Raw genomic sequence first — 273,156 nt, forward strand, 5'->3', positions numbered from 1 at the left:
AGATTCTTTATGAAGCTTCAAAAACTGCGTCGAATGTCACCAACCGCGAGAAAATCGGTTCATTCATTCTAAAGTTATCGCGATTTGAAAATTTAAAAAATAGTGTTTTATCAAGCGTCTATGAAATTTTTGAGCTAGAAACACCATTTTCAACCGGTTTTTCCCGGTCAACCGTTTTCAAAAATTTTTTTTTATTTACCGCCCAAATTTTCTTATAACGAAGAAGTTACTACAAAGACAAATACAGAATTTTACCTATAGCCAAGAGAAGAGATAATAAAAACAATCTCTTGCATCGCGGTTGCCGTTTATGATCATGTTGTTGGAAACATCCATTTTGCTTTAAAATTCCATGGTTCGATAATAAAAATCAGCATGTAGGAAACTTACTTTCAATGTATTCGAAAATTGTCTTCGCCATTTTTGCTTAAAAAAATGTATTCATGTTTCATTAAATTCAGCGTAGAGAGTTCATTGAAATAACACTCAAAGGTTTTGAATTCGAAGTTTGACAATGCAATGTTCTACCACGTCTATATTTTAATGCTTTTTTATTAGTATAAGAATGCATACGGTTATTTGAGATAAAACTTGAGGTATTGTTGTTTAAAAGTTGTCGGAAAAATATTATTGTCAATAGATTTGTGAGAGGAAAGCCATTTTTTTTCAATGAATTCTTTTTGTATTTATTAATTTTTCATCAAAATTTACAATAGTTATATTTCAACTTATTTTATTCATTGTTAAATTTTTTCTATGAAAGGAAATCGAGAAAAACTTGGTTTTTCTTTTTGGTTGTTGTTATTCATAAATTCTATTTTTTATATTTATTGAAATTCTTTTAAAAAAGAAACTTTTTGATATTCAATTTCTATACAAAGTATAGTTAAGTAGATTCTTTTAAATTATTCTGTAAAAGTTTATTTCTTTTCTGTTTCTTGTAAAAAGCCCTGTTATTCTTAGGTATATAATTTTGTATAAACGATAATGTATTTTGATTTCAGTTCCAGTTCCATAACATTTACTTTTTTAGTGTCCACCATCACCATGTGTGGTACTATAATAAATCGATCAAGAAAAAATTAAAAATCAAAAGAATAAAATTTTATAGAAAAGGAGCAGCGTCTAGAAAGTATAACGGTTTTCATTTAAGTGGGGAAAGCTTTTCGCTATAGCCCCGGGGCTTACATTTCGTAAAAATATTTTATCCATTTTCTAGAATGTATTTGATGGTATCTACCATCGTAAATGATGGGCATAAGGGTTGCAACTGGCAAAAGCGTTGCAATAAGGACATAATTTTTTATGAACAAATACATCCTACAAAATAAAATAGTAAATGAGTTGGGTCACTATAAGAAAGGTTGATTTCAGATCGGCTGGATTTTGCATATTCCTTTTCTATTGAAAGAATGTAAGAATAAAGTAAAGAGAGCGGTTACGTTAGCTGCGTTTGTTGGTTGGCTTGATACTCAGCCCAAAGTATGATCTTATAATAAGATTCGCTTCTCCTTTGCTACATGTGTCAAAAATGTCATATATAATTGCATTTATCTCATACTGAGTGCGGTAAATTGTCTAAATTTAAACAGCGTGTGCATGAGGCTTTTAATTACTTATATTTAAAGTTTTGTAGATTTCTTAAGATTTCGTCACTCTTAGATGACCATACAGAACTTATTTTCCTATATAATACATACTATATAATTTGTGCCTAAAAACTTAAAAATTGCGAAAAGTAAAGAAATAAAGAAATAGCATTTAGTTTCCGGCGCATACATCAAATTTAATCTTATGATGCGACTAATAATATTAATTTATTTAAGGTGGCTTTTTGAATCAGGATTCTTTGAAGAAATGATGACGGCGTAGTTATAAAGATAATTGTACTTTAATAAATAAACTTGATGTATTATACTCGGTTTACAATATTCACACTTCAGTATTACCGCAGGACACTAAAACACTTTGATATTATTATATACTTTGATTACAATAGGATTACTTTTTGATAAATTTGGATTAACAAATATAATTTTAACGACTTACCTATTATCTTCAAGTGTTCAAAAGGCGAAGTAAGGACTGGTTGGGTTAGAAATCTCTACGTTGTTGAAATGGAATAAATAATTTTGGTTGAGTATGACGTATAGCTTACAGGAAATCGTAATTTTGCTTTTGTTTGTAAACAAACATACATTAATTAGAAATGTAGTTTATTAATAATGTATTTTAATAATAATGTCAATTGAATAAATGGATCATAATTGAATTCCCGTTGAAGATTGGATGCGTTGGTAAGTTCATTGCACTGCCTAGCCCATGTTTAATCCTCACAAAAAACCATACATTGGCGGATGTTTTGGTTTTTGGTATTTTCTTAAATTATTTCATAAAATAATTGCTTTCTCCTGAATACAACGTGAAACGAAAATAATAAATACATACTTTTCGCAACCATTTCAACTACTCAAACTATATTGTATCCAGAAGTAGGTTTCAGAACTACAAACTCAAACAATTATGGGTTCTGAAATCAATTTACAAGACATTATGAATGTCCTTCAAAATGTTCAAACACAAATTGATACTAAAATTAATAAATTAAATGAGAATATAAATGAAAAATTTGACAATATGAATAAAGACTTGAGAACCTTTAAAACACAAGTGGATAAACAAAACAAAAGAATTGATCAACTTGAACGTGAGATTAGACGAAACAATATCATAGTACATGGAATTGACGAATCAGAAAATAACTATTTTCAATTAGAAAACGTAGTTAAGGATATAATAACCAAAAAATTGAAAATATATTGTGTTAACACAGAATTTAGTTTCATTAGAAGAATAGGCGTCAAAAATGATTCTAAATGTAAAAATAAATTAAATGAAAATAAATTAAATAATATAAATGTTGTAAGCCGGTGAACTTAGGCTTTACAACACAAAGAAAACAAGTAAAAACAAACAATTGACTGAGTTAATTGTTGAAATACCATGCAAAGTCAGTGTTGATTTCTTTATCACATTACACATACAAACATGTGACACATACATAACTGATAATCAAGTATAGTACATATTATAAAATTTCCGCCTAATTGGCGCCCTCACGGGTAAACAGTGATGTTTACGAAAAAATGTTTCAAACAAAAGTTGTTTAATTTTTGATAAGAAACATTTTTTACATTTAAACTTTTGTTCTATCTCTAACGGTTTACAAGATGGGTCCTACGGACCCAAGACCAATTGACCTATGATGCTCATTTACGAACTTGACCTCACTTTTTACGTCCTGAGTACGCTGTAAGAATTTCCGCTCGATATCTTTTTTCGTTTTTGAGTTATCGTGTCCACAGACGGACGGACGGACAGGCGGACAACCGGAAATGGATTAATTAGGTGATTTTATGAACACCTATGACAAAATTTTTTTCCTAGCATCATTATTTTTAAGCGTTACAAACTTGGGACTAAACTTAATATACTATGTATATTTCATATATACATGGTATAAAAATCATGGTTTTAAGAACTAAAAAACTTCTAAGGGATACAAATTCTTTCATAACCGAACATTATCCAAAGAAAGTACTCGAGAAACGAAAAGAGTTATGAGAGATAATGATTAAAAAACGGGAAGAAGGCCACGTTGCCATCATCAAATACTAGATTTACGGATAATAATATTTAAAAATCTATAACTTTACATATTTTTTATATAATTTTCACGTTTGTTCCCACCTAGCTTCTAAACTACTAATTATAATTTAACAAATGAGGTTAAAAGCGCCTTGATCGCCCGGTGGTTACAAGCTATGTGACGTCATTTTAAATTTAATATGGTGTCCCCTACAGGGCATAAGATTATGATCGAAAAACTAATTTTGATTTAATGATAGCGTGTTTGGTACAAATGCAAGGACGTAATTTGCACTTTTCAAAAATAATATTATACTTAACTATCGAAATAATATATACTTAACTATCGAAATTCATCGAGCCGTTTAAAAGATACGAGATAATAATGAAAATAACAACTGAAACATACATACATACAAACAAGATACGCTAGAGAAACATAAACACTCCTCGCCAGTCGAGTAAAAATATATATAAAACTAGCTGTGAACTACCCGCTTTGCTGGGCAACATCCCCACTTGCACCCCTCCCTCCACATTTCCTTGCGTGGGATAACAGTTTTGTAATGTACACGTCATGCTCTTTTATTTGATACCCCACTTAGGAATATTTGTAAATATTCGATAATTCCTTCCCACTTTCTCGCTACACCTTTCTACCCTCCGAAGGTTAAAAGTAGATAAAAACAATAGATCTTTGAAGCTGGTTGTATATCGTGTCAATATTTGAGCTTAATCGATGCACAACTTTTTTAGTTTTTGAAGCATATCCCTTTCAACCCCTATTTCAACCCCTTACTCTACTATAATATGGATGTATTATACATAAAAACCTTCCTCTTGAATCACTCTATCTATTAAAAAAAACCGCATCAAAATCCGTTGCGTAGTTTCAAAGACTTATCGTACATAGGGACATAGGGACATAGGGACAGAAAAAGCGACTTTGTTTTATAATATGTAGTGATATTCACATTAACTCCAGGATCACAATATACTATATGAGCGAAAGCTGCTACTAGATTAACGGACAAAAATCTTTGAAAGTCTATAACTTCTCCATTTTTTAATCAATTTAATTTCTATTTTTACGTTTTGTTGTAGTATTCAGTTAAATTTTACCATTTGAGGGGCAGTTACTTTGAAAGTAGATGGTTCTATTTGACACACTTTGTACATCGACAGCTTTTAATAGGATATAGATATAAATGAATGAATAAGAAATACCATAAAAGTGAGGATCATATAAGCAAATGTATTCCAACAATATCATTCTTTTATCATAGATTCAAAGAGAAAGAGTGAGAGAGAGATAATATATTTAGATACACTTGGATTAATTTTATAATTTATATTTTATACAATAATAATAATGAAAATGAAATGTCTCTTTTAATTAGAGAGGATAATGAATTATTGTTACACAGCTTATAATGATTAAATGATAATGAAAAAGATATTTTATTTACTGGGTGGGTGTCTTATTCGATAAAACTATTTTTCATTTAAGGTCTTGTACTTTTACATATTAGCATTACTTAAGGTAGTACCAGCATGGTATTTGCAGTTTCTATGTTAAAGCAATGGTACAATTTTTTTTTCGACAGAATTTAACGAAAAATTAAATTTAAGAATTTAATAATGCTTACTATTAATTCCCAAAGTTTCAGAAATTTTGACCGTTTAAAATGGGAAATAATTATGACAACGTCCCAATTTCGATCAATTTACGTCAAAATTAATATCTTGAAAGTGAAAATTAATTTCTAAATTTTTTTTTTAGAATTGTATTGTATAAACATTTTTTTCTACTTTTTCTTCAATATATAATAATATCATAAAAAATAGTTGGAGAGACCGGACATTTTACATGCTTTAAATGGGACATGACCCTCAAAATCGCGAACTTTGTCTTTAAATATCTCGCGATCTAAACGGTCAAAAATTATGAAATTTTAGGAATTCATAAATAAAGCTATTATAAACCCGAGAAAAAAAATTCGGCCAAATCTGTCGAAAAGTGATTTCATGCTGGTACTACCTTAAATTCTTCGATGAATCATTTAACGATCATTATTTAATATCGAAAGTAATTGATGATTAAAATATGTTTATTTTAATCATATACATATTGAAGAACAATAATTGGCAGAGCTTGTTGGAAACTTTGCAAGTTTGCATGTATCATAAAGATCTTACTTTTATCCAGTATATAACCTTGACGCCTGAAAGTACGCGGAAGTTTGCGTCCAATCCGGTAGTTGTGATTTTTTGCATACTTGTTTATGATGTTGGTCCAATGAATAATTCAAGTTTGTGACCTCGAGAACCGAACACAACTTTGTCAAAAAAACCGTGAAAATTTCGGATTTTTTCAGATTTTGACGATCTTAACCCTAGATGATTAGTTTTTCATATTAACTTTTCAAGATGTTTTGAAAGTAGGCTAAATTTGCTACAATATGAGACTAAAATTTTCTCTGTAAACCCAATAGTATTCGAGAAAATAAATGAGTTTCAGAGTCTTATAAAGCTAATAATTTTTTCGAATTTCACAATTTCTTGCAATATTTTGTCTTTTTAAATAAATTTTGAATGGAAATTTCGATTTTTCTTTCCGATTTACGAGAGTTCACCAAAACAGGATCAAAATCCCTTCAGAACGATAGAATATTGCAAGAAATGGCGAAGTTCGAAAAAATGATATATTTTGAAAGGCATTAAATTGTAAAATAGTCATAACTGATTGAGTATATCAGAAAAGGTGGCCATGATTTGTTTGACATTTACTGTTTTAAAGTTTTACAGAAATCCTTATTTTATGGTTCAAAAAGATGATCATTTTGCTCCATCTGTGATTATTATTTTGAACCATAGATTAAAGATTTCTGTAAAAATTTGAAATAGTAAATGTCAGATTAAATTTATTTTTTTAAATTTTTTTTTTAATACCTATATCTTTATAATTTATAGTTCATGTGTTATTCTGATGTATGAGCTCTATTGCTGTACAATTTCATTAAAGATCATTGGCTAGTTTTTGCGTGAAAGCGTAACAAACAAACAAACATCCTTACTTTCACATTTGTAATATATAGAGATAGGGATTTTGCATGCTTGAAAATTTAACTCTTAGGGTAGAAAAAAGCGGATGAAAGTTATTGAATACACTAATATAGGTGTTCCTTGGACATTCCTCGACAAATATCGTTGACTGGATTTAATTTTCAAAAAAATGAGGACTCCGCACCTTAAAAAACTGAAACCAACGAAATTGCGGGGATAAGTGATGGCAAATGAAGTAAAATTCTATAACGCAATAGTATTTTAAAAAATACTTTCAAACAATTTTCTAAAACAAGCACAGCTAAATATTTGTATTTCAAACAGAATGGGATTGAATTTAAAAATATAAATTCATTGAAACTAAATCACTGAAGTTAAATAAATAAAGTCATTACTTTAAGTTTAAAGTCATACATTTTATTGATGGAAAATAAAATTGTACTTCGTTGGAATATATAATCGTCTAAATATAGCGAATCCATGAATTAAAATAATTTTTCTTTGCGTTTGCTTTAAATAGAGGATTTGGTTATTATGATCACAATATGTCTAGTCTATATGTGATTGTGTTAACATGAAGATTGTTGCTACTAACGTACAGAAAGTTTGAAATAAATTTTCTGGCCATTTTTATAATATATACCATATTTTTTGGTATACATACAAGCAATGATAGTGCAGTTGGTTAAGCAGTAGACTTAGGACACTAACATCAATTATAATCCATATGTCGCTGATTCAAATCCGACTCGAAGAAATATAATTTCTTTTTAAATATTACCAGGTACATTTTTTTTTAAATAAAAGGGTTATTTACCTGTTCATGTAGTTGTGACAATCACATAAGTATTTTGCAATAATATTTATAAGTGGTAGAACCAATCAAAAAAAGATTGTTTAAAACCAATCAAAAAATGTTGCATTTCGAAACAACAATGTTTGAAATTTGTTAGACAGTATATTACTTTCATACAAATAACTCATGCGCTTGTTTCAACTTCACCATTCAACCCTTTACGGTAGTTGTATCACCATCGTAGCACCATTCGCCATTTTTTATCTCCAGCCAGCGAGGCAGCTGTGTTAACTCCTAGTCTGTCGTAAGTGTTTAGACGAACTCGTACGATCCAACAATAACTTATCGCTCCGTACATATCCAACGTGTCTGCTATTAATCCACCAAATACCTTTAACTAAAGATATCTAAAAACAATGAGTGTCTACCTAAGTGTCCTCGTATTTTATTATTCTAGATATAAGACCTACTTTTATAAATTAGAGAAATTCCATACCAAAAGTATTAAAGTATTATCAAATATTGTTTTTATTACTATGCTATTATTAATACATATACCTACTTTTCATTAAAATAAACCTATAGTCTTTATTTAATTGGAGGGTAACTCATATTAAATACGTTTCTATATCCATAAGTATGTTCTTATATTATAAATTATTTATACGGCCAAGCGAATGGATGGCAATTTCAGAGGTGTTAATCGGTACCAATATGTCCTCCACCGTTAAACTATTCCACGTTCTCAAAGCAGAGCGTTTTGGTCCCTAGATAATCTCAAAGATGTAACATCTCCCTCAAGATTTAAATGATTTCAGAACGACTAGAACAGGTTTTAATGGACAGTTTTGTTGTAGGATACCATGTTAAGGTTAGCGTAGTAAAAATGGAAAAAAATCTCGCTACGTTCTCAGAAAAGAAGATGCCTGAAAGAAAAACTTCTAAGGTTTCAATGTTTCAATTACATACATTCTAAAACGGTGTTACTTTGAGTGAACTGTAACGATTTCTTGAAAAATACTTATCGGAAATGTTTCTAGGAACAAAAGTACCATGTTCTCACCTCGATATTTGTTTAAATTCTCATAAAAGAAAGCAAATAGTATTAAGGAACAACAGTGTTATAAACTCAAACAATTTCGAATGTGATATTTATACGCCAATAAAAGTATACGCTTTTTTTGGTCAAGTTCGCACTAAATTGCCGATTTCAAAAAATGATTTAGTATCACTTTCTCAGTAGAAAACCACAAAATATTGACATATTCCAATGGAGCTTCCGGCCCTATTTTGAAAAATAGTTTTTAGTCTATATCTGTAATTTTAACGTTGTTTAGTTTTATATTGAAAGAATGTAATTTTAATTTCCCACCCAAGCATTTGTAAGATATCAGATGTAAGATTTCATCTTTTCCTTCAGTTGCCGGTTCTCGTACCATAAGTATGAGAACTATTCCCATAAACCATCAATACAAACAATAATAAAATCCAGCATTTTAAATTTTTATTGTTTTTTCCCTATTGGATTGTTTAGCCGTAAACAAGAAATGCACATACTTGTTTGTACATTTTCAATTGTAATTATGTGTAATTTACAATAAAATATAAAGTTATTATTTAATTGTGGATAAGAAATATGTATAAAACGTTTGTAATTTTACATCTGCAAAACATATGTTAAATGAATGTTTGTTTGAATTAATAGTATTATCCATACTAATATTATAAATGCGAAAGTAACTCTGTCTGTCTGTCTGTCTGTCTGTTACTCTTTCACGCCTAAACGGCTGAACGGATTTTGATGAAATTTGGTATGGTGATAGATGATAACCTAGAAATGGTCATAGGCTATAAATAATCACGCCATCGTGGGGGTAGGCAGTAGGCAGATAACTAAATTGAGTTAGTGATTTTTAGTCGTTTTTGTTAGGACTTTTGCTCTTTCACGTCCAAACGGCTGAACAGATTTTGATGAAATTTAGTAAGGTAATAGATGGTTACCTAAAAACGGATATAAGATCAAAATGATCACGTCATCGTACTTAGGGGGTAGGAAGTAGGCAGAAAACTGAATTGAGTTAGTGATTTTTTTATGGTTTTTGCTGGGAGTTTTGCTCTATCATGCCTAAACGGCTGAATGGATTTTGATGAAATTTAGTTAGGTGATAGATAGTAACCTAGAAAAGGATATGGAATATGGGGGGAGGGGTGAAAGTGGGAATGTTGCCCAGCAAAGCGGGTAGTTCACAGCTAGTTCTACATATATGTATAATGTTACTTATTATATGTATATATTTATGAGAAATTACATTATTTATATGTATTATATATGATTATGCGATACTTCTGGTTTAATAAATTACACAGTTTTATAATATAATCACATACTTTGTGTTTCCACAGTAAAATTCATATTACTTTTATCAAAATTTAAACTTTCATTAATGTAAATCAAAATTGAATAAAAATGCTCGTATTATGTCGTGCACAAGTATTAAATATTATCAATAAATTAACTATAGATCCCACGGCAGTTATTAATATAATTAAGTTTTAATTTTTCAATTTATTTGCAAGAATCAAGCATAAAAAGTTACACTATTTGTATTATTCAAGGTGTCTCAAAAATACCGAAACGCAGAAAAAATAATGAAAAGACTATGGCGTTCTAAGACAAAAAGTCTTTTTTATCTGATTCTACTAAACGAGTTTTGGTTTAATTTTGGTTTTTGAGGCGCTGCAAAAAAAATTTCATTTCAAAATTTTGAGAAATAGTAACCTTTGGCACTTGTAACCTTTTCTATTAGGCTCTTATAGTTATTTGATAAGGCAGTCATCTGGTAGTCAAAATCTAGCCCGTTTCGAAAAAAAAGGAATGGCTAAAATACTTCTCAAAGGGGTATTATGTACGCTAATCAAGGATTTTATCATTCCATATGTTTCCAGAGGGAAAAAAATGTGGCCATTTTTAACGTTTTTTTCGAGTTTATTTTTTTATCCGACCAGGCATCTGACCGGGCAAAACCGGGTACGTGAGCCTGAACAGGCACATACAGCATATGAACGTGATATTCTTTTAATATTTTATAAAAATAATGTATAAAAGAACAAATAATCAACCCTATCAGGTGCCCCAAATCATTTCTACCATTGCAATGGTGTTTAAATTATAATGAATTTTTCCATACAATCCCAGTTTTTGGAATAGCCCTGATCCTATTGAGTCCCGATTATTGAGATTACTGTATATAAAATTTTAAGAATTTTTTGCCTCACATTTTTGCCGCTCCGGTCGTTACCCGGCTAGCCCACCTTCGATGGAAGCCTGTACGATTAGTCTGGTAAGGTTGGTATTTATGATATGCTCGATTTTGGTACAAATCCTTTCTGTAGACAAGCGGCCTTATGATTGGGAATAATAAAGTTAATGTACTGTGTTAGGCGTTGTATATATGTGTATTACGTACTTTTGTGAATAGTTGTACTACATGTAGCCATTTCGATTACAAAAAGCTATCTAGAGATAGCTAGTAAAACGTTATAGTTAATAATCTAATAAACATTTCCACTATCTTCATATTTTATTAAAATTTCTAGTAGTACATTATACTTGTTCAAAAACTAGGTACGAAAGATTATACTCGTGTGTTGAAAAGCAGGTTTTAAACTACCGTTATTCTATACAAAATGTCTCAACTTATTAGTTGTTACAGTTGTTAAAAAAAACTTTTTTTGTTCTGTTTCTGTGGTAACAAATACCTGAGGCATTGAAACATTTCTGTTTACATTGACTTAAAATGGTCATTTGAACACTGTGTGAATTTCAGCTTTTATACTTTAACGTGAGAGAGCTCGGGTACTGCGCCCTTGATTACCTGCTACCTACCGAAGGAACCGTTAGTCAAGGTTTGTAGCCTCCAAAGATTGGTCCCTACATCAGTGAGAATACGCAAAAAAAATTTCAGCTTTTATACTTTAACGTATGTCTGGCAGGCGCTGGCTCTTACTCTAATACACGTGACACATACATAACTGATAATCAAGTATAGTACATATTATAAAATTTCCGCCTAATTGGCGCCCTCACGGGTAAACAGTTCTATCTCTAACGGTTTACAAGATGGGTCCTACGGACCCAAGACCCAATTGACCTATGGTGCTCATTTACGAACTTGACCTCACTTTTTGCGTCCTGAGTACGCTGTAAAAATTTTAGCTCGATATCTTTTTTCGTTTTTGAGTTATCGTGTCCACAGACGGACGGACGGACGGACAACCGGAAATGGACTAATTAGGTGATTTAATGAACACCTATGACAAATTTTTTTTCCTAGCATCATTATTTTTAAGGGTTACAAACTTGGGACTAAACTTAATATACTATGTATATTTCATATATACATGGTATAAAAATAGAAAGGATGTTTCCAAGGCAGGACATGATTGTGACGTACAGGTCTTGAGTTAAAAAGTTTAGTAACATAGTATTTTAGTACTAAACATTCTTTCTCATACATGTAGTGCATCATTATTTTTACCACAGATTTTAAACCTTATATTAGCGAAGTTCTTCATATCTGCTTTTAAGTGAAGTAGCCATTTTAATCAACGATAGTTTAAAAATGCGATAAATTCTTTAAACGATTTTTATTAAATGAAAAACAATGCAGGTATCAAAATTATCATTCCCCAAATTTGACATGTCTGACTACGTATTTAAACAAAGAAAATGAAGTTTCGCGGATTGTGTCACATTGTACAATCAATATATAAATATAAATAACTGGAGCTATAATTATAACACCAGGTATAGATATTATGATACTAAAATTTGCAAGTTCTGTAGTAGGTTGAGTATGCGGGTGGCTTTGACTATGAAGTAGGTAAGTTAACAATAGTTAAAATATTAATATTATATCTGATTATATTACATTTTATTTACAATGTGTTTATAATATAATGTTTAATATTATCAATTGTATAATATCAGTTCGTTATTTGTTACACGGCAAAACAAAGTTGCATTTTGGTCGTTTATAACGTTTCATTTAAGTTTGAACATGGATGAAGCGTCAGTTGACAATTTCACAATATTACCAGGTCAAATAAAGTAAAAAAATATAAGTGAACGTACAAAAATCCCCACCCGGCTGAAATTTGGTAGGATTGTTCAAACTACCATCATAAATAAAATCTAAAAAATCCACATCGATCCGAGACGTGAAAAAAATTACACGGTGTCAATGGTCACAAAAACGGATTTGCGTGATTTTCAGCAAAACGGTAAGTTTTATCATAAAATTAGCGAAAATTGTAGATCAGATAATTTCATATAAAAATATCTCCATACTTTTTTGCCTAAGAGCCACCGTTTCTGAGATATAACTATTCAAAAAATTTAAGACTTTTATGGTTTTCTCATGGATGGCGTTGTCAGAGCTAGACCAAAATGAAACAGGACCACACGGGAAGCACCAGCTTTCAAATAGATAATGAATCATTGAAATCGGTTGACGTGATATTGAGTAATTCGTCCTCCTGTCGTGCATAATGAATGCAAATTTAAGTCTTTTATGGTTTTTCATGGATGTCGTTGTCAGATCTAGACCAAAATGAAATGTGACCACACGGGAAGCACCAGCTTTCAAATAGATAAAGAAAATCATAAAATCATCAAAATCGGTTCACCGAGTCAAAAGTTCTAAGGTAACAAACATAAAAAAAAAACAAAAAAAAACAGTCGAATTGAGAACCTCCTTTTTTTGGTTTGAAGTCGGTTAATAAATGAATAAATTTTTTAAATTATGAAGTGTTTTAAATAATAAATTTCTTTGTGGAACAATCAATATATATTGATTAAAAAAAAATATATGTATATAATTTATGTTAACAAATAAAATGTTGACCACTCAAAGTTTCTTGAAAACAACAACATATTTTATTTTTATTTATTATTTATCTATCGCCTTTTAAACAATATTTTTATTAAATAAACAGATCCAATACTTAAAATTTGATTGAGGCAAACCGATGCGGCTTGCGGCATATGAATAGATGAAATGTGGTATAAAAGGACTTGTCTATATGTAATTGTATAGTATAGTTATACAAAATCTTTATTTGTTGTAAGAAATAATCTTTTCAAAAGGGTTTTGGTAACAACTTATATTTAACAATCACACTTGAGGGATAATTTCATTCGAATGAATGTGCTATTTGTTGTGTGCGTAGTCATGGTAGGGACAATAAAATCGATGCCAGCGCTTCCAGTGAAAAATTTTCGCGTTAAAGGAGGCTGTTATGACTAATTTGCAGTTCTTTACATGTTAATGTTATAGAAATGTCAAATTAAAATTATTGAAAAACACGAATTATTTTAACTTAATGCATTAAAAATTGTGAAAATAAGAAATCAAATTGCACAAATATTATTTTTCAAATGTAAATTATCATAATTATTTATTTAAATTTGTGAGACAATAATATTAAATTTTCAATGTAAGTCTTAAATGCAATCCATACAATTATATATGCATCCATACAATTCTATAATTAAAGTAGTGTATCGTTACCATGGAAACGAAACTCACGCACGGAGCGAATAACAAAATTAACTAATCATAATTAATAAGTAAAAAAATTATCAGATGAAAGTGTTATTCTTCTTATCACTTTTAATTGCAAGTTGTTTGTATACCATGTATATATGAAATATACATAGTATATTAAGTTTAATCCCAAGTTTGTAACGCTTAAAAATATTGATGCTACGAAAAAAATTTTGGTATAGGTAAATCGATCGGAAATCGATCGAAATATCGTTTTTCAAAATTACCTTATAAACTCTGTATATAAGCTAATTTTGACCCAAAAAATACAATAATCGGTTTCATTTAACGATTGGGCGAATAATTCTAGAGATAATACCGGAAATCGATCCGAAATATCGTTTTTTTCGAAAATTACTCGGCCAATCGCCAAATAAACTCGATTTTTGAATTTCTTGGGTCAAAATTACCTTATAAACTGAGTTTCCTCAAATTTGGAAAAAAATAATTTTTTACGATTTTTTCGAATTTCTCTAAGGGGTACCCCTTGAAAAAATTTCAAAAAATCGATACAAATTTATCGTCTCCAATTTCGATAAAACTCTGTATATAAGGTAATTTTGACCCAAAAAATACAAAAATCGGTTTCATTTAACGATTGGGCGAATAATTCTAGAGATAATACCGGAAATCGATCCGAAATATCGTTTTTTTTCGAAAATTACTCGGCCAATCGCCAAATAAACTCGATTTTTGAATTTCTTGGGTCAAAATTATCTTATAAACTGAGATTCCTCAAATTTCGAAAAAAATAATTTTTTACGATTTTTTCGAATTTTTCTAAGGGGTCATAAGGTCATTTGGGTCTTTGCTCCGTAGGACCTATCTTGTAAACCGGTAAACCGTTAGAGATAGAACAAAAATTGAAATGTAAAAAATGTTCCTTATAAAATATTAAACAACATTTTTTCGTAAACATCACTGTTTACCCGTGAGAGCACAAAATTGTATAGTATGTATGTTATGGTTATATCAGTTATAGTATCAGACAGAGTAATCAACACTGTCCATACATGGTATTTCGACAATTAACTCAGTCAATTGTTTGTTTTCTCTTGTTTTTTTCGATTATATTAGCCCTCTTATTTTTTTTGGGTTAATCTTTATTTTAAAAATATATTGTCCCCTAACTGAAATTACGTACTTTCTGGCAGCATTTGACTCCAGAAAGAATCACTTGCTAAAGTGGCTTGCTAAAGATAATGAAGTTGAAGTGTGCTCTGCTTTTTGTGATTTGGTGTAGCAAAACATTTATTTACACGAACTGTCAAAATATATTTTAATAAATATAAATAATAATAACAGACAATGAATGTAATTCATACAGTAAACTAATAATGATACATATTTTGTTATATTTGATTTGTAAGGTTTATTTCTTTAATGAAGTTGAACATTTTTGTGGTGTTTTCGGGTGTGTGACTTCCTTTTCTCTGCGTGTGACCTGCTATATTGCTGGCTGTTCTTTGGTTTATGTAGTTATTGGAAGTTGTCAATATGTTCTTCGGTGATGGGTTCATTAAAATTAATCAAGAGTTCCGTATTTCCTAGAGGGCTTTCGAGACCAGTTCGTTCCAGTTAATTCTGTCATGAACAGTACGGATGAGGTGGTTGAATTTAATGTTGGTACATTTTATAATGTTATCCAGCCATGATATTCTTTTTCTTCCCCTCGTTTTTTTTCTGCTGGAGTTTACTCATCAAAATCAGCTGTTGTACACTATATTTTTCTGAACGCATTATATGACCAAGATATGAGCATTGCCTTTTCTTTATTTGGCTCACTAATTGTCGTTTTTCATATATTATTTGGAAAATTGCTACAAATTAGTATTCAGGATTCTAGGTTGCTGAATCCAAAATTTAATATTATTATTCAATGGAAGACCCAAAAAACATCTCGTTACCAATTTCCAGAAATTTTAAATGTTTTTAAGACAATGGTTATATTGTGAAAATCGAAGTTCCGAGCCCATGTTTCTAGGTTCTCGATAAAACTTAAACTGAATGGAGTAAAATCCTGGAGATCCTGCGAAATTTACTCGAAGAAAATACATTCAAATTATGTAGACCATTCAGTTTTAAAAAAACAGTAATATCTTTACAATATAGAAATTAAGATAATTCGGCGTTCGGATTCTTTTTTTTAATTCATGCTTTAGATTAAAAATAAATATTACAAGTGAAAACAAACAATTGACTGAGTTAATTGTTGAAATACCATGTATAGACAGTGTTGATGAAGCAATCGTTTGTTTTTTGACGTCACGTTAATAAAAAAAGATATCCACTTTTAAATAGCTACACACACACTGATATTCCCATATTAATGCATACTATAAAATTTGCACTTAATAAGCGCCCTCGTGGGTAAACAGTGATGTTTACAAAAAAATGTTTCCAACAAAAGTTGTTTAATTTTTGATAAGGACCATTTTTTACATTTAAACTTTTGTTCTATCTCTAACGGTTTACAAGATGGGTCTTACGGACCCAAGACCCAATTGATCCATATTGCTCATTTACAAACTCGACCTCAGTTTTTAGGTCCTGAGTACGCTATAAAAATTTCATCTTGATATCTCTTTTCGTTTTTGATTTATCGTGTCCACAGACGGACGGACGGACGAACGGACAGACGGACAGGCGGACGGACGGAAAGACGGACGGACAACCGTAAATGGACTAATTAGGTGATTTTAAGAACACCTATACCAAAATTTTTTTCGTAGCATGAATATTTTTATGCGTTACAAACTTTGGGCTAAACTTAATATACTATGTATATTTCATATATACATGATATAAAAATCAGTTTTTATATTACTGACATAATCAGTAAGTAGCCAACTCCTATTAAAACATCCTATAATTTTATATTACAGGTATAGTGTTATCCAGATTTTATACTCTCATACCTTCACTATTTTATAATACATGTAAAAACAAAAACCCCTACTTTAGGTCATTAATTACCAGCTTAATATCCCAATCCGTAATTACATTGTACACGTTTGTGAAAACAGTTGTCTTTATCAACGATGGTAACCATCACCTACAAGCAATATACCTATAACAAGTGAAAACAAACAATTGACTGAGTTAATTGTTGAAATACCATACATAGTCAGTGCTGATTTCTTTATCACATTACGCATACAAACATGTGACACATACATAACTGATAATCAAGTATAGTTCATATTTTAAAATTTCCGCCTAATTGGCGCCCTCACGGGTAAACAGTGATGTTTACGAAAAAATGTTTCAAACAAAAGTTGTTTAATTTTAATAATAAGGAACATTTTTTACATTTAAACTTTTGTTCTATCTCTAACGGTTTACAAGATCAGTCCTACGGATCCAAGACCCAATTGACCTATGATGCTCATTTACGAACTTGACCTCACTTTTTACGTACTAAGTACGCTGTAAAAATTTCAGCTCGATATCTTTTTTCGTTTTTGAGTTATCGTGTCCACAGGCGGACGGACGGACGGACAACCTGAAATGGACTAATTAGGTGATTTTATGAACACCTATGACAAAATTTTTTTCCTAGCATCATTATTTTTAAGCGTTGGTTTTCAAACTTGGGACTAAACTTAATATACTATGTATATTTCATATATGCATGGTATAATATTAGAGGTACCTAGGTACTACCTACACATGGATGAAACACACTTGCTTTCATTGTTATAGTCATGCTTAAAACAAAAGTACATTTATATGTTTTGGTTCAATATACTTACACACACTACAGTTTTATATTAAAAACCTTGAGATTGGATAAAAATACTTTCGTTTGTATGTAATAATATTCTTTACATTTTGTAACAAAGAGTATTATGTTTAAAGGTCGTTTTGTTGCCTTTGGCGTTTGACACTCAGCAGATACTACACCTGTTTTAAAATTATTAAGAGGAAATGCATTGTTCTTAATTGTTCATAAAAGTTAAAGATATGTTGGAAACTTTGATTTTTGGAACAGCTACAACATTTTCTGTTTAAAATCTAGTGATTACGAATTCATCCTCTAAATATCTGATTCAGGCGCGGATCCAACCCCTGAAAAAAGTGATGGGCATGACACAGCTACCCGAAAGTGAAAATGTCCATTTCCGGTTGTCCGTCCGTCCGTCCGTCTGTGGACACGATAACTCAAAAACGAAAAAAGATATCGAGCTGAAATTTTTACAGCGTACTCAGGACGTAAAAAATGAGGTCAAGTTCGTAAATGAGCATCATAGGTCAATTGGGTCTTGGGTCCGTAGGACTCATCTTGTAAACCGTAAGAGATAGAACAAAAGTTTAAATGTATAAAATGTTCCTTATCAAAAATTAAACAACTTTTGTTTGAAACATTTTTTCGTAAACATCACTGTTAACCCGTGAGGGCGCCAATTAGGCGGAAATTTTATAATATGTACTATACTTGATTATCAGTTATGTATGTGTCACATGTTTGTATGTGTTATGTGATAAAGAAATTAACACTGACTATGCATGGTATTTCAACAATTAACTCTGTCAATTGTTTGTTTTCGCTTGTTTTACATTTATGTTCAGTTTTATCCAAGCTTCAATCACAAAAGTGAACACATATTATAGGTAGACAGTTCATTGTATATTATTATAGCATTTTACATGTTAGTTGTATAATTAAAATAATTTTATGAACCTATTTCTAGGTAACAACTGAATTTATTTTGTTTTTTATAAAACTAATAATATAAATTATTCAGGTTCAGAGCTTTTTCCAACAAAACCTAAACATTTTTAAGGTGATAGGAAAAAAGTAAGGGCTAAAAATTAATGATATTTTTTATTCATTGTAATTTTATAAACAAAATTTTTAGGTAAAAAAGGTCATACATACATAATAAAAGCTTTTGTAACGGAAAATTTGAAATTAAACTTGAACGTAATTAGATTCACCCTCGCCCCACGAAGTGTTTGCAAATAATTTTTCAGCATTTTATTATTATCTGTATAAATATTTTATTAAAATTAAATAATATGCGGCCAGATTATATGATTTGATGTGTGTGTAACAAATAAACTTGAAATGCTGTGAAAAATAGTGTGTTAAAAAAAAAAACTAATTGACTATCTTTGTGCGCCGAGTGTTTAAGTGTAATATTGTTGCATATTGCATGCAATACATGGGCCACTTTCCAGCAAACAAACTCAAAATTAATTAGTGTGCAAAAATTCAAAGTTCCAACAAAATGATCTCACAACCGTCAAACTCCAAAACTCACTCTGATATTACCAGTCTTTTCCCAACACCTATCGCCAAAATACAAAATGCAACATTTGCTGATAAATTAAAATTAAAAACGCAAGCACCAAAAAAAGACCAAACCATCATTCTATCTCCAGTCCAAAAAATTCCTTTAAAAGAATACGTTGTCGCTCTTGGAAATGTGCTTGAACCAACAAAAATCTTATTCGCCTCCACCTAGATTCAAAAAAAACCGCTGAAGATCTTACCCAGAAATATAAAACAATAAAAGTTCATACATATGATATACCTATAAGAAACTACCTCACTCCAACACACCGACTCGTTATCTGGGCTTTCCCAACTCTGCCTGATAATGTTCTAATCGAAGGACTTCAAAACCTTGGAATTAAACCAGAATCTGGAATACAGCATCTTTCTGCCGGCATTTATCAGGAAAACTTCAACCATATTCTGAGTTTTCGACGGCAGTTGTTTGTCCACCAACAACATCCAGCGATCCCGGACTCAATTGAAATGATACACGAAAATGAAAAATAACGTGTTATTATTTTTTTATTGTTTACATTTATTTCAATAAAACGCAATACTGTTCAATACACTAAAAAGTTATTGATATATCGACATTTTTCTCGTGTATGCTGTTCGCATTAATTTGCCAAGCAGGCAGAACTAGGCGAAAGCCTGTGAATTCTTTACCCGAAAAATTCAAAATTACGGAATTACAAATCGCAATTGATGTTTACAATAACACAAATGGTAGAAATATATAAAGATAGAAATAAAGAACATATAAAAAACTATTTTTTTACACAGTCAAATAAATACCAGCAAGTTTATCATGTGAAAGAAAATACCGCATAGAGATTTTTAACCTGCAAATTTATAAAACATTGAATCTCTAAAGGTTTTTTCATTCAAATATTGAATATTTCTATTTTACATGATGTTATGTATAGTTTCTACGTCACTTATGGTTAGTGACGGTATTCTAATCTTTGGAAAAAGTAATAATGTAAGCTGCTGTAATTGAATCAGAAAAAACAAAATTACGGTTTTTTTTTTTGAAAGCAAAATTTAAACATAAATTTTTTTTTGCAGATTTTACAGCGTTTAAACGTTTTTTTTCTAAAATAAAAAAGATACACATAATTTTATAAACTTTTTGGAAAATGAATTCGTTTCAAGACATGTAAAATGAATAAGAAAGCTTTTGTGGAATCATTTGTTGTAACATTTTTCATCTAAGTGAAATACCATGTATATGTACACCAAAGATCACAACTCAATAATATATACAGGGTAGTACAAGTTATAACAGGGGGGCTCTAATAGAATGGTAGGTAACGTTGAAATAATGACTATTTTCATTTCGTAGCCGAGAAAATAATATTTTTTAGAAACAGGAGCTTGATATTTAGCAAGCATTTCATTCATATTCATTTATGTAAATACTAGCTGACCCGGCGAACTTTGTTCCGCCTTAATGACAATAAATAAGCAGTTTTTTTTTTTTTTTAATTGGAAAATATACAAAAAAAAATAAAAAAATACATTAATCATTCATAATTATTTCTGTATTTTAGTACATAGGTTGCTCTTCATTTAAGTACCTTGTGATACACGACATTTTTTGTTTTATTATCAGGTGCAAAAACAAACAACGCCACGTCTTCCGACCCGTGAACATGCCACGTATAATTGACCATGGGAAAAACATGAATTTTCTAGATTTAAACCACAAACTTTTAAAGATTGGCCATTGTTTAAGGATAAGGATTGGCCGATAAGTTCATCATAGATGGCACCACCGCCGAAATAAATGTTAGTTCGATAAGTTTACCATAGATGGCGCCACCGTCGAAATAAATGTTAGTTCAATATGTTTACTATAGATGGCACCACCACCGAAACCCAACCCAGTTATCAAGTCCCACGGGAATGCTGTCGAACGGGATAAAAAGTATCCTATGTCCTTCTCCTGGCTCTAAACTACCTCCCTTCCAATTTTCAGCTAAATCGGTTCAGCCGTTCTTTAGTTATAAGTAGTTTAACTAACACGACTTTGTTTTATATATATAGATTGCGAAAACACCTGCTTAGAAAATTTGAACAAGACAGTGTGTGTTAAATCATGATAGAAAGGTTATTGTGATAAATTACGAAAACAAACAGTAGAAATATGGTGCCATCGACCCGTTTCGAGAAAAAGTTCTTTGGCGCCACTAAGATTATTGCAAATACAATATCCTTAAGAAATCCCTCATTGTTCGAGCATTGTGTAACAAATTTCCAATTTTTCTAACAAGTCGTTTTGTAATATCTTCTATTCACAATAATATCTTTCTTTTGGAACGAAGTTCCTTAACGGGGCTTACCAAGTTGAGCTTACTGGTAGAAATCGTTACGTAACCGTGTGAAGTATGCTGTGTGTGTGTATGCCATATCCATGGAAACCACTATATGTTCAACTACTTAACACTAATTAAATTCATTACTATTCTGTTTGCTGTCAAACGAACAATAATTTATAAACGTTACTCCTTTAATAATTATAACTAGCTCGACCCGCGAGGAATTCTGTTCCCGTAGTTATCGTAACCCGTGGCTACCCTGTACCCGCGGCTTAAAACAACAGACAACAAATTTGGTAGAAAACTGGTGAAAAAAATCAAATGTTCTTACATGAATATTAGGAGAACATGTATTAAAAATAGTAATTAATATATTGAGTGTAAGGAGAGCATCTGTAGAAACTAACATGATTGTCTAATAAACGTATTATTTAAGTTTATGAAATTTTTTCGTTCAAATTATTTGCCTAGCGTGGTTTTTTCTAGGCGGCACACTTTTAGACCGTGAGTATATTTTTCGTCAAATCTAGACATAATAAGCTTGAAAATGAGGAATGAATCATGGAATTTGATAAAGGAATAAAGAAGATAAAGTTAAGGCAGTAAAAAACTTGCTTGAGTAAAATAATATATAACTAATTAGTTTATAACTTTATTTGGTGAGCAATCAAAAATATATGTTATGTATAACACAGATTTAGAAAAGTAAGTTAATATAATTTTATATAGGTATTTATTTATAAGACGTTTACATTTGCTTTTGTACAGGTTTCGTAAAAAACTTAACGGGACTCTCACGTCCGTACTCTTTTTTTAATTATCTTACATTCTGTGCCTAGAAACGGTAGGCTAAAAGTGTATTTCTCCGGTTTAATAATGTATGAGCATGGTAGTGGGGGCACAAATTTAAAAATAGATTTTTTCAATTTTGATGATAAATTTATATTATTACTTGACGATATAAGACGAAAAGTAAGAATAAAATTTTTCGATATCTGCCTTAATTTTCAAAATATTGAAAATTGAAAATTTTTCTTTAATTATTTAGCTTTCGATATTTCGAAAACCAAGACACATATCGAAAAATTTTATTCTTATTTTTCGTCTACATTCATGAAGTTATAACAAAATTCATCATCAAAGTTGAAAATAAGATAAAAATAATTTCAACCCTTAATCTACCCTGCTCTTACATCCCTTATATGGACGGTGACACTTAGTTTTTTTCTTTTCTAATTCATTGCTAATATGTTTATTTTCTATTAAAAAGTTTTTTTTTTTAATTTGTTTTCATTCATTCCAAATGAAAATTATCAAAAACTTCCAAAATATGTCGTTTTTGAGATTCCTCCATAAGAGCCAATGTATTTTATATCGATTTTTAATGACTTTTTTCTTAAAAATTTGCACGGATACCTAAGCTGAAATTTTAACCACATATTCTTTGAGTAAAAGACTACCTACAAACAAATTTTGAGCCTTTAAATCAAACATTGTTGTCATGCTCATACATCCTTAAGTGTATTAAGAAATTATCGTTATTTTAAAGATATCTACAATTTGATGAAGTCCTGCTGTTACAATTGGGACCACTCTGTATAAAAAATAATTCATTCATGCATTATCGTATACCTTTAAAAAAAAACCAACCAAATACTTTCTTACAAAGCGTTTCTGGTGTTCTTTCAATAAATTTTTAGAATGTAATATTCTGTGCTTAGCCGCTTGTAAAAAATGAAATCAATTTCGTTATGCGTATTTGCTTTAAACAAAATGTTCAGCAAATTTTATTTAATATGATATGTGTTCATTTATACTTGTAATTTTCATTTATCATTTCAAAATGCATTATGCGTACTTGTTTTAAGTAAAATGTTCAGGAAATTTATTTTATACGATATGTGTTCATCTAGTCTTATGATTTTCATTTTTCATTTTAAATGTATTACTCAAATAAAATAAAATTGAATATAATGGTAATAGAGAAAATATTAATGCATCCTTGAAATTTTCCAAAGTTGTTTATTAGGTTGTAAACACTTTGTAAAAAAAATTTGAAAACGGTTGACCCTGCAGGTCATCCCTGTAACTTCCCGCTAAGTAAGTAGATTATTATTTATTAATCGATCAAAAATGAATATGTTCGATGCTTTTGAGCTTCTAGCTCAAAAATTTCATAGACGTTTGATAAAACACTATTTTTTAAATTTTCAAATCGCGATAACTTTAGAATGAATAAACCGATTTTCACGCGGCTGGTGACATTCGACGCAGTTTTTGAAGCTTCATGAAGAATTTTTAAGTTTCAATTGATAGAACAAAAAATTTTGAGGTTATTCCGAAAAAACGCTTTTTTGGGTTTTCTTTCGTCAACGATAACTCACGAACGAATCAACCGATTTTGACCGGACTGGTGGTGATCGACGTGGTTTTTTGATGTTGAGAGCTGATTAGTTTTGCAATTGATCGATACAGCCGTTTAAAAGTTATTAAAAAAAAAACCACTTAAAAAAAAATTTTTGCAGTTTTTTTGAGATTTCTCGAAATCTATCGGTCCAAATCTTTGGTCAAGCCCTTTCGAATGGTCCCAACCGCGATCAAATCGGACAAGCCGTTCAAAGGTTATGAGAGGTTTACATACATCCACACACATACACACGTTAGTGTTAGCAATAAATAGTATCCGCATAAAATTGTTTTCCTATTCTATTTACAATTTTTTACATTTGGTAAACACGGTTTTCGGATATTATTTTATGGTTATACCACCAAATAACTCAATTTGAAATCATTTTGCTCTACCAAAAGTATTTTAAGATTAATATTGTATAATTTATTCAATATATAAATGAAGAATTAAGTGCTTTTTAACATATGAATGATAACAATAATTATACCCACACATGTGTCTAAATATTGTATTATATAGGGTAATGTGTAGTACCCCGATTAAATTTTACTAAGAATCACACTTCAGTTTATCGACAGGTATTGATTGCTATCACTACATATTATAAAACAAAGTCGCTTTTTCTGTCCCTATGTCCCTATGTACGCTTAAATCTTTGAAACTACGCAACGGATTTTGATGCGGTTTTTAATAGATAGAGTGATTCAAGAGGAAGGTTTTTATGTATAATAATACATCCATATTATAGTAGAGTAAGGGGTTGAAATAGGGGTTGAAACGGATATGCTTCAAAAACTAAAAAAAATGTGCATCGATAAATTTTGACACGATATACAACCAGCTTCAAAGATCTATTGTTTTTATCTACTTTTAACCTTCGGAGGGTAGAAAGGTGTAGCGAGAAAGTGGGAAGAAATTATCGAATATTTACAAATATACCTAAGTGGGGTATCAATTATAAAAGAGCATGACGTGTACAAAACTGTTATCCAACGAAAGGAAATGTGGAGGGAGGGGTGCAAGTGGGGATGTTGCCCAGCAAAGCGGGTAGTTCACAGCTAGTTTATGAATAAAATCAAGAGTCTAATAGAGGCAAGGATTTCTTACTCGAAGGCAAGCAACTGATAGAATACTGATTCATGTGTTTTTGTTTTCAAGTGAAGTATAAATAGCATCTTTTAGTGCAGTTAAAGTAGTAAAAGCGCTGGTTAACAGCGCTTTTAGAACAATTAAATTAAACATCTAAAAGGAAAAAAGTATGGATCTTTGAAATTTTCCACAGTTGTTTATTTGGGTGTACCTAAACACATTTGGGTGTAAAAAAAAATTCGACCTCTCAGGGGCGTACCTAACTCCCTACTTGGGGGGAGGGAGTAGTTGGAGGGTTTTAATCAGTTTTTTATAAATTACAGAAAACTATGCATCCATTAAAAAAAGTTCAATTAAAAGTTCTAGCTGAAGTATTTCTACATATTTTCGTTTTTTTTTCGACTTTTTATTTTAGCTTCAAAATTGACCGCTATATGCCAATTTAAAATGGCATTAACAATATTTAAAAAAAAAATAAATAAATTTTGTAAATAAATTATCTTGATACTTATTTCGATTAGTTAACAGATTATTAAAATTACCTCATCAAGTATGAACAGATAAACTAATATAAGTAACTACACCGATAACTTCAACAATCTGTTAACTAATAGAAATTGGTATCAGAAGAAAAACAAGTGAAAACAAACAATTGACTGAGTTAATTGTTGAAATACCATGCATAGTCAGTGTTGATTTGTTTATCACATAACACATACAAACATGTGACACATACATAACTGATAATCAAGTATATAGTACATATTATAAAATTTCCGCCTAATTGGCTCCCTCACGAATAAACAGTGATGTTTACGAAAAAAATGAATCAAACAAAAGTTGTTTAATTTTTGATAAGGAACATTTTTTACATTTAAACTTTTGTTCTATCTCTAACGGTTTAAAAGATGTTTCCTACGGACCCAAGACCCAATTGACCTATGATGCTCATTTACGAACTTGACCTCACTTTTTACGTCCTGAGTACGCTGTAAAAATTTCAGCTCGATATCTTTTTTCGTTTTTGAGTTATCGTGTCCACAGACGGACGACCGGAAATGGACTAATTAGGTGATTTTATGAACACCTATGACAAAATTTTTTTCCTAGCATCATTATTTTCAAGCGTTACAAACTTGGGACTAAACTTAATATACTATGAATATTTCATATATACATGGTATAATAATCTTAAAAGGAAAATAATGGTATAGGCTTGCCTGAAAAAACCGTTCATGGAAAAAATTAATTAAAATTAATATAATTTAAAATAGCCATGAACACTTTTCGGTATAAAAAAATATGATAGGCATGTTTAAAAATCACCAAAATTTCATTTAAAATATGTATTAACTGGTTATCAAATGAGTGAAGATCGACCTTGTACCGTCTCTTGTACTATAAGGGAAGATATAAAATAACATATTTGAAAAATATTTATATGATGTAAAGTGTTGGTGTAAAGGGTTAGAAGAGGCAGTGGCGGATTTACCGGGAAGCAAAGGAAGCAATTGCTTGGGGCCCCGCTTGGACAAGGGCCCCAAAAAATGGAAAATTTTCAAAACACATTCGAAAATTTGAAGAAAAAAAAATAACACATGAAAAAAAGAAAAAATCCATGTCAACAATATCGATCATTCATTTTCCCCAAACGATTTGAAATTAGTTTAAATCTGTATTTCCCGCGTATAGTTGGCGCTTCGGTCGCTCGTATTTGTGTCTTCGTCTGAACAGTTGTAATTCTAAAAGCATCATCGTCTCTTACACACAGAGTAATAGGTAATTATATTGTACCTCAGATTTCAGATTATTTACGCTCATCGATGTGTCAAGAAAAAGTTAGTGATTTAGGCTTACTGTTTATCGAAAAAGACCAGCTTGAAAAACTTGACTTTGATGTTGTCATTCATCAATTTGCGACTGAGAAAAGTAGAAAAAAGTTGTAATTTAGATAGTAAATTATAAGTTAACTGTAAAATATATTGATTATGCAAAATTAACTAGTTATTCATTATTTTCAAATATCGGGGGGGGGGGGTATTTTACAATGAGGGCCTCAAAAACCTGAGGTTGCTTGGGGCCCCGTCAGAGGTAAATCCGGCACTCAGAAGAGGGAGAGTAATTATGATTCTAGAAGTTTTAAAGTTTTGAACTATCTTCACTTCAAAACATAAATGTATGAATTTTATTTTTTTTTTAAATCGCTCTATATTTACACATAATGAAAATTTTGATCCTTGGTACCGCAACACTCACCCTTCTGTAATAAATATGTATATTTAACAGAAGCAAATGTGAATAACATTAATTGTATGTTAAAACTAAAATTATAGAACAGTAGGCAGCACAAAAGCATTATTATTAACCGTCATCTTTAATTGTACTAGAAAATTTGTTAATCTGAGTTAATAACACTAATTTTACTCAAACGTCTAAAACATTTATTATCTCACATATAATATACTTACAAATACATATTCTTATATTATATATTCCATCTTTGTCTGCATAAATATGCCTCTAATAAAATAGCAACTCTCGTATTACTAATAAAATATCGTTTTAATGGTTTTGGATTAATTTCTATCATACAAGAATATATTCGTTGTGTGCGTAATCATGGTAGGGACAATAAAATCGATGCCAGCGCTTCCAGTGAAAAAATTTTGGAGTTAAAGGGGGCTGTTATGACTAATTTGCAATTCTTTACATGTTAATGTTATAGAAATGTCAAATTAAAATTATTGTAAAACACGAATTAATTAAACTTAATGCATTAAAAATTGTGAAAATAAGAAATCAAATTGCACAAATATTATTTTTCAAATGTAAATTATTATAATTGTTTATTTAAATTTGTGAGACAATAATATTAAATTTTCAATGTAAGTCTTAAATGCAATCCATACAATTATATATGCATCCATACAATTCTATAATTAAAGTAGTGTATCGTTACCATGGAAACGAAACTCACGCACGGAGCGAATAGACAGGTTCTTTGATATTTAGTAATACAAAATACAACGAATATACTCAAAAGAGATTCTTTTTTAACTTGAAAGGCGAAAAATTTTGGAAAATTTAAACGGTTTCCCAATAAACCACCTTTTTTCTATTTCTTATACGGCTACACGACGAGCTGTTACTTTTCTGAGAAAAAAATTTATACTTTTCATATTGTATACGTATGAGCTTTTGACATAAGCTGCTACTATCATTTTGAAAGTATAATAAATTTGCGATAGAACAAAAATTTTAATATAAAAAGCGGTCTAGGTGCGACCCGAAAGGTCCACACGACTAACTTCCTAGTGGAAAGGATAAAAAAATATCATATGTTGTTTAATATTTTTTATATTATTATTATATTATTATTTTAAAAAGTAAGTTTTGGCTTGTAGTAATCTTTTTTTCAGGGGGCTCCGCCTGCACCCCAGTAGGGGCTTCGCCCCGTGCAATCCCAGAGAGGGGCCCATGTATCCCCGATAACGTTAACACTCTATAAATGATAAGTGATAATAATGACAATTATACAATTTTTCATTTGGTACAAAAAACGGCTTGACCGATTTTGCTCAAAATCTTATAAGGTCTAAATTACATAATTATGCGTTAAGATATGCGAAGCCAAAATTGAATCCGAACATACATACATGTGCACACACGGACATCCTTTTAAAAACCATACTATTCGACTATGAAGGCCTTGAAACGTGGAGATATTTCAAATTTTTTTTGCAAAATCGGAACCATTACAATAACTATCCCACTAGGAAGTTAAAAAGGTACCTTATAAAAAAATTAACAATTTTTCCTAAACATAATAGTTTCCTCGTGAGGAAGCCAATTAGGGTAAGGTTTTGGAGTCCATTTTCTCCAAAAATGTCAAAGATGGTGAGGAAGCCAAAAAATTTTCATAGTTTACAATCTCTTTGTGTCTTTTCCATCTAATACCTTGATTCTTGAGTTGTAGTTACCCCTGGTTTATCTTATATATTTAAACGAGCAATTCTTGTATATATATATATATACACATATATATATATATATATATATATATATATATATATATATATATATATATCAACGATCTTGGAAATGGCTCCAACGATTTTTATGAAAATGAGTATGCAGGGGTTTTTTGGGGCGAAAAGTCGATCTAGCAAGGTTTCATTTTTAAAAAACGTCGTTTTATCCGTCTTTTCATGAAAACCTGAAACCGGCAATGCAAATTATAACTCTTCCTGACATCTATTGGTGTATATCGTAGTTAATGAAATACAATGCAAATTATAACTCTTCCTGACATCTATTGGTGTATATCGTAGTTAATGAAATAAAATACATTACCGGGACATTCAAATTGGTATTTGTGTGGAGACATTTAAAACGGTCTTCTATTAGTGATAAAATTTGTGTCTTTTTAAGAATACCGAGCAAAGCTCGGTCATCCAGATACTACAACATTATATGTTACGCCAGTAATATCTTACAAAAAACAAAAAAATCGCAAAACGTATATAACGAAATACGTATATATTGAAATATGAAATCAAAAAAGGTATATATCGATATATCGAAAACGAAATGTTTCAGGTTTTTTATGAACTGATTTTTTTACCTTTCTGCAATAGATATATAAAATAATTTTAAAAATTAACTGTAAATCTATCATGAAGGTAGATACTAAAAACTAAATTTTAAAACATATATTTTACTTGAAAGATACCAAAAATAAATCTTAATAATATATTATTTTGTAATTTAAATTTAAAACCAAAATACAAGTATACTTTAAGTATTTAACAATTCGGTTTCAAGATGTAGGAAGTTATATGAGGCATATATATATTTTTATAAAATAATTAAAACCTTTGTGAAATTCTGTCGTATGTACACACTTTATACACAATGTCATTGCTCCTTTTCAACACAAGAAACTTGTTTGGTCTTTTCAGAACGAAAGCTGTTAATACAGGTAATATAGAAGCTCGTAGCTTTTGTACATAATCAATGCACTTAATTGCAGGAGTAATTTTTTTATTTAAACAGATTCAATATCATGTAGGTACTGAATGTAAATACACGAAGTCCTTACAAAAAAGAAGGCGGGTAGTGCCTCTATTTTAATGAACACCATTTTGGGCTGTATCTCCGTAGCTGTGCTTTATTGTAGATAATTAAGTTTCCTTTTTTTATAATTTTTTTTTTATTTTTTTTGGTATTCCTAACCTCTTATGACACACAACTATGACGATTTACTTATTGGCAAAAAGATAGGAAAATTAATTATCCAGTGTAAAGGTTATAACCAGTTTTGGCCTAAATAGCAGGACTCACGGCCGCCAACCTAGGCCTACCGTGAACGGAACTGGTTACGCTTTAATCAACTGAGCTACTAGGGTTGACTAGAAGTACCTTAAGCAATAAGAAATTTTTTACTTGTTTGGTAATAATTTAAACAAAATTAGAAAATGTTTCTCAAATTAGTTAGCCACGAAAAAATTTGTTTAGCATATAAATTGTCTTGAGTAATTTTATTTACCTACCATAAACTAACTATGTACGTATAAACGTTTGTATGTAATATGTACAAATACAACATAAGTTTTCTACTATAATAACAATAAATAACAATAACCATATCATCAAACAACAACAATTGTTTTTATGTATGTGAATCAACAACAAGAACAACAATTGTGAATGAAATAAATGTGTGTAAACAACACTATATTGTTGGTTTATTATAATTATTGTATTGTCTGTGTCTGTCTATATTCTACGCGAATATTTTATGTAGGACTTTATATGTAATTTGTGCGTACTATCAGTTTATATTCATGTATTTACTGAATAGTACAATTAAACTAAATATCTAAAAGTATCAAATGAATGCATCTTTGAAATTTTCCACAGCTGTTTATTAGGCTGTAAACACTTTGTAAAAAAAAAGTCGACCCATCAGGTGCGTATCTAACCTCCTTTTTAAATGGGGATTTTAATCAGTTTTTTTACAAATTAGAACGAACATAGTTATTTTGTAATTTGTAATAGAAAATTTCGTATTTACTCCCACTCACTCACTTCAAATGTCCATTTCTGGCTTCTTCATATTTTTTCTGGAAATAGCAGATAGCATCACTCACACATTTGTCTTTTCTATTTAAAATTTTCCACTGCACTTTGTCTCTTAGCACTGCTATATGATAAAATTTGTTTCTCAGCACTATTATTCCGTAGTACTCATTAGAAACATGTCTCTGGTACTGTCCCACTCCTAGTTTCCTAGCTTTATTCTTGCCATTTTGCGTCTGTTTTCTCTTACACTGTATTCAAAATATGCCGCTCCCTTCTCGCAATGATGCAATTGTCTAAAGTTCTGCAGCGTCCTTTTATCCTCCATGAGATTAATTACATTCTTTCTTCCCTCATTATCCAATTCCCTCCTTGCCTTGTGGCCTTTTTAGTGTATTTTTTCCTCCTTCCTCCATAGTTTCGCCATCCATCTTCTGCTCTATTAACACACAACATGTTCGATTAGCGTTTCATACGAAAAACAGAGTAAAATACTGCTTCACATTACCTACTTCATAGTTTACGGTCTAGATTTTTAGAAATTAATAGTTCAATAGCTAGATTTATATTACCAACAATAGAAAAATTCAAGGCAATTAGATAATTGATATATTACAGATGTAATTAATAAACAATATCTGAAAATAGAACTGAATAATTATGTTTCTACCGATGTTTCACAAGGTCGATTCGGAGAGCTATAAAAACGCAGCCGCATACAGTTATGTTTGAAGGTGGGGCCTCCCACGACATAAATATTTCTATTTTTATATACATATCTTTTTCCAATATTTAAACTGAAGACCGGATGCATTTTCAGATTTTTAACTCCTCGGATAGAAAGAGGGGAGAAAGATCATCACCACTAGAAACATGGCAAGAACAATTTCGATTAAATTATCTTACAAAAAAAAAAAAAAGTCAAAGCAGTTCACACGTTTAGGAGCTGCAATTCCACAAATGCATCGATCAAACTTGGGGTTGTGTATATCTTAAATAGTGGGGTGGATTGCTGAAAAAAGTTTCACATCTGGCTACTAATGCGCCCTTTTAAATTCCGATAGTACCTGAGTTAACAAGTGTAAAAAGCCTGGAGCACTTATTCTTCTATCCCTTAAGCGATTTTGATGACATAATCAATAAGGCCGCCAAATTTTTATGTTACGATCCTACATTTCCCTATATAACTAGCGTTTGTATTTTGATATATTGATATGTTCTTCGTGATTATGAATCAGGGGAAAACGCACTTTCCAACGGCATATTTGACATTATTTAGGTTTACTATAACAGAAAACTTTATTAAATTTTTTTTGGAGACATTTTGCTAAATAACCTACAATCTATTATATATAGCTGAAATCGTATCATTTTTTTTTTTGTTCCTCAGAAAATTACATCTCGAACGATATATATGATTTCTATTTTATCGCCAACAGTTGCATAGCATAGCATAGCAACCTAACTGTAAGGCAGGTTTGAAACATTTGGTACATAACAATAATGAGAAAAAAAGAATTAGACCAATGAAATTAAATATTGAACTTTGCATCAAACCATATATTTTTGTTTTTTGATATGTTGTTTGCAATGTAAAGATTATGTTAAATCCAAGTTTTCGACCTCTATAGACGACCGCGGCATGTCGAAAAAAAAACACTCGAAAATTTTGAACTTATTTTAGTTTTGGCCTATTTTGATCTGGAGGTACTGGCTTTTCATCCAAAATTGTAGTCTTCATTTTTTAAGTGGATTAAATTTGCAACAATTTGAGAGCAGGTCGGTTTTTATAGAACAGATAGTTTTGAAAATACAGCTTTTCAAATTTTGGCCATTTGTTTAATATTTGTAAAAGAAAATCTATGACAAACAAAATTTTATCAACCGTTCATCGCTTAATCATAAGAAGAGTTTGCACCGTTAGATTTGAATTTCCGGCAGTTGTGATATGATTCCTAGTAACACCATAAAAAACAATGGAAATAGAAAGTTGAAAAGTGCCGTAAAAATATTGTAAACAAACACAAATTTAAGAAAAAAAATATGAAAATCACAGGTGTTTTCGTGTACTTTTGCCGATTGCCTCTTTTACGTATTTATTGACTCTCCTATTATCCGTCATTACAAATATTAAATGAACATCCATTAAAAAAAGTGGTTTCCAAAAAGAGACATTAAAAATTTTATTTACAAAAAATTTGCTAGCAATGAAAAACATTATGACAAACATAGAAAATAGATATTTTTTGTGTGTATCTATTTCAGCTTTTATTGAACCAAAAAAAAATGAAAAAGAGACAATCCATTGAGAATGGAAAAATCTCATTACAGAAAATGTTATTTTACAAGGTAAGTAAACATATCTCATGTGGACACTTAAAAATATAGATCAAAGTATTATTGTGTATGTATTCTAAAGTGAGTTAGGTATATCTTCCATTTTTGTCATTTTCATTCGTTCTGTTATCTTGTCATCTCAATTGTCAAAAGATGTCCTATACATGAGACGTGTACATCATATTCCTTTGGGATATTCATTTAAATAAAGTTCATTTTATACATACCACTTTTCTTTATTGTGTTATGTACATTTATATAAAATTTTCTACCATTTCTGTATTTGATGTTACAATAGCTTTCGGAGATTGACAGCAGCTATTAAAGATGATATATGAAACTTTGAGCAGAGAATGTTCTACATACAAAGAATTCTGGTACAAAAAACAACTCTAAAATAAAACTTTCAAGTAATTTAACGAATAAAAAAGGTCAGACCTCGTATAGAAAAATACAATTTTGGAAAAGAACAAGTGAAAACAAACAATTGACTGAGTTAATTGTTGAAATACCATGCATGGTCAGTGTTGATTTCTTTATCACATTACACATACATACATGTGACACATACATAACTGATAATCAAGTATAGTACATATTATAAAATTCCCGCCTAATTGGCGCCCTCACGGGTAAACAGTGATGTTTACGAAAAAATGTTTCAAACAAAAGTTGTTTATTTTTTTATAAGGAACATTTTTTACATTTAAACTTTTGTACTATCTCTAACGGTTTAAAAAATGGGTCCTACGGACCCAAGACCCAATTGACCTATGATGCTCATTTACGAACTTGACCTCACTTTTTACGTCCTGAGTACGCTGTAAAAATTTCAGCTCGATATCTTTTTTCGTTTTTGAGTTATCGTGTCCACAGACGGACGGACGGACCGCAAATGGACTAATTAGGTGATTCTATGAACACCTATGCGAAAATTTTTTTCGTAGCATCAATATTTGTAAGCGTTACAAACTTGGGACGAAACTTAATATACTATGTATATTTCATATATACATGGTATAAAAAGATTGTTTAAAACTATGTTGTCTTTCAAAACAACAATATTTAAAATTTGTTAGATAGTATATTACTTTCATACAAACAACTCATGCGTTTGGGTCAACTACACCACTCAACCCTAAACGGTTGTATCACATTCTTTTCCCCATTCACCATATTTGATCTCGCGATGAGGTTGGGATAACCTCATATCGGTTGATATTAAGAATTTGTTTTCAGTGTGTTTGATACGATCAAAAATCTTTAAATCATTCAACGCTTGAATTTTTTCGAAGATATCATTTGAATCAATAACAAAACGTTGATCAAATTTTTTGATCAACAATATAACTACAATAATGTGATAAAAAAGTAAATTTTTCCCGAGGAACGGTATAAAAAATTTATTATTATTTATTATTATTTAAATAATTCTTCATTTACTCAATAATTTTCTCTATATACCAAAATTTTTAATAGAACAGTTAGTTTGTGTAAATTAAGTGATTCAACAGTTTTAGAAATAAAGTTTGTTATAACAGACCTTAGCATTTTAGATCTTAGCACTTATAAATCTAGTTTAAAATATTGTAATACATATAAAATACGCTTTACTGTACTACTAGGTATCAAATATATATCAAGCCATTTTTATGAAGAAAGCAAAGTATTCTTCAAATTTCATAAAAAATGAATAAGAAACCACTACATCAATTTATACACACACAATATTTTTATTTCTCGAATGATTTTGACTGTGAACTCCGAATCACAGTCGCCACGATTATAACCTTAACCCTTATTAGCACATTCACTTTGGTTTTACACTTCACGAACATGCTAAAAGCTAAATCTTCTTTGAAAACTAAAAAAATAATGTCTTATTTTTAAATCTACTTGTTGAATTGTAACACGAATGTTTTCTTCCATCGTAACTGATATGGAAACAGACCGAAAACATCTCATTTCAGTTCTATCTGACTTTTTTTAAGATTATTAATTTTCCTTTTTATACACTCAAAGAAATTTAGATAAATTCGGTAGTCATTGATCATTTTAATACACCTTTAACTGAATTTAAAGTTTCATGTTTTAATTACTCAATTACTAGGGAAATTAGGTACAATGTTATTTGGGTCTGCAGAAGTTTGTGGGGTCGGCCTCTGAGCATGACCTCTTTGGAAAGAAATGCAGCTCTCAGAAGGTACAGCTCTCAGGCTGTCACCCTGAACTGAAACACATTACAGGCATACTCGATTATTAAGAACTTTGGGAACAAGTTCTGTGAAAAGATCCCCACCACGCAGGACGAGAAATTGAGCGTCGTATTTTATACTGATGGATCTAAGTTTGAGAGGAGGATGAGCTGTGGTATCTTCTCTGAAAATCTCGATCTGACCGTCTAAAATTCCGGCTGCCGGATCACTGGAGCGTGTATCAAACGGAAGTGATAGCTATTCACGAAGTATGTGTATGTATCAGACTGAAGACTCTCAGGTGCAGTGACTTTACTATCTTCACCGACAACCAAACAGCCCTTAAATCCTTCAACCCAGTCTATCTAACCTCAAAGGTAGTACAGGACTGCCATACGTCCTTAAATGAGCTAGCGGAACAAATGAATGTAAACCTGGTAAGGGTACCGGAACACAAAGACATTCCAGGAAATTGTGAAGCCGACGAGCTTGCTAGAAATGGCACTATACTGTCGTACACAAGCATCAATAGGCATCCAGGAGTTCCATTTGCGAACTGCAAGTTGCTCCTTAAAGAGAATATCTTAAAAAAGGGCATATCTTAGATGGGAGGAGGAGGTAGGAGCGTACATGTGGTACTACAAGAGAGATATGGTCTCAGTACAATCGTCGATTTTCTGATACTGAAGATGATGAAATGCTACTAGTGAGACGACGAGTTACATTATCTGTTCGACTGTCACTATAATAATGGTAGCAGGGAATATGAACATTTACTTCAGAAACACTTTGCAAAAATAATTCATTGTCCATATCGTTTTTGGCTCTTGTTCGTTAAAGCAAAGTTTGAACACCTCTAGCTTCCGAACTTTAATGTCCCCAAGAAATTTTTTACATATAAAGCAATCACTCATGATTCACACATAAAGAAAATCACAATTTTTATAACTAAATGAGAATTAAAACACACAAATCTCTCAATATTATTGATTAAACTGAAAATAATATTCACAATTTTCAATACGTGGCAAACTATGTAGCACAACTATAAGAAAAGCAGGGGAAAAAGAAACAGCTTATTAAATATGTTATTAAAAAACGAGAGTAAGGTAAACATGTTGTTTTAGCCGAGTTATCATGCGCATTGATAAACCCGGTCAACTTTGGAGTGCTGTAACTACGTTAAAAAAAAAACAAAATTAATAAAATTTGCTGGGAAATGTTTATAAACGTATTCTCTATAATATTGTTCTGACCTAATTTTATGATAAAATGACAAAAAAAAGTTAAGCAAAAAAAGAAATTTTTGACATAATTTGGTCACTTTTTTGCTCATAACTTTTTAAATTTTAAATTTATCACAATTACATTAACAAAATTGTAGCCACGACGATTTGCTACAAATTATGTCTTCACAAATTTTTTGAGAAATTCAATAGTTTACAAGATACAACTAAAAATATGTTTCCCCCCTTTTTTCAAGATGGCGGGCGGGGGACAAGGGCGCCAACCCCACAAACTTAGGGTTAAGGTTGTATTGACCCCCCCTACATGTCTCACAAATAAAATTGCGTCCTCTAAAAAATGTTCAGTCAATGTAACATTTCAATGAACTAAATACATTTTTTTGGTTTTACCTCCCAACCAGCAAACAAATTATAACGTACGATAAAGAACATAGTTCCAAAAAAAAATTCCTGTTATGGGTTCTTAATTTACTTTGGAATCAGTTACAGACTTTGCTGTAGCTTCAGGGACGTATTTTTATATGATATTAAATGCATTAAATTATACAATGGTAAAAATATTGAAGATAAATTTTATGTGGTAACTAAAACATAAGTTTATGTCCGAATAATTGACTTTAACGACTACAAAGATATTTTTAGTCAATAAAAACTTTACTAAAACTTTTAAAAATTTTTTTAATTCTCTTATTTTTCATAGATTACGAATAGAAATAATTCGAATTGCATTATTCAGTACGTTTAATAAATATAGAAAGATGTTAAAAAGACTAGAAATTATTTGTGCTCACAAAAAAGAAACGAATAATGTTTATACGAAAAGAAACATAATACAAACAACACACACACAAACTCTGTCAAAACTTTTATTATCTAAGGAAAAATTTATTGTTATTTATTTGATTCGTTTATTTTCCAACAATAAATTATTTTATTGTATAGAAAAATTTCAATAATAAATAACAAAGCCATGACGTTCCAAAATAACCCCGTTTACGGAGATCCTGTGACTATTCACACCTTTGAAAATTCACTACTGGAATTGCCAACAGAGTGAGAACCACGTCTCAAAGTAGATTGACAAGGATAGTAAATGTCGAGGCCTGGTCATAATACGCATGTATTAATATAAAACATAATATCCTGGCGCGTATTTAAAATAAGATTATACCACTTTTAAATAAAGTTAAAACAGTATATTTTGAACAAATTACCATTTTACCATTTTTAAAATTTTTTTTCATAGAATTAACACAAAATTATCGAACAATATTACTCGTTTGAACGTTAAAACAAAATAAAATTTTATTTATTCATTTTAAGCACATGTGAATTTTAAATATAAACACATCATTGAAGCAGCTGATTCCGGTTATACGATCATGCGCATTGAATATCAGGCCTCCAAAATGGTGTTTCTCCGTCAGCTGTTTGAATATTGTATTTTCATCTTTGTTAATCTACTCTGTGACGCCAAAATATATATACTTGGAATACACTGGGCTTATCTATTTAAAATATATGATCTAAGATTCACACCATATTTTTAAATAATACTCGAGATTTATAACTCACTGTTTCTCCTTATTTTTTTCCTGTAATTATTGAACCTTCTGAATGAAAATATAACAATTGAAGGATTTTACCCATGATGGAATTTTGAAAAATATTCTTCAATCATTCATCGATTCTATTTAGTATATGTCGACTCGCCAGCTAGTAGATCAGCTTTTGTCTAGAGTAATTTACAAGTTCACTCGTAATTTACCAATAAACAGAATGGAAGATACTATGAGACATATGATGGACACTAAACGACTGAAAGAGTAAGGATGAAATAAATAATTAGTTGTGTGAGTAAATAATTTGTTGTGAAATGTTTACAAAAAGTTTGGTGGTATTGAGAAATTTTTTCTTCAAATTTGTGATAAGTTTTGTATTTACATTTTTTGTAAATCGTTACTGTTTTGTTGGTAATGTTTTTTCTTATTTTAAATTTGTTTATTTTGTATAAAATGTTTGTAATGTGTTATATGAATAAATTTTTGCTACTGACGATGATTGCGTTGCAATCGAAATATCGATATTTAGCGACATGTAAGTCCATTGTATGTTTTTTAATTGTATTTTTTAAATAGAATTTCTTAATATACAATTTTATTTCGAGTATCGTGGTATTTATTTCAATAACTATGATACAATAGCACTAAAATATGAACAACAAAAATCGATTTTTGAACAAATCAAACCACACTTAAATACTCATATCAATCGAAAAAGTGATCGAACGGTTAACATCTGGTTTTATAACAAATATGTTGTCTGTAAACGTAAGATGAGAGTGTTAGATTGTTAAGGTTTTTTTAGTTTACTGGTAAGTTTATCATTTTTGAATATGTAAAAATATTGATTAGAATGAATAAATAAATCGTTTTAAAGCTTTTTCAAATTATTTTAATTAATTATTTTCTTTAAATTATGATTCCCGGAATTATGTTCTTAAATCAGTGATAGTGAACCATATTACGGGAGTCTACCGTAATTAGGAAAAATAAGAAGTAATTATTTTTAACTCTCATTTAAAATTGGTGTTATAATTATTAAAATAATTTTTACTAATTGAAGCAGTAGATACCATAGATTTTTGTGAGGTAATTACGGGATATGTTTTTTTTTAAATTTGGCATAATTTATGCTTAAATACTTGCTTTTTATGATAAGTATATAATGTGTTTTCAACTCCCGGAATAATGAGCAGAGTTTTTACTTATGTATACAATTCCGGGAGTATCACATTGTAAAGGAGAAAATCGAAACTTGATTTTATTTTATTATTAAAATTAATTTTTGATAATGATTAATGTTAAAATAACTTTTACTATTATTAAAAGAATTTAAAAAAATAACAATTCTACTTACTTTATTAATTTAATAACGATAATATTTATAACTAGCTAGGAACTACCCGCTTTGCTGGGCAACATCCCCACTTGCACCCCTCCCTCCACATTTCCTTGGGATAACAGTTTTGTAATGTACACGTCATGCTCTTTTATTTGATACCCCACTTAGGTATATTTGTAAATATTCGTTATTTCCTTCCCACTTTCTCGCTACACCTTTTTACCCTCCGAAGGTTAAAAAAATTTCTAAATGTAATTTAAAACATTCTGACCAAGTTTTGAACTATTAAAAGCCATAATTGAAAAATATGAATTTTTTATTTATGAACACCCCCGCAACCCCCCTTGTGGGTGGAATTTCGTAAAATCCGTTCTTAGCTGACCTCTACTTGGCAAAAGGAATATTCCTACCAAATTTCAAGTCTCTAGGTCTTATAGTTCCAGAGATATCGTGATGAGTGACTATCTATATCTATAGAAAGTCTCCTATATATTTATAGATAGATACCAGTGATTTATTGTCATTAGTATTCCGCAATATGTTATAATTTTTTTTTAAATTAATTAAAAATTTTAAATTTTTATTTTTCAATCAAATTTTATATGAAAATACTCAATAATACTAATGACATTAAACAAAACAATTTTTTAATTTACCTATGTTAAGTGTGTATTCCGGAATTATGTACTTTCATTCCCGGAATCAGGTTCAAAGCCAAATTTTATCACGGAATTAGAGACAAACTCGAAGTCCAGAAAATTAACGTTTAATACTATAAATTAAAGACATTGGGGTGAAAAAATGATCAAAACTTATTCTCAATAAATCATTTTATACGACAGATCAATTTTTATAGTGGAAATATTTATATTTATTTCAATAATCAGCTTCAAATTGCATTTTGCCTAAACATCTCGTAATATGGTACATTTACCTTATAGAATGCACATTATCACTTATTAACATGGGTTGTATTTTATTTTCAAAAAAGTTATGGTTCCGCACCAAAAGTTAATATCAAGATATAAGTGAGGTTGAGTTCGTGAGTGAGCTACATAGGTCAAAGTCTTGGATCCAAAGGACCCAACTTGTAAACCGTAAGAGAAACAACAAAAGTATAATGTCAAGATATAATGTTCCTTATAAAAAAATAAACAACGTTTGCTTGAAACATTTTTCGCAATCATCACCATGCATCAAGAGTATATGGTATAAGGTCGACTGATAACCAGATAAGACTAATAACCAGATATTTTTTATGAAATTTAATTAATCATAGTTTTTCTATCGAAATTTGTTCTTGGTTAATTCAATTAATTTGTATAAATTTATTCCGTGAACGATTTTTTACAGGCAAGTCTATACTATTAATTTCGTAATTAAATTATCTTTCTTCTGATACCAATTTCGATTGATTACGTTTGGTGTAGTTACCTATATTGACTTACCTGTTCACATGGTATGAACAAACCCACACCGATCTGCTAACCATTCGAAATTAGTACCAGAAGACAGATCATTTAGCTTCAAAAATAATGGTATTCGCTCCGTGCGTGAGTTTCGTTTCCATGGTAACGATACACTACTTTAATTGTATGCATGCATATATAATTGTATGGATTGCATTTAAGACTTACATTGAAAATTTAATATTATTGTCTCACAAATTTAAATAAATAATTATGATAATTTACATTTGAAAAATAATATTTGTGCAATTTGATTTCTTATTTTCACAATTTTTAATGCATTAAGTTTAATTAATTCGTGTTTTTCAATAATTTTAATTTGACATTTCTATTACATTAACATGTAAAGAATTGCAAATTAGTCATAACAGCCCCCTTTAACTCCAAAATTTTTCACTTAAAGCGCTGGCATCGATTTTATTGTCCCTTCCATGACTACGCACACAACGAATAGGTACAATCTTCGTTTCGTGATGTATTAATGACAGCATTATGACTACCTTTTTTAGCACCTTTTTAAAGCAAAGTGTTTTCTTCGACTGTTCCCGTACTTTTTGAAACCCGTGTTTGTACCCTGTTTAGCGTAATATTCCTATATATATAAATCAAAAAGAATATTTCCAACAACATTATTTTTTATTTTTCATTTTGTCCAAAACTAGTGGAAAAACGTTTTGTTATGTGATATATTGATATACGCATTTAAAGTGTATGATTTATTGATTAAACTTTTCTTTTTGAAAATATAATACAAATTTACACACAGAATGGAAAAACGTTTTTTTTAATATAAATTGAATACTACTATAAACCAGTTAGTATTGGCACCGTGCATCATTTTTAGATGAGACGTTGTATATGGTAACGAAACCCTACTTTATAAATATAATTATATTGATAGACATAGAAGTTTATGGTTTCTATATATGGCTTACATTGAAAACTTAATACTATTTTCTAACAAATTTAAATAAGTAATTATGTTAATTTACATTTAAACAAGTGAAAACAAACAATTGACTGAGTTAATTGTTGAAATACCATGCATAGTCAGTGTTGATTTCTTTATCACATTACACATACAAACATGTGACACATACATAACTGATCATCAAGTATCACGGGTAAACAGTGATGTTTACGAAAAAATGTTTCAAACAAAAGTTGTTTAATTTTTGATAAGGAACATTTTTTACATTTAAACTTTTGTTCTATCTCTAGCGGTTTACAAGATGAGTCCTACGGACCCAAGACCCAATTGACCTCTGATGCTCATTTACGAACTTGACCTCACTTTTTACGCCCTGAGTACGCTGTAAAAATTTCAGCTCGATATCTTTTTTCGTTTTTGAGTTATCGTGTCCACACACGGACGGACGGACGGACGGACAACCGGAAATGGACTAATTAGGTGATTTTATGAACACCTATGACAAAATTTTTTTCCTAGCATCATTATTTTTAAGCGTTATAAACTTGGGACTAAACTTAATATACTATGTATATTTCATATATACATGGTATAAAAACAAATCCTTTATCATAAAAAATTGAATATCGCTTCGAAAAATTGGTTAAGAAGATTTGCGTTAGATAAAAAAAAACCAATAATAAATTGAGATTTTTATTACTTGTATGCTAAAGTGGTTTATATGTAGTAATACAATATATTCCTTAAGAATCTTTTTAGCAACTTCATGAACAAAACTAACTGCTTTAAATATAACTCACGAAAACATTAATATATTTCTTGTATGAGCACTCAAAATAAGATCAAGAAAAGTATTATTACCTTTAAGTAATAATAATAAAAATAAATTTTTATTTGGAAATTAAATTTTATTGTGTATAATGATATAGAAATGAAAGAAAAATTTAGCGGCCATTATATAGAGCTCAGATACCTATATAGAGTAATATCGCATTAAAACTAAATTGAATTTGTTTTTTACATTCATTTATATTCGATCTTAACAACTTATACATTACTTTAGATAATATATAGAATCAATAAATAATAATGTTGCTACTTAAAATTAAGATTTGTTTTCAAAATAATTGTAGAAGAGGGAGGGCACTTTATTTGTGTAATTATTTATAATAATAATAATAATAATAATTTTATTGAAAAAAGACTTCTACACGGTGTTCTGTTATTGACTGCAGATCGTCGGCCTACAGAATAAGCTCATGAAGACGAAGGAAATTTACCAATTTTGGATCTGAGCCCTAATTTGGGCGCTACGGGTATGACAAAAATTGATAAATTGGTAAATTCACTGACTGTCATTCGATAACCAGTAGCCAATGATAATCAGTAGGTGTCATTTAATAATATTCAACTAAGGAAGGGATATGAACTGATTTCAATTGGATTATATTATTTTGAAAAAAACATTTAAAAAAAACTATTATATTATTTCATTGGTTTGGTCAATTCCCACTTTTTTTTATTATTATATTTTTGCAAGAAAACATTAGATTATTAGTAAAAAAACAGATAACATCACAGAAGGAGTGTTTTTAATTTAAATTGAAATTTTCAAATTCATACAATTTTTTGCAGATATAAAAGAGTAATAACGAGGGTAAGTAGCTCCCAGCCACTGGCACTTAGACCAAGTATCATGATTAATCAACTTATTTTTGATAGCTATACTTTACAAGATGGTAGCACATTCAACGGGAAGGTCCGCCTTACATTTCTACTAAATTTTTTCGCTGCGCTACCATTGGATCAAAACTTATTTTTTTAAAGTCAATAGATACCGATGCTTAGACAAATCTACTCACGAAAAAAAAAAGTTAAATGGAATAACTTTTCATTCTGATTTTCCAGTATAGATAAGAAAACACTTTTATAATTTGACAAGCAGCTTCGCTGGGCAACTTCACTTTTATATAAAAAGATTGTTGTGTAGTAACCTCAACTTAATTTGCCATCAATGCCTATTTCCAAATCTTCTACTTATAAATATGAATAGAACATGGTGTCCATGAGAAGACAAAAAAAGTTTAATAAATATTTTATAGAAGCTTAACAATAAATAGTTCTCTATCAAATATTAATTTCATGGCATTCGATTTTAAACGGAAATCTTTTATACTGTGTTTCCTATAGAAATTTGTATGTCCCATTTGCTTGCCTTAGGGGTTGAATTACAGAATATTCTTTCTTACTAATACAGTGAATAACGAATCTGCACACTGGTAGTTAACATTATAATGATAAAATTAAGTTTCTGGTTTTCGATTTATAAAGAAATTTTCCTAACATACTGCTTGTAAGAAGAATAATTAGAATTATTTTTTGTAAATATTATAAACCACATGTAAATATTATACACCAAGCTAAGAAAACCTTAGTAACATTGATATTTTAACAAACTTTGATTTATAAAATTATTTACATGGAGTTTCCATACACAAACTATCATGCTCTTTTTCACCATCTTAGTGTGGGGGTAGGAGCAAAAATGAAGAATGACTCGGCTTCGCCTGGGGCGACAATGCACATTAGATCTAAGACATTCTTTACTTGCTCCCGTGGTGTGTGTACTATTTTTCTCCCCAATAGAGGCAGAAAGCCCTAACTTCGTTTTGCACAGCGGACAGAAAGTAAACATTTTCTGCACGGAGATGAGAAAAAATACTTTACGATATATTCTCATAGCTACCGAATGTACAAAAAAATTTTATTAAATTCTTAAAATCGGTCCAGTCGTTTCGAAGGAGTTTAAACACAAACACCGTGACAAGAGATTCTTATATATTAGATTAATTAAAACACGTCAATTTCTTTGTAGTGAATAATGACAACATATGTATTCACAGTGATTACTCTGTTTTAATATCCTGTTGCACTAAAGATTAAGATGGAATAAGAGTACATTTCAACAAGAAAAATAATAGCGATTTGAAAGATGTATGCGGTCAGTGCACCACAAAATTAGTTTAGTTTATAATAAGAGATTAACCTCATTCTCGTTGACACAATAAAATAATAAATTGATTGTGTATGGTTTTTTGGGTAATACTTTATGTAGTTAGTTATGTAGTATGTCCATTGAATATAATATATTATGTTTGCTATTCGTTGTGTGCGTAGTCATGGTAGGGACAATAAAATCGATGCCAGCGCTTCCAGTGAAAAATTTTGGTGATAAAGGGGGATGTTATGACTAATTTGCAATTCTTTACATGTTAATATTATAGAATATGTCAAATTAAAATTATTGAAAAACACGAATTAATTAAACTTAATGCATTAAAAATTGTGAAAATAAGAAATCAAATTGCACAAATATTATTTTTCAAATGTAAATTATCATAATTATTTATTTAAATTTGTGAGACAATAATATTAAATTTTCAATGTAAGTCTTCAATGCTATCCATACAATTATATATACATCCATACAATTCTATAATAAAAGTAGGGTATCGTTACCATGGAATCGAAACTCGCACGGTGCGAATAGTTTAGTACGTACCATGGTACAATGAATATTATTATTGACGTGGTATGTGCAAACAAGAAGATAACATTTACATTTTTAATATCGATAATTTCACAATTCTCGTATTAATAGTCGTAATAAAATACTTTCGTAAGCATAAATTATATTTAAAAAACATTATTAAGGTACAAATTTGTACTTATTATAACCAGTATATATTAAGGTATACTAATTTTAGTCCGAAGTTTCAAACGCTTAAAAATACTGATGATATGAACAAAATTTTGGTCTATAGATTTGGTATTATTTAAAAAAAAATTTTTATGGGGGTATTATTATCAGTCAAATTCTGTTTTAAGAGCGGGTTTTTATCAATTGTCAATGCATACGTTCTACTGACTTAGTACTCTAGCATCATCCGGATGACCGTAAAAAAAAAACGATTTTGCTTGCAGTTTGGAAACAATTTTAGCGCAGTTTTACGAGATGCCCAAGCAAATTTCTGAAGAAAAAAACCTCCATCCATAACTAAGACCTCACTAATAGTATAAAATATCAACTAGAAGCAATTATATTACATAAAAAATTGAAAAAATAATTAATATAGTGTTTCAAAATGTTTCACAACTGATTTTTCAACCGATATTTCGCATGTTATCGATCAATTAATCAAGCGCGCAATATCCGCACATATTCAGGCAACTATCAAAGAAAATTTTAAGCACAGAAACGTTTATAAAAAAGCCCGCGTATATGAGCTATTGGAATTTAAAGAAACATGGCTTTTGGTCGATAAAAGCGATTTTTGCCCAAACTTTTCAATATTTTTCAAATTTACTAAAACGATCTTCTTGGGCATACTAAGGACAAACTTTTCACTAAAGGTCGTTTAAAAATATATTTTTTTCAAAGAGATATGGGCGTTTCAAAAAAATGCAATTTTTAACAGTTTTTTTTCAATAAATTTTTTATTTTATAATTTTTTGACATCTAACTGGGCTAGATCGATTCGAAATTAAAAGTTACGCATTTTTTGTTCGAAACTTTTTTTTATACAAAGCGTATTTTTTAAAAAAACCTAAAAAAACTGTTTTCGAGCAACTTTGGCAACCATTTTGAATGTCTTCCGGTAATTTAAAAGTGTAAAAAAATAGTGCATTGAATTCTACGGAAAATTTACGACTTTTTACATGTATTGGTTTGCTGTATCTCGGTTACTAAAATTTAACATTGTGCTCAAAATAGATAGACTAGACTATTATACGTTGATGCGTACAGCCATTATTTGTGCTTGAATGTTCATTTTAAGAACTCAATTTTCAGTAGGGTGTGTGATTATCGAACGTTCAATTTTTAAAAATCTATCTTCTATTCTATTGACAATAGAATCTTTTCTATACGAACTAACTGTTCGTTTTTATTTCAAGGAAAATACATTAAAGTTTATCGGTTTAATTATTTTGTTTGTAAATGGTTACTGTAATGATTACATCTAGTTTTAACCGACTCGATGCTAGGAGGTTATCAATTGTATTTTGTTTATGTGTGTATATATACATTTTTTTTTTTTTTTTGGAGGCCGGAATGCATTATGCTTTATAGACCCTCATGTCCTTCTCGTGTTGGAATTGCCAACTAGCACCAAACCGATTAAAACCCTAACTTCTTTTCTCATTATTTAACCTTCTCGTGGTACGACACTAGGTATTACTTCACGAAAAGGTTTAAGCAGTAGCTTCTTCTCGCAAATAAATTAGATATACGTTAGCTAATACTTTACTTTGCTACTATGTATCATTTCTGCTGTGTTCTCATTGCGCAGCTCCTTCAAGACAGTTGCTGCAGAGTTCCGGACGGCCACCCATTCAGCTTCTCCTGATAGCATCCTTAAATTGTCTGGAGTTAGAGTATGAGCCAGAATTTCTTCTAGATGTCTTCGATGAGAATCCCACTAGTTTATATTTGTGGAAGTATGCTCCGTAGCATTCCTGCCCAGGGAGAAGCTGCGTGAAGTAATCCATGTTTACGATTCATCTAAACGTGCAATTGAGGAATTAGGTGATGTGCCTACCTTGCGTTAGTCGATACATTCGGTGCTGGCTATTTGATGACTCTTATCTAATCGTGTATGTGTGTGTGTGTGTGGAGCCATTTTTTTGTTGGAGCCGTTTCCGAGATTAAAGTTTTCGGAAGTTTTCTAAAAATGAAACTAGCTAGATCGATTTTTCGCTTCAAAAACCTCCTCCATAATAAATTTCCCGGGATTCCAAATATATATATATATACCAGCCAAACGCTTTGCTGGGCAATTTTACTTTAAAAACAAATTCCTTGCCCTCACTTATGTTCACCACAATTTTATGGATTTTTTGATGGGGAAATATTGATTATGATACTCGATATTATAACTTTCTATAGATGGAATAATTTTTAAAATCGGTTAAGTAAAATCGGTAATTAAAAAATTTCGAATTTTCATACAAACTATCATCCTCTTTTCATCACCAAAATTGCGGAGTTTCATATAAACTTTCATCCTCAATTTGATCCTCTTAAAGAATGAATTTTATGACAAAAGTAAAATAAACTTTGGTCTCAAACCATGAGCTCTATATCAAGTTTTACATTTCTAATTTCAAAAATGACATAAAGTTTATATGAAAAATTTCATATAAACTTTCACCTCCTATTCCCTTTGAAGAATGATTTTTTTGAAAATAGTAATACATGAAAGGAAAATTGTAATACATGAAAGTGTCATACATACTTCGAACACTCATTTTAACCCCTTGATTGATGAATTTCCAAAAATACTTTTTCAGTGCACACCTACGTAACTTAAGGAACGTTTGTACAAAATTTTATGTATCTAGACTCTATAGTAAATGTCCACTTAAATTACGATTTCGTGTCCACTTAAGACACGAAATTGTATAAATAATATTTTCACATAATTAATAATTTAAATTTGAAAATAAATAATTTTTTTAAATTTTCAATGTAAGCCATAGAATTATATGCCCATCCAAAAATTTTTTTATTTAACAACTCTTCCAACTTTTTGAATCGTTATATCTCAGAAACGGTGGCTCTTAGGAAAACAAGTATGGCAGAATTTTTTATTTCTAACTATCCAACTTACAATTTTTGCCTGAACTAGTTATGTGATAAAACTTGGCGTTTTGCTGAAAAACGCGAAAAACCAGCTTTGTGACCTTTGACCCTGCGTTAATTCTTTCCTGCATATCAGATCGATGAATAGTTTTTAGATTTCATTTATGATGGTGCTTCTTTCGGGTGCTTAAATTGACGGGATTATTGTGAGCAATTACGTCTTAAATATAACAATCATATCCTTACCTAAAAATTGATTAATGGACTTCGACTTCAAAACCTAATTGCTTACAAGGATTGATAGAATTATTTAGTTAAAAATTATTATTTATATTTTCTTTTTGTATCTGTTCTATTTTCTGTAAAATATTTTTTGTTGAACTATTGATTTTTTGAGGTTCAGTAGATACATTATCAATAATCCCTTTTAAATTTACTTTTTTTATGCTATGGGAATTGAAAAAAAAAACATTTTCCAGAAAGCTTAGTAAACTTAACTTAGAGCACGTTCAGAAAGATGTTAAGTGTGCACAATAAATGCAACGAATAGATCTCGTTTGGTTTCTTCAGGAACCTAAAAACACGCTTTGTTAGGGAAATAGTAATAACGTTGTTCTCCTGATTAAATTTACAAAGTTAAAATCAGTTAAGATCAGATTTAACCGTTTTCAGCTTACTGCATCTCAAAGTTTAAAACAAATGAGTTTTTGCTTGATAATTAGCGGTAGAAACTTTTGAATGATATGAAACTACTTACGTAGCATTTGTATAGCAAAATGAAGCTCTAATTATCTTAGAGTTTCACCTCGGAATCTAACGGAATAAGCTAAATTTTTGTATAAATCCTTAATTTTGATAGTACAAATGTTGGTCAAAATCAGTTTTTTTGAATATCTCATTTTTTTTAGTTACAATCGTAATAAAATTAGTTATAAAAGTTGTAGAGGATAAAATTTTGTTTGTACGTACTTTTTTTCGTACGCTAAACCATTTTTTAAATTAAGGGCGCAATGAAGCTTAATGAAGGGTCAATATTTATAACTATGAGGTATTAAATAATTATTTAAGTAGTATTTAATCGATAACTCAGTGAAAAAGCCCTGAAAAAGTTTTCATAAAAGGTAAATATAATTTTTAATAAAGCGAAAAATGTTGCCATTGATATTGTGTTGGGGTGTTACTGTGCATAAGTTACAAGGAACTACTTTCGGATCAAGCTGTGGTTGATTTAAGTTGACGTATTTTTGCGAAAGGTTAAGTCTACGTAGCATTGAGCCGGGTTAGATATCTAGATGGACTAATAATCAGTAGTTTAGATCACCGTAAGCTTAAAGCGTAAACCCAATTATATTAACTCCCTTAATGAAATGTCAAGATTTGCGAGATTTCCTACTTTATAATCATAACTAAAAAGTGTAAAATAAACATACAAAAAGTAGCGACTTTAACAGTCGGGACCCATTAAAGTCTCTATCTGTTCAAATCGTCCTAATAATGGGTTGCGACTCTTAAAGTCGCTATGTTAACTGTTGGACTTGTTTTTTTCTTTCAGTTTTTAAATAAAGTTCATCTTCTATGAAGCTTGGTTTACCTTTTACTCAGTCGGGTTTTTTGATTTTTAAATTTATTTTTTTATTTTGTAATTTGTAAAAAACTGTTTAAAGCCCCCAACTTATCCACCCACAAAGAGGGTTAGGTACGCTCATGAGTGGTAGACTTTTTGTTACGAAGTGTTTACACCCTAATAAACAACTGCGGAAAATTTCAAAGATGCATTAATCTTTTCCTTTTTGATTTTTAGGTTAATTGTACTACTAATCAACATCATAATCTTCATCTTCATTTAATGTTATGATAATATTTATAATAAAGTTCATCATAATAATATAATAAAATAAGAAAATAAAAACGCCTTTTATTTCTTGCAGATTATACACAGTTTCAATGTATATATCCGGCTTTATAAATCTGTAAAATCTATCTAATCTATGATAATATTAAAAGTATTAGTATCTTTACCTATGTTTTTCAAGTATCTTTTTATAAAAAGAAAAAAAAAAACCGATACTACTTTTGCTATGAATATTCTGTTTTTAACCGACTTCAAACCAAAAAAAGGAGGTTCTCAATTCGACTGTATTTTTTTTTAATTTTTTTTTTTTTATATTTGTTACCTCAGAACTTTAGACTGGGTTTTTCCGATTTTGATTATTCTTTATCCATTTGAAAGCTGGTGCTTCTCGTGTGGTCCCATTTCCTTTTAATCTAGTTCTGACAACGACATCCATGAGAAAACCATAAAAGACTTAACTTTGATTGAAATTCGTTTTCTTGAAACGAACAATGATATAACAAAAACCTATGTTGCCGGCTATTATTATAGACCGTTCCAAGATCTTCCCATTCCATATTCTAGGCATATTTCTGTAGAACAAATAAATATTCCTTTTTATCGGAGGCATTCAAGGAATAGTTACTGCAGTATTGCCTGAAGGTTACATTTTCTCCTACATGGCTCAGTGTAAGTTTATGAAAAACAAGTGAAAACAAACAATTGACTGTGTTAGTTGTTCAAATACCATGCATAGTCAGTATTGATTTCTTTATCACATTACACATACATACATGTGACACATACATAACTGATAATCAAGTATAGCACATATTATAAAATTCCCGCCTAATTGGCGCCCTCACGGGTAAACAGTGATGTTTACGAAAAAATGTTTCAAACAAAAGTTGTTTAATTTTTAATAAGGAACATTTTTTACATTTAAACTTTTGTTCTATCTCTAGCGGTTTACAAGATGGGTCCTACGTACCCAATTTACGAACTCGACCTCACTTTTTACGTCCTGAGTACGCTGTAAAAATTTCAGTTCGATATCTTTTTTCGTTTTTGAGTTATCGTGTCCACAGACGGACGAACGGACGGACGGACAACCGGAAATGGACTAATTAGGCAATTTCATGAACACCTATGACAAAATTTTTTTCCTAGCATATACTATGTACATTTCTTAATATACTATGTATATTTCATATATACATGGTATAAAAAATGTGAAGAAAGAGAGTACTTATCCTGCTAGGGTAAAGAAAAACAGTATTATTGGTACTTTCTTATACACAAACATATTAAAGTTATGGATAATCTGATATTTTACTATCTATCTTTATTTATGCCATTTTTACATTCTGCTTTTTCAAACAAATATATGCAGACAGTTAGATATTGTTAAAATAGAACATGTTAAAATATTTTCAAAAACATTTTTAAACAACCGTTGTTGACAAAATAATAGCATTACATACTTGAAAATTTATGAAGTTGTTTATTACGATTATTTTCTAGAAAAAGTGTTACATTATAATTTTGAATAGTTATTTGTATTAGTAAAACCGTAGGTACTATAACGCGTTTAATGCTGCATTTCAGCTCCAGATAATTGAGAATTGCCTAGTTAGTCCATTTCCGGTTGTCCGTCCGTCCGTCCGTCTGTGGACACGATAACTCAAAAACGAAAAAAGATATCGAGCTGAAATTCTTACAGCGTACTCAGGACGTAAAAAGTGAGGTCGAGTTCGTAAATGAGCATCATAGGTCAATTGGGTCTTGGGTCCGTAGGACCCATCTTGTAAACCGTTAGAGATAGAACAAAAATTTAAATGTAAAAAATGTTCCTTATTAAAAATTAAACAACTTTTGTTTGAAACATTTTTTCGTAAACATCACTGTTTACCCGTGAGGGTGCCAATTAGGCGGGAATTTTATAATATGTACTATACTTGATTATCAGTTATGTATGTGTCACATGTATGTATGTGTAATGTGATAAAGAAATCAATACTGACTATGCATGGTATTTGAACAACTAACACAGTCAATTGTTTGTTTTCATTTGTTTTTCATAAACTTACACTGAGCCATGTAGGAGAAAATGTAACCTTCAGGCAATACTGCAGTAACTATTCCTTGAATGCCTCCGATAAAAAGGAATATTTATTTGTTCTACAGAAATATGCCTAGAATATGGAATGGGAAGATCTTGGAACGGTCTATAATAATAGCCGGCAACATAGGTTTTTGTTATCTCATTGTTCGTTTCAAGAAAACGAATTTCAATCAAAGTTAATGGACAAGTATCTTATTTGGTATTCACAACTACCTCTAGCGCCTGTACAAAGTCGTAAAAATATTTGCTGTTTTTTTATAAGCGGATTTTGTAGATATTAGAGACATCTGTACGCTAAACCAGTATTTAGAAGAGTAAATGTACATTTGAGTCAATTTTGTATAAATATATGTTTTCAATGACTGGCTCTAGATGTCTATTACATTTTCTAGTTAAAACTCGAGTTTAAAAATCGAGTACGAATATTTAGTACCTATTGATGCGTTTTGCAATTTTGGAAAGATGGGGCGAGAAAGTTGGGATGTATAATCCAAAATTTTTCAAATTTACCCAAGTGAGGTATCAAATAAAAGAGCACGACGTACATATTACAAAACTGTAATCCTGACGCAAGGCGATATGGGGGAGAAGTATAAGTGAGGATGAACGATCGAATATTTTCAAATTTACCCATGTACGGTTTCAAATAAAATAGCATACAGTTAATTCTCTATAGTCCGACAGATTCAATAATTCGACACTGCCTCGCAAAACGTTTTTCGGATTACCGAGGATCCATATAATACTTCAAATACTTTGAATTGTATTGCATTATAATTTTGTATTACAGAACACATTAAAACCACTATATTTGAATCATTTCAATAAAATACTATCTCAACAAACAAAGCGCTATCAAACTGTACAGTGTCATCGCAACTCGTCAAGAGGACTAGAAACAGTCTAAACAACCTGGCGAGGCACAATAAAGTCAATATTACCTGGATCCCCGGACACTCTGGTTGGAACGGTAATGAGAGAGCAGACAAGCTAGGCACACTGGGAACCACCATGGCTCCCACTCAAGAAAAGCGTGCGAGGATGCCATACCAAGAAGGTCTTAACAAATTAGAAGATAATCTGAAAAACCAACAATTAAAGGCATGGACCAGCTACGAGGGAGGGTGAATCGCCAAAAGCCTGTTGGGTGAAGGAAACTCGCTCGGTAACAGAGCCGAGGAGATCTTGAAACTAAACACAGCTGATATTAGAGTCATCGTAGAGTTACTCACAGGGCATGATAACCTGAACAAGTTCCAACATCAGATTGGAAAAAGACAATCTTCCGCGTGTGACAGATGCGAAGAAAATTCAGAAGAAACATCGATCCACTTTCTCTGTAACTGCCCGGCGCTCATACAGCAGCGAAGGAAATGGTTTGGTCCACCCATAGTCGAACCAGAAGAAATTAGGAAACTCACCGCTAGGCAGATCCTGGGTTTCAGTACATCAGTTGGTTAAAATAGCCACTGAAAAGCCTAGCGGGGATAGAATACAAGGGTTTATTTGGCTAGGTGCTCTGAACCATTGCTTCGAGGCCCGATGCTCGAGCATGGCCCGCTAACCTCCATACTCATACTCCCACTCATACTCATCTCAACGACCAAATTTTCCTACTGAAGATCCAGAAAATATTAAAAATCTCATCAGATAACTAAAAGGATAAATATTTTAAATAAAAAAAAAATTCAAAAACAAAATTATATTTTTAATGAAAAAATATTTTTCAAATTTACAATCAACATTTTGTTAGAAATAGTTTTACACATTCTTCGATAAATATTTCAATTTTCTTAATGTGAATGTGTAAATATTTACAAATAACAATTTTTTTTTTTAAGTTACAATATCACTTGGTACATCAATTGACCCGATTATAACTATCCAATAATACTTTCTCAATTTAAAAGAAACATCTCAATTCTCAAAATTAGAAGACACTTAAAAAAAATAGTGGAGTCATTTCGTATGTTATTTTTGACCTCGGAACACTATGCTAGGTGAAGTTAGAAGAAACGGTGTTATTGAACAGTATTAAAACTATTCTTTATATCTACACTAACGAAGAATTCGTTTTTCTCAACTATGTACTCCGATTTAATGCTAAGTATCTAAAATATAAACAGGCACTCTAACCAAGCGTAAAAGTCAGACGCCTCAAGGTATATTGCGAACTCTAGTCTGAATGAATTAAATTAATGAATTAAAAAGAAATGTCTATGTACGAATAGCAACATTTATAAGAATGTGTGGGTACAAATAAATATGTATATATGTGTATTTACTTTTTTGAGTGTTTTTTCAAGTTTTTAACTTTCAACTCAAGTATAAAAATTTCCAAACGCGAGAATTTATTCTTAGTAGGATCAAAAAATTATTAAATTTATTATTTACAATAACAAAGTTTTAAATAAAGCGCAACATCAAAACTAACAGGACCAAAACCATAATTTCCTCATTCATTTACAAGATCCCAAACCCGAGGAAATTTTTGCCTTTGGTGTTACCTAAATAAAATGTATAAAATTCTTTAAAAATTGGTGAATAACTAATACAATTTATTTTTAAAGCAATATACCTTAAAAGAGTATATAGTCTAGTTAATAAGTTCAAATTGGTGAAATATACAAATAATGGTGGTAAAAATACGGAATGATGTCTAGATAAATATACCGGAAGCCAGGCCCGGATTTAGAAATTAGCCGCCCCCAGGCAGTTGCCAAAATTGCCGCCCCTCCACCACCCTTGAAATTTCTTAAATGGTGGAATTAGTTTGTTTTATTCAATAGAAAGCATTTTTCTGAAAGCAAATATTTTATTTAATTATAGTCAGTAGCCTTATAATAATGAGGTATATGACTTAATGTCATTCAACAATACCATTATCTATTGTCTTTTGTACAAAAATTAAAGCTTATTGGCCCAAATTTTTACGTCTTGTTTTTAGAATTACACGTTTGATGTTGGTACGCGTGCCAACAAACCAGGCGAGAAATTCAATTACCGCGAATTGAACAAGTTTTCGAAGTTTTCGCTAAAATTTGCCGCCCCTCAATTCTTGACGCTGTAAAAATTTCAGCTCGATATCTTTTTTCGTTTTTGAGTTATCGTGTCCACAAACGGACGGACGGACGGACGGACAACCGGAAATGGACTAATTAGGTGATTTTATGAACACCTATGACAAATTTTTTTTCCTAGCATCATTATTTTTAAGCGTTACAAACTTGGGACTAAACTTAATATACTATGTATATTTCATATATGCATGGTATAATGACGCAAAAAGACCTATTTTCAGCGTTACTTAAATTAAAATTATAAATAACGAAGTTCTGGGAGTGGGAGCTAATTATTGAAAATTTTCTCCTCTCTAAGAATATTTTTCTTCTTTTTTTTTTTTTTAATTTCTTCAATATTAATATTTTATGAAATATTGGCGAAAATATATTTTCCCCAATTTGAACTTGTTGACTAGACTTTGACCGTTTGTACATTGTTTTATTTTAGATAACTTACATTAGAAAAAAAAAAACGAAATTTAAAACGTTGACTCCACTAAAAATACATTAAAAAGATTTTATAAAAAAAAAAAAAACAATGAGCTAAAGACAAATAAAATAAATTAAATAGTAAAAATATTATTAGAATTATTTACTTTTTCTTGTTGTTTTTGAAAATTCAGAAGCAATATTATCATAATCAGTAAAATGACTATCACTATCATAATATGCATAATCATAACTTTTATCATCAGCTTCAGTATTCTTTTTATTTAAATTTTTCGTTGTCTGTTGTAACAGTGATATTGGTTTTAATGTGGTGGTACTACTGCTAGTAAATCCTTTTGAATTTCTTGATACAGAGAATGGTCTTGGTGAATCATTAAATGTTTTTTCCGTATTACTTTTAATTTGTTGATTATTATTATAATTTTCATTACGTCCACTAGCAAAGTTAATACTATGTGCAGTTTTTAATGTTTCATCATCACCATTTGACCTTGAATTATATTTTGGATTATATGTTGTTGGTTTCTCATAATATTGATTCGTTTTCTTATTATATTGTCCATTATTATTATAGTTTTCCGTTGATGTATAATTATAATAATTATTATTATAATTATTTATTTTCGTATAACTTTGTGTATATTGTGTTGTATCATATTTCTTATTTTGTTTTGTAACATCGTAATTATTCAATAGTGGTGTTAATGTTGTTGTAGATATTATTCCTTGTTCGTTATTATAAGTTTTACCTTGTCGATCATAATTTGAGTATTGTGGTGTTGTTGTTGAAGTTCTAGTATTATAATTATTAAATTGATCATTTTGTTGATAAGTTGTGGTTTTTTGTCGTTGATTATTATTATTGTAATATTGTTGAGTGGTAGTAGAAACATCAGAATTATAATTAAATTGATTATCTTGATAATTTGTTGATTTCTGATTATATGGTTTTGATGTTTGTTTATTCGTATTATAATTTGAATATTGTTGAGTGTTACTTGTAGAAACACCAGAATTATAATTAAATGTATTATTATCTTGATAATTAGTTGATTTTTGATAATTATTATTTGAGGTTTGTGCTCCTTGTCGATTCGTATCGTAATATTGTTGAGTTGTTGATGATACAACACCTATATTCGTGTTATAATCTTGATAATTTGTTGATTTTTGTTCATTATAATAATTTTGTGTGTTTTGTTTTCCTTGTTGATTGTTGTTATAATAATTAGTATTTTGTATTGGTTGAACTGTTGTACTTGTAGCCTTGTAATTATTGTTATTTTGTTGATAATTAAATGGTGCTTCAGTTGAATAATAATTATTGTTATTACTAAACTGTTGAGTTGTATAATTATTATTCACTATTGGAAATACAGTTGATGAGACGGTATTTGTATAATAGTTACTAAATGGACTAACAGTGGTCGTTGTTTGACGTTGTGCAGTTTGTTTTTGTACATCATATGATTTTTCGATTGGTTTTTCAAAGGGTGCTAGGGTACTATATCGATAATCATTGTAATTATTATTATATTTAGGTGTTGTTGAACTTTGACTGTCATAATATTGAGTGGACTGTTGATTGTCATATTGTGCATTTGGTGTATATTTATTTGAATTTCGTGAGTTTAGATTTCCAAGTACAGATTCTGTACTTGGATTTGTTGAAAATCGACTTTTTTGTCTAAATGAGGTATCTCTGTTGTAGGATCGTCCTTGTTGTTGTCGAACTTTGTAATTATTTAAAGCTGTCGTGTATTGTTCATCAGTTAAAGTTGTTGATGTAGGTTTATTTGTTGTTGGTGAATAGTTGTTGATTGGTTGATTTCGATATTGGTTTCGGTTAACAAAACCACTTGGTTTAAATGTAGTTGGCGTTTGTTGTTGATTAAATTGGCCATTTTGAAAAGCTCTTATTGTGGTTGTTGGGGCTATAGTAGTAGTAGTTGTGGTTGTTGTTGTTGTTGTAGGTTTTCTTATTATTTTTCGAATAGGTTTTTCTACTTTAGGAACATCATTTCGATGATTCCCCGTGTTATCGTAATTCTCATAATCATCCTCTTTGCCACCATTACGATTATTAAAGAAGTTAGAACTACTTGATCCTCGAAAGATTTCACGATCATTTGAATATTTTGGTTGATTTGATGTTATTCTTTGATTATTATTTCCTTGAACGTTGTATTCAGGTTTTTGATTGATTTGATTTTCTTTTTGTAAACGTATATCACCAGAATCGGCACGTTGTAAATGAAACGCTGATTCTTCTTCACCGGCGTACTGTGCTTTTGTTTCAAAACCTATTCAAAAGAAATCATTGTTAAAAATGTAATTTATTATTCTATGTAAAAGTTAGAGGAATTTTCAGCCTTTCTGAAATGACACTCTAAAACTACGCTTGGCCGCAGATCTTGTATTACATAAAGGATGAAATCATTGCGTGAAAAATCATATTCGTAATATAATGAGAAAATAAGGGCCATAAAGAGTTGATAATCATCGTATCTATATTTTTGGGTAAGGTATAATGATTTGCTTAAGTGTGACTCAATATTGAAATTTCCTTGATGATTTGTGTATCAATAATTACTAATTACTGATCTTCAAATTTTACCAAAACTGCAACTCCATTCATGAGATCACTATACATTGTTCGAGGATTTATAAATAAAGAAATATACAATATTTAAAACTCACCGGAACCAATTCGATATAAATCGAAATTATCACTGGAATAATATAATGTTGAAGCTTCACAATCAACATCATCCCATTCAGCACAAATTTGAGAATCTTGATCAAATGCTGTACCATTTGGACACAAGAATCGAAAATCTTGTACCTATAAAATACACCAGATATATATAGATATACACATATATATTCAATTTTGTTTTATATTTTGGAGGTCGCTGTTTTGAGCTTATCAGACAAGTTCCTTATTTATCATATTTTAATATCTGGTATCGATTAATCGAAATTCGTAATTTATTAATATATTCAACAGAATTTAAAGAATCGCAAAACTTCTAATAAAATAAGTGGATAAACTTTCTAATTATGAAATACTAGCTGTTTAACCCGCTTCGCTGGGTTGTTTTTGCACATTTAAATATCAAAATTGTTAAATGAAAGACTTTTTTTTTAATTCTCTCTGTGTGTACGGAACAGTAAGATTTTTTTGGCCGATCCCAATATTATGTCTACACTCTCTGTGTGTACGGAAAAGTAAGGGAAAGATCGATAGAAACCCATGGAACATTCCAGAATATTCGAGAAAGTTCTAGAAAATTCGATAGAAATCCATAGAATATTCCAGAATGTTCGAGAAAATTCTAGAAAATTCGATAGAAATCCATGGAATATTCCAGAATTTTCGAGAAAAATCGAAAGACATTTGCGCCAGTAGCGCCATCTAGTGAAAATTGTACTATTGCCAGTGGCGCCATCTATTGAAAATTATTAGAACTATTTTTTTAAAATCTATTTTCTATGAATTCCTAGATCATTTTTAATTCCACCCCCACCAAACTCCCTTATTCACAATGCACCCCCACCAAACTCCCTTATTCACAATGGGAGCCTAAGGGATACCCAATGACATAATCCCCTACCGAAGGTCAATGGTTAGTTTTAGGGAAAATCGGGGACATACAAACAAACACTCTCTTTTTATATATATAGATTAATAACTGTCACTTACGTTGAATGAGAAAAAATATATACAAATTATTATTTAATTTTTCACTTAATTGCTTCTTTAGCCACGATGTCCCATTTCTAGGGCGATAAATAAAAGAAAACTAAACTGAATTAAGACTATGGAGCGTGGAGCAAAAAGAGAATCATCTTACTATATAAAAAGTGTCCGTCGTAGAGCATTAAATAATTATGGTGCAGCTGTAGCAAAAGTGTACATTTTAAATGATGTGCTCAAAGTAATAAAAGTAAGACAGATAACTAAACAAAGTTATTAAAGAAATATAGAGAAGTTCAAAACAAATACCCTTTTGCTAAACAAGCTCCATTGTAGCCACTTAATTTAATGCTATTTTGTGGACACTTTTTTAGTTAAACAGGCATAAGAGATGGTACTCATTTTACTCTACACTTCATAATTTAAACAGTAGCATCGCTTGGTCACATTTTGCTATTTCTAAGTGACTTTTTACCTATATTCCACTCATATAGTAAGCTTTCTTAAATTTTAAGCATGCATATTACTCAAATATTTACTTACACCAATACCCGCAACCTTTACGCATACATGAAACATTTGGCATTGTGTTTCAGCATCGGCGTAGTAGCCACCCAATATTTTGTCCCGACAAGAAAATCCAGTATTTGGCATACTTTCCAAGCTGTATGTTGGATACGGTCGGTTGTTGAAAAATTGGCCGGAAACATAATTGCTCACTGCAAAAATACATTGATTCAATAAATAAGTATGTAAAATTGAGTAAATTATCTATAATATAACAAGTGAAAACAAACAATTGACTGAGTTAATTGTTGAAATACCATGCATAGTCAGTGTTGATTTCTTTATCACATAACACATACAAACATGTGACACATACATAACTAATAAAGTATAGTACATATGTAAATGACTTTATAGGTTTCTGCATTACCGACCGACATTTAGTGTATAGTTTGTACACATATTATAAAATTTCCGCCTAATTGGCGCCCTCACGGGTAAACAGTGATGTTTACGAAAAAATGTTTCAAACAAAAGTTGTTTAATTTTTGATAAGGAACATTTTTTACATTTAAACTTTTGTTCTATCTCTAACGGTTTACAAGATAGGTCCTACGAACCCAAGACCCAATTGACCTATGATGCTCATTTACGAACTTGACCTCACTTTTTACGTCCTGAGTACGCTGTAAAAATTTCAGCTCGATATCTTTTTTCGTTTTTGAGTTATCGTGTTCACAGACGGACGGACGGACAACCGGAAATGGACTAATTAAGTGATTTTATGAACACATATGACAAAATTTTTTTCCTAGCATCATTATTTTTAAGCGTTACAAACTTGGGACTAAACTTAATATACTATGTATATTTCATATATACATGGTATAATAAGAATTATTAAGAGAAGTGTATGAAGAAGAAATAATAAGTGACAATACAAATAATTATAAACACTAATAAATGTTCCAACTTATTAATTCGTTGCAAATAAATACAATATATTTATTAATTCTTATCTAAGTATTTTCAATAAAAAAAGAATTATTATTGAATAAATAAATGATTAACTAAGCAGAAAGCACTTTTAGCACCTTTGTAGGTTCCAAATTAACTGTTGCATAGTTAATTGTTAAACACTGCATATATGCTCAGTAGCAGGTTTAGATTCGATGTCGCTCTAGGCCCCGTCCGATATGGCGCCCTTTTTGTTCTATGTAGAAGTGGTAAACCTTGCATCAATAAAATAGCACAAAAGAACTTTTAGAACATAATCTAAACATAGTTTCCATCAGTAGAACTAAATTAAACAAATATTGGGAAATCGTAAAGAGACAAAGTAAATAACGAACAAGAATCGAAAATTTTATGCATCGGATGTCAAAATTATTCGAAGAAATATGCGGGCAAAAGTTGTTAAATAAGCAAATGAAATAAAATAAATTTTTTCCTTATGTTTTCAGCTCGATGTCGGACAAAACCAGAATAACATGGAAATCATGTATCTTCACTGGTCGCTGGAACAATAAAGTCAATATTACCTGGATCCCCGGACACTCTGGCTGGAACGGTAATGAGAGAGCAGACAAGCTGGCCAAACCGGGAACCACCATGGCTCCCACTCAAGAAAACTTGCGAGGATGCCATACCAAGAAGGTCTTAACAGATTAGAAGATAATCTGAAAAACCAACAATTAAAGGCATGGACCAGCTACGAGGGAGGGCGAATCACCAAAAGCCTGTTGGGTGAAGGAAACTCGCTCGGTAACAGAGCCGAGGAGATCTTGAAACTAAATAGAGCTGATATTAGAATCATCGTAGAATTACTCACAGGGCATGATAACCTGAACAAGTTCCAACATCAGATCGGAAAAAGACAATCTTCTGCGTGTGACAGATGCGGAATTTCAGAAGAAACATCAATCCCTTTTCTCTGTTACTGCCCGGCGCTCACACAGCAGCGAAGCAGCGCTAGGCAGATCCTGGGTTTCAGTACATCAGTTGGTTATAATAGCCACTGAAATGCGTAGCGGGGATAGAGTACAAGGCTCTATTTGGCTAAGTGCTCTGAACCATTGCTTCGAGGCCCGATACTCGAGCATGGCTCGCTAACCTCTATACTCATACTCATACTCATCTTCAACAAAGACATTGAATCACTCCCACACTTTCTACAAGAAGATATATACAGACACGGAAGACTTTTTTTGTACATTTGATAGCAGAATATTTATTGAAAATTGATAATTTCAAATATGGCATATGTACATCAAGCAATGAGTGATTAACTGTTTAAGTGTAGGTACGTGTGTGTATTCAATTCATATGTATGCTAATGTTTAGTAACATTATATTTAAACGTGTATCAAGATGACTATCTAATTGTATAGTATTGTACTGTATATTATTATAGTACGGTTAAAATCAGCGTATGACTACCAACAAATCTTCAATTTTTTTAACTTCCCGCTAAAGAAAATAGGGAAGTTATTGTTTTCACCCCGTTTTGCCAAAATCGAGTTTTCATCAGATCTCGACGTTTTAATTAAGGTGTCAGGAAGCTTCCCTGACTACTTACGCAAGGGTGTCTGTATGGCTGTATGTATGTATGAGTGTGTGTGTATGTGTGTGTGTGTGTGGATGTATGTAAACCTCTCATAACTTTTGAACGGCTTCCGATTTGATCGCGATTGGTGCCATTCGAAAGGGCTTGACCAAACTTAGATTTTGAGGCCTATTCGAACCGATAGATTTTTTTAAGTGTTTTTTTAATAACTTTTAAACGGCTGTATCGATCAATTCCAAAATTCTAATCAGCTCTCAACATCAAAAAACCACGTCGATCACCACCAGTCCGGTCAAAATCGGTTGATTCGTTCGTGAGTTATCGTTGACGAAAGAAAACCCAAAAAAGCGTTTTTTCGGAATAACCTCAAAATTTTTTGTGCTATCAATTGAAACTTAAAAATTCTTCATGAAGCTTAAAAAACTGCGTCGAATGTCACCAACCGCGTGGAAAATCGGTTTATTCATTCTAAAGTTATCGCGATTTGAAAATTTAAAAAATAGTGTTTTATCAAACACTAAGATCACAGCTAATTACAATAAAATGTGAGTGGATATAACATCAGAATAAATAAAATTTTTTACACGTTATGAGTCAATACTTAAGTTTTCCAAATTTTTTGTTCTAAATTGAGGTGGAATTTGTACTGATGCGCCGATTCATACTGTACTACAATTAATGATAAATTATAATTTTGTGAACTTGTTATAAGCATAATAACTCTCACTTTTTATTTATAATTTAAACAAATCAGCAAGCATACAGTTATATAGGTAGGTATTATATGTGTGGATAAATATTTGTTTATAAGTAACTATTTATACATATATTATGATGTTATAAGTAGGAATGTGTTTTTTTTACATTATGGGAAAAAAATTATATTATAAAATGTATAATTTAAAATTAAGAAGTAAGTGACTTATAATAATCATTATATTATTGTGTTAATTGCATAATATCTTACATCATTGAAGCTAAATTTTACTTAATATTTTTTTCACATAGGTACAATTTTTAAAGGCTCGTTAAATGGTAGATACTTTTGAATAAGATGAACTGCAATTACGTTAATTTTGAAGGGAATTTTACGAAGGGAAAACTTCCAAGATAAAAGTTATCGATAGTGTTGAAAAAAAAATTCGCACAAAAAAAAAAAACTTTTAACAAAAAGAAAACCGACTTCAAAAGACAATCTTTTCGAAACAAATTAATATGCACTAAAAAGTAAAAAAATAACGATAATATAATGCAGTTAAAATTATTGTTTTTTTTGGAGTCGGTGTCAGCCAAGGAAACAGCTCTGACAGAACAGTTTGCTGCATTAGCTTGGCTGACACCGACTCCAAAAAAAACAATAATTTTAACTGCATTATATTATCGTTATTTTTTTACTTTTTAGTGCATATTAATTTGTTTCGAAAAGATTTTCTTTTGAAGTCGATTTTCTTTTTGTTAAAAGTTTTTTTTTTATTTCGTGATTTTTAGTGAATCTGAAGTACACTAACTTATTTTTCACTAAAAAAGAATCATCGAAGTCGGTTGACGTGATATTGAGTTATTCGTCCTCTTGTCGTACATAATGAATGCAAATTATAGACTTTTATGGTTTTCTCATGAACGGCGTTGTCAGAACTAGACCAAAATGAAATGGGACCACACGGGAAGCACCAGCTTTCAAATAGATAAAGAATCATCGAAATCGGTTGACGTGATATTGAGTTATTCGTCCTCTTGTCGTGCATAATGAATGCAAATTTAAGTCTTTTATGACTTTCTCATGGATGCCGTTGTCAAATCTAGACCAAAATGAAATGGGACCACACGAGAAGCACCAGCTTTCAAATAGATAAAGAATCATCAAAATTGGTTCACCCAGTCAAAAGTTCTGAGGTAACAAATACAGTCGAATTGAGAACCTCCTTTTTTTTGGTTTGAAGTCGGTTAAAAAGTAGACGGTACCATTAAAAAACAGTATATTCGGTAAAAATACTGATAGACTCTATAGTTTAACTTAAATTCGAATTTTAAATAATTGAATAATTCATACTTAAAATTAATATAAATGCTATAAAATTACAAAATTAATTTAAAATTAAATTCAAACTATCTGTCAGGTGCGATAAGTAGTGGTTTTGCATGATTCTTCATTTTTATAAATGAGCCACCTGACTAATAAATAAAATTCGTAGAGCAGGAGCTGCGTTAGCTAAGCGAATTCCCTTAGAGATTGAAAAAATAACACATAAAATCGAATTTTGCATTTTTAATTTTTCAAGAATTCTTATTTCGAAAACTAAGCGTCTAGAGAAAAAATCACAAGGGTACTTTTTTGCTTAAAACTGATCAAACAATACAAAAATATTTTTATTTTGAAAAATGCAATATTTTGTACCTTGCGCACTTCCACCCCTTGTTTATCTGTTGACCTTTCAAATACCAAAACCCTTCTTGATGCCAAATTTTTTTCAAATCGGACTTAAATTGTGAATGTCGAATTTTTTCGTCTATCATCTTAGTAGTTTAAAATGCTTATATCATTCATATTTTTAAGTCGATTTTAAATTCACTTTTGCCATCTCTTTTACGGTTATTTCATATTTTGAGAATAAGGTTGACTATCGATCAATTAAAATAATCGATAGCAGTACAAAAGATAAGAAACCTTTGGCTTGATTTCGTTTTCGTGTCTTTATTAATTAATACGCCTGTTTTCCATTTACAAAGCAGGATGCTTTTACGAGCTAGAAGTAGGAGAACTGTTGAAAAATTTGAAGTACAATCTTAAGGCACTACAGAAAATTTTGTAATTTTCCTTGAAGCACCTCAAAATAAAATAATCGAAGTTTGACTGAAGGATAGCGGCACCCTACCAACCCTTCAGTTTTTATACTGTATACTGTACAGTATACATACTCTACCCTGAATTGAGGGAATAGTAACATTAGCAATAGTTATGGCGGAGGAGTCAATGCAGTATGAGCGTCAGGCCCATAAAAAATATATAAAAACCAAATAAATGACGGCCGAAAGGCCTTCATAACGGTTGCTTTTTGAAACCTTCTAATTAAAAAAATTTGGAAAACGGTTGACCCTGCAGGTCATCCCTGTAACTTCCCGCTAAGTATCGCGATAACTTTAGAATGAATAAACCGATTTTCACGCGGTTGGTAACATTCGACGCAGTTTTTGAAGCTTCATGAAGAATCTTTAAGTTTCAATTGATAGAACAAAAAATTTTGAGGTTATTCCGAAAAAACGCTTTTTAGGGTTTTCTTTCGTCAACGATAACTCACGAACGAATCAACCGATTTTGACCGGACTGGTGGTGATCAACGTGGTTTTTTAATGTTGAGAGCTGATTAGTTTTTGGAATTGATCGATACAGCCGTTTAAAAGTTATTAAATAAAAAACCACTTAATAAAAAAATTTTTTTGCAGTTTTTTTGAGATTTCTCGAAATCTATCGGTTTCTAAGTTTGGTCAAGCCCTTTCGAATGGCACCAACCGCGATCAAATCGGACAATCCGTTCAAAAGTTATGAGAGGTTTACATACATCCACATACATCCACACACACACCCTCGCGGAAGTAGTCAGGGAAGCTTCCTGATACCTTAAAACGTCGAGATCTGATGGAAACTCGATTTTGGCAAAACGGGGTGAAAACAATAACTTCCCTATTTTCTTAGCGGGAAGTTAAAAATAATGAAAGCATTGACATTCAACACTTTCTGTACAGGGTATTTCAATAATGAACTCAGTCAATTGTTTATTTAGTAGTTTTCAAATAATTTGATTTAATGGAACGAAAGTTATCTTGAAAGGAAAATTAAATGTGAATAAACTTATAATTTAGTAAAAAAATATCTAATTATAGTATAAAAATCATATTTTAAAAGGCTTAAATCTAGATTTAAGCCTCCCATTTGATTGATATAATAATTTATTATATTTAATATTTTGCAAGTACATTAAACTCTTAAAAACATTGTTTTATTTAATTTACTATTGTTACTTAACACATTTAATTTAAGTTTAAAAAAAAAAAAATAAAAACAATACAATACAATAGGAATTTTTGTGTCTATTTGTTTGTTCATGATAATTTTGTAATCGTTTTTTTTATTATTTTATGCAGAAAAATATAATAATTGTTAAAAAAATGTACTATAAATCTTCAGACACTATTATAATAATAATTTAATTAATATAATAATTAGTTAATAAAAGCTTTCAGGACCGTACACAAACTTTTTTCATTTAATTTTCTTATGATGGTGTAAATTAATCCGTCAGCATTTGCGTTATGAGCATTTTTCTTACGCTCGATTTAAAACAGAAATAAATTTTATTTTCCAAATGATTTAATGTGCTTGCTTAGTAATTGGTTTTGTACTAATGATGGCATTTTCTTCAAATGTATGAATCTATAAATTTATGTGTCTGTATACTCTCTAGCGGTCACAATTTAAGTCCGATTTTATAAAATTTGGTATATTTAATATATATTTAATGGTTGTATGCGTAGTCATGGTAGGGACAATAAAATCGATGCCAGCGCTTCCAGTGAAAAATTTTGGCGTTAAAGGGGGCTGTTATTACTAATTTGCAGTTCTTTACATGTTAATGTTATAGAAATGTCAAATTTAAATTATTGTAAAACACGAATTAATTAAACTTAATGCATTTAAAAATTGTGAAAATAAGAAATCAAATTGCACAAATATTATTTTTAAAATGTAAATTATCATAATTATTTATTTAAATTTGTGAGACAATAATATTAAATTTTCAATGTAAGTCTTAAATTCAATCCATACAATTATATATGCATCCATATAATTCTTTAATTAAAGTAGTGTATCGTTATCATGGAAACGAAACTCACGCACGGAGCGAATAGTAAATATATCTTGTATAATAAGATAATTTTTTAAATTGTAAAAAATTAAGAAAAATCCTTGATTTATATTGCTCTAATATCTTGTTTAGAGATTCATGAAATTTTCAACAAAATGTTTAAATAAAGCTCTTTTATTAAATTAAACTTTTTTTGTTAAATTCATTTGTGATTTATTGGATAAGTTATTTAAATTTCAGGTCACCAAGTTTTTAGTTCCCACATATGTACAGAGTGTCGCAATTGAGATAAAGACATCCTCATATTATTTTTATTTATAATAATTTCGTTTTAAAATTTTGCACAGTCATACAAGGTGATGTATCATATTTTTTAAGATACTTAACCGAAATCTCAACTTTAAACTTAGCTAACTACGAATTGACAAATAAGGCCGATTCTTAACATTTTGTCTATCGGTAGAGATGATTAGAGATATGTATAGTCAGTATTGATTTCTTTATCACATTACACATACTAACATGTGACACATACATAACTGATAATCAAGTATAGTACATATTATAAAATTTCCGCCTAATTGGAGCCCTCACGGGTAAACAGTGATGTATACGAAAAAATGTTTCAAACAAAAGTTGTTTAATTTTTGATAAGGAACATTTTTTACATTTAAACTTTTGTTCTATCTCTAACGGTTTACAAGATGGGTCCTACGGACCCAAGACCCAATTGACCTATGATGTTCATTTACGAACTTGACCTCATTTTTTACGTCCTGAGTACGCTGTAAAAATTTCAGCTCGATATTTTTTTCCGTTTTTGAGTTATCATGTCCACAGACGGACGGACGGACGGACAGACAACCGGAAATGGACTAATTAGGTGATTTTATGAACACCTATGACAAAATTGTTTTCCTAGCATCATTATTTTTAAGCGTTACAAACTTGGGACTAAGCTTCATATACTATGTATATTTCATATATACATGGTATAAAGACACCCGTATAATGATGTTGAAATTCAAGCATACACTTTGATCAGTCCATAATATATATATTATCAGATTTATAAACATATAAATACAATAAATGAATGATAAGTAAGTAACACAACACAAATTTTATTTTGAAGCACATCAACAACAAATTAATGAATATAAGAATTAATAAATATAAGAATTTCATTAATAAAATGAACTTACAACATAAAAGTATGAGCGATAAAACACTGCACGAACACCACTGAATCATGTTGAATGCACAAATAAAATTAAAACTAAACTGTGATCGTAAGTCAAATATTATTATTCTCATCTTTCATAATAATATACATAATGGAAGAGAAGAGGTGATTTTCTATGAAGAGTGAAAGGATTTTGCAGTTATTCTGCTGCAGTGGGGAACGGCCATCATCAACATCATCATCATCTTATAACATCATCTTCACATTATTTAATTCTTTTATTTTATATTTCTTGACACGATTTAAACACGATTTTAATAAGTCTTTCTGAATACTGAATACCAGCAAGATTGCAATTTTTATATTTTCGTAAAATTTGTAAATGATTTCTAAATATTAAATATGTTGGACTAATAGTATAGTAAACGAAACTTTCCTTCGAGAAAATTGTTCGCTGGATGTATCGACTTGCGGTTTTTTTGCATTGGCTTAAAAAAATTACCCTAAAACAAATGAAAACAAACAATTGACTGAGTTAATTGTTGAAATACCATGTATAGACAGTGTTGATTACTCTATCACATTACACATACAAACATGTGACACATACATAACTGATAATCAAGTATAGTACATATTATAAAAATTCCGCCTAATTGGCGCGCTCACGGGTAAACAGTGATGTTTACGAAAAAATGTTTCAAACACAAGTTGATAATTATTTGATAAGGAACATTTTTTACATTTAAACTTTTGTTCTATCTCTAACGGTTTACAAGACCCAATTGACCTATGTTGCTCATTTACGAACTTGACCTCACTTTTTACGTCTTCAGCACGCCTTAAAAATTTCAGCTAGATATCTCTTTTCGTTTTTGAGTAATCGTGATGACAAACTGACAGACAGACGACAGACGAAAGACAGACAGACAACCGGAAATGGACTAATTACGTGATTTTATGAACACCTTTACCAAAATTTTGTTCATAGCATCAATATTTTTAAGTGTTACAAACTTGGGACTTAACTTAGTATACCTTTGTATATTTCATATACTTGGTATAAAAAGTCTATATAGTTCAAAACGAAACTGCTTAGTTGTAACCCCTACGCCATTAGCATGAAGAGTTTTTAAATCTTAAAGTAAATCAGATAGATTTAAATAACTTTTAAAAGATTTTAAAAAGGTCAAAATGCTAAAGTAACCCGAAATTTAAGATATTTTTATGGATAAACTCTTTTATGCATCTACATCCCTCCTTTCAGGAGAAAGACTCTCAAAATGAAAAAGACAAAATGATTGATTTGTTACCCCTCCCTCTTTTAGCTTACATAAGTGTGAAGTATCATGGGGTTTGTGGGGTCGCTGAAAATTCGAGATCAGCGACCTCAATAATCCTCTTATACGTCATTAAAAGTCTTAATTTGGAAAAAAATGGTCTTTTTTACTTATTTCAGACCATTGAAAAGGGCTAAAGAGGTTTATTAATAAAAATATCTTGAATTTCGAGTTACTTTTTAAAATCTTTTAACACCCTTCACTCTAAAGGTGTGGAGGTTAAAACTAAAAAGTTCCACTACCATATAGACTTTTTTTGGACAATTTTCTGAAGCCAATGCAAAAAACCGCAAGTCGATACACCCAACAAACAATTTTTTCAAAGGAATCAAAAAATTCTAGGTTCGTTTATTGTACAATTATTTCTGGGGCCAAGTTGGAGTATTTGCCAGTTATTTCAAAACGACAGGAAATTTGAGAGGCTGCTATAAGAACAATTGCGCTTTTCCACTCATAGTCTAGTCAAGATGTGCAATTTGGTGAAATATAGAAATAATGGTCTCAAAAATACCTGTTATAGCTCGTTGGATTCGAAATGTCTCAAAAAATTTAAGTTTTTTAATATTTAAGAAATTTTATAGTAATTTTCCAACGGTAATAAATTCTTTAAAGTATTCAAAATACACCATAAATGACTCCAGAAAAGCTATTTTCAGCGTTAAATTAAATTTATAAATATTGGAGATAGAGTTCTATGAGTGAGTTTTTATCTTGTTGTATATATTTAATTTTTTTTGAAATTATGTTTTTTTTTATGGCAAATCGACTCGCGTCACACTGAATATTAAAAAAAAAATTCTAGAAAAAAGCACAAATTGATCTTACAAAATTGAACATGTCCATAATCAATCATTCAAACCAGGAACAAAATCGAAGCAAATCTGAGTAAAAACTAAGGGCTACATTTATAATATATGAAGATACGCTATGAACATAGTTCTTAGCGGGTGTCCCACGACACCTTTGCTTTTTTTATTATTTATTTTATTTATTATTTCAAATTGTCTAGAAAACCTTCTATAAATTCGTCACCAGTTCTTGACTTTTTTTTGCAAAGAATGGAAGCTATTGTATTTTAGTTAGAAAGTAAGGTTTTTTCATTTAAACAATAAAGCTAATTTCATCATTAATTTAATTTTTTTACTAATTTTTATTTACAATAAAATTCGATAAACAATGTTATATATTATTTTTCAGTAATTAAAAATATATTTCCTTAGGCATACAAAAAATATAATAATAATATTGTTAATAAATTCATAATATTAAATTATAGCAATAATTTATAATATATTAATAATTATTGATAATATAATAAGTAAATGAATAGTAAAAATACCAGGAAATAACTATATAAAAATAAAATCAAAATAATAGTATTTTTCCGCATTTGTGAATCTTTATTGTGATTTGTAATATATACGTATTACATACATATTGGAAAGAAAATCAGAAAATTAATAACTTTGGTATTGTTAATTTAAAATTATTCAATTAATAAAGTGCACTCAATGACTTTATTAACAAAACTAATACAAGTGAAATTGACAAAACCCTTGACAAAAACTGAACCGATTTTGAAGATAATCGCCCCTCTTTTGTTTTCTTGGGTACGGAATCCTTAACATGCACTTGAAACATGGCTAAAGAACACTCTCCATTAAAGTATTTTTTTCCTTATAGGCTTCTTCAAACTGATCATAAATAAACTTTCAAACAAACAAAAAAAAACAAACAAAATCAGTTCATCCACTTAGAAGCTACTATTCAACAGACAGGCACATCGACACATACACACCCACATAGCCGTCGAACTAGTGTCCGACCGAAGCTTCGGCTTCGGCCACCTTCGGCCAAACAACCACCTTCGGTCAAACATTTGACCGAAGCTTTGGCCGAAGGTTCTTAGCAAACGTCGGAATTGAACGAATTGTTCTAAATGTTATTATTTTGAAATAAATTTCAAGGTAATTTTCTTAATCATCTTTAGATTGACTTCTAGATCAACTTCTAAAGATCATAACCTCTAGATCAACTTCTAGAGATCAACTTTAATATTAAAGTTTTAAAATCATGTTTTTAAATCTTCGGCTCGGCTTCGGCTTCGAAGGTTGTGGCGATAGCCGATTAATCGGCTTCGGCCAAAAATCGACCTTCGGTCGGACACTACGTCGAACTTATAACACCCTTCTTTTCGGTTCGAGGTTTAAAAATAAATACTAAAACTTAAATTTAGAATCTTAATAAAAATTCAATAAAACAAAATTTGTAACTTCCATTATCATATATGAAGTAAGAAGTGTTTTATGGACATTCTTATTTATAAGACAAGGAAAGACTCTTCAGACAATCATAACATTACAAATAACATAACAAAGTTTGAACAACTGATGAACTTACTGAGTAGTTCTGTTCAGTTAAAAAAGCCCTACTCTCCAAGCGTCTTACAACTAGCTTAACGCGTGTCAAGTTTTAATACTTGTCTATAACACTTATTTCCTAGATGCATTGCTTAACGCATGTATTCTGTCATACTCGTGGTAGGCCTATGAAAAATGTTATGTATGATTATTTGAAGACATTAATTGTTTGAAGAGTCTTTCCTTGTCTTATAAATATGAATGTCCATAAAAACTCTTTTTTACTGCATATATAATAATGGAAAACAGTATAAAATCCAAGCTGTATATAAATATTATCCTTCCTTAGAGTTGATGAGTTTTTTGTAGAGACCATCTTATTGTCCTTTTCGAACATTGATATACACCCAATAAATACTAAAGCATGAATTTACAAATTTAGAACTGATTCAAACATTGATAAAACAAAACAAGAATACTTACTTATAAATAAGTTATAACCCTGATAACAAAATCCGATTCATGAATCGGAAATTTCCAATTTAACCAATCGGAATGAATAGGATTCAATTGTAAAAAAAGTTTCGATTCATTCCGATTCATTCTAAATGAAACCGGGTGTAATAATAACCGGAAACCGGGGAAAATGAATCGTGTTTAATTGGGAAAAAATTTCCAATTCATTCCGATTCAATCCAATAGAACTAATCAGAAATTTCCAATCAATTCATGAAGAAGATCGTATTGGAAATTTCATATTGGGTTCTATAGGATTGTATTGGAATTCAATCAGAATGAATTAGAAATTTGAATCGGAATTCAATCGGACTTTTTTATCAGGGCTGTCCGACGGTTAAGGCCAACTGTAAGGCTACCACACATTTAGCCGTCTCATTTAGATTCCAATCCACAACTTTTGTTAGAAATATTTGTATGATATTTTTGCAATACTCGGTATATAAGTATAATTGTATTTCTGGTACTACATTTTGTAATATTGTTTTCAATAATTATTTTCATTAATGAACTTTATTTTAGAAAGTTCATTAATCATATTGAAATTGAAGATGATACATATTAAATCATTGACAGCTATACTTGCTTTATCTTATGAAACATTTGAATGATACCATGTATATATGAAATATATACAGGTATACTAAGTTTAGTCCCAAGTTTGTAACTAGAGTTTAAAACTATTGATGCTACCAACGAAATTTTGGTATACGTGTTCAAAACGTCACTTAATTAGTCCATTTCCGGTTGTCTGTCTGTCAAAACGATAACTCAAAAACAAAACATATCAAGCTGAAATTTTCATAGCGTGTTTTGAACGTAAAAAGTGAGGTCGAGTTCATAAATTAGCAACAAAGGTCAATTAGGTCTTGGGTCTATAGGACTCATCTTGTTAACCGATAGAGATACAACAAAAGTTTAAAGATATGTTTCTTATAAAAAAATAAACAACTTTTATTTGAAACATTTTTCCATAAACAATTCTGTTTACCGGCGAGGGCGTAAATTAGGTCATAAACATTATATAGTATGTATATAGTTATTGTATATATTCTGAATTTATACGTTACATATATTATGTATGTGTTTGTTTGCTATAGAATATACTATATCCACTGAGGAAGTGAGGAGAAAGATAGTCTTAATACTTCGTGTGTAAGAGTGGCTATTTTTCTTTACTTACATGACATAAAAAAACAAACGATTCCGTAATGAACACTATCTATACATAGTATTTCAACAATTAAGTCTGTCAATGGTTTGTTTTCAATTGTTTAATTTGATTTTTTTTAGTATAATATCATGTATATAAAGTAAAATTTTAAAATTCAATAAAATTATACATTTTGTAAAGAGAATTTCTTAATTACTGAGGGTGGATATAAAAATTTTAACCGTTTTTATAATAACTTTTTTTGGCTGGAAGTAATGAACGTAAGAAATCAGTAATAAATAGTCCCGGGGAAAAATAGCGACGGAAAAAAATAAACCCAGAAAAAATACATACGGAAAAAATAGACTCAAAACAAGTGAAAACAAACAATTGACTGAGTTAATTGTTGAAATACCATGCATAGTCAGTGTTGATTTCTTTATCACATTACATATACAAACATGTGACACATACATAACTGTTAATCAAGTATAGTACATATTATAAAATGTCTGCCTAATTGGCGCCCTCACGGGTAAACAGTGATGTTTACGAAAAAATGTTTTAAACTGTTTGTTTAATTTTTGATAAGGAACATTTTTTAGATTTAAACTTTTGTTCTATCTCTAACGGTTTACAAGATGGGTCCTACGGACCCAAGACCCAATTGACCTATGATGCTCATTTACGAACTTGACCTCACTTTTTACGTCCTGAGTACGCTGTAAAAATTTCAGTTCGATATCTTTTTTCGTTTTTGAGTTATCGTGTCCACAGACGGACGGGCGGACGGACGGACAACCGGAAGTGGATTAATTAGGTGATTTTATGAACACCTATGACAAAATTTTTTTCCTAGTGTCATTATTTTTAAGCCTTACAAACTTGGGACTAATCTTAATATACTATGTATATTTCATATATACATGGTATAAAAAGTATTCGGAAGTAAACCTGAAAAAAGTAACTGACAAGAATGCATTCAATAGAAATGTGTGTTAAAATATTAATAAAATCGCAATTTTTTTCTTTTGATTTGAATTCTTGTTCAATGAAATTATTTTTCATTTTAAATTATTATCTTTATAGATTAATCAACATCGTTATTTATGTAATTACAAACTTTTGAATTATTAAGTATATATCGTAAATATTAAATATCAAAATCAAAACTCAACAATTTTCTTTGCTCTAAGAAAATATTGGGTGAATATCGTTTGCGATGATCCCTTCGTTTTCTGTAATAGTGTCCCATTTTTTAACGCTACGGCTAAAAACTTCAGGACCCAACCAACTCTTCTATAGTCGCCAAATACAATCCAACCAGCTCGTCATTACAACAATACAGAGTTTTCAATAATCAATATCAAATCTGTTTAGGATTTATATTTCCGGATGTATTTTTTCCGTCGCTATTTTTTTCGATATTTATACGGAAAAGGGAAAGGAACCGGTTAAAACTTTGTAACAAAACGGCAATCAAACCCGTTAAAACAATGAGCTATAGCAACCTAATGAGACGTTTTTAAAAATGGAGGAGGGGGCCATTGTCAATGCAAAATTGGGATATCAACTTGTCTCATGAGGTAACCGGATAATTTTTACGGGAATTATAGCTCACTCTACCTTCTCAAGAAAAAAAATAGGTAGCCAGGGCAAATGGTCGGAAAAATTAGGCAACCTTTATATTTGTTTTTGTTTTTACTTCTGTCAGGAAAAAGGTTCCTTTTTTGCCGGAACCCTTTTATGCGTATACTACGAAGGTACTTCTAAAAGACATGGGCACTGTAAAAAATATCCATATAAACTCTTTCCTCTTTTTTGAGCATCATCAGCACCGTCCTCTAGTTCAAATGGGTCGAAGAAAACCGTTATTTTCGACGTTTTGACGACATTGTGTATCTACGCAATTCCTATAAATTGCGCTATCGAGTGAATTGGTGAATTATCAAGATCGTGTCATTTTAGAATTCCAACTTCTAAGTCTCCTTTCCCTATCGTTTATGTCGAAATATCGTGAATTTTCGCGTTAGAAAAGGTTTTGATCACATCCGCTTCCTCTCTTAATTAAGTTAGAGGTTATGTTACTTGATTAAGTGCCAAGGAAGTGCCTTTTCAGGTTGCCAGTAAAATTAGTTCATTTTCTGTGGACTACATTCTAATTTAAATCAATTGATATAAGTAGCCATTGATGCCTGGTCTTGCATTGATGATTATTAGGTGATATATGGCGTTTGTGTTGATTTTTGAGGGTGTCAATTTTCCAGTACCTTCCCCCTTTTTTATGAGTTAATATTTTGCTCTATCTGTAACGATTTGTTAAATTTATTACTAGTTTGATCTATCCTTAATAGTTCTTGATCTGTTATACAATACTTTTGATAACCTATTAAAAACAAAGAAAACTTTAACACTTCAAGTGCATGAACACTGTCTAATGCCTAAATTCGTAATATATAATTGATTCAATATCCGACCAGGTAAACCAGGTTTTCTTCCGGGCTTTTAGTCTATACATGGTCAACACAGTTTTTGCTTAAACAATGTAATAACATTGTATTAAAGTATAATGAATGTTGTTTTTTGATTATTCAAAAACTTTCTGTGATGATGAATTTTAAAAGTATTTTATACCTATAATCGTTCTGATAATTTTCAATTTGTTACACAGCAAATTTATCTGTATTTTTCTTCATTCAATTGTGAGAATTTTTATTAAATAAATTTTAAATATTTGTTTTACATTCTAAAGTCTTCATCTTTATTGTTTCACTTATCACATTTAAAATAACATAACAATAGTAATAATAATAATAATAATAATAAGGCTATAAAGATATCTCATCCAAGACTATTTATTACGACAACTGCACTCAGACGAAATGGCTGTGCACCTTATCGGTTGCCTTGGCGAAATTCGTCCTACTTTCGGTACGAATCTTTCCCAAACTCCTGTTTGCAGTCTCATCTTCGCCACCTTATCTTTGCCATGCGGAAGGCGGTCCTCATAAGCATGCTTTGTACTTTGAGATCGCATCAGTCTTTAAGTCAACATTCCATGAAGCTTCAATTTTATTTTTCCTTGCAGGTTTCAATTTTATTTTTTCTTGCTTTAAGCAAGATCTCTGACACAAACACTACACAGTCAACAAGAATATCCTGCTCATTACAAGCAGCGAAACAATGCCAAGATACGTACACTAACTATCGCCCGAAAAACACTTCTTAAAAGGGAGAAGTGTATTTGAAAGTCGTCCCGTTTAATTGCGAAAGCTGCTTTTGTCATAGAAAAACCATCTTCAATTTATTAAATGACATCTTGCGTGATTTATATGAAAATTTGATTAGTGAAGACAAATTTATCTATTCAAACCAACTCAATGAAGCAGAACAAGCGAAATTAACATCTTTTATCACTGATAAAGTATCTTCTGCTTTCAATGGAATGTATAACTAATCAGCGCCTTGCATTTATTTATAAACTCCGTAATGGCGGTGTACGTTAGTTTATTGAGATAAATCGTAAACATACTTTGTTACCTAAGTTGGGTAAGAAGCTATCCAATAGGTAGCTTATAAGTGAAGTTCCAGAGATAGCGGTGTAAGGTTCCATAAGCTTCTAACAGCGCACGTAAAATCGTGCGCAGTCGTCCGCGTAAAATTTAACATTCTTAGCTAATATCTACACTGAAGAATGCGAGGCTAGCTAGAAAGCCCAAACCAGTCCAAAGACCGTATAATTGATTAAGAGATAGAAGTAAAATTATTGTTTAGGGGTCCAGCTAACCGGCGCGCAAGTGGGTTGAAGGCTAGTGTATGGTGGAATTGTCTTTAAAGTTGATATTGCTCACATTGCTACTATTATGGAGAGGGGATAAGTGAGAGAAAGGCAGGTGAAGTTTATAACACGGTATTCTTTGTTTTTATACCATGTATATATGAAATATACATAGTATATTAAGTTTAGTCCCAAGTTTGTAACGCTTAAAAATAATGATGCTAAGAAAAAAATTTTATCATAGGTGTTCACTAAATCACCTAATTAGTCCATTTCCGGTTGTCTGTCTGCCTGTCTGTCGTCTGTCCGTCTGTCATCACGGTTATTCAAAAACGAAAAGAGATATCAAGCTGAAATTTTTATAGCGTGCTGAGGACGTAAAAAGTGAGGTCAAATTCGTAAATGAGCAACATAGGGCAATTGGGTCTTGAGTCCGTACGACCCATCTTGTAAACGGTTAGAGATAGAACAAAAGTTTAAATGTTTCTTATAAAAAAATAAGCAACTTTTGTTTGAAACATTTTTGCGTAAGCATCACTGTTTATCCGTGAGAGCACAAATTATGCGCAAATTGTATAGTATGAATGTTATGGCTATATCAGTTATATATGTGTGACATGTATGTATGTGTTTTATGACAGAGTAATCAACACTGTCTATACATGGTATTTCAATAATTAACTCAGTCAATTGTTTGTTTTCACTTGTTCAAGTTGAATTTTGCCAACTAAACGGGCAGCTAACTGCTTAAAATTAATTTGTTCTGACGCAGCAACGCGCTGGGTATACTAGCTTGTATATGGTTTGATTTTTGATTGAATTGATCATGTAACTACATTATTATAATAGAAAATGTAAAAGTTTTGCTGTCTACTTTGTAATAGAATGTATGTGTGAATTATAATAATTCATAAATTATATCTGAGTCTGAATGTTTTGTTCTTTATGTAATTTATTTTTTATTTTATAATCCATGTATTTTTTGACTGGATTAATAAATTACAAAAATTTAAACTGGAAAATTATCAGTTTAAATGTATACAGGATCCAAAATCAAAAATTTATTTTATGCTTTTAATCCAATTAATCTTCAGAGGCCCAATGTTAAATGTGACAAAATTGCAATCAGAAAACAAAATATACGTGGTTACGGCTAATCAATGCCTAAGTTAACGTAAAAAATTTGGTCATTTCAAAAAAATTCTATATTTCAAAAAATGTTCAAAATTTTTTCTAAAAAAAAAAAAATTCTAAAAAAAAAAAAATTCTAAAAAAAAAAAGATGTTTTTTAACCTGTTACTGATAACTGTACCGAATATCCACTTTTTTCTCGGCACCTGCGCATCCCAATCGGATTTAATTGGGTAGGTTTTTTTTGAGATATGGAACTTTCCAATTTAATTTTTTTGCATTCGCCGTCAACTTTTTTATCGCAAGAAGACCCTTTTTGTTGACTTTTGTGAATCTTTTAACTTTGTGGTAACTTTTAAATCGAAGAGAATTGTTGCTCAATTTATATAGAATAATTCTCAAAGAAGAACTAGACCCATCAAGGATTGATTTTGTGCCGCATTATTAAAATACCTTTTACGTCTCAATAATTCTCTCTGTTTATAATATTTCTCGCATTACTGATTTGCAAACTTTAGATTCAATTTGAGAATGGTCTAAACTTGGAAATTATTTTCAACAGATTTGCTAATTTTCTGCGTGTTAAGAAGGTTAAGCACCATTAAACTTTTAACCCAGAAAAATAAAAGATTTTTCACCGGGATTAACTTCATTCGGATGCAAGAAATGACCATTGAAAAATTATGTGCGCAAAAACTTATTGCAAATACATTTATTTTGCAAATGACTTTTTATAGGTCATTTCTTGCATCCAAATAAAGATAATCCCGGTAAAAAAAACTTCGTTTGAATTTCTTAAGCAGTCTTATTTCTCTGGATTAATTGAAGGTTTCTTGTTGTTTCTTCAAATATTTACTCAAACAAAAAGATTATAGGTATAAAAAAAAAAACACTTTTTTAATTTAAAGCATACTAAAATATATATTTTTTAATTACTATAATTAATTATATGGTAATTATGTTTATTAGATACCACAATAATAAATTTACATCTAAAACAATATATTAATTAAAATTACATTAAAGTGTATGCTTAATTGAACATATAATTATAAATAAATAAAAAACTAACACTAACATTAAAAACTCACAATCTCTACAAAAAAATTAGTTTTAAGCCTGCCAGCCACAGCGTGTAAACTGGCTTGGCTCTATAAATAATGGTTCTTCGATAATTTACCTCTTTGTGCAGTCAATAAACTAAATCCAATCGTGGAAAGTTAACCCTAGTATTTGTAGCAAATATAGTACCATGGACCCTTGGGGTATCCCAAAAGAAGCTGAAAATAATATTTCGAATAAATAGCCTATAATATATGACTACACAAATACTACAAGCTTAACTATAGAAATAGAATTTATATATACAAGAATTAAAAATATATCATCATTTAGCCGGTTACGAAGTATTAGTTTTTACTTTTAGATATATCTCATTTGCATGATTACTGCTTACTAACTACTCGTTAAAAAAAGTCGTTCTTTGTAACTTTTAATGCTTATAATTCGGCCAAATATACATTATATTTAAATAAGTGTTTGCACATCAAAAAGATTCATTTTACAAATTCGTTCTCTGAATAAATCGATTGAAAATGGAAATCGCCTACAAAATAAAAAAATTAAAAGTCATTCTTAACTCCTGACGCCAGTGCCGGATTTACCTCTGACGGGGCCCCAAGCAACCTCAAGTTTTTGGGGCCTCATTGTAAAATACCCCCCCCCCGATATTTCAAAATAATGAATAACTAGTTAATTTTGCATAATCAATATATTTTACAGTTAACTTATAATTTACTATCTAAATTACAAGTTTTTCTACTTTTCTCAGTCGCAAATTGATGAATGACATCATCAAAGTCAAGTTTTTCAAGCTTGTGTTTTTCGATAAACAGTAAGCCTAAATCACTAACTTTTTCTTGACACATCGATGAGGGTAAATAATTTTTGACGCGTTTTAATGCGCTGAACGATCTCTCCCCTGTACTATTAGCTATCGGTATTGTAAGGAATAGCCTGATGAGGCATTCAACATTTGGAAACGCTGAAAACAGTTCATCCTTGAAAATGATTTGGTACAATATATATATTGTTGACATGGATTTTTTCTTTTTTTCATGTGTTTTTTTTTTTTTTCAAATTTTCGAATGTGTTTTCAAAATTTTCCATTTTTTGGGGCCCCTGTCCAAGCGGGGCCCCAAGCAATTGCTTCCTTTGTTTCCCGGTAAATCCAACACTGCCTGACGCAAAAAGAGGAGTATTATAAGTTTGATCGCTATGCTTGCGTGTGTGTGTGTGTGTGTCTGTGGTATCGTAGCTCGTAATCAGATGAACCAGTTTCGATTATTCATTTTTCAAAGGTACTTTAATCAAGAAAGTTTTATTTTTCAAGAAAATCGGCTCAGTTGGGATAGAGCTACACGAAAAAAAAACCGCATTTATAACTTTTTTAGAAATCTTTGAAATTTAATAAACAACGTACCTAATATCTATATAAAATTCATTTGATTTTATTCACTTCTAAATATAATATAGTGCATAATAAATATACAAATACATCGAATGCTTATCTCTATAAACATCAAAACACAAATAGTACAGTAAAATTATTTTTAAAATCATCGTAAACGGACAAAAAAGTTGGCATATTTGGCACAGTTTTTTATTTGGTTGTAACAACTTCGTACCAAAAAACCACTACTCACGGCAGGGGGGATTGGATTTGTCTGCAATCCCTTTTGGACGGTTAAAAATCAAGAGACAAAGAAAAAAGTATTGAAAAGTATTGGTTTTCTAGTCAATCTAATACTTTTTAATACTTTTTTCTTTGTCTCAGTATTTTCCCCGGCTCAATGCATTCATTTACATTGTCAACTCAAAGATTCTTTGGCAAATATGGAAGATATACGCTCTGCACAAAAAATATGCAATGTATTGCATTCACGGAATCTTCGAGATGTTTATCCGAATGTGGACATTGCTCTCCGTATTTTTTAGAGTATTCCGGCTACAAATTGTTCAGGAGAAAGATCTTTTTCTACTCTTAAAAGGGTAAAAACCAATTTTCGGGCAAGCATGGGCCAAGATAGACTTAATGCACTTGCATCACTGTCTATTGAAGCCCAACTAGTCCAAGAAATTAATTACGACGACATAATTGACGTTTTTTGCACGGACCAAAGCCAGGAAAAAGAAATTTTCAAATTGATTAATATTAAAAGAAATATGAATTATTTATCTGTCTAAAGTTTATTTATATATTTATCTGTCTTGTTTATCAGTAATATTTAAAAAATTATATTTCAATAAATTAAGTTACTTTAAAATAAAAAACTGGATCAAAATTAATGAAATTCATTCTATCAAAAAGGGCGGCGCATCGAACGGGACCTAGGGCGGCAACTAGCCTAAATCCGTCACTGATCAAAGATGCAATACTTTTTTCCTTTCAGATATTAAATTTGATCGTACTATATAAAGTAAAGTCAACATTCTTATAATTTAAAGAAGACGGTAACTATAAGCATGTGAATTATTTTTTATTATAATATTTGTAGAAGGCTGAATGATTCAAAAAGTAAATGAACAACAACATAAAAGACAAACAACCCAATACTATAAATACATATAATATGCAATATACTACATACATACACAACACATATACATGTACATATATGTTGATTGGATTTGAATACTTTCACTTTTTTTACAGAGAACATCTTTACTTTAACATTATTATTGTGAAGATGAGATACGAAAAGATCTCAAAATTCATTTAATTTCTTTGTTTTTTTTTTTTGTTTTTTTTTTTTATAAAGGTAGGTAAGATACATACAAATGTTTTGTACACACCACAAAAATATATTCAGTTACAATTGTTATTATGAGTATCAAAATAACATTGAAAATTGTGGTAAAAATATCCATAGCAATGATGTATAATTTTGCTTATAAACTGTAAAAAAAAAACTTTTAACAAAAAGAAAACCGACTTCAAAAGAAAATCTTTTCCAAAACAAATTAATATGCACTAAAAAGTAAAAAAATAATGATAATATATTGTAGTAAAAATTATTGTTTTTTTTTTTTTGGAGTCGGTGTCAGAACTAGACCAAACTGAAATGGGACCACACGGGAAGCACTAGCTTTCAAATAGTTAAAGAATCATCGAAATCGGTTGACGTGATATTGAGTTATTCGTCCTCTTGTCGTGCATAACGAATGCAAATTTAAGACTTTTATGGTTTTCTCATGGATGGCGTTCTCAGAACTAGACCAAAATGAAATGGGACCACACGGGAAGAACCAGCTTTCAAATAGATAAAGAATCATCGAAATCGGTTGACGTGATATTGAGTTATTCGTCCTCTTGTCGTGCATAATGAATGCAAATTTAAGACTTTTATGGTTTTCTCATGGATAGCGTTGTCAGAATTAGACCAAAATAAAATGGGACCACACGGGAAGCACCAGCTTTCAAATAGATAAAGAATCATCGAAATCGGTTGACGTTATATTGAGTTATTCGTCCTCTTGTCGTGCATAATGAATGCAATTTTTTTTGTCTTTTATGGTTTTCTCATGGATGGCGTTGTCAGAACTAGACCAAAATGAAATGGGACCACACAGGAAGCACCAACTTTCAAATAGATAAAGAATCATCGAAATCGATTGACGTGATATTGAGTTATTCGTCCTCTTCTCGTGCATAGTGAATGCAATTTTTTTTGTCTTTTATGGTTTTCTCATGGATTTCGTTGTCAGAACTAGATTAAAATGAAATGGGACCACACAAGAAGCACCAGCTTTCAAATGGATAAAGAATCATCAAAATCGGTTCACCCAGTCAAAAGTTCAGAGGTTACAAACATTAAAAAAAAAAAAATACAGTCGAATTGAGAATCTCCTTTTTTTGGTTTGAAGTCGGTTAAAAATACTAACTTCAACTTCGTTTTTCACTAGAACTAAAAACATGAATGACTTCATATCAATATCCTAAATTCACTTTTAACATATGTACACTTTATCACAAAGTAAATTGTTAAAAGTTTTGATTGAAAACTTTGTTGATATTGGAACTGTACATAAAAATACATCCAAGTGCTTCTATGTATACTCAATGTCACAAAAAATGCTCGTTTTAAAACATTCTAAGTGTTACTATTATAACATAACATATGATGCGTACGCTTAGAATGGTTTTAACTGTGGCACTTTTTCTGACAGTGAGTGTACGTACATCCACATATGTACTTATTTAAAGATTACCTATACATAAATTTGCAATTACTTAATATAAGAAACAGGAAATAATAGAAAATTCACATCGTTTTGTAATAACAAATACATTCATTCTGTTAATTAATTTATTTCAAATTAAATATCATAAAATCTGTTGTTCCTTCATAAAACTTGAATAACAGTTTTGGACATCTATAAAAATATTAGACTAAGTTGACCGAAAAATTTTGAATCCTTGAGGGAACAGTATATATTTTTTAAATATTAGCATAAAACCCAAATAGGAACAAAGAAAAAATCATTCTGTTACTTGGCGGAAGTTGTTTTTATTCGTTGTGTGCGTAGTCATGGTAGGGACAATAAAATCGATGCCAGCGCTTCCAGTGAAAAATTTTGGTGTTAAAGGGGAAATGGTTGCTGAATTTTTATTGCTGTTTGTACTAATTAGTTTTTCAAATCGTGATTATAATATGAGTCATATTTATATGTAGAGGTGACTGTATAAACCGGATAAAGTGATGAAAATTATTCAATGTAACTTTGTAACATGTAACTGAATTAATCAAAGATTCCATTTATAAATAAAATTATAAATAACTACAAAATACCATGAGAAATACAACAAAAAAAGTTAATAATCCATTTAATTAAAATTAAATGTTTCATAATAAAAATCATTCAATACACATTTTTTAGTACAATTAAATAATTTGAACTATCAATTTAGAGATATTTTCATTAGAAAACGAACCATGGTGAATATGACTTGTCAAGGTCACACGAATAATCATCTCATTTAATTATTTCACAGTTTTGCTTTTAAATTGAAATGACACATGACTATACTTGATTTGTTTTATCGAGGCCAGCTTTTTGAACTTTAAATAGTGTTTTCGAGCCTTATATTACAATTTAATTGATTAGAATTCATATTTTTACTAAAAACTTAAGTTATTTTTAATCAGAATTAAACGATCGAACTACTTAAATTAAACTATGTGCTTTAAAAATTTAGTTTTTTTTTTTAAATTTTGGCATCGATAAAACAACTCAAGTATAGTAAGGTAATTTATATTCATTGAATTAAAAACTAAGTAATGCATAAAATGATGAATAACAAGTGAAAACAAACAATTGACTGAGTTAATTGTTGAATACCATGTATAGTCAGTGTTGATTTCTTTATCACATAACACATACAAACATGTGACACATACATAACTGATAATCAAGTATAGTACATATTATAAAATTTCCGCCTAATTAGCGCCCTCACGGGTAAACAGTGGTGTTTACGAAAAAATGTTTCAAACAAAAGTTGTTTAATTTTTGATAAGGAACATTTTTTAACATTTCTTTTGTTCTATCTCTAACGGTTTACAAGATGGATCCTACGGACCCAAGACCTTACTTAATATACTATGTATATTTCATATATACATGGTATAAAAATAAATACATGAATTTTTGAAATAATTGAATATATTTTTTGTAATTTTTAAAGTAAAACTATCAGGACATGCTTGAGGCTTAATTCATTTTATATGAAGATGAATCACAAATTATTTATACATTATATGCCCTAACAGCATAAAAACAATTAAAATCTTTCGTTTGATTACTAGTTTGGTATTTATGATTATTACTTTGGTATTTATTATTACTTTTTGAAAGAAATAATATTAAAATAAGAATCTGGATGTAAGATGAACGTTTTAGTTTGAATTCCTTGTACTTTTTTATATCAATTATTTTTTATACTTTATCTCAGCAGTTTATTTTTTTAAAGATAACCGAGGTGATATATTGTTAGGCCCTGGACGGCGTTATCCTTAAAAACGTGGCTCTAACACACAAATCAATCAAATTAGTATTATTAAGTAATAATATTTTAATAATTGTATAACCTAAATTGTAATAGTAACATGGTTTGATTTATTTAGCTGGTCAGCAAAATTAATATTTAAAATTTACGTTTTATTTTTTATTTCATATTTTGACCTAAATGTTTTATATTTAAAGGCAAGCTAAATATTCAAAAATCATACAGTGATTATACAACTTGAACGTCAACTTGATTATACAGTGATTATACAACTTGAACGTCAATTTGATTATACAGTAATTATACAACTTGAAGATAAAATAATTACTCGATTGTAACATCGTTAAAATACTCAAGCAAATTTCAATACCAGTGATAACTTTGTATAATATATTCAAACACATCGAATTATTAAAAATCATACGAAATATAAATAGCAGTATATCAGTGTTTATTTTGTTAGACTTCGTATTCATCCCCAAGGATTCTCAAAGTCTTTCCTTATAAAATATTATGATTTTGTGGTGGCAGCATCTTCCCTGGACCCTTAACCAAGGCAGTCCAGTAACAATATACTCATAAGGTAGTGGAACCAATAATGGTACGGTTCCTATAATAGTCCACATTTAAAAAATATTTAACGATATATTTATTTTATAAACCCCTGAAGTCTGGCTGTCTGTCTGTGAAAACTGCATATTTTTTAACTGTGTAAAACAATCCCTTCGAGTGGTATTGTAAGGGAAATAAATGAGATCAGTAGTGAAGCGGGCGGGTATCAAGCTAGTTTATATATATTTTTGTAACTCCCTTTTAGTTTCCTTTATTTTAATACCCTACTCGATAGGTTTTGTAAATTTTTTTTTTTATTAACATATTACTATTTTGCTCCAAACATTCTCCATTTTATTTTGTTTTTTCAAATACCTATCTAAGAACAGTTGGTTAAGGCGTAATCAATTTCGATCGCGGTATGCCTAGGATAGCGGATTCGATTCCTGTTGCTTGAACAAAAATTAATTTAATTTATAGTTGTGATGGGCTGGTGTAGTGTATGGTATATGCATGGTATATGCATGAAGGAGGTGCACTCAGGCTCTGAAAATAATTGAGGAGCTGATAAATTAGGACGTGGTAAGACCTTAGATCATATATTTTAAATAGATAAGCCGAGTGTATGCCAAGTATATATATTTTGGCGTCACAGAGTAGATTAACAAAGATGAAAATACAATATTCAAACAGCTGACGGAGAAACACCATTTTGGAGGCCTGATATTCAATGCGCATGATCGTATAACCGGAATCAGCTGCTTCAATGATGTGTTTATATTTCACATTCACATGTGCTTAAAATAAATAAATAAAATTTTATTTTGTTCTAACGTTCAAACGAGTAATTTTGTGTTAATTCTATGAAAAAAAATTTTAAAAATGGTAAAATGGTAATGTGTTCAAAATATACTGTTTTAACTTTATTTAAAAGTGGTATAATCTTATTTTAAATACGCGCCAGGATATTATGTTGTATATTAAGACGTGCGTATTATGACCAGGCCTCGATATTTACTATCCTTGTCAATCTACTTTGAGACGTGGTTCTCACTCTGTTGGCAATTCCAGTATAGTGAATTTTCAAAGGGTAAGACACATGTATGGTATCACAATTGGGTCTATAACCTAAGTGTGTCATTCGTGGACAGTCAATCAATATAACTGAATTTAACGTATTACAATTTCGCCCCAAACATCCGCCAAACAAACAAATACACATACATAAAAACTGTTTTAAGCACGTTTAAATAAAAACATTTTGTCTGATATCGTTTTGCATCATAAGTGTGTCAGGCCTAAAGCGTTCAATAGACTTTACACTTTATAATAAAATTGTAAGATTGTTTCAAGAAGTATTTCGAAAAATTTTCAATTGCTATGTATCCAACAATCGAATAACTTTAAGGCAAGAATAAAAATAATAATAATATTTACAATGATAATAGTCATATACAGAGTATCCTGCTAAGTTGGCTTCATATGGAGAACTTTTTATACCATGTATATATGAAATATACATAGTATATTAAGTTTAGTCCAAAGTTTGTAACGCTTAAAAATAATGATGCTAGGAATAAAATTTTGTCATAGGTGTTCACTAAATCACCTAATTAGTCCATTTCCGGTTGTCCGTCCGTCCGTCCGTCCGTCTGTGGACACGATAACTCAAAAATGAAAAAAGATATCGAACTGAAATTTTTACAGCGTACTCAGGACGTTAAAAGTGAGGTCAAGTTCGTAAATGAGCATCATAGGTCAATTGGGTCTTGGGTCCGTAGGACCCATCTTGTAAACCGCTGGAGATAGAACAAAAGTTTAAATGTAAAAAATGTTCCTTATCAAAAATTAAACAATTTTTGTTTGAAACATTTTTTCGTAAACATCACTGTTTACCCGTGAGGGCGCCAATTAGGCGAAAATTATATAATATGTACTATACTTGATTATCAGTTATGTGTGTGTCACATGTTTGTATGTGTAATGTGATAAAGAAATCAACACTGACTATGCATGGTATTTCAAGAACTAACTCCGTCAATTGTTTGTTTTCACTTGTTGTATATGTAGTCAACTTAGCTAGACACTCTGTAAATATTGAACAAAATGTTAAAACAAAAAAACATGTATAAAATGATGTGTAAATAATATGTTATGATGTAATAGAAATGTCAATGCATAAATAATGAAGATGATGAAGTAAAGTAAAAATAATTTACTTATAACGGTTAAGAAATATAGAAAATAAAATAAGAACACTTTTTAAATGTCTGTGCACTACTACAGTACTGAGTACATTCATATAGTGTTGTTGGTTGATCTATTAAAGAAAATTATAACAGTTTTGTAATAATTTTATTTTAAATGAAGATGTTCTATTCAATTTATAAAACATACACATACAAAGTACATCATATTGTTTTTTTTATTTTTACAAAATATCCATTAAATTGAATAAAAATTAAGAAATGTGTTTTATTGTATGGCAAGCTATAGTGTAGATACTTTGCGACTTCATTCATGTGGATATTTCAAACAAAAAAATTGAAAAACGGTTGACCCTGCAGGTCATCCCTGTAACTTCCCGCTAAGTATTGACTCATAAGGTGTAAAAAGTTTTATCTATTCTGATGTTATATCCACTCGCATTTTATTGTAATTATATGTGATCTTAGACTAAAATCTGATTAAATTTTTACAATCATACTAAAATTTTTGATTTTGGCAAAACGGGGTGAAAACAATAACTTCCCTATTTTCTTAGCGGGAAGTTAAAAATTATTAAAAATATCAAAAAACCCGACTGAGTTAAATATAATCTGAAAAGAAAAAAAACTAGTACAGCAGTTTATATAACGACTTTAACAGTCGAGTAACATCTACACCACCGGCTCGAATTTTCACAATAATGGGAGCCGACTGTTAAAGTCGCTAGGTAAATTGCTGTACTTATTTTTTTCTTTTCAGTTTATATTTAACTCAGTCGGGTTTTTTGATTTTTTAAATAATTTTTTTATTTTATCCTTTTTATACCATGCATACATATATGAAATATACATAGTATATTAAGTTTAGTCCCAAGTTTGTAACGCTTAAAAATATTGATGCTACGAACAAAATTTTGGTATAGGTGTTCATAGAATCACCTAATTAGTCCATTTCCGGCTGTTCGTCCGTCCGTCCGTCTGTGGACACGATAACTCAAAAACGAAAAAAGATATCGAGCTGAAATTTTTACAGCGTACTCAGGACGTAAAAAGTGAGGTCAAGTTCGTAAATGAGCATCATAGGTCAATTAGGTCTTCTCATCTTGTAAACCGTTAGAGTTAGAACAAAAGTTTAAATGTAAAAAATGTTTCTTATCAAAAATTAAACAACTTTTGTTTGAAACATTTTTTCGTAAACACCACTGTTTACCCGTGAGGGTGCCATTTAGGCGGAAATTTTATAATATGTACTATACTTGATTATCAGTTATGTATGTGTCACATGTTTGTGTGGGTAATGTGATAAAGAAATCAACACTGACTATGCATGGTATTTCAACAATTAACTCAGTCAATTGTTTGTTTTCACTTGTTAGTTTTAGATTTTCAAATACGTATTCAACGATATCTCATTTAGATCTCACGCAAACTTCGGTAAATCCATTAACAGGTAGTTCTGATTTCCTATTGTTACCATTGATTACTCGAATTATTTTGCTTCGAAGCAACCAGCTTTAAGGTGTTTAATATATATGAGCCAAGCTTATCATAAGCCAAGACCTAGCATACCTTCTTTTGTGGAAAATCCAGTGGTTCGTTACGAATTTTAAGCTTTAGAATCGGAATTTTTTTTCTGTGAAAAAATGGTGATCTTCGGTTGGCCCTGTTAAAATGTTTTTCCGAATTGGAAGCAAATTTGTGCGTTTAGATTTGCTTTTTTACTGGTGGGGGAATTTTATTGATTATGTTGTTATGGACAATGAAAAGGCTGTCGTCATATGCATGAAGGTTATAAAGAAGGAGAACGATCGCAATAGAAAATATTGTCCCCAATATTTTGAAAATATAAGTGAGGCGCTGGGATCGCTAAGTTGTATCATTAAATGCGGGCTGTTGTGCGCTAATATACTACTTACCGACGACAGCGCGGCTGGTGGCTGAAAATGAACTATAAATTCTACAAATTTTCAGGGACAGGTGCGCTAATGCTTTAGTACATAGCGATCGTTCTCCTTCTTTATAATCTTCATGGTCATATGTTTAAGTGACATAAACTGGCCGTTGACATCATAGGACTTGCTGCTATTGGATTTCTTCACCGACATCTGCCAACTTAAACAAAAGATGTACCTACCCACAAAGATTGCTCTCACATAACACATAAAAATAATTAATATAAGATAAAATTAAAAACATTGCTTAAAATTTACTAAACTGTGGTTTTTTCAAACTAGATCCATTATTTCACTTCAAAAAATTAACCGCATTATATTATATATTTCATACACTTAATACACTTAAAATTGTATTTTGATGTTGAGGTTAAACAAATTTGTTACTTTGTGGTATTTAAAAATAATATCTTCCTTATCAACCTAAACTATTATTTAAAACAAGTGAAAAAAAACAATTGACTGAGTTAATTGTTGAAATATCATGCATAGTCAGTGTTGATTTCTTTATCACATTACACAGACAAACATGTGACACATACATAACTGTTAATCAAGTATAGTACATATTATAAAATTTCCGCCTAATTGGCGCCTTCACGGGTAAACAGTGATGTTTACGAAAAAGTGTTTCAAACAAAAGTTGTTTAATTTTTGATAAGGAAATTTTTTACATTTAAACTTTTATTCTATCTCTAACGGTTTACAAGATGGGTCCTACGGACCCAAGACCCAATTGACCTATGATGCTCATTTACGAACTTGACCTCACTTTTTACGTCCTGAGTACGCTGTAAAATTTTCAGCTCGATATCTTTTTTCGTTTTTGAGTTATCGTGTCCACAGACGGACGGACGGACGGACAACCGGAAATGGACTAATTAGGTGATTTTACTTGACCTCACTTTTAACGTCCTGAGTACGTTGTAAAAATTTCAGCTCGAAATCTTTTTTCGTTTTTGAGTTATCGTGTCCACAGACGGACGGACGGACAACCGGAAATGGACTAATTAGGTGATTTTATGAACACCTATGACAAAATTTTTTTCCTGGCATCATTATTTTTAAGCGTTACAAACTTGGGACTAAACTTAATATACTATGTATATTTCATATATACATGGTATAAAAATTGCTGAAACGAATTGGATGAATATGTATTCACTGCTTTCACTGCTTTCATCAGAGACAGAGATCTGGAATAAGTCCGGTATGTAATATAGCATATATTAGCATATATTATACCATGTATATATGAAATATACATAGTATATTAAGTTTAGTCCCAAGTTTGTAACGCTTAAAAATAATGATGCTAGGAAAAAAATTTTGCCATAGGTGTTCATAAAATCACCTTATTAGTCCATTTCCGGTTGTCCGTCCGTCCGTCTGTGGACACGATAACTCAAAAACGAAAAAAGATATCGAGCTGAAATTACTACATACTCAGGACGTAAAAAGTGAGGTCAAGTTCGTAAATGAGCATCATAGGTCAATTGGGTCTTGGGTCCGTAGGATCCATCTTGTAAACCGTTAGAGATAGAACAAAAGTTTAAATGTAAAAAATGTTCCTTATCAAAAATTAAACAACTTTTGTTTGAAACATTTTTTCGTAAACATCACTGTTTACCCGTGAGGGCGCTAATTAGGCGGAAATTTTATAATATGTACTATACTTGATTATCAGTTATGTATGTGTCACATGTTTGTATGTGTTATGTGATAAAGAAATCAACACTGACTATACATGGTATTTCAACAATTAACTCAATCAATTGTTTATTTTCACTTGTTGTTATTATAAATTTAATAATTTTTTCATTTACATTTTTTGTTAAATTTACCGCCAATTTTAAAGACTTTGTATTATAAAATTATTATTATATTGTAATAAAATTATAAAACTAAGTGATGAAACTAAGATTAAATAAGTAATTAATGATAGAGTTAAAAATAAAATGATTATATTTACAATGTAGGTACAACAAATTCTATATAATTTTCATTTAATTTTACGGTAATTTGATTAATTACAGGTTGATGATACTGTAAAATTATTTTTTTTTAATCAATTTATAATTATTTTAATTTATAAAATAAATATTTATAATCAGAAATTTGTTGGTTTATTTATTTATTTAGTTAACGGAATTATAGACTTCAGTAAATATAATTTTTTTTCATTTTCTCCTTATTTTACTTTTATTACAGGGTGTCTCAATCGCTAATATTTGCTCATGATGGTCGTCAAATAAAAAAACTATATATTTAAATAAACAATACATTTTAAGGGATAAGTTTTTATTAAACTAAAAAGTGGAAAATAATTTTTCTATGATGGGCTGTTCAAAGTAACTGAAAATAAGCGAGTTTATGAATCTATTTAAATTATTAAAAAAAAAAAAAAAACTAAATAAAAGTGAAGGTTTTGGCATCTAGTTTAAGACCCTTCTAACGCGCAATCTCAGAAGTGCTAGAGTTGCGTTAATTAACGCTTTGTATTCATAAAAAAAAACTATTTTTGGCCAATATGTCGGAAGCCATCATCGTTATGAAAAAAAGTTTCAAAAAATTAGTTGGAAAATTTTTTTCTTATAAAAAATGTAAAGTGAACAAGTTCGATATCTTTAGCCATTTTCAAAACGATCAATTTTATATATATTATTTCTCTTGAATGATTGAATAATTAACGAAAAATATATATGAAATTGATCGTTTTGAAAACTGCTAAAGATATCGAAATTGTCCACTCTACATTTTTTTTAGGAAAAAAAATTTTCCAACAATTTTTGTTTGAAACTATTTTTCATAAAGTTGATGGTCTCCAAGATATTGGCCAAAAATCGTTTTTTATGTATACATAGCGTTAATAAACGCAACCCAAGCACTTTTGAGACTACGCGTTAGTAGGGTTTTAAATAAGGTGCCGAAACCTTCCTTTTTTTAGTTTTTTTTTTTGTCTTTGAATAAATTCACGTAAAAACATTATTTTGAACGGACCATGATTCACTCATACGTGTCTTCGTCAAAGTTGGACGCGCTCATATATATATGAATGATGAATCGGAACGCCTCAAGCTTTTACGAATAATCATGTATGACTGAATTATAGAAAAAATTATTTTCCACTTTTTAGTACGATAAAGCTTGTCCTTTAAAATGTATTGTTTATTTAAATTTTTTAGTTTTTTAAAAGTATTTTTTATTAAAAGTTTAATTTAAAACTGACAAAGTTATTAGCCCAAGCTAATAGAAATAATAAGCTAATAGAATAGAAATTTTTGTCAAAACTTAAATCTACCACTTTCGAAAAAAATCACTGTCGCGAATCGCATCCAGGAAATACTTTTGCTAAAATGACCTGCAAGAAAGTGTTCCTTGTAAAATTGTAAAACAAAGAAAATTTGTTAAAAACATTTTTTCGAAAATTGAATAGATTTCAATGTCCGTATAATTCACAATTAAAATTTGCCAAATAATTTCCAGAAAAAAAAAAAAAAAAACATTGTCATGTTGCATCGTTCCATTGCAGTGCAGTTCCGTCTAGTGCTAGTCTTACTTTAAAAGAATGCATTATTGCATCTCAGATAATTCTTGTAAAATAATATATACAATGCCTCGAGGTTTTATTAAAACAATAAACCTTGAGTTTCGTAATGCAACATTTCACTTTTAACATCATCTTCATTTAAGTATTTACAGTTATAATATCGCAATCATCAACAAATTCCTTTATTAACTAATTGACTGTATATAGAGGAGCTTATGAATCTTACGTATTTAAAGACGGATATTTTTACTTTTTTATACAATAGCTGTGAACTACTCGCTTTGCTGGGCAACATCCCCACTTGCACCCCTCCCTCCACATTTCCTTGCGTTGGATAACAGTTTTGTAATGTACACGTCATGCTCTTTTATTTGATACTCCACTTAGGTATATTTGTAAATATTCGATAATTCCTTCCCACTTTCTCGCTACACCTTTCTACCCTCCGAAGGTTAAAAGTAGATAAAAACAATAGATCTTTGAAGCGGGTTGTATATCGTGTCAATATTTGAGCTTAATCGATGCACAACTTTTTTAGTTTTTGAAGCATATCCCTTTCAACCCCTATTTCAACCTCTTACTCTACTATAATAAGGATGTATTATACATAAAAACCTTCCTCTTGAATCACTCTATCTATTAAAAAAAACCGCATCAAAATCCGTTGCGTAGTTTCAAAGATTTAAGCGTACATAGTTGCATAGGGACATAGGGACAGAAAAAGCGACTTTGTTTTATACTATGTAGTGATAAATATACAAAGGGCATAATTTCGTTTTAATAAATTTGGTCTCAAATAGATTTATACGTTTTTAGGGTCTCCCTTTTTGCAATAGAAAAATAATATTTTTGGTCCATTAATTTGATACATTATAAATAATTTAATACCGTTAATAATAAGGTCAATACCTTCAAAATTTTAATAGAAGAAACTTGCAAATCATTTTCGAGTTGTTGACTAAATTATTTTACCACAAGTCAGCGAAGCGCTTTGATCGAAATACTATTGTTAAATATGGAAACTTTTTTTAAAACCTCGAGTCATTATCAAGGCATACTTAGTTTTTCGAAGACATGGCAAGACTTGGCACACTTAGTATTATCAAAATATTTATGTAATAAGTTTAGTACTAAGTTTGTAACGCTTAAAAATATTGATGTTTCGAACAAAATCTTGGTATAAATGTCAAGTAAAGAGTCACAAAATCACCTAAAGAGTTCATTTCCGGTTGTCCGTCCGTCTGCCCGTCTGTCTGTAAATACGATAACTCAAAAAAATCAGGTTGAGTTCGTAAATGAGCAACATAGAGGTCAATTGAATCTTGGATCCATAGGACCCATCTTGTAAGCCGTTAGCGATAGAACAATAGTTTTAATGTAAAGTGTTCCTTATAAAAAATAAACAACTTTTGTTTGATACATTTTTTCGTTGTTTACCCGTGAAGGCGCAAATTTGGATAAAACATTGGGGTCCATTTTATCCAAAACGACAAAAGATAGGGAGTTGAAAATTTTCAGGTAGCTTTAACTAGTGGTCTTCAAAGATTTTGTAGAAAAACAAACAAAAACTTATTGAAAGCTCTTTCGAAAATTTTCGAAATTTTCCAAACCAAAACAAATTTCGAGCAAAAGGTCGCCATAATTGTGTTGGTTTTTTAAACTTTTGTAATTTATTAAAAATAATGCAAGCGTTGACATTCCACACTTTCTATACAAGGTATTTTAACAATTAACTCAAGCAATTGTTTGTTTTCACTTGTTTATTAACCTAGTTTAGTTACCTTACCGAAAGTGAATTATGTATAGGTTAATCAGTGATGGATTTTGGCCTAGGCCCGTGAGGCCCGGGCCTAGGGCGGCCGAATTTGAAGGGCGGCAAAATTTATGAAATGCCAAAATTTTAGAGTCACAAAAAAGTAAAGACAAGCAATTATAAAAATTGGTTCAGAATAGTTTTTATAAAAAATTTTCGATAGAAAATATTAGAATCCAATTCATTAATCTACTTCTCAATCTGTGTGGGTAAGATGTTAATTTTTTAATCGATCAATGATATTCTTTATCGAGTAATGTTCTTTACTTTCTGTTCCTTTAGAGAGATTAATCTCACGTGTATGAAGCATTATGAAATTATTTAATCCAAATGACTTCTTAATTTGTTTTTAGTGTTAAATAAAAATACCGAAGATTTGTATGTCCCTGATTAAAAAAAAAAACAGTTTGGAGACAAAGGAAGAAGTATTGAATGAATATTCACGGAATCTTCGAGATGTTTATCCGAATGTGGACATTGCTCTCCGTATTTTTTTGAGTATTCCGGCTACAAATTGTTCAGGCGAAAGATCGTTTTCTACTCTTAAAAGGGTAAAAACCTATTTACGCGCAATCATGGACCAAGATAGACTTAATGCACTTGCATTACTGTCTATTGAAGCCCAACTAGTCCAAGAAATTAATTACGACGACATAATTGAGGTTTTTGCAGGGACCAAAGTCAGGAAAAAGAAATTTTCAAATTGATTAATATTAATATTAATTATTTATCTGTCTTGTTTATCAGTAATATTTAAAAAATTATATTTCAATAAATTAAGTTACTTTAAAATAAAAAAAACTGGATCAAAATTAATGAAATTCATTCTATCAAAAATGGCGGCGCATCGAACGGGGCCTAGGGCGGCAGCAAGCCTAAATCCGTCGCGTCACTGAGGATAATTAGATAATATTCATTAATTGAACGCAATATCAGAGGGCTTCGTAAGACGTAACAAGTTAAAATTTTTTCGTTTCAAAAAAGTTATAAACTAAACATGTACCTTGATTATTAATTATTATAAATTAAAAATAATAATAACAATTTTGAAAAACAATTGTAAAAATTATATATAATCGATTAAGATTTTAGTGTTTAAAACAAAACAAACTTACATTTAAATAATAATATTTAAAGTGTATTATTATTATAAACTAAACTCTATCGTCTTCAAAAGATTACCTTGAGTTAGTTTTCATTAAAAATTCAATCTCATTCATTATAGTTTTTATTTCACATAGATTCGGATTTATTATGTTTGTACAGATCCAGGCCCTCAATAATCAATTAGTTAGACATACTACACAATATATGGAGTTTTTATACCATGTATATATGAAATATACATAGTATATTAAGTTTAGTTCCAAGTTTGTAACGCTTAAAAATAATGATGCTAGGAAAAAAATTTTGTCATAGGGGTTCATAAAATCACCTAATTAGTCCATTTCCGGTTGTCCGTCCGTCCGTCCGTCCGTCCGTCTGTGGACACGATAAATCAAAAAACGAAAAAAGCTATCGAGCTGAAATTTTTACAGCGTACTCAGGACGTAAAAAGTGAGGTCAAGTTCGTAAATGAGCATCATAGGTCAATTGGGTCTTGGGTCCGTAGGACCCATCTTGTAAACCGTTAGAGATAGAACAAAAGTTTAAATGTAAAAAATGTTCCTTATGTTCCTTATCAAAAATTAAACAATTTTGTTTGAAACATTTTTTCGTATACATCACTGTTTACCCGTGAGGGCGCCCATTAGGCGGAAATTTTATAGTATGTACTATACTTGAATATCAGTTATGTATGTGTCACATGTTTGTATGTGTAATGTGATAAAGAAATCAACACTGACTATGCATGGTATTTCAACAATTAACTCAGTCGATTGTTTGTTTTCACTTGTTTAATCTCTTTTGACGTGATATAAATAAGTACTTTATATAAGAAGGGTTCGACGAAGCCAAAAAAATTTTACACCAACTATTTAAACATTTTTGAAGTGAAAACTTCTTTAGGCACGTTGTGTACATCATTCCGAATCCAACGAGCCAACGTATGTTTTTTTTAAAGAAGTATCTCTACTTTTCATCATTTTCAACTTTTCGACTAGACTAAAAGGAAATTGTTTGTGAACTTCGTCTAAGACTGTGCTAAATGTATACAAAACTAGTTATTGCTATAACAACTTTAATTCGACCCTGTAAAAATGTATTTATAATAATAATAATAGCTCTAAATCAATGTATATCTTATTTCAAAGCATCGGTTTACAACAAATAATGAACGCATAATGTTATTACTAAATCTATATGGCATAGCGGTCAGCATGCGTTATTGATTTACCATAAATTTATACGTTTATTCTTTAATAATACTGATCTAAATAATAAGTAAGCACATTTATTTTTAACCGACTTCAAACCAAAAAAAGGAGGTTCTCAATTCGACTGTATTTTTTTTTTTATGTTTGTAACCTAAGAACTTTTGACTGAGTGAACCGATTTTGATGATTCTTTATCTATTTGAAAGCTGGTGCTTCCCGTGTTGTCCCATTTCATTTTGGTCTAGTTCTGACAACGACATCTATGAGAAAAACATAAAAGACTTTAATTTGCATTCGTTATTCACGACAAGAGGACGAATAACTCAATATCACGTCATCCGATTTCGATGATTCTTTTTTAGTGAAAAATTAGTTAGTGTACTTCAGATTCACTAAAAATCACGAAATAAAAAAATTTTTAACAGAAAGAAAATCTTTTCCAAACAAATTAATATGCACTAAAAAGTAAAAAAATAACGATAATATAATGCAGTTAAAATTATTGTTATTTTTGGAGTCGGTGTCAGCCAAGGAAACAACTCTGACCCAACCCAACCCAACAACAGTTGCTACACTAGCTTGGCTGACACCGACTCCAAAAATAACAATAATTTTAACTGCATTATATTATCGTTATTTTTTTACTTTTTAGTGCATATGAATTTGTTTTGGAAAAGATTTTCTCGAAAAGTCGGTTTTCTTTTTGTTAAAAATTTTTTTATTAACTGAATATAATTCAATGGAATGTAATTTTTTTCTCATCTTTTGAAATGTGTTTAGAAGAAGGAGAAAGGCTGATGATGTATTTTAAATAATGAAATAACCTTCATAGTTAGAAGATCTTTTTGCACAGAAAATATGATATTGTATATTATACTTTAATTCTCTCAATATTTGACTATGCAAGTATTACTCCACTCGAATTAGATGAAATATTACTGATTTTTTAATGTTAACAAAGCAGGAATGCTTAGATTGAATTCCTTCCATAATATCCCTGTTTCTAAAATCTTAAAATTCATGGTTAAGCAGTTGGTAAACACATTCTACTTTTATTAACAAGTTAGTGTTATTAAATGACTAGCTGTAAACATCGACTTCGCCAGTTTTTTTTTAATTTTATAGATAATATTATCAGGTTTTATATAAGTAAATAATATGTGATCAGATCATAGGATATTTAGTTGTTATTTTCACTAGAATGAAAAAATTAATTGAAAGCCCTAAGACTATATTCGTACCGTGCGTGAGTTCTTTTTGAGGCGTTTCCATGGTAACGATACACTACTTTAATTATAGAATTGTATGGATGCATATATAATTGTATGGATTGCATTTATGCCTACATTGAAAATTTAATATTATTGTCTCACAAATTTAAATAAATAATTATGATAATTTACATTTGAAAAATAATATTTGTGCAATTTGATTTCTTATTTGCACAATTTTTAATGCATTAAGTTTAATTAATTCGTGTTTTTCAATAATTTTAATTTGACATTTTCTATAACATTAACATGTAAAGAATTGCAAATTAGTCATAACAGCCTCCTTTAACGCCAAAATTTTTCACTGGAAGCGCTGGCATCGATTTTATTGTCCCTACCATGACTACGCACACAACGAATAAATGAATTTATTAAGTAATTTACTGAGCTAGCTAGTAAGTCAAATTCATAATAATAACAATAATAATAGTAAAAAATTAGAACAATGACAACATGAAATTATTTCAAATAAATATAATTAAGGTTGACATTAATGCAGTTAAATTAATTCTTTTGAACCAGTTATATGTAAATGATAATAACATATTCTTTACCTCAAAGATGTTATACATGTATCTTACGTTCAATACAAAAATTACGTTATTTTATCGTGGAGCGAAACTATATTTTAAATAAAACAAGTGAAAACAAACAATTGACTGAGATAATTGTTGAAATACCATGCATAGTCAAAGGTTGATTTCTTTATCACATAACACATACAAACATGTGACACATACATAACTGATAATCAAGTACAGTACATATTATAAAATTTCCGCCTAATTGGCGCCCTCACGGGTAAACAGTGATGTTTACGAAAAAATGTTTCAAACAAAAGTTGTTTAATTTTTGATAAGGAACATTTTTTACATTTAAACTTTTGTTCCATCTCTAACCGTTTACAAGATGGGTCCTACGGACCCAAGACCCAATTGACCTATGATGCTCATTAACGAACTTGACCTCACTTTTTACGTCCTGAGTACGCTGTAAAAATTTCAGCTCGTTAGCTTTTTTCGTTTTTGAGTTATCGTGTCCACAGACGGACGGACGGACGGACGGACAACCGGAAATGGACTAATTAGGTGATTTTATGAACACCTATGACAAAATGGTGGTTGCATGTCGATAATTGTAGGGGTATAAAATATACGGGAGTTGAAAGGGTTGAAAATACATTTTTCGATACTATTTCACTAGTATATTATTCGTCTTCATTATCCTGGACTGATTTACAACGTTCTTGATTAGTTTAGATATTTCTAGAATAATCTGAAATATTCCAGATCGATCTGTAAGCTTCCAGAAGAATCTGGAAGGCTTTAAAATATATTAAATTGTTTTAAATGAATTGAAAATGTTTTGGTTGAGTCAAAAATATTCTGGAATTTTTAACAATTTTAAGAATGATCTAGAAGGCTCTTAAACATGTGAAGATGTTTTAAATGAAGTAGAAATGATTTAAATCATTCTAGAATATTCTGGACTCTTTAAAATATTTAAAGAACAATCTCTAAAAGCCTAAAATATATTAATACTCCAGTAGATATATAAAAAATAGAGTGGAAGGTAGCTGGGAAGTGTTCCGAAGTTAATGGAATTTTTACAATCTATTTGGGTGTAATCAGTGATTAAACGCAATCGCATGGAAAAGCTATTAATTTTTCCTCAAAAAACTTCTGTTTAAGCTAATTATCTACTAAAAATTATCTTAACATGAGAATAGACCATTTTCATGAAAAATTAAAATGCTTTTTACACAAATACACTGTATTGATTTTATTTTTTTCAATGGGATCTATTATTTTTTATAAAGTACCACGACATTATCTATTTTTTTTAAAATAGTTTATGTTTAAAACAGCATTTCAACATTACAGAATTCTTAAAACCACAAAAAATAATATGTTACAGAAACGAAATAAATTTAATTATTGAATCTAATTGTTAAAATGTTTAATTCAAGAAATCATTTATTATTCTATTAAAATTTAATTTTTTAAAATTATTGTTTAAACTTAATTCATGTAATTAATTCCTAAAAGAATTATTTTTATATTTGATGTGAATATTACAAAATATACTTTTTTTTAACACCTATTTTCCATGCAACAAGTGTGAATACTACCATACTACTACCAAAAACATATACGTATTGAAATTAATTGAAATACAATAATAGCAAACAGGGCAGAATCCAGTAAAAAATAATCGAATATTCACTCATCTATGGATTTATTTTATCCGATTAGAATTCAGGGAACAGAGATCGAAAAATTGAAAAAAAAAGCCTTGGGTAGGGTCTGATACGACCCCTGAGGCCCACACGGATAACTCGACGACTTTTAAAAAGTCAATCGAAAGTTATGAAATTACTTTCGGAACATATTGCCGTTAAAACGATTTGATCGACACTTCAACGAAGTGAAGGAGGTGCACTCAGCCTCTGAAATTGAGGAGCTGATAAATGAAATTATCAGCGGAAAGGTGGTAAAACACATATATGGTATCACAATGGGCTCTATAGCCTAAGTGTGCCTTCGTGGACAGCCAATATGACCTAACATAACCTCTCCTAATTCTATTTGAGCAAAACAGAAATAACCTGGAAGCCATGATCCAAGCTCTAAGCAAAGAAAGTGCCGCTGTGGGATTGTACATCAACACAGAATAACCAAAACTTCTAACCAATTTCAAAAAAGTAGCAGTTAATTTAGATGCCAAAGCATCAGAATATGTAGATGAGTACACGTATCTATAGGGCAAATAATTTCGCCTAAAGACCAAACAACTAAAAAAATCAACACAAGTAAAGCCTGTGGCTGGCGAAAATGTTGGTCGGCTGGCGACAGTTCGTCGGTCGCTTCAAGAGATCATGAAATCTAGTGCCACGGGAATAACTATCAAAAGGAAAGTTTTCAACACTTTCATATTGCCCTACATTACATATAGTTGTGAAACATGGGCACTCACTAAACATCACTAAAACGCTCTGCAATATTGGCAAAGAGCAATAAAGAAAACCATGAGGTCAATAAGTAAAGCAGAGCATATACGGAATGAGCAAATTAGATCAATAACTAAAGTCACATATATCTTGACCAGTATAGACCAACAAAAGTGTAGATGAACCTGCCATATGTTCATATGTTAAGGTCTAATGAAGAAAACTGGATCAAAATAGTGACAGGCTGGTTCCCAAGAAATGATAAAAGGAGCAAGAGGAAACGAGTAAGGAGATGGGAGGGCGAGGTAAAGCTTGCGTGGGCTCTCACTGACGCAGAGTGTCTCGTGACAGAGCTCAATGGAAAATGTTAGAGGTGGCCTTTGCCAGAAGGCACACTGAATTGAGACACTTTTTATAACAACATATCCAAAAACCAAAACAAATTCAGGATACAAGGGCATTATTATTATTTGCAGTTCTTATACTGAGAAAATAAATTTAAAATTACTTAATCAATTATTACTTAGCTTACTTTTATATCCCAAAGTTTCACAAATTTTGACCGTCCAAAACACGAGATAATTCTGCCTTCGTTCCCAATTTTATGTCAAAATTAATATCTCAAAAACGAAAATTAATATCTAATTTTTAACTTCCCGCTAAGAAAATAGGGAAGTTATTGTTTTCACCCCGTTTTGCCAAAATCGAGTTTTCATCAGATCTCGACGTTTTAAGGCGTTTAAGGAAGCTTCCCTGACTACTTCCGCGAGGGTGTCTGTATGGCTGTATGTATGTATGAGTGTGTGTGTGTGTGTGTGTGTGTGTGTGTGTGTGTGTGTGTGTGTGTGTGTGTGTATGTATGTAAACCTCTCATAACTTTTGAACGGCTTGTCCGATTTGATCGCGGTTGATGCCATTCGAAAGGGCTTGACCAAACTCAGATAGATTTCGAGAAATCTCAAAAAAAGCTGCAAAAAAATTTTTTTTAAGTGGTTTTTTTTTAATAACTTTTAAACGGCTGTATCGATCAATTCCAAAAACTAATCAGTCTCAACATCAAAAAACCACGTCGATCACCACCAGTCCGGTCAAAATCGGTTGATTCGTTCGTGAGTTATCATTGACGAAAGAAAACCCAAAAAAGCGTTTTTTCGGAATAACCTAAAAATTTTTTGTTCTATCAATTGAAACTTAGCGGGAAGTTACAGGGATGACCCGCAGGGTCAACCGTTTTCCAAATTTTTTTTTCTTAAAACATTCCTTCCAACTCTCTTATTTTTTTCTCAATTCTGAGAATTTTTTAATGTTGAAAAAAATAGCCGAGACTACAGAGAGTTTTATATGCATTGAATGGAGAAATCGCAAAATTTGCAGCTGATTATCTCGCGATTTAAACAACCAAAATTCTGGATTGCACTTCGGGATCTCACCGCTAACATTTTTCTAAGCCTGAGCTAATAACTTGAAATTCGAGAGAAATCAGCTACTGTAAAAGAATAAAGATAAAGACGACTCTGATAACATTATACATTGTAGATTCAAGCAAATATAATATGTTTGCGTGTTTTGTAATCAATACAAAGTGATAAAAAAAAATTAATTAATATAATGTTTAATTAATTATTTAATTGCCTCTGCATATTTTATGGGTTATTATTATATTCATTTTACCCACTAACAACCAAATATATCTCTACTATGAGATTATTTTTATACCATGTATATATGAAATATACATAGTATATTAAGTTTAGTCCCAAGTTTGTAACGCTTAAAAATATTGATGCTAGGAAAAAAATTTTGTCATAGGTGTTCATAAAATCACCTAATTAGTCCATTTCCGGTTGTCCGTTCATCCGTCCGTCCGTCTGTGGACACGATAACTCAAAAACGAAAAATGAAATTTTTACAGCGTACTCAGGACGTAAAAAGTGAGGTCAAGTTCGTAAATGAGCATCATAGGTCAATTGGGTCTTGGGTCCGTAGGACCCATCTTGTAAACCGTTAGAGATAGAACAAAAGTTTAAATGTAAAAAATGTTCCTTATCAAAAATTAAACAACTTTTGTTTGAAACATTTTTTCGTAAGCATCACTATTTACCCGCGAGGGCTCCAATTAGGCCGAAATTGTATAATATGTACTATACTTGATTATCAGTTATGTATGTGTCACATGTTTGTATGTGTAATGTGATAAAGAAATCAACACTGACTATGCATGGTATTTCAACAATTAACTCAGTCAATTGTTTGTTTTCAATTGTTTTTCATTAACTACACCTACTAGCTAAATGTCTTGTGTTATATGTGATATGTGATTTTGTAATTCTCATCTATCTACTGAGTACTGTTTCATGAACTTTTTTGTATGTAGATTTTTAATTTTATCTTTATTAATTAAAAATAAATTTTAACTGTGACCTATTATTATTATAAGACGAGGCACGACTACCAATTTTAAATGAATACCGGATATTTTGTTCATTGTTATAAAATTATAGTTTAGCTCTAAGACTCTTAGGATGCACATTCTTTCTAAACAACGTTCTTGTGAGGCACTTAAGTACCCGTTGGAAAATATATGAACAAATGAGCAGTTTTTTTTTATGTAAAAAAACAAGTTCCTAAAGGTTCGGATAATTTTTACATCATTTAAATAATATAGAAAATGAAAGTAAACAATTGACTGAGTTAATTGTTAAATTACCCTATAGACAGTGTTGAATATCAGTGTTATAGAATAATACTTTTTTAATACATAAAAAGATGTACTGTTTGTAAACCATATCGTTAGCCATTTATATTATGTGAAATAGAGCCTAAATGAACGAGCGGTCTAAGACGTTAGTCTTTGACCGTTTGACTATTTAGACGATAAGAACGAAGGATAAGAACGAAGTAACCGATTTCACCCACATCATAATTGTAATTCTAAATATTAATGTACCAATTACACACAATAAAACATAACCCTTACACACACAAACACACAGTACACATTCCCTCTTTCTTTTATACATAAGAACGTCCATAAAAACTCTTCTTACTTCACATATTTTATATGGCTATTGAGATAGCTTACAATCGGTATTTAATAATCTATTCGTTGAAATAATTAAATATAATCTAATAATTTAAAAACTTTATTTTAATAACAATAGATATGCAACTTAAATAAAATCATCACTACATATTATAAAACAAAGTCGCTTTTTCTGTCCCTATGTCCCTATGTACGCTTAAATCTTTGAAACTACGCAACGGATTTTGATGCGGTTTTTTTTTAATAGATAGAGTCATTCAAGAGGAAGGTTTTTATGTATAATACATCCATATTATAGTAGAGTAAGGGGTTGAAAGGGATATGCTTCAAAAACTAAAAAAGTTGTGCATCGATTTAGCTCAAATATTGACACGATATACAACCAGCTTCAAAGATCTATTGTTTTTATCTACTTTTAACCTTCGGAGGGTAGAAAGGTGTAGCGAGAAAGTGGGAAGGAATTATCGAATATTTACAAATATACCTAAGTGGGGTATCAAATAAAAGAGCATGACGTGTACATTACAAAACTGTTATCCAACGCAAGGAAATGTGGAGGGAGGGGTGCAAGTGGGGATGTTGCCCAGCAAAGCGGGTAGTTCACAGCTAGTTATGTTCGAAAACTAAAATTCCGACAATTACAGAATCGCGCTCGTAAAAGTATGAAAACAAGAAAATATTTTCATGTGAAATTGTTATGATAAGTATCGTCATTACAGTCGGGGGATCTCTTTTCTGTCCTGTGGAAAACTGTTTAGTCTTAGAGGTTCCCCGACTGTAATGACGATTTTACTTGTCATAAAAAGGCTTAAATTTTCAATAGAGCAATTTTAGATGAAAATATTTTCTTTTTTTCATACTTTTAAGGGCACGATTCTTAAATTTTCGGGGTTTTAGTTTTGGAAGTTTATTTTATTTAAACCATTTTGGGATTCTAATTTCGTGAGAAAATATGTATATTTGAAAAGTGTTATCATAGCTTTATGTCCTCTAGAGGGCTTCATATTCAATTTAATGTGACGCCACATAGTCTTTAACCAGCGGGCGATCAAGACAAGACGCTTCAAACGATACCTCATTTGTCAAATTATGATTAGTAGTTTAGTAGCTAGGTTCCGAAGCTAGGTCGGGGTAAAAATACATACTTTCATTAATTTAAAGTTATAAAAATTTGTTTATTTAAACTTGGCACCAGATACTTCGCTGTATGCTTTTTGCACGGGAAAGAATGAGAGAGGCAATGAGACTCCCTCCACTTGAATAATAACTTGAATAAAATTTTGTTAAATTTATAAACCTACCTTAACATTTACTTATAGTTTTATCAAGGACAAATTAAACAATACTTAGCTCTTTTAAAATAGAATTATGTATTTTGAGTTTAACAAATAATTATATGTGATAAAAATAAATACTTTTATGTGTTCAAGGTATCGGATTTGCTTGAGAAAAAAATAATCGTGATCTTATTAAGAAAAAAAATGTGGTCATCATACACTTACCAAAACATAGAACATAATACCATTTTTGATTTATTATTATTACTAGCTGTGAACTGCCCGCTTTGCTGGGCAACATCCCCACTTGCACCCCTCCCTCCACATTTCCTTCCGTGGGATAACAGTTTTGTAATGTACACGTCATGCTCTTTTATTTGATACCCCACTTAGGTATATTTGTAAATATTCGATAATTCCTACCCACTTTCTCGCTACCCCTTTCTACCCTCCGAAGGTTAAAAGTAGATAAAAACAATAGATCTTTGAAGCTGGTTGTATATCGTGTCAATATTTGAGCTTAATCGATGCACAACTTTTTTATTTTTTGAAGCATATCCCTTTCAACCCCTATTTCAACCCCTTACTCTACTATAATATGGATGTATTATACATAAAAACCTTGCTCTTGAATCACTCTATCTATTAAAAAAACGCATCTAAATCCGTTGCGTAGTTTCAAAGATTTAAGCGTACATAGGGACATAGGGACATAGGGACAGAAAAAGCGACTTTGTTTTATAATATGTAGTGATGATTATTTTTGAAAAAGAAATATTTATAAAGTATTGTAATTTACTTCCAATTAAACACAAAAAACACAAAATTAGGAATTTTGCTTTTTAAAGAACCAAATTGAGAACACCGATTGAGATTCAACTTGTTAGGTATGTAGCTTAACTTGAGCATCTCATTGATCCTAATTTTATGTCAACACAATAACGAAAGTATTCCAAAAATCTTCACGTTAAAAATTTTTTTGTGGATATCATTATGACAGTATAGGTACCGGATATAACGCAATACCGTATCGATATGAACGCAATACTGTATCGAGGGATTAGTTACATTAGCAATAGTTATGACGGACGAGTCAATGCAGTATGGGCGTCAGACCCTCTAGTGAGGTTAGTTGAGCAGTTACGACCACCGTCACTTAAAGCTAGTTTTCTCCAAAACTACAAAAGATATCGAAATTGATCTTAGAGAATTTTTTTAAGGAAGAAATTGCCTGTGCATAGAGTAATCGTTAAGGAGCTATAACCGTAAAAGCCAACCGTATATGATTAATCGTTAAGGAGCTATAACCGTAAAAGCCAAAGTCTGTTCAACTAGTTCTGATCTGCCTTATATGAGCTCATGGTTTGAGACAAAAGTTTTTTTTTTTTTTTTCATAAAAATTCATTCTTTAAGATGAACAAATTGAGGATGAAAGTTTATATGAAACTCCGTAATTTTGGTAGTGAAAAGAGGATGATAGTTCTTATGAAAATTTCTCATTTTTGAATTAAATACTTAACTGATTTTAAAATTATTCCACTTAGAGAAAGTTATAATATCAGCGAATATCATGGGCAAAATTTCATTTTCGAAAAGTTCCCCAGCAAAAAAATTAAAATCCATAAAATTGTGAACAAATGGGAGGATAAGTGAGGGTAAGGAAAGCAGTGCCGGATTTACCTCTGACGGGGCCCCAAGTAACCTCAGGTTTTTGGGGCCCTCATTGTAAAATACCCCCCCCCCCGATATTTCAAAATAATGAATAACTAGTTAATTTTGCATAATCAATATATTTTACAGTTAACTTATAATTTACTATCTAAATTACTAACTTTTTTCTACTTTTCTCAGTCGCAAATTGATGAATGACATCATCAAAGTCAAGTTTGGATGGAATTTTGGATGGATTTTTTGTTTTTATCATGTGTTATTTATTTATTTTTCAAATTTTCGAATGTGTTTTCAAAATTTTCCATTTTTTGGGGCTCCTGTCCAAGCGGGGCCCCAAGCAATTGCTTCCTTTGCTTCCCGGTAAATCTGCCACTGAAGGAAAGTGGCTATAACGCGGTAGTTTTTGTATTTAAAGTAGAAATTCCACAGCAAAGCGGCGGGGTATCTGCTAGTTTAATTTAATAAAATTTTATCTTTAAAAATAACTCATTTAGGAACTGATAATTGAATATTATGATACAAAAACACTCCCTCACAAAGCAAAAAGGGCGGCATATTACCCGTGCATCAAGAGTAAATCCACCACTGCCTGTAGGGTATTCTTTTTAATCGAATAGTTATTAGTTTTCGAAGTTCGCAAACCAATAAATGCTAATCTGTTCTGTAAATCTGAGAAGATCATCTATCATATATATATATATAATATTCTGCCTTCACTTTCTATTAATTTTTAAATTGAAGAGAATAGAATATTATTATCATAAATAAAGAGGTAAACTATATTTATGTATAAAACACATATCTCTTTCATTGTTTTTCATTCTATAATAATAAATTAAGTACGAGTGGAATATATGATTCAAAAGACCTATTCACCTGATGAGAATGTTCTCATGCTTATTATTATTATTATTATTATATTTTGTAAGTATTATAAGTAGTTACAAATATTACAATATAAAATAAATCTACAGTGGGGGAAAACTATAGGTCATAGAAGTAAGAGTTAAAGTGGAAGAACGATCAACATAGAGCAAGCGCAAGACTGAGTTGAGTGTGCAAAAGTAGAGCACCCAGGGTTACCAACTTAGGGGGTTTCCCCCTAAATTTAGGGGTCAAAAAAGTCGAATGGGGTTTTTTAGGGGTGTTATATTTTTAGAGGTATTTTTAGGGATTTTTTTTTTTCAACTTCGAATATTCACTTTTTTAGATTAAAAAATCAAACAAATAAAGATGAGATGTTATAAGCCCGGGACTAACTATATCTAGCCAATCACATTTATTTTTGATATAGCGGCTTAGTGACATCTAGTAGTAGACTTGTTACTAAGAGTGCGAGTTGAATAAAACACAAATATCACTATGGCGTTTACCGGTGTTTACCACGATTAACATATCTATGTGGAATGTCATTCATTATTGTTTATTAAAATGTCTAAAACTACAGATAAGAAAAAATATATACAAAAATACTCTAAAGCTTGGGAAACAGATTCAGACTTGAAAGGTAAAGTTATTCTATTATATTTTTGTAATTTATAGAAAGACCTAGGATGTTCGCAGTTAGTTGAATGACCACTTAAATGTTTAACTTTGAATTCAAACAGAAAATACGTTATTTTTAACCTCCTGGTCCTGTTTATAATAAATTACGATAAAAAATATTAAATTTAAAACATTAAACTCAACATTTATAATCGTTTAGGGGTTTTTAGGGGTTTTTGGTTGGAGCTCTAGGGAGAAAAAATTTTGAGAGTTGGGAACACTGCGATCAACATAGAGCAAGCGCAAGACTGAGTTGAGTGTGCAAAAGTAGAGGACCGCAATTTGTCAATTGATTTTTGTTAGTGTAGGCGCTAAGTGGGTTTCGTATGAGTTTACAGGTTCAATCGGAACAGTACAAAGAGTATATTTCGACGTATATTTTGACCCGCTGAATCCGAATTATTTCACTTGTTCGTCGGTCAGAGTGGGGGGAAATTTGTTATAAACAAATTAATTTTTTATACGGCCATAGCTCATAAACTATGGAAAATTATTGAAAACAATTTTGTACCATTTTATTTTACATGAAATAAATATTTCTTTTTTTACTTAAAATCAACATTTTGAAGTACTTTTTCAAACATTGTAGAATATCCTATTATATTTGAAAATATATTAATAAGAGTTAAGTTAGTTTTAACGCTAATGTAACCCCTGCTTCAAATAACGATTAAAAAAAAGAAAATTATTTCTGAAATTTTTCTATGCTTTATAAAATTAAACAAAATTATTGACAACCACTGCATGAACTATAAATGACAAAAGTATATTTCATTAATCATCCTTTCTGATATTTGACATTCACATAGACTTACCTTTTATTGTAAGCATATAAATTTAGTTACAAAATATTTACTCCGTAAGTTACCGTGTAAGATAATGCATTGCTTCAATATACATCTACACCATGGAAGTAAGAATATAAGCGGAAATAGCATTGCTAATAAAAGATGTCAACTTAAATTTTTACCCCGACTATACTCTGGAAAGAGTTATGTATTTGATCTATTCGTTGTGTGCGTAGTCATGGTAGGGACAATAAAATCGATGCCAGCGCTTCCGGTGAAAACTTTTGGCGTTAAAGGAGGCTGTTATGACTAATTTGCAATTCTTTACATGTTAATGTTATAGAAATGTCAAATTAAAATTATTGAAAAACACTGATTAATTAAACTTAATGCATTAAAAATTGTAAAAATAAGAAATCAAATTGCACAAATATTATTTTTAAAATGTAAATTATCATAATTATTTATTTAAATTTGTGAGACAATGTAAGTCTTCAAATGCAATCCATACAATTATATATGCATCCATACAATTCTATAATTAAAGTAGTGTATCGTTACCATGGAAACGAAACTCACGCACGCAGCGAATATGTATGTATGTTTATCTGTTCCCTCCTTGTTTCTTAACTTTTTATCATAATTTGACAAACGAGGTTTCGTAAAAGCGTCTTGACCGTCCGCTGGTAATATGATATGTAGCGTCACATTATATAACCCCAAAATAGTTTGAATAAAATAAAGTTCAAAACCGACGACTACAGATTCACGCTCTTAAAAGTATGAAAACAATATTTTCATCTGAAATTTTTATGATAAATAAAATCGTAATTTCGTAATTACAGTCGGGGGACCTCTTTTCTGTCCTGTCTATAACTGTTTCATCTTAGAGGTCCCCCGATTGTAATGACGATTTTTCTTATCATAAAATTTTCAGATGAAAATACTGTTTTCAGTCGTCTTCATTATTAAAATACCTGAAGAAGTTAGTCATCAAGTTAATTTATTTGTATTAACAAACTTTTGAATTATTATATATCATAAATATTATCTATCAAAATCAAAACTCAACAATTTTCTTTGCACAAAGAAAATATCGGGTGGATGTTTACGATAATATCTCCGTTTTCTGTACTTGATTTCCATTTTTGAATGCAAGGGCTAAAAACTTCAGAGCCCAAATAATACACCTTTTTCACATTTTTTTTTTTAAATGAAAGTAAATGTTTCGATAAATGGGCTAGTTTTTCCCCCGATTTTTGTTGAGTCATAGACCGAGGAAAAAAAATTCACTGTTTTCCCATGGCGCAAATTAGGTAATAATAATAATAATGGGGTTTAACCTCCGTTTCTCAGACATATAACTCTATAACAGAGGTCACCCACATCATTATTTTTAATCTTTCTTTATTAAATCTACATTCGAGTAAACGCCAGTGTGATCAATTTACGGCCCCATTACTTATAGTTGATCAGTCTTCCGCTGCTTGGATTCGAGCCCGAAATCTACGTCTAAGTATACTAACAGATAAAGGTGATGAAGTCTTTACTATAGCTATGTATTGTATTGTATCAAGTATACATTTATTGTATAAAAATAAACGATTGCGTAATCAGCACAGTCTATATATGGTATTTCAACAATTAAATCAGTCAATTGTTTATTTTCACTTTTTTTTTATACCATGTATATATGAAATATACATAGTATATTAAGTTTAGTCCCAAGTTTGTAACGCTTAAAAATTATGATGCTAGGAAAAAAATTTTGTCATAGGTGTTCATAAAATCACCTAATTAGTCCATTTCCGGTTGTCCGTCCGTCCGTCCGTCCGTGGACACGATAACTCAAAAACGAAAAAAGATATCGAGCTGAAAAAAGCTGACAGCGTACTCAGGACGTAAAAAGTGAGGTCAAGTTCGTAAATGAGCATCATAGGTCAATTGGGTCTTGGGTCCGTAGGACCCATCTTGTAAACCGTTAGAGATAGAACAAAAGTTTAAATATAAAAAATATTCCTTATCAAAAATTAAACAACTTTTGTTTGAAACATTTTTTTGTAAACACCACTGTTTACCCGTGAGGGCGCTAATTAGGCGGAAATTTTATAATATGTAACTATACTTGATTATCAGTTATGTATGTGTCACATGTTTGTATGTGTAATGTGATAAAGAAATCAACACTGACTATGCATGGTATTTCAACAATTAACTCAGTCAATTGTTTGTTTTCACTTGTTTTTTTTTTTTGTGAAATTAATGACGATCACACATTTAAGTACGTATAATCATAATTTTATTCAATTAATTATTAGTGATTATTAATTTCATAATAAAATACAAATTATTTTTAATGCAAAATAAAAATTATCTAAATGTATGTGTTAGTAATGATAAACAAAATTATTTAAATTAAAATTTTAATACTGACACGCATAGCTTCCCAATAACCAACATTATTCTGAATATTCTGTGATTACTAAATTTTCGTTTAATTTTTAAAATAAAGTAGTACCTATGAACAACTTTCTAATTTAAAGCGTTCTTCAATCGCTCATCAGTAAGAAGTTCAATGTGACTTTTATATTATCCTGAAAGTGCAACTCAAATTCCTAGTATTTAGGATGTTCTTCTTTTAGTCCAGTTAAGTCCAGTTAAAAAAGAAGCTAATCATCTAGAAAAATAATTAGATAGATAAAACTTGCCTTGGGCATACGGACAGTGGCGGATTTACCGGGAAGCAAAGGAAGCAATTGCTTGGGGCCCCGCTTGGACAGGGGCCCCAAAAAATGAAAAACTTTACTTTGATGATGTCATTCATCAATTTGCGACTGAGAAAAGTAGAAAAAAGTTGTAATTTAGATGGTAAATTATAAGTTAACTGTAAAATATATTGATTATGCAAAATTAAGTATTTTACTTTGAGGGCCCCAAAAACCTGAGGTTGCTTGGGGCCCCGTCAGAAGTAAATCCGGCACTGCTTACGGATATATAAAAATCATTCATAACAAAATTTGGTGTGATACTTTATCCCCCTCCCCATAATTTAAGCACCCATTAAAAATTATTTTTTCAAAACATCTTAAATTATCTTCCTGAAACCCCCTAAATTCCTAAAGATCTCCAATAATCTTGAATATTTGGTGAAATTAAGAGGGAAAGAGGGTTAAATTTAAGATATCTAAAAATTAATCATACCTATGTTACAAAATATTTGATAATATAAATAACGAGTTTGTTAAATCTTCAAAAAATATTAGAGGAAAATTTTAAAACACAAAAGTTTTCCAAAAAATTTTTAAAATTATTTTACGGCAAGGGGTGGTTGCTGCTTTTGCAGGTAAGAAGGCAAATTATTTATTGCTAATTATGTCACTAACTTTAACATTTTTCATATATTTAACGAATTTTTATCATTACGCTATGTATCTTTCTTTTTATTAATCTTGCACGCGTTGGTTGCAAAATTAAATGCGATATAACTTCATAAACATTAATTTTAGGGAGAAAAGTTTAGAGTAAAAGTCTTAGGAAATTTGTAGGTTTATAAGTTAAGTTATTATCATTTTGTTGTTTAAACAAATATTAGAAGAGATATCGGTTAAATAGTCAATAAGTAAATCGTTATAGTATAGCCTAAAGAGAAGTTAGAGATATAGCCTAAAACGGTTTTCCTTAAAATAGAGGCACTTCCCCCGCTTATTTTTGTAAGGAATTTGGTGCATTTACATTCAGTACGTGATACTGAACCTATTAAAATAAAAAAATAACTCCTGTAATTTAGTGCATTATGGACAAGAGTAACTAGCTTCTATATAACCTGTATTATAACTGGAAATACCTTAACTTCACCTACTACACAGCCATAAATGATTGTGTAACCAATAATATATTAAATAAATAATACGTAAAAAGTTTATGATTCCATTACATAATGTTAATATTATTTTTGACTTAAGGGCTAATGTTGATGATGTCTGACCTTCTACAAGAATAGGTACAAAAAAAACATAGGTATGACCTCGCTAAATACCTGTGTAGGTACATCATACGTTTCATACGTATATCATACTACTTCATTTTTGTAATATGTAAGAACTATTAAGGATGTATGAGCGAGGGCGTGGGGGTAAAAATTTAAAAATAGATATTTTCAATTTTGATGATAAATTTATATTATTACTTGACGATATAAGACGAAAAGTAAGAATAAAATTTTTCGATATCTGGCTTAATTTTCAAAATATCGAAAATTGAAAATTTTGTTTAATTATTTAGCTTTCGATATTTCGAAAACCAAGACACATATCGAAAAATTTTATTCTTATTTTTCGTCTACATTCATGAAGTTATAACAAAATTCATCATCAAAGTTGAAAATAAGATAAAAATAATTTCAACCCTTAATCTACCCTGCTCTTACATCCCTTATATGGACGGTGACACTTAGTTTTTTTCTTTTCTAATTCATTGCTAATATGTTTACTTTCTATTAAAAAGTTTTTTTTAAATTTGTTTTCATTCATTCCAAATGAAAATTATCAAAAACTTCCAAAAAATGTCGTTTTTTGAGATTCCTCCATAAGAGCCAATGTATTTTATATCGATTTTTAATGACTTTTTTCTTAAAAATTTGCCCGGTTACCTATGTTGAAATTTTAACCACATGTTCTTTGAGTAAAAGACTACCTACAAACAAATTTTGAGCCTTTAAATCAAACATTGTTGTCATGCTCATACATCCTTAAATATTGTATTATTCTATTACTTATCTTATAGTACGTATACCGTTATAATGCTATTCACTTTCTGATAGACAGTACTGTCATCACATCGAAAACAGAAATCTATACATTTTATGATATTTTCATTTGTTAGTGTCTACAATACAACTTTAAAACAAGTGAAAATAAACAATTAATTGAGCTAATTGTTGAAATACCCTCAGTGACGGATTTAGGCTTGCTGCCGCCCTAGGCCCCGTTCGATGCGCCGCCCTTCTGGATAGAATGAATTTCATTAATTTTGATCCAGTTTTTTAATTTAAAGTATCTTAATTTATTGAAATATAATTTTTTAAATATTACTGATAAACAAGACAGATAAATATATAAATAAACTTTAGACAGATAAATAATTCATATTTCTTTTAATATTAATCAATTTGAAAATTTCTTTTTCCTGGCTTTGGTTCGTGCAAAAACGTCAATTATGTCGTCGTAATTAATTTCTTGGACTAGTTGGGCTTCAATAGACAGTAATGCAAGTGCATTAAGTCTATCTTGGCCCATGATTGCGCGTAAATAGGTTTTTACCCTTTTAAGAGTAGAAAAAGATCTTTCTCCTGAACAATTTGTAGCCGGAATACTCCAAAAAATTTGGAGAGCAATGTCCACATTCGGATAAACATCTCGAAGATTCCGTGAATGCAATACATTGCATATTTTTTGTGCAAAGCGTACATCTTCCATATTTGCCAAGGAATCTTTGAGTTGACAATGTAAATGAATGCATTCATTGCCTAACATCTCTTCCAAATCATCAGAATACTTATTACTATATAACTGATTAGTTTATTGGCAAGATTTTTTAATTCATTTGTGTCTATTTCAGATAAATTATCAAAAAAATTGAAATTTTCATAAAGTTTTTCATATGCACTTTTACGCTTGGCCAATTGTACACTCAGAGTATCTAGAATAGGATAATACACATTTGTACGAAAATTTTCTTGTCCAGAAGAAGGTGTTCTTTCATTTACCCGCGACTCATCTGGCTGAATTCTTCTGGTTTTTTTCTTCAAAATTTTGGCATTTCATAAATTTTGTCGCCCTTCAAATTCTGCCGCCCTAGGCCCGGGCCTCACGGGTCTAGGCCTAAATCCATCACTGAGTAAAGCTCAAATTGTTCATTCAGAAATAAACTACAACGTAGAAAGAGAGCAAAAAAAATGTTTTTACTCTTAGTATAAATTCAAATAAATATTTACTGAATCAGAAAATAATTGGTGTGACCTCCTCCAAGGACCGCACCCACCACCATTTATTTATAGAAATTGTTATAATAATTATTATTAGTATTATTGTTGTTGTTGTTGTAGAATCGTATTTTAAATTCGTGCCACGTTTCTTACAACAAAATGAAGAAGATCTCTTTAATATTATTTATATTACTTTATAAGGAATGTTGAATAGTTTTTTATTGTTTTATTTATATTTTTAAAATTTTTGTTGTTGTTTTATCTTAAACTTTCTAATATATCTAAATCTATACCATGTGCGTTTGTACCATTTAGGCATATACATATCTATAGTATGACAGAATACATCCGTTTAGTAATGCATCTAAGCGAGAGGTATTATATACATGTATTGTAAGACTACAGATGCGATACGACAGATCTTCTGTTGTATGCATGCAGAGAGTGGGAGTTTTGTATTTGCATACTTACTAGTTATCTGTAACTAAAAAACTCCCACTCTCCAAGCGTCTTCCAACTAATGATCAATACATGTATATAAAACCTCTCGCTTAGATGCATTACAAAACTGATGTATTCTGTCATACTACAGATATGTTTATGCCTAGATGGTACAAACACACATGGTATATAAGCGAAATAGCACTGATTCATCATGAGATCTCTGAAACTATAAACCCGATTGACTTGAAATTTAGTATAGTTACTCATTTAACGATGTAGACAAGCGCGGAGCCAGCGCTCAAAAAAGTTGATGGTCATGGCACAGCACCCGAATCGGCCAAATGCGAATCGGAGTGTGAACTCGCTCCTGATCGATATAGTGCATTCCTACAAAGGAGATGTTTGCAAAATATATGACGCCTTGACCAAGATTTTGTACAGTGTATTTGTAAATTAATTAAACTGTAAAATGTTAGTTTGTTCGCTCACAAAAATTACAAAAGTAAATGTGCGATTGTTTACACATTACAGCGTCAAATTTAGACTCTAAACTACTGAACTAATTTTGAACTTCAAAATTAATTGAAAGGTAGTATACATTTTACATTAAATAATTTTATTTAGGTTCTTTACTTAAATAACAAATTCAAGCTTCCGCTTTTTTTTCGCGAAAGCGTTGTCCAGGGGACAACAGTGAAACTTTGTATCAGGGTTTATATCAACAAGGTCCTAGGTTTGATATAACTCCCATCTGGGACCCCTCCCCTAGAGCCGTGGAGCTGGAGGGAATGAAATCGTCAAAAGTAGTGAAATCAACCCTACCCAAAATTGATCAAATATTATTTAAAATGGCTTTTTAATTAACTTTTGTAACTTGGTAATCTTTTCTTAACCTCACTCTTACCAAACTACATCCTTCTAAATATTATATTAAATCCAATAAATACCTAAGCCTGTTCCTCATTATCGTATGATTCCAAATAAATCGCTATGCTTGTATCTATAGCTGGTATAAAATAAAATTTGGGAAAAATAATAAATTAACCAAAAATTACCTGTCTTTTACCAAAAAATTATTTTGCCAAAAAATTATTACATCATAAAGTTTGTAAAAAAAATGATGGTTTCTGGTAATTAACATGAAAAAAATCGCTGCATTGCTGTAATGACGGAGGATCAATTTTTCTTTCAATAAATACATTACTAAAGGTTTCTGGTAATAATGTAAGACAATCTAGATTTTTTCGAGTAAAAACTAATTCTTACAGGTTTTTAGTAAACTGTTTACGTTCAAGTGCTGGTGCAATAAAACCTTTCATGCAAAAATCGCATGATAAAATCGCATAATTATTCAAATTGTTCACATTAGTGAAGTTAAGAAACTGAAGCTTTTCCTTGTTTTTAAAAAATTCTTATAATTGGCTGCTTTCAATAAATAATATTACAAGAATAGTATATCAATTTTATAATAAAACAAGTGAAAACAAACAATTGACTGAGTTAATTGTTGAAATACCATGCATAGTCAGTGTTGATTTCTTTATCACATTACACATACAAACATGTGACACATACATAACTGATAATCAAGTATAGTACATATTATAAAATTTCCGCCTAATTGGCGCCCTCACGGGTAAACAGTGGTGTTAACGAAAAAATGTTTCAACCAAAGTTGTTTAATTTTTGATAAGGAACATTTTTTACATTTAAACTTTTGTTCTATCTCTAACGGTTTACAATATGGGTCCTACGGACCTAAGACCCAATTGACCTATGATGCTCATTTACGAACTTGACCTCACTTTTTACGTCCTGAGTACGCTGTAAATATTTCAGCTCGATATCTTTTTTCGTTTTTGAGTTATCGTGTCCACATACGGGCAGACGGACAACCCGAAATGGATTAATTAGGTGATTTTATGAAAATTTTTTTCGTAGCATCATTATTTTTAAGCGTTACAAACTTGGGACTAAACTTAATATACTATGTATATTTCATATATACATAGTATAATATAGTCTTGTCCGATATGTCAGACCGTTTATTTCCAATTTCATAATTTATTTTTCACTAACGAAAGTACCCTATTGTTACAAAATACTTGTCACTACATACACATGATTATGTGCATTAAACAGTTTTTAAATCATAATTATGAATAAAAATTCCTATCGTGTTTAATAAATAAAATAAACTGATTAAATTCAATTAACGAATCAGATCAGTTATGAAATGTCCAACTAGATTGATACTTGAATATTAATAATTGAACATGCAAAAATATTTCCTCATTTGTCAATATTGATCACCTACTTAAAATCCAATAACATAACTTATACTCTCATCAAATTAAGTTAAATAAACTGAAGTTTTGGAGCCAGGTGATAATCAAGTGGTCTAAATTGGAACTACTGAAAAAGGGGTCCACTTTGTGTTTACTGATACAAATTTTTATCGCCAGTTGGCCGAATTTCTCTGATTTGAATTTGAATATTTTTATTGGCCTTAAAAAATGGCAAGTATACAAGTATTGCCGCATCCGCACCGTAAAATAAAACTTTTCATATGTGCAGAAAACAAATATTATTTCGGAAAAATCAACGATTATCCACATCTTTCCACAATTTTTTGAAATTTACTCGAAAACTATGCATTTTAGAGGTAAAATACATCGCTTGCAAATTATCGGATGTAAAATTTACGATCGATTAGTATATATAAACTTTTCATATTTTCTGAAAAATCTACTTCAATGTACAATTTTCCGTGTTTTTGGTGTTTGTTAAGCATAAAATTTCCCACCAATCTGTATATATTGATTGGTTCCAATATTTCGCATTGTTGGAAAAATCGATATTTAAAAAAAAAATTACTTTTACTATTATTAATTTACGCTTTACAACTTTGGACTGGAGTATTTTTTCCCTAAAATGCATATTTATTACCACTGCCCCTCCTCCTCCCCCCACGTAACTACAACTGACGTTCACGAGACTTTATTATACTATTCCTTGATGCATTTCACAAATTATCGCTTGAGAGGTAAGTCAGGCACCTGGTAGTTAAAATCGAGCCCGTTTCGAAAAATGTTGCGAATGGCTGAAAATACTTTTTAAGGGATAATTTTGTGCGCTGACCCAAAAATTCGTGATCACTGCTCAAAATTACCCCTTATAATAGTATCTTCAGCCATTCGCAAAAAAAACAACAAAACTTACCAGCAGACTGGGCTAAGGAAAATATTGACAAATTTTTAGCTGGCTCATGTACTATAATTAATAAGTACATAACCCGCATGCTTACAAAGAAAGCCGCAAGCAACCATGGCAGGAGTGCTGATGCTGTTTTAACAGTTAATAATAATTATGAAAATATCTAATTTAATTTAAACAAAAACAGGTAATACTTAAAATTATTAAAAGTAATTACTTGTTAAAAAATAAAAGTATTAAGCAAGTTGTAAATCTATATCACAAATAAACTAACGTTGTCTCTAATTATAATCATCCGGTTTTATTTTTGGTGCGTTATGCAATTTATGAATACATATTTTTGATTATTTTCATATTTTATGTAAATTGAGGTCACATGATTATTACCTCTATGTGTAGACTGGTCAATCTAAATTTTTCGAGCCATTGTCAAGATACAGCAAACCAATACATGTAAAAAGTCTATGTATTTTCCGTAGAATTCAATGCACTATTTTTTTACACTTTTAAATTACGGGATGATATTCAAAATGGCTGCCAAAGTTGCTCGAAAACAGTTTTTTTAAGAAATACGCTTTGAATAAAAAAAAGTTTCAAAAAATGCGTAACTTTTAATTTCGAATCGATCTAGCCCAGTTAGATGTCAAAAATTATAAAACAAAAAATTTATTGAAAAAAAACTGTTAAAAATTGCATTTTTTTGAAACGCCCATATCTCTTTGAAAAAAATATATTTTAAAACGAACCCTAGTGAAAAGTTTGTTCTTAATATGCCGAAGAAGATCGTTTTTGCAAATTTGAAAAATATTGAAAAGTTTGGGTAAAAATCGCTTTTATCGACCAAAAGCCATGTTTCTTTAAATTCCAATAGCTCATATACGCGTGCTTTTTTATAAACGTTTCTGTGCTTAAAATTTTCTTTAATAGTTGCCTGAATATGTGCGGATAATGCGCGCTTGATTAATTGATCGATAACATGCGAAATATCGGTCGAAAAATCAGTTGTGAAACATTTTGAAACACTATATATTAATAATTTTTTTAATTTTTTATGTAATATGATTGCTTCTAGTTGATATTTTATACTATTAGTGAGGTCTCAGTTATGGAAAGAGGTTTTTTCTTTCACAAATTTGTTTGGGCATCTCGTAAAACTGTGCTAGAAGTTTTAAAATTGTTTCCAAACTGCGAGCAAAGTCGTTTTTTTTACGGTCATCCGGATGATGCTAGAGTACTAAGTCAGTAGAACGTATGCATTGACAATTGAAAAAAACCCGCTCTTAAAATAGAATTTGACTGATAATAATACGCCCAAAATAAAAATTTTTTTTAATGAAAAAGTTTCATAATTGATCGGAGACATCATGTTCTGACATCAGATTGAACCTAGTATAAAACATTTATTATGACATGAGTTGTGTTTGTTCACATATGATATGCAACTGATATTACATTCCGATAACATAAATTACATATACGTTACGTAGTATACCTATACTGTCTAAAATTTGTCAATATTTCGTGAACATCATTCAAAGACAAATTAACGTAAAATCTATCTCACAAAAATATTCATTTGTAAAATGTTGTAATAAATTTAGGTCGTGTACTATCACGTTTTTTATGTTTTATTTGCTATAGTTTTATTAACTTCCTATCAAGAAGTTATTCTTTTCACCACGAAAAACGAAAACAAAATTGTATGATATCTTTCTTATATTTGGTATCCACGAGCCGAAAATAATATTTATTTTTATTTATACTAATCGAAGAAATAAAACCGAAAAAACAGTCTACCTTAGCAATTTACTTCTCGTCAGCAAATTAATATGAGAGGTGAAAAATCTTTGTTTTACGTTAATAAAAAATTTTCGGCAAAAACACGTTTTTTCTTTCAAACGCTTATATATCGAAACCGGTGAGGAAAGTGAAAAATATCAAGAGTCCAAAAGTGTTTAGAATAGAATTTAAATTTGGTTCAAATATTTTTTCCGTAACTTTATTGGCTTGGCATTTCAACTAAACCATTATTTTGGTAATTAATATCTTTTTATACCATGTATATATGAAATATACATAGTATATTAAGTTTCGTCCCAAGTTTGTAACGCTTAAAAATATTGATGCTACGAAAAAAATTTTGGTAAAGGTGTTCATAGAATCACCTAATTAATCCATTTCCGGTTGTCCGTCCGTCCGTCCGTCCGTCTGTGGACACGATAACTCAAAAACGAAAAAAGATATCGAGCTGAAATTTTACAGCGTACTCAGGACGTAAAAAGTCAGGTCAAGTTCGTAAATGAGCATCATAGGTCAATTGGGTCTTGGGTCCGTAGGACCCATCTTGTAAGCCGTTAGAGATAGAACAAAAGTTTAAATGTAAAAAAAGTTCCTTATCAAAAATTAAACAACTTTTGTTTGAAACATTTTTTTGTAAACATCACTGTTTACCCACGAGGGCGTTAATTAGGTGCAAATTTTATAGTATGTATTAATATAGGAATATCAGTTGTGTGTTGTGTATTTAAAAGTGAATATCTTTTGTTATTTACGTGACGTCAAAAAAACAAACGATTGCGCATCAACACTGTCTATACATAGTATTTCAACAATTAACTCAGTCAATTGTTTGTTTTCACTTGTTAATTACTTAAAATTAATTAGTAAAAGTACAAATTCAGTGATACTCATCTATAGAGTTAACGTCTGCACCAAATTTCTAGAGAGTTTTTACGATTTCAATGTAACCTTTTTCGGCACCCAAGTGTAGTGGTGTAGCGCCTTTTACTTTGTATTCAACTTTGGCACCGCGTTCTAGTAATAATTTTACAACCTTTATATAACCATTTTGAATTGCATAATGCAGTGCAGGGAATTTATTATTTTGCTTAGCATTTACATTAACTCCTTTATTCAAAAGTAGTTTGCAAATTTTTTCATTTCCTCTTTCAGCAAAATAGTGAAGTGGTGTCGTGGAGACTCCAAAATTAATGTTTGCATTATACAGTGCAACCTTAATATAACGAACCTCAATATAACGAATTCCTCGATTTAACAAATTTTTCGCAATCCCCTTGAATTGTCCATAAGAGTCAATATAAAATATACCTCTACATTACGAATATTTTTTACGAACAGCCTCTTTATAACGAATTTTCAACTACATAAAAAATTTAAATACCTCTAAATAACGAAATTCGTCAATTCAAAACCTTTATATAACGTATAAAGTCCCACCAATATATGAAGTTAGTATACTCCATAGTATGTAATTCATGTCGCGAGAGGTTCCGACACTTTTTACCTCTTTATAACGAATTTTAGACCAACTTAACCTCTTAGACCAATATAACAAACCTCAGTTTAACGAATTACTTGATATAACGAATATTTACTGGTTCCCTTCAGATTCGTTATATCGAGGTTGCACTGTATTCCAAAAGAGCTTCAACAACTTTTCCATATCCAGTTTGAGACGCAATTTAAAGTGTTGTTTGACCGTCTTTAGTTTGAGCTTCTACATTAGCACCTTTGCTTAAGAGTAGTTTAGCAATTTTTCCCATAACATTAACAAAAGGTTCTTTTTCTGTATATAAAAAATCATCAAAAAAAGTTACGTTTTCACGACCACTTAAAGCTGTAAAATGTAATGCTGTTCTTCCATATTTATCACTAGCATTAATATCACCATCATAATGCAAAAGAGCTTTAACGATTTCTATGCAACTCTTCTGGGCAGCAGTATTCAAAAGCTCAGGATTATCTCTTACAATAGCTTTATTACTTAAAAGTAGTTTGGTAATTTTCAAATCACTATTCTCAATACTATAAAATATTGGAGTTTTTCCGGTTTTATCTTGGGTATTTATGTCAGCGCCATAGCTTACCAATAATCTAGCTACTTCCTCCTGTTTGTATTTGGTTGCAGTATGTAAGGGTGTAAAACCTTCTTCATAAGTTGAATCATTTAACGTATTAACATCAGCACCATATTTCAGCAGTTCTTCAACAATTTTGTAATATCCTTTTTTAACAGCAGTGTGTAATAACACAGGATTATTTGTATCTGTGGGGTTAACAATGAAACCGTATTCTAGAAGAGTTTCAACAATTTGTTTATACTCTTCTCCACATTCGAACACTGCGGTTTTGAGAGAGCTTCTGTTACTTTTATTATTTATGCCAGGACAATACTTTAAAACATCCTTCACAATGATTAAATGCCGTTTTTCAACAGCGTAGTGCAATATGGTTTTTCCATCGGTATCCTGGTGATCAACTTTGGCTCCATGTTGTAACAGCAGTCTTGTAACACTTTCGTGTCCTTTTTTAGTAGCAATAAGAAGTGGCGTTGAATTTTCTTTTGTGCTAGAATTAATATTGGCACCTCTATTCAAGAATACATGTACAACTTCTTCATTACCTAATTTTGCAGCAAAATGTAATGGCGTATATCTTTCCTTCAATGTTAAAGCACGAGTAGAAGTAGCATGCCTTAGAAGAATTTCAATAATCTCTTTACACTCTGTTTTAGCAGAAACATGAAGAGGAGTCATATCATTTTCCCCTTTAATATCACCATTTGCACCTGCTCTTAAAAGCGATAAAGTAATTGCTATACTACATTTTTCAACAGCAAAGTGCAGTGGCGTATACCTTTCCTTTAATGTTAAAAAATGAGTAGAGGCACCATGATTTAAAAGATCTTCAGCAATGTCTATAAACCCTTGTTTAGCAGCAATATGAAGAGGAGTCATACCATCTTCTCCTTGAACATCAAAATTAGCACCTCTACTTAAAAGCATCGTGATAACTACTGAGGTACCGTTTTCAACAGCAAAATGGATTGGCGTGTATCTTTCCGTTAATGTTAAAAAATTAATAGACGCGCCATGATTTAAAAGATCCTCGACAATATCTATGTATCCAAGCTTAGCAGCAATGTGAAGAGGAGTCATCTCATCCTCTCCTTTAACATCAACATTTGCAGCTTTACTTAGAAACAAGTTGACAACTTTTTTACTTCCTTTTTCAACAGCAAAGTGCAGTGGAGCATAGCCTTTTCTCCATGTTGTAGTACACACTGAATTAACATTGGCTCCATTTTTTAACAGCGTCTATAATATACCCTAGAGATACGCCAACTGAAATTTACAATCCTTCTTTAGAATCGTTATAATAGGTACTGGCAGTTATTTTCAGTTGGTAAAAAATGAATGCGCAAAAAAGCACCGTTCGGGAGCAAAACATACCAATACTATCTCTTAACGTCGTTCGTCAAGTATAATGTGAATGTACCTTTATAGTAGATGTACTACGCACTATATTTCAAACATATAAAATATAGATGTCAGTTCGGTAGTAAATATAGAAATGTCATATTGAGACTAATATGGTTTAAAAATAGAGTTATAATAATAAATATAATATAAAATATAATTATAAGATGTAATTATTAAGTAGTTCTTTAATTTATGTTAATAAAATAATAATGGCTTCACAAGACAAGTTAGTTAAAGCTCTAGAAGCATTACGGCTGTCAATAACGTTGAATGCACAAAACATAGATTTAACAGTGAAGTAAGTGTCAAAATTTCTTCTTATTGTTGACAATCTTTTAATTACTGCAAAATTTTTAGTGAAAAAAATAGATAGAATGAAACGATTAGTTTCTTTATTAATGTATAATAACTTTTTCAGAAAAAAGGATAAAGTAGCAAATATTTCAATAATAGCTGATACAATTTGCAATACAAATATACGCAGCTTGCCTAATTTTCCAAACTTATTGAGCGTTACAATAGAAGTATTTCTTCAATTATGCGACGATCCAGAATCAGACGTACGAATGAGTGCCGACGAATGTTTAAATCGAATAATACGGGCTATGTCAGATGGTCATATTGCAAAAATCCAAGTTGAATTACACAAAGAAATAAAGAAAAATGGTTCAGCAAGAACATTACGCGCAGCTCTTTCGCGATTTGCGCAATTATGTCATTTAATTAAACCGCAAAAGGGAAAACCTTATATTCAGATATTGGTACCTTGTATAGTTAAAATTGCCACACGTGTAGAAGAATCGGTCCTAGAAACGTTAGATCAAAGTTTGGCCAAAATTATGACTGCTTTAGGCTGTTTTGCTTCTGATAATGAAATTAAGGTAACTGCATAATATTCTGCTAAAGACTGGAGTTCTAAAAGCGGTCCACCTCTGATTGGCCTTAAAAGGAGTTTTTGTTTGTTAGATCCAGTTCAGTATATTTGAGGAAATAAGGCACTTAAGAATCGACTCTTCATCAGTTAATTTTTATGAGAGCCAGTGGAAAATGTTTGTCTAAATGTACTCAACAAAAGGTTATTCAGAGAAGACAGAAGTAGTAAGAAAACCCGTTATTGATGAAAATAAAGATTATTTTGTGATTCCGGTCAAAAATTTTATTTGAAAGCCATTAGATCTTATATTTTGGATAATTCTAAGCATATTTTGACTTTTGACAATTTTCACCAAACCTCGCTGTTTTCATTCTATAAACGTTTGAAAAATAAGTACGGATTCAAACACTTATAAAAGTTAGTTTCAAATTAAATTTTTGACCGGAACCACAAAATAATCTTTATTTTCGTCAATTACGAATTTTGGGCGAAAACCCGCAATTTGCTTTTTTCAAATACTTGTATCTTGAAAACGGCGAGGCTAGGTAAAAAATGGTAATGATAAAAAAATGATAACATTTGTCCAAAATAGAAATTTTAATAGTTTTATTTAAATGTAAATTAAAAAGAATGTGGAGTCCGGAACAACGGTACCTCTGTCCCACCGTGTGGTCTCAAATCGAAAAAGCACAAGTTTGCATGAGTATGACTTGGTTGAGTACACTCAGGCAAACATTTACCATCGGCTCTCATAAAAGAAAACTGTTAAGGAATCACTTTCTGGTTCAGACTGGTTCTTCGGTTTTATATCCGCGATTAGTAATTAAAATCGCGGATTACATATTTTTGACGCTATAAGAATTTCGAGACCAATCGAATATAAGCTGTTTACCGTACTCCAGTCTCTACTAAATGTATCTCCTGATTAGTGATTTGATAAGCTATATTTTTTAGACACTTCTACGAACATTTCTACTAAATATATCTCATATATCAGCAGTTGTTCGTCGAACGGCAGCAAATAGTATGATTACTATTTGTTTGAATTGTAGAAAACCTCAAGTCTTTATTACTTTCGTTTTGAATACAATTCTAGGTAAGTTCACTTTCTTTATTTTGATTTAATTGTAAGTGAAATTTACAATATTTAAAAAAACTCAGACAAATTTTTCGAGCACGGAACCCTTAACTCGCACTTGAAACATATCTAAGAACTCTCTCTCTCTCTCCATTAAATTACCTTTTTCCTCAGAACCTTCTCCAAACTGAACCGATTTTGAGGATCATCGCATATTTTTTAGTTGTTCTGGGTGTGGAATCCTAAACTCACACTTGAAACATAGTTAAGAACACTCTCCATTAAATTACCTTTCAGGCGAAAAAAATCAAAATCGGTTCATCCGTTTAGGCGCTACGATGCCACAGGCAGACAGATAGGTAGACACTCAAACACATAGCGATCATACTTATAAGCCCGTTTTTTTTGTTCGGGTGTTAAAATTGATACTTAGTCTTGTTTTATCAACAGCTTCTAATATTTTTATCAAGAATTAAGTATAGTAGTTACTTAAGTACACTCAACTAAAGTATTAAAGGAACAAAATTTTAACACCAATTTTACCTAAATTTCATCTCTGCATCAGTTGCATCTCTGTGAAAAGTCATCATGGAAAAGCAATAGCTCGTTTGAATACTTATATTTTCTAGTATTGCACGAAGGGTTGAAAGAGTTAGAGAAATATTATCCCTAAATTTTATATAAAGTTTAGAAGCGTACCAAAATTTTAAAAATTATTTTACAACAAATTTATTAATACCACTCGAACGCTTGTTTATTTCATGAAAATGATCTATAAAAAATTTCCATATGAGCTTTTTGAAACAATATGTTTGCTTTCCAAGCAAAATTGACACTTCTGGATTAAAAATCCTGTATCTTTTGAAATAATCATCACACTGAAATTTTTTTCATCCCATTCGAAAACTTAAACTGCTCTCTTTTAAGCCCCTGCATATTGCTTTGAACATGTCAAAAAACAGAATTATTCTATATTTAAGGCACAAACATTAACAATACATTCTAGTAAGTTTTATTAAAGATTTTAATAAAAACTTAGAAACATTTGTTTGGAATGTGAATATCAATGAATTTTATTATTGTTTTTTTTTAGATTTAATTATTCCAACACGAGAAGACGTTTCTGTTTCACTACTTCTGGGTATTTTCAGTTGTTTGCGTTGTTTTCTACCTCATACAAATGTTGAATCTCGTAGTGAAGAAATGCAAGGTAGTTTCGGTGTACGTAAGGATCATCAAAATAGAACTACTCATCATTCAATTGGTGATCGATTTATTCAAGTGTATGAATTGTGTTTATATTATTCTGTACATAACGATCATAATGTAATCAATGCAGCTTTAGAAACATTACATACACTCTTAGATAATCCTGGTGAAAATTTATTGGAAATTTTATTATCACCCAAGGGTATATCACGAAGTCGAATCACACCATTGGATGGACAAATCAACTTAAAAATACGATCATTAAGTAAATATTCTTTTTTTGTATTATTTATACAGAGTAAGGTAATACAAAAGGAAGGTATTCCAATCCTACAATGCATGATGGGAAACGTGTCCAGCGATTGAAACAAATGCTTACACGCTGCTAATACTTTAACTAAGGGAACTATGATCTTTTTATTAATTTAAAAAAAAAAGCCATGGATATGGTCTGTTGCGATCCTTGAGGTCTACATTAATAACTTCTCAGCACACAGGGACACACTTAGACCATGCGATCCGTTGTGATACCAAAAACCCCGGCCATTACTCCATGAACCATTTTGAGTTGTATAAGAACAGCAAGAGTGCGTTGACGTCAACGGACTTTAGGTCAGAAAGGTCGTCAAATACAGGGTGGATCAAATAAGTCCATCTTCTCATGGCAAGAGCTCACAGTGACAGAGAAGGTGAGACATCGTCTCCTCCTCCTCCACAATGTGACAGCTCCTGCAATAGTCGTGATACACTGTCAGGCCCAGGCGTTCAGCATGACTGCCGCCCAGTCGGCGTCTTGTAATAGCCGCAACAACTTTGCTAATAAAGGTCCTTGGAAGCGATATAAGATCTTCGGAACATCTACGATTGTACTTAGACCATATCTGTCTTGTAGTACTACAAGTACGCTCCTCCCTCCGTCTAAGATTTCCCCTTTTTAAAGTATCCTCTTTAATACTAATATATCACAATTGCGCTTATTTAATTTATAGAATATCTTTTAATAGTTTATAAAACTGATATTAATAACTTATTTAAAGGTGAAATGAGTGTTGCTGTATCTGAAATTCAACAAGAAGAAAGCTTTTTGCTATCAAATGTCACCGAAAAATTATCAGCACCTGACGTAGAAAATTGGATTGAAACTTCAAAATTATCTCATTCAGAACTAAAAGATGTAAATCCTACTCAATCATTTGATCGTCTTTCTTTAAATAATTATTATGAAGATGATACAAAAGATGCAGAAGCAGATACCGAAAACAGAAGTTTAACGAATCTAGATGAATATAATAATTTATTTATTCGAAATATTAATGACAATGAATCCGATATATCGAATAGTACAAATCGTGAATCGTTAGATATTGCACATGATTTTAAAATTGATGGAACCTCACAAACAAGAAAATCATCTTCAGGTAGGCTCATTCAATTAAATATTATCTCTTGGGTCCTAGTGAGTTTCAAAAGTGTCACAAAGCTGGCTCTGTAATTTCATAAATGACTTAACTACAGCAAGATTGAAACTTTTTTTTATTGGGGAATATTCTCAAAATTGGAAGGTTTTTTTCCACCGTAATCGGAATATTTATTAATTTAGCTGATTCACGACAATTTATGAATAAGCTAATTTTTTGTTATGCTAATAAGAAGATAAGCATACTTTTAATTTGTAAACTAACGTCTTAGTCCAATTTAACCCCGGAATCAAACGCAATAAGCAGAATACTTGTTAACGTTTCTGGTTTCTCGAACTTTTTTATATCTCGAAGTACGAAAATTTATTTTTGATATGATAGACTAAAAGATTTGTTCATTTACTACATTGAAAAATCGGATTCAGCGGGTCAAAATACACTCCTTATTCGGTGGGTCCTATAAATGCATACGAAACCCTCTCAGCAACTACAGTAATATGTACTAATTTAGTCATTTAATTTGTTTTGATTTAAAGGTGATATAATCGACGAACGAGCTAGTTTTAAATCAACAGAAGATTTTGATAATAAGTGTGATAAGACACCATGTCCATTCAAAGATATTAATATTGGTGAATTCACCGACGAAGCAATTCCATTAAATTATTGTACACGCCATTTAATTAAATCACATTTATTAACTGGATATCCTAAACAATTAATACCAGACGGCATGGTCCGTGTGTCAGTGAAATCGTTAGCATTAACATGTTTATCCAAAATAGTTCAATTGTATCCAGATGTTTTAGCATTGTATTTAGATAAGTCATTTTGTGACAAAACTATTAAAACAAATATAAATGAACAACCGATTTGTGATATATTTTTGTATGCGAATCATCATGATCCACAAATACGTGGAATTGTTCGAATTCTTGTCGCTTCAATGTTAAAATCAGTTTTATTACATAATAATGCCAATTATACACAATGGTTACAAACAGTTGCAAACACTCACAATTTGGAAATCAACACTTTGAAATTAGAGTTTATGATTGATGTTTTAATTAAGGTAAGCATATAGCGTGTCAACATCTGTAGGCTCCATATGGATAAACTTTTTTATTTCTTTACAAAAATCTCCCTTCTTTTGAAAATATTAACATTCAGCCATTCACTTTTGACATCGAATGTACAGGGTATTGGCATCGAATGTACACTTAGACCATAGGGTCCGTTGTGATACCGAAAAAGAATTGCTCCATCCCTTGCCACTACTCCATGAACCATTTGGAGCTGTTTAAGAACAGCAGGAGTTCTTTGGCGTCGACGGACTTTAGGTAAGAGAGGTCGTCAACGAGAAGCTGTCTCAAGTAAGTCCATCTGCTCATTGCGAGAGCTGGGCAGTGACAGGTGTTCAGCATGCCTGCCGCTCAACCAGTGTCCTGTAATAGCCGCAACAACTTTGCTAATAAAGGCCCTTGGAAGCGATATAAGATCTTCGGAACATCTACGATTGTACTTAGACCATATCTGTCTTGTAGTACTACAAGTATGCTCCTCCCTCCATCTAAGATTGCCCCTTTTTAAGATATTCCCTTTAAGGAGCAGCTTGCAGTGCGCGAACGGGCCTCCCGAATGCCTATTGATGCCTGTGTGTTCGACATCATTGTTCAGTCTTATACATTCACATACCTCATGATTTTCAGAGAAGATCCCACAACCTACCCTCTTCTCTAACTTAAATCCGTCGGTATAAAATTCCATGCCCTTTAGCTTAACCAAGTTCTCATCTCAATCCTGCCTGAAAGGGATCTTTACGTAGAATTTGTTCCCGAAGTTAGGAGAAGGCAGAACGTAGTCAACGTATCTTGGAAGTGAGTACCTTCTTAATATCCGTGAATGACCATAATGTGTCTCAGTCCAGGGTGAGACTAGATTTGACCTGAGAGCTGCACCTGCTTTCATTTCTTCATTTGGCAGGAGGTGCAGAATTACCTCAAGGGCTTTAAATGGGGTTGTCCGTAGACATCCCGAGATTAAACACGAAGGTGGATACGTTGAGGCAAAAACGAACTGAAGATAACAGTTTAGAAATGAATTGTTAACGATACAACGCGTTATCTGTTATCCAAATTAACCAATCATCGTACTTCAAATATTTATTTAATGAATGATATGAACAAAATAATTAATACAGAACATCTATATTTATCATACATTACAAATACAATTATCATTAATTATTGTTGATGTAAGTGTTGTGGACACCTTCTTCTGAAGCACAGATTTTTATAAACAATATCTTTTTTTCGTAAAACTTAGAATAGAAAAGTTTTCCATATGGAGCCAACTTAAGTAGACACACTGTATATTTTTAGTATCATGCATTATTATCTTTATGGTTTCTAATAAAAAAATTCCACATATTTAACATTGATTTTGATTTTTGATTAAAATCTCTTAAAATTATGGATTTTAATAATCATAATCTTTACTCATAGGACAATGAAACTAAATATCTAAAAGGAAAAACGTGTTTCATCTTTGAAATTTTCAACATTTGTTTATTAGGTTGTAAAACCTTTGTTCCAAAAAATCGGCCACGGGGGGGGGGGGGGTCTTAACTCTCCTTTTTAGGTTTTAGTTGGGTGTTTTAATCAGTTTTTTTACAAATCTCAAAAAACTATGCATTAAATAAAAGTTCTACTAAAAGTTCTAGCCGATTTAATACGGTATTCTACTATATTTGAAAAAGTACTTCAAAATGTTGATTTTGATAATAAAAAACCACCAAAAATTTATTTTGGTAAAATACACACGTTTTCTTGCCAAAAACTTAAATTAAATTTTAAACCTTTTTTAAACTGTCAAAAAACGCGGGCATCCAATTTGGTGACGTAATATCGGTATTATTATACGAAATAACACAAATAAGTTTGACAGATATATTCATAGACAACTAATTATAATAAATATAAATATTGATTATCTATGGATATATTATACCCAGCTGTCTCCACCGAACTAACTGATGGTCTATAGTTCACCGATATGACATCAGGGCTTGCTCGCGTGACGTTAGGTCACGTGATATACAGTTTAAAAATTACGATTTTTAATTTTAATATTATTAAAGAAAAATGTGCTTTTATGACTCGAAATCAGAATATTTAAGTATATTTTTACATCAATTTTAACTTTTTTCAAATTTCATAATTTATTTTTCACTACCGAAAGTACCTTATTGTGCACATTTTTTTTCGACTTTCTAGCTTCAAAATTGACCGAAAATGCCAATTTTAAAATGGTGTATTTTTTGCTCATTCAATTAAATGAAAAAATATCATTCTTGAAAACCGTTAGGTATAGAACAAAAATTAAAATGTAAAAGTTATTCCTTATAAAAAAATAAACAACTATTGTTTGAAATATTTTTTCATAAACATCACTGTTTATCCGTGGGGCGCAAATTAGGACAAAACTTTGGTATTCATTTGCTCCAAAACTATAAAAGATAGGGAGTTGAAAATTTGCAAGTAATTTCAAGTGGTCTTGTGAAATATTCTTGAAAAATTAAAACAATTTCTAGAAAATACTATCGAAATTTTCGAAAATATTTTCAAGGCACCCTCACGAGTAAACAGTGATGTTTAAGAAAAAGTATTTCAAACAAAATTTGTTTACTTTTTCATAAGAAATAACTTTTACATTTAAACTTTTGTTCTACCTCTAACGGTTTACAAAATGATAAAAAAATTCATCATTTTAAAATTTTCATATCTCTTTTTTAAATGTTAAATTAAGAAAATGTTGTGTCCGGAAGTAGGGTACTTCTGTCCCACTTTATGAGCGTAAATCGAAAAAGCACAAGCTCGTATGAATAAGATTTTGTTGAGTACACTCAGGTAAACATTTTCCACCGGCTCCTATAAAAATCAACTGGCGAGGTTTCGATTCCTGCGTCAAATACCTTATTTCCTCAACTGAAACGTAAACTGTAAGATAAACATGTTTAAAATGAAAATAGATGATAGTTACAGAGCGTAAAGTTTTCTTTCAAATTTTAAAAATAACAATTTTCTTTTATTTTGGCCAGGGCTTGGAAGATGAATCATCAACCTGTAACAAACAAAGTTTATTAGCATTGAAAATTTGTCTAGCCGATTTATTGGAATCGCAGAACAGTAAATCAGTAATTCCAATATTGAATGCATTGCCAGTGGTTGTGAAAAATCCTTACTGGCTTGTAAAAGTAAGTGTAAATCAGTTTATCTTTTATCTGAATCATTCCGAGAGTTTATTTAGGTTGGCTGAATTTCGGATATTTCTTTCTTTATTGAAATTAGGAAAGGATGAAGTACGACTTGCATCTGAGAGCGTTTGCTTTTATTAACGATAGATTCGTGCTAGTAAAGCAATTTCTGAAGCGGTGCTAGCAACGGCAAAACTGGCAATTATATACTCAACCAAAGTATTGAAGGAAAATTTAACACAAAAATTTCAAACAACTCGGCTAAATATTCCTAAAGGTCTAAGGAACACGTTATAAAAAAATCGGAGCTGTTCCACCATTTTTCCACATTTGATGGTTTTTTCCGGTTTATTTACTGTGTTATAGATGCTAGACATACTTCATTCCTACCTAATTTCAAACACAAATATCCAAAATTCAGTTGTCTTTTAATCAACTTTTTCGTGACGTTGCTCTCTTATAGTAAAATGAGTGCAACCAACCATTTGTTGTTTATTTATTGCAGGTACAATTGGCAGAAGTTTTACAAGAATTGCCATATATAACAATATTCTACGTAACAGGCAATAGTGAATTTCAAGATAAAGTATTATATAATGTTTTGTATTATTTATTGGGTAATGATGATTTGCGAGTCCGTAATTCAGCAGCTAAATCTATTGTTAGGTAATAACATTCGTAGTTTTATCGTCTAAAAAAAGTAACACCAATAGTACAGGCTGGGAATTTCCATTTTAAATTTATTATTAAATTTCCATAAAAAAAAAACCCGTTCGGTTTTTCAACGCGATAATTAGGAGTAAAATAGTTGTTTTTAAGAAAAAATACCTGCAAAAAATCGGAAATGTGTGAAAAATCAGTTTTTGCAACAAAAAAAATAAAGATGGAAATAGATTTATTATGAAAATAAAAAACGGGGATTGGGTAAAAATTTAGGTGTCAACGGGGAAGTTTAAAAATGATACCTAGAGAATTTTAGGTTCCATTTCCTCACATCCACCTACCCCAACTTTGGAATTTAAAATAGCACCCCTTAACTTGTTATACCTCATTTGAAAGTGCATAAAATGCTCTATTCAGCCATGATCAAAAGATGAAATCGATCGATTGGTTCTTAAGATAGACCACACAGAAGATGGAAGATTTGAATTCCATCTTCTGTGTAGTCTATCTTAAAAACCAATCGATCGCTTGAAGCATTTTTATCGATAAAAGTTATGTTTCGAGTTTCAAGCATATATCAACTTAAAATGACACCCTGTATATTTTTATTTTATTAATTTTTATTTTTTAGAATAATTCCACATTTATTTTATAAGAAGGATCATCCGCATAATTTACCGATAACAGCGAAAACAATCGAGTATAGGTTAAGATATATGAACAAACTTTTGGAATTAAATATTGAAACAAATATGAATCAAAAATATTTTTTATCAACGATGCCAGAACCTTTTACTGCTCTTCATAATCCGAATCATATGTTGAGTAAAGTCGATTTTTTTGAAAAGTCTTTATCAAGAATTATCAATTATTTAGAGCTGCAGTTACTTGAATCCGAATCGAAATATTTGACGGTAAGCTTCCCCTTAAAATTTTAAACATAACATTTTAGTAATAATATTATTAACACAATATACAAATAAAGTTTTAAAGGGAAATTTTTCTATCAGAAAATTTTACCAAAATTTCAAACAACTGTATCTCTGCGAAAAATCATCGAATTTGAAATCTCAAAAGCTCGTTTGGAAACTTTCTAGTATTGAAACCTATTGCTTTAAAAATTTTTATCACGCCTCGCCACTTTACACGGAGGTTTCAAGGGTAAAAATCACAAAAAATGCGGATTTTCGCCGAAAACTCGTTATTGATGAAAATAAAGATTATTTTGTGGTTCCGGTCAAAAATTTGAAACCCATTTGATATTATATTTTGGACAATTCTAAGTATTTTAATAACTCTTGGCAATTGTTACAAACTTCACCGTTTTCGATATATAAACGTTTAAAAAAATATAATACGGATTTTTGTCGAAAATTCTTTATTGAATTTAAAATAAATATTTTTTTTTATTCTGTTCAAAAAATGGATGTGAAAATCATATGACACTATATTTTGGACAATTCTAAACACTTTTTGTCTTTTGACATTTTTTACCTAAAGTCTAAAACGGGTTTTTGCCGAAAATTTGTTTTTGACGAACATAAAGATTATTTTGTGGTTCTGGTACTAATATTAATAGATTTAATTAATTAATTTCAATTAATATTATTAATAGATTTTTAAAGTTATAATTTTTTGTTTGTTTACTAAACTTACTCCTAACTTAAAACTAATCTAATCTACAGATTCAATAATTTTTCGAAACGATATAAATATTTAAAATTTCGGTAAAATTTTGTGTGTTTAAGATCGTAATTAATTTTAATCAATCTTAAATTATCTTGTTGAGTTCTATGTTCCGTGTATTGTTAATAAATTTAATTGATCTTTTTTAGTATGGATGCTGTGAAGCATTATCAATTTTATCCAACGAATATTTGACAACTATATACAATCGAGCTTGGAATTGTTTGAGCTATGTTAAACGAAATACTGGATCGAAAACGTCAACATTTCAACGAAATAATTCTCAGTATATTGATACATCTTTGTTATCGAATACAGCAACAACAACAACAGCGAGTGATACAACTAACTCGAACTCTAACTCGTGCTCTTCTGGACTTTTAAACATATGTGTGGCTTTAATGACTACTTCAACACTTAGTGAGGATATTTCTTGCCAACAATGGTTATTAACTCTAGCTGGAAATATTTTTTCAGGTATGATTACTAATTATTATTATTACAACAGGTTATATAGAAGCTACCTGACTATAATGCACTAAATTACAGGAGTTATTTTATTATTTAAATAGATTCAGTATCACGTACTGAATGTAAATGCACAAAATACTTACAAAAATAGGCGGGGGAAGTGCCTCCATTTTAAGGAAAACCGTTTTAGGCTATCTCCATAACCGTGCACTTTTATTAAATAAAATTAAATTACCTACCTTTTTGTAAACTAATTTATTTTTGTATCATTAACCGTTTATTACTTTTACGACTATGACGATTTACTTGTTGACTATTTGATCGATATGTCTTCTAATATTTGTTTAAACAAGAAAATGATAATAACTTAACTTTAAATCTATTTTAATCTATTAGACGGATCTAATTTAGAGAAGAAGATGGGTTGTGGGATCTTTTCTGAGGATCTTGATCTGCGTCTATCATTTCGGCTGCCAGATCACTGTAGTGTGTATCAAGCGGAAGTGATGGCTATTCATGAGGTTTGTGAATGTCTAAGACTGAACACTCTTAGGTGCAGGGACATTACAATCTTCACCGACAGCCAAGCGGCTCTAAAATTCTTCAGCTCAGTCTATCTAACGTCAAAGGTAGCACAGGACTGCCGTAAGTCCTTAAATGAGCGCCAGAAGTGGCGCTATTCGAAAAAACTCAAAAATAAGGTGAAGCAGCACAAGCACCACTATATTTCCCGACATATATTTTATTTTTAGAGCAACCTCCTACTCGAAAAAAAATTATAAAAAAAAAAAAACAAAAAGGTAAAAATGGCCAAAACCTTTTTTTTCTCACCTCGGGGAGCAAAATGACCCAAAATTTTTTGTTCAGCGCACAAAATTAACTTATTAACCCCTTAGAAAAGTATTTTCACCTATTAGCCATTTTTTTCGGAACGGAGCTTGATTTTTACTACCAGGTGACTGACTTAAAATGGGAGGTTTGTCTATTAGTAAATTAGGTTCATTTTTACGTTGGGAGCTAATCTTGCGTATTAATAATGATCGAATTGTTTAAGGTTTATCCATACAAATTTTCAAATCTGTGGATACTTTAAATTTGGAATCAAATCAAGGACGAAAGAATTGGGATATATACACGGATACTACATTTGGATTAATTGTGGAACAATTGTTAACACATGTAATTAGAATGTTGAATATTTTCACACACGTGATAGATGAAAACACACCAGTGTTACCAACACCAAAGACAGCTTTACCATCACTTCCAAATGCACCGACATTGTCACCAATGAAGCGTAAATCAAAAGTTGATACAATTGAAAAAAATAAACTTATTTCACCAGCAAAAATTTTAACTGGAGCTTCAACAATGGATAAAGATGAGAAATCTGAAAAGAAGTCTGAAACGAATAGTAAAATTAATACGATGGGATATTTTGTTAATAATCCTCATTATATGAAAATGTACGAAATATTAAAAACTGCGTATGGCAATTACAAGGTAATTCAAAATGCTTTTCTAAAACGAGCCTCTAACATACTCAAAATTGGGTATAATGAAAAAAATTATTTAAAAAATCAAAATACCCGATTGAGTTAAATATCAACTGAAAAGAAAAAAACAAATACAGCTTTTTACATAGCGGCACTTACCATAGTTGTCGTCTCTCATTTTCAGTCTATGTATGTATGCTTGCTCATTTGAGGCGCTTTAGAGATTAAACTCGTGAATCGATTTTAATGATTACTATATTAATCGATTTGTCTATTTAAAAGTTATTCAATGATATCCTACTTGACAAAGTTCGCCAAAATTAATTTTTTCTTTTTCACCGCTTCTTTTGCGACCGCCAGACGCCATTTTCATTACTATCATATCTTCAGAAGCACATACATTATTTTCAAAATATGTCGTCATCGAATTTCGAATCGTAATAGCTCGTTTGAAAACTTGTGCTTGCCGGCTTGCACGGTGGGTTGAAAGAGAGACAAATGTTATACCCAAACATATGAAGTTTAAAAGCGTAACAAAATTACTTTACAACAAATTTTTTAAGACCACTCGCAAGATAGTTTATTTTTCTTAAAAATCAGCTATACAAATTTTCCGTACGAATTTTTGTACCAAGATATTTGCTTTCCAAGCAAAATTAACATTTTTGGGTTTAAAATCCTGTATCATTAGAAATGAGCATCGCACTGAATTTTAAGTAGTTATAAAATATGAATTGTTTTTGGTTGAACAGTTAACGCTGGATGAAAGTGCAAGTGAAAAATTTTTAAAACTACTACAAGTTGTATTGTCAACTTTGTCACAAATATTAGAAATGTGTACAATACAAGAATGTGGACGTATTGCTGAAGAAATATTACAATATTTACAATCTTGTGTTAATTTTGAAGCAGCTGCTTCCATACAATGTGTGCAGCAACTGTTAAAGTGTTTGTTCGCTACTAATCTATGTTCACAGCTTGAACAAGTCAATTTATTACATACACAGAAGAAGCGTCATTTTAATCACGTATGTACTTTGTATTGTTTTTTATTATTCTAAATTAGTTAAAAATCATGCAAGTAGAAAGGATTTGCAAACATTCATACCTTAAAGCTATATTAGGATAAAAATTCTAGGAAGCATTCATAGTATGTCTCATCACAGCCACTGGCACGAATCCTAAAAATCCGAATCCAACGGATAAATACGAAACGAAGTTCATAAAAAAATAAATGTACACACTGGCCTACACATTTCACGAGCCGTTTTCTAAGACCTACGTCTTAAACATATCAATTTAACGACTATATGTTTTATTAGAAACACTTGTAGGCCACTAAAAGCACATGGAATTTGAGCTATTTTTTTACTGAATAACATTTCAAATAAATCGTCAAATCGAAAATCCTTGTTTTATTGTTCCAATGGATACCTACATACATGTACTTTGGTTGCTAACCTAGGAGATTAAACACTATCTATCTATATTACCGAATAAAACGAGAGTAAAAAATTTTGTTTTTTTGTGGGTTACGACATACGGCTCAATATATTGTAGGCCACTACATTTTTATACCATGTATATATGTAATATCAAGGTATACTAAGTTTAGTCCCAAGTTTGTAACGCTTAAAAATATTGATGCTATCAACAAAATTTTGGTATAGGTGTTCATAAAATCACCTAATTAGTAAATCTCCGGTTAGTTCCGTCCGTCTGAGAACACGATAACTCAAAAACGAAAAAAAGATATCAAGCTAAAATTTTTACAGCGTACTCAGGACACAAAAAGTGAGGTCGAGTTCGTAAATGAGCAACATAGGTCAATTGGGTCTTGGGTCCGTAGGACCCATCTTGTAAGACCCACCGTTAGAGATAGAACAAAAGTTTAAATGTAAAAATATAAACAACCTCCTTCCTTATAAAAAAATTAACAAATTTATTTGAAACATTTTCTCTTAAACGTCACTGTTTACCCGCGAGAGCGCAAATTGTATTGTTTGTATTATATGAGAATATCAGTTATATATGTGTGACATGTATTTATGTGTAATGTGACAGAGTAATCAACACTGTCTATACATGGTATTTCAACAATTAACTCAGTCAATTGTTTGTTTTCACTTTTTTATTCATAAAATAGCTCAACTTTCATGTGTTTTTCGTGGCCCACAAGTGTTTATAATAAAACACATTGACATGTTTAAGGTGTAAATCTGAGAAAACGGCCCAATATTTTTGTAGACTACTATTATTCTCTCTTTTATATTCAATTATCTTGCATTCAAGAAAAAACAAATCATGAAGGTTATAAAGAACGAGAACGATCGCAATAGAAAATATTGTCCCCAATATTTTGAAAAAATAAGTGAGGCGCTTGGATCGCTAAGTTGTATCATTAAATGCGGGCTGTTGTGCGCTAATATACTACTTACCGACGACAGCGCGGCTGGTGGCTGAAAATGAACTATAAATTCTACAAATTTTCAGGGACAGGTGCGCTAATGCTTTATTATTATTTATGTACTAATGCTTTAGTACATAGCGATCGTTCTCCTTCTTTATAACCTTCATGAAACAAATGTTTGTTCATATTTTTTCAATATGTCGTTTTATTGACAGGTTCTCCGCTTTTCACCCCCCCCCCCTCTGTACTGTAGACTAAAATATATTGGTTTTTAATATTTGTATATTTTAGGTATTGGGATCTCACAGTGACGTAAACAGTTTCTATTCAGCCGCATTTCAACATGCTTACACAAAATTTACGGATTGTTTAAACACAATAGCAATTAATAAAAAATTAGATAAAGATGATTGTTCAGTGTTGGGTTATATGCGACGTAAAAGTGAACGTAAATCATCATTAACGTTTAAAAGTTTAGCACGTTGTGCTGATAAAGCCTCTTTAGCTAGTTACATTCGATTGTTTGAACCGATGGTTATAAAATCTTTAAAGGTAAGTTGCTCAACTTTTAAATTTAGGAAGGATTGTAGCTGCCTTGTTTTGAAATAGGATTTTTCATAATCTTATTTAAATAAGTTTACTAAAACGAGTTTATTTTAATTAGTTAATCTGATATCGTTGGTTAATTTGATGTAAATAGTTTTTGTTCATATTTTTAGAAATAAATAAAATATCGGGAAAAATTTTGTAAAACTTTATACCTATTAATACAATGAATAAACCGGAAAAAATATCGAAAATGGAAAAATGGGGAAACAGCACCGATTTTAATGAAACTTTTTGTATAGTGTTTATAGGGCCCCAGGGAATATATATATAATATTCATCCAAATTAGCCTAGTCACAATAGAGTTCCAGCGGCGGGGAATATGTAATCCAAAATGAAAATTTTGAAGTTTTCTAATTATCTTACATTGAAGAATCCTTTATTCGAGCCAACTGATACAGAGAAAAATGATTTTCTTAGCGTTCTTCTAAATATATCCAGTAGTATCTTTCACAATAATGGCTATAATTGATCTCTTGAATGAATGCCCTTTTATATTAAAATATTTGATTGATTTCAGCAATATACAGTGACAAGTGATGTCAATTTACAATGTCGTGTATTACAATTATTAAGTCAACTGGTCCAATTACGTGTCAACTATTGTTTATTAGATTCAGATCAAATATTTATTGGTTTTGTTTTAAAACAGTTTGAGTTTATTGAAGAAGGACAAATTCCGTAAGATATTTTTTTTACAAAATCCTTTTATTTTGCTTTTTTTATAGAAATCTTTATTTATACATGATGATTCAAAATTATTCTGACAAGCATTGGATATGGATTTCATGCATCAAAATAAGCAATAATTTTCATGTCAGAAAATCATCTAAAACTTTTCATTTTAGAGATATAAAGTGATAGTTTTAAAATAACAAGTAAAAACAAACGATGATGGGTATGCCTATCGTTACCATATGGGTAGATCCGCTACTGGGCCCGGGGATTTTAGTCGAAAATTTTCAATCTTTATTTTAACGGTTATCATTATTTAATTGGATTTTAGACTGTACTTTTGGCTAGGGGTTACAGAAAAATAGTATACAACCCACGGCTAGAGTGGTGGATGCCCTGGCGTGTAACTGTCTATCTTAGAGTTGTAATATACTTAGTAAGTAGATGGGCGAAGGTGTATATTACTTGGTTTCTTAAATTAAACCTTTTTTTCTGTACTATAAATATAGTACAATTTGGTAACGTCCTAGAACGGATATCTAGAGGTCTCAGGGTCGGGTCCCGGCTTTTGTGTAATTTTTTGGGTCCTTTCTGGTACAATTAAACTAAATATCTAAAGGAAAAAAATTAATACATCTTTGAAATTTTCCACAGCTGTTTATTAGGGTGTAAGCACTTCGTAAAAAAGTCGACCTCTCAGGGGCGTACCTAACCCACTTTTAGGGCGGGTAAGTGTTTTAATCAGTTTTTTACAAATTAAAAAAAACTACGCACCAAATAAAAACATTCTAATTTAAGTATTTGTATACATATTTGTTTTTTTTCGACTTTCTAGCTTCATAGTTATTAAAATCCCCAACTGACCCCCAAAAAAGGGGGTTAGATACGCTCGAGAGGTCGACTTTCTTACAAAGTGTTTACAACCTAATAAACAACTAATAATTAAAATTTCAAAGATGCATTATTTTTTTCTTTATTACCATGATATTTTATTTAATGTTATTAGACTAATAAATAAATTGAATAATAATTTTCAGTAATGCCGATCATTTAATCCCAAAAATATTTAATTTTCTGGTTCACTTATCGTATGAAAATCAACATTCAAAGAGTATAATAGTAATTCCAAAAATAATCAACTTATGTGATGGTTTAATGGCTAGCGGCCAATCTCCAGTTACACATTGTATACCAGCATTGAGACCAGTAATCATTGACGTGTTTTTATTTCGTGGAACACACAGTAACAACACTACAACAGAATTGAAGGAATTAGAAACTACACGTGATGTATTATTTAGCATGTTACTACGTCTGGTTGAATATCATGATGTCTTGGAAATGTTAACGCTTGTGATTAGTGACAGCAGATATCACAATGATAATGGAGATCGATGGATTAAATGGTCAAAACTTGTGGTTGATTCAGTTGTGCCAATGTTAACACAACGTCGTATTCGATTAGATTCTCGTGATGCTCAAATTGCTTTGCATTCATTATTATGTGAATTACATCCGAATGTTTATAAAGCCATGGATCCATTATTGTTAGTTTTATTTCAAGAACCACCTTATATGGTAAGCTCAATCATTTTATTTATTGTTTTCGAATAACAGTTTGTTCGTTGCGAGTCCAAACTTAAGCGGCTACTTATGTATTTAAAAAGTAATTTAAATTTACTGGAAATTTCATACCGGTATATCTCGGCGAAAAATGATTGGGTCTGAATGAAATGTACAGCGTGGCTTCGACATTCCCTTAAAACTAAAAATCTGAAGTTTTAACATGATGTATTACATGCGTGGATAACCTTACCGACCGTTCTCTGCATATATCAGTCATTCATCAGTTCCATTGTAATTAAATCCGTACAATAAAATTATATTTGATTCGTATTTGATTTATTCTTTATTTTTTAAATTATAAATGCTATGTTTTTTGTTTTGGATAAAATATATTGCAGCGTTACGCATTAATTGCGATTGTACATTCAAGAAATTGTACAAGCGTGGTCGTTGAGGTCATTTGCGGTAGCAAATTGAAAGATAAAGAAAATTTCACTAACTTGTTCGCCTTGGTTACTTAGATTTGAATATTCAATAATCAAAAATTAGCACAATCTGGGTTGATTCGGTTACTTACGATTCTTAAGATGCTTCACGAATATTAATGACGGGTTTTAGTTTTTGAACTTTATTTTATTCATGTTTAGTTTGAGTGAATTAAAATGAATGAATGTATTTTAGGAAAGTCCCATGTCAGTGCATCACCGATGGTTGGGTGGTATTTTGGCAATATTATTAACACTATCCAGTGTACGTGAAGAAGTGTTGTTGTTTAAAATAAATGACATCCGTATGGATATACCAATACGTGCTGTGTACACAAAGTTAATAGAAAATTATGATCCATTGAATGTAACCAGTTCAGCACAATCCATACATAATATACCAGAAGAAGAAATATTTGCACGTTTTATGTTTCGTGTATTCCATATTGCTAGTGAGAAATGTCTACAATGTTTAACTCAACAACTGCAACTGCAACTACACACTAATAGTAATCATAGAAATAATCAAGACAATACTAATAATAATAATAATTATAATAATACTCAATATCTAATAGAACAATTTTCAACTGTACTTTTATTTTGTATACATATGTTTGAATCAGGTAAGTTTTATTTATCGCTATCATTATACACTTACTATAATCTAGGATATGACACACTAAATATGATATACAGTAACCTTAATAATCGGCACTCGAATAATACCGGAGTTGATTCGAAAATTGGGATTGTATGGAAAAATTCATTATAACTTATACTATAAATAAAATAAAACACTGAAAAAACACCAATGGAATCTATATATTTAAGCGAAACTGTACATATAATACATATACCCTGTATATAGGGTGCTTTTTTAAGTAGATATATGCTTGAAACTCGAAAAATCAAGTTTATCGATAAAAAAGCTTAACTTAATTTTGGAAAATTTCGATTGTGGAAAAAGATGTATAAATGTTTTCCTTTTAGATATTTAGTCTCATTGTACTGCTATTAATAGGTTGCAATGGTGTACTGTAACAAATTATTATAAATTTAGCATAAGTGTCTTATATTGATTTGTATTTGTAGGTAGTCATTGTAAAATAGCACATACTGCAATGAAATTGTTACACAATCCGTCCACAGATAATTTGCAGATACCAATAGATGAGACAAATGATATATTTTTAAAATTAGCTACGTTCGTTCCATTGTTAACATTTCATTGGTGTTATATTTTAACATTATTAGGATATAGTGAACAAAAATATTGGTCCAAAATATTACAAAATCAAACAATCAATTCATCCACATCCAATAATAATAATAATCATTCAAATGATAATAATAAAATAGAAAACGTTGATTTTGATATCAATGCTAGTACTACTAGCACTAGTACTAAACATCATATAAATTCTATTAATTTAGAAATTGTACGGATTGGTGGCATCATATTATATAGTGATTATATTGTAAGTCAAATATTATATTATTTATGCAAATGAAATCGAATCACTCTTAATGAGACATTTATGTAAGCACTTTAAATCTTCATACAGGGTAGGCCGATCATTTAACACGAAAAAAGACTTTTTTATGGTTACTTTTGGGGGGTAGGATAAAAACTAAAAAAAAAAAGCAATCGGAACAAATATATTTCATTCATATCCAATCTTTTTCGCTTTCGATTTTTAAGTGCGTGACTTTTTTGCGGTTGGCAGTTTATTTCCAAAATAGTGATTAGTTGCTTGGTTGTACCATTTTTAGATGAAATTATGCTTCAAAATATAAACGGATTGTGATTAAAGAAAAATGACTTGAAAATAAAACTATTGCGCATTTTATCTTTCATAAGTTTAATAATAATAGCTCCAATCGCAATTTAATGGATTGAAAAGGAAATATTTGAAAAAAATAGATTTTCTTGACCTTTGCGGTTCAATATCTATCTCAAATAAATGTTAAAATGACTAAATTTATCGAAAGATTTTAACAGAAAAAACGGAATAGCAGAATACTGTCTGTCCCCTTTGAATGTTGAAAAGAAAGAAGGTTTTTGGTATTCAGTTTTTGTCGTATTTATTAATCTCAGGGAAAAATGTTCCAAACATAAGTTGTTTGTAATTTTATAAAGATATTTTATTTCGCAGTTCTCCTGCGTTATGTAACACTCAAATCCGCCATCTGAATTAAGAATTTTATCTCTATTTTCAGTATTCAGAAGACGATATTCTGCCAATCCTTTTTTCTGATAAAATCGTCTGAGCTAAAAGAAATACATGTAATAATATCCGTTGTTAGTTCTCATTAAGAGATTCGGTTTATTGTTTGTTGTTTTATTTAGATTATATCCATTGTTATGCAAATTGTTAAATTGATTTTTTATATTTTAGTGTGAAAATATAACAGATTGTGAGAATTTAACTTGGTTTCTAGTCAATCATATCGAGTCTGTGATCAAACTTTCTAATGAATTTCCTGTTGCTGAATTTGTGGCAGCAATTCATCGAAATCATGCAGCAAGTGGTTTATTTGTACAAGCAGTAGCTACTAGATGTCAACAATTCAATCAGGTACAAAAAAACTTTATAGAAACTATATAGAATCATCCAAGGGGGTAGGGTTCAAAATTTTTTTCATCGTGTAAGGACATAAAGTCAATAAAAACTAGAACGAGAAAGAGAAAATTTTATTCAGTCAAAATGTGATATTTAGTCACTATTTTTCAATAAGTTAATTTTGTGAGGTACAGAAAAAAAAGAAGCTTTTCCAAACCTCTGTGTGTATCGACCTTCACACCGCTAAGGTATGTTTGAGATGAAGCAAAGTTCAAACGGAGCGTTCATTTGTCGCATCTGTCACGGGTAAAACTAAGAACGCGAAGCATCTGTTAGAATTTTGGAAACGCATCTTTATTACAAATATCGATTGCTTCGAGTGAATTTTTGACGTCCTGTCCGGCAATTCGTTTTCGCCAAAGTTTAACTTCGTCGATCAATATATGACGGAAATCATCATTCAAAATTGAAGAGTATGCTTCGAATAGTTGAACGCAAAAGTCTTCATCAAAATTTTTTTATTTTTTCGGGAAAGAAGCAAGCATAATTTGATAAAATATTGCGATAGTTCAAAGATCGATCCTATAAATGTGTCAGAAACAAATTTATGTATGTCGATGTTTAATTTTTGATAATTTTAATTTCAATTGACACAAAAGCCACGAATATCCATGGTCAACAGTCTCAAGATAAAAAATCAACAAATGTTGAAACAGATTGCACAGATCACTAGTCACTGGATATTCGTTTCATAAATGGCTTCATTTACAGGACTATTAATCCAATAAAATGAACTTTTAAACTGCCATTCAAACTGGAAGCCTGCACTTTTGAATATAAGTTCATTTTGACATAAATTAGAAGTATACATAAATAAAAAATATTGAATTCTATTAAAGGGGTAGAAAAAAGTTAAAATCTATCCCCAAAATCACTTTTTTTTTTTTAAATATCTAGAAAACATACGAAGATATGGAAAAAAGTTATAAATAAAAAATCTAGATATCAAAATTTTCTATAAAATCATTACTGACCCCTTTTGACGAATTTTCAATGAAAACCGAGATATTTGCAATAAACAAATCTCATTTATTGCTCAGCCGCATAAAATTTCAAAAATGCCGGTTCCAGTTTGAATGGTAGTTTAAAAGTTCATTTTACTGGACTATATATTATTAGTTCAAATTTATGATTCTCAATCGGGAGGGGGTAGCCCCAATCTCCCCTCGTGCACACTGGCCTAGTATCTATTGTTATTTGTATATTTTGAGTGCTTTTTTAAAAATATTTTCAAAACTTATTTTATGGGTAAATCTTTAACAACACCCACCAAAATTCATATTGAAAACCTTTCATATTATTTAATGAAGTTTAATAGAATGAATACGAAATTAAAATTAATTTTTTTCGATGCTCTCCCCATCACCCCAATTTGAAATTTTAGATGGATTATAACACACATGAAGCAATTTGTTTTTTTTTGTCTTCTTTCCAAATATCTTGGCATGACTGCTCAAAACTTGACAAAATTATTTGTCATACCATTTGAAGCGAGAGGACTAGGAATGTAATTTTCTAAATAGCTAATATATTAGCCTGATCATTTTACAGTGATGAGTTCATCTTTTAGCAAGGAATAAATGAAGCTTTTTAAAGAAGTTATCTAAAATCATGCTCATTAGAAAACTTGAACTTTCTAGTTTTGGAATCGATTGCTCAAAAATTTTTATCATCCCCAGCCGTTTTGTACTAAGGGTTGAAATGGTAAAAAATATAAAAGCGTACACAAATTTTAAAAATTATATTTCAACAAAGTTAAAACCATTTGTTTGTTTATTTTTCTAGAAAATGAGCTATAAAAAGTTCCCGTACAAGCTTTTTGGAGCAAGATATTCGCATTCCAAGCAAATTTGAAAGCAACAAATTTTTATTAAAAGTTTATTAAACTTTTACTTATTGCGTTGTAATAACTTACTACTTGTGAATTATTGTGTTTGTGTATTGTTAATTTTTGTGAGAGAAAGAGACAATACCCCTCCCTTGTGCACGCTTGTGCCGGGTCCATCTAGTGGAAAATAAATATCAAGAGACTTCACTTGCAATAGTTTAATTTAAAAAATAAGTTTTTAATCATAGATTTAATTTTTTTCAATGAATCTTACTGGAAAACTCTTCGATTAACCTTGGATAATACGTTGAATCCAACTTGCGTAATAAGATGTGCTTGTATAATATGTTTTGGTACCTTTGCATGGTTCACCAATCTCTTCTCCCGCACGGGTTACACCTATTAATTTTCCATTCTCTTGAAGTATCATGGGGCCACCACTATCACCACCACATGCATTTGAATTAGTTATGGTTGGATTGAAACATACCTGGTTTATATCACATTGATCACGGCCATATAATACAACATCTGTTGTTTTTAATATATGCGAAGAAGGGCCCCTAGGCTCAGTTTTACCCCAACCATAAATTGTTGCCCGTTTTCCTTCATAGTCTTTATTATTTTCATATTGTACAGGAATTGGTTGAATACTAACATCATTCATTAATTTTAAAAGAGCCAAATCGTCATCGTTATTATAGAAGTTAACTAGCGCAAGTTGGATTACAGGAATTATTTCACCGTTAGCGTAATCTACGTTACCAACACTAACCCAAAAACGCTGGAAAAATAAACATGTTATCATATTTTCAGTATCAACATTATGCTCTAATCATTTGGTTCAAAAAAAGGGTTATCTGGAAAGTTTTTCGGGAGTTTAGAAAATGAGTGAAGTTTCTTTATTTTTCTTTTAGTAGGTTCCACATCGCTGCGATGCAGGGACGGAGCCTGCTCGACCAGTACAACAGACAGACTTACGTATTTATGTCTTTGAAGGAGATGGAATGCACTGGGGTGTAAACTCTGTGCTCCCCTCCTTGATAGCCATGAATTCGTTAAAATTTCAAATTAAATAATAATAATAATACGATTAATCAAAAACACAACAATATACACGCAAAAATAACGTTATTGATATTATACTAAAATAAATAAATACTACAATGTGTATATTTATACCAAAGAATATACAATATCTAATAGAACATCATTTGTATATACGTATCCGAACTCACCATTTTGGTAGTTTCAACTACTCCTCCAGAGGATTTAGGTGTTACATATTTATAAGGACTAGATATGCATTGATTTGTTATGAACATGTATTTTTATTATAAAATACCTATTATGCCCATAGAGCCATCTATCGGTGAATAAAACAATTCTTTGTTTATACTTACATTAGAAACTAATTTAGTTTGATCATATTCATCAAAAAAACAATGACGTGCACTTAAAACCCAATGCGATGAAACCAAACTACCTCCACAATCGCTTGCAATACCATAACTATCTCCAATGATTTGGAAATCTGTGATAATGCGAGCAACCCATGGTGTATTAGGTGCGTCAACTCCATTGATTATACGATTTTTAATTGATACAAACTTTAATGTAGAGTTTAGTTCAATCGAAGGAGGTTGTGCAACGTCCAATTCAAATACATGATTATTTGTTGGCGAACAAGTTATTACTGAATATTAAAAAAAAAAAAAAACAATTAAAATACTATAACGGAATGAAGATCAATTTTGTTGGTGTGTAAATCTAAAAATACGGAAAACCAATGTTAAATTTGACAAAATTGTTATCAGAAAACAAAAAATATGTTGTTATAGAAGAAACTAAAGTCAAGAAGCATAGCGTTTTTTGTTTACGGCTAATCAATGGCTAAATTAACTGAAAAAATTCGTAAAAGTAGTCAAAATAATTATCTTGCGATAAAAAAAAGTTGACGTCCACTGCAAAAAAAAAAAATTAAATTGGAAAGCTATAGATCTCAAAAAAACCTTTTCATTGATTTCTGATAAATCCGATTTGGATGCGTAGGTGCCGAGAAAACTTGAAAAAATGAACAAAAATAGTCCTTTTTACATTTGTTTATACCTTTTTTTTCAATTTTGTGAAATTGAAGTTGATATTTAGTGAAGTTATTGAGTAATAAATAAGAAATTAAAAAAAAAAAGATTGTTAAGGAGGAGGAAAATTTCCAAAAAAATACTCCCTTTCCCGAGAAAAAAAACTCCCATCTACATTATTTATAATTTTAATTTAACATAAAATTTAAATGAGGTATCACATTCAAATCAGATATCACAAGGTAAGGGGTGTAATTTGAAATTTCAAATTTGGGGCAGCTGAGGATCTCCAAAATAAATCCAAAATTCTCTAAACACCATTTTTTAACTTCCCCCTCGATATCTAAATCGACGTGTTTTCACACAAAACAATAATCATATCAGGTCATGAGTTATTGAGGGTGGATACTTTTCAATGATCACACTGTATTTAAATAAAAATTTTGTTGACTGTTCTACATCCAAATCAATGCATCATGAGGAAAATGTTCACAGCTAAATGAAAAAGATAATTTATGATATAATTACTCACGTGAAGCACAACACAAAGCTATTAAACTCAAGCGAAACATTTTAGAATAATTGTTGAACCAATAATTCAGTATTTTTGATTGTCATAATTTTTTTAAATTTTCAATTCCTTTTTATAGATAAATTTTTAGTTTATATTTCCGCAGGAGTCCAAATTAATTATCGATTCATTATAATTATTTTTTGTTAATAAAGAAACTTAAAATATTGTTAATAATTGAAAAAAAATAGAAACTAAGCCGCAAATGAAAGCATGTCGCCGACTTTTCTTTTAAATTAATAATACCTTAAAAAAATTATTTAGTTTTGGCATACTACAACAATCTAAAAATGACGCAAAAAGACCTATTTTCAGCGTTAAATTAAAATTATAAATAATGGAGAGAGAATTTCGGGAGTGGAGGTTTTTTATTGGAATTTTCCTACTCTTTAAGACTATCTTATTAAAATTTCTTAAATTTTAATATTTTATGAAAATATGGACGAAATACTTTTTTTTTTCATCTTTAATTGTTTATAACTTTTGCAATTTTTTGTGTGCTAAAACGTTCTGGCACATTTTTTTAGACATCATTCCGAATCCAATCTATCACACGTATTTTTGCGACCATTATCTCAATATTTCCCCAATTTGAACTTGTTGACTACAATACTTTTAGAGTAGGTGCTGAGTGGATTTCGTATGCATTTATAGGTCTTACCGAACAAGGAGTGTATTTCGACATATTTTGATCAGCTAAATCCGAATTTTCAACTTGCTCATCGCTCAGACTGGGGGGAGGGGGATTTGTTATAAACAAATTAATTGTTTATACGGCCAGTCGCGTTCAATTGCAATCACTCAAGTTTTAATAGAGATATTTGAAAAAAATAAAAAAGATTCTTAAACTAGAACAAATTTACAATTTTCTCATATATAATTATGTGGGTTTTCTTTCGCTAAGGGCTCGGTTTCGATTTATAAACTAATTGCGGGCCGGAAAAATGATAAAACTTAATACTTACAATCGCGCTAGCTTCATTGCTATTGAATAAAACGTATTTTTATGTGCATAACATTAAAATATAGAAAATATAGACTCATACCTTTAAAATGAGTACCTTAAACCATCTTACCGCCTTACCACCTTATTATCATTTTTACAATTTTAACCATATTCCCGGTACACAATTGTTTAGTAATTTTCCAATAGTTTAGTAGCTATGACCGTATAAACAATTTATTTATTTATAACAATCCCCCCCCCCCGACTCTGAGCGATGAGCAAGAAGAAAATTCGGATTCAGCGGGTTAAATAAGTCGAAATACACTCCTTGTTTGGAGGGACCTGTAAATGCATAAGAAACTCGCTCAGCGCCTACACTATATATTTATTAAATGATTAGATTATCAAACTTACGGAAAAGCAGATATAGTTACCAACTGAATCATTAGAATTATCAGTTCACATGTGGCTAAAATTCATTACAAATTTTATTATATACTTGCAAATTTGTTTAATGGATTGAATGGAAGTAAAAAATAGGATGCAATCAAAATTGGATACAATAATAAATTGTTTTATTGTGTAATCGATGTATTCAAAGCTAGAAGTAGATAAAATAGAAGCAAAAAATTTATGGTGGTTGGAAAAAGTTCGGCAACCTTTAAATTACTTTTAAATGGCTCAAGATGTTGAAATTTATATGAGTTCACGGGGACTAAAATTTTTTTCTTAAAAGTTTTTTTAAGACATTAGTTTGATTTAATAGCAATTAGTGGAGAGTCGTAAGATTTATACCTCGGAATCGAGGAATAGTCAATGAATCTTTATAAAAACTGTGCGAATGCATTGTTTAAAGCTTACTTATGTAAGTTAAAAACTAAAATTTGTGCGAGGGGGTTTCTTTTCCAGGGGGTGGGAGCCATAAGGGAAACAGTTCAAGAAATCACTCTCGAGATATGTAAGAGTGTATTTAAAAAATTTTGTATTAGAACAATTACATGTATGGAACGCGAAGGTGGATACGTTGTTTGTTTTCATTTGTTTTAGTTAATTTTACTGTATCATAAGAGGATAAACGTAAAAATAAATGTTTTCTTACTTTTAATTAAGTAAAGTCTTTTAATAAATGAAATTTAGAAAGGGAATAAAAATATTGGTTAATTAAACTATTTTTAAAAATTATTATTAATATTATCCATTTTTATTTTAAATAAAATTATTTTTCGTAGATATGTTTTGGACTTTTTATTTTTTTTTACAAAATTTTTTAATTTACAATTACTTTCGGATTATTTTTAATCCTTCTTCAGGCATTCAATAAAAAATAATAACAAAATAAAATGTTTAACCAAAAACAACATACATACAATAATTATTTAATAAACTACAAGTATGACTTAATGAATATCTAAAGAAGGGTTAAAAATAATCCGTAACAAATTGTAAATTAAAAAATTTGTCCAAATACCTGCGAAAAATAATTTTATTTAAAAAAAAAATTAGAAAATGCTATATTTAATTGTATTAAAATTTGATTTGCAGGCGAGTTTTGTAAATAAATTATTAAAATGTTTGGAAAATGTACATCCATCACAGTCGGGTCCGTTATTAGTATTCCTTGTACCTAATTTATTAAATTGTAAAGCATTGGCATTGTCAAGATTGAACGCTGGATTAGCTAGTCGACGTACTGAACTATTATTAACCATGACCATTGAAGAAGTTACTAGTCAACTATCTAAGGAAGATCTAACTATAATCATGGAAATATTACTACAACGAAAGTTAGCCAAAAAGTAAGATTTATTTTTTATTTTTTATTTTGTATCTGCATTCAAATCGTGTATGCAAAGATACCTTCTAGGACAATCATCGATGTTTTCCCCAATTTCTAGATTTTTCTAGAGGAATTTTTTTTGACTCCCTCATATCCGGAATCAAAGATCGCACTAAAAATTAAAGTGAAGTTACATTCTTGATCATTACGAAAAATTTTAAAATGCTACTTGAATTACCTCTAAATAATAAAGAACTAAGAAGATGATAGAACTAAAAAAAACTAATTTGGGGGGGGGGGTTTCCGCTTTTCCGAAGGAGAGGGGAGAGGGTTGGCGATGTGGATAATACAATTTTTAGGACTATTCTGTTAATTTGACTTTATTTTGGAGTCGATTGGTGAAAATCCTATCTTTCTTCTAGCATTCAGAAAATTCTAATATACAACAGAATAACGTAATTTTGAGGGGTGTTTTTCGATTTACTAGGGGGCTGCATTGTGGTTTATGAAATTTTTCAAGGTATTATGTTATTCAAACTTTATTAGGGATCAACTGGTGAAATTTCTATCTTTCTAGCATGTATAGAACAGAAATAAATAATTTTTGGGTTTTTTTTTCAATTTTCCGGGGATTGCCATGAAAAAGTTGAAGTTTTTCGTTTTTTTCCGGAAAATCTCGTATATTTCTAGCATGTCTAGAAGTGCCTTAAAATTTGTATAGATCAGTGAATGAGACAATCAGTCAGACTTACTTATACAGTTAGTAAAAAAAACTGAAACTTATATTTCCAGTAATGTTCTTACTTTTTTTTTAAATTTTTTATACAGACATGGAACTTTTGTCAGTTTATTGAATAAATTAGCATCGAAATATTATGATTTATCGCCATTGGAATTAGATCAAGGACGAACAGTGAATCCAGATTGTATTAAAAAAATAAAAACAGATGGTGCTTGGTTTTATTCACAAGTAAAATTACGTTGTTGCCAAAGTTGTTATCTTGGACCAGAATCTGCAGAATTATTAAACAAACTAGCGTATGATGACATTATTTCAATAATGTCACAAAAAGATTTTAATAAACTGATTTTAAAAGACTGCATTTCATTATTAACTTTAAATATGATGGATATGGTGGAGACGCGGGAACTTAATCATGATACACCATTATTAAAAGCATCTGTTGAAATTCTTATGAAGCAAGTTGTACATTTTAAAAGTTTTATGCCAAAGTCTCATCAAGTGAGTATTTACATTATTTTCTTTTGTTTTTATAAGTATGGACGTACCAATGGTAAGCAGGGTCGGGGCAGGACAGTTACCCTCCCCTTTTGGACTTAGATTTATATAGTAAAAAATATAGTTAAAGGTATGCCATTTTACACCAAAAATTCTTATTCCCCCTTGGAATAGAATCTAGGTGCTATGTTTATAAGTGGGAGAAGATTGTTTAGCTTTAAACAATTAGATAAAATTTGATATTGAAGTCATTTAACGCCAAAACAAAAGCTCCAGAGATTTTATGTTAATTCTAAATATAGTCTACTTATTTCTTTGTGTTTATTACTACTTTCTCTTATCATAAAAAGATTTAGTGGAGAGCTGTCAGATTTATACCTCAGAATTCAGGGCCAGTCAATGAATCTTTATAAAAACTGTGCGACTGCATTGTTTAAAGCTTACTTATAGAAATTAAAAACTAAAATTTGTGCGAGAGGGTTTCTTTTCTAATAATGGAAAAATTTGTTTTTAACCACGGGTACAGAGTAGCCACAGGGTATGGTAACTACGGAAGCGTAATTCCTCACTAGTCGAACTAGTTGTTTATAATTTTTGAAATTTTGTATGTGCTAAAAACACTTCCGGCACATCTTTCTAGACATCATTCCGAATCATACGATCTATCACACGTATTTTTACGATCCATATCTATATATTTCACCAATTTCAACTTGTTGTCTAGACTATTAAAATAATATTATTTTTTTATAGGTTTACAACGTGAATGGTTTTGATATGTCACCAACAGAAACAAAATATACAAATCGATTAAATGAATTATTTTCGGATTCAATATTTTGGCAATCATTTTTTGAAATAGCTCCAAGTGTTACTGCATATTTAGAATTAATAGAATTACATCGAAATATTAAAATACCAGAACAGAATTATGAAGATCTAACTAAATTTAGTGTACTTTGTTTAGAAAGTATTACATATTTAATAAAATTAAAAAATGATTCATGTGATTCATGTGAATCTGAATCAATGAACATTGAATTGAATTCTATTGAATCAGCATTACAATGTACATCAGCGGTACTCAAACAAACCAATTTATGTAATATATTAGCATCCGATGTACATATGACATGGCTATGTTCATCAATTAATTCCATATACATTCTAGTGAATTATTTTAATCAAAATAATGAACCACTTCCAACATTATCCAAATTTGGTCTAATCAAAACATTTCAAAATCCACAAACACAATCATCAGCAAATGCATGTTATCAATTATCAATATTGATTGCTTGGTTAGAAAAATTACAAAAGAAATTTAAACCAAACATTCCACAATCTATTTTTATATTAATTCGAAGTATTATTGTATCCTTATCACGATTGCCACTTGTTAATTCGTATGTGCTTACACCACCGGATGTGTGGGAACATATGTGGCAAGTGGAATTATTAGGTCCGTATAATACACAAGTTCCACCGTTGCCTATTGAGTACCTTCAGGAAATTGAAATATTAGAACAATTTATTTTTAGGTATGTATTTCAACATTTTTATCTCAATCTTTAATTTAGAAATCAACAGAGGAATCGCTTGTCGGAATAATCCAGTCTATGGAATAAATCAAATATTAATTATAGACCAATAGAGTTACGGATTGATTATACGTGTTGTTTTCGGTTACAGGTCAGAAGTTGTTTTAATCTTTGGAGTTGGAATTTTGCAAGTAAAATATTTTTTTTTTTTTCGTAATCACAAAATCAAGGTCATAATCTCGAAATGGGCCATAACTCGGAGCTATTTTTTTTTAAATCTTTGAATTTCTAAGCACTTTGTAAATTTTAAAACCGCATCTCGTTAAGTTGAAAATTCGTTAAGAGGTTTTGTTTACCCGTTGAAATGGTCGTTAATATTAAGTATGGGTAAAGGCAACAAAATTGCTAAGATTGAAATTTCATCCTTTCGATACCCGTCAAGTAGATTGCGATAGGATAAAACCTGAAAACTTTGTGGCCTGCCCAAAGTTAACAATTTTTTTCAGACTTTTAGTGCAAAATGGAATTGTGCAAAAACTATTAGGCCGAATAAAACGTTTCAAAGCTAATTTTATTCATTAAGGTTTCAGCTAGAAGATAGAGGGGTCAGTTTTATTATAAACAATTGTTTTGCAAAAATTTGTTTCCATTATGTTTTCTTTTTAAGTTATAGAAAAGCATCTAAGGAACAAAAAATTCTTTAGCACCCGTATCCTAAAGGGTACCATTTGCGAGTTGCATCGCTTACAAGGAGGCAAAACAGAATTTCCATTCGAAATTTGTTGAATAACTCCAGTCCCTAGGATCTGGGCGTGTGGCTTCAGCGGGTCCATTATGTGAGTACCCTCCTCCACAGATTAAATCAACTTTTGACCTGTAACCGAAATCAACACATTATTCTATGGGTCTATTAACCCTTCCGAACCTAACCCTAATCATTACTCTTGTGATGAGAGAAAATCTCACGCTATTGCACAATCGCCAAGAGCGAAATTTTAAACTTTGTTTACAAAATGTTCTTCGGTTAAATATGTTTACGTATGACAAAAAGTGTCAATTTTGTCTTGACTGTTAATAATGCAATCAAAAAAACTCGTATGTCAACGAATGAAGTCCTTTTAAAAGATAAAGTAATAATCTTTCAAGGGCGTTTATTGGATTCTTTTTAAAATATATATTTTTTGTAATTTTAATAATCTTATATTTTTTAGAGTAACGTTATTGGGATGGGTAAACCGACATCAATTTGAAGAAACATGGATGTGTTTGTTGAGTGTCTTATCTGCTGAATCGACTGATGAAAATCACCATGCAGATGATCTTTCTGTGATAATTCAAGCGAATTGTTTAGCTGTTCAAGCAATTACATCGTTATTAATGCAAACTTTGTTAATACCAATACCAGGTCATCCGAATGTATCACATTATCTTCATGTACCCCGTGAGAAGAATTTGAGTCAATCCAAGCTAAGGTAAAATATATTTAGCACACTTATCATTTTATTTGTTTATTTTGAATAATAACCGAGGATTTAACATTGACTTTACATTACAAACAAATATCAAAAAACAAAAATCCTGATTTGATGCAGCATTCAATGTTTAATTTGATTGGCTTATTTATTTTATTAAGGTATTGTATATAATATCATTAGCCTATCGACCTCAATAGACCGTGAAAGTGTGCCGTCACAAGTCTTTTAGGACTGTGCGCATGCCCATCTTGCCCACGGCGGTGAATTCGCCATTCAGAGGGGTAAATAATCTGGAGGAATCTCATGTTACTTGCTGATAATGTAACATTCTACAGGCGAAGAAATTTTTAAAATCGATTAAGTGATGAGATCAAAAATGACGGTTTGTGTATATTTTCATACAAAAATTTATCCTATATTTCAGCCTTTCAGGGGGTAAATTTCGAAAAATCCTTTCTTAAATGAGACCTACAATATAAAATCAATATTTTCTTGAAATTTCAAACTTCTATCATTAGTGATTTAGGCTGGGCGTCGATATATCAGTCGGGGCATTGTGCTTTCCTTCTCTAGATTTCTGATTTTAATAATATACAAAAAGAAAATTTTTTAAAAAATCATCAAAATTGAAGCTACTATTGAGGACTTCTTAAGAATGGCTATTTTATGTATTCCTTTATGCGACTAGTTACGATTTAATCGTTTAGAAAATTACTGTCTTTTCGAATCCTATTCATTCTATTCGAAATAGGCTAGATTTGCAGTAAATATCATTATGGCGTTATTTTAAAGGTACAACCGTATTTATCATTAAAATTTCGCCATATTAGATTGAACGTAAATCTCGATGTATTTGTATTAATAATTTTATAATTGTAATTTTTTCCAGTGTTAAAAAACTAAAAGCAGTTCAAAATAAATTATATTGGCGTTACAAACATTGTTTTCATTTGCCTGATGCTGGTACGGATGTCAATCTAGAAAATATATTTGAAAGGCCTAATTTAGATAGAGTCCATCAATCCAGTAATAAATATTTATGTGGTCAACTTTCAATTGAATATTTATGGACTGCTGCTAATATGCTACAATCTACACCTGATCCTAGTTCAAGAGCTGTTCAAATGTTAAATGAAAAAGAAAAGTGTTCCAAGGATTCAGCTCTAGATATTCATTCTTGTTTACAATTTTTATTAGATTTATATTCACAATGGATTAAACCACAGGTAACTAACTACATAATCGAGGAAATAAAACCGAAAAAACAGTCTAACCAATGATTTCATTTCTCGTAATTTGATTTTTATGGGAGGCGATGAAAAATGTTTGAATGAGTGTACTCAACAACAAATTTTGTTGTTGCGGTCAAATATTTAATTTGAAAGCCATTAGAAATTACCTTGCCTTACCGTTTTCGATATATAAGTGTTTGAAAAAATAAAATAATATATATTATTTTTTACCCGTATTTAAGCCACAATTTTAGCTATACAAATACATATTTCTTATATGAGAAATACGTAATAATACGTAATAAAAGTAAAATTAAATTTTTTTCTAGTTTGGGACACCTTTACGCTTATTAAATGAAGTGGTTCGATCCATGTTGGCTATATCGGACTTATTCACGGAAAAATCACAATTTCAATGGATGTTAGATGTTTGTTTGGAATTATCAAAAACTCATCCACCAGAAGATGAAATTTTACATCAGTACATTGTGCTTAGTGTTTGTAAAGCGGCAGCTGTTTTAACTCCGGTTTGTCATTCATTTTATTATTGATTATTGGTTGTACTCGCTTCGAATTTAAATAGTAAGAAACCGAATCGAACTAAAGTACGTTTGTTTAAGACTCAAAATGCGAGTAAAATTGCATTTTTTGAGGTCACTGCAAAAAGTTTGTTGGAATATTTCTTAACACTTAAATGGCCTACTAAAAAACAATTTACTCCAGTAAACAGAAGAATAAAATGACGAAATCTTTAAATTTTGACCTATAGCACTGATATCTATGAAAATTTGGGATTAAGCTTTGTTCGCCTTCCTGAGAAAAAGTTATACGATGCCGAATGGTGCTTTTGCTCAGGAGATGAGGTGTTAACCATCTAGTGGTTGGAAAAATATATGTTGAAAAAAAACAACGGGAATCGATAGAGGGATGAATTCTAAGCATAAAGTGTCATTTAAGTATATTTCAAAAAGTCAATACTTTCCGAATTATTGGAGTCATTGAAATTCGGAGAATTTAACGTCAAATAACTGAAACATTTGACTTTTTTTTGAAAAAGAATATCGTACATTTTTAAAAGTACTATAAACAAGTGAAAGCAAACAATTGAGTTAATTGTTGAAATACCATGTATAAACATTGTTGATGACCCAATCGTTTGTTTTTTGACGTCACGTAAGTAAAGAAAGGTATCCACTCTAAGATAGCCACACATTCAAAACTGATATTCCCATATAATAAATACTATAAAATTTGCATCTAATTTTCGCCCTCGTGGGTAAACAGTGATGTTTACAAAAAAATATTTCAAGCAAAATTTGTTTATTTTTTTATAAGAAACATTTTTTATACTTAAACTTTTGTTCTATCTCTAACGGTTTACAAAATGGGTCCTACGGGCCCAAGACCCAATTGACCTATGTTGCTCATTTACGAATTCGACCTCACTTTTTTTATCCTAAGCACGCTATAAAGATTTCAACTTGATATCTCCTTTAGTTTTTGAGTTATCGTGCTGACAGGCAGACGGACAGACAACCGAAAATGGACTAATTAGGTGATTTTATGAACACTTATACCAAAATTTAGTTGGTAGCATCAATATTTTTAAGCGTTACAAACTTGAGACTAAACTTAATATACTATGGTATATTTTATATATACATGGTAAAAAAGACAGTTGCCCGTGCCTTTGTTTTAAGTTTTAATCAACACCAAAACTAATGAATTTACCACGGGAACTAAAATTCATGCTTGTCATTTTCCAATTTACTTTATTTAAGTACTGACAACGTACTGAAAAAGTTATAGCAATTTCATATTTTTGAAATATTGCAATTTAAATGCAAAAAAAAGTTTTCGAAAAAACAAAAAAAGTCTTAAAAAATAATACAGTTACAAAAAAAGTTTTGAAAGTAAAATATTCATTTAAATTGCAATATTACAAGAACTATATATCCGAAACTGCTAGAACTTTTTGAGCATGTTATCGGTATGTAAATAAAGTAAATTAGAAAGCGACAAGCAATAATTTTAGTTTCCGTCGTACCCCACTTCACAGTTCATTGACATAGTTCGCCGACTTTCGTCGTCGCCATATTGAATTTGCATTACTGCCATATCTTCAGTAGCACTCGCAAGGTTAAGACAAATCGATTGACGTGAGAATCATCAAAATCTTACCACGCGTTTGGTCTCTAATGTGCCTCATAGGATCACACATACATATATAGATTGATAAACACGGGTAAAAATAGTAGTTAATTGTGAGCCACGATACTGCCATACTACCGTAACCTGGTGTGAATGAAACTATATGGAAATTTCTTAGTCAGAGAACCATGGTACCCTGTAACCAGGGTTACGTAGTCAATGACCCAGGTAATGTTTTTGATAGCCAACTTTTTTTTATTATTTTTGAGTTTTTATTTATTTTTACATGATTTTGTAATTACTTATTGATTGTTATTAACTGTAAACAAGTAAAACTTACAAAATTAAAAAAAAACCGACAAATTTTTCGGTTACGGAACCCTAAACTTGCATTTGAAACATAGCTAAGAACACTTCATTAAATTACCTTTCAAACAAAACCAAAAAAATTAAAAATCGCTTCACCCGTTTAGGCGCTACGATGCCACAGATAGACAGACAAAAAGACACACACACATAGCGGTCAAACTTATAACACCCCCTTTTTTTAGTTCGGGGTTAAAAATGAAAAACAGGTTATTATAAAATAAGATTCTATATTCTTTGATAAATTTAATTGTCACAAAAATCTGTGTTTGTTTTTATTAAGTACTGGGTTTAATACACCCTTGTTCATTTACGTTGAGTTAAGATCGGATTGGTTTACACTAAAAACGGAGCGAGTACTATTTAGCAATAAAAATAGTTTTGTACAAATTGAAATAAAGATTTCGTATATTTTTTAGGATTTAGAAGTATATGAAATAATAAAGCGATTGATTGAAAATAGTTTAAAAAGTGGATTTCTACCTGAACGCATTGCGTGCTTACATGGATTGTTGTATTTATTACAAAGTAGTGTTATGTCCAACACTGTCATTGGTGGAATGTCTGATGAAATGTTATTAATACATCCAATGGCCATCGATTATATTCAATATCATATTACTGTTAATAATGGGTATGTATTTTTTTCGATTTACTTCTCAAGTTGAACCCTATTTCAACGTTCAATAACGAAAAATAGGGAACAATTTTTGGAGAAAATTTACAGAAGTTTGCGAAGTATTTAAAAAGGTTAAGATGCTGCCTTTCAAACCATAATATATTCGGATAATTATACTGAGTTTTATTTGTAAATACCATTAATATACTACTCCCCAAAAAAGTGGCGCAAAAAAATTTTTTAACTTGCTCAAAATTTTAAACAGATATATCTCGGACAAAAAGGATTTGATATATTTGATATATGATTCGACAACTTGTACTTTGTAGTTTTTGGGCAAATTGTGGGGCAAATTTTTTGTAATTTAACTTTGAACGAGTGCACTAAAAGTTTTTTTTTATAAAAAATCCAATAAAAATACTCGAGAGCTTGTTCATTTCTATTTTAAACTCACTACTATTCAGCTTATTTGGCTAAGTTATTCATAACAGTTATCAAAAGTCTTTAATCACAAAAAGTCCAGTGAGTTCAAGTTTATTTCTGTAAGTTCATTACGGCAGTTCGATCCGGCAGTTTAATGTGAAAACTGACTATTTTGCTTTATTGATGAAAACTCGGTCTTAGAAGCTCGTACAATGATCAAGATAAGCGCATTTTAAAGATAAATAAACAAGCTTTCAAAATCCGAAATGACTAGTTTTCGTACTGATCCTTTAATTGCATTAAATAAATTCTTTTGCATATTTTTTAGAACACTTTACCAAAGTGAAGATCATCGACAAGTAATGTGGGCGCTGGCGTTTTACTTACTGGAACATGTCGAAGAACAAATAGCCGACACAGAAATTGTGCCTAATGTTTTACAAGTTGTCATGCTATTATTATCACAAAATTCTCAATTATCGATGGCTTTACATAATACACTACTGCAGGTATTTCTTTTTTTTTTGTTGAAATAATCTAAGTATTAGGACAAAAATTGAGGAAAACTTTGGTGAAATCAATCGACGGCTAAGGTGTCAGAACGCCAAGAAAATGAATGGTATAAATGGTACATATTTTTTTGCCCAAAACTAAAAATACTTCATATACAGAAATCGGATTTTTCTTTCTGTTTACATACCGAATAAAAGATGGCGAACCCGTTACACAATTTAAAAAAATTACACCAAAACTTTACTTAAGACTTCCTCTTAAATCTTGGGTAAAAACACTATAAATTAATTAATTACGTTGTGAAGGTTGGTGAATTATATTTTGATTTTTATACCACATTTAGGGTTTGGAACGATTAATTGTTGCAAAAAGCATAACAGGCAATGTTGTGGAACAAGTAACTAAATTAGCTGTTGATCGCTTAAAACATCCAAATCCAGGTTTTGCATTTCCTGCCTTACAATTGTTATTAGCTTGTATGTACACAGAAGGTGAAAATCAAATAAATGCACCAGAGAACGTTAATGGTATTGTTCAAATGGATCCAGATCTATTGGTCGAAGGAATTGAAAAGATCTCTGCAATATTTGATCGTATTAAAAAAGGCTATCCATTTGAAGCACAAATATTATGTACAGTTTTACCACACGTCTTAAATGATTTCTTTCCACCGCCTGAGATTTTAACCAAAGTGATTGGTGAATTTTTATCACAGCAACAACCACATCCTAGATTGTTGAGTGATGTAGTTTTTCAGGTAAACATTATTATATTATTCTTATTTATTTGTTTATATTTTATTCTAACTTATACAGGGTGCCTAAAGGTAAATACTCAACCAAAGTATTAAAGGAATAAGTTTTAACACAAAATTTCAAACAGCTGTATGTCAGCGAAAAATCATCGAATTTAAAACCGCAATAGCTCATTTAAAAACTCGTACTTTCTAGTTTCGGAATCTAATATTTAAAATATACACGCACAGCCGCTTTGCACGGAGAAAATGTTCACAAATACTTCAGCTAGAACTTTTAGAACTTTTGAACTTTTTTTTTTTTATTTAATGCATAGTATTTTTGTAATTTGTAAAAAACTGATTAAAACCCCCCAAATAACCCCCCAAAAATAAGGAATAGGTACGCTTCTGAAGGTAGACTTTTTACAACCTAATAAACAACTGTGGCAAATTTCGAAGATGCATTAATTTTTCCCGTTTAGACATTTAGTTTAATTGTAGTATTTTTGTATTTGCAGATATTTGAAAGAGCAAGTGCCCAAAATCAATTAACATTATTACAAGATTGGGTCGTATTTAGTTTATCAAATTTTACACAATGTCTACCAATTGGAATGGCAACATGGTGTTTAATATGTTTTTTTATAAGTGCAAGTACAAATCATTGGTTACGTGCATTATTTCCACACGTACAATCACGCATTGGTAAATATGAGTATGAAGACCGTAAAATGTTGTGTATATCTGGTGCAGACTTCTATCGACAATTAACTAGCGATGTACAGAAAAATAAATTTAGAGAAACCTTTGAATCTGTTGTTAATACACCTGGAACACCTTTTAAAGATTTATTACTATCATTATAATAAATTTTAAAAAATAACAATATCTTTAAATATTATTAAATATTTAAATTAATTCATTTATTATTATTATTATTATTATTATTATTGTTAAATATTTGTATTCTATTTTAATGTAATATATTCAATTTATCATAAACATTATTTTTATTTTTATTATATCCTGTATATATGTAATATACAGGGTGTTAAAACATTTTTTTGTTAACCCTATAGCTTAGACAGTAATTGATTGCTAAAATCAACATTTTTGTTTCAATTTAAACAAAAATGGTCTTTATAGACAAACGAACCACTTTTATTGATAAATTAAAAATAAACAATTTTTGTGTGAAACATTTTTTTAAAGCAATTCCTGAAACTATGAGGGCGGAAATTAGGACAAAACTTTGGTGCCCATTTTCTCCAAAACAATAAAAGATATTGAGTTAAAAATTTGCAAAACTATCTCTGAAAAATTTAGTAAAAGTCTGAAAATATCAAATAAATTATTAAACAATCATTTAATGACAAAAAATGGTAATAGATTGAGACATCTATCGGAAGAAATATTCTCCTATAAGACTTTTTCAGAATTAATCAGTAAAATTTAAAAACATTTCACATTTTCGAAAAATTAATAACTGTAGGTTTTAGTTTTATCATATTGAATATTTCTCTTAAAGAAAATAAAAATTTGTCAAGAAATTATTTATAGTTTTTCTGACTTAAGTATTTATTAGCTCCTTCTAATGACTAACACGTCGAAATGTACATAAACAAAATATTTTGATTGACAAAATCTTAAAATATATCTTAAAGATATATCTCGGCTAAAAATGATTGGAATTGAATGAAGTATATTTGATATGATAAGTTGTAATTTCTAGTTTTTGAATCTATAACTCAAACATTTATGCGAGCACGGCTGGAACGCTGAGATAATTTATTTATTAATTTTGATGTGAAATTGAAAAGGTTGTACAGGTTGCATAATAATGACTACAGAAATAAACCTGAACTCACTGAACTTTTTGTAATTACTTAAAGACTTTCGGTTATTGTTTCTAAATGTGATTTTGTTAATAAATTGACTTTTTCGATTTATTGTTTTTTTTCTTGCAATTTGATTTGAGAGTGTATAACTTAGCCAAGAAAATTTTCACGACGTTGAATAGTAGCGAGTTTTAAAGAGAAATGAGCAAGCTTTCGAGTAATTTGTTATAAAAAATTTTAAAGATCGCGTGTCCCCGTTGAAAGTTTATAAACAATTAGAAATATTTTTCCCACAATTTGAACTCTCGTCACAAAGCGATAAGCAATGATATAAATTTTTTAGCTTTTGTTTCAAAAACATCAAAAACAAGGTTTAAGCTTTCGAATGAGTTCAAGTTTATTTCATTAAGTGATATTCATTTCTTTATTTGATAAATAAAGAATGAATGTAATATATTAAAACTATGCGAACGCGTTATACATTTATACATGTATATTGTATATTTATACATATATACATGTATGTATATTTAAGTAAATATTGTAATTTTTCTCGGAAAATACGGAAAATATCAGATTTGTTTGATGGCAATGTAGGTCATCGTGAGATTTAGCTGTTTGTGTACACACACTCTTAAGGTAATTTTTTTTAAATCGGAAACTTGTTTGCAAAAAGTTAGTAGGTATTTTATTTATCTCTTTAATATATTAATATTTACGAGAAATATTTTAAAAATGAATTGAACTTCGTTAAAATATATGTAATGTATATTGCCTAAATTAATAAAATAATACATAATAATGTATAAATACAACAATTGTTGTCAAGGTCCCATGGTGTAATGGTTAGCACTCTGGACTCTGAATCCAGCGATCCGAGTTCAAATCTCGGTGGGACCTATTTAACAGATTTTATTGTTTTTATTTTTTTCAAATTAATTCGTGTATGTTTGAATATCTACGTATTTACTTATATATTATTTATTATATATTTGAAATTTGGCAAATTATAATTAAAGGGTATAATCGATGAAATCTTTTTTGCGTTAACAAGAAAAGTCATTGGAAAATTTTTTATATCTTTATAATTAAAATTTCTTATATCTTTACAATTAATTTTTGAAATTGAATTTTTTAGTAGTTAGGGATAGTTGGGGGTTTGAATCAGGTTTTTACAAATTACAAAATAACTATTTGAAATTTGATTAAAAACGAAGTCTTAAAAAAGGACACAATAATTTGTCCCGGAACGATCTTTTTGGAGGATTTTTTGAAAAATTTTTTAAAAAGCTGAATTTTTTTTTTGGGAAAACTATTGATTTTTGCTGATAACATTAAATAGGAAAGTAATACAAAAATACGTATTTTGAGCCAAAACTCGACCCTGTATCTTTATCCGTTCTTTATAGTTATATTAAGCAATTGAAATTTTGAAAATTTTTTTTCTCGGAAATGGCTGGGGTGGGGGATACTAATAGTATGAAAAGGTAGAACTTTTTATGTACTATTTATGATAAATTGATGGACCACCGCTGACAATTGACTTGGTTAGGGTCCAAAATGAAACCTCTCCGGACGAAATATGACTAAGTATCAACTAAATATAAAAAAATCAAAATTTTTTAGTAACTTCCCTTGCAGTAATCGCAGAATTAACATTTGGAATAATTTTTTTTTACATCTTACACAGGACCTAAAAAAAGTGAGTATGAGTTCGTAAATGGCAACATGGGTCGATTGGGTCTTGTAAACCGAGAGAATGAAAGTCTAAATGTAAAAAAAATTTCATATAAAAAAGTAAACATTTTTTTTGAAACATTTTTTCGTAATAATTTTGTTTTCCCTTGAAAACAAAAATTAGTTTTTCTTAAAAACTATAAAAGATGGTGAGTTGAAAATTTGTAGCCAGCTTCATTGATACTAAACTCACCCGATAACTGAAATTTTGGATTGGGTAGCTGTCCCTAGCTGCCCCCCCTCTTTAGCGATGCCTATGGTGTTTGACTAGGATTAAATATTAATACTTTATTTTTATAAATGTTATTATTACATGTAAGTTTTTTTTTATGGTTATTCATTATTATAATAATTATAATTCATTTCTGATGACTTATGATTTCATAGGATTTGACCTCATCACGAAATATTCTTAAATCGTCTCATCAAGATTTGAATATTATACATTAATTTTATTTCTTCATTAGTCTTATTTGAAGTCTTTATACGATTTAACTAATTAAGTTTTGTGATATATTTAAAAAAAGAAAATTTCAAATATGGAGAACTATAAAAACAGAAAAGCGAAACTTAAACATATCACTAAAGGTAATTATAAAAATAAGATTTTAGTGAAGAGCCGAAGATTTACACCTCGGAATCCACGGAGCCATTCAATGAATCTTTATAAAAACTGTTCGACTGCATTGTTTAAAGCTTATTTAAAGAAGTTAAAAACAAAGATTTGTGCGACCTTGACCAAGGAGTGGGAGACACCCCTTCTCGGGAGTGGAAAAATTTATGTTAAAATGACAACGGCAATTGATAGAAGGATGAATTCTAAGCAAAAAAAGTGATTCAAGCATATTTCGAAAAGTACTTTTTAAAGTACCTATTATAAACAAGTGAAAACAAACAATTGACTGAGTTAATTGTTGAAATACCATGCATAGTCAGTGTTGATTTCTTTATCACATAACACATACAAACATGTGACACATACGTAACTGATAATTAAGTATAGTACATATTATAAAATTTTCGCCTTATTGGCGCCCTCACGGGTAAACAGTGATGTTTCCGAAAAAATTTTTTTAAACAAAAGTTGTTTAATTTTTGATAAGGAACATTTTTTACATTTAAACTTTTGTTCTATCTCTAACGGTTTACAAGACCCAATTGACCTATGATGCTCATTTACGAACTTGACCTCACTTTTTACGTCCTGAGCTCGATATCTTTTTTCGTTTTTAAAATATCGTGTCCACAGACGGACGGACAGACGGACAACCGGAAATGGACTAATTGGGTGATTTTATGAACACCTATGACAAAATTTTTTTCCTAGCATCATTATTTTTAAGCGTTACAAACTTGGGACTAAACTTAATATACTATGTATATTTCATATATACATGGTATAAAGAAAGGTACGAGAAAGGTCCGATAAACTTTTTTCAAATCATAACTCCGTCAATTTTTATGAAAATGACTTTTTTCATTTTCATGATTTTTTTATAGTACTTAGTTAGAATTCATCCATCATAGATTGCCGTTATCATTTTAATATAAATTTTTCCACCCCCGAGAAGGGGTGGCTCCCACTCCTTGGCCAAGATCGCAAAAATTTTTATTTTTGACTTTTTTAAGTAAGCCTTAAACAATGCAGTCGAGCAGTTTTTATAAAGATTCATTAACTGGTCCTGGATTCGGAATTCTTAGGATGTTTCTGCCATACGGCTCTCTGTTATTTATGAAAATACAAATCCTTAAAATTAAGATTTTATCAGAATATCACGCTAAAAAAAGGTTGTCTTGGCCCAATATTATTTTTGCCTTGTTTTCTACATTCTTAGGTTACGCTATTATCTTATCGTAATGCAAAATCCGTTTTCTTTTACTATTATAATTACGTTTTAATTTAACAGCACAACCAAATTAAAAAAAAAAAAAAATCATGGTAATCAAGAAAAAAGTGTTACTTCTTTGAAATTTTCCACAGTTAGGTTGTAAAAACTTCGTACCAAAAAAATCGGCCAATTAGGGGTGTGCTTAATCTCCTTTGGGGGGGGGGGGAGGGTTGTAGGAAAGTACTAGCAGTAGAAAAACTAAAAAAATTCTAGAAAATACTTTCTAAATTTTTGAAAGTATTTTCTAGTTTTTTTTTGCCCATTCAATAAAAAAAAATCTAACAAAAGAAACACCGACAAAGTAAAAAAATAACGATAATATAATGTAGTTACAATTATTGTTATTTTGCCACAATTGTTTCCCCTTGGCTGACACCGACTCCAAAAATAACAATAATCGTAACTACTACATTGTACTATCGTTATTTTTTTACTTTTTAGTGCATATTTATTTGTTTTGGAAAAGTTTTTTTTTATGTCGGTTTTTTTTTTGTTAAGTAGATGTTTTTCGTTTTTTATTGAATGGGCAAAAAAATCTAGAAAATACTTTCGAAAATTTTCGTTTTTGTTAGTTTTTTTTTTTTATTTGTGATTTTTAGTGAATCTGAAGTACACCAACTAATTTGTGACTACATAAAGAATCATCGAAATCGGTTGGCGTGATATTGAGTTATTCGTCCATTTGTCGCGATTGATACTTACATACATAATGCAAATTTTAGACTATACCTATGGTTTTCTCACGGGTCATTGTCAGAACTGGACCAAATTGAAATCTATTTTATTTGAGTACCAACTTTCCAATAGAAAAAGAATAATCAAAAGTTCTGAAGAAACAAACATTTAAAAAAAAAAATACAGTCGAATTGAGACTCTTCTCCTTTTTTGAAGTCGTTTAAAAAGGACCCATCTTGTAAACCGTTAGAGATAGAACAAAAATTTAATGTAAAAGTTATTTTTTATAAAAATCTTTTGTTTGAAATATTTTTTCGTAAACATCACTGTTTATCCGTGAATTACGGAATAGAAAATTACACGTTGATGAATCACGTAATATTACGATACCTGTATGTTACGAAAATAATTTTAAAATGTACAGCCAATAATCTTCTATCTATCCCAGAAAGAAAATTTTCTTAAAAGCAAGCGGTTTAGCCGTAATCTTCCATGTCGTTGCTGAAGTTCTGCTGTTATAACTTGGACCACGCTGTATTATTTTTGTGTCAGAATTTTGTTCCTTTAAAATTAATTTTTGTTAGGTTTTTTTTTTCCAGACCTCAATTTTTAGTATCTGATTTTCGGTATTTTCAGGTTAAAAAGTTCCCACCGAGAAAAAATTTAATCAACTCTTCAATACAATTTTTATTATGTAGGTAAATAATAAATTTTTTATAGCTTATTTTTTACCAAAAAAACAATGTCGTGTAAGGGTTTCGATCTCACGTTACCTTAGCACAGTACCATCTCGTCGATATTTATAACGAATGGTTAAATTTGTATTTTTAAATTAATATTTATTAAAAATAAAAAAATTTCTTGAAAATCTGTTGAGCAACTTCATATAGGTGTGTAAACGAACATCGTGATATGAGATTTTTATAAATATGAGTTTATGTGCAGATGAGTACTTTATGTAGAATGAATTCATCATTTAAATTTTCAAAATAAGTTAAATTTATTTTACCTAAATAATTATCTGATTCATTACTACGATTAGTTTTGGCGCACATTTCTAGAAATAAATGTCTGAAAAGTTGACTAAAAGCATGCGACTTATTCCTTGAAATATTTTTAATGTTGTTATTTTTATTTTTAACAAAAATGATAAAATATCATCACTCAAATATCTGTTGAATGTACGATGTATCATATGCAACACCGAATATATAGCGAAATTTGTGTTATAAATGATATCAGCCAAAGGCAACCCGTAACTTCGCTACGAGGCGAGATAATCGATATATTAATTAAAAGCAATATTGCCATATTTTTGGGTCGGATTTCCACCGCAAGCTGATGATATTCGAAAAAATGGTTTAAATGAAAAATGTTCATTTTTTCATGAGGATTACCTTAATGTGTTATTCTATCTCTTTCCGTTTAAGATTTAAATTGGCTATTAAAGAAATCCAAAGAACTAGGTCAAATCTGATGCTGTCCTCCATCAAACTCTACAACTTTTGATTTTAATTATTAAAAGTCAAGTTATTTTGTAATTGGTTAAGTACAAAACGAGCTATTAGCCATTATAGATTAAAACAAGTGAAAAAAAAAACAATTGACTGAGTTAATTGTTGAAATATCATGCAAAGTCAGTGTTGATTTCTTTATCACATTACACATACAAACATGTGACACATACCTACAAAGCTGATAATCAAGTATAGTACATATTATAAAATTTCCGCCTAATTGACGCCCTCACGGGTAAACAGTGATGTTTACGAAAAAATGTTTCAAGCAAAAGTTGCACATACCAGGAGTAGAATCTGGGTCTCTTGGATCCATACCAAGCGCCTTAATCAACTGGGCCATATGTGCTCTAGTCACAATGTGTGCTTTTTTTCAACTCAATGAATTTCAATTTTGTTTTGTTAGTCAACATTAACTTATTTTTTATACCATGTATATATGAAATATACATAGTATATTAAGTTTCGTCCCAAGTTTGTAACGCTTAAAAATATTGATGCTACGAAAAAAATTTTGGTATAGGTGTTCATAGAATCACCTAATTAATCCATTTCCGGTTGTCCGTCCGTCCGTCCGTCCGTCTGTGGACACGATAACTCAAAAATGAAATAAGATATCGAGCTGAAATTTTTACAGCGTACTCAGGACGTAAAAAGTGAGGTCAATTTCGTAAATGAGCATCATAGGCCAATTGGGTCTTGGGTCCGTAGGACCCATCTTGTAAACCGTTAGAGATATAACAAAAGTTTAAATGTAAAAAATGTTCCTTATCAAAAATTAAATAACTTTTGTTTGAAACATTTTTTCGTAAACATCACTGTTTACCCGTGAGGGCGCCAATTAGGTGCAAATTTTATAGTATGTATTAATATAGGAATATCGCTTGAGATTGCGCATCAACACTGTCTATACATGGTATTTCAACAATTAACTCAGTCAATTGTTTGTTTTCACTTGTTTATTATTTAAATTTGATTACAAAATTTTGTATACAAATTTAAACGTCACAATCATTTGTATACGAAATTTAATAAAAAAACATACATAGTAAATAAATATGTTAATGTTGACTAATAAAACAATAAAAAAAACTTTTAACAAAAAGAAAATCGACTTCAAAAGAAAAACTTTTCCAAAACAAATTAATATGCACTAAAAAGTTAAAAAATAACGATAATATAATGTAGTTAAAATTATTGTTATTTTTGGAGTCGGTGCCAGCCAAGGAAACAACTCTGACAGAACAGTTTGCTACATTAGCTTGGCTGACACCGACTCCAAAAATAACAATAATTATAACTACATTATATTATCGTTATTTTTTTACTTTTTAGTGCATATTAATTTGTTTTGGAAAAGTGTTTCTTTTGAAGTCGGCTTTCTTTTCGTTAAAAGTTTTTTAATTTTTTATTTTGTGATTTTTAGAGAATCTGAAGTACACTAACTAATAATTGTCACTAAAAAAAGAATCATCGAAATCGGTTGACGTGATATTGAGTTATTCGTTCTTTTGTCGTGCATACTTAATGCAAATTTAAAACTTTTATGGTTTTCTCATGGATACTGTTGTCAGATAAAGAATCAATTGATAAAGAATCATCAAAATCGATTCACCCAGTCGAAAGTTCTGAGGTAACACACACACACACAAAAAATAACATTACATTCGAATTGATAACCTCCTCCTTTTTTGTTTGAAGTCTGTTAAAAATAAAATTCGTTGAGTTGAAAAAAATCATACATTGTGCCTAGAGCAAATATGGCCCAGTTGATTAAGGCGCTTGGCATCAATCCAAGAGATTTGACTCCTGGTATGCGTGTATTTTTAACTTCAAAGTATAGGAAGTTATTGTAATGGGTCCGATTTTCGAAATCGAAATTTTCAACATATCTTTACGTTTCATGGTCAGGGCAAAGCATTAACACCAATTTAGCGAAGGAGTATGTGTGTGTGTATGTACGTAGGTTCTTATTTTCGTGGAAATATGATCCGAAATGCATTTCATAATATTCGGTCTAACCGTTTCGAGTCGGGTGAATTAAAAAAAAATGATATCGATTTCTTTGAAGTGTCGATCGAAGCGTTATGATCCAAAAAGAATTTTATAACATTCGTTCGAGCTTTTCGAGCCGGTCGAGTTTTTTTATTATACAGTTTTTATAACTATTTATTTTACTGGGAAGTTATTCGTGTGCACCTTAGGGCCACACCAGACTCTACCCATGGCTTGCTTTCAAATTGAGATTGACTCGACAAGTTATTTATCATTATAGTTTGCGCCATTGTATTATAAAGAATGTCAATGATATTCGAAAGGCTTTGACGTTTAAATTTGTATTCAAAATTTAGTAAACAATTATAAATCGCGCTAATCTCAGGAACTACTAGTTCGTATTGAAAAATTAATTTAGTGTATATAACATCACGTGCTAACAGTTAACCGCGTGCTTTGCTGGACGGTTTCGAAGACTACTGAATCGATTTGAATGAAACTTTTCAATAATAAAGCTCGTACACCAGAATAATACATATGCTATATTTTATGAAGATAGTACTTACTCGCCTGCTTCATTGGACGATTTCAATTTTAAAGGCAAAATAATTTGGTTTCATTATAAAAACTAACATATCTTATATATTTAAACGAGCAATTCTTGTATATATATTCTTGTATATATATATATATATATATATATATCAACGATCTTGGAAATGGCTCCAACGATTTTTATGAAAATGAGTATGCAGGGGTTTTTTGGGGCGAAAAGTCGATCTAGCAAGGTTTCATTTTTAAAAAACGTCGTTTTATCCGTCTTTTCATGAAAAACTGAAACCGGCAATGCAAATTATAACTCTTCCTGACTATCTATTGGTGTATATCGTAGTTAATGAAATAAAATACATTACCGGGACATTCAAATTGGTATTTGTGTGGAGACATTTAAAACGGTCTTCTATTAGTGATAAAATTTGTGTCTTTTTAAGAATACCGAGCAAAGCTCGGTCATCCAGATATTTTCATAATATAAAACTAACAGATAAACTAACATAAATTTTTCATTTTTTTGAGAAATATTGCGATGGTTAAAACTCTATCTGCAATCTTCAACTGTATCAATTTGTATATTCGAGCGTTGAGCCTGTTATTATGCGAACCTTGACTTCCGCAATTCTATGTGGTATTAATCGTAGATATAGCTCATTGTTTTTCCTAAACTCTTTTCCAGCGTTTCCTCTTCTTGCAATAAAAATATGTTTCGCAGCCTCAGCCAGTTCGATAGCTTCGCTTAGTTCAAGGTTTTCTGTTTGATGTACTCGACTTAAAGACAAAGTCAAATAATGTACCGAGCTCTAAAAATGCTTGTATTTGAATATCTGACTATTCAATGGAAATGTATCTCATAAATGACCCCCAAAAGATGGAGTGTTTTTGTCCGACAAAATATTTCTAATTAAGACATTGTTTAATAATTATTAATGTTATCAAGTGGTCATAGTGTTCGATAAATTCTCTGCTGCGTTTTTTCAGATCGATAGCTTAAACATACATAACGTTATCATACTCATTTTAAAACGCACTTTTGAAAAAAGTCGTGGAGAGAAGTTTGTTTAGTCAATCAATCAATAAGCCCTCTCTCCTAAACTACCGTTTGTTTTGTTTTTTTTTTAGAAGATATCTCTAAGTCTAAGTTTTTTTTATACGTCCTGTAACATTTTCTATTGTGTTCTATCTCTGGCAATTCTTCTCTAATAAGGGCCCGTTATGAGCTTTATCTCATCTTCTCATCTCTTAAGTTGTCTTCCCCGTTTCCTTTTTCCATCTCTGGGATACCAGTCTGTCACAATTTTATTCCATTTTTCCTGAGTACTCCTTATCATGTGGCCTCTTCATCTCCATTTCAGTTGGTCTATCTTCGTAAGTATATCCAAAACTCTTGTCTTGGCTCTTTTAAAGGTTTTGTTTCCTATCTTGTTTATTGATGCCTATCATGCTTCTCTCCATCGCTCTTTGACAGTATTGCAGTTTATCTCGGTGGTGTTTTGAGAGAGTTTGACCATGTTTCACAGCCGTATGTGATGCAAGGTTGAATGCAAGTGTTGTAAACTTTCCGTTTTGTACCGATGCTAAGGTCGTATTTTTTCCAGCCAGTTGCTATTCGCTACTTGATTTCTTTGTCCGTCTGATCCATGAATGAGATGACCTGTCCCAGGTATATGTACTCTTCTACGTATTCGAGAGGTTCGTTGTTTATTGTTATAACTCGGTTATCAGAGTTTGTCAGAAACTTGGTCTTGGTGATATTCAGGAATAGCCCTATTTTCTTTCGCATTCCCTGTCCAGGTCTTGGATCATTTTGTCTAATTTTTCAGGGTTTTCTTGGACGATGACAATATCATCTGCGAATTTTAGGTGATTTAGTTTTCGTAAATCTATGCTTAAACCAGGTTGGTCTCATTTCATCTTTCGGAATATATTCTCCAATACTGCAAAGAAAAGTTTGGGGAGCAGTGGATATCCTTGCCTGACACCTCTATTTATATTGAAGCCCCCCCCCCCCCTCCAAACTTTCTAGTTATATGTATTCTTGCTTTAGTGTTGGAGTAAATAGATTTGATGGTTTTTATGTATTTTGTGGGGATTCCTTGGTTTTGTAGGCTGTCGAAGGCCTTGGTGTAGTCGATGAAGCCCATATACAGATGATTATTATAGTTGTTAAATAGTATGTATATGGCCCTCCGTGGCAAAGTTTTTTCTAAGGCCCGCCTGTTCTATTGGTTGGTTTTCGCTTAGTTTGGTACTTATGCGGTCTAGGATGGTTTTAGAGAAATCAACTATATGATTTCTCTAAAATCATCCTAGAGAGAAGTTTGTTAGACTCTCCAAAAGGAAGCCACTCACGAAATTTCAAGTATGTATTTATCATTTAACAAAGTACCCCTTCTGTCTCGCGGTCTATAAGTATGTCTTCAAACTAAGAAAATGTCACGATATACCGGAATTTTCGAACAGGTTTCATCCTAATTTACAGATATATTTACAAAGACATTCTTACGATACAGATATCTTGTATGTGTATCGATTTACAATACTACGAAATGATGATAGTCACAGTATGACTGTGCACACTGACACTGTGAGTTTATGAACGTCGCGACGCTAGTCGTGTCTAACGTCACGATCAAAGCGTTACCGACCATTGAACGTTCAACATCATAACGGTTTATTTTCTATACAGAATAGCTACGAGCGTGCTACGAGTTACAGTAACATTTAGATAATATTATTAAGATTTACAGATTTTCAAAAATAGGAAACATCGTATCATTTTTATAAAGTGTTGTTTAAATTAAAAATAAACATTTTAAAAACTAACAAAAATTATGTTTGTTTCTTTTAAAACTAAATTTTATAAAAGTTAAAAATTATATTTTATAATTAAATTTAATAATTAATTAATGTGAATGTATGAAAATTAACTAATTTTTAATTTTATTAACAAAAATGAGTCAACCATCGTTACCATCAATGAAAGATTCAAATACATCATCACCGGGTCCGAAATTACCGCCGCCGGTACGACCTCGTATTATAATACCGGGTAATCAAAGTCCGTTACATTATAACAATAATCCATTGTATGTAACACCGGGTATAAATATGCAGCCAATGACACCAGTGAATCCTATTATTACAAATGACCCATTTGGTTTAATGTATCCAACAAAAGCCTCTGACTTTATGTTTAAACAGTTTTCTGGTTTTAAAGATTTCACAATGAATATGGCCAATTCTGGACTAAGTGTTGGTGAGAAAAGTGCCTTTTGGATGTATAATAAAGTTAGCGCGTGGAGTAAAAAATGGTTTACACATATGTTTTTATTTTTGGTAATTGCATTGTATAGTGCAGCTGGGGCAGCGATTTTTGTAGCTGTAGAGGGTAAGTTTCATTTTATATCAGTTATTCTTTATTGATGACTTTTGGTTGGTATTGGCGATTTTGAGGGTAAAAAATGCGCATACTGAAAGGACTCGGACTTTCTCTCAGGCCAGATTAGTTAGAAAAATGACTTTCTATGAAATTTTTTCTAACCCAGTCTAAAATGGTCTTTGAATCATTCCGATCAAAAGCTCTCGCGGCTTTCGAGCCACGGGTGACACATATACAGGCTGCCCACCACCCTGCCCCTGTATATACAGGCTGCACACCACCCTGCCCCTGTTAAGGTTAGTGTACCTTTTAAAACTTAAATGGAAACCCCATTTTGTATTGCAGATCCAGAATCTTTATGAAAAAATATGAAGATTTTGTTCCGAAAAGTTTTTGCGATTCGCCATAGATGGCACTGTAATCGGACAAGAACATTTTTGATTTTTTCTTTACTTCCTCCGATTGCAGCGCCATTTATGGTGAATCGCAAAAAATGATAAGAATAAAATCTCTCTATTTTTCCGAGAAGAATCCAAATCAAGTCAGAAATAGCGGTTTGCCAGATTCAAATCAAAGAGCAGAGGAAGCACACAGAATTAGGTCGAACTTGGGGTTCATATTCCCAAAAGAAGGGTAGGGGGTAGAAGACATTTTGAGTAAAGTTGAATAGGCATCGATTTTCATGCGTTTTAGTGTAAGTTGGATTGGTTACGACTTTGTCCAATATTCTTCAACTGAAATCCATCGTTAATCATGCTTTCTGACAAGAAAGATCTTGTGAGACATATTACGACGAACTAAATATAATTTTTACAAGTAAAAAGTTAATACTGGATTTGATAAATTTACAATTTAAGTAATTCAACTTTTGTTTCTGTCAAAATTAGATCTAGTTCGACCTAATTCTGTATGTTTTCCCTGCTCTGTATGTTTTTATGGAAGATTTGGATTCTTCATGGAAAAATAGGGAGATTTTATTCTTATCATTTTTTGCGAATCGTCATAAATGGCGCTGCGATCGAAGGAAGTAAAGAAATAATCAAAAAATATTCTCCTCCGCGATTACAGCGTTCTGCGAAAGATAATGTTTAGAACAAAATCTTCGCATTTTTTCATAAAGATTCTGAATCTGCAATAAAAAATAGGGATTTTCAATTTAGTTTTAAAAGTTACAACCCCCTATCCCTAATAGGGAGGGTAGGAATTTTTGGTATTGTTGGATAGAGTTTCGAAAAATATTAGATACCTGTTTTTTTAATTTTTTTTTTACAACTCTTCGAAATAATAGAGTGGTACGGGTGTTCCGGGACACCCGGTATTATAATTATAGTACCTATATAACTAGGAAATGGCATTTTTGATCAAAAGCTCTTACAGCCACAAAACCTTTTAATGGATAGATATATAACTATAATGTATGTGTAGCTTTGATGACTCGTAGCTTAAAAACTACTCGGTAAGAGTTTTGTATGAGTAAGAGTTTTTGATCAGAACGATCTGAAAAACAATTTGGTGGGTGGTTTGAAAAAGTTGCTATGAAAGCCATTTTCCTGGTCATATACTAAAACTATAATATATTCGTTTTGATTGCTCGTAGCTCGAAAACTATTCGTTAAAAATTTTGGTGGCCGTAAAGTTAGAGTGGGTTAGAAAAAGTTTCACAGAAAGCCATTTTCCTATCTAATTTTGTAGGGTCCTTTATCTTATAAGATTGAAAAATGATCGAATTAACCTCACGATTTAGTAAAAAACATCTGCTATAAAAACTATTTTAAAGTAAAAAAAGCCCAAAGGGATTCTTTCCATAATTAATTCGTTTTCGAGTTATATACGTTAACGATGGTTATGGTATTCATATATTTTATACTCCATATAATCAACGTAAAAATTATACGCATACAATAGTCTAGTAGATTTTGGTAAAAAATACTAAAGTTATAAACAATTTAATAACAAAACAAGTGAAAACAAACAATTGACTGAGTTAATTGTTGAAATACCATGCATAGTCAGTGTTGATTTCTTTATCACATAACACATACAAACATGTAACACATACATAACTGATAATCAAGTATAGTACATATTATAAAATTGCCGCCTAATTGGCGCCCTCACTGGTAAACAGTAATGTTTACAAAAAAATGTTTCAAACAAAAGTTGTTTAATTTTTGATAAGGAACATTTTTTACATTTAAACTTTTGTTCTATCTCTAACGGTTTACAAGATGGGTCCTACGGACGCAAGACCCAATTGATCTATGATGCTCATTTACGAACTTGACCTCACTTTTTACGTCCTGAGTACGCTGTAAAAATTTCAGCTCGATATCTCTTTTCGTTTTTGAGTTATCGTGTCCACAGACGGACGGACGGACGGACAACCGGAAATGGACTAATTAGGTGATTTTATGAACACCTATCACAAAATTTTTTTCCTAGCATCATTATTTTTAAGCGTTACAAACTTGGGACTAAACTTAATATTCTATGTATATTTCATATATACATGGTATAAAAACAGAGGGAGTTTCTTTTCTGCAAATATCTGGGAAACTATTATAGTCGCATCAATGAATGTTTTTACTTGGGAGTCCTCAATAACAGCTCCGATTTTGATTTTTTTTTTCAAAATGATTCTTTATATTATTTAAAATCAGAAACATTTCAGAAGGAGGGAATAATCTGGAGGGGGGAAAGGCAATGTACCGATTGATATACCAACGCCCAGTCTAAACTGCTAATGATAGAAGTTCGAAATTTCAAGAGGGTATTGATTTTCTACTTTGAGTGTCACTTAAGATTTAATTTTTCGAAATTCGTCCCCTAAAATGTTGAAATAGGGGATGAAAGTTTGTATGAAAATATATACAAATGAATATTTGCAAAAGACCAAATCGCCTAATCTTTTTTGTTATTAAATTGTTTATAAATTTTGTAATTTTTACCACAACCTCTTCATTTGTGTTTTAAAATTTTCTAAACATTATTCCGAATCAAATGACACCTTGTTCATATTTTTCCGAGAACTAGATGCGTCTCATAATGATGCTTGTTGATTTGACTACAATACTTATGTTTAAAATTTCTTTTATTAATTTTATCAAGTAGATGCTAGTATCGTTACATGTCAAAGTTTATTTGCTTCGTATAAATGATCAAAAAAGTTTTTTTTAAACTTTGAGATGCTACCTCTGAGATCATTTAACAATAGTCGATTCAAAGTAAAGTATTTATACCAAATTTCCTAACAAAAGTCAGAAAACTAAACTCTTTTGTTTTGCATTAAAAGTTGAGTTTTCTCTTACGGATGCATGTTATTATTGTTATTGATCTCGATTTACCGTGTCATTCAATTTAAGTTTACTGTGTTTGTTAGTGCAATTAAGTAAGGATTTTCTTTTTTTTATTGTTAATGTTTCTATTAAATAATTAATTATTTGTGATTCATATTTGCTGTCATTAAATTTATCAAAGCTTTTTGTCCATGTGCCCTTTTTTGTCCGGTAAAATTTTTTGTAGCAGGTAAAAGTTCAAGTATTAGTGAGCATAGGTAAGAAAAAAAGTGGCACAGAAGCCACAAAAAAAAAAAGAAGAAAATGAAATAATTGGGTTTGAAAACGAATATGACTAAACAAATTTTTTATTATTGTCAAATAAAAGATACTTCGGCATCTAAATAGTCTTTTAAAGAGCATAACAATTCCTTCATTATATTTTAGGAAAATTGGTATAAATACTCCACTGTGCGATCCCTTGACTTCAATCTAACATGTTTTTTTTTTATACTCTTTATTCTAAGCTACTAAAAAAAAATTAATTTGTGATTTGGGAATTTATTATTTTTAAATCCATCCTGCGGCTTGCCTAAAATCTATATAAAAATAATTTTGAATTGCGCAAACTCGAAAATTTAAATTTATACACGTGCAGACAATAATTTCGTTTGACATTTCTCTGATAGATAACAAAAACATTTAATATAATATGTTTAAATTAAATTTCGATATTTCCCCAATTTCCTAGATAAGATTAATTTTTGTATTATATAAATACGTATTTACTGCCATGTAGTCATCATTAGTATGAATAAGGCAACCGTAATAACTCTTAAAGGGTATTATTCATTCAATTCAATGCTGTAACATATCTAGATACAAATAATATGATAAGAATAAATATCTAGATAAAGTTTCCATGTCAACAATTGTTATTGTACCGTATTGTATGAGAAATAAATGTTCTGTATTAATTATTTTATTATAAATGTTTCAAATTAGCAAATAAACATTTTAAGTATGATGATAGATGACAGATAACGTCTTTTATAAGTAGGATTTGTAAAATTTAATTTAAAATTGAAGTGGTCAAAACATTCCCATCGTTAACAATTCATTCCTAAATAGTTATTTTCAGTTCGTTTTCGCCTCAACGTATCCACCTTCGCATTCCATACATGTAATTGTTCTTTTAAAATATAATTTAAATACACTCTTACATATCTCGAGATCGATTTTTTGAAACCTTTCGCTTATTATACCATGTATATATGAAACTAGCTGTTACCCGCCCGCTTTGCGTGGCGTAAAATATACCCGCTTTGCTGGGCAACATCCCCACTTGCACCCCTCCCTCCACATTTCCTTGCGTTGGATAACAGTTTTGTAATGTACACGTCATGCTCTTTTATTTGATACCCCACTTAGGTATATTTGTAAATATTCGATATTTCCTTCCCACTTTCTCGCTACAACTTTCTACTCTCCGAAGGTAAAAAAAATTTCTAAATGTAATTTAAAACATTCTGACCAAGTTTTGAACTATTAAAAGCCATAATTTAAAAATATGAATTTTTTAGTCATGAACACCCCCGCAACCCCTCTTGTGGGTGGAATTTCGTAAAATCCGTTCTTAGCTGACCTCTACTTGGCAAAAGAAATATTCCTGCCAAATTTCAAGTCTCTAGGTCTTATAGTTCCAGAGATATCGTGATGAGTGACTATCTATCTATATCTATAGAAAGTCTCCTATATATATAAGATATACATAGTATATTAAGTTTAGTCCCAAGTTTGTAACGCTTAAAAATAATGATGCTAGGAAAAAAATTTTGTCATAGGTGTTCATAAAATCCCCTAATTAGTCCATTTCCGGTTGTCCGTCCGTCCGTCTGTGGACACGATAACTCAAAAACGAAAAAAGATATCGAGCTGAAATTTTTACAGCGTACTCAGGACGTAAAAAGTGAGGTCAAGTTCGTAAATGAGCATCATAGGTCAATTGGGTCTTGGGTCCGTAGGACCCATCTTGTAAACCGTTAAAGATAGAACAAAAGTTTAAATGTAAAAAATGTTCCTTATCAAAAATTAAACAACTTTTGTTTGAAACATTTTTTAAATATCATAACCTGTTATGAGGATGGTATGTTATTTAGTGTATTTTTAATTATTAAAAACTCTCTTAATTGAATGGTAAGATTCCCAAATTTTTGTTTTATACAATAATATATTTCGTGAACTATAACATACTCAAAATTCGGATCCTTATCTACTAATTTATTTTTTCTATTATTGCCGAGGGACCTTCCTTAAGTTTAGTATGCCATTTCATAATGAATATACTTACGTCTTACCCCAGAGCAACGCTTGTAAATTTTTGAATTTTTATAAATCAAAATAATGGGTCTGTTCGGCCGCATGACCTAAATCAAATTTAAACATTAATGGCATAAAATTATCTTTCCAATAAAGCCAGTTTCATTGCCATAAAAAATATTTCTCTCTGTTTTATTTTGATATAAAGTTGTAAACCCTCTAAAAAAAACACCTTTACAAGACTGAAACTTTCTGATCTTATTATTATTACCACTTTACAAAATGAAATCGAAACATGAAGTATACAGTACTTGGAAAAACTAGATAAAGTACAAATTATTTTCTTTAAAACTTTCGAGATCTTATCGCGAAACACTTCACGTTGTATAGTGAGATCAGACACTCGAACAGCACGCTTAGACGCACTAGCATTAAACCTAATTTTTAATTGGTGAACTCAGCTACTTAAAACATCCAATACCAAATTTTTCAAAGATATCTAGCTCAGAATGGTGGAGCTAAATAAAAACCCTGATAATGTATGTGCAAACTAATAAGCGAGGTTTCCGGATAAGAATGGAATGCACGATTCAGTAATCAATTAAGAAATAATATAATAGAAAGCTGTATAAATAACAAGTGAAAACAAACAATTGACTGAGTTAATTGTTGAAATACCATGCATAGTCAGTGTTGATTTCTTTATCACATAACACATACAAACATGTGACACATACATAACTGATAATCAAGTATAGTACATATTATAAAATTTCCGCCTAATTGGCGCCCTCACGAGTAAACAGTGATGTTTACGAAAAAATGTTTCAAACAAAAGTTGTTTAATTTTTGATAAGGAACATTTTTTTCATTTAAACTTTTGTTCTATCTCTAACGGTTTACAAGATGGGTCCTACGGACCCAAGACCCAATTGACCTATGATGCTCATTTACGAACTTGATCTCACTTTTTACGTCCTGAGTACGCTGTAAAAATTTCAGCTCGATATCTTTTTTCATTTTTGAGTTATCGTGTCCACAGACGGACGGACGGACAATCGGAAATGGACTAATTAGGTGATTTTATGAACACCTATGACAAAATTTTTTTCCTAGCATCATTATTTTTAAGCGTTCAAACTTGGGACTAAACTTAATATACTATGTATATTTCATATATACATGGTATAAAAATCACTCAAGAGATGAAAATAAAGTATTGAAATCGAATTATAGTTTAAACTATAAATATTTTAACCCAAATAACACAAATTCATACTTATTGTTAGATATACCCATCGATAAAATAAAACCGATCAAGTGCGAAATAAAAAGGGAACGTCAAGGGGGGTGTAACTTGACAACAATCTGATGCAATCTCATTGTAGAAACGGTGCCATCCATATGATGTATAGAAGAGATAATAGTCTCTTTCAAAAAATTTTTTGAGAAGATAGATTCTTTTTCATTTGATTGAATGGCCAGCTGATTTTGGAAGCTAGAAAGTCGAAAAAAAACAAATTTACCAAAATCAATTAAAAGGCAGGGGCCATAATTGTGTTGGTAGTTTAAACTTTTCTAATTTTTAACCTTAGGTTCGATTTATCATTTAAACGTTAGTTCTACTCTTTTTTTATCATTTAAACCGTTTTGAAGGATCTTTTATTAATCTATCGTTCTTTAGAAAGTCCTACCTCTATATTTAGCTATAACATGTATTCGACTATTTGAATTATTAATTCTCAAATGATATTTACGAAGTTTTAAAAAAAAAACCGACAAATGTTTAGGGTACGGAACCCTAATCACGCACTTGAAACATAGCTAAGAACAGTCCATTAAATTACATGTTTCCTTACTGCTCTCTCCAAACTGAACCGATTTTGATTATCATCGCCTCTTTTCTAGTTGTTTCAGGTACGGAACTCTAACTCGCACTTGAGACATAACTAAGAAAGAACGCTCTCTGTTAAATTACCTTTCAAACAAAAAAAGATAAAACAAAATCGATTCATCCGTTTAGGAGCTACGATGCCACAGTTAGGCACTCATAGCGGTCAAACTTATAACACGCCTCTTCGGGGGTTAACAATCGAGAGCACAATTTTTTAAGAGGTAAACTTTTTCATTTATTTTTATTATTTTTCATTCACTATCTCAGATTTCCGAGCTTTTGATGTTTTTAACACTCCAGGATCTGCACTAATTCCCCAATCCAACCGATCTTTTAATAATATATTTCCTTCATCAAAGAAAATTATAATATAGTTTCTGAATAATAATTACATTATCATCAATTTGACTCGGATAAAATGCCAGGTTTAAATTATGTTTGAAGATATGTATTTTAATTTTTAAGAATTGTCATTCAGTGAACTGTAGTGATCAGAAATCAAGAAGAATCGTGCGATAATCGATTCTAGTTGAGTGGGTTTTAATCAATATGATCATATCCCAATATCATCATTTACTACAGTGTGGATCAGTTAAGACCCTACTGAAGACATTTTGTACACAATATTATGTATGTACTTATATAAAATGTTTCAACATAGTACTAGCGAGATAATACTAACATAAAGAAAATTTTATTTCCTTTTTGTTAAACAATGCCTTTTTTTAATAATTTTTTTCAGCTAAATTGTGTTCATTGCTTTGTTTTTACTGACGCTTTAAGAAAATTTATTTTTTATTCATAATTTTAGCTAGAAATATTCGAAAGATTAAACTTTTGTATTAAATCTATCTGATAAAACGTTTTAGTTTGAAGTGTTCACGTGTTTTAAATCTCCGAAAAAAGGAATGCTATACTTTTGAACACTTTGTTCGCTATGTTTATGTGGCATTGTAGTTAATTATCGGTGTATTATCACTATACTAGAGTGATACCCACCCGCTTCGCTGGGTTTAAAAGTAAAGATTGATAAAGATTACTCTCGCTTATCTCTTTTCTATAACACTCGAAATAATGGTAATAATTGTTTTACACAGGTAAAAATATATGTATGATTTTCTATTTTTTTTAATGTATAATAGTCAATAGTAATTATTCATTGAGAATATCAGATAAGATGGCCGTGAAATATTTTATATTGACTATTTTTACAGAAATCTGTAATTTATGGTAATGTCAAATTAATTTTTATTTTTTTATTAATATATCTTTATAAATTATATTTCATGTGTTATTCTGAAGTATGAGCTATGCTGTACAGTTTCATTAAAAACCATACGCTAGTTTTAGCGTGAACGCGTAACAAACAAACAAACAAACATGTTTACTTTTGCATTTATAATATATAGAGATGATTAAGATTTTGTATAATCCAATGGTTTTATTTTCTCTTGGTCCGTATAAAAACTTTTTTTAGTTCATAGTGAGGAAATCAATAACGACAATTCGGGCTGTTACTAAACTTATAGAAATATAAACCACTAAACTAGAGGACAATATTAACCGTTTAATCAAACACTCTTCTTTCTGTCAGAAGCAGAGTGTACCGAGAGAGGGCAGGGTAGGGCAGTTGCCCCACTCTGGATCTGTACTTTCCATACTTTCAGTGTTTATGCCAAAACACTGTTGAATTTTCGAAATTTTTTAGCCAAAAGCTTAATACACCCATGTAATAGTTTAACAATAACTCGCTTCCGGACAATTGTGTATGTACATGATTTATCCTTTCAAACTACCTTCAAACCATTATGAGAACTAAACAGAGCAAATTGGCGATAAATGCAGTTTTATCTTTTTTTGGATTTTTAAGATTTGTGAGTGGATTCTTAAGATATGGCCTATAGATATCTTCTTTAACATCTTTACCTATGATTTCACCCATAAAATGAGTATTTCCTTAATATCTGAGTCGAAAATAGACCAAATATGAGAATTTCATTTGTTTCGAAAAAATTGCCAATTTTTGGAGAGCTGTATCTCAGTAAGTATTAAAGAGGTGGTTTTGATCTCAAATTGTAGCCAATTTTAAAAACTTATAGAAAATATTTTCTAAAAAAACGCATAGTTTTGGACTTATACTGAGAAAACTTAAAAAAAGGGGACAAAAATCTGGCCGCCATCTAATGAAATTCATTCTATCAAAAAGGGCGGCGCATCGAACGGGGCCTAGGGCGGTAGCAAGCCTAAATCCGTCACTGCTAACATCCATTTAAAAAAGTTGTATCGCGTACGTGTGGACCGCAAGGGTTACAAGCTTGAAATGTTCTATACTTATATATATAATATAACCTATCTTCTTTACCTAAAAAGGGTTTTTCATATAAAATAGATATTTTATGTTATTTATGAAAGAATATTTTATGGCAATTTGTGTGATATATGATATCTGCTAAATGTACCCTCAGCCCTCAGCTACACTAGTTGTACAATGAAACTAAATATCTAAAAGGAAAAAAATTAATGTAATTACCTGTGAGGGTGCAACTTAGAAAGACAAAAAATAATCCAGAAAATACTTGCGAACTTTTCGAAATTTTTAAAAGTATTTTGGCACTCTCACGGGTAAAAAGGGATGTTTAGAAAAAAATATTTCAAACAAAAGTTTTTCATAAGGAACATTTTCTACATTTAAACTTTCGTTCTATCTCTAATGGTTTCAAGGCGGGTCCAACGGACACAAGACCTTGACCTATGTTGCTCACTTACCAACTCAGCCTAACCACACAGACAGACCGGACAGACAACCGGAAATGGACTAATTAGGTGATTTTATGAACATCTGTAACAAAATTTTGTTGGTAGCATCAATATTTTTAAGCGTTATAAATTTGGGACTAAACTTTGTATATCTTGATATGTATACATGATATAAAAAGATGATTTAGTAGCCAATCCAATATGTGCTTACATACATTGCATTTGGTTTAATTAGGATATTTATACTTACTTTCAATAGTCTCTATTATCTTTAACTTCTGTTAATTTACTTTCACAAATCATTTTTTTAATGAGAAAACATAAGATTTTGACAATATATACAAATGACAAATTATACAAATATTTGTTTGTATCCCGTCTGTATGTAATCATGATAACTCAAAAACAAAAAAAGTTTAAAATTCGTTTTAAAGCGTATATACATATTCCAGAAAACAAACAAAAAATTCTAGAAAAAATTTCGCCGATTTTTGGGTAAACATAACTGTTTATTCGTGAGGGCGTTATTTATACGTTACATAAATTATGAGCGTGTTTGTTTGTTTATAGCATATATTATATCCACTGAGAAAGTGAGAACAAAGATTCTCTTATTACTTTGTGTGTAAGAGTGGCTTACTTACATAACGTAAATAAAGAAACAATTGCGTAATCAAGAAAGTCCGTGTTCAAGTATCCAACTCACTCGATCAACTGATATAGTTTGGAAATACATTAATGAAATCTTTCAATCATATTACATTACAAATTGAAAACTATGTGACGGAGGTGACATGAAGAAAACTGTCGTCAAATATTTTCATATTTTTTAAGCAAGTAAAATTCGTTGTAAATATTATGTTTCTTTTCATTTATTTATTTTTTTCTTTTCTTTTCTGTAATGATATTATTTGAATAAACAATGACCTTAGGTTATTTTTAATAAAATTCGAGAAGAAAATATGACTAAAAATAAGTATTTTTAGTATAATGAAGTTTGTTTTTAGAAAATATTGTAGCAATTCATTAAAAATATATTCATGAAAAACATTATTATTTAAAAAAAATACAAACATATATTACAAACAAGTGAAAACAAACAATTGACTGAGTTAATTGTTGAAATACCATGTATAGTCAGTGTTGATTTCTTTATCACATTACACATACAAACATGTGACACATACATAACTGATATTCAAGTATAGTACATATTATAAAATTTTCGCCTAATTATCGCCCTCACGGGTAAACAGTGATGTTTACGAAAAAATGTTTCAAACAAAAGTTTTTTAATTTTTGATAAGGAACATTTTTTACATTTAAACTTTTGTTCTATCTCTAAGGGTTTACAAGATGGGTCCTACGGACCCAAGACCCAATTGACCTACGATGCTCATTTACGAACTTGACCTCACATTTTACGTCCTGAGTACGCTGTAAAAATTTCAGCTCGATATCTTTTTTTGTTTTTGAGTTATCGTGCCAACAGACGGACGGACGGACGGACGGACAACCGAAAATGGACTAATTAGGTGATTTTATGAACACCTATGAAAAAATTTTTTTCCTAGCATCATTATTTTTAAGCGTTACAAACTTGGGACTAAACTTAATATACTATGTATATTTCATATATGCATGGTATAAAAATATAGTGAGAAAATTGGAAATTAACTAAACAGAAGAAAACGAATTTTTAGTGATCAATCATCAGGAATTTGGGTAGGTGACTGATATAAAATTAGCCACATTACCCAAAAAATGTAAAAGTAGACTTGCAGCCATAATAAAATTTGATAGTTAAATTAAAATTGATTAAAAAATGAACAAATTATGAGCATTCAAAGATTTTTGCCACTCTCTTGAAAAATACAGTTTTATATATCCGAGTATATACAGGGTAAATCCACATATATGGTACATTAAGTATTTTAAGGCGGTCAATTTAATTTAATTTAGTATTTTCATTGGATGTACATATATCCAATAGTAGGAGATTTTTGTAAATAATAAAAAATAATAACAATTAGTCCGGAGCCATGGCTTATAAATATTCGGGATCATCTAATCTTTGAGACTGCATGTATGCTCTTTATGTCTAGTCGACTAATTCTGATATGAGAAAATTTTTGGTTCTTGCCTGGAAAAGTTATTACGTTTGAAAGTTTACCTAGTCACAGTAGATTTTTGCAAAAATATCAAAATAAAACTACTTGTTTCAAAAGTTTTTTGAATCTAAACATTAAAAGTAGAAGAAAAAAACTAGACTCGTACTTTTTTGTAAATAAAGGTATTTCATCTTGTATAATTTTTATTTTTATTATAATTTTACGAGTAACAAAAATAATAATACTTTCAGGTCTATTGATTTCAAGGAACATTGCAATAATGTATGCGTTTTAAAAAAGCTCACTACTTTTATCCAAACAGGCAATCAGGCATATAACACGCTTGCATTTATATCGGAAATGATTAAGAAAATATAGGGATATACAAGCTCTTAATTATCCGACGTCTAACAGTCACAACAAATTTTTTCAACTTACTATTTTAATTTATACATTTTTATTAAACGATACAAAAAATTCAACCGTGAAGGACTAAATTGTCTGTAATAATAACTTTTTTGTATTTGAAGAATCCCAACAAGTAAAATATTTTTCCCGGAAAAGTGTTCTTTTTCCTCAAAAATTAATATTTAATGAAAAGCGATTAAAAGAAAAAAACATTTGCTTATGCCCAACAAAAAAACACATTTACAATACTACCTGTTTGATGTAATTTCATAGTGTGACGTATACTAATAACCCGATCATCTTAGTCAAAATAAATGGGCAACCTAGGAATCAAACGGAATAAAACGGAATAAGCTGAATTTTTGTACAAACCTTTATTTTGATAGTACAAATGTTGTCTCAAAAGTCACATATGGTCACGCGTGTGCGTCCTTAGATATTCAAGGTCAAAGGACTCGAAAATCAGTTTTTTGTGAATATCTCGTTTGCTTTGCCTTCAATCGTATTAACATTTATTATAAAAGTTGTATGGGATAAAATTTTGTCGGAAACTTTTTTTTTTTGTAAGTTGAACTGTTTTTAAAATAGAGGGCGCCGAAGATTGTACGCTCAGCTTAACGTATTTCAGTACTGGGTTAATATTTATAAATATAAGGTATTAAATAAATAATTATGGGAAAAAACCGCATAATAGGCAGGGTCAATCATGAATCCCAGTCTATTATGCGGTTTTTTGTTCCATAATTATTCATTAAATAGTACTTAAATAATTATTTAATATCTCATATTAATAAATAGTGACCCAGCACTGTATGTTAAGCTGAAAGCTCCATCTTCTGCCCCTTCTATTTCAAAAACGGTTCAACATACATAAAAAAGTTTCATACAAAAATTGTAGAAAATTTTATCTTCTACAACTTTAATACGATTAAAGGCAAAAGAAACGATATTTTCACAAAAAAACTAATTTTCGCGACCTTTGACCTTGAATATCTAAGGATGCGTGACCATATGTGACTTTTGAGACAACATTTGAATATCAAAATAAAGGTTTGTACAAAAATTCAGCTTATTCCGTTAGATTCCGAGGTGAAACCCTAAGATGATTGGAGTATAAAGTTTAATTTAAAGGTAGGATATAATTTTCTTCCTATTGAAAGTAATTTTAAGTACAGAACATGAAGTAAACATGTATAATTGCAAATACAAGTATGTATGTACTTCATAGACATTGAATTAATTAGCACAATGTAATATTTGATTTACCTACTTGCTGTAATTTATTTTGCTGTTTAAATATTAACCTCTTTATTTGAATAATAAAGTAAAACTTTTTTGATGTGTGCATCTAAAATTACTCCTGTACTAGTTTATTAAAAATCTAAATTAAAATAATAAGTGTGTATTCGCCACGTTTACAATCTTTTTTCTGTATACAGTACTAGCTTCGCCCGCATTTTTATCCTTGTAAATACCTGGCTAAGTTCATTAAAAAATTAATAATAAAATAATGTGAACATTTTTTTTATTGCTTAATATATATACAACGTTTATTTAATCAATTCCTCTTAAGGATGTATGAGCATGACAACAATGTTTGATTTAAAGGCTCAAAATTTGTTTGTAGGTAGTCTTTTACTCAAAGAATATGTGGTTAAAATTTCAGCTTAGGTATCCGTGCAAATTTTTAAGAAAAAAGTCTTTAAAAATCGATATAAAATACATTGGCTCTTATGGAGGAATCTCAAAAACGACATATTTTGGAAGTTTTTGATAATTTTCATTTGGAATGAATGAAAACAAATTTAAAAAAAAACTTTTTAATAGAAAGTAAACATATTAGCAATGAATTAGAAAAGAAAAAAACTAAGTGTCACCGTCCATATAAGGGATGTAAGAGCAGGGTAGATTAAGGATTGAAATTATTTTTATCTTATTTTCAACTTTGATGATGAATTTTGTTATGACTTCATGAATGTAGACGAAAAATAAGAATAAAATTTTTCGATATGTGTCTTGGTTTTCGAAATATCGAAAGCTAAATAATTAAACAAAATTTTCAATTTTCGATATTTTGAAAATTAAGCCAGATATCGAAAAATTTTATTCTTACTTTTCGTCTTATATCGTCAAGTAATAATATAAATTTATCATCAAAATTGAAAATATCTATTTTTAAATTTGTGCCCCCACTACCATGCTCATACATCCTTAAGAATAAAACAAAACAGAATAATATTATAGGATGCTTCTGTATACTTTATTAGATGTTCTTCCATCCGGTGCAAATATATATAGATTGAAGGTAACGTATAAAATGGAAAAGGCAATAAATTGTATCTTTCACCCTTTTTTTTTGAAATGTCAAAAAGAAAATGATTGTCAGTCATGGGGACTGTCGATGGAAGTGAAAACTTAAAACTTTAGAATAACTGGCCTTCGGTACTTGGCCTGGCCTTCAGAATTCTGCCTTCGGCCTGGCCTCCTATCTTCGGTTGGAGCCTTCGGCAGTGCAGCTTGCAACGCTCGCATATAGCTCTGATAAATATCTATTCACAATACCTGGATAATAATAAATAATACCTCAATACTATTCAAATAGCTGTTCACAATTCTAGATAAATATGGTGGGATCGCAAATAAATACATTTGAATGGTAAGATGTAATGTAATAGAAGCTCAATTACAAATACCGATGACAAGTTCCATGATTTTAGTTCTGCCAAAAAGTGCTCAACGTGCCAAAAGAAGTTTTCACTTCAATAAATTTGTTTAGAAACATATTAATTTACTTACTACTTATTAATTATTGTATTATTATACTTTACTCAGCTAAAATATATGCGCAGTTTTCCATTTTTTAAGTGTAAAATAGTCATAATTCGTTGAGTATGTCAGAAAAGATGTCCATGAATTGTTTGACTATTTTTACAGAAATCTGTAATTTATGGTAATGTCAGATGAAATTTAATTTTTACAATTTATTTTCTTTAAATATATCTTTATAAATTATAGCTTATGAGTTATTCTGATGTATGAGCTATATTATTGTTAAGTTTCATTCAAATACATTCATTAGTTTTTGCGTGAACGACTAACAAACAAACAAACAAACATCCTTACTTTCACATTTATAATATTTATAATAATATAATTATATACGGGTATAGGAATAAAGGGATACAGGAATTTCTGCTGTGAGCGAATACACCAATTCTTATATTAAAAACAGTTGGGTTTTGCACAAATGATTTATTAAAAGATGACGTTGCTTCAGATGATCACCATAATATATACAGTGTGTTCACGGATAGAGGTAAATGTACTTCTAAATTTTCTTATTTTGTATTTAAAGAAATAAAGTCATTCTTTATAGAAATTTTTGGTTATACTGAAAAGTATGTAGGTATATTTAAAACTTCAAAATAATGTACAGGGTAGCAAAAAATTTGGAATCACTATCTTCCTTCCTTTTTATAAGTTGACAAAATGTTACTAAGAGAAGTGGCTCGCAATTAACAATTATGAATCTTCAAAATATCAAGCAATTTTGTATAAATTTCCAGAATGAGCAAAATTTTTTATAAAGAATGACTTTTTTCTTAAGGTAGTTCCTCCGCGACAGTCCAGTCAAAAAGTTTTGGACTAATACTATCATTCAGTGCATTAACTGTGCTATGACTATTATACATATACCATATATTATTTTCACAAGACTGTAGTTACACACTAATTTATCTCCTATACGTATACAGACACACACTATGATATATACGTTTACCATTAGTTTCTATATCCTCTAAACAATAAAACATCGCTAAAACGAGTTATTTATTTAAGTTTTTTATCGAAACTATATGGTAAATAATTTTTATTTTTTTTTATATATTTTCTAAATATAGTATTCTACATTATATTAGTTTTTCATAGAGATGGTGAACGTCATTCATTGATAAATAAATATAATATTTGTAAATTTGTGTATTTTTATACGCTTCTCCCATGTACACGTACAAATTGCGTCACTTTTAATTGCTAATATCTCATGTATGGCATGGTAAATCATCTTCTAATTTTAACAGCATGTGTATTATGAATTAAATATTTTATATTCTGAGTTTTGAGAAATTCTTGGAATATCACTTTCGTGTAGGTACTACCTTAAAATGAAAAATAAGAAAATTTACAAGTATTGTTGTTGTTTACATTAATCATGTACACGATATTTACATCATGGTCTATTCGACTATATTTTGATGTAATATGTTACATACAGGCGTAAACTAAATATTGACAAATATCTTGTCTAGTAATCTTAATTAAAGAGAATTGAAAAAAATACACTCGAACCAGGACTCGAACCCGGACTTATTGGATTCATGTCAAGCGCCCTACCAATTAGGCTAAATATCGTGTACATGATTAAATGTAAACAGCAACAATAAGTAAATCATCCTTATATAAAACGTTATGTTTCTTGGCTTGTTCTTTTCTATAACAACGTATTGTTTGTTTTTTGATAGCAATTTTGTAAAATTTAACGTTTGGCCTCGGTACATTAATTGGATTACACCCGATTTATTTTTACTTGAGTGTAGGTGAATTATTTAAAATTTTCAATTTAAGAAAATATTTGAAAAATTACATATTTAAAAAAAAATGCATGTTGATTTTCTCAAAATATTTGTTTGATGTTGATTATGTGATTCTTAACATAATAATGATATGTAGTAGACACATCATAAATGTAGTTGTTTAAGTTTTTGATTACCATCACAATATATAATAATATGTATTAGATATTTATAAAATATCAATTTTATTGGATCAATGCCCATTACATGTCAAAAGGATTAATGATTTATCTGTTCATGTATTTATTTTGTAATGGATGTACAATGTATTTGTTTATTTATGTTAATTGAAATGTAACTAATTTTTATTAACTCTTTCGGTATACACATTCTTCACCGTATCGAGATGGGTATGTCTTGGCCGCTGCCCCCCTCCCCTGGATCTGTTCTTGTACCATTGATTTAGTAGTCTATAAGCTTAGATCATATATTTAAATTCTCAGTGGGATAGTTATTGTAATGGGTCCGATTTTGCAAATTGAAAATTTAGACATATCTCCACGTTTCAAAGTCTTTAGAGTCGAATAGTATGGTTTTTAAAAGGATATCCGTGCCCTCCCCTGAATCTGTACTTGTACCATTGATTTAGTACTCTAAGCTTAGATCATACATTTAACTTCTCAGTGGGATAGTTATTGTAATGAGTCCGATTTTGCAAATTGAAAATTCAGACATATCTCCACGTTTCAAGGTCTTTAGAGTCGAATAGTATGGTTTTTAAAAGGATATCCGTGATGCACATGTATGTATGTATGTATGTTCGGATTCAATTTTCGCATGTCTCGAGAACAAATGATGATATTGACATGGGACCAGTTTCATTTAACGCATAATTATGCAATTTAGACCTGATTAGGTTTTGAGCAAAATCGGTTAAGCCGTTTTTTGTACCGAATGAAAAATTGTATAATTGTCACTATTTTTTTCAGCATGTTTATAAAGATTAAAGATGCATGTTCAATTTCTCAAACTTACGTAACAATTTTTTTCTGTGGATAATTTAAAAAAAAAAAAAAAATTATGAGGATTTATTTTACCAATATTGATTTGGACATAAAGTCTAAGAAAAGAGTCTTGAAAACCACCTAATAATAGTTTGGACATAGAGTGTAAAACATTTGCACTCACCCACGACTCGTGTGATGATTATAACTTTCGTACTCATTTTAAAGGAGCACAAGCGTCAGCTCATGTATATTTATACTCCATAAGAAAAACAAAATTTTGCACACTAGCTGTATCAACCGATATACTACAAATTAAAAAAAAAACCGACTTCTAACTAATGTGTCACTAAAAAATAATCATCGAAATCGGTTGGCGTGATACTGAATTATTCGTTAATTTGTCGAGCACACTTAATGCAAATTTCAGACTTATTTGGTTTTCTCGTGGATGCCATTGTCAAAACTGGACCAAAATGAAATAGGACCACACGGGAACCACCAGCTTTCGAAAATTCTGAGGTAACAAGAATTTAAAAAACAAATGAAAACAAACAATTATTACTTGTCACTTATTACTCTATCACATTACACATACATACATGTCACACATATATAACTGATATTCCCATATAATACATACCATACAATTTGCGCATAATTTGCGCTCTCATGGATAAACAGTGATGTTTACGAAAAAATGTTTCTTTTAAACTTTTGTTCTATCTCTAACGGTTTACAAGATGGGTCCTACGGACCCAAGACCCAATTGACCTATGTTGCTCAATTACGAACTCGACCTCACTTGGAGCTCACACCCTGAGAACCTCACTCGACCTCACACCCTGAGAACGCTATAAAAATTTCAGCTTGATATCTCTTTTCGTTTTTTAGTAATCGTGATGACAGACGGACAAACGACAGACGACAGGCAGACAAACAAACAGAAATGAACTAATTAGGTGATTTTATGAACACCTATATAAAAATTTTCAATAGTTTTAAGGTTTACAAACTTGGGACTAAACTTAATATACCTTGGTATATTTCATATACATGGTAGACAAACAATCGAATTGAGACCCTTCTCCTTTTTTGAAACCGGTTAAAAATGCATTCTTATCATGTTTGAAAACAATGTTAATACAATCTACACAACAAGTATATACCCATCTACGTTAACCAATATTATTTTGAAAACTAATTAATTCTCACATCGAAATTGAATTTCTTAACCACTCACTGTAAATTAGTTTGCAATCAAGTTTAATTTCATTTTACCTCAGCTATTTTCACATTATACGATATTATGAACTGTAACAAAGCATCTTACCGCAATTTAAAAAAAAAAATAAACATTTTCTTCGTTAAGAGTTTTCCTATAAACTTTGCATAGTTATTAACTACGTAGAGGCCACGAAACCACGAAGACGCAAAGCAAAACAATAATTTACAAAAGACAAATACTCATAACATTTTCCGTTTGACAAATAGTAGAGTAAAATTACGCCTTGTGTATGGATTAAAAGTTCGGGCAGCGAAACTTTGGGGTTTTTCTTTTCACATCAAAATAAGTACTTTTTGAAATTTTTTACTTTCCCGGAGTGGTGCAACATGTCTAACCAACAAAATGGCGTCGAAAATGGGATTTTTTTCGAAAATTTTATCATTTTTATTTTATATTCGCAAGAGGAGACATCGGTGCATATCCAAATTTGGCAGGTTTGTAGTCAATGTTAAGAACTACTCCTCATATTTTTGGTGAGGTTTCGTCCCTTCCTTTCCCAGTTATATTTACATGTATACAACATATGGTAAAACAGTTCATTTGACTGTAACTTAAAAAATATTTGATTGATTTAAATGAAACTAATATCAATAGTAGGTTTTATTACCCAAAACTTTAGATGTTTTTTTATAAATATAGCCCTTTTTACAACATCCGCCCCTCCCCCTTCCGCTTTCATATTTTTTGCAAATTCAAAATTTTTATGACGTATAAAAGGGTTTTCAGTCATTCAAACATTCAGTTGTTGGATATTTTACCAAACATTTGTAACCCCTCTATCGATCCTATCTTGCTGAGTTCGCCCTGTGACGAATTATTTTGTAAATTGACTACTTTTTTAGGTAGTACGCTAAGTCTAACGGGATAACACACGATTTCTGGCATTAACTTAAACAAACCTTATCTCTAAAATTAAGCTCGAAAAGTTTAGTTCTTAGTTTTGTCTTCGCCTGTTAAATTTTTCAGATATAAATCAAAGATAATTTGTACGAAAGGCTAGGTTTAATAACAAACAACACAACTAACAAGCAACAATAGCAAGATTCGTAACACGTAATGATAGGACCTGTAATTATGTGTATTATTATAGTATCTATAATGATATTCATATAATAGTAATGATTTACCTTTGATAATAATTCTCACAAATTATTGTTAATTAGAATGATGTTATTATGTTAGCTTATGAAAGGATAATTATTACCTTCTTCTAAACACAGGTATAACAATTATTATCAAGGATACACTACTCAAAATAGGTACCAATTAAGGAATAATTGTAGGCGCTGGATGGAGTTGAGTGTACAATATATCAGAACAGCATTTTGCCAATTCATTCCTGTTCAGAAAAGCTTATTGGACAATCCTACTAAGGAAGAGACTCTATCTACCGATTGCAATTGGAATCTTTTTATACGTCACTTTATAGACGTAAAATATTATACAGATGTACGGTTTCGCCATAATTATGATTGTTAATTATATGTTATTTATTAACCGACTTCAAACCAAAAAAAAGGAGGTTCTCAATTCGACTGTATTTTTTGTTTGTTTTTATGTTTGTTACCTCAGAACTTTTGACTGGGTCAACTGATTTTGATGATTCTTTATCTATTTGAGCTGGTGTTTCCCGTGTGGTGTTTCCCGTGTGGTCCCATTTCATTTTGGTCTAGTTCTGACAACGGCATCCATGAGAAAACCATAAAAGTCTTAAATTTGCATTCAGTAAGCACGACAAGAGGACGAATAACTCAATATCACGTCAACCGATTTCGATGATTCTTTATCTATTTGAAAGCTGGTGCTTCCCGTGTGGTCCCATTTCATTTTGGTCTAGTTCTGACAACGGCATCCATGAGAAAACCAAAAAAGTCTTAAATTTGCATTCATTATGCACGACAAGAGGACAAATAACTCAATATCACGTCAACCGATTTCGATGATTCTTTTTTAGTGAAAATTACAAAGGGATCATATACTAAGATCGTAAGGGGGGGTAGTGAGAGAAATTAAATTCGTAATCCTTGCCCTCTAAAATCTTTATAATCAATATTTTATCAATAGTAATTCTTGAAAATCTTATTATAAAGAAGGAGGTTGAAATGATGATGTTGATGTAGCCTTTCTTTTCCGAAATTTAAGTCATTTCCTCAAAGCTTATATAGTAAATTCGATCTGCTGGGCATAGACAGCTAACTGTCTCACTTGTCCAATTGGGCCCCAAAGTGAGGTGTATTTCATCTTTACATCTTTTATTGGGCGACCATGTCTTCTTGTACTGTCTCTTGGATACTATAAAGTTTGCTCTACCTACTTATTTTTATTGCATCACAGCATATGGATCCTTCGAATGAGCATAAATATTAATGAGAACTAGCAAATTTTTTATTTTTAACTCCATTCTCATCGCTCACAAAATAAATGACTAATAAATAAATTGAATGTCTCGATTCAGAAAAATCGTATCAAGGTAAAACATGCGGCAAATGAAAGATAAAACAATAAAGAAAATTTTAAGTATTAGTTGACCTCAATCCGAAAATCCGATCCGTCTCAATTGCTAATTAATTAATTTTTTTTAACTTCCCGGGTAAAAAAAATTATATATAATTATATATAATATCATATATAATTATATATAGAAAATGGCCTTATATAATTATATATGAATCATATAAAGTTATATATAATTATATATAATTAAAAAAAATTCCTCCCCAGCGGGGAATCGAACCCTGGTCTCCCGCGTCATAGGCGGTTATTCTAACCACTATACTACTTTTGTTTACCAATTTTTTTGCCACCATCGTAATCAGCGCATTTTTATGTAAAATGAGTCAATAAACTGGTCTCTTTTAATTTCTGCCGTAAAAAATTAGTTTACTCTACTGGCGTACTCGGCATTTGGATATTATCATGTCAACCTTTATGAAATATTATTTGTAAATTTTACGCTAAACATATAAAGATTTAATTAACTATCACAAACATTTGTGAGATTATTTAAACAATTTTCACAAATATTTGTATATTTACACAAGCAGTAAAGGGAATTTGTTTCTTTATTATCCAAATAATAGTAATAAAATACAAAAGGCATTTTATTACTATTAAGAAAATAGTAGGGACTTACATGGTGTTTATGCTTTTAAAAACATCTGGGTCAAATAGGCGACATTACTTCTAGACCATATGTTAGTATTATTATTTACTACAACTATAATGAAAATGTTTTAATTTCATACAGTAATGGGGAAAATTCGGCAATCCTAAAATTATTTTCAAACAGATTTGAATAAATATTAATTGAAACAAGTGAAAACAAACAATTGACTGAGTTAATTGTTGAAATACCATGCATAGTCAGTGTTGATTTCTTTATCACATTACACATACAAACATGTGACACATACATAACTGATAATCAAGTATAGTACATATTTCAAAATTTCCGCCTAATTAGCGCCCTCACGGGTAAACAGTGATGTTTACGAAAAAATGTTTCAAAAAAGTTGTTTAATTTTTGATAAGGAACATTTTTTAAATTTAAACTTTTGTTCTATCTCTAACGGTTTACAAGATGGGTCTTACGGACCGAAGACCCAATTGACCTATGATGCTCATTTACGAACTTGACCTCACTTTTTACGTCCTGAGTACGCTGTAAAAATTTCAGCTTGATATCTTTTTTCGTTTTTGAGTTATCGTGTCCACAGACGGACGGACGGACAACCGGAAATGGACTAATTAGGTGATTCTATGAACACCTATACCAAAATTTTGTTGGTAGCATCAAAATTTTTAAGCGTTAAAAACTTGGAACGAAACTTAATATACTATGTATATTTCATATATACATGGTATAACTACATGTATTATATACGAGTATAACATTTAATAGTTCATTTTCCTAGGTTTTCAAATACAGGTGTAGGTACATCATCGAAATCACGTTGTTTTTCATACCTACCATCAAATTTCAACAAAAAAAACTACGAATTACATACACAAGATATTTGATAATGAATTTAATCCACACAATGCAGAAGGCGTGTATATGATGTTTATGAATAAAACTATATAATTACACCCATGAATATACAGGGTGAACCATTTTAATATATGATGGGGCACAATACATTTTTAGCGAACTTTTGCCTTTTCTTTTAAGACTAAGATAAGGATAGAGATTAAGATAGCTTAAGTCAAAAGTCAAAAAAAAAGCAAGCAGTTTTCCAGTGAAAATTTGTAATTTATTGATAAGATTCCGTGGAAACAAAATCACGTGGAAACCTTACGCGGAAACAAAAGCAAGCATAGATAAGAAAAAACTGGATCAGAAGCAAAAAATATAAAAAAAAAAAGAAAATGAAATATTTTTGTTTTAAGATGAATATGACAAAAAAAATTGCAATGCAAAGTTACTTTAAATTCAATAAACGAGCTGGCATAATTTTTATGCCGTATAGAATTAAAGATGATACCCAGTGGTGGATTTAATCCTAGGCCCGTGAGGCCCGGGCCTAGGGCGGCAGAATTTGAAAGGCGGCAAAATTTATGAAATGCCAAAATTTTAGAGTCACAAAAAAGTAAAGACAATCAATTATAAAAATTGGTTCAGAATAGTTTTTATAAAAAATTTTCGATAGAAAATATTATAATGAAATTCATTAATCTACTTCTCCAATCTGTGTGGGTAAGATTTTTAATTTTTTAAACGATCAATGAGATTCTTTATCGAGTAATGTTCTTTACTTTCTGTTCCTTTAGTGAGATTAATCTCACGTGTATGAAGCTTTTTGAAATTATTTAATCCAAATGACTTGAAATTATTTAATCCAAAAATTATATTTCAATAAATTAAGTTACTTTAAAATAAAAAACTGAATCAAAATTAATGAAATTCATTCTATCAAAAAGGGCGGCGCATCGAACGGGGCCTAGGGCGGCAGCAAGCCTAAATCCGTCACTGATGATACCCGTTAAGATATTGTGTTTATTAATAATACTCATAGATAAATAATATTAGATATCACAACAAGATTATATATATTTGTCTGAATTATGTAGGGTAGGCAGTGTCTTACTATCTATATGTAATGCACGCCACTGCTTGCTTATACCAATCAGTATATTTTTTATTATTTCCCTTAATCGAATAAATTGATCATTATTAATTTGTGTGTTGTAACAAAACTAAACCAATTATTACTGATAATTAAGTATTAAAGACATTCTATTATAGGTACTAATGATCGGCCCACATCATTTATTTGATCAAATACAAATCACAATTTCACATAGAATATCTTAAATAATTCTACCATAATTATTGTTCATAGAAATTATTTAACCTCACTAAATAGATTCATGATTAATTTGATGATGAAATTTCTAATGATGCTAACGATAATGACCATCAGGACGGTTAAGGTACTGGCGTTAAAAAATATGTTCATCAATTTTTATTTGATGATATTAATTGTTAGACAATATTAATTTCCTAAATATACTTCAGACTATAGAGAATTTGTTTCTGCATTAAATTACAGGAGTTATTATACCATGTATATATGAAATATACATAGTATATTAAGTTTAGTCCCAAATTTGTAACGCTTAAAAATAATGATGCTAGGAAAAAAATTTTGTCATAGGTGTTCACTAAATCACCTAATTAGTCCATTTCCGGTTGTCCGCCCGTCCGTCCGTCTGTGGACACGATAACTCAAAAACGAAAAAAGATATCGAGCTGAAATTTTTACAGCGTACTCAGGACGAAAAAAGTGAGGTCAAGTTCGTAAATGAGCATCATAGGTCAATTGGGTCTTGGGTTCGTAGGACCCATCTTGTAAACCGTTAGAGATAGAACAAAAGTTTAAATGTAAAAAATATTCCTTATCAAAAAAACAACTTTTGTTTGAAACATTTTTTCGTAAACATCATTGTTTACCCGTGAGGGCGCCAATTAGGCGAAAATTTTATAATATGTACTATACTTGATTGTCAGTTATGTATGTGTTACATGTTTGTATGTGTAATGTGATAAAGAAATCAACACTGACTATGCATGGTATTTCAACAATTAACTCAGTCAATTGTTTGTTTTCACTTGTTTTTTATTAATACTGCATTCGGTGGTTGCCACATTCAACGCGTTATAACTTCATAAATATTAATTTTAGAAAAAAAAGTTAAGGGTAAAGGTTTAAGGAAATTTGTAGATATAAAAGTTAACCTATTATCATTTTATGGTTTAAACAAATATTGGAAGAGATATTGGTCAAATAGTCAATGAGTAAATCGTCATAGTTAAGTCATAAACGGTTAGTGATACAAAAAAAAAAATTATTTCACAAAAAAGGTAGGTAATTTAATTATCTACAATAAAAGTGATTACCATTTTTGGTCTAAAGTGCACGGTTATGGAGATATAGCCTAAAACGATTTTCCTTAAAATGGAGGCACTTCCCCCGCCTATTTTTGTAAGGACTTTGTGCATTTACATTCAGTACGTGATACTGAACCTAGTGAAATAAAAAAATAACTCCTGTAATTTTGTGCATTATGGACAACAATAACTATCTTCTATTCGTTGTGTGCGTAGTCATGGTAGGGACAATAAAATCGATGCCAGCGCTTCCAGTGAAAAATTTTGGCGTTAAAGGGGGCTGTTATGACTAATTTGCAGTTCTTTACATGTTAATGTTATAGAAATGTCAAATTTAAATTATTGAAAAACACGAATTAATTAAACTTAATGCATTAAAAATTGTGAAAATAAAAAATCGAATTGCACAAATATTATTTTTCAAATGTAAATTAAGTATCATAATCATTTATTTAAATTTGTAAGACAAAAATATTAAATTTTCAATGTAAATCTTAAATGCAATCCACGCAATTATATATGCATCCATACAATTCTATAATTAAAGTAGTGTATCGTTACCATGGAAACGAAACTCACGCACGGAGCGAATATAATCTGTAGTAATATACAAGGTATTTTTTAGCAACTTTGCATTTTCAAGAAAATGAAAGCAATTTAAAAACATTCTCAATTATTTGGTGTTTAAAAAAATACTCCTTCACATTCTACAAATTCTCTTAAAAACCAACAGTTCTCGCATAAAAATCAATGAAAATACTTGTTATTTTTTGCACAGGTTACATAAAATATGCATTAAGCAAATATTTTTTCAGGTAAAAGGTATCTTCTCATACCATGTAGGTTATATATGAAATATATTAAAGTTTAGTCCCAAGTTTGTAACGCTTAAAAATATTTATGCTACCAACTAAATGTTGGTATAGGTGTTCATAAAATCACTTAATTAGTCCATTTCCGGTTGTCCGCCTGTCCGTCTGTCTGTAATCACGATAACTCAAAAACCAAAAAAGTTATCAAACTGAAACTTTTGTAGCGTGCTCAGGACATAAAAAGTGAAGCTAAGTTCGTAAATGAGTAACATAGCTCAATTGGGTCTTGGGTCGGTAGGATCCATCTTGTAAACCGTTAAGACTTTTGTTTGAAACATTTTTTCATAAACGTCACAGTTTTCCCGTGAAGGCACAAATTAGGACAAAACTTTGGTGTCTATTTTTTCGAAAATCATAAAATATAGGGACTTCAAAATTTGCAGATTGTTTCAACTCGTGGTCTTGTGAAATATTCTCAAAAATACAAGAAAAATTCTAGGAAATAATCGAATGTTTTCGAAATTTTCCAAAACGAAATAAATGGCGGCTCATTACATTGATTTTTTAAACTCTTCTAAATTCTTTTAAAAAAAAGTGAAAGTAAACAATTGACTGAGTTAATTGTAGAAATGCCCTATAGAAAAAGAATATCAATGTTAGCATTATTTTTTTATAAAATTAGAAGAGTTAAAAAACTAACACAACTATGGCAGCGAAAATTTGGGTTCACAAAAATTTTCGAAAGTATTTTTTTCCGTTTTTCGAGAATGTTTCACAAGACCATGAGTTGAAGCAATCTGCAAATTTTTAAATCCCTACATTTTATGGTTTGCGAGAAAATGGACAGCAAAGTTTTGTCCTAATTTGCGCCCTGACGGGTAAACAGTGACGTTTAGAAAAAATGTTTCAAACAAAAAATGCATGAAAAATAAAAAATCATGCATTTTTTGTTAACTTATTATGAACAATGTATTAAAATTGTTTAAACTTTTATGTATGACGTAATCTTGTTCAGTATATACCTAAATAAGAAGAGCTCCACGAAACCAACAAATTTTTCGAATTTAAAAAAAAAAATTTTTCTTTTACAATGAAAATGAAAATTCGAAAAATTTTTGTTAACAAGTGAAAAAAAACAATTGACTGAGTTAATTGTTGAAAGACAGTGTTGATGCGCAGTCGTTTGTTTTTTTGACGTCACGTAAATAACAAAAGATATTCACTTTTAAATAGACACACACACAACTGATATTCCTATATTAATACATACTATAAAATTTGCACCTAATTAACGCCCTCGTGGGTAAACAGTGATCTTTACAAAAAAATGTTTCAAACAAAAGTTTTTTATTTTTTTATAAGGAACATTTTTTACATTTAAACTTTTGTTCTATCTCTAACGGCTTACAAGATGGGTCCTACGGACCCAAGTCCCAATTCACCTATGATGCTCATTTACGAACTTGACCTCACTTTTTACGTCCTGAGTACGCTGTAAAAATTTCAGCTCGATATCTTTTTTCGTTTTTGAGTTATCGTGTCCACAGACGGGCGGACGGACGGACGGACGGACAACCGGAAATGGATTAATTAGGTGATTCTATGAACACCTATACCAAAATTTTTTTCGTAGCATCAATATTTTCAAGCGTTACAAACTTGGGACTCAACTTAATATACTATGTATATTTCATATATACATGGTATAAAAACAATTGCCTAACTTGTTGAAAAATTAACTTTAATATTAATTCCCGACGGTAATACATTCTATGAAGTATTCAGAATACAATATAATTTTTTCAAAATTTTAAATTAATATTTTATATCTTAAAAATATTATTTAGTGTGACAATCGTTTTTGAAATATTACAACAATTTAAAATGACACAAAAAGACCTATTTTCAGCGTTAGATTAAAGTTATAAATAATGAATATAGACATCCGAGAGTGGGAGTTTTTTAATGGAAATTCCCTCCTCGTTAAGAATATTTTTGTAAAATTTCTTAGATATTAATATTTTATGTTTACGAAAAAATGTTTAAAAAAAGTTGTTTATTTTTTTAATAGCATTTTTTACATTTATCTTTTGTTCTATCTGTAACGGTTTACAAGATGGATCCTACGGGCCCAAGTCACCATTGATTATGATGCTCATTTACGAACTTAAACTCACTTTTTACGTTCTGAATTTGCTTTGAAAATTTCAGCTTGATTTTTTTAATTTCGTTTTAGTTTCGTGTCTACAGAGGGACAGACGGACGCCGGAAATGAACTAATTAGGTGATTTTATGAACACATAGGAAATGAAGTAATTAAGATTGCGATTCTTAGAAGTTCGCACAAGCTAATTCTGCTGAAAAATCATGAAATTTGAGAAAACACGACCTGATATATTTTGGGGTATGCTAAGCATTTTTGGTCTCATGATATTTTTTCCTAAAACTCATCGGTTTTGAGATGCAAGTGATTGAAAAAAAAAACCTAATTTTTGTGGTTTGGATCAATATCTGACTTTAAACTTGTTTTATCTCATTTTTTGAACCATTTTTATTAATTTTCTTCCTTGACTCTTTTCACCCCCCCCCCCTCACCGTTTATAAAATATAGGCGTTATAAAAAAAAATTCGCATTTTTAAGCTAAAAATTTGTTATCTACAAAATTGATGATTATCGTATGATTGTGATTAACTATTTGATTTAATAACGAATTGGAATTTATATTTTAGACTATTTTAAGAACTTTTTGTGTCTTGTCATTTTTCACCTCACCATTTTCGAGATATAAGCGTTAAAAAAAAGAGCGTAAAGCGAGTAAATCTCGGAAAAAGCCTGGAAACGGTTAGGTAAGATGAAAAATGATAAGAAACAAAAAGTTCTTAGAATAGTCCAAAATATAAATTTCAATCGTTTTTAAATCTATTATTTAATTCAAGTTGAACATAATCATACGATAATCGTCAATTTTGTTGATGAGAAAATTTTAGCTTAAAAACGGACAACAAGTTTGAAGTTAAATATTTGATCGAAACTATACAATAATCGTTAATTTCGAAAATATCAAATTTTCATCAAAATTAGGTTGTGTTTTTTTCAATCACTTGTATTTCAAGATTTTTCAGCAGAATTGGCTTGAGCGAACTTCTAAGCGTGCGTATAGTAAACACACACTTTCCACTCAATATGACTTTGATCTATACAATCATACGAACATTTTGTGACGGGTCTCATAAGAAGTCATTTTTTTGAATAGAATTACAACCTTTTGACCTTTTTCTGGCTATATTTCTATAGAGTATCTATATTTTTAAGCGTCTTGATATATTTCATAAACAAAATAGGGTGTAATTATCTTGTTTCGAAAAAAATTTTCAGTGTCCACACAACCCCTCTCAGCGTGACTTTCGGATTATTACGCAATTTAATTTTTTACTAGAGAATCCGCTTAGTTTAAGTTTGCTCTGCTATGATAATAATTCTTGTCATATTTACATTTCAGCGCCACATGAACAACAAGAATTAAAGAAAATTCGACATGATCGAATTGAAGTAATAAAGGAATTATGGGATTTGAATCATATTGATGTCGGTCCTGGACCTGATCCGGAAGATAGAAAAATGGGAAAGGCTGTGAGTCGATTACTGGAGTTTGAAAAAGAAATCATTACAAATTATGTGAAAGGTATTCGTGACAAAGGTGAATTACATGCAGATTGGACTTTTTGGAATGCATTGTTTTATTGTGGTACTATTTATACAACCATTGGTAAGTGAACAAAATTTTAATAATAGATAATAGATAATAATAAATTGTAGATGAGAGGCTTTATCTTCCATATTGTCCAAGAATAGAATTGACATGAGTGGAAGAATTTTCAAATCTAATTCTAGGAGGAAAGGTTATATATACCATGTATATATGAAATATACATAGTATATTAAGTTTAGTCCCAAGTTTGTAACGCTTAAATATAATGATGCTAGGAAAAAAATTTTGTCATAGGTGTTCACTAAATCACCTAATTAGTCCGCCATAGGTCAATTGGGTTTTGGGTCCGTAGGACCCATCTTGTAAACCGTTAGAGATAGAACAAAAGTTTAAATATAAAAAATGTTCCTTATAAAAAAATAAAAAACTTTTGTATTAATATAGGAATATCAGTTGTGTGTGTGTCTATTTAAAAGTGAATATCTTTTGTTATTTACTGTGACGTCAAAAAAACAAACGATTGCGCATCAACATTGCCTATGCATGGTATTTCAACAATTAACTCAGCCAATTGTTTGTTTTCACTTGTTTAAATGTGTACTACCCACAAGTATAAAACCACATAGTGCACTTGTGACTTGTGGCATTATGGAAACGAACCTTTTTGAAGATGTCAGTCGGTGATGACTATCGTTTAATTAGACAAAACTAACTGGAATTATTAATAATTGTATGTCCGGATTTAATAATAATATGATAATGTTTATAATTTGTAAGATTATAAGATCACACTTACATTCTCCTGTGAATCTCAATTGATAAGTTAATTCTCCATTTTTCGTATGGTAAATATATTAATAAATCGGATAACATGACGCCTCCAACAGTAGGTATTAGTTTATTATAGTATCACTCGCTGCCAAGTGTATGTACTGGTTATGCATGTCCTGTATAAACATAAGCCAATATATTATTATACAAGACTATAAATGTGCTCTATTTTACGAAGAAAATCTATATCTATTACATAATACAAGTGAAAACAACAAATTGACTGAGTTAATTGTTGAAATACCATGCATAGTCAGTGTTAATTTCTTTATCACATAACACATACAAACATGTGACACACACATAACTGATAATCAAGTATAGTACATATTATAAAATTTCCGCCTAATTGGCGCCCTCACGGGTAAACAGTGATGTTTACGAAAAAATGTTTCAAACAAAAGTTGATTTTTTGATTAGGAACATTTTTTACATTTAAACTTTTGTTCTATCTCTAACGGTTTACAAGATGAGTCCTACGGACCCAAGACCCAATTGACCTATGATGCTCATTTACGAACTTGACCTCATTTTTTACGTCCTGAGTACGCTGTAAAAATTTCAGCTCGATATCTTTTTTCGTTTTTGAGTTATCGTGTCCATAGACGGACGGACAACCGGAAATGGACTAATTAGGTGATTTTATGAACACCTATGACAAAATTTTTTTCCTAGCATCATTATTTTTAAGCGTTACAAACTCGGGACTAAACTTAATATACTATGTATATTTCATATATACATGGTATAATAAGGTGTTTATTTTTATACCATGTATTGCTAGTGTTGTAGTTAACCAACCAAAAATAACTTAAGGTGATTGTTTCCCTATAGTCTTGTAAAAAAGTTTTGTTTTATTGCATGGTACATACATATAAACCAAATAAATGCTTTGTAGTCAAATACTATGTTATTTTTGCTTTATAATATCACGAAGCTATAAAAATATATAATATATTGTGTGCAAGTGATGCTTATAAATTTGATAATATAGTTATCGCTCTCCAATCATCAATACCCTAACTATCGTCGTCTTTGATCATCAAATGATGAACTCGAGCATAGCGACGATTTTTTTCGTCGCTATTTTTTCGGGGCTATTATTTCTTAGATTTATTTGCATACTCTACATACCATATATATATATATATATATTTAGTATATATCAAAGTATATTAAGTTTAGTCCCAAGTTTATAACGCTTAAAAATATTAATGATTCAAATAAAATTTAAGTATAGACGGTCATAAAACCACTGCCTGAGTCTATTTCTGTATGTCCGTCTGTTCGCCCGTGATCTCAAAACCAAAATGAGATATCAAGCTTAAATTGAGATATCAATTATAAATTATAGCTTGCTTTGGACATAAAAACTGAGTTTGAATTCATAAATGAGCAACATAGGCCAAGTAGTTTTTGGGTCTGTAGGGCGCATCAATGTCATTTTCGCCAAATCCATAAAAGATACGGAATGGAAAATTTGTAGATAGGTTTCAGCTTGCGAAATATTCTTGAAAAATAAAAACAAAATCTAGAAAATAATTTCGAAAATGTTCAAAAACCAACAACACTCTGCGGGCACGATAACTCGAAAACGAAATCAGATATCAATCTGATTTTTATAGCGTGTAAAAAATATTCCTTATATAAAAAATAAACAACTTTTGTTAGAAACATATTTTCGTAAACGTCACTGTTTGCCCATGAGGGCGCAAATTAGTACTAAACTTTGGTGTTCATTTTCTCCAAAACTATTAAAGATATTCAACACTTTCTGTACAGGGTATGTCCAGTGACGGATTTAGGCTTGCTGCCGCCCTAGGCCCCGTTCGATGCGCCGCACTTTTTGATAGAATGAATTTAATTAATTTTGATCCAGTTTTTTATTTTAAGGTAACTTAATTTATTGAAATATAATTTTTTAAATATTACTGATAAACAAGACAGAATAATACATATATATAAACTTGAGACAGATAAATAATTCATATTTCTTTTAATATTAATCAATTTGAAAATTTTTTTTTCCTGGCTTTTACCGGGTCGTCGTAATTATTTTCTTGGACTAGTTGGGCTTCAATAGACAGTAATGCAAGTACATTAAGTCTATCTTGGCCCATGCTTGCACGTAAATAGGTTTTTACCCTTTTAAGAGTAGAAAAAGATCTTTCTCCTGAACAATTTGTAACCGAAATACTCAAAAAAATACGGAGAGAAATGTCCACATTCGGATAAACATCTCGAAGATTCCGTGAATGCAATACATTGCATATTTTTTGTGCAGAGCGTATATATTTGCCAAGGAATCTTTGAGTTGACAATGTAAATAAATGCATTCATTGCCTACCACTCTTATTGCAGGCCACTCTTTTTCTAATGCGTAGCATGCATCATGGGACATACAAATCTTCGGTATTTTATTTCACACAAAAAAAAAAATTGAAAAGTCATTTGGATTAAATAATTTCAAAATGCTTCATACACGTGAGATTAATCTCACTAAAGGAACAGAAAGTAAAGGACATTACTCGATAAAGAATATCATTGATCGGTTAAAAAATTAACATCTTACCCACACAGATTGAGAAGTAGATTAATGAATTGGATTATAATATTTTCTATCGAAATTTTTTTATAAAAACTATTCTGAACCAATTTTTATAATTGATTGTCTTTACTTTTTTGTGACTCTAAAATTTTGGCATTTCATAAATTTTGCCGCCCTTCAAATTCTGCCGCCCTAGGCCTAAATCCATCACTGGGTATGTCAATAATTAACTCAGTCAAGTCAAATGTTTGTTTCAATTTGTTTCGGTTTTATAATATAACACAAAATTAAGAAATTCAAGTATTTTTGTACTGTTATGTTATATCTTGTATCATATAAATTAGATGACAATTCGTCGTGATCAATAAATTAGTTCCAAAGACATTTAATGACGGTTATTACATTTAAAACATGTGTTTTTTGGCTCATTTGAATCAAATAACTGAACAATTATTATGTTTGGTGTTGTGTAAAATAAAATCTAATAACTGATTAGTGAATATCATTATTTACAAAACATTAAATATTTTTTTTTTCATTATTTTTCTTAAAATTAGATTTTTGGTAGAAAAAATTGTGAAAAATAGGTACCTACACTACAAATTTAAAATCGATTCATTAGTTTTCTCTTAACAATAATAAATTAAGACATATTTTAAAATTACTATTTCAAGAAATATCTTAAGAATTCTTAATATACTCAAAACATGATCGTAGTGTATAAAACGTGTTCTGTTATTAACTGCAGAAACCTAAGCTCTTTCCAAAATAAGCTCATCAAAAGCAACAAAAAAACTCTTTTCCAAATTTGGATCAGAGCCCAAATTTGGGATATACAGGTTTTACTCCGTTAGAATGTCTATTTTATGTATTCCTTTATCCAACTATCGTAAAAATTGAAAAATTTTTCGCTGAGAAAATGATAAATTATTTTAAAACAAGTGAAAACAAACAATTGACTGAGTTAATTGTTGAAATACCATAATAATAGTCAGTGTTGATTTCTTTATCACATAACACATACAAACATGTGACACATACATAACTGATAATCAAGTATACTACATATTATAAAATTTCTTCCTAATTGGCGCCCTCACGGGTAAACAGTGATGTTTACGAAAAAATGTTTCAAACAAAAGTTGTTTAATTTTTGATAAGGAACATTTTTTACATTTAAACTTTTGTTCTATCTCTAACGGTTTACAAGACCCAATTAACCTTGATGCTCATTTACGAACTTGACCTCACTTTTTACGTCCTGAGTACGCTGTAAAAATTCAGCTCGATTTCTTTTTTCGTTTTTGAGTCATCGTGTCCACAGACGGACGGACGGACGGACAACCGGAAATGGACTAATTAGGTGATTTTATGAACACCTATGACAAAATTTTTTTCCTAGCATCATTATTTTTAAGCGTAACATGCTTGGGACTAAACTTAATATACTATGTATATTTCATATATACATGGTATAATGAAAGTAGGTACTAATGAAGATAATGAATTATGATATAATAGACATAGAAGAAAATAATATACCAACTAAAATTAAAATATCGAAACATTCGAATTAACGTTTGTAATTTATAAAAAAAATCAATCTACTTTGACCTGAAAAATAACACAAGTGACAAATGATGTATGTTTAAAATGTCAAAAGAAAATACAACACTTTTTACAAACCATCTACAGTACAAAACATGATTCACTCAACGATGAACAACATTTATTTTTAAATTAAAAGAAACTAACTATAGTATATGAAATATACATAGTATTATAAGTTTAGTCTCAAGTTTGTAACGCTTAAAAATAATGATGCTAGGAAAAAAATTTTGTCATAGGTGTTCACTAAATCACCTAATTAGTCCATTTCCGGTTGTCCGTCCGTCCGTCCGTCTGTGGACACGGTAACTCAAAAACGGAAAAAGATATCGAGCTGAAATTTTTACAGCGTACTCAGGACGTAAAAAGTCAGGTCAAGTTCGTAAATGAGCATCATAGGTCAATTGGGTCTTGGGTCCGTAGAACTCATCTTGTAAACCGTTAGAGATAGAACAAAAGTTTAAGTGTAAAAAATGTTCCTTATCAAAAATTAAACAACTTTTGTTGGAAACATTTTTTCGTAAACATCACTGTTTACCCGTGAGGGCGCCAATTAGGCGGAAATTTTATAATATGTACTATACTTGATTATCAGTTATGTATGTGTAACATTTTTGTATGTGTAATGTGATAAAGAAATCAACACTGACTATGCATGGCATATCAACAATTAACTCAGTCAATTTTTTGCTTTCACTTGTTTTGTTTAAATTCCCAACCAGCAAACATATTATAACGTGCGATAACGAAGACAGTATCTATCGATCAATATATACCAAGACGGTAGAATAAATATTTATTGAGATATGGAGCTACAAAAACAATTCACATTCAAACGGACAAAAATTCTGTAACAATCTAATATTTTAGCATTGCAGACATCGAAATACGAAAATACATCATAAAATTTTGTATTTCTTTTTCGAAGATGAAAATAAAATAATAATTTTCTATCAGAGAAGTTAAAATTCATATCAATTTATGTCAATTTAAAAAAATATTAAAAATATTTTGTGTATTATTTGAAACCACCGCCATAGTATTTTATTCATCATAAATTTTCATTTTTCAACATATGTATGAATCATCAACATTCTTTTGTCGTCCCATATTTTATCATATTATTTTTATATTCACTCAAAGCTCTTTATTTTTATTATACATATAAATATAATATATAGAGTGGACCATTTTAATCTATTATGGCTAATAGATCGTTTTTAGTTAACCAATCAAATATAGCTTAAAGAAACATTGCAAAGTTTGATGGGGGCATCATGTTCTGACGTTAGGATTTTGTTCTTGGGGTTTCTTTAATAAACAGTTTAGGTAGATTTTAAATGGTAAGAGATATATAATTACACCTTAAATTAGAAAATTGATCCTGATAAACAAACTAACAATTTTAATTCAAAACATTTTTTCGAAAATTGTTAGCTAATTCGGAGGAAATGTGCCATTATTGCATTTAATCGTAAGAAAACATGCAAGTTACAAAAAAATGCTTTAACCAAAAGTTGTCAAGGGTATAACTTTAAACAGAAATTCTATTTACAAGGTCATTAGACTTTGATCTTCAAATGATCTTGAAAATTTACCTGGGCTTAAAAGTTATTTACACAAAGCTAGCGTATTTTTTTCGAGTAAAAGCAACAATCACATATTTTTAAGTTTCATTTCCCCCGAAAGCTAAGGATTTTCGAAAAAAAATTAGTTTTTTATGAGGATCAACTTTCTAATAACGTGTTTTTCTATCTCTTTCCGTTTAGAATCTAAATTCAAGCATGAATCCAGCCCTCGAAAAAGGTGATGGGCACGGAACAGCACCTGCAAATCGGCCAAATGCGAATCAGAGTATGAACTCGCTCAGAATCGATATATAGTGCATTCCTACAAAGGAGATGTTTAGAAAATATATGACGCCTTGACCAAGATTTAGTACAGTGTATTTGTAAATTAATTAAACTGTAAAATGTTAGTTTGTTCGCTCACAAAAATTACAAAAGTAAATGTGCGATTGTTTACACATCACAGTGACACATTTAGACTCTAAACTACTGGACCAGTTTTGATGCAATTTTTACAAATCCAAATTAAAGTAAAAGGTCAGTATACATTTTACATTAAATAATTTTATTTAGGTTCTTTACTTAAATAAACAAATTCAAGCTTTCGTTTTTTTTCGCGAAAGCGTTTATAACGTCATCGATTTTCAGATATTTAAGAAAGAAAGCTCGAATAATTTTTCCTGTCCCATTGACGCAACCAAGATTTTACCCCGTGAAGTGTAGAAAACGATCTCTCTGCTGTACCGATTTCGCTAGGGTTTTTTTCGATTTTTGGAATCCACATGCTTTAAAACTAACTTTTAAACAAATCAAAATGTTCCTCCCAAAAATTATCAAATGGAGGTTTAATATGAAAATAGAAGCAATAGGCTTACTATTTAAAGCGATTCATTGTTTTTTTTAATAAATTTTATTAAATCATAAGTGTATTTAAGCGATGGTCATGCCCATATGGGTGAATCTGCCCCTGTCTAAATTGGCAACTTGAAGCAACTAGAATAGCCAGGTCCAATCTGATATAAAAACATGATGCCCCCCATCAAACTCTGCAACTTTTGTTATCGAGCTATTATCCTTTATGGATAAAAATGATACAGCCTGTATGCATTTAATTTATCTGTTATTGAGTGTAGGATTAGTGTTAAGAGGAATGATCATGAACGCGACACATGGTGGGCTACTTGAATATGCGCGACCAGCAATACATACCACTAATATTTACTCGAAATGCGGTACGCTATTAGTTAAATATTTGGTTTAAAAAAATGTGTCTGTTTCCTATAATGGTAGAAAACTTAAGTTATAGTACAGTAAAAGATGTTGCAAAACTCGTCTAAATAAGGAAAATGAAATAAATTGCTCAATTTTTTGTATAAAACTTGGTGGAATGGTCCATGTGAAAGTTGACTTAAAAAATTAATAAATAGACAACTTGTATTATAAACATGGTGCTGTTTTAAGTTGACTTATGCTTGATAATCAAAGTTGAAAATAAGATAAAAATAATTTCAACCCAAAATCTACCCTGCTCTTCTATCCTTTATATGGGGATGGAGACACTTGGATTTTTTTCTTTTCTATGCCATTGCTTATATATTTACTTTGTATTAAAATTTGTTTTCATTCATTCCAAGTGAAAATTATCAAAAACTTTCAAAATATGTCGTTTTTTTGAGATTCTTTCATAAGAGCCAATGTATTTTATATCGATTTTCAAAGATTTTTTTCTTAAAAATTTGTATGAATATATATGCTAAAATTTTAACCACATATTCTTTGAGTAAAAGTCTACCTATAAAATAATTTTGAGCCTTTAAATCTAACATTGTTGTTATGCTCATACATCCTTAATATGCATGAGATACCACTAAGCTACTGGGTCTCTGCGTAAATGTATAATATTTTATATACTTATAGTATGACATGGATGTTGTTATGTTGTTGAAACGTAACTCTCTCTCTCTTTCCATCTTCACGAACTTTATATCTCCCTCTCAACTTGATCACACTTTTCGCAATAAACTTGATCACATGTTTTCGTAACATTCTGAGCATACATTTTTCAGTTTACTCTCCAATTCCAGCGTGTCTAAAGAAGTTTTACTTCGAAAAGACATTCTGTATATATGTTATAGATATATTAGATTATGTTTTTCATAGCTGATTGTTACACAAATAATCGAAAAGCTCTTATACATTTATAACATTTACGTAATGCAAGTTGTCTGTTTATTAATTCAATAAGGCAAGTTTTACATGGTCCGTTTTATTTTTTTAATAATTTATTGTTTATTAACAAAAAACAACATTTATGTAACAAACTCATGGTTTACGAATGATATTTGACATCCAAAACACACATTGCACCAAGCTTTAGCAAAAAGTGAGCGGTTTACTTCATTTTCCTCAATCTATACTGTTATAGGTGGTACAATACAAAAGTAATTTACTATTGTCCGCCGGAAAAGAGATACATTTTTAAACTAAAATATTCGATTCATCTTAACAACCATACCCCAGGATGGCTTGGAACTGGTTATTCTTTAATCTTCAAAAAGTGCTTCAGCCGCTCGAATAATAGTCGCTGGAATGAATTTTTAAAAGAGCACATTTTAATGTTTGTCTAAAAATCCGACCAGATCATTCTTTCTAATACAGCTCCGGTACTACATAACTAAACACTGCCAAATATCAAAATTTAAATAATTAAAATTTGAATTACGTTTTCATAATATATGTAATTTAATTTTAATAAGTCAAGAAACACCATTTGAAAAAAAAAATTTGTACAAAAATGACATTTTTCTGTTTTTGAATAGTGCGTGCAACAGAAATATTGAAAGATTAATATTAAATTCGTTATTCTTTGGTATTTAACGTAGTTCCAGCATGGTATTTGCAGTTTCTATGTTAAAGCAATGGTACAATTTTTTTTTCGACAGAATTTAACGAAAAATTAAATTTAAGAATTTAATAATGCTTACTATTAATTCCCAAAGTTTCAGAAATTTTGACCGTTTAAAATGGAAATAATTATGCCAACGTCCCAATTTCGATCAATTTACGTCAAAATTAATATCTCGAAAGTGAAAATTAATTTCTAAATTTTTTTTTTAGAATTTTATTGTATAAACATTTTTTTCTTCAATATATAATAATATCATAAAAAATAGTTGGAGAGACCGGACATTTTACATGCTTTAAATGGGACATGACCCTCAAAATCGCGAACTTTGTCTTTAAATATCTCGTGATCTAAACGGTCAAAAATTATGAAATTTTAGAAATTCATAAATAAAGCTATTATAAACCCGAGAAAAAAAATTCGGCCAAATCTGTCGAAAAGTGATTTCATGCTGGTACTACCTTAATATATATATAAGCATATGTACACATTCAAAAATACAAGATACTATTAAAACTAAATTCATAATTTTAAACAAGTGAAAACAAACAATTGATTGAGTTAATTGTTGAAATACCATGCATAGTCAGTGTTGATTTCTTTATCACATAACACAACATGTGACACATACATAACTGATAATCAAGTATAGTACATATTATAAAATTTCCGCCTAATTGGCGCCCTCACGGGTAAACAGTGATGTTTGCGAAAAAATGTTTCTAACAAAAGTTGTTTAATTTTTGATAAGGAAGGATTTTTTACATTTAAACTTTTGTTCTATCTCTAACGGTTTACAAGATGGGTCCTACGGACCCAAGACCCAATTGTCCTATGATGCTCATTTACGAACTTGACCTCACTTTTTACGTTCTGAGGACGCTGTAAAAATTTCAGCTCGATTTCTTTTTTCGTTTTTGAGTTATCGTGTCCACAGACGGACGGACGGACGGACGGACAACCGGAAATGGACTAATTAGGTGATTTTATGAACACCTATGACAAAATTTTTTTCCTAGCATCATTATTTTTAAGCGTTACAAACTTGGAACTAAACTTAATATACTATGTATATTTCATATATACATGGTATAAAAAAGTTACTGGTCTCACATCTAATGAGCATATCCTCCACGTACTTGTTTGTTTTATATTTATTGCGTTACAGGTCTAAAAATAAGTGTCAAAATATTTACAAATGTATTTTTAATTTTTTTAGTTATATCGTACAAAATAAAGTGAAAATTTCACACGACTAATATGTGTAAAAAAGAAGTGTCTATATACCTTCATATGGTACATTACTACCATGATTTTTTTGAGCAAAGTCACGCAGGGTTTTTGATATTTTTAATATTAGGTTATTGATTGTGTCTTAAAAATCAGGGAAATAAGGTGCTACATTAAATTAAAGAGTGGAAATTGAAGATAGGGGTGAAAAAGCATTCCTTGTGGTTTTTTCCAAATATCTCGTAAACTAAGCAATTTTTCGAGAAATTTAATATAAAACTTTTTGTAGAGAATCAAATTTTACATCAGATTTGTATTTTTAGCAAACATGCAGAGAAAAAAAACACGAAATTTTGATTTTATATATAGAGTAAGAGCCAGCGCCTGCCAGACATACGTTAAAGTATAAAAGCTGAAATTTTTGCGTATTCTCACTGGTGTAGGGACCAATCTTTACCTTAAATATTGACTTAAAATGGTCATTTGAACACTCTGTGTGAATTTCAGCTTTTATACTTTAACGTGAGAGAGCTCGGGTACTACGCCCCTGATTACCTGCTTCCTACCGAAGGAACCGTTAGTCATGGTTTGTAGCCCCCAAAGATTGGTTCCTACACCAGTGAGAATACGCAAAAAAAATTTCAGCTTTTATACTTTAACGTATATCTGGCAAGCGCTGGCTCTTAGTCCAATAACTTTTTCACCTGTGTCAATTTTTGGGCAGAAATAGGTATAGGCATTCAAACAAACAAAATTAGATTGAATTTTCTTTTAAATGGTTTCCGAAAAATTTATTTGGTTAAAATGATTAATGCACCGAGATGTAGATAGAGCCATTTCAACCTGGCTTTTTTTTTCTCATTTTATCCCTCGTTGCATTTGCAATTGCATTTTTATATCTAAAATACGCGATACAGCTTCAGTTGGTCCTACTTAGCGAACTTCGATATCATATGCTATTTCTTCGTTATTTAATTTTTTTCAACTGATACAGTTATACCTGAGAGTTCATCATAACAAATTTAAACTTAAAAAAAAGACGATTTTTTGTAACGCTTAAAAATATTGATGCTATGAACAAAATTTTGGTATAGGTGTTCATAAAATCACATAATTAGTCCATTTTCGATTGTCCGTCTGTGGACACGATAACTCAAAAACGAAAAAAGATATCAAGCTGAAATTTTTACAGCGTACTCAGCACGTAAAAAGTGAGGTCGTAAATTAGCAACATAGGTCAATTGGGTCTTGACCTATGGGTTCGTAGGACCCATCTTGTAAACCGTTAGAGATAGAACAAAAGTTAAATGTAAACAAGTGAAAACAAACAATTGACTGAGTTAATTGTTAAATATCATGCATAGTCAGTGTTTATTTCTTTATCACATTACACATACAAACATGTGACACATACATAACTGATAATCAAGTATAGTACATATTATAAAATTTCCGCCTAATTGGCGCCCTCACGGGTAAACAGTGATGTTTACGAAAAAATGTTTCAAACAAAAGTTGTTTAATTTTTGATAAGGAACATTTTTTACATTTTAACTTTTGTTCTATCTCTAACGGTTTACAAGATGGGTCTACAGACCCAAGACCCAATTGACCTATGATGCTCATTTACGAACTTGACCTCACTTTTTACGACCTGAGTACGCTGTAAAAATTTCAGCTCGATATCTTTTTTCGTTTTTGAGTTATCGTGTCCATAGACGGACGGACGGACGATGGACTAATAAGGTGATTTTATGAACACCTATGACAAAATTTTTTTCCTAGCATCATTATTTTTAAGCGTTACAAACTTGGGACTAAACTTAATATATTATGTATATTTCATATATACATGGTATAAAAATGTTCCTTATCAAAAAATAAACAACTTTTGTTTAAAACATTTTTTCGTTAGCATCACTGTTTACCCGTGAGGGCGCAAATTAGGCGTAAATTGTATAGTATATATTATATTAAATGTATATGTATGTGCAATGCGATAGAGTAATCAACACTATTTATGTATGGTATTTCAACAATTAACTGAGTCAATTGTTTGTTTTCACTTGTTTTACAAAGTAAAATGACCGGTTTTAATACTTGATTTTTGTATAAATTACATCCTTACCGTTCACATATAATAATTAAATCAAGTACATATTTAGAATCGGGTATTTACAGGATTTGCACATCATAAAATATTGTTTACAAGATAGAGAGTTTTGTAAATAAATAGCTAGTGCAGGATTTATTTCATTTCACTGGTTTTGGTAGCATTTAATTTGGATCATCTTAAAAATAGAACAGCTATAATAAACAATATATATCACATCTGATTCTGAATCTGATGTATATGATGTTCATTTTAGCAATTAAATTAATTTATTACCTCATGGTGTTGTAGATTACACTGCTGTGGTTGCACTTCATGCTTATTATAGGTATAGACTGTGTCATAGAATATATGAGAAAAACTTATAGAAGTCGGAAATATGGTACACCAAAACAAACATTTTCAATTTAAAAATTTATATATCACTACATAGTATAAAACAAAGTCGCTTTCTCTGTCCCTATGTCCCTATGTCCCTATGTCCCTTTGTATGCTTAAATCTTTGAAACTACGCAACGGATTTTGATGCGGTTTTAATAGATAGAGTGATTCAAGAGGAAGGTTTTTATGTATAATACATCCATATTATAGTAGAGGGGTTGAAACGGATATGCTTCAAAAACTAAAAAAGTTGTGCATCGATTAAGCTCAAATATTGACACGATATACAACCAGCTTCAAAGATCTATTGTTTTTATCTACTTTTAACCTTCGGAGGGTAGAAAGGTGTAGCGAGAAAGTGGGAAGGAATTATCGAATATTTACAAATATACCTAAGTGGGGTATCAAATAAAAGAGCATGACGTGTACATTACAAAACTGTTATCCCACGCAAGGAAATGTGGAGGGAGGGGTGCAAGTGGGGATGTTGCCCAGCAAAGCGGGTAGTTCACAGCTAGTCGTCTAATAAAATTGAATAGAATATCATGGTAAAAAAATTAAATACGTTAAAAACAATTCAATATTATTTAAATTCTAATAACACTATTAAAAGATACAAAATCAAAAATATAAATACTAGCTGTTTATTATAGGACGACTAAGTCACTCGTTAAAAGTAATAAATATAACTATAGACGAAGAAACGAAGCACAAAAATCAAAGTTCGAAAAATTTGAGCAGTAAGTCAGATTTGAATGTGGAGTTGGATTTGAGTGTCAAGAAATTTTGTGACCTTATTTGATTTATAAGAAATTAAAAATATGCAATTAGCATAATTAATATGCATTTTATAATTGACCCGGTGACGGATTTAGGCTTGCTGCCGCCCTAGGCCCCGTTCGATGCGCCGCCCTTTTTGAAAGAATGAATTTCATTAATTTTGATCCAGTTTTTTATTTTAAAGTAACTTAATTTATTGAAATATAATTTTTTTAATATTACTGATAAACAAGACAGGTAAATATATAAATAAACTTTAAACAGATAAATAATTCATATTTCTTTTAATATTAATCAATTTGAAAATTTCTTTTTCCTGGCTTTGGTCCGTGCAAAAACGTCAATTTTGTCGTCGTAATTAATTTCTTGGACTAGTTGGGCTTCAATAGACAGTAATGCAAGTGCATTAAGTCTATCTTGGCCCATGCTTGCGCGTAAATAGGTTTTTACCCTTTTAAGAGTAGAAAAAGATATTTCGCCTTAACAATTTGTAGCCGGAATACTCAAAAAATACGGAGAGCAATGTCCACATTCGGATAAACATCTCGAAGATTCCGTGAATATTCATTCATTCAATACTTTTTTCTTTGTCTTCAAACTTTTTTTTTTTATCAGGGACATACAAATCCGTTATTTTTATTTCACACTAAAAACAAATTGAGAAGTCATTTGGATTAAATAATTTCAAAATGCTTCATACACGTGAGATTAATCTCACTAAAGGAATAGAAAGTAAAGAACATTACTCGATAAAGAATATCATTGATCGATTAAAAAATTAACATCTTACCCACACAGATTGAGAAGTAGATTAATGAATTGGATTCTAATATTTTCTATCGAAAATTTTTTATAAAAACTATTCTGAACCAATTTTTATAATTGATTGTCTTTACTTTTTTGTGACTCTAAAATTTTGGCATTTCATAAATTTTGCCGCTCTTCAAATTCTGCCGCCCTAGGCCTAAATCCACCACTGAATTGAGCGTAAATATTAGATTCACAATTCGGTGGACAATGATGAAAATGATTTCAAACTTGTTACACGGGGGTTTTTGGGATCGCTGAACTCGCATATAGTATTATATCCCTATAGGAAAGTATCACTATAGGAAGGAACCTCATCACTTTTATTTCTTTCGTAGAGCCTGAACTTTGATACTCATCGTGTTTTCCGGACATATTGTATAGTATGCAAATCATTTTAAAATGTACAGCCTTTAAGACTCTGTCTATCCTAGAAAAAACAAGTGAAAACAAACAATTGATTGAGTTAATTGATGAAATACCATGCATAGACAGTGTTGATTATTCTGTCACATTACACATACATACATGACACAGACATATAACTGATATCCCCATATAATAAATACTATACAATTTACGCGTAATTTGCGTCCTCACGGGTAAACAGTGCTGTTTATGAAAAAATGTTTCAAATAAAAGTTGTTTATTTTTTTTATAAGAAACATTTTTTACATTTAAATTTTTGTTCTATCTCTAACGGTTTACAAGATGGGTCCTATGGACTCATAGGTCAAGACCCAAATTGATGAATTCAGCCTGATATCTTTTTTCGTTTTTGAGTAATCGTGTTGGCAGACAGACGGACAGTCGGACAGACGGACAGACAACCGAAAATGGACTAATTAGGTGATTTTAAAAACACCTATACCAAAATTTTGTTCATAGCATTAATATTTTCAAGCGTTACAAACTTGGGACTAAACTTAGTATACCTTGCATTTTACATATATGCATGGTATAAAAATCTTAAAATCAAGCAGTTTATCTTTAGTCTTTCGTGCCGAATAACGTGAATAACTCTACATAATAATAATAATTAAAGAAGTAATCGATTATAATCAGAACGACCTTAGGTAACAAGTAAAATAATTATCAGTTCTTACTATTTTGCTAAAATTTTGCGTGTTGCTTTTAAATAAAAATAACATAAAATAAACAATTAACCTCATATAAATTTTTGAGCAACGCAGTGTATATAATTTAAAAAAAGTTTGATCATCACGCAGGAACAGCGTAAACTAAACGAATCCCATTTTAGAAATAGTTAACAAAAAAACAGCCTAGTAGATAGCCCAGACGATTTCATCATCATAATAATTGTTAAATAACTAGCAGTTAACGCACCCGCTTCGCTGGGCAACCGCAATAGGGTATTATCGTTAGTCAAAAATAAATAATGAAATTTGAAAAAAGTTAAAATTTATGTTTAAATATATTTAAATATTCTGATTTCGAGTCATAAAAGCACTATAGGTACAAAATCCATAGCTGATTTTCCTTGAAAGGAAAATGCCTTAAAAAAATAAAATCAGAATAGCACAATAAATCGATCGACCACATCACGCACCTTATTTTTAAGAATAAAATTTATTTATAGTATAGTAAACGAACTTTTTTCCTTCGAAAAAATTGTTTGGGTGTATTGACTTGCGGTTTTTTGCATTGGCTCCACGAAATTATCCTAAAAAAAGTCTATATGACTAGAGGATCTCTTTTGTTTTATCCACCGCAAGTTTTTAATTGGGAAGAAGGGGGTTTATATTATAAAAAAATCAAATAAAAGATTTGCAAAAGGTCAAAATGCTAAAGTTACCAAAATTTCAGATATATTTGTTAATAAACTTCTTTATGCACCTCCCCCTCCCTTTCGGGGATCTGAAAGACTCTCAAAATCAAATAGACCATTTTTTTGCAAGTTAAGACTTTCAATGACGTATAAGAGGGTTTTTGGGTCGCTAAGCTCGTTTTTTCAGATAAATTGTTTAATTTGTTACATTTCAATTTTTTTTTTACATCTCATTTGTAACATCTCAATAATATCATTTTTTTTTTGAAAATTTAAGCCTTTTTGGGGCATCTAAGAGGTTTTTTAAAGTTTCTGATCTTGAATTTTTGATCAAATTGGTTCGATTTTCACTAATACCCCCCCCCTCCGTCTATTAGCTAACATAAGTAGACTTCTGAAATAAAAAATACCATTTTTTTGCAAATTTAATCCTTTTTAAGGCATGTAAAAGAGATTTAAAAGTCATTGATTTCAAATTTATGATCAAATTGTTTCAATTTTTATCCCCCGTCTCCTCTGCTAACTTCATAAGTTGGCCCCCCAATCAAAAATTGTCTTTTTTTTTAATTTCATCCTTTTTAAGGCATGTTGTTGGTATAATTTATTTAGTGGGTCTACTTATGTAAGTCAAAAAAGAAGGAAAGGGGTGAAAATTGAATCAATTTGGTCATACATTCGAGATCAGCGACTGCAAGTCAATACACCCAGCAAACGATTTTTTCGAAGGAATAAAAAAAATAAAGGTTCGTTGATTGTACTATTATTTATGTATTTTAAATAAAAACAGTAAATAATTGTAACACGACTAAATATTGAGTGCTGCATAAGTCACGCACTGCTTTCATAAATTCATTAATTGTTATACCATGCATATATGTAATATGCAAGGTATACTAAGTTTAGTCCCAAGTTTGTAACGCTTAAAAATATTGAAGCTACGAACAAAATTTTGGTATAGGTGTTCATAAAATCACTTAATTAGTCCATTTCCGGTTGTCCCTCCGTCTGTGGGCACGATAACTCAAAAACGAAAAAGATATCGAGTTGAAATTTTTACAGCGTACTCAGGACGTAAAAAGTGAGGTCGAGTTCGTAAATGAGCAACATAGGTCAATTGGGTCTTGACCTATCTTGTAAACCGTTAGAGATAGAACAAAAGTTTAAATGTAAAATATGTTCCTTATCAACAGATAAATAACTTTTGTTTGAAACATTTTTTCGTAAACATCACTGTTAACCCGTGAGAGCGCAAATTAGGCGTAAATTGTATAGTATATATTATATTAAATGTATATGTATGTGCAATGTGATATAGTAATCAACACTATTTAAGCATGGTATTTCAACAATTAACTCAGTCAATTGTTTGTTTTCACTTGTTAGTTACAAAAAATAACCCACATAAGAGGCTCTAATCGAATTTATCATTATTATTTAAATGAGTGCTACATAGTTATTGAAATAAATACCACGCTACTCAAAATAAATAGGTATATTAAGAAATTTTATTTAAAAAAATTAACTAAACAAGTGAAAACAAACAATTGACTGATAAGTTAATTGTTGAAATACCTACCATGTAGAGACAGTGTTGATTGCACCATCGTTTGTTTTCAAAGATAGCCACTCTTACACACAAAGTAATAAGAATATCTTTCTTCTCACCTACACAGTGTATACAGTATATATATTATCCTATAAACAAACAAACACATACATAATATATGTAACGTATAAATATATACATTACCTGAATACATACTATATAATGTTTCTATCCTAATTAGCCCCCTCATGAGTAAACATGACAAAAGTCTTTTTTTTTTTTTTTATAGGAACATTTTTTATATTTAAATTTTTGTTCTATCTCTAATGGTTTACAAAGCCCAATTGACCTATGTTGCTCATTTACAAACTCAACCTCACTTTTTACGTTCTAAGCACGCTATAAAACTTTTCAAAAATTTCAGCTTGATATTTCTTTTCGTTTTTGAGTTATCATATATGTTGATCAGCTTGAGTTTGCTTATACGAAAAAAGTTTAATGATCCTCCACCAACTATTAGTTCCAAGGCCACCGAATTCTAAAGCCAACCATCTTATAAATAGTACCGTACAATTGCATTGTTATCGGTTCTTAATACGTCTCCATAATTTCAGATCATTCAGATATTTGTGCAAACTGAATCGTAGTTATGTTAAACAAGTGAAAACAAACAATTGACTGAGTTAATTGTTGAAATACCATGCATAGACAGTGTTGATTTCTTTATCACATTACACATACAAACATGTGACACATACATAACTGATAATCAAGTATAGTACATATTATAAAATTTCCGACTAATTGGCGCCCTCACGGGTAAACAGTGATGTTTACGAAAAAATGTTTCAAACAAAAGTTGTTTAATTTTTGATAAGGAACATTTTTTACATTTAAACTTTTGTCCTATCTCTAACGGTTTACAAAATGGGTCCTACAGACCCAAGACCCAATTGACTGACGAACTTGACCTCACTTTTTACGTCCTGAGTACGCTGTAAAAATTTCAGCTCGATATCTTTTTTCGTTTTTGAGTTATCGTGTCCACAGACGGACGGACAACCGGAAATGGATTAATTAGTTGATTTAGTGAACACCTATGACAAAATTTTTTTCCTAGCATCATTATTTTTAAGCGTTACAAACTTGGGACTAAACTTAATATACTATGTATATTTCATATATACATGGTATAAAAAGATGCTCATATATGTAAAAGTAAGTTTTAGCATCATGACATCAGTTTTGCGCGGTACATATAAGTTTAGGTGCAAATTGAATGTCACATCCATTGGTGTTTCACCCCTGCAACAGCAAATATGTACGGCGTTACTGGATATTAACTCTGCATAAGTTGGTATCCGCAGTTTTTTGATCTTCCGTTAATTTCCGAAGCCTTGCGTGATTGATTTCTGTCCACCGCTTATGTAATTCGCTTCGAAGGCAGAGTTAGTATCCAGCAAGCCGTAAATATTTGCTTAAACTTACTTTTACATACAGGAGCATCTTTTTATACATGATTTTTGGTGGGTAATTTCACCCGCAAAATTTTAGGATGGGCTCATATTCCATTTAGTATAAATCATGATAATTTAATTTTCAATTTCACTATATTTAAAAAAAATAATAAATATGCTTATAACTGTGCTTTTGTGAGCTTTTACTCCTAACTAACTTTTTCAATGTAAATCATTCTAAAATCTAATCAATACTTTCTACTCATTGTTTAAATCAAACGCCTGTGTCACACTTTATTGAAATTTAAAGATTCAAACCGAAACCTTCTTTAAGAGGTATTCGCAATGATTTTTCTACCATAGTGTATATACTTTTTACACTCAGTGTACCACATTAAGCCAAAAAGAACAAAATATTGTATCTATGCTTATGCCGCACCCTATATTATTCAAATTTTATTGCTACAAAATATACACTTTAGACTACATAAACATAACGATTTTTAAGGATAACTGATAATAAGCATTACTTTTTTCATTAAAAACATAAAATTTATTTATTTATAGCATCATGAAAAACATAATATTTTTATTTGGGGTGGAAATGTAATAATCTCAGTAAAAATTACACAAATAAAAATACAGTAGACTCGCAATAATCCGGCCACTATCTAACAGGCGCGGATCTAAGGGGGGGTCACATGGGTCATGACCCCCCCCCCCCCCAAACAGCCCGCATTTCAAAAAAAAGAGCTGAATCAATATTTTACAAACCGAAACACAAAAAAAAATCTTTGTTTATTTGGTTTTTTTGTTATTTTATTGAAAAACAAAAATGACAAAAATCCTACGACCCCCCCCCCTCCGAAAAAAATTTCTAGATCCGCGCCTGCTATCTAATCCGGCACCTTTTGTAATCTGACATAATTATAATCAAGAAATCCATGACTAAACAATGTTGATTAGGCAATCGTTTGTTTTTTTATATCATGTAAATAAAGAAAGATAGCCACTCTTACACACAAAGTAATAAGAAGTATCTTTCTTCTCACTTCCTCAGTGAATATATAATACACTTGTTATATATGCTATAACAAACAAGCTCATAACTAATATATGTAACGTAAAAGTTTAACGTAATTAATATGCACCCTTACGGGTAAACGGTGGTATGTACCAAAAAACGTTTCAAACAAAAGTTGTTAATTTTTTTATAAGAAAAGTTGTTTACACTTAAATTTTTGTTGCATCTCTAACGGCTTACAAGATGGGTCCTACGGAACTAAGACCCAATTGACCCAATTGGTTCATTTACAAACTCGACCTGACTTGGTAAGTCCTTAAAAAAATTTGAGCTTGATATCTCTTTTCGTTATTGAGTTATCGCGCCAAAAAATGAACAGACGAACAGAGAGACACACGGACAACCGGAAATGAACTTTTCAGGTAATTTTTTGAACACCAATACCAAAATATAGTTGGATGCATCAATATTTTTAAGCTCTAGTTACAAACTTGGGACTGAACTTAGTATACCTTGATATATTTCATATATGCATGGTATAAAGATGTCTTTATCGTTAAACTAGCTGTGAACTACCCGCTTTGCTGGGCAACATCCCCACTTGCACCCCTCCCTCCACATTTCCTTGCGTGGGATAACAGTTTTGTAATGTACACGTCATGCTCTTTTATTTGATACCCCACTTAGGTATATTTGTAAATATTCGATAATTCCTTCCCACTTTCTCGCTACACCTTTCTACCCTCCGAAGGTTAAAAGTAGATAAAAACAATAGATCTTTGAAGCTGGTTGTATATCGTGTCAATATTTGAGCTTAATCGATGCACAACTTTTTTTAGTTTTTGAAGCATATCCCTTTCAACTCCTATTTCAACCCCTTACTCTACTATAATATGGATGTATTATACATAAAAACCTTCCTCTTGAATCACTCTATCTATTAAAAAAACCGCATCAAAATCCGTTGCGTAGTTTCAAAGATTTAAGCGTACATAGGGACATAGGGACATAGGGACAGGAAAAGCGACTTTGTTTTATAATATGTAGTGATAAGTCGAAAAATAATAAAGTTGCAAAAAAACAGCAAGTGTTTTTCTGGATAAAAAAAATCAACCCCTCCCCGTCTACCCAATCTCTACAAGTGCTATCGGCACAAACCGAGGTAAAAGTTTAAGGTTTTATGTATTAACTAGCTCCGATAGTATTTATATTATATTTATGGCTAGAATATAATGTATGATCCAACAGGTTGTTGTCTCAATAGGATCGATACACAACAATGCAGCAACACGCCGCGTCGCATTGACTTAACAAGCACAGAACAACAGCATAAACGTCTAAAACGTCTTAGACATAGATTTTAGTCGTCGCCGTTAAACGTACACTTACGTAAAGTATATCAAGGACTACCTACCGTCTAATAACGCTTTACGATACGTCAACAAACTTTCTTAACATATATAATAGTGTAATAGAAACTAAAAACTAACTCACTACTACTGACATCTTTTAAAATCACAAAAGTTATTTTAATGTTTTGTCTTTGTTGGTACAATAACATTATTATGTATATTCATTCTTGTTTAACATTTTCGTTATAAATACGTAAATGTATAAAGTGATATAATATTTACAAGAAATAATTCTGCTCATGAGTCGACAAGTTGAAAATGGTGAAAAATAGGAATAATACTTAATTAAAGAGAATTGAAAAAAATACACTCGAACCAGGACTCGAACTCGGACTTCTTGGATTCATGTCAAGAAGTCCGGATTATTTCTTTCAATTCTCTTTAATTAAGATTACTAGACAAGATATTTGTCAATATTTAGTTTACACTGTATGCATCATATTAAAAACATCAATAATAATCGAAGAGACCATGATGTAAATAAATATCGTATGCATGATTAAAAGTAAGCAAAAACAAAAACAAAATAATCGAAGAGACCATGATGTAAATAAATATCGTATGCATGATTAAAAGTAAACAAAAACAAAAACAAAAAGTAGAAATAATACTCTTAAAAATATGTGCTATAGCTTGTTAGATTCATAATGATGTCTAGAAAAATGAAAAAAAGGTATATAGTTTTTTGTCAATATTTCATAACGTATTAATATTTATGAAATTTTAAAAAAAAAGTTCTTAAAGAGGGAAATTTTTAATAAAAACTTCCGGAAGTCTCGGAATCAATCTCCATTATTTATAATTTTAATTTGTCGCTGAAAGTAGGTCTCTTGTATCATTTTTAGATTGTTGTAATAGCGTCAAAAACAAGTATCTTACACTAAATAATTTTTAAGTATTGTAATATTAAGGATGTTTCCTCGCCAGTAATAGAAAAAAATAAATTAGTAGATAAGGATCCGAATTTTTAGTATGTTATAGTTAACGAAATATATTATTGTTTAAAACAAAAATTTGGGTACCTTACCGTTCAATTAAGAAAGTTTTTATTAATTAACAAGTGAAAACAAACAATTGACTGAGTTAATTGTTGAAATACCATGCATAGTCAGTGTAGATTTCTTTATCACATTACACATACAAACATGTGACACATACATAACTGATAATCAAGTTTAGTACCTACATATTATAAAATTTCCGCCTAATTGGTGCCCTCACGGGTAAACAGTGATGTTTACGAAAAAATCTTTCAATCAAAAAATGTTTATTTTTTGATAAGGAACATTTTTTACATTTAAACTTTTGTTCTATCTCCAACGGTTTACAAGATGGATCCTACGGACCCAAGACCCAATTGACCTATGATGCTCATTTACGAACTCGACCTCACTTTTTACGTCCTGAGTACGTTGTAAAAATTTCAGCTCGATATATTTTTTCGTTCTTGAGTTATCGTGTCCACAGACGGACGGACGGATGGACGGACAACCGGAAATGGACTAATTAGGTGATTCTATGAACACCTATAGCAAAATTTTGTGAGTGGCATCATAATTTTTAAGCGTTACAAACTTGGGACTAAACTTAGTATACCATGCATATTACATGGTATACTAACATGCATATTACATGCATGGTATAAAAGATTGATTTTTAAAAATGTTTTACAGAAGAAAATAAAACATCTTACGTCAAAAACAGTTCAATAAAATGTTTTTACAAACTGAATAAATCATCATATACAACGCGACAGCGTTGCTACAACGGATGCAGGCGACTGCGTGTTCCCGCAGAAATTTATATATACATATCTCCTCAACGTATGTGTATTAATACATACAACGAACGTTACACACTGCGAAAAATTAGTTTGAACTATATTTATTTTTAACCGAACCTAGAGAATGTATTATTAGTTAATTTAGTTGGCCAGTATGGCGGATGAAAACACTGAAACTTGTGAAGATGAACAAAATACTACAATTACAACGAAATCATTAGTTACACCGGAACAAATATTAAATGCATCGGTGAATCGGAAACGGCGTAACATTACCAAAAAACGCTCACAAAGTTCAGGCTCAAATACTCGAATTGTGACACGTGATAAAACTCCAATACGTGAAACAAAACCACCAACGGAGGATGTTGAGGCAGTTGAAGATGATCAATGTAATAGGTGAGGAATTCTTCGATATTTTTTGGGCTTCATCAACTTATAGTTATTAAGGGGGTGGTTTATTTTAATGAATAAACGACATTATTCGAAATTTGATCAGATTTTTTTATTTTGAAGAAAGGAAACATGCTCATTTGCGTTTAGATTAACTGTTGTTAAAACTCTCCAAGATAGATTGTATACAAGCAATTTTATAGAATTTTGAGGAAAATTTGTTTAATAAGCGGTGAGTCTGTGACAGTAAAACTGCACTTTGCAACACTGCAATAACGGACGGATTTCGAAATTTTGCATATGAATCAATGCTATTTAACGATATGTGATAACGATAGGTGCAATATGGAGTAGGTGTACCAGGGTTTGTTCTGGCAGAAATATTTTTTTTTTTAATTTTTATATCACTACTATTATAAAACAAAGTCGCTTTTTCTGTCCCTATGTCCCTATGTACGCTTAAATCTTTGAAACTACGCAACGGATTTTGATGCGGTATTTTTTTAATAGATAGAGTGATTCAAGAGGAAGGTTTTTATGTATAATACATCCATATTATAGTAGATTAAGGGGTTGAAATAGGGGTTGAAAGGGGTATGCTTAAAAAAATAAAAAAGTTGTGCATCGATTAAGCTCAAATATTGACACGATATACAACCAGCTTCAAAGATCTATTGTTTTTATCTACTTTTAACCTTCGGAGGGTAGAAAGGTGTAGCGAGAAAGTGGGAAGGAATTATCGAATATTTACAAATATACCTAAGTGGGGTATCAAATAAAAGAGCATGACGTGTACATTACAAAACTGTTATCCCGCGCAAGGAAATGTGGAGGGAGGGGTGCAAGTGGGGATGTTGACCAGCAAAGCGGGTAGTTCACAGCTAGTTTTTAATAATTACAAGTATTTTTCACTTGGAAATTAGTTTATAAGAGATGATTTTATTGCAAATTTTATCTATTTTCAGTAAAATTTGGTGTGACAGCTCTAATCGTGGCAAAAAGGTCTATCACACCGATTTTTAATTTATAAAGAAAAGAAAATTTTACTCTAATCGCGGAATTACTTTTTTTTTAAAGTTGTTCGTTTTGAGTTCTACTTTCGAAATAGATCGATGTGACAGCTTAAAACATGACCAAAATATATGTCCCACCAGTTAAAAATAAAAAAAATCTTGACAAAAAATATTTCTGTCAGGATAATCACTGGTACACCTAGTTCATATTGTACCTATCGTTAAATAGTATTGACTCATATGCGAAATTTTGAAAAACGTGTTTTGCAGTTCAGTTTTACTGTCGCGGATTTCAGGGCTATAATATTCGTTATTTGGTGGTTCAGACATTCGGAATGATGTCTAGAAAAATGTGCCGTAGACGGTTTTTTTAGCACATAAACAATTTCAAAAGTTATAAACAATTAAAGATGATAAAAAATTTATTTCGATTTTCGCCCATATTTCTTAAACTATTAATATTTAAGAAGGGGTGGTTACCACCTCCTGGGTACCATATAACATTTAATCTAGAAGGTGAACAAATTTTAATCAAAATTTTCTTCGAAATCGGTATCCACCCGCTAACAACTTTTAATCGTTTTCCAGACTTCTCTTAGACGATTCGTCGACCGACAAAGAAAGTATTGAGAAATCAACAGAAAATGATGAAAAATCTAAAGAAAATGATGAGAAATCTAAAGAAAATGAAAATTCTGTTAGTGTTAGGCCGGCAAGACCAACTCGTAGACGCAGTCGTGAAATAAATAAAACTGATTTAAAAAATGACAATCAACAATTAAATAAAAATGAAACTCAACAAAACAATCATCAAAATTCAAGTATCGCTGAGAAATCATTACAAAAAAAAGAACCGTCAAGTGATGTATTACAATTATTAAATACAGCCAAAAGAAGTTTATCACAATCAAAAGCCGATTCACGTTCCAGAAAGCCAACTGTTGAAAAGAAAGCGATCATCAAACGAAGCCAATCCACTCCACGTGAAATAATAACATTCGATGATGCTGATTTAATTGAAAGTTTTAAAAAAGCACAACGGTTGAGTGCAGAAGTTGGTACTTCCAAACTTGGATATCCTTCATCAATATCCTCGTCATCATCACGTGAAACACTATCAACCGAACACAATTCAGAAGAAGATGAACAAACTAGATTAGAAAATAAATTAAAATTATTACAACAACAATCTGAATTAAAAGAAAAGTTAAAATTAATTAAACAGGCACAAAGTGAAAAGCAATCATTACAAGATCAAACACAATCAATTCAAGGAACTGATAAAACGCAAAAGCGTAAAATATTTAGAAATTTTATAAAAGAGGCTTGGTCTACATGGAAAGAATTTTTAATTGACAATCAAGACGATTATCGAATAATAAATTCATTACGAAATCGTTGTCTTGGTCATATTATGACAATGTTGATACTTTGTGGTTTAGGTGCCTTTATATTTCGTTTTACGGAAGGTGCTTTTGAGAATTTTTATAAATGTGGTGTGAAACGTGTTAAACGTGATTTTATTGATACGTTATGGTTGTCTAGTCATAATTTACGTGAAGATGATTGGAAATCATTGGCACGTAGAAAATTAATGGATTTTGAGGAACAATTACATACCGCTCATGAAGCTGGTATGCACTCATATAGTGGACAACGATCATGGAGTTTTTTAAATTCGATTGTATATTGTCTGACTATAGTTACCACGATTGGTGAGCATTGCTTTCATATGTACCTATTTAATGTAGGAAACGAAACCGAAAAATCAGTCAATAAAATCAGTGAAGTTACAAACTGACCCCAAAGTTTGTGACTTTTGATTTTTTTATTCATTCATTCGATAGGGGGGCTGTTTTCAGTGGCGTGCATTACATATAGATAAAAAGACACTGTCTACCCTACATAATTCAGATAAATATGTATTCGCTCCGTGCGTGTGTTTCGTTTCCATGGTAACGATACACTACTTTAATTATAGAATTGTATGGATGCATATATAATTGTATGGATTGCATTTATGACTTACATTGAAAATTTAATATTATTGTCTCACAAATTTAAATAAATAATTATGATAATTTACATTTTAAAAATAATATTTGTGCAATTTGATTTCTTATTTTCACAATTTTTAATGCATTAAGTTTAATTAATTCGGGTTTTACAATAATTTTAATTTGACATTTCTATAACATTAACATGTAAAGAACTGCAAATTAGTTATAACAGCCCCCTTTAACGCCAAAATTTTTCACTGGAAGCGCTGGCATCGATTTTATTGTCCCTACCATGACTACGCACACAACGAATAATCTTATTCTGATATCTAATATTATTTATTTACGAGTTCTATCAATAAACAAAAAATCTTAACGGGTATCATCTATAATTGTATACGACACACAGATTATGCCAGCTCGTTCATTGAATTTTAAGTAACTTCGTATTGCGCTGCACTAGCGCTGCTGAGTGTCTCCTGGCAAAGACACGAGCTATTCTTGCCTAAATTTTTATATGTGAGCACTCATAGTCATACGTGTACTTTATGCGTTCCACACATAAGAACGCATAGAATAGACAATGTCTATTTACAACACGACAAATTACGACATTTACCGAAGTAGCTTGATTTTTTATTCATTTAAATACACCTTCAAGTTTGATTGATCATTTGATCTCCATAATTCATATACGAAATTCACTAAGAAACTTGTTCCGATGGTGCGTGTATAGAAAAAATAAAAAATTATGCGTTTTCAATCTTTCAATGACAAAAAACAAGTGACCATTAAAGGTCGTTGTACACCGGATTTGCAATTAATACAAATTAAATGTAAAGTGAACCGTAAATTCAATACAAAACAATCTGATTCATATTATTGACTGACAGGTTGCAAACACAGCAATTATTTGTTTTGCTTCTCTTGTCTACTCTTTACATAAAATTATCTGGAGCGACACCGGTTACAACGATATTCATAATTTTTTTACGGTCGAAAAAAACACGATCAATCTGTAAACACTTAGAAAGCTTTCCATAAGTATCACACCTTTCCATCTCTTTCCTCTTTCCATCTCTATTTTTTTACCTCTTTTTATTATAACATCTCAATAATAAAATTATCTTTTGTTTGAAAATAAACAAAAATTCTAATTTCTATTTCTTTAAATATTATTAATTATATTATTATATTATAATATGATAATATGATAATATTTTAATAATTAAAGTATATTATATTTTATTATAAAATTATTTAAAAAAAAATATAATTAATATAACGATGAATCCAAGAAGTCCGGGGTTCGAGTGTATTTTTCTCAATTCTCTTTAATTAAAATTACTAGACAAGATATTTGTCAATATTTAGTTTACGTTGTATGTGTCATATTAAAAACATCAAATATAATCGAATAGACCATGATGTAAATAAATTTCGTATGCATGATTAAAAGTAAACAAAAAACAATAAGTAATAAAAAAAATATAATTAATATAACGATGAGATTCAAAACAATTTTTTCTGGAGTATTTATTTATTTTTATATCATTTACAATTTATTTAGTATTTTCTATATGATTTTTAGTAAATAAATATTTTTTCTAAAATATTAAATGAAATTTGGGGGGAGGAGTGGTCGCCTCGGTCGAGGATAAGTTTTTGGGACTATTCACCTTGGATTTTGGAACAATATAACTCGCCTCGCATCGCTTAGTAACGAGGATTAAAATTTTGAATCTCGCCTTGCCTCGCCTCGTGCCTTGAAGACCGAGGCTACGAGGCGAGTCGAGGCGAGATTAATAGTGAAAACAAACAATTAATTGAGTTAATTTTTGAAATACCCTATATAGAAAGTGTTGAATTCATCAGTGCTTAAATTATTTTTTATAAAGTAGAATTAAAAAAAAAACAACACAATTATGGCGGCCGTCCTTCCGCCATGTATTTGTTTTTCAAAAATTTTTTTGAAAAGTATTTTCTACAATTTTTTTTTCATTTTTCGAGAATATTTTACAAGATCACTGGTTGAAGCTACCTGCAAATTTTCAACTATCTATCATTTACAGTTTTGGAGAAAATGGACACCAAAATTTTTGAAAAGACTCCTGAGATGTTTACGAAAAAATGTTTCAAACAAAAGTTGTTTAATTTTTTTATAAGGAACATTTTTTTACATTAAACTTTTGATGTATCTCTAACGTTTTAAAAGATGGCTCCAGCCTCACTTTTTACGTCCTGAGTACGATATAAAAATTTCTGCTTGATATCTCTTTTTTTTTTGTGAGTTATCTTGTCCACAGACGGACCGACAGACAACCGGAAAGGAAATAGACTCTTTAGGTGATGATGAGCACCAAAATTTTGTTCGTAGCATCACTAATTTTTAATCGTTAAAAACTTGGGCCTAACAATATACTTTGATATACCATGTGTGTTTGTACCATCTAGGCATATACATATCTGTAGTATGACAAAATACATCCGTTTAGTAATGCATCTAAGCGAGAGGTATTATATACATGTATTGTAAGACTACAGATACCTTACGACAGACCTTTTGTTGTATGCATGCAGAGAGTGGGAGTTTTGTTTCATACTTACTAGTTATCTGTAACTAAAAAACTCCCACTCTCCAAGCGTCTTCCAACTAATGTTCAATACATGTATATAATACCTCTCGCTTAGATGCATTACTAAACGGATGTATTCTGTCATACTACAGATATGTATATGCCTAGATGGTACAAACACACATGGTATAATACATATATATACAGGGTATATAAATTGAGGGGTAAGGCCATTATTTAAAGATAAACATTAGTTAGATATTAAATAATTTAGATTAATTATTTTCCGAAATTTGATTTATCATCAATCCTCATTTTCTCATAAAAAATTATTCTAAAATTTAAGAAGACGAATGTGGAATGAACAGTTCGTTTGTCATAACCTCGCATACGAAACATACCTACCTATACCTATACAAAAAAACTTTATTCGAATTATGGAATTTATTTCAAAATGGCCAAAGCATAAGTTAATTGATATTTTTTTATTATTTATAGGATATGGTCATATAACGCCTGCCACAACTACTGGTCGAGCAATTACAATCATTTATGCAATATTCGGTATTCCAATGTTTCTGATTTTGCTGGCAGATTTTGGCAAATTATTTACTCGATGTATTAAATTTGTATGGGCATTTGTAAGAAGATTATATTACACGGGGAGCTGTCGAAAAGTTCGAAAAAATGAAAATTTACAGGTAATATTCGATGAAATTAATTTTGTTTCCTTTAGCCATTTCCGACAGTGTCAATTTTATTTTCAGAATACTAAAAAATTAAAACAATACTATAATCAAATCATTAATGAAATTCCATTAATTAGTCTAATAAAATTGAATAGAATATATGTACTTAATAAAGAAAAAATTAATGCATCTTTGAAATTTTCCATAGTTGTTTATTACACTTTTTTTATACCAAATGAGACAGATATTTATTTATACCTGGATTTCTGAGACACTAGGTAAGTGGAATACCTCTATAAGTGAGACAATTTGCAAGCCCCTTGACGTCTCACTTAACCAGGTTTCACTGTATAACAAAAATTGACCGTTTGAGGCTGGAATCGATTTTGGTTTTACGGCGTTTATTTTTTCGCCCAATTTTCTACCTTTCAAGGTGACATTTTACCTACTAATGTAACTTTTTAAATATGCAAAATTTGATAATAGTTTCAAAAAAAATATTAGAAACATTGCTCTTAACAATTTCTGTCTTAATCATTTTTCACGTAGAATCGATATTAATTTCCGGTTCGGACGGGTCATTAAATTTTCTGGGCTATTTAATTTACGTTTAATCATTTCCGAGAAAAATAACCAAATAAATTAATAAAAAATCAATAAATTTATCCAATGACAGAACACTTAGAAATAGAAGGATTAATTTTTATTAAACCCCAAATTTAATAACACATTTTATTTAACGCTTCTGGATCGTGAAGTTGTCATCAAATCCAAGTATAACTCAGGTGATTTTCTAAAATAATATTCTAATACACAAATTAAAGACATTCACAGAAAAACCATTTTCACGTATTTTTACGTAAATCACAAATCCATCATGTGCAAAAAAAATCGTTCAAGTAAGATTAAAAATGATGTTTAAGTTATGTTAAATAAAGAGAAGGAAGACCCTACCAGAAGTAGGGTAGACTTTTGTCCCACTCTGTGTGCGTAAATCGAAAAGGGACAAGTTCGCATGTATATGATTTTGTTTAGTACACTCAGACAAACATTTTACACCGGCTCCCATAAAAATCAAATTCCGAGGAGACAAATCCTTGATCAAATGATTCATTTACTACAGTAAAATGGTACACATTCACTCTTATAAATTTACATAAAATAGAATAAGTCTTCTTCAAAATTGATTAAATCGATTCTTGTCTTGACATGTAACTCACTTTTAAACCACTTTGATTTTTTTTAGAAAAAGCGCAGGTGGATTCGTGATTGACGTAAAAAATATGTTTATATGATGCTCACACTGAAAAAAAATTATTAATATCAACCGATATGAGGTTGTCTCAACCTCATCGCGAGATCAAATATGGCGAATGGGGCCACGAATGTGCTACAACTACTGTACGGAGTTGACTGGTGAAGTTGGCACAATCGCATGAGTTGTTTGTATGAAAGTAATATACTGTCTAACAAATTTCAAATATTGTTGTTTTCAAATGCAATATAATTTTAAATAATCTTTTTTTGATTGGTTCTACTACTTATAAATATTATAAAAAAAAATACTGATGTGATTGTCACAACCACATACGCAGGTTTACTGCGTTTATTATTAAAAAAATTAGATTTCTTCGCGTCGGATTTGAACCAGCGATATTTGGATTACTATTGATTTTAGAACACCGCTGTACCCACTGCGATACTGATGGTTGTTATATACTTATAAAAATATCCTATATATTATAAAAATGATCAATAAGTTTATTTCAAACTCTTTGTAAATTAGTAACAACAATCTTCATATTCCCATTCTATTGTAAATACAAATATTTAGCTGGACTTGTTCCAATCATTATTAAATTGTTTGAAATTATTTTTACTTTATTTCAATATGAAACGGCCAACTTCGGTATGAGGTTGTCATTACTTTTTTTTCAGTGTTCGTTCTTTAATATTTTTACACCATTTTTAGCAAAAAATTGCTAAACAGAAATTTAAGGATGTTCCCTCGGCAATAATAGAAAAAATAAATTAGTAGATAAGGATCCGAATTTTTAGTATGTTATAGTTAACGAAATATATTATTGTATAAAACAAAAATTTGGGTATCTTACCGTTCAATTAAGAGAGTTTTTATTAATTAAAAATACACTAAATAACATAACCTGTTATGAGGATGGTATGTTATTTAGTGTATTTTTAATTAATAAAAACTCTCTTAATTGATCGGTAAGATACCCAAATTTTTGTTTTATACAATAATATATTTCATTAACTATAACATACTAAAAATTCGGATCATTATCTACTAATTTATTTTTTTCTATTACTGGCGAGGGAACATCCTTAACCACTTAAAATAATAATATAGATAATTTTTGTTATTTCTTTTGTGTGTAGGACGTCATGAAGGGAGTACAAATGGTATATGAAATAGCGACATTCCGGCGTCCATCACAACTGAATGTTGAGGATATTGAAATTACACAACAAGCTGGTCCAACTTTAGGTAGTCCTCCAATGGCATCATCAGACGGATCAATTCAATCCAAAGCCACATTTTTGAATGTTGATGGTGCAATACCAAAGACACCCAATACACCAGGTGGTGAAAATACACCATGTACACCAGCCCCATCAAATTTTGCCGTAGATGATGAATTCAATTTACCAGTTTCGGTGGCCATATTTATTTTACTTTTATACATTGTTTGTGGTGCTCTCATATATTGGATGTGGGAGAATTGGAGTTTCTTTGAATCGTTTTATTTCGTTTTCATATCAATGTCCACGATTGGATTTGGTGACTTTGTACCACAACATCCAATGTATATGATGGCATCCATACTTTATTTAGTATTTGGCTTAGCATTGACATCTATGTGCATAAATGTTGTACAAGTGAAATTAAGTGACACATTTAGACAAGCATCGGCTAAAATTGGGGCAACCATTGGTCTAGCAATGGCTGAGGATGACGGTAGCATAACTCAACAACCTCAAACAGAACTAGCTGAAGTTCATACCGCTGCTAAAAAAGAAACCAAATTTGACAGTTAAAACACACATCAAGTTATTATTTAAATATATAGTCTAATTAACAAGCACCATTTTGGGACGAACCTATTCTATTTCCCGGAAAATTATGATCAAATCATTTAATTCAACATTATTCAAACAATTTAATAACAACAAGTGAAAGCAAACAATTGACTGAGTTAATTGTTGAAATACCATGCATAGTCAGTGTTGATTTCTTTATCACATTACACATACAAACATGTGACACATACATAACTGATAATCAAGTATAGTACATATTATAAAATTTACGCCTAATTGGCGCCCTCACGAATAAACAGTGATGTTTACGAAAAAATGTTTCAAACAAAAGTTGTTTAATTTTTGATAAGGAACATTTTTTATATTTAAACTTTTGTTCTATCTCTAGCGGTTTACTAGATGGGTCTTACGGAACCAAGACCCAATTGACCTATGATGCTCATTTACGAACTCGACCTCACTTTTTACGTCCTGAGTACGCTGTAAAAATTTCAGCTCAATATCTTTTTTCGTTTTTGAGTTATCGTGTCCACAGACGGACGGACGGACGGACAACCGGAAATGGACTAATTAGATGATTTTATGAACACCTATGACAAAATTTTTTTCCTAGCATCATTATTTTTAAGCGTTACAAACTTTGGACTAAACTTAATATACTATGTATATTTCATATATACATGGTATATAAAGTGACGCAAAATTTGGTTTTTGGCAAATATCTCAGAAACAATTTAAGATATTCAAAATTTAACGAGCTGGTTTTCTATTATAAATATTGATGGTAGAGTTCCGGGAGGTGGACTTCTTTTAGCAAATTTCTTGCTCCTTAAGGATTTATGTATTAAAAGTTTCGAATCAAATGAATGAGTTTCGAAGTTCCGAATGACGATGAGTTTCAAATCAAAATGGTCCTTCTTGATTAGACCAATAGGTAATATGGGAACATTGTAGGTATATATGAGAAATTTCGAATTCATCCAACGTTTTGAAGGTGGTCAAAATCATGTTCAAAGATTCCGTTACATACTAACATACATATGAAGGTAATAAAAATCTGTTAAAAATAAAAGGATTAGAAAAAAGATAACAGAAAATTATTAATTTTTGAGTTTTTTTCATAGCATAAACTCAACGGCTTGTACTGTTTTATTATAATTTAGCTAATATAAATAAATATTTAATTGTTTAAAGCCAAAAAACAAAAAATAATTATATTATATCATCATTTAAACAAAAAAACAAAAAAACAAAATTACACACCAGCCGGAAAACAAACCCGGGACCTACTGATATACTGTTTGGTACGTTGCCACTCCGTCACTTCTAATATACGTAAGTTACTCAATTATTTGTGCAACATCTTATACTATCGGCATGTTTTTGTGTATATTATACATAAACAGGTTCACACTGCTCAATAATGTGAAACAAATTTCTAAATGATCTAAAAATATTAAAAACTTAATACTTAATAATTTTAAAGTTTGATGTAACAATTAAAGTTTCGTTGACTGAATAATTTGTAAATAAAATATAAAAAACATGTTAAAATGCTGTATTCTAAATATTTATATTTGAAAGTTGTACAAAAAAATAAATACTGCATCAAGTTGCATATTTTTGTTATTGTAAAGTAGAAAATCAGTCATTGACGTGATTAATTTTCGCATGGATAATTTTTGCAGGATCCCTTTTAATACATACTCCTGAACGTAAAAGTGCAGGTTGCTGGTGGGTAAGACGTTTTTAACTTCCCGCTAAGAAAATAGGGAAGTTATTGTTTTCACCCCGTTTTGCCAAAATCGAGTTTTCATCAGATCTCGACGTTTTAAGGTGTCAGGAAGCTTTCCTGACTACTTCCGCGAGGGTGTCTGTATGGCTGTATGTATGTATGAGTGTGTGTGTGTGTGTGTGTGTGTGTGTGTGTGTGTGTGTGTGTGCGTGTGTGTGTGTGTGTATGTAAACCTCTCATAACTTTTGAACGGCTTGTCCGATTTGATCGCGGTTGGTGCCACTCGAAAGGGCTTGACCAAACTTAGATTTTGAGGCCTATTTGGCTCTCAACATCAAAAAACCACGTCGATCACCACCAGTCCGGTCAAAATCGGTTGATTCGTTCGTGAGTTATCGTTGACGAAAGAAAACCCAAAAAAGCGTTTTTTCGGAATAACCTCAAAATTTTTTGTTCTATCAATTGAAACTTAAAGATTCTTCATGAAGCTTCAAAAACTGCGTCGAATGTCACCAACCGTTTGTTTTTCATTGTTTTTCGCTAAACAATGAAAAGTTGAGTCAATACTTAGCGGGAAGTTACAGGGATGACCTGCAGGGTCAACCGTTTTCCAAATTTTTTTAAACAAAAATTGACAAAAAATGTTCTTAGAATTTTTGAAAGTTAGTTAGAAAGTCCAAAAAATGTCATCTAAACTATCGAAACCGTTTTTTAATCATTCATTTAATTAAAAATTTTATGTTAAAGTTCAAATTTTAGCAAGGTAGGTAACATAAACATCTTTTATGAATGGTTTTGAATCCAAAGACGTTATATACATAGAGAACACTAGGGATCTGATAGCCTGTACGTGGATGCGATATGATGATGCGAAAGAAGGCAGTTAGTAAGTTCCCCTATGTCCCTGTCATAGTCATATGTCATAATCATATGATGCATAGAGATTTTGTGTTTGTTATCATATTTGTTTTGTACAAAGAGGTTATATACAGTTTTGTATTATTTTTTCTGAAAAATGAAAAAGTATTTAATATGCAGATTTGCAAATTCTTCAATATGTGGCCGCAGTTTATTCTAAGTACACAATATACTAAGTACAAAATTTGTTTTTTCATAAATATTGTAATTGAAATATTGATAGATGAAAGTGCACTTAAATTTAAATATCTAATAATTAAACTCAATTAAACTTTTAGTAAATTTTATTAAAAATTAAACTGTTTATATTGTGTTTGTTATGTAAATAAAGGTTCCTTTTACGTTTCTACTTTTTGAATAACTTTTAATTAATGTATTAAATAATATTCCATAAATCGTTTTTTAACTATTTATTTAATAGCAATAATACAAACAATATGTAGCCAATGACATATAGATTAGACAATAACACAGGGGAACTCACTGGCAGCCTTCTCTGTCATTCAGCATATCATAAGTTTTGGGCTCTGGCGTTCTCTAGTTGTATACACTCTTTGATATACTATAAATCATGGAGGTTATAAAGAAGGAGAACGATCGCAATAGAAAATATTGTCCCCAAAATATAGACAAAAAAAAGTGAGGCGCTGGGATCGCTAAGTTGTCTCATTAAATGCGGGCTGTTGTGCGCTAATATACTACTTACCGACGACAGCGCGGCTGGTGGCTGAAAAATGAACTATAAATTCTACAAATAATCAGGGACAGGTGCGCTAATGCTTTAGCACGTAGCGATCGTTCTCCTTCTTTATAACCTCCATGCAATAAATTGTCATAACAGATGGCGTCAAGATTCATGGCACACGATTCTGAAGTGTTTTAATATCAAAATTTTTTAAGCTAGTGTGTTTATTGCAAAACACTTTTAAATGTAAATATTTTATTATAAGAATCATTGTTTTGGTTCCTACAATCGATTCAACGTGTTTTTGGTACATCGAAAAATTTACTGTAAGTGTCTATTGCATTTTAAGTGCTTGATTGTTAATTGTTAAGAGAGCGAACGAAAAACCACCCAACAATAACAATTTTCTGTTTTATATATGCTAGGAAGTTGGGATTTTCACCAATCAACTCGGAATAAATGCGTTTTTTTAAATTTTACGAATTATAACTCGAAAACTGGATGGTTTAGAGAAAAATGTCCAAGAACATTTTTTGTTGATAATTCAGTTAATATTATTTATTTGTTTACAAAAAATTAGTTTAAACAATATCCTACCGGGTTACCCACTGGCAACTTGCATTTTTACGTTCAGGAGCATGTTTTAAAAGGGATCCTCCAAAAATTTTCCATGCGAAAATTAATCATGCTCAATGAAGGATTTTGGCAGGTCTAAAATGTATATTTTTGTATGTGATAAATGTTTGAAGAAAAAATAAATAAATATATTAATCTTATTAAGTTAAATTAATAATTAAAAAACATTATTATCATATCAAATACAGTAGAATCTCGATAAGTTAAAGTCCAAGGGAAACACAAAATATTTTAAGTTATAGAGGTTTTAAGTTATCAAGAGTCTATGTTAGGTAAAGGTTAATATAGAGGTATGTACATGTTTCTATGTACGCTAGTTAATATAGAGGTATGTACATGTTTCTATGTAGTTACTGAGGGCCTACACAGAGATTATTTATTTAAGTTATAGAGGTTGCGTATTTTAAGTTATAGAGGTTTTGGGCTCTGATGGGAAGGGAACATAGTATTTTTTGAAGTAACAGAGGTTTTTATGTTACCGAGGTTTAAGTTATCGAGATTCTACTGTATATAAAAAAAAAAAACAAATGTTTTCAAACATGTCCGTGTTCTAAATGTGTTACAAAATTTCTAAAAATTTACAGTACTGGTTCAATAATGCTAAATAATTTATCAACAAGCAAAAGTAAACTTAAACGATTCCCATTTTTGGAACTATGATCCTGATCGCACGGTTTTGTTCTGATTTGTTGTAGAGTGGAGCCCAAGAGGGGATTTATATAGTAACTCGAGCGTGTCAGATTAACATATGGGAGGTTCCTTGGACCTTTCTAAGTACCTCCACCAAATATTAGCCCTTAATATAGGAACGCCCGCATAGGGCAAACGATCAGATTATTATTATGTTATTAATTTCTTGATTTTGCTCAATAGTATGATTTTTATAGTTTTATAGTTTTTGACATGTATATAAAAAAATTTATGACACAAACAAGCTAAGATAATATAAAAAAACAGGTATTCTAATCCTGCAATGCATGATGGGAAATGTGTCCAACGTTTGACATATTAACTGTCAACTAAAATACTTGCATGCTGACTCCCATAACTCTCATAATAATAATAAATATTTTTATTATATTTTATAGATATCTAAAGTATTCTTAATACTGAGAACAAGTAAATTAGTAATATCATTTAAAAAACAGGTTCTTATAATATTATTGCAAAAATCTAAATAATTTATTTGCAAACAGTCTTTGTGGAAATAGCATATATGCACTTCGAGAACTAAAATAACAAGTTTTTGGTTCTCTGGTTGTACCGTTATATCTTTAACATGTGAAGCCGTAAGGAAATGAATTTTCCCAAAACTTTATCACGCATTTTGTGACATTCAGTAAAAATAAGTGAGTGTTTAACAGTATCCTGAACATTTTTTGATAAAAGCTCATGAACCATCTGCAGATGCAATAATGACTTTCCACAACTAGTGAAAACTTCTTCGATTTTTTTCAGAAGTCAGAAGTTCAGTGATATAAGACAATCAGAAGACAAAACAAATACTGCCCCACCACAAAGATAATACAGTCAGTCCACTGTTAATTCACAATTATCAGGTATTTCGATGGTATATTGCGTTTCATCTAGTAAAAGTTCTTTAATTTTTTGACACAGAAATTCGAATATATTATTGTTATTTTTATATATATTAGAATATTAGAATATACGTTTATCAATCTAATGTTAATTTTTTAGTCGCTAATAGACCTTTTTCACATTTTTTTCTTTTTTTTAAATGAAAGTAAATGTCTTGATAAATGGGCTAATTTTTTTCCCCGATTTTTTTGAAGCCATATGACCGAGAAAACAGACAATGAAATTCATTAAAATTCAAATTGGCGAAAACGATCCGGAAACACACGATGTTACACGAAAGTTGGTTTGACGTCATTTAAAGTTGATAATAGTGATGTATTAATACAACAGTCATTGACACTGTTTTATTGTCATTGCTTGTCGAATTGACATCACAGATCACGTGTGCGGTGAAGCCAAAAAAAATCGTTTTAAAATATTTCAAATATTGTGACTTTTTAACAATTTTTTTCATAGTGTTTTTATTGTTAAAAATGCGTAATTTTTGAGTTACAGGCTCTACTCGACCTATATTTTCATAAAAATTATCAAAAAGTATTTCTGTTTTTCATGAAAAAGGTCTATTAATTATTAACAAATATATTTATTATAATGGAAGTTAGTATGGAAGTACTTTAGTTGACAGTCAGTTAGTAAGCTGAACACACTCGTGGCGGCACAACCGCATGAATGATTAGAATACCTTGGTTTATTTTACCTTAAAACAAACGATACAATTTTTAGCGTTTATAAAATTATTCATATTTGTGTTTAAACAATGGTGCTAATATAAATGTATAAAAAAATATGAATACTGTATTTTATATACAACGTTTGTCAGATGCTTATATTTATCTTTAAATAATATATAAATTGTACCTCTGTATAATAAGTGATAATAAATAATTTTTTTATGCCAAAAATATTTGTATTTATCTTTTAGACTAAGATCCCAGAACGATTAAACACAATCTATTTTTAAGTACAGGGTAACTATTTTAATCGATGGACCCAAATATCTTCTAAAATACTTATACCACAAAAAAATGTTTCTTACAAAAATTATTCAGATTATATGGGACATATTATAATATCAGATTTGAACTGTGTCTTCTGGATCCTTTAATCGTAAACTGAAATCCTTAACAGTAGGAAATATCTTTCGTGTAACTACGACTATGATTACGTTAAAATCGAGTGTTTCAGCATCCCAAAAAAAATGCACTTTTTTCGATGCTCGATTTCGGCTTCAAAAATTAGCTAAAAAGAACTGAAGATTTATTAATCTATTACTCATAACTTCAGTATATATCAACTTTAAAATCGAAGAAGAAAAAAAAGTTTTAAGCAAATGTAAAAACGACTACTTTCGCTCATTTTTGTAAGTTGTCTCGGAAATTACGCATACAAATCGGATTTACCAGACGTCAATCGATAGGTTTTTTTAAGATCTAGAACTTTTCCATTCAATTGTTTTGCATTGGACGTCACCTTTTTTCTAATTGCAGGAAAACCGTGTTCTTATCCATTGATTAGCCGTAAACAAAAAACGTTAAGTTTCTTGGCTTGTTTCCTTCTATAACAACGTATTTTTTGTTTTCTGATAGCAATTTTGTCATCCGTTTCATAGATTAATTGGATTATATTGTAAATATTGAAAAGTTTGAAGGATATTGATTTTAAATAATTATAAAGATTGTAATTATAATTTTTATTTTATAATTCAAAATATGTACTTAACAATTATAATTAAAAGTAAAACAAAATAACTTATTCGATTTAGAATTAAGACAATAAAAAATATAAAAAAAAGAAAGAGAAAAAAATAATTTCTATGTTTACATCACATAAACTTTTTCCAATTTTTTAAATGGGAACACTTCTTTAGTCCTTGGACATATCACACGACCATTGTTTTCTAAAGCCATTTGTTCTAAAGCCTGTAAAAAATAAAAATGATTAAATAAAAAAAAATTATAAAGTAAAATAATTATATTTTACTTTGTAGCAGGCGTTTATATCAAGTGTAAAAAAAACATAATCTAAATATACAGGGTGTCGCTAAAATCTCTTTACAATGCTCTACCACATATAGCTTAGCTCAAATAAATCGATTTAGCTAAACTTGTCCTGGTAAAAGTTGCTTCGTTTTGACGTAATACACTCCTGAAGTTGCAATTTTGAAATCGTTTTTCTTCCATAACTTTAGAACGTATAGCGCGATTTTGATAAAAACTGGTGAAACTATATTTCATACAAAACAACTCATATAAACCTTATAAGTAAAATATGGGGTTTTTGGAAGCTAAACCCCGCCAAATTTTTACACCCATGGAGGTAAAGGATTTTAAGTATTAAATTTAGTTGAAGTTAACTGTTCATTACAAAAAAGGTGCTCTACATACAATTAGAAAAGCATGAAAAACTTTACTTTTGCAAGAAATCTGCTCAAATAGCAACTTTTAGTGGTATCTTTTTGAAAAAATTTTCATTGCAAAATAATATAAAGTTTCCGCGTAATTTGCGAAAATGCAAAAAAAGATGCTTCGGAAACGCCTGGCGCTATCGGTAAAGAAACATCCTACAAAAATTTAAAAAAAGCCTTTTCTTCGTTACGAGTTGCACGTACTACAATCTTTGCATAATTATTAATATCGTACATCCTTGATAAAACCTTGAAAACGCAAATAAAAAACAGGATCCATATTTTCTCGTAAAGTTTCCATCGAATTTGACAGCTAGATTCATTTTTTAGCGCTACAACCCCCTATTTTTTGTTTTTTTACTTTTTTTCTTCGTTAATTGTTTATAACCTTTTTCTATTTTTTATGTGCTGAAAAATGCTTTCTATATATTTTTCTAGTCATCAATCCAAATCCAAGAAGCTCACACGTATTTTTAAGAGCATTATTTCTATATTTTATCAATTTGAACTTGTTGACTAGACTATACTTGAATATAATGCAAATTAAAATGTGCTGTAACACTAGCATTTACTTAGTGGACAATTATAGCGAATTTGAGGGGAATTTATCCATGATATAAAGAACAATTAAATATAAAATAAAATAAAATAATTGTTGAGTGTACTGTACCTGTTCTCCATATACATAACCATTAGGTAACATCATGGGTTGATTGTGTTCATTTAATGGAAGTCCTGATATATGGCACACTAATCTAGATTGTGAACAATGAGCAAATGGCAGTGGTTCAGCTAGTTGATTCAGAGGATCCTGGCAAACTGGACACCCTGAATTATGTTGGTCCCTCATGGAGGCGTAACACTGATTAAACATCAATCATTAAGGATTCATATTCAACATTTATTATCTACTAAGAGAACTTATTTACCACCCTAATAATAATAAAGTCACCAATCTTTATGGCATTTGTGTATTCTATTCTAGCCTTTATAGTAGAGAAGCCCACGATGCTAAATGTGTATGTAGTAATTCGAGCGTCGTCGAGACCTATTGGATTTTACAGCTTAGATGATTTTAAGAAAAAAAGCTCCTATCAAGTTTTTCAATTTAGCGGTAGGGGGAGAACTGACAGACCTTGGAATATGTAAAAAATATACCCATGGAGCTCGAACGCATCAGATATTCAAACTGTAATACTCCAACGTATTTCTGATAACGGAAAATTATTAAACGGGACGTTAAGTGGACCCCAACGAAGCTCCAGTACAAAAGACTGACGATTTGGAGGTTACGCATGCTAATGGCAGATTTTTGAAAATGCAAAAAAAATCGACATTTGTAGTAGCTCGAGCGCGTCACATTTTTATACTAATCTTATTCGTCATTCACGAGTAATTTGGTTATTCTTATTCTTTATTTGTCATTCAAATAAATTTTATCCATCTCTGATTCGTCTATTTATTTATTGGACTGAAAAAACTAATTTAAAAAATAAATTAATTTGAAAAGGATATGGTGTTTTTAATGAAGAAAGGCCAGCCTGTAAGGCCACTGTAAACACAGATTGATTCGATAATTGGAATAATCGATAATTTTCCTGCCGAAATTGTTCAATTAATGTTTCCCAACGTGCGTCATCAAATAATTCTTTATACTGGCTGATATCTAAAAAAAGTTTTAAAATTATATCAATTGTTATAACTTAGTCAAATAATTCCAGAATCTAGATCCGACCCTGTAAGCATGTCTATGGTTATCTAAAAACTTCTAATGAGTGGTCTCGTGGCACCCTGTATATTAAAATTCGATGTTTTGATAAAAAGTCCCGCACTTATTATATGCAATGTGTCGCATTTAAGATGAAGACACCCTCATATTTTCGTTATTTGTAGGAATATCGATTTGAAAGTTTTTACAGTCATACAGGGTGATGGGTTACATTTTTTAAGATACCTAATGGAAATTTGATCTTTTATCTCAGCCTACTACAAATTGACAAGTAGAAGATATCGGTCAAATAATCGATTAAGTAAATCGTCATAATCGTATAAACGGTTAGCGATACAAAAAAAAAAATATTGACAGGAAATTTAATTATCTACAATAAAGACTATTACCATTTTTGGTCCAAGGTGCGCGGTTATGGAGATATATCCCAAAACGATTTTCCTTAAAATGGAGGCACTTCCCCCGCCTATTTTTGTAAGAATTTTGTGCATTTACATTCAGTACGTGATACTGAACCTATTTAAATAAAAGATTTACTCCTCTAATTTAATGCAGAAAAAATTCTCTGTAGCCTGAAGTATATTTTTTAATTTGCTAACTAGTGTGCTATGGATTGTAAAAACTGAACAAATAGATAATTTAATAGTGTTATGTATTGAAATATTTCAATAAACCTGCTATAATTTTGAGTAAAGACCAAAATAATGAAAAAATTAAAAGTTCGAATTTTGTCATGAAAATCGTTATTTGGGAATAAAAAAAATATTTTAAGCAACTTTTTTAAATAAATTTTTTTTCAATATTACTAATTATCTCTGACGTTAAATAAAATATTAAGAATCGCCTCTATTTGTCAATTTGAATTAAGTTGAGTTTAAAGTTTTGATTTTGCTTAAGTATCTTAAAAAATTGACCCATCACCCTGTATGATTGTGCAAAATTTCAATTCGATATTCTTATAAATAACGAAAATATTAGGTTGCCTTCATCTTAAATGCGACAAACTGTTGGTCTCGGTCAAATGAAATCAGCAAAACTAAATTTGCATGCTTATTATTGTGTAAAATACAGCAGGTTTAGATTGACAAAATTCTTTCAAGTGGAAACTGCTGCTAAATTTTTCTTTTTCTATTGTAACTTTAAACATAATTCTTGCGTCGTAAACATGCTCACAGAATCAGGTCCAAATCCAAAACTAAAATTAATAAATCACTTACTTGTATCGACTGGAAAAGCCAATAGAGCCATACAATGTTGAATGGCAGTCAATTGATCTTCTTCAAAGGATGAAAAGAATTTACGAGCATATTTAACAGCATCAACTCGTCGATCGGATTTGATTAGCTCAACAAACTCCTGAATTCGTAAATTAAATTCCATATTTGATTTTAGTTTACGTAATTTGGAACGGTTATCATGACACCATGCCAAACATTTATCAGTCTCATGATTTGCTAAAGATTTTTCAACTTCGCGTGAAACTAGGAAAACCTCTATTAAAAAAAAAAAAAACATACTCATTAGTACAATTAACCTAAAAATTATAAATGACTTTACCTATGTTGGTTAAATCTTGTAATTCAGACTTGTCTGCTAATTTAGCTGCGGCACCGTAATATCCTTTTCGTAAAAAATACTCGACAAGCATTCTATCCAAACGTTTTCGCCGCCATTGATTTAAAGCTCCTTGAGAGATTTCTCCCGTAGCAGTTGTTGTTGCATGTTCCTTTAAATGATCTAAGCGACGTTTACAAACATAACCAGCCTGTAACTCTTCTGAAATACTTTCATCAGCTTTCCTTTTCAAAACTTGCAGTTTTTCAACCTGTGTTCAATAAATAAACATAATTTTAAAATTTAATATTTAAATTTTAGGAAATTCGAACGTCGAATTTTGAACATTGTTAAAACTTTAACAATATCAATAATTGACAATCAAGTTGAATTTGTTTACCACACACGTACCAACGATTTCGTAATTTGCAAAGATTTCGTAATTATAGCTTAATTTCTTTTTCAACGCTCTTCTATATAGTCGGATAAAGGAATACATAAAATAGCCAATCTTAGGGAGTCCTTAGAAACCTTTCAAAGGGGGAAAATTATTTGGAGGGGGAAAATGCAATGTCCCAACTAGTATATCAACGCCTAGCCTAAATCGCTAATGATAGAAACTTGAAATTTCGAGAGGATATTGATTTTATACTGTGGTGTTTAGAAAGGTTTTTTCGAAATTTATCCCCTAAAAGGATGATAACCAATTTTAAAAATAATTTCACCTATAGAATGCTACAATATCATCAATTAACGAAAGGACAACCGGAAAATGATTTTATGAAGAGCTAAATAAAAATTTGGTTGGTAGCATCAATATTTTTAATTTTCACCATTTCTTTAAGTAATATTTTGATTGGTTAACTATAAAACGAGCTAGAGCCTAAATGGCCGAGCGGTCTAAGGCGGTTATCTTTGACTGTTTGTCTATTTAGCCTTAGGTTGTGGGTTCGAATCCAAGCAGCGGCAGTGTGAACAATTATGATTAATGAAGGTGGTAGAATTGATCACATTGTCGTCGCTTGGATAAGAACGAAGTAACCGATTCCACCCACAACAAAATGTAATTGTAAATATGTTTGTAATTAAATAAATAAAGATTAACAACACGCTTCTGTTATAGGCGTATATGTCAGAGAAACGGAGGTTAAATCCCATTATTATATATAAAACGAGCTATTAGATTAAAACTACCAGATTGATTGATTAATATTTCGTTTTCTAGTTAACCAATCAAAAAATAACTTAGACAAAAGTTGCAGAGTTTGATGGGGAACATCATGTTGTGACATCAGATTGGATCTAATTCTTCGGATTTCTTTAATAGCCAAAGTTAGATTCTAAACGGTAAGAGATAGAATAACACTTTAAATTAAAAAGTTGATTGTCAGATTAAAATGGCCCACAGTGAATAAGCGTTCAAAAAATAAAAAATAAAGTACGGATTTTTACCGAAAATTAGTTTTTTTGAATTTTCGAAGAAAACGAATTCGACTGTTTATTTTGGACAATTCTAAACTTTTTGACTCGTGACACTTAGTACCTAATCTCACCGCTTTCAATAGATATATAAGCGTTAAAAAAAGTATATCATACACTTTTAAAAGTACTATAAAAAACCTTGAAAATGAAACAAGTTTCAAATCATTTGCACGAAAATTAACGGAGTTTATAATGAAAAGCATGTTTCTCATACCTTTTTTTTGTTTTATTCAGAGCAAATCTGATGAATTTACCACGGGAACTAAAATTAATGCTTGCCGCTTTGAACTTTACTTCAATTAGGCATTGACAACATGCTCAAAAATTACTAACGGTTTCGGATAAATAGTTTTTGAAATATTGCAATTTAAAAACAAAAACCAAAAAATTGTCTTTATCGTAAAATAACTCGAAAAATAATAAACTTACAAAAAAAGTTTATAGAGGGAAAAAATTTAGCTCTTTTTCCGCAATATTTCACCTTCCAAACTTTATAATATTATTTTTTATTTTTCGAGTTATTTAACGATAAAAGCATTTTTTATTGTTTTTTCTTGAAAATTTTGTGTGTATGTAAATTCCAATATTTCAAAAAATGTATTTCCGAAACGGTTTGAGCTTTTTGAGCATGTTGTAGGTATCTAAACAAAGTAAACTGGAAATCGAAAAGCATTCATTTTAGCTTTCCTGGTAAATTCAGTTGTGCTGAATAAAACATAAAAAAAAGTACGAGAAACATCCTTTTCATTATAACTCCATTAATTTTCGTGCAAATGACTTAAAACTTGTTTCATTTTTAAGGTTTTTTATAGTACTTTAAAAAGTGTACGATATACTTTTTCCAAAAAACGTCCGATTTTTCAGTTATTTAACGTTAAATACTCCGAATTTCAATCGCAAATAACTCGGAAAATATCGACCTTTCTAAATATACTTGACACTTTTTGCTTAGAATATACCAATCTATCGATTCCCGTTGCCATTTTCCAACATATATTTTTCCACCCCCTAGAAGGGGCGGTTACCACTCCCTGAGCAAAAGCACCACTCGGCACCATATAACTCTTGTTCTAGAGTGTGAACAAAGCTTAATCACAAATTTTCATCGAAATTGGAGCTATAGGTCAAAATTTAGAGATTTCGTCTTTTTTTCTCCTCGTTTATTGGAGTTATTTGGGACCCCCATTGGTTAAAAATTAAAGCCTAAAAGCCAAAGCCAAATTGGTAAAATATAGAAATAATGGTCCTAAAAATACGTATGATAGCTTGTTGGATTCGGAATGATGTTTAGAAAAATATGCCAGAAATATTTTCCAGCACAAAAAAAATTAAGGTTATAAACAATTAAAAATGAAAGAAAAGGAATTTCTAAATTCCTAAACTGGAAACTGTAGCAAATAATTATTTGATACTCGATAATTTTAATATCCTTACCATTCCACCAAGTAGTCGAGTAATATCCCCTGCAGCCAATTTTTCTCCTTCTAAACCTTTTTCGATCTCTAAAGCCGCTTGTTGAACATGTGATACTTCTCGATCTAAAGTTTTTTGTGCAGCACGAAATTTTTTGTTCAAAAATTCATATGGGACCTAGATAAAATTAATTACAGATTTGCCAATTTTTGTACAAAAAATTATTTTAAAAAAATAATTACTTTCAATGTTGGATGTTCCAATGATTTCACGTCAGCCATTATACTACTTATACACTGACTTATTTTAATTTGTTATTTATTTTCAAATAAACAGCACAATTTTAAATTATTATTAATAAAAATAATTGTCAAATCCTGTCAAATCGACATTGCATTGCAATCAGCTGATTGTACTGAAGCTAGTCAATACTGAACAGAGCTCTGAATATAACCATGGACATACAGAATGGACTGAGTGTTCCCTATCCAGTCGAGAATATTTTTAAGATCTCAGCGCCGCAACAATAAAAATATGAACTTTTCAACACGTCATTCGCTGATCATTTTCATTGAATATTACAGAACGATTATACAATGTCTTGAAATATTTATTTATTTTCTATTATTTTCTTTAAAGCGTGCTTTTGGCAGCTGCTTCCTTTCGTTATTTAAAAAGATTGTTTTCCTGTGTTCTTGATATTTGTAATCATGAAGGCTATAAAGAAGGAGAACGATCGCAATAGAAAATATTGTCCCCAATATTTTGAAAAAATAAGTGAGGCGCTGGGATCGCTAAGTTGTATCATTAAATGCGGGCTGTTGTGCGCTAATATACTACTTACCGACGACAGCGCGGCTGGTGGCTGAAAAATGAACTATAAATTCTACAAATTTTCAGGGACAGGTGCGCTAATGCTTTAGTACATAGCGATCGTTCTCCTTCTTTATAGCCTTCATGTTTGTAATTTTCTGATTAGTGTTTTTCTTATAAAACAAATTGGAGGGTTATAATAGGGCTTTTCATTTCAAAATCACGATTCGCTTGTTTCGGACTAAATGTTTCATAACCAATGCGATAAAATGAATAACAAATATCTTTCTCCCTTAGTTTAACTTATTGCTGTCAGTCTTCAAAAATAAACTCTGCACTTGCGCTTATGACATGATTGAAAGGCCTTTTGTTCGTATTCGAATTAATGCGTTTTTCTTCAAACGACGAATTTTGCCTGAAATTAATAAATTATTTAAGTATATATATGCCTTAACAGCTTATTCAACAAAAGATTGTATAATTAAGTTCTTGCTTAACTTTATTCATTTTACTAAGGATTTGTTCAAACATTACAATATTTTGGATATATTACAAAAATTTATTCCTATAATAGCTTCAGTAACTTCTTATATGAGTTGCATATCAAGGAAATAATATTTCAGACTTGGAATCTGTAGATTTATGGTTTAATACATGAGGGTTCTTTATAAGATCTTTTCATCAAATATCTTAAATGTTCAATTCAATATATCATTTGTTCTTTTTCCTGAAACACAGAGTTGTATTTAGTTTCAAAAACTCCGTCATATGTTCTTAACATTTTTAGAAGATTCGATTAAGGCTGTTGTCTCTGTACAATATTGTAAAAATGTTTTTGACTATACTACACATAGATTAAGAGCCTACTGCAAAAATTCATGCCTATCGAGTAACACTTTGAAATATACTCCGAATACACATACATTAAGTTTCGACATACTACATCCTTAAACAGGCAAACCTGAGTGAAGGCTAGGCACATCCCTTTTTATAATACACTTTTTGGACCCAGCCTTTACCTACGCAGCAACAACTTCAAACTACTCTCAAAATGTAGTGACTATGAAGTACAATGACATTATAACATAGTGCCTCATTTTATTTTGAGCGTTATTGAGGCACGTCTATTTTAATACCTCATCGAGTAACACCTTGAAACTTAGTTTAAATTAATATTTGAACCTTGCTACTCAAGAAAAAATTAAAGTGCCACTTTTAAACCTGCGCAAAATTCGCGTCACGATACTTTTAAATTTTCAGAAATAATCCAGTCGACAGGTAGGAAAAGTGGAGTCAAGTGGAAAAAGGTCGGAAGTTATTGAAACTTTGGGATGTTATTCAGGAATGGTTAATTATAACATTTTCTCAAGTTACCAATCTCGAAGACTCTGTTAGAAAAAAGAAGGGGAAAAAACTGCAAAATTTTCGACCTTTTCCGGTTTTTACTCAATAACTTTTTTCATTACTTCTTACGGAAAAAGCATATCCATACTTTTTTGGAGAACTTTAAATTTCATACAATTAATGACCCTTCAAACATGTTCGTATGTTAAATCGTTGCGAGAGATATGGCGCTTCAAAAAAGGTCATTTCAAAATTCGCTAAAAAATGCAGAATTTCACTTTATTTCTTCTGTTATACCCGAATTATGATTCTCTGTTATACTCGTTATTTCTTCTGTTATACTCGAATTATGTAAGTATGATTCCTGGTTACAATCACCAACTTTGAAATCCGAATCTGGCCATAAAAAATGTGAAAATTGAGATTGCGATCGTAAAATTGAATTTTCAGTTGCAAGCCTTCTTTTGACTCACAATTGTAGCTCATGGACACATATGTGCTAAAGTTTGGAGTATATTTCATAGTGTTACTCGATAGGCATGAATTTTTGCAGTGTGCTCTTAATCTAACATACATAGTCAACTAGTGCGTTACTTTTAACTCTAATGTACAATACGGAGATATTATCGTAAAAAATAATGTGTATTATTGTAATAATGTCTCTTTTCAACCACATAAACTCTAACTATACGCTTCTGTTCAGCAATAAAATTCATTAACTTGTTAATTATCCGAACTTTAATTAAATTTACCTCGAGTTAGAAACGGTCAATCGACTTCAAATATCCATGGTAATTTACACATATAAAATGCTTTGTGCTGAATGACTGACTGACGGATCAACGCACAGCCAATTGGCTTAAGCTAAACTGCTAATCGTAGAGACTTTGTATGACGTAAGCGTGCGATAAAAAATAATTTTGCACAAACGTTCCTTAAATGACATAAGTGTGCATTTTGGAAATTAATCCCCTAAAGGTTGAAAGTTTGTATAAAACTTGGTCAATTTTGAAGTTAGAAATGTAAAAAATGATATATGAGCTCATGGTTCAAAATAAAAGTTTACTATATTCATATTTTTTTTTTAAATTAATTCTTTAAGGGCCAAAATAGGGGATGAAAGTTTGTGTGAAACTTCGTCATTTTGATGATGAAAAGGGGATATTAGTTTATTTTATAACTTTTTTATTTTTGGTTCTAAGACTAAAAGTTACTCGACCAAAGTTGTATTGAATTTTATTTTCAACAAAAAATATTAAAATAATTTTATTGTGAGACCTATAGATGGCGCCCGTGTGACAAGGGTTGCATTGCCACTAACTAGGATTTAAATTTACACTAATTTAAAAACGCCGTCCCTTATATCTAAAAAATAAAATTGGATCCTCTACAAATGTAACCCCAAATGTTACTAATCAATCGACTAGAAGAGGTAGGAGTAAAAGGAAGGATATGTAATAATCTGTTCAAAATATTAAAAAGATGTGTAAATATATGATTTATATATATATTTGTATTTGATTTCTGTTTATTATTCTAATCTAAAGCTTTGTTTTTTTTATTTGATAGGTATTTTTTGAAAATCATTTTTATTGTCCGCGTTGCGTTGGTTTTTATTAAACATCATTTAAAATAGCAGTAATCATCAATCAACATCATTATCAGTATAATATAATAATATATTTTTATTTATTTATAATAAAATTTTATCAATCAATCTCAATCATTTTAAATATTAAATCTAATTAAATATTTTTGCTGTAATTTACAACATTTCATTATTTATTTATTTATTAAATATATATATAGATATGTTTTTAAGCTACTTCTAAAACAAGTTATAAAAATTATTTTTTTTAATTTTTAATAATAATCCTATAAGTTTTTAATTAAAATACATTTATTATTAATAATTAACGTTATACTTGAAAATTATTTTTTGTTCTATAGACTTGATTACGGGTTTTTAACGCTAATGTCAGCGCCACGAGTAAAAAAAAATGTAAACAGTATTTGCTAGACTCAGCTGATTTTTTCATTGAATGAAAAGACAAAAGATGTATCATATTTGCACTAACAAATGTTATCATAAATAAAAACAAATAATTTATGCTATAATATCTTTGAAAAAAAATTTTTTTAATGAAGACAGCACGCTCTGGGACAAATACTTAAAAATTTTAAATTATTAAATTTGCCTTGTATTAATCATTTCATTTTCCATTTTTACTTTTTCACTATTAGTATAGGCGCCGAGTAAGTTTCGTATGCACATACATGTCCCACCGAACAAGATGTGTATTTCGACGTATTTTGTTCCGTTGAATCCTTGCTCATCGCTCAGAGTGGGGGAGAAATTTGTTATAAACAAATTAACTGTTTAAACGGCCATAGCTCCAAGACTATTAACAATTTTGGCATTTTTAATTTTTTCATTATTTTGATTGATTTTTACTCAAAATTATTACAAATTTATTGAAATATTTGAATACATAACACTATCAAATTATAAAATTAAAATATAAACTTTTATAACTAGTGTGCTATGGAACGTAAAAAACGGTGCAAATTGATAATTTAATAGTGTTATGTATTCAAATATTTCAATAAACTTGTAGATAATAATTTTGAGTAGGTAAAGATCAAAATAATGAAAAAATTAAAATTTCCCATTTTGTTATGAAAATCGATATATGAGTTGAAAAAATGATAGTTTTTCTTTTTTTTCGATATCTCTAACCATCTTTGACGCTAGACAAAATATTAAGAATCGACCCTATTTATCAATTTGTAGAAGGTTGAGTTTAAAGTTCTGATTTCGGTTAAATATCTTAAAAAATGTAACCCATCATCACCCTGTATGATTGTGCAAAATTTCAAATCGATATTCCTATAAATAACGAAAATATGAGGGTGTCTTCATCCAAAGTGCGACACACTGCATATTATGTATGTGTACGTTTGTTCATAGCATATACTATATTCACTAAGGAAGTGAGAAGAAAGATACTCTTATTACTTTGTGTGTAAGAGTGGCTATCTTTCTTTACTTACATGATGTAATAAAAAAAAACGATTGCGTATAGTCAACACTGTCAATATATAGTATTTCAACAATTAACTCAGTCAATTGTATCTCTAACGGTTTACAAGGTAGGTCATATGAACCCCAGAGCCCTATCGACCTATGTTGCTCTTGGTATAAGTATTGTTGAGACTTTGTTTTATTGAGAGCTTTCCTGGGGAGATATTTAAGCCGATAGATTGAAATGGCCAACCGTGTAAATAATAAATGTATTTTAATAAATTTTAAAAACACATAAATGGATTCTGGATATGGATATGGATATGGATACATAACATAAACAAAATTTTATTTTAATATATCCATATTATACAATAGTTTTGTAGATACTGTTCCCATTTTAAGCAAGGCTGGATCTTTGTCTTTATGTAAAACTTATCTTTAAACATCTGCTAGATTAAGGCTAATTGTTATTGAAAAGTATCCATCATTTTTAAAAGACTAAGCGCTGATTTTATAAACAATTACAAGGTCCGTATTCATGAAACTGTTTATAACACCCTTAAATGCTTTGAATTCTCAAGCTGTCTGATCATGGTCAGTACTTAAATACTTGTCAAATGATTTTTAGTTGCAGAATACCAAATCTTATTTATTTCGAAATCTTACTGAACAGCTCAGACCGACAACGAGCTTATAAAAGATCCATTTTTTGAAACTGTCATGGTCAATTCTCCTCTTTATGTAAGATGAAGTATCTACCTTTCTAGGAGTAGAAACCACCTAAAAAAATGGGTGGTTTCCACTCTTAGAAAATTTTACCATCTTTTAACAAACTGTCATAAAATGAAATGTGATAATTAAAATGGTTCGGCTGTTTGAGTAAGTACGGTGAATGTTCATTTCTTTTGTTGTGGTAAATGATAGTTCAAAGTCCATTGAACTAAGTTTCAAAAAAGTTTTCATCGCATAAAGAAAAAAAAATTACCTTACGGAACTTTCCAAAAAGAAAACATAAAAAACTTAGGTTTTTGACACTATTTTTAGAGCATTTTTTTACATTTACGTCATACAAATTGCCAAGTTTACGATATTTTTAGAGCATTTTCTTACATTTACGCCATACAAATTGCCTAGTTGACTAGTTGACTAGTCACGTGATAGCCAAACCCCTTTAAATAAGATACAACGCAAAAAATTCGAAAACTCGATTATCGATTGCTCGCTGTTTAGTAAGATTTCGATTCGGGGTTGACATTTTTTATTACGATCGAAAAGTGAATTTATACCAACGAATTTAATATTCATAATTAATCATACACGCGCCAAGACGTACGATATTAAAAATTTGTAATAAATTTAAAAATAATAAAATCAATTAAACCTGTAAACGTCTAAAATGATGGAACTTTTTTATCATACTGTTAAGGTTTTTGTAGCGACATAAAAGAGAACGCGGTCTCTTTAAAAGAGAAAAAATATGGTTCTCTCAATAGTAGTGTAGGTATTACTTAAGTAAATCTGTCAATATTACCATATATGTATTGTTCATCTGTGTATACTGTGGTATCAGTATCTCATAGTTGCAACACACAGAAGTAAATTCAACAACGTTGTCGCTTACACAATTCACTTCTAGTTTAGACTAAAAATTCGTCAAAAAGTAATCTCTGTTTAATGTTTCTTCTGTAAACTAAACGGTCAATTACATCCAATTTAGACTCAAACATCCCTAATTTATTTATCAGTGGCGTACCTCGCCTTGGAAAGACCCTGTATCAAAATTCCCCAATTAAGGTTTGAGCCCAAGGGTCCCAAATTAAGGTTTGGGTCTCCCTTGCTTTTAAAAGAAGTTCTTTTGAAACAGGATAGGATCATAATTAGATATTAAACGTAAAATTAACATAAAGTATCCAGAATCGGAATCATGACCTCTTAAAGGTAGATTACATGATGCTAAAGTAATTATAACATATTAATTATACGATGCAATACATCTCTCCAGAATGCAACTTTACTATTAATTTCATTTTGCAATAAAATATCGATGATAGGGATGCATTAATAAGCTGTTGTGAGTTTTCATGGTCAAATATACATTGCATAAAATTAGCCCGGGGACCCCGTATCATTGATACGGCTAATACGGCGGTAGCTACGAGTGTGTGACGACTTGACGAAAGTGAGAAAGAGAAACATTGTTAGGGTGTTAGTGTGTTTTCTTTTGAGGTCTCCACAACACCAGGCGCAGTCAATCATAGCCTACTTCATTAGTGGTCGCGCGCACCAAAACAACTTACAGCTAAGCCACCAAAAAATGATTTAAAAAGTTTCTTCGATTATAAATAAAAGAACTTTTAACACACAAAAAAACCGACTTAAAAAATCGATTCCAAAACTAATTAATATGCACTAAAAAGTAAAAAAATAATGATAATATAATGTAGTAGCATTTATTGTTATTTTTTGAGTCAGTGTTAACCAAGGAAACAACTGTGACAGGACAGTTTGCTACATTAACTTGGCTGACACCGACTCCAAAAATAACAATAAATGCTACTACATTATATTATCGTTATTCTATACTACATTAAGTCGTTTTTTGTTTTTTTTTTTGTTAAAAGTTTTTTTATTTTGTGATTTTTAGTGAATCTAAAGAACACAAACTAATTTGTCACACTAAAAAAAGAATCACCGAAATCGGTTGGTGTGATATTGAGTAATTCGTCCATTTGTTGTACACATACTTATTGCAAATTTAAGACTTATATGGTTTTCTCATGGATGCCATTGTCAGAACTGGACCAAATTGAAATGGGACCACACGGCAAGCACAAGCTTTCAAATAAAATAGAATAATCTAAATCGGTTCACCCAGTCGAAAGTTCTGAGGTAACAAACATAAAAAAATAAAATACAACCTAATTAAGAATCTTTTCCTTTTTTTGAAGTCGGTTAAAAACTAGCTAATTAATTACACGGATAATTTTGTTTTCTTAAATATTTCTAATTTTTAAACATTTACCAAACTAATTAAATTTTGACTTCACATATATTTCATCTCAATTTCATAGTAGGATAACATGTCAGATGTTGTATTACATATTCTAAGCGACAATTGTAAGGCTCGCTCGTTTCTTTACAGCTTTATCTCGTTAAAAACTAACTATTTTTAAACTCATGTCGTTAGAAATACCTTAAGATTACATTACTGATAACACGTTTTAAAAATTTATTCAAAGTAGTTAATAGAATAATAATGTGTAATTGAAAATTGATTGTCCTGCAATCGATTTAAATATTTTAAAATTTTTAATAGATCATAAACAATAACCTTTAAACAATTTTTTTTTTAAATTAATGAGTCTATTCACAAAATTTTATTCTATTTGATATATGTTAATCAGTGGCGGATTTACCAACAGAAGTATAGTCTGAAGCCTAAAATCGCCAAATTTGGTTGAAAAAAAATTTACATGATGTCTTACAGAAAAAACATTATTGTATACACGGAGAAAAGAAGTCTTGAAACATTAAAATAAAAACAATTATTATTCATGCGCGCCGGAGGAGGTGCAAAGGGATCCACTTACGCCCGCTTGTCTTGAAAAACAATACATAGAAAAAGATTAATATTCATTGTTCTCCTCTAATCTTTCCCACCTCAGTCCCGTACGAAAAATTCATGTTTCATCATTAATTAAACGTACAGTAAATGCGCTCCATTCTTCAATAAAACCACATCTCCGCTGCTGTTCTTTTTGTCACAGTCCACGATTCGTATGCCTACAATAAAACAGGCCACCCATAACACTTTAGCACCCAACTTTGTTCTTTTAGAAATGTTTTTATTTAACATTAACGACCTGGATTTATTAAAAGCTATCTTTGCGAGGGTCACGCACCTCTTAATCATATGTGCACATCTACCGTCTTCAACTATAAGAGCTCCAAGGTATACCTATTGATTCATTTGTTCCACCAGGGTGTTATGAATTCTTAATTCGCATTTGGTTTTTGTTTGCTTATCTTTGTCTATCTAGAAATATGTAGCTAAAAAAAAAACTTTCGAAAACTGGAATTTTTTAGAAATATTTCCAAAGTAAGTTATTTAAAACCATATTTTCTAAGGTAATTGTGAAAAACTTCGAAAATCGGTATGCTTTGAACTTTGGTTATGAATATCTTTTAGAACGCTTACAGTAATCCAATAAACAAAAGATACCATTTTTGTAGATCAGTTAAGTTTTATTAATTAGCGAGTTATAAAATGAACAAAAAATAAATTTTTTTCAGTTCTCCAAATTTTGTCCTTCAATATCTTTTAAATGGTTAGATTGGTGGAAAAAGTATCAGACACCTCTTTTGTAGAACGTTCAACTTAATACAAAATATGTGTTGAAATTTGCTGTACGTTCAATGAATGGCAAAATATGAATTTTTTCATAAGTGGTTGAGGTAAAAATGAAAACTTTTATAAGGAAGACCTTCCTATTAATATTAACATGTCATATTTGGAGATAATTTTCTAGAGGTGCATAGCAACCATTTGGTATCGAAAGTAAAAGAAAATAGTGATTGTTTTGACCAACCCAAGTGTAGATGGAAATGCACCCCCTTGAATGTAATCCTGGCGGCGCCCATATATGTAATGATAACGATAGAGCACAAATCATAAAATTGCAATTTCATTGACAGAGAAATTTTAATTAATATGATTGTGAACTAGGTTATTGAATTGCAGATTAGTAGTAGCGGAAAAAATTGAATAGCCGACTGTGCGGCAAATGTTTAAATCCGCCACTGGTGTTTACTATCATTACTATCTATATTTAAAAAAAAAAGGTTAAACTAAATTTAAATGATGACGTCATACAACCAATACACTTTTTATGTCCCCTTGGAATACAGATTCCAGTAGACGTTACCAAAGAATATCATGCAATAAATATTCAATCATCTGATGCCAGTCAATTTAGAAAACTTATTATAAGACAATTTCACCTTTTTGACATTTTTAAATCAATGACAGTTTCGATGTGATAGAAAGTTATTTTTTTGTCTGAAGTATTAAAAACTCATTTCCAAAGTGATGAGTCTTCTACTCAAACTGTGAGAAATTTACGAATAAAATTTGGCAAAAAGGATGTGTCAAACGCAGTTTGTGGATCAATTTGCGATCATCCGATGCGTTTTCGGTTCACTCAATGGGACAAAGACCGCTTGATCGAATATTATCATTTTGAACGAAAAATCATCTTTTCCGGTGAAGCTAATTTCTACGTCGGAGGATACGTCAATAAGCAAAATTATCGTATGTAGGGCTCGGAAAATCCACACTCCATCGTGGAGAAACCAATGCATCAACAACGACTGACATGTCTGGTGCGGATTTTGGTCTGGCGGTATTTTTGGGCCATTTTTCATTGAAAATGAGCAAGGAAACGTCGTTAAACTAAACGAGTTTTGCTTCCCAAAAATGAAGAGGATAACATAGACGACATTTGGTTCTAATTCAGTGAACGAAACAATCGATCTTTTGCGCACTGTTTTCGAAAATCACATAATGAGCAGAAATGCTGATGTCAGTTTGCCACCTCGATGCTGCGATTTGATTCCGATGGATTTTTTCTTGTAGAGAACCGTTAAGGACAAGTGTTACGCTAACTATCCAGATTGACGACTTGAAATTTACAATTGAAGTTGTCATTGACGAAATAGAGGCTCAAACAATTGAAAATGTACTGAAAAATTGGGTTGACAAAATGGGCTACTGTAGAGCCAGCCATGGAAGTCATTGAACGATGTTGCGTTCCATGTTAAATTTCAAAATATACTCTTTTCAACAAAGCAACCATTTAAAAATATCCATGTGTTTTCATTTTACAGCAAAATTAAATTTCAATTTTTAAATGGTCCATCCGTTATTTAGTTTGAAGTTCTGGATTTACATTAGTGACTTCGGTCGTCTTAACTTAAGTGAACAATAATTATACGCATAATGGCTGAGTTAGCTGAGACGAACGCTCACTTAATTTAGAGAGCGTTCGGTATAAAAACTAGAATTGACACCCCATTTATAATTTATCTTTTCATTCACTATGATTCACTTCGGCTGAACCGCATTGGGATTGAATATATGATGTCACCAATTGAATAGAAAATATATAATTAATATAGAATTTTAATTTTTGATTATTTTAACAATGATTCGATTCTAAACAGTAGAAATCATCTTTATACAAAGATGTTATAAAAATTTGTAGCGGACAATGCAACATCTGATTCTATACATAAAATTAAGTAAAAAAGATTCTATAACTTTTTTCGATTTCGTCTTAGTTTAGCCTTACTCAATTTTTTTTTTTTTTTGTAAAAATAACAAATCTGTTATGTAAAAAACATTTTAAAAGCAAATTGTATAGAAAACCAGAAATAAATTAAAATAAAAAATAAAAAAAAAGTTATTAAGTATTTTCTACTTACTTTTATGTGTAGCATTCTCGTATTGCATAGTCTAATAATAAATTTACGTGACCGAGCGCAAATTGAGACGCAGCTTGGTGAGAGGACGTGACGCAGTTTTATGTAGATTAATGTCAGGGAGTAACGCAATTTATGTATGGTCTACTCTAGTTGTATTGTATAATATACTGATACAGTTTTAGTATAATGAACTGTTTACTCGAGCAGATCAAAATACGTCGAAATACACTCCTTGTTGGATAGGACCTGTAAATGCATACGAAATCGACTCAGCACCTACACTATTATTTATAGCAATAATCCATGGCAATTTAATAATAGACCTTTTAATCGATTTGCTATTGTTTCGAACAGTTTTCAAAAAACTATTCAAGTTAAGAAATTAAATATCTTTTTAACCTTTATCAAACAGCGCTTTTTGACAAAGATAGAAGACATGTGATATATCTTTACTTGATCAATTTTTTGACATCTGTTCGAAACAAAAAAGAATCATTTTTCTAAATGAAAAGGTCTATGAAAACTAATCGCTTAATATGCTTGATTTATGATATTAGATGACAGTTGTTTGATGGCACAGGTTACTTGTTTGAATACACAACAGTTACCCAGTGACTGACTTCTATCTATCTATAAGCGGTGCCCCGTCAGCTCACCAAACTTCTCGGCCTATCAATATAATAAAATTTGATGGTCAGGCTCTTTCATTTCAAAATCCATATATGTAAAAAATACATAATGATAGTATTTTTATGTAATGATTTTTAAGCTAATATTATCGTAAGACTTATTGGTACGTGAAAAACTAAACTAAAACTACATAAAAAATTTTGTTTTACAATTCAGTCGATGGGGTCCGTTTAAAAACATAGACATCATTAATTTACATAAATTTATTTTTATTTAATTTTTTTTATTCATTGCTATTGTACAGGCTGAGCCATCTTTTACATCGGTATGTAAACATTGAAAATCTTTCAACATTTATCAATCGATTGAGTTAGACAAGTTTTTGAAACGTCAATTCAGTATAATTCACCTGAATCGCTTCACACTGACATTCGTGACAAACATTCGTGCCGAAATCATCGCTATGCCGCCGGAGATGCTCGAAGAGATACTGGAAAACACAGATGGTGCATACATTTTCTTTTGGCCAATAGGTGGCCACTTGTATGTTGTTGCTTTCAAAAACTATTCCAAAGGACCAAATTGAATAAAAATACCTCATATACAGAAATAGTTTTTTTTCTAAATTATTCAATGTTTACATACCGATATACAGGATGGCACACCCGTTAAAGTTTTAAATAAATTATTTAAATAATATATTATAATTTCTTAAACTGCAACGATTAAATAACGACTTTTTAAAAAGTAATTAATATTGTATTTAAAACTAAAAATTAATTTTAATAAATCATCATTTCAATGATTTTTTTACATTCAACAAATAAAAAATGAATTTTCTTCATCAACCAATTGAAAAGGCCAAAACACTTAACTGTGCCTCATAAAATAAACAAAATGGAAAAATCGCAAAACTTTATTGACAGGAAAAATTTTATTGAAAGGAAATAAACTTAAGCGAAATTGAAAGGAGACAATATCTAACATATATCAGTCAATATGAATTTCTTTACATCCAATATACAGGCCGTTTTTGTACCATCTAGGGATACCAATTTCACTAGTATGATAGAATACATGCGTTAAGCAATGCATCTAAGTGAGAGGTATTATATACATGTGTTGAGCATGTAGTTGACGACAGATCTTCTGTTGTGTGCATGCATCTTACAACTACATACTCAACACATGTTTATAATACCTCTCAATTAGATGAATTGTCTAACGCATCTATTCTGTCATACTAGTGATATTTATATGCCTAGATAGTACAAAAACGGATTGTATATTCTATGAGACTATGAGACAAAGTTTAATGTTATTACCTTTCCAATTATATACCGGGTGTCACCATACATATCCTCATTTGATCAATATTTTTTAAGATATAAATTTATTTTTTTAATTGGGACTTAATTTGAAAAAATGCTTTTTTATTAATAACTAAAAATTCAATCTTTGAATATTTACTACTAAAAGTATTTACAGAGAGAGAAAAAGCCTTAAAGCAGACTAATAAAGATCAAGAAAGTAACCTCACGATGACGCTTGACACTAGCCTTTGAGCGTCAAATTAGGGTTTCATCTGGCTGAAATAATAGAAGTATGTCCAGCGTCAAATTATAAAAATGATCGACAAAAAGTTTATAAATATCGAAAGTCGATATCTCGAGATATACATACTAAAATTAATGTTGAGATTTTATGGACGTTCTTATGTATGAGACAAATAAATAATCTTCAGACAATGTATTGTGTGTGATGCGCGCATATTCACGTTATTTAATTTATGTGGGAGTCTTGTCCGCACACTGCTTAGCAATAACACACGCATCACATTCATATCTTTGTATTATACATAAGAATGTCTATAAAAACTCTTCTTCATATATTTTAAATGACTAACGAAATGGTTGCCAAACTGTATATTATTCCAGTATATTAGGTGTGTATACGTAATAAATAAACGGTATTCAGACAGTTTGTGTAGGGAGGAACACCCAAATTACACCGGATTAAGTCGATTTCATTACCTTAAAGGTGATTTCATTACGATTGTGCTAAGGATCACAATATAGACGATTTTTGTAGGACGGTTACTTCCAGTTTTAATAGTAAATATTCAAAGGATCCAATGAATATCTATTTTGAATGTCAATAAATTAAGGATTAGTATAATGATAGTTGACAAACAGCACCGTGCAAACTTTATCAAGACTTTTATGTCGTAACTGTATGTAAACATTGAATAACTTTGACATTTGTCAACCGATTCAGTAGGGCTTTTAATCCATTTGCTATTGTTTCGGAAGTAGCCAAAAAACTATTAAGTAAAGAAAATAAGTATCTTTTATCTTTATAAAACAGCGTTTTTTTGACAAAGATAGAAGATACGTGACATGTCTTTACTTGAACAGTTTTTTGACATCTGTCCGAAAAAAAAAAGAATCATTTTTGTAAATCAGAAAGGTCTGTTGATTAGATATTTTTTTAACCGTCAATTCAGTACAGTTTTAATTATGAATCGCTTAACACCGAAACTTTGTGTTAACTCAACATGCATATCGTTGAAAGTATCGTTCCAACAGAAACCGTCTGACTACATTATTCGTTGTTGGTGTCAAATTTTGTTGATCCCAAAACAATGAGGGATCGTCAACATGCCGTTCATTAACGATCAAGACGTTTCAATGAACTGGTTGAAGCGATCAGGGTTGCGAAGAACCCAACAGTCTCGTATCGTTACCGCGCTCAGTATTTTGGCGTAAGTGAAACCGTTTTTTTGAAGGATGACTTCTTTTTTGGGGTTATTTGAAAAACAAAGTGTACGTCAGTAAGCCTCAGGCCATTAAACGAGCTCAAGGAAAACTTTCGTGTCGAAGTCAGCGCTATGCCACCCGAGATGCTGGAAGAGGTAATGGAAAACGCAGCAAAAATACCTCATATACAGAAATCGGTCGTTTTTTGTAAAACCAAAATATGTGCAGCAATTTAAAACGTCCCCAAAATCCGACGATGTGTTACCTAGGAAATTAAAACGTTTTTAATCGATTCAATTTTCCATGAATTTTGAGAATATTTTGAAAATAATTTACAATCTGCCAATTTATATTTTTTGTGAAAAAATAAATGTTTTCCATTCAAAAAAAAAAAGAATTGCGAGTTATCAGAAGAAGTTAAACATAACACAGATAATTTAAAATAGGAACAAGGAAATTTTATGTTATGTCATAATAAATATTTTGATCAAGCCAAAATAAGGTAATATACGCACGCACATATTGGGTTGACTACTAAATCAGAAGTATGTTTTTTTCAAACTTACATTACAATTCATAAAGTATAGATTTAAAATAGCTTTAATATTTAATTCTTTAAACAATAATACAAGTATTTGACTTAATACTTAAATTAATTTTCAGAATTACCAATGCACAGATATACAAACAGACAGAAAACATGTGCAAAATCAATCATTCAAACCAGCAAAAAAATCAAAGCAAATCTGAG

General features: G+C 30.4%; 6 protein-coding genes and 1 non-coding gene across 9 annotated transcripts; 3 read left to right on the forward strand and 4 right to left on the reverse strand.

Annotated features, from left to right (window-relative positions):
* Positions 1–56,635: 56,635 nt before the first annotated feature.
* LOC123290921 (GATA zinc finger domain-containing protein 14-like) lies at positions 56,636–69,404 on the reverse strand. The gene is made up of 4 exons (XM_044871303.1): positions 69,338–69,404; positions 60,741–60,916; positions 59,198–59,342; positions 56,636–58,800 (listed from the first exon to the last, which is right to left on the reverse strand). The coding sequence occupies exons 1-4, from the start codon at positions 69,384–69,386 to the stop codon at positions 56,636–56,638; spliced, it is 2,535 nt and encodes an 844-aa protein (XP_044727238.1). The 5' UTR covers positions 69,387–69,404.
* Positions 69,405–123,964: 54,560 nt separating this feature from the next.
* LOC123290645 (ankyrin-1-like) lies at positions 123,965–126,353 on the reverse strand. The gene is made up of 2 exons (XM_044870903.1): positions 124,745–126,353; positions 123,965–124,152 (listed from the first exon to the last, which is right to left on the reverse strand). Exons 1-2 carry the CDS (start codon positions 126,201–126,203, stop codon positions 123,965–123,967), a joined length of 1,647 nt encoding a protein of 548 aa, XP_044726838.1. The 5' UTR covers positions 126,204–126,353.
* Positions 126,354–126,705: 352 nt separating this feature from the next.
* LOC123290919 (huntingtin) lies at positions 126,706–166,420 on the forward strand. Its single transcript, XM_044871301.1, has 28 exons — positions 126,706–126,825; positions 126,946–127,408; positions 128,356–128,497; positions 129,573–129,953; positions 130,726–131,106; positions 131,643–132,178; positions 135,206–135,361; positions 135,867–136,027; positions 136,656–136,938; positions 137,860–138,187; positions 139,236–139,684; positions 140,430–140,705; positions 142,379–142,639; positions 143,215–143,375; positions 144,407–144,947; positions 145,617–146,046; positions 146,516–146,901; positions 147,823–148,002; positions 155,016–155,269; positions 156,079–156,493; positions 157,244–158,031; positions 159,243–159,503; positions 160,396–160,732; positions 161,068–161,265; positions 163,675–163,889; positions 164,626–164,806; positions 165,154–165,567; positions 166,065–166,420. The coding sequence occupies exons 1-28, from the start codon at positions 126,737–126,739 to the stop codon at positions 166,410–166,412; spliced, it is 9,015 nt and encodes a 3,004-aa protein (XP_044727236.1). The 5' UTR covers positions 126,706–126,736; the 3' UTR covers positions 166,413–166,420.
* Positions 150,048–152,560, reverse strand: LOC123290929 (chymotrypsin-1-like). The gene is made up of 3 exons (XM_044871314.1): positions 152,489–152,560; positions 151,279–151,571; positions 150,048–150,659 (listed from the first exon to the last, which is right to left on the reverse strand). The coding sequence occupies exons 1-3, from the start codon at positions 152,526–152,528 to the stop codon at positions 150,165–150,167; spliced, it is 828 nt and encodes a 275-aa protein (XP_044727249.1). The 5' UTR covers positions 152,529–152,560; the 3' UTR covers positions 150,048–150,164.
* A 1,792-nt stretch (positions 166,421–168,212) lies between the features above and the next one.
* On the forward strand, positions 168,213–168,284 carry Trnaq-cug. Its single transcript has one exon. It is a non-coding gene; the product is annotated as a tRNA-Gln (tRNA).
* Positions 168,285–178,671: 10,387 nt separating this feature from the next.
* LOC123290922 (potassium channel subfamily K member 18) lies at positions 178,672–243,331 on the forward strand. Of its 2 annotated transcripts, XM_044871304.1 has the most exons (5): positions 233,554–233,858; positions 235,454–236,580; positions 239,940–240,142; positions 242,531–242,596; positions 242,720–243,331. In XM_044871304.1, the coding sequence occupies exons 1-5, from the start codon at positions 233,614–233,616 to the stop codon at positions 243,188–243,190; spliced, it is 2,112 nt and encodes a 703-aa protein (XP_044727239.1). In that variant the 5' UTR covers positions 233,554–233,613; the 3' UTR covers positions 243,191–243,331. The 2 variants fall into 2 exon arrangements, with proteins under 2 accessions (XP_044727240.1, XP_044727239.1); XM_044871305.1 differs by lacking the exons at positions 233,554–233,858; positions 235,454–236,580 and adding exons at positions 178,672–179,143; positions 209,468–209,734 and having other exon boundaries at positions 242,531–243,331.
* Positions 243,332–250,582: 7,251 nt separating this feature from the next.
* On the reverse strand, positions 250,583–257,783 carry LOC123290927 (E3 ubiquitin-protein transferase MAEA). Of its 2 annotated transcripts, none has more exons than XM_044871310.1 (7): positions 257,591–257,783; positions 257,370–257,525; positions 254,457–254,724; positions 254,117–254,392; positions 252,682–252,836; positions 251,841–252,032; positions 250,583–250,685 (listed from the first exon to the last, which is right to left on the reverse strand). In XM_044871310.1, exons 1-7 carry the CDS (start codon positions 257,627–257,629, stop codon positions 250,584–250,586), a joined length of 1,188 nt encoding a protein of 395 aa, XP_044727245.1. In that variant the 5' UTR covers positions 257,630–257,783; the 3' UTR covers position 250,583. The 2 variants fall into 2 exon arrangements, with proteins under 2 accessions (XP_044727245.1, XP_044727244.1); XM_044871309.1 differs by having other exon boundaries at positions 251,841–252,036; positions 252,686–252,836; positions 257,591–257,781.
* Between the last annotated feature and the right edge of the window lie 15,373 nt (positions 257,784–273,156).

The sequence above is a fragment of the Chrysoperla carnea genome, chromosome 1, assembly GCF_905475395.1.
Source record: "Chrysoperla carnea chromosome 1, inChrCarn1.1, whole genome shotgun sequence".
NCBI classification, from domain to species: domain Eukaryota; kingdom Metazoa; phylum Arthropoda; class Insecta; order Neuroptera; family Chrysopidae; genus Chrysoperla; species Chrysoperla carnea.

Bases quoted from the DNA above. Each gene is read 5' to 3' on its own strand.
- LOC123290921 (XM_044871303.1), bottom strand. From the start codon at position 69,386: ATGATTCAGTGGTGTTCGTGCAGTGTTTTATCGCTCATACTTTTATGT. The intron at 60,917-69,337 runs GTAAGTTCATTT...GTATTTTTGCAG, and splicing joins ATCGCTCATACTTTTATGTT to TGAGCAATTATGTTTCCGGC. The intron at 59,343-60,740 runs GTAAGTAAATAT...TGTATTTTATAG, and splicing joins TAAAGGTTGCGGGTATTGGT to GTACAAGATTTTCGATTCTT.
- LOC123290922 (XM_044871304.1), top strand. From the start codon at position 233,614: ATGGCGGATGAAAACACTGAAACTTGTGAAGATGAACAAAATACTACA. The intron at 233,859-235,453 runs GTGAGGAATTCT...ATCGTTTTCCAG, and splicing joins GAAGATGATCAATGTAATAG to ACTTCTCTTAGACGATTCGT. The intron at 242,597-242,719 runs GTTGAGGATATT...GCAATACCAAAG, and splicing joins GGCGTCCATCACAACTGAAT to ACACCCAATACACCAGGTGG.
- LOC123290929 (XM_044871314.1), bottom strand. From the start codon at position 152,528: ATGTTTCGCTTGAGTTTAATAGCTTTGTGTTGTGCTTCAC. The intron at 151,572-152,488 runs GTGAGTAATTAT...TTTAATATTCAG, and splicing joins AGCTTTGTGTTGTGCTTCAC to TAATAACTTGTTCGCCAACA. The intron at 150,660-151,278 runs GTAAGTATAAAC...TTATTTTTCCAG, and splicing joins AAACTAAATTAGTTTCTAAT to CGTTTTTGGGTTAGTGTTGG.
- LOC123290927 (XM_044871310.1), bottom strand. From the start codon at position 257,629: ATGGCTGACGTGAAATCATTGGAACATCCAACATTGAAA. The intron at 257,526-257,590 runs GTAATTATTTTT...AATTTTATCTAG, and splicing joins TGGAACATCCAACATTGAAA to GTCCCATATGAATTTTTGAA. The intron at 254,393-254,456 runs GTAAAGTCATTT...TTTTTTTAATAG, and splicing joins ACAAGATTTAACCAACATAG to AGGTTTTCCTAGTTTCACGC.
- LOC123290645 (XM_044870903.1), bottom strand. From the start codon at position 126,203: ATGACTCCTCTTCACATTGCTGCTAAGCTTGGATACATAGATATTGTC. The intron at 124,153-124,744 runs GTCAAACAACAC...TTTTGAATAAAG, and splicing joins AGAAGCTCAAACTAAAGACG to GAGTTAATGTAAATGCTAAG.
- LOC123290919 (XM_044871301.1), top strand. From the start codon at position 126,737: ATGGCTTCACAAGACAAGTTAGTTAAAGCTCTAGAAGCATTACGGCTG. The intron at 126,826-126,945 runs GTAAGTGTCAAA...TAACTTTTTCAG, and splicing joins AACATAGATTTAACAGTGAA to AAAAAAGGATAAAGTAGCAA. The intron at 148,003-155,015 runs GTACAAAAAAAC...TTTGATTTGCAG, and splicing joins GATGTCAACAATTCAATCAG to GCGAGTTTTGTAAATAAATT.